This window comes from Artemia sp. Qi Xiang Cuo, chromosome 8 (assembly GCF_049724085.1).
Source record: "Artemia sp. Qi Xiang Cuo chromosome 8, ASM4972408v1, whole genome shotgun sequence".
Classification (NCBI taxonomy): domain Eukaryota; kingdom Metazoa; phylum Arthropoda; class Branchiopoda; order Anostraca; family Artemiidae; genus Artemia; species Artemia sp. Qi Xiang Cuo.
Genome location: NC_142801.1, coordinates 44,051,490 through 44,339,847, shown reverse-complemented (window position 1 = coordinate 44,339,847; position 288,358 = coordinate 44,051,490). Strand labels below are relative to the sequence as shown.

The window sequence follows — 288,358 nt, the reverse complement described above, 5'->3', positions numbered from 1 at the left end:
CGAAAGCGGGGGTTTGGGGGTGGTAGCCCCCCAACTGTGCCTCCTAATCCCTGTACGTTTTAAGGTTCGACCTTGTAACTCAGCCTCTTTAACTCTTTAGAAAACGTAGTTTTTTTCAAATAATTTCTGCACGTTTTTGTACAGTTTATTACTTATTATTGCTTGACTAACTGTTAGCTGATCGTGTCAGGAGTTAAAGTTGGGGGCTGCCGCCCCCCAAACCCCCCGCATTTGAACATTCTTGTGTTAAGGCTTTTAATTCCTGAATTCTCAAATCACGTCGTACAGGGTGCCTCCTAATCCCTGTACGTTTTAAGGTTCGAACTTGTGACTCAGCCTCTTTAACAGCCCCCCAACTGTGCCTCCTAATCCCTGTACGTTTTAAGGGTCGACCTTGTAACTCAGCCTCTTTAACTCTTTAGAAAACGTAATTTTTTTCAAATAATTTAAAAAAGAAACTGAGTTTCTTTTCAAAGTATATAAAAAAGTTTCTCTGATGGTGAACCAAACCCGGGTTTTCCACCTGATAGTCGGGAGTATCAGCCGCTGGACTATACAAACACAATAGTAATTGTTGTTTAGCAAATTGAAGCTATTTTCGACGCAAGCAAATTCCCAAAAATCTTGATATGTGGTTTTTGGAAAACAGGGAAGGAGTGATCAGATTGAGCTGAAATTTCGAGGATAAGCTCCCAAGCCCCAGTAAAGCTTATCCTCTAAATTTCAGCCCGATCAGACAACGTTAAAGGGGGGGGTTGTGGTGGGAAAAATTAACATTGGCTAATATGGGAAAACGAGGTTTTTCGTAAATGTAAATTCGGGGGATAATTTTTTCGGTCTGAAAATATCAAAAGGCCCTAACAGGTCGAATTCTGCTTCGAATGAGGCCTCATTCAACCGGATCCGGGGCCAACCGGGGCCTGTAGGCGTGGCTAAGAAAAAAAAAATAAAGGACTTTTATGTGGCTATATTTGTTTTTTTTTGAAAATATGGAAGGGGTGATCGGACTAAGCTGAAATTACTAGTATGAGTTTCCGGGCTCGAGGAAAGCCTAACTTATAAATTTAAGCCCACTAGGACATATTCAAAGGGGGGCTGTGGTGGGAGGGTCGAAATTTCCGGCCCAGTTTACCCCATGAAGATAAAGTCGGAGGAGGATGAAATTTTGCAAGTTTCTTAGTTTGAGCTTGGGCTACAAAATGCGATCACCGCCGTCTCTCTGCGACCTCTAGGACCTGAAATCGCTTAACATTGTGGTGGGTCGCCTCTTTATAGAGGCACAAGTGTGCCTCCTTGATTAGTAGCGTGTCAATATGGATTGGGTGACGGTTCCTCTTTAGATTTGAATAAAGAGTATCGCCTTCCCTGCTATGAAGATTGTATAGTAAGTATTTAAAAGCAAAAGATTTTTGAGCAAAATAACTAGCATATTCCCTTATACAAATAACAAAAGCTGTTACTTGTATATTAGATGGTACACACTCAAGAAGGGGAGTTAGGTTAATCCTAATGAAATATAACAAAAATATGATGAAAATACAATACTTAGTAACAAGATTATGAAAACTACAGCAAAGAATTATGGTAGGGGGGCAGCATGGAACGCATTATATTAAATACTTAACCTAATTCATCCAAAATGCCATCTATATATTAAATAGTTAATAAAAATATACCTAAACGCAAATATCAACTAAGCCTGAGCTAATTTTTTCAAATACTGACAGGTATAAACTGGTTATTGTCTGATATGTGGATCCAAATTCTCGAGTGTGTACCATATAATACACGAGTACCCAAAAGGTAAAGCAACAATGAATTGTTTTAACACAGTGGATTTTACTTAACAAAAATTCCGGCTCTATATCTAAGGGCCGTCATCAGCAAAGAAAATACGTAAACAAAAAATAAGTCGTGGCTTAACTTCCTTCAAGCAATGTGTTAGGATCATTTAGTTTTAATTGTCACGTGTTTTATTGTAGGTCTAATTCATGCTTATCTGTCTGCTCTACTGATGGCTGCTCTTAGATATAGAGCAGAAATATTCATCTAGTAAAATTTCACTGTCTTAAAATAATTCCTCTATGTTTTACCTTTTCTTATTTGTATTATGGAAATGCAGTGTGGTCTTCGTCGTTAATTCAATATTTCCTTAGGCATTCAAAATATTTCCAATCGTTATTTGCTGTATAATTTTTTTCGTTGGAGAAATATAAATCTCATCATTGTCAGTCCTGCACCATTAGTCTATGCTGATGCACTATTCATTAGAGACAAACTCCGTGCTATCTGATGCCGAATAATATCTATATTTTGAAGTCTACTTCTAGTGCTGCTACTGCTAGCAACTCACTCCACCACCAAGTACAGCCACAAGAGGCCAACACCGCTCCACACGCTCTTTCTCCAGGCCAATCTATTCAAACCTTGGCAGATCCTTTAAATCCTTCTTCTGTACCCTTTCTTAAAATCTTCTTCTACCCCATTTGGGGATGTCTTGCTTTTCGTTTTGCCCCAGATGGATGGCCAAAAAGTGCATTTTTGACAATCTGTCATCCGTAAAACGTTGCTAATTCGTCTTAGCCTTTCCTTTATTGTAGCCCTAGAAAGCGGGATCGATCCAAAGTTTTCTTACAGCTTGGAGTTAGATATACAATCGGTCAAATATCAGAGGGGTCAAATTAGTCGCCCTCTGACTAGACTATTCTACTTTTTACATCATCACTATGTTCACCATCTTTACTAATGATACCACCCAGCTAAGTGAAACTATCCTCTTGATCGATTTTCTCTTTACCTAACATCACATCTTCAACCTCATTTATTCCTAATCTAAGTTACTTAGTCTTCTTAAAATTAATTTTTGAACCTATTCTTGTGCCCTGAGTTCTGAAAACCTCTAGAGTTTTGTTAATTTCTTTAACATTTTTGTCTAAGTCTGAACAGAAAGTTTAACTCTTCTTCTCAGTTTCAAGACCCCTGTGTCAGGGAAAAAGTTATGGATTTTCATTTGTCACCACAGTAACCGAGGTACAGACCTTACCAAATCACTGCAAAAAAAGGACAATTGCGAAAGCCGTAGTGTCGCTCTGCAATACAAATATTTAGCGTATAATATCGACTTTGTCTTGAAAATTAATTAACAAAAAAACTTAACCCCAAAAAAAGAAAAGTCAGGGTCCGTCTCAAAGCCTAAAACGAGCAGAACTATTCGGGTAATGTTTATATTAACGGACTATTCAGGTAGCTAAGAAACAAACTTACCTCCATAGTCAGAATTGCATCCAAATTTAAATTCATTTTCGTCGGAAATGAACTTTACGCCCACCCCTATATACACCAATTCAGGGTATATAACAATTCAGGGTAATTCAGGCACAGTAGGGGGAGAGGAGGGTAAAGTTCATTTCTGACGCAAATGTCAAATTTGGATTCAGGATGTGATTCTGTTTTTAGAGGTAAGTTTAAACTGTACCCCCCCCCCCTAATGTGCAAATATATACCCTGAGTTGGTAGGCTATATATAGGAGTGGGAGTAAAGTCCATTTCCGACACAAATGCATGTTAAATTTTGGATTCAGGATACAATTCTGACTATAGAGTTAAGTTTATTTCTTAGCTATCTGAATAGTCCGTTAATATAAACCGTACCCAAATATTCCTGGGTTATTTCAAACCACAGTTTATATATTTATCTAATTCTATAAACTGTGTTTCAAACTGTAAACGAATAGAAATCAAGGGCGGATCCAGGATTTTTTTCGGGGGGGGGATTACTAATTTTTGACTCAGTTGTCAGTTAATTTTACTGATTTTTACCTAGGTTTTACTAATTTTCGACTTATTTTTGACTCGGTCAAAAATTTCGGGGGGGGGGTTCAAACCGGGTAACCCCCCCGCTCCCCCCGGGATACGGCCTTGATAGAAATTGTATGAATAAATGAATGAATCATAAAATGAACAGAAATTAAAATGGATAATAATATCAAACATAAAAATAATAAATACTACTATGGATAAATAGATGAAACCTGAAACGAACGGCCCTTGCTTACTTTTTAATTGCCTTTATTGCAGTGTGTGCTGGTTGTAAAGATGAACTAAAAGAAGGCCAAGCTTTGATAGCTCTGGACAAGCAGTGGCATATTTGGTGCTTTAAATGTAATTCATGCGGTGCACTGCTTCATGGTGAATATATGGGCAAGTAAGTAATTATTGTCTTCGTATTTTAGCCTATTTTATATTCAGTTTACGTATATTTATATTCATTGTGTAGTATCCTGCTATTAATTTTAGTGGCTATTATTATATAGGCTTTTATGGCTATTGTTTATATTAATTGCTTGGAATTCTAGTAGACCAAATAGTGGTGTAAAATTGATGCTGGAAACAGCTCTTTAAAAATGGTTTTCTAATTGCTACAAAAAAGGTTTTTATATAATATGGAATTTATGTATCTTCCCAAAACATGTTCAAGTTCCATTTACTCCTTGCATAAGGTCAGATTTTAATCCTCTAATGGCCTGTCATATTGTTTGGAATAAGTTCCCTGAATCAGCTCGAGGGTGCCACTTATTCAATTTGTTTAAAAAAATTGTTAAAAATTCTTTGGCTTCGTAGAAGTTATTTTTATTTATGTTTTTATTTTTTATTAATTTTTTTTGAGTCTTTAATCTAATTAATTAATTTAGTTTATTTATTCTATTTTTTCTATAGTTTTCATTTCATCTATATTTTCTTTTCTTCTCCTTCGTATGTGAGTAAGTGATCATTTTAAATTTTATTTTGCTTTTCATCTCTGAGTAAGCAACTCATTTGTCTTCCCCCTTTGTACAGGCCAATGAGCCTTTGGGGGAATAATAACATGTAATATTAGGGGCGTTTTTTAACTCATTAATTTGCTAAGATCTTACATCTTTTGTCAGAAAACGCTTAAAAGTGAAATGTTTGAATAAACATATTACATCTTTGGTCGTTTTTTTGCAAAACTCTTTCATCATTCTGCTCTGATAAGCGGTCTGAGAACAATGATGAGTAGATCATCAAAGTTCTCTCATCATTGTTCTGTATGGAAGAATAGGGGATAAAAAGGGTGATGTTTAGAATTTGGATATAAAGCAAATACGTGCAATTAGTTATGTCAAATAATCTGCAGGTAGAGGAATTAGAATATTTTTTGGTCGTTATTTCTGGACTTCTGTCACTTTTTTTGTAATAGGCTAAATACAACTCTCAATATGCATTCAAGGGACGAAGAACCACGCCATGATTCTTAAGAGCATAAAAATCCTTTGAAAAATATCAGATATGCCCAAGGCCGTATCTCGGATTTTTGTTTGAAGGGGGGGGGGGGTTACAAAAACAAAACTTGAAAAAAACGTATCAAAATTTTATTTATAGGTATTTTTATTACTTTTTAAGTCGGACAAAAATTTTGGGAGAGGGGGCTCAAACCCCTCACCCTAGATACGGTCTTGGATATACCCTATCGTTCTCTCTGTGAGGGTAGCCTCTTACTCCATGATGTAAGATGACATGACTTGGTTTTTGATGCAAACTCAACTCAACTGAACTGAGACTTGTCATTTTTTTGGTAGTATGATATTCATTTGTTATAACAAATTTTAAAATATCATTTTTTTAACTAATCGAAAAAATAGACATAGAATAATGGGAAGCATTTATACAGAAGAAATTGAGTTTAGTTAGTATTCTAAAACTTCGCATTAAAGTTTTATGTTCAAAAACATGTTTTGTGTTCGTTTGCAGGCACAGTTCAAAGCATATTGAATTAGATTGAAGTGAATTTATATTGAGTTGAATCGGATTTTAGGATATACTTCACAATCATTCATAGTCAAAATGCACAGCCATGTATAGTCAAAGTGGATCGTGAAATCGTTTAAAAATTCTAATATTGTTTCATCTTTTTTTCTGACGCTGCAATCATGGAGTTTATTTTCAGAGTATATTTTCTATATTGAATCTCTTTATTATGTGAGAATAGCCCTGAATTAATGTGGAACCGTGGTCATCAATTTGTGTTTTATTTACTTTCTCATTCAGTTGCCTTTGTGTGTTGACATTTTCCCAATTATGCCATTACTCTCATTCTCAATATAACACTTTCGCTTATTATTTTATTAGTCGTCTTCTCAATACCTTTCTTACTAAGTAAGAAAGGCTTTCTTAGAGTGAGGAAGTCTTTCACTCTTAGCTTTTTTTGATATTGTGCTTTTTCTGTGGTAAATCTTTCAGGAATTTGGATGTCTTGTAACTGTTCACTTTTATTAGTATTCAATTTTTATTGTTTTATGGACGTCTTCCTTGTTTAATCCGAGTGACTTACCTTTCGTCTAGCATATTTGGTAGACACTTGGATTCGAAATATTATTGATGATCTGACCCAAGACCTAAATATTTTGCGCTTTTGAGTTTGTTATCTTCTACCCCCTAGTGAGATTACCCTCAATAATTATGCACATAATATTTCAAAAAGTTTTATTGTTTCTCTTCATATGGAATTTAAATTGAGTGATGGCCTTTGATTTTGCTGTATGAAAATAGTTGTTTTCGGCTATGCACTTCGTCTTTGGCGTGACTAATCAGTAATTTTAAATGGAAGTTTTCGTTTTAATGGATAGATTAGACAAAGTTTTCACTTATTGGAGTGGAACAAATAGTTGTTCAATGGTTTTCCCCGGCTTTTTAGCTTGTTCTGATGGATTTTGTTAACTATTAATGAGTTTATTAAATTTTTATCACTTGTTACATTGTTGATTTTAATGCTGCCATGCTAAGTTAAAAATGTATATCTAATTTTTTATATCTTTTTCATCTTTGAAGCGCCAAGAAGTCAAGTGTCGATTATTTTTGGATAGGTAATCAGCACCTTTTTCTCACTTAGAAATACCAACAAAATAATCCTAAGTGAATATGGTATATCTGTGGATTTCTCAAAAACTAGATGAATTAGTTGAGAGAGGCCAACTTACAGGTAAAAAATTACAGGTAGAAAATTCTGCTTGGGCAGTACTTAAAAACTGAATGTTAAAAATTCTTGTGTTATGTCTTTTCTCATGGTTATTAGTAGGAATTTTTGCGTATGCTAAGAATAAATGTTTGATGGTCAAAAAGAAGATTACGAGGAAAGAGTTACAAAAAATAAATAAAATGATCTCATTATTCGGCTGGAACCACCCCAATAATGAAGTTCAGAGACCGCACTGGCTATAAATGAAATTTAGCAAAACAGCGAAAAACGCAAAAAAAGATAAACAAGAAACCAAAACAAAAGTGCTTTGACAAAGCAGATATTGAAAGAGGTGATAAAAGACAAAGCAAATATTTCGGCAGGGACCTTCGCCAAGCCGTTCTCAGCGCTCAAAAGGGGAAAAAGTACTTGACTTTTGAAGTAAACTGTATCGAGATAAGGGTGTGACTGAAACAAAATCCAGGCTGAAACAAATGAAAGGCCATTCAAAAATTAGATTGGGCAGGAATTTCTTGCCTAGTGATTAATGCAGCCCATATACTGATTTGTGTTAATTAAAAAAACTGTTTTTTTCTGCTGAAAGGGAGGAGCAACATCAAAACCTAACGCAATCAGAAATTATCTCGTATATATAGAAAGGGTGATCGTATAAACTTCGGAGGGGGCTCATTGGATTGCTAATCAGAAGTTCTAGTGCCCTTTTTAAGATTCAGAGTTATGGGAGGGTTGGATGCCCCCCCCCTACACCTCGTATTTTCCCGAAATGCATCTGATAGAAATTTTGAGATGGGTATTTGTTGTCGTAGAAACTTCGAAAAGGGCTCATTCGATTGGGAATTGAAAGGGTTAGTGCCCTTTTTAATAGTCGAAAGTGATTTGAGTGTAACTAACCCCCCTCCCACGTCCACCATTTCCCCAAACACATCCAATCAAAATTCTGAGATACCCATTTTGTTCTTGACTTGACTTGGCTTAAGTCCCGTCCGTCCTTGACGGTCATCTTGGGGGCTCTTTCTTCGTAATGGCGTGGATGTGCCTTCTGTATGCTTCGCGGTCTTCTGCTAGGCGAAGAAGGTCCGAGAGGCGGTGAGGTGCGAAGATTTCCTTCCATCTCTTTGGGGACGACCAAAAGAACCGTGAATTTGGCCTTCGAAGGTGATTTTCGGGAGACGGGCTGACTCATCCGTTGTACGTGACCAAGCGATCGAAGTTGCTGGAGCTGGATCTTCATGATAATTGTTTGTTTTATTTTAAGGCACTCGAGAAGTTCGACGTTTGAGATTCTATCAAGGTTAGTGATCCCGACGATGCGGCGGAGGCACTTAGTTTCAAATGTTGCGAGTCGACGATTTCCATCCACCTTCAGCGTCCATGTTTCACATGAGTAGATTGCGATGGGGATGATCTGGGTATCGACAAGTCGTGTCCTAAGCCGCAGAGACAAGTCCTTGCTTCGCCATATGGGCATAAGGGCTTTGAAACTGGAACTCACGAGGGCGAGACGTCTTTTAATGTCTTTTGAGTGACTGTTGTCACTGGTGATCAAACTACTGAGGTAAGGGAATTCGTCGACCCACTGGATACTCTCTCTATTAAGTTTCGGGTCTGGCTTATCTGTATCCTGCGGCTTTCGTGAGCAACACATAGCCTTCGTTTTTGATGCATTTACGATCATTCCAAAAGAACTAGTGGCTTCGAGGACGTCGTTAACAACGGTTTATCTGTCTGAACACCCCCTATATATGCGCCGCAAGTTGTTTCCACCAGTGATAAGACTGCTGTGAGGAAGAGGTTAAACAGCTCTGGAGACCACAGGCATCCTTGAAGGACACCTGCGGACCTCTGGAAACTGTCAGTGAGACCTTCACTAGTCATGACGCGACTCCCAAATTTGGAGTACATATCTTTGATAAGGTCGACTAGGTTTCGTGGGATTCCGTAATGGAAGAGGATATGCCATAGGCCATTTCTCCAAATAAGGGCAAATGCTTGCCTAAAGTCGATGAAGAGCTGATACAGGTCGCAACTGAATTCCAGATATTTCTCTAAAATCTGGCGCACTGTGAAAATTTGGTCAACGGTCGATCTCCCAGGGCGAAAACCGGTTTGGTATTCTTGGATGACTAAGATTGACACGGCTCTGTTCCGTTGAAGTATAATTCGGGTGAAGATTTTGGCAGTTTGACTTGTTAGGCTAATAGGACGGTAATTATCACATATCGCCTTTGACCCCTTCTTGCGTAGCAGAATAATTGTGGCTTTGCACCAAGAATTCGGCAAATGACCCTCTTGCCAGGCAGCGGATACGATCTTGTGGAAAAGATCTATATGTGGTTCACACCGGACTTTCAGCAGTTCTGCCTGTATTCCGTCCGGGCCAGGGGCCTTGTTAGTCTTCAGCGCTTGAATGGCGTCTTCGACCTCAGAACGGACAGGAGGGGGGCTTGGGTCTGAGACAGTAACGGGAAACAGGTCCAGGACAGCAGGGTTTGGAAGAATATCAGGATTAAGCTTTTCTTTGAAATGCTCTATCCATCTCGATCGGATACCTTCTTTGCTTTGTATCTTGGAGCCCTTTTTATCTAGCGGTGCACAAGAACTGAGACTTCTCTTGCTTCCTAGCTCGCGAACTCTCTTATACATAAAATGTGAGTTGCCTTTCTTAAAATCAGACTCACACTGTTCTCATTTGTCTTTTATGTAGGTGCGATGGGCTCTACGGGCGGCTTTTTTTACAGCACGTTTCAACTGCTTACATCTGTCCCTGCTCTCTCTTTCTGACCTGTTAATGTGTTTTCGTTTTTCAGCACATAATAAAGTAATTTCGTCGGTTATCAAAGGCTTTTTTATCATCCTTTTTGGTTCCTAGAGCGGAAATCGCTACGTCGTTGATCATCTTAGAGAAGTGTGTGACCAGTTTATCGATATCCTCTTTAGATAGAGTTATATGAATATCCGAAAGAAGGTCCATATTTGAGTAGACAGTTCCTCAATGTAAGTCTGGCTGGTTCGAGGGTCTTTGAGAGGATGTGTGTTGAAACGATCGGGTCTCTTGTTCAGCTTTGCGGAAAATTTCAGGCGTATCTTCAGTGCAGACAGGACCAGAGAATGGTCGCTGTCGAAATCGCAACGTGCGAGGGTGACAGTATCTAGCACAGACGATTTCCACCGCCTAGAGACGAGCACTTAATGAATAAAATTATGGGTTTTTCCATCTGGCGAGGTCCATGTCGCCTTACAATGTTCTCTGTGTTTAAAGAGAGTATTGGTAATGGCCAGATCGCTGTCTGCAGAATTGAATGAGGCATTCTCCCCTCTTGCTAAGTCGTCCAAGGCCAAATTTACCCATAACATCTTCGTTTCCAGCAGAAGCGTTACCAACAATAGCATTGAAGTCGCCAATGACAACAATAAGGTCTTTTTTGGGAACTGCGTCAACTAGGCTTTGCAGTTGAAGGTAGAAATTGTCAGACTCTTCATCTGGTTTGCTACAGTCAGGAGCGTCGACTTGTATGATCGTGATGTTGATCGGTGATCCTTTCATTCGTATCATAATCAGCTGTTCTGACACAGGCGTTACCGAAATCAGGGATATTCTTGCTTTACTCGACATCAAAAAGCCAACACCTTGGCGATAGACGCCATCGGTTCCTCCAGATACTATCAGACTAGTGTTGCCGATCCTTTCTTGGCCAGTGGTAGGGAGGTGTGTTTCTGAGAGTCCCACAATTTCCCATTTATATTGGTTTCGTTCATTTAGGACGAGGTCTATTTTGCCTTGTTTAGCAAGCGTCCTAACGTTCAGGGTTCCAATAGATAAAATCAATTTAGGGGAAAGCATAGCCTCCGGATCGGAGTTTTCAATGTTGTTAAAGGGTCTCCATTCGCGAGGTTCTCTGTCGTCAGATCGTCGGTTGCCCCGGACGAGGTAGCTATAATCTCATGGCCTTCGTCGGTTGCCCCGGACGTGGTAGTATTGGTTCTCGTTCTTGATCGTTTGTATTTTATAATTTTTAATAAGAAAGAAGTTTTCTTGGCTAATTTCAGGACGGCGGTAAGCCATTCCTCGTCATTCCTAGCAGGGGCCGGCTATATCTACTACCAATAATGCGCCCTTCTGGTGTCCTGCATCACATGTAATTTTCCCATTGCTGGGAGAAGGTTTGTGACTGGCGGGACGTATCCATACGCCGATGGGCCGTGCCCAATGCACATCAAGGGCGCCTTCCACCTCCTCCACCTGAATGTATGGCCCCCAGACTTGGGTGCTCCAGCTATATTTCAGGACCTCCAGAGACCGGCTCCCCCCTTGTTCCGCGTCTCCCTACCAGGAGATGCCCTGCATATATACAGGACGTTCCTCTATCCGCCACCTGGGGACGCGCTGAGTGGCCTGGGGGAGGCCCCTACTGAGAAGGTACTCAGTAGGTACAACATTTTGTTCAACGTAGTTGCAACTTAGTTGAAAGGTCCGGAAATTATGTCTTTGAGTTTGCCCCCCCCAAAGCCCTCAGGGCAAGGGTTTTAAGTTATCTGATAGAAATTTTGAGATGGCCATTTGTTGTCTTAGAAACTTCGAAAAGAGCTCATTCGATTGGAAATTGAAAGGGCTAATGTACTTTCAATCTTTCAAGTGCTCTTTCGTCTCCCTACCAGGAGATGCCCTGCATATATACAGGACGTTGCCCTATCCGCCACCTGGAGACGCGCTGATTGGCCTGGGAGAGGCCCCTACTGAGAAGGTAATCAGTAGGTACAACATTTTGTTCAACGTAGTTGCAACTTAGTTGAAAGGTCCGGAAATTATGTCTTTGAGTTTGAGCCTCCCCCCCCGCACAGCCCTCAGGGCAAGGGTTTTAAGTTATCTGATAGAAATTTTGAGATGGCCATTTGTTGTCGTAGAAACTTCGAAAAGAGCTCATTCGATTGGAAATTGAGAGGGCTAGTGCCCTTTTCATAGGCAGCACAATCGCGCTGCCTAAGTAAAGAGCGATTTCCCCACAACCCTCAGGGCAAAGTTTGTAAGTTATGCCCTGGGGGCATATAAGGTATATATAGAAAGGGTGATCGTATAAATTCGGAGGGGGCTCATTGGATTGGTAATCACAAGTTCTGTGCCCTATTTAAGATTCAGAGTGATTAGAGGGTGGATACCCCCCCCCCCACACACACACTTACACCTTATATTTTCCCGAAATGTATCTAATAGAAATTTTGAAATGACCATTTGTTGTTGTAGAAACTTCGAAAAGTGTTCATTTGATTTGAAATTGAAAGGGCTAGTGCCCTTTTTAATAGTCGAATGTGATTGTAGGGCAACTAACCCTCTTCCCACGCCCACCATTTCCCCAACAACATCCAATCAAAATTTCAAGATATCTATTTTTTTCAACGTAGTTGAAAGGTCTGGAAATTATGTATTTGAGGATGACAACCCGCCCCCCCCCCAAAAAAAAAGCCCTCAGGGCAAGCGTTCTGAGTTATGCCAGGGACATATAAGGTTTATATAGAAAAGGTGATCGTATAAATTTTGTAGGAGGCTCATTGGATTGGTAATCAGAAGTTCTAGTGCTTTTTATAAGATTCAGAGTGATCGGAGGGTGGATAACCCCCCCCCCCACACCTCGAATTTTCCCGAAATGCATGTGATAGATATTTTGAGATGGCGATTTGTTGTCGTTAAAACTTCGAAAAAGGCTCATTCGATTGGAAATTGAACTGGATAATGGCCCTTTTAATAGTGGAAAATGATTGGAGGGCAACTAACCCCCCTCCCACGCCCACCATTTCCCCAAATGCATCCATTAAAAATTTCGAGATAGCCATTTTGTTCAGCGTAGTTGTAAGGTCCGGAAATTGTCTTTGAGGATGATACCCCCCCCCCACCCCCACAGCCCTCAGGGCTATGGTTGTAAGTTATGTCTTTGGGGCATGTAAGGTTTTTATAGAAATGGTGGTCGTATAAACTTCGGAGGGGGCTCATTGGATTGGTAATCAGAAGATCTAGTACCTCTTATAAAATATAAGGTATATATAGGTACATATAAGGTATATATAGAAAGGGTGATCGTATAAATTCGGAGGGGGCTCATTGGATTGGTAATCAGACGTTCTAGTGCCCTATTTAAGATTCAGAGTGATCAGAGGGTGGATACCCCCTCACACACTTACACCTTATATTTTCCCGAAATGTATCTAATAGAAATTTTGAAATGACCATTTGTTGTTGTAGAAACTTCGAAAAGGGCTCATTTGATTTGAAATTGAAAGGGCTAGTGCCCATTTTAATAGTCGAAAGTGATTGGAGTGCAACCAACCCCTCCTCCCACGCCCACCATTTCCCCAACAACATCCAATCAAAATTTCAAGATATCTATTTTTTTCAACGTAGTTGAAAGGTCTGGAAATTTTGTATTTGAGGATGACAACCCCCCCCCCCCCCCAAAGCCCTCAGGACAAGGGTTCTGAGTTATGCCAGGGGCATATAAGGTTTATATAGAAAAGGTGATCGCATAAATTTTGTAGGAGGCTCATTGGATTGGTAATCAGAAGGTCTAGGACTATTTATAAGATTCAGAGTGATCGGAGGGTGGATAACCCCCCCCCCCCACACCTCGTATTTTCCCAAAATGCATCTGATGGAAATTTTGAGATGGCGATTTGTTGTCGTTAAAACTTCGAAAAAGGCTCATTCGATTGGAAATTGAACTGGATAATGGCCCTTTTAATAGTGGAAAATGATTGGAGGGCAACTAACCCCCCTCCCACGCCCACCATTTCCCCAAATGCATCCATTAAAAATTTCGAGATAGCCATTTTGTTCAGCGTAGTTGAAAGGTCCGGAAACTGTCTTTGAGGATGATACCCCCCCCCCCACCCCACAGCCCTCAGGGCTATGGTTGTAAGTTATGTCTTTGGGGCATGTAAGGTTTTTATAGAAAGGGTGGTCGTATAAACTTCGGAAGAGGCTCATTGGATTTGAAATCAGAAGTTCTAGTACCTATTATAAAATTCAGAGTGATTGGAGGGTGGATACCCCCCACACCTTGTATTTTCCCGAAATGTATCTAATAAAATTTTGAGATGGCCATCTGTTGTCGTAGAAACTTTGAAGAAGGCTCATTCGATTGGAAACTGAAGGGGCTAGTGCCCCTTTTGAATGTCGAAAAGGATTGGAGGGCAACTAACCTCCTCCCACGCCCACCATTTCCCCAAACACATCCAGTAATTTTTTTAGATAGCCATTTTGTTCAGCGTAGTTAATAGGTCCGGAAATTATGTCTTTTAAGGATGGCCCCTCTCCCCCACAGCCCTCAGGACAAGGGTTATAAGTTATGCCCTGGGGGCATATAAGGTTTTTTATAGAAAGGGTGGTTGTATAAACTTCGGAAAGGCCTCATTGGATTGGTAATCAGAAGTTCTAGTACCCATTTGAAGATTCAAAATAAACGGAGGGTGGATACCCCGACCTCAACACTTTGTTTTTTCCCAAAATATATCTGATAGAAATTTTGAGGTAGCCATTTGTTGTCGTAGAAACTTCAAAAAAGGCTCATTTGATTGGAAATTGAAAGGGCCTGTTTTAACAGTCAAATGTGATTGGAGGGCAACAAGCCCCCCTTCCACTCCCATCAATTCCCAAAACACATCTAATCAAAATTTTTAGATAGCCATTTTGATCAGCTTAGTTGAAGGTCTGGAAATTGTGTCTTTGAGGATGAAAACTCCCCCCCCCCCACCCACAGCCCTCAGCGCAAGAGTTGTAAGTCATGGCATGAGGGCATATAAGGTTTTTCTGTAAAGGGTGGTCGTATATTGGATTGGAAATCAGATGTTCTAATTCTCTTTTTAAGAGTCTAAGTGATCGGGGGAAGCCCCCACCCTATGTTTCATTTTCCACAAATACATCCGATAAAAATTTTGAGATAGCTATTTGTTCAAAAAGAGTCAAAAGATCATATAATAGGGCCTCTGGGGTGGACAGAATCCTCCAGAATCTGGGCGTAAGGGTTGTCGGTTATGCCCCAGGGGCATATGAGGTTTTTATGGAAGGGGTGGTCATCTGAACTTTAGAAGAAAATCATTTGATGTGAAATGTATATTTATAGTTCCCTTTTGAGAGTCAATTATGATGGAGATCAACTAGCCCCCTCCCTGACATCATCTTTTCCCAAAACGCATTCAATTGAAATTGTGAGATGCCCATTTGTTACCAATAGTCCAAAAATCATATAAAAATGTCTTTAGGGTGGACACAATCCCCCAGAGCCTATGGGCATAAGTTTCCCCGGGACATACAAGGTTTTTGTGGAACGGGTAGTCATATAAACTTTGGATCGGATGGAGCTCATTTTTTGGAATTCGGAAGTTTTCGTGCCCTTGTTAAGAGTCAAAAGTGAATCAAAAGTCAAGAGTGAATGGAGGGCAATCAGGACCCCCCCCCCAAGCCTATCATTTCCCAAAAAATATCAGATCGAAATTTTAAGAGAGCTATTTTGTTCAGTATTGTTGAAAAGTCCAGTAATTTTGTCTTTGGGAATGTCACACTCCCCACAGTCCTCAGGATAAGGGCTGTAAATTAAGCAATTCTTTCGTTGTTTACACATAGTATATGTTATTTAGAAAGGTATACATGTTTGAACTTCACTTTCCAAGAAAGCGAAGGGTATTTAGGTGAGCCTTTCAGAGAATGTTGAGGGGAGTGTTGAACTAAATCAAAACACGCTATGTGTATACGGATTGTCAAAAAGGTGCAATTGTAATTTCAGTTCGTTTTTAATTCAACATACAAATAGCAACCCATACTATGGATTCTTATTGAAATTAAATAAAAAAAACAAGTTTTTTTAACTGAAAGTAAGGAACGACGTTAAAACTTAAAACGAACAGAAATTATTCCGTATATGAAGGGGGCTGTCCCCTCCTCAACGCCTCGCTCTTTACGCTAAAGTTTTTTTATTGTTAAAAAAAATAGAGTTGTGAGAAAGTCAAACTTTAACGTAAAGAGCGAGGCGTCGAGGAGTGGACAGCCCCTTCATATACGGAATAATTTCTGTTCGTTTTAAGTTTTAACGTCGTTCCTTACTTTCAGTTAAAAAAACTTGTTTTTTTTATTTAATTTTTGAACGTTTTTGAATTAATGCAGGTTTTGATTTTGGCTCACCGTACATGAATAATTAAAACAAAATTTGCATATTATATTTGGTTAAATGGCTTTCTCGAAACTTGTTTAATTTTATTTACGAACGTTTTTATTAGTAATAAATATACGTAACTTAGAATTAACTTACGTAACGACCTTCTATATTCATAAATTTTTAACATGTATATTAGGGGGTTCGCCCCCTAGTCAATACCCTGCTCTTTAAACTATAGTTCAAATTTTTTTTTTTCCAGTTCTTTAAAAATGACCTCTTAATCACAATCAGTTGATCAGTTGAAAAACTTGTTTTTTTTATATAATTCCTGATCTTTTTCTTTAATAATGCTGGGAAATCCGGCGCCCCCTTCATCGCAATGTCCCTTCCCCCATGACAACTGCCGTCATGGAAAGATCCGTCCCTATAGGGCCCGCCCCGCGCCGGCCCCCCCCGCCCAGAAAAAATCTCCTCTGAAAAAGTCTGTATACTTCCCAATAACCAAAACTATATGTTAACATTGAGTAAAGTTCATAACTTTCAGCCCTCCCCCTGGGGACTTTGGGGGATCAAGTCATCCTAAAAGACATTTTTATCATATTTTCGACCATGCTGAACAAAATGGCTATCTCAAAATTTTGATCGGGTGACTTTGGGAAAAAAATGAGCGTGGGAGGGGGCCTAGTTGCCCTCCATTTTTTTTGGTCACTTTAAAAGGGCACTAGAACTTTTAATTTCCGTTCCAATGAGCCCTCCCACGATATTATAGGACCACTGGGTCGATACTATCACCCCTGGGAAAAAAAAAAAAAAAAAACAAAAAAAAAAAAAAACAAACAAAAAAACACGTATCCGTGATGTTTCTTCTGGCAAAAAATGGATAATTCCACATTTTTGTAGATAGGAGCTTGAAACCTCTACAGTAGGGTTCTCTGATACGGTGAATTTGCTGGTTTGATTTTCATTAAGGTTCTATCACTTTTAGGGGGTCGTTTCTCCTGTTTTCTAAAATAAGCCAAGTTTTCTCAGACGCGTCACTTTTGATGGGTATGACTAAACTTCATGAAACGTATATATTTGAAATCAGAATTAAAATCTGATTCTTCTAATGTTTCTATTGGTATCAAAATCCCGTTTTTTAGAGTTTCGGTTACCATTGAGCCGGGTCGCTCCTTACTTACAGCTCGTTACCACGAACTGTTTGACCAACTGAAAAGCTTGTTTTGAGTTTGACTCTGCTATTCATTGTAATTTCTGTTCGATTTCCGTTTCATCTATTTATAGTAATTGGTGGTAGTTTTACGCTTGGAAGATTATTCGGCTTTATATCTGCTAATTTTTGGCTTAATGGAGCTCTTTACTTTTCTTCGAAAAACTTGTTTTGTGGAAAAAGTTTTTTAAATTAATTTTATGTAAACCATTTACAGTCGGAAACTAAAGTTGCCTCGTCAAAAAGAACTAAATGATCTTGGTGTCCAAAAGCGTGGAGAGCTAAAGCAGAGTCAAAATCGTCATTTTTTACTTCTATGCTTTAGAGGTTTATTTATTGAAAGCTTGTGTTCGTGTAGCTCTGCCAGTGTAAAATTTCCTGCAGAATCACTGTTTATGTCACTGCCAAGAATAGGATCCGTTTTATTCTCCCTAAAAAAAAAAGTTTCAACCTTTAGTTCAATTTTGAATGAGACTGAAAGATTACATTTCAAAAAAAAAAAAAAAAAAAAAAAAAAAAAAAATCAAACTTATCACCGAGTTTAGGGATATAAGGTACTGTTGTAAAATTTTACTTTCCACTTATAGAGTTGACCAATGGGGGATCGGTTCATTGTCATCTTGCTTTGCATTTTTTACTCTTCTATAATTTGTTCAGTAAGTTTAACGGGGTAACCATTATAGAATACAATGTCTTCAATTTAATCAAACGTGTTCGTGACAACGAACTGTACTATTGGGCTGAGTAAGGAGCGACTCGACCCAGTAGTAGCCGAAACTCTGAAAAACGGCATTTCGACAAAAATTGATCAATCAAAAATAATGGGCGTTTCATGCCGATTGCAAATATATAAAATTTATTAAGTTTAATGTTACCCATCAAAAGCTGTTTCGATACAGATTACACCAATAGGCTGCATTTTGTTTTATTTTTTCCTCCCCTTGTTTTGAGTGCGGAGAATGGCTTAGCGAAAGGTTCTTGCCGAAATATCTTCTTAGTCTTTTCGTTGCTTCTTTTCTGCTGGCTGAAAATCCCCCTCATTTTGATTTCTTGTTTATTCTTATATTGTTTTTTTTTTTGTATGTTTTCGTTCTTTTGTGCAACACACCATGAGCAAGTTAGTAAGAAGAAAAAACGAATATTCTCCCATTGAAATATTAGTTCGTTTACTACTTCACCTTGTTTTGACGGACTACAGTCGGCAAAGTTTCTTACAGTCCAGGGTGTATTCGATCATTCTAGAATATACACGAAATACTAATCGCCCTGGGCAAAAAAAGCTGTCTCTCTAAAATTATTATTTATTAACCGTTTTTGCAAAGCATATAATATTCATCATTTTTATAGGTATTCACGTTTACGATTTTGTGTGCATTTGTTTTTTTCTAAAAGGGACTTATGGAAGAACATAAAACATTTGGCCTGATAGTCGAGCTGTTTTGGATTCACAGGGTTGTCTAATATGAATGTAATATATATGACCTTTGACTATAAAGTTATTAGGAGTTTTAGTATTCTTTGCTTTGTTTAACTATTTTAATTGTTATGTTGTATTTTCCATGGATTCTTTGTCCATAAAGAAATTTATATGCGATTAAAAAAAAAATTATGTGTTATGATAAATGTCTTTGAACTTTTAGAAAGTTGAAGTGTATCCAAAAATTTCGTGAATTTGTCTGTCTTTTGATTTTATTCAGTTAAGCAAGTTTTATAGAGAGTTATTAGCACACCTGGCAAGCAGCAGACCGTCAGCTTAGATGCATTTTGCGATAAAACAATCTTCTAAGATTTTTTGGGTACAGAATGGATTGAAGTGAATTTTAATGCAAAGTAAGTCAAATTAGTGATTGAGAAAATATTAATTATTTAATTGTCATTTAGGGCCTTTTTGTCATTCGGAGTCGCAAGTTTTAAACTTGTTATTTAACAAAAGGTCTTATATATATATATATATATAAAAAAAATCAATTGATTAAGATGATAAAAATATTTTTTCTTTTGTGGTCAAAATTTCTACTAAGTGGGGATCCATGTCTTGACTTGTGAAGTGAATAAATGCCTCGATATCAAGCGAGTCTATTGCGTAGTCTTTTGATTGCAATTTCTATATGTAATTTGACAGAATTATTACAGAGATGGACAGCCATATTGTGAGAAGGACTATCAACTTCGTTTTGGAGTCAAATGTGCTTACTGCGACCGTTTCATTTCTGGTAAAGTTCTTCAGGCTGGAGATAACCACCATTTCCACCCTACTTGTGCTCGCTGCTCCAAATGTGGAGATCCTTTTGGTGATGGAGAAGAGATGTATTTGCAAGGTTAGTTCAAGGAGAGAGAAAAACAAAAAATCAAGGCCTACTTCACGATTGCTGGTTTTTAATCCGTCTTTTTGCCTAATTGTGAAAGTTTATTTCAGCAAAACCTGCAGGTTTTGCGTATATTATGGCTAAAAACACATTTCCCATAGATATACCCCTCGTGTTTATGAAAACCAAATTCCTAGTTGTGGATCTAGAAAAACTGAATTATTTTAATATAGGTTGTTTCCCTTTGATGATTCAAATGTTAATTAGCTATGTCAGAAATGGCGGTCATTCAATCTTCCAATATAAAATCTCTGCCAGGCAATGATTGGCTGCGTTAGTCTACCATGTCTCGAAAAGTTTGAAGATTGTCGCTCTATTTTGTGGTTCGAAGACGCAGATAGTCGCCATATCATACGCCGCATTTCTCTGCAAGATATACTATAGACTGTGTTTGCTTTCATTAAAGTATGAATATTACTAGAAAATGTGTACTAGTTTATGCTTCATTCAAGTAATTGATTGAGCTGCTATTTACAATGCATTTAAAATTTTAGTATGTAGCTTAAGTTTGCATGCCAGTCTTGTATGCCGTTTTGAATATTAGCAGAATTTTGTTATTTTTACGTTATCTATGATAATACTTTATCTTTCTTTTAAATTCAATTTTAAAATTCTTTTTTTTTAATTCGTGAGACCTAATGCTTACTTGTCTTTTAAGTCAACTAAAATTCAAAAACTGCCCCAACCGAATCATATTAAATTCTGTAATTTGCAAAATTTTGAAGAAAAAAATCTGCATAAAATGGCTTTGAAAATAACAACGTTTAAAATTCAAGGAAAGTAAGAAAATTCCATATGGGAATTAATATTTCATTCTCTGGACAATGACCGCTGAGTGAAACTTCTTTTTCGGTATCTCTTCTTCTGATTGCTGTTTTAGATTGTTAGTCCCCGAAAATCCAGGCGACATTGTCTCGGTGTTTCCACTCTGGTAACTGATAACACATCGGAGAAAGGGAAAGCAGAAATAAAGATATAGATAGAAGCACGTTTAAGAACTAAGCACTAGATCTATGTGATAACGCACAATAATAGCTCCGAATGCAAGATATATCTGAATATATCCGAATAAGATATATTAATCAAGTGTATGGAGAACCTACTTTCGACATTGTTCATTTAAAGTATTAAAACTATGATTTTCATGATCTCGAATGTCAAGAAGCACTTCTATGGGTGTAAGTTAAAAGTCCTACTGAACGGCTTGAGTTAACGGTATCCGGAAAATACGTCCATTTCTCAAAGTTTTTTTGATATTGGATCCACTGAGTTGCTATTAATGGATATAATAGCATATCTGGAAGAAAATATTCAAATATAAAAACAAAAAGATAAGGAAGGCGTATCCACTGTTTCTTTTTTTGTAACTCTAACCTCTGTGGCTTTTACGGAAAGTGTTGAGCTTAGGCTGAACTGATGTATATGATATTACAATTTGGAAAACTGCGCATAATTCTTGCATAGAGCCAGAAAGGATGCTTGTCGCTTGTTCTTGAGCTACAGACTACAGTGCGCGATCTGAAGTGGAATTGCAAAGTCTTTCAGAGATAACTATCTAAAGCTGCCTCACCAATTCTTCGCTTCATCAAGCCATATTTCTACTTTCGAGTAAAAAGCTCCGTTTTAGAGGCAGTTCATATACAATTTTCACTAGAAGTTAACCTGAAACTGCTTCAGATATACGACGACTCTTTGGTTCCATTACCCAATGTTTTGTTTGAATAGTAGATAGAAGAACTTAGAAACACTAAAATAGAACCATTTTCTCACGCGTTAGAGCATACTGCTTCTTTTACTAGCCATTTCTGATTGTGATTTCGGTTGAATTTGTCGTTTGGTTATCTGCGTTGGGGAAAAGTGTCACATGCCCGTCCTAAAATTTAAAGATTAAATAAAAAAAGAAAAAAGTTTTTTTTCAACTGAAAGTAAGGAGTAACATTAAACCTTATAACGAACAGGAATTATTCCATATCTTAGGGGAGTTGTCCCCTCCTCTACCTCTCGCCCGTCACGATAAAAAATTTCGGTGCTTTAAAAAAAGATTCTTATTCCCAGTTCAACGGTGCTTGTGTTTCAGCAGTCTTCTTAATGAATTTGGGGAAAAAGTCAAACTTTGAAAATTTTGAGAACTTGAAATGTATAGAACGATGTCAGTAAGAGTAATGCTATTCCAGGGGCCTGCTTGTATTACTTGTAACTCATTGGACTAAATACAGACGCTCATATCTTGTTAATCTTTCTAAATATGAAATTCTGTTAGAGGTAGGAAAGTCTTTGAAATATAAAAATTTTAAAATTGTTGCTTGAATAAACTATTAAATTTTCTAATCCGACAAGCAATCACAGAACTGGCTTGATCCCAAATTAAAACAGTTTAGTCACCGAAACTTTTTGGCAATATGGCAACTATGTTTTTGCATAATATTACGAATGTTTTTCCTCGTAGGTGCTGCTATTTGGCATCCTCGATGTGGACCAGGTCCGGCTGAAGGTGGAACGATCCTTAATGGAGGAATAGCAAATGTGTCCCAAATTTCTGAGCCAACTTCAGAGGGCAGAGAGTCAAGAATTAGTTCTTCTGCTGCGAGTGAAATTCAGGTATTTCGTTAATTCAAATGATACAAAAAATTTCAAATACGAAAGAGAATCCCTTTTGAAGGACCATAGAGAGGGGGGGGGGGCAAAACACATTGTTAAATATCTAGGGAGGTAGGAAAATTGTGTAATTTTTTATTTTTCAATAACAGTCCTAAAAAAAGCAATTGTTCAGCAAAAATACCCAGTAAGAGGAATTTTTTTAAATCTAGGGGGATGTGAGCACACAACCCCCTCTTCCCTAAGTGAAGCCACAAGGTAGGGCTTAAACCCCCTAACCCCCCCCACCCTGGATACAGCCTTGCACACATCCTAATGACTTAAATGTATAATAAGTTATTTCTGGCAGTCTTGTTCTTATTTGATTTTTCTACTATTTTAGGCAATCCTTTTCCCTGTTTGCTACTTACAAAAATGCATTTTGTTGAATGCCGTTTTCTTTCCTTGTTATGTAAGGTCTAGGCTTATTAAAAAAGAGTCAGGATATCTGATTTGTGCAGGTTAGGGGGAGAGTAGCAAAGATATGCGATCTAAAGACTGTAATTATAATTTCAGATAGTTTATAATTATCTAATAATGTTTGATAATTGCAGAAAAATTTTTGGAACGAAAGAAATTAGGAGGTAAAAATTCAGAAAATAGTATCACCACAGGTTGTCATAATTCTCCCAAGGCGGATTTCTATAGAATGACTGAAACCGTCTAGTATTATAATAAAAGAAAAAATAGGTTGGGACCAAATACTTTAACAATTTATTTGTATAACGATTAGCTAGTTCCGTAAGAGATAGAACATACTTTTATTTCGCATTTGAAGATTAAATACAGATGTCTGTATTATATTTTGCTCTGTCTTCTAAGGATTGTAAACTTAACTTCACATCACTGTGATTTCACGCAGAAACGTAAGTTTAGCACTTTGTTCCGGGCATAATGAGGTATTGTAGTATACGCTGAAATATCCCAATGCAACCGGCAAATGGCTTGCGCAGAGCAATATTTCAGAGGAATATTTAAAAGATCGCCATACTTGGGTTTTATTCGTATGACTATATATTGTGTTTTGTTATATCTAACTTGGAAGAGCAGTACTTGGCTATGTCCTAGTATTAGGACAGAGCTAGGGTTTCCGCCTCTAAGCTGTGTCGTTATTTATTTTGCTTCTTATTTTCAGAATGGCACTGTGTATGACATGGCGTAGCTTTACTTGATTTCGCTTTTTTTTTCTTATAAAGGCTTTATTTGTTTTGTTGATGCCACACCTATTTTGTGACCCATTGAAGTTCCTCCTCGGCCAAAAAAAAAAGAAAAATCAAGAAAGACAAATATTTTCGTGTTGTATTAAAAAAATCCATGCCTTATCGTGGTATTGTTCTTAGAATCCATATTGGGGTTTGCACCCGCTGATGATAAACTCTGATGAATACCGAGGAGTGATGCATTTGCACCACTTGTTGAGTGTATGCTGCTAACGGTGGCGTATATATACATATATATATATATATATATATATATATATATATATATATATATATATATATATATATATATATATATATATATATATATATATATATATATATAAAATACATATATAATCTCAGTTGAGTATAGAATAGGAAATTTTCAATGGGAAGTCCAAAAATGATATTTCTAATATGCATGGCGATCCCTATATATTTTGAAGTTTGGTTAATGTACCTCCAAAGAGGTCAGTGCTACTAGAGAATTAGTTTCGATTAGCACGTTTTTCGTGTTTTTTTGCCGTTGTAAGTGTAAATGAGCCAGAATTAAAAGATGTCCTTCTTCCTTTTATCCCATTTGCATATTAAATAACCACCCATATAGTGTCCCAGCTCAGTAAGCTACTACGGATTTAAATATTTGACTTGTTTTGCAAATTTTTAAAATAAAAGGTAATTGACTGCTTTTCCTACATTTTGGGCAACTGTGCTCGAATTCATCTATATGTTTGAATACATATGGATTCCTTTTGTATTTTTGAAATTTTCAAAACATTCAATCTATTGATGAATGTAATCTGCTAATTATGTATGGCTGGGTTTTCCCTGCTGTGAATTTTAGTCTTATTTGGTCCGTATGCTTTGCTTTATTTAGCTGTATTTAGTTTTATTTTGAGTATCAGCTTTTTCTTTTCAGTTTTCTCGCTCGCGTACCCCCAGCATAAATGGATCCGCATTTAGTCCTTATAGCAGCTATTCCAGAAAGGTTTGTATTATTGATTGCTTTATATAGATTGATCGTGTTAAATTTGATGTCTTAACACATGTAAAACCCTTATCTGAAAAATATTATAAGAAAGTTCCTACTATAATGACCAGGGGAAAGACTCCTACGTATCTTTGATCAGGAAGCACGCTTTTAGAGAAAAAAAACTTTTAAGCTTTTTTGAGACTCGCATCGCAAGTCTTTAAAATATATCCGCACTTTTTTATCGCTTCACAACTTGTTGTAAAATTAGGCATAGTGAACTGAAAAACTGAAAATTCAGAAAGGGCTGCTTACAGGGTAACGGATAAGACTTCTTAAATAAACCCGGATAGTTCTCCTTTTATGTATATGTTACCGTGTATGTCCGAAATCTGGTTAATGTCGACATTTACCGGTTAATGTCGAAAATTCCTTTTTCTCTGCTTGGATTCAATTAGCTTTGCGAGTCAGCTTTTTCGGTCTTATGCAAGCTATGATGGTAAGAGTTAAAGTTAGGTTAGGTTAGATTGTGTTAGTTTAGGTTAAGTTAGGTTAAATTTGGTGGTAAATGTCAGTAATGTGTTAAAAACATAAGCTAACCTGACCAAACCTATCCTATCTAAACCAATCGTCATCGAACCTTGGATGATATTGAAAATGTTGACAGGCAACGCTGACTAAATCCAAAAAGAAAATATATATATATATATATATATATATATATATATATATATATATATATATATATATATATATATATATATGTAAAAAGTAAAAAATACGACACTGGACTGTACAGTCCTTGCCGGCGGTGCCGATCACTGTTTCTTGACCCTTCAGCCAGGGGGTTGAAAGTCAGCAATCCTGTGCTAGTACTCACCCTTCCTGTACCTTCTCCGATTTCTCCAGTTACCCATTTAGAGCTGGGTCGACTCTGGCTAAGCTAATTGTGGTTTGTTTAAATTCACCATTCCTAGGCATGATAAAACTTAGAACATTACAACGTCCTGTTTTTGTAACAAGATGTTCTTTTGATTGTAATATAACATGCAAATCATCGAGACTATTGACATTAACAACGGTGTTTTCACTGAAGTAACACTATGTAATGTTTTCTTTTTCTGTCACGTATCACAGCTCATAATTCTCTAGGATAAATGCCAATTTCGGCTTTTTGAACTAGACAGTAGACATATAAAATTTCTCTAATATTCCTTGTGTCAGATATTATGACGTACTGATAGTTAAAATTTAAATTAACAGGTTACATCTTTGAGTAGGAGGACGAGGTCAATTTAAAGTTATTGAGGAACCTGTCGATAGAATTAAAATGTTTACCTTATTCCGCCTTTTAATAATAGGTGAAATTACTGCTGCTTATGGATTATTTTGAATCAGTTCTTCCATTTCCTTATCGTTTTCAGTACATTTTCAGAATAGATTTTTTTTGCCGCAAATTCTGAGAAAACTTCAATTTTCGTTAAGGAAGATCGATTTTCAGTATCGACAAAATTCTTGCGGGAAAATTACTTACCGAATTAAAAGTTTATATTTCTCTGAAACGGAGAATCGGAACTTCTTTTCCTCCAGTGCACCCCTGGGTGCCACGTACCAAACTCAGTTGCTTGTTCATTTTTTTTAATTGAACCCTGAGCACCGTGACACCAGTCTCGAATTTCACCCCTTTTCCAGTGACCCTGGTAATTCAGGATGTGAAACTTTCAATAACAATCGTGAGTAAGAATTTAGAATTTATACCAAAATTACAAATGATTATAAATGTTAGATTATTCATTTGAAATTTTTCGTCCCTAAAATTTTTGCACCCTGGGCAAGTGTCCCCTCTGACGATGCTATATATCGACAACCATATGCAGCTAACATATATCAAAACCACTTTCAAGTTATCGCTTTGTAAGGCTAGGAATTTCCCTGGCATTGGAAAGCACATTTAATAAAATTATTTTACTTTCTTAGTTAGTCATTTCAATTTCTTATACACTTTACGTATCGTGGAGGCTGGTCCAAATAGTTTTCCCTGGTACTTTAACTTCTGAATAATGTCAATTGACTATCATAAACAGGTTTAAGGGGTAGAGCACAAATGATGTCTTAAAAAACATACGTTTCCTGGTAGCAATCGTGAGTAAATTCTAAAGAGTAGCCGATCCATTTTTCATTATTGTTTCGGATAAATCCTATGACTTTGGATAATATTTTATGTAAAGTTTAGCTTGTTGAAATAGAAATGTTTGCCCTAGTAACTTAGCATCGTTGTAATTGAATTATCCTTATACGAATGTCCCTATAATTGAACAGAAATTATTGAAATAATTATAATAATATTGAATATATTTGAAAACTGAATAATAATACTTCAATATCTGTTTATTCTTCTTAAATTACAGTAAATTAATTTATAACAAAAGACCAAATTTTATTTTCTCTCTTACGAAACAAAAACTTGACTTTGGAAGACTTGTCAGGTGTCCAAATATTCGTTCTTGAAATTATGTTCATGACCACGCATTCTATTTTTATGAAACTTTGGCATAAATTTTGGGCGGCTAATTTACTTGGCTTAATTAAACAAGTTTCAGACTGAGATGTCTCATGTTTCTTTGCTAAAAGAAAGTTTTTATATAATTACATATTATGCATATCTTTGTAGAATTTTTAGAAGCAATGTAACATTTTTTCTTCGTTCTTATATTTTTGCTATATGCTTCAGTGACATGATAATTATTTTAAGAATAAAATGATGTAGTTTTTTTTAATTGTGTTGTTCCTATCCTTTGATATTAAGCAAAATTATATAATTTTATATTTACAGAAAACGAAACGAAATAAATTATTTTCTCTTAGAACTGTGGCTGTTTTCCGATACATGACATAACATATAAGATGGAATATATTAAGTTCAATTTAGATTATCTGCACACAGGCATGATGGCCTATTTATTATAATTTTGGGATTGTAAACGGTTTAATCTAATGAGAAAAAGAAATTACAAAAAAAATATTCAGTGTTTAATCAACATGTACTTACGGCTTTTTGTGTTTTCTCACACTTCAGTATTTTTATACTGTTAATTTAAATTTGCTTTTGATCGTGAAAATTGGTATTTGTGGCTTCTAGCATTTATACACGAAAAAAAAGCTTCTTGGTTAGGAAGCACTAAACTTAATATTTTCAAGCAATCTTCGTTTTAAGTAATATTATCTCTAGAAAAGGAAAACAGTTTTTAGTAATTGTATCTTATTGAAAATTGCAGGTATGCAGAAATACTTCATTCTAGAGCTGTAACTCGCCATACTGAGTGGTTTTCCGATTTGTAGGTTTCAAGATTTGCTGGTCACTTGTACTAATCGGAATAGATATCTTCGCAAAATTGTTGTAAAATTTATAGAAGCACGGTGCTTAGTGCTACAATCCTGAGCAATAGACCTTTTTTTTTTTTTACCAACTTTTGTAACAAAAATGGGGAGGGGGGGATGACAGCCCTAATTGTCCACTCTGCAGGCAACTTCATATTTAATTCAAAACCTTGAAAAATATACATAATGTGTTCCGACTTTGGACTGCCAAACTGGCCATTAGTGTGGGAAAATACGCCAGCAGTTATGGAATTAAAGTCTTTCTGCCAAAACATATTGGTTCAAAAGTATGTAGGGAAAGGAAAAAGAAGATTCCACTAATAATTTTCCTCAATTGCTGTACCTAAAATAAGATCATTTCCAGGGGGGTTCAGGGTTTGAACCCCCCCCCCCCCCCCCGACATTGTTGTCTGACTCGTAAAACAAATTTTTGATTCGTTAAAAAAAAATTTAACCCCCCCCCCCCGAAAAAAATTCTGGGTACGCCCTTGAGCTAAACATTTCTCAATGACATGGACAATATCCAGTATATCATCTTTTTGGAAGGTGTTTTTCTGGCTGTAGACTGGCTAATAAAAGTGAAAGGAAGAAAAGGAGAAAAAAGGAACAAAGAAAAAAGGGAGAAAAAGGATAAGAAGATTATTTGTGCAATTGGTAATTTTTTTACTGTATGTTTAAATATATTTTCCAGCGGATACGTTTTCAACCTTGATCAAATTTGGAGTTTATTTTCACGTGGCTGTTTGTTTCATCCTTCTTGATGACCTTTCAAGTTGTGTTTAATTTGCCTAATGGTAAAATCAATCCTTTTTCTTACTGAGAATTAAAATCGTAGTTTTATCGTTATAGTTGTAAAAATCTTGTTGAATTTTATTTACATTTTTTTTTTTAGTACTCTGGAAATCGATCATATAGTCCTGGTTTGATGCTACGTGATTATAACAAAATGCACCCAGATGACATTAGCCGTATTTATACGTACAGCTATTTGACCGCTGAGCCGACTCAGGGATATATGAAGAGACCGATTGAACCTTATGATAAGCCTCCGAAGTCACCCCATTTTCATCGACCAATTTGTAGGTATCCTTTGAAAGGTTTGAATTGACAGGGCTAATCAACCGCTGTAACAAAAGGAATACTGAAAAGACTGTTAGAATAATATGTAAAATACATGGCCTTCAGAACATATTCATAAATTTTTATTGATGTCATTTTGGGATTGATTCATTGACTTCTAGAATATTTTGCGCAAAATAGTCGTAAAAATTAATTCAGGTCTCCAGCTATGTCGATGCGCTCAAGGTTGTCAGTCGCCCTGGGTCCTGTTTTTGACACGCGTGACGTAAATTTTTCAACATAGAAAGAAGTATAAGTCTCAAATTTGTCTCACATAAGTTTTTTTTTAATTTTGATTCAGTTGAATTATTCTTTTCCTTTAGCGTTTTTTGGAACAGCGTCCCTTACAACCCGATAGGATGCTGAATACTCTGCTGTTGTCCAACGCTCTTCTAAAAATGATGCTGGGAAGTCTCTATTCTGTACCCTGTTTACTGTGAATTTCTTTCTTTGTCGGATAAGGGTTAATCCCTTGTAAAAGTAATAAGACCGAATGTGAGTGTAATATATGTAAACAGCTTCCCTATTGGCGAGATGGAATATTGCTCATTTAATTTCTTCGGCTGATGAAAATGGCATTAGCTCTAACAGATACTAATTTATGGTTTAGCTCTCATCTGTAAAAATTTACTTTTATACAAATAGTGAGACTAAACGCATCCGCATGCCTCTACCATCTGAGCCATGCATCCTGAAAAAGTCACGGAAGTTTCAATGTAAGCATAGAATATAAAAATTAAATTGCAGCTGTCTATGTTAAATCCATTTTAAGATAAATTATTATAAGACATTAAGAAATGTGAGAACAAGATAAATTTCAAGAAAAAGGGCCAATCGATAATTGGGAGTGGATAAACAAGTTCATGTTTTGCTGTTGTGAATAAATGATATTTAATTAGTAGTTCACACGTTCTTGCCTGGAGACAGAGAGGAAAATTTCTCGCCAGATGATCATCTTGCTCCAGAATTTCAACATCAGCTAGAGGAAACATCGTATAAAATGTTTTTTTTTTTATATATTTCATACTATATAGGACCAAGGGTGTATCCAGAATTTTTGATTTGGGTGGGTGGGGTGGGGGCAAAAAAATTTCAAAACTCATAAAAAATTTGTTTATATGCATTTTTTTTCGTTTTTGTGAGTCGGACAATTTTTTTTTGATTGGCCCCCTACATACGGCCTTTTTTAGAACATATATAGTGAATATGATGTACCATCTCTTATGATGACGTTATGCATTATGATTTAATGAAACTGTGACCTTCTAAGCTGTGACTTACCTTTGTTCTTTGCGCAGAGGTCGAAAGTGAAAATTATATGAATATTTTTCACGTTAAAAGCTAGATGAACCATATATAATTTTTTTTGCTACTGTATTGACCGATGATATCCAAGAAACTGTTTTGTTTTTTTTTCATTTTAGATATGTTTTTAGTCAAGTGATAACTTGTGCCAGCCTTTTACTTACACTGAGTAATGTGTAGTTGTCTTTCCACCTTGTGACTTTTTTTTAACACGTTCCATACTAAATTTTTTTGTCTGTCTTCTATTTAAGTTTCAATTCTGCTATTTTTGTGTGTGGTCATGCGATTAAAATCGTGGTAAAATCAGCTTTTTCGTCTTTAAAGAATCGTCTAATAAGAATATTTTGGTTTAAATAGGATTGTTTCTTTTCCTTGACCTTTTTTATGTTTTGTCCATTACTTAATTAAATTAAATTTAAAAATAGAATTTTGATCTTTTATCTTTCACCAAGTCTGACATTTTCTGAGGTGTTCGTATACGAGGAAAAATTCCCGGTATGCTAGAAAATTTTGTCAGGTGTGAAACCAGAAGCTACAAAAATACGCTAATATTGTGGATTCAGGTTTACTATGAAAGCAGCTTAAACGGGACGGTTTCGAGTTCTGATGATCCAATTTCTGACTAGCATGCTTTTGTTATTTGACATTCATTTATTCGTGAAAAAAGATGAAAAAGATGTTAACATCAAATAAGATTGCAAGAAGACATCATTGATTCTTCAAAATGAGAAAAAGAAAAATATAGAATTTTACACAAATATTTATAATAGGGTTTATTCATAAGCATTTTTTCAAATGGTAAACCATTTAAAAGTTTTTTGTTTTTTCCTTGCAGCTGCTGGTTCGAAAGCAAGAAGTCCTTCATACCCTGGCTATCGAACTTCTAAGCCAGCGATGAAAGTACTTATTGATTCTTTGGAGAAGGAACATCCCCGGCCAAAATCTCCCCATATGAACAACGAAGAACCAATTGAACTCTCCCATTTTCCCTCCGGCCATCGACCAAAGCCTGATGAGAAAGCGAAAATCGAACGAGATGACTTTCCAGCCCCACCTTATCCTTACACTGATCCAGGTTGATATTCCTTTGGATTTTCGTGATGTTGTAACAAACCTCATCCCCGAATCTTAAACTTTGCTGTTTAAATTTTGCTATGTGTGTCACCCCGTAAGCTAAAGCACGTTCCGTAGTTGCTGTTGTTCTTTAGCTATTCAAAGAAATGCCGGAATCACTCTTTGTTTTAATTAGCCACTAAGAAGGGTCCTAAGTTAGATAAGGCTTGGCATTACACTACAAGGTATGAGATACTACCCTCTGTAACATTGCGAATTGAGCAAGTGTAAGGATCTCCATTACCAAGTCTAGATTTCTACCGAGTAATCTGTCTAAACATCAATTCAAGTAGTTAGTCTTGAGTCAGAACCAAACTTCTTGGTTTTCCGGGGGCACATTTAGTTTTGAATAATCGACATTCAAAATTCCAAACTCTTGGGAGGATTCTTATTTCCAGAATTTGTAACTGGCTTTAACCTGATTTTTACCTAAGTTAGCTATTTAATCTAAAATAAAAAGCACTTTATCCGTTTTCTATACCGTCCCTCAAACAGTACGAAAAACTAACCCCATCTAGGAAAAATGTAAAATACTTTTTTTAATCTATATTTTTCTTGAGAGAAATTTTATAATTAACCCTAAACTCTTTGTTTTGGGTTGTCGCGTGTAAAGCAGTTAATTTTTATAGTACTGGAATTAAACTGATTCCAAATAATGCGTCGCCAGCTATCTTTATAGCCCCCCCCCCCCCAATGAATTTATAAGGAATACAAAACGTTACGTGCAAATCATTTTTGATGTGAAACACAACAGAGGTCCCATTTATGATGAAAAACCTTTTTGCTGCTCTCTTTAAGTAGAATGTCTTCTATCCTTTTCTCGCACTTGGTAATTGTGTTGTTCCTGTATTATTTCTTTGTTATTTTTTTTAGAAACTCGTATTTTATTTCTTTGAACTAGACATGAGAGATTTTTCTCTAGTTGGCTTTGTCAAAACTGATTCCGTAGAATCTGCATTTTAAGTCCTGAATCATTTGGCTTTTTGGGATAAATCTGCAATTAATCTGGCAGTGGGAAATCCAATTTTATTGAGAACTGTGCTCCTGCGCTCTTTTGTGTGTCGTTTTGTTCTAATCAAGGGGAAATAGGGTTTATTGTTTGATGCATAGTTGTCGAGATCAATATTTTTTTTTTCCAGATATTTATATTATTGACTTTTTGTTATTCTATTGCTAGAGCGACGACGACGTTGGTCTGGCAGTGTCAAAAATATGTCTGTAGCTGGTTCTGATGGTGAGCATGACTACGAAGAAGAAGTTGATTCAGACACGCTCTCGAGTCACACAGACGATCCCAAACTTAAGGTACGATCAGTGATTTCTGATTTTCCGTACTCAGAAAGGAAATTAATATTTATTTCTGTTGACTGGTACTTGGGTTACTTATTTGATATTTAGGGCCTGCGGGGTTTTCTTTCTGTTCTCCTGGAGAGCGGGAGCGTAGAGGAAGAAAATAAGAAAATGTTCTTAAGTATTCATGCTCTCAACTTTCTTTCCGTTAAATCCTTGGTCCTGTGGTAGCAATATTAATTGTAAGCTATCACTGCCAATATATTTTAACATGTAGCAGCTTCGTCTTCTTGCAAGCTGCATTTTCAACTAGCATAAGTTATCACTAGCATACGTGAGCAGAGCCAGTTGGATATATCGTTGGTTTGTTTCATTTTGCATTTTCTAAGTGCATCATTTACAGTTTTTCATAAACTGCGCCTGGGTTTTTCTTCTTCTTATCCTTAGCTTTCATATTGGAACTTAATTACGTCTTATTCTATACATGTTATTTCCTCGAGATACTCTTTATATCATTATATAAAGCATCTGTTGCAACTAGTCTCTGGTGTAGACAGAAAGTAGATTGTATTTAAAGAATATAGCATGAATGCATGACTGCTATCTGCATTATCTTTAATCAAGAATTTAGGTAGGTGTATAGGTCCTATTTATACACCCTATCGCTCACCCTTCACCCCTATCCTTACCCTGTTTCCACACCCCTCCTTCGAGAAGAAAATGACGTCCTAAGAGCACGCTACGCCGCACTTACCAGTCAGATCTCTGCTCTGTTAACACGTTCCTGCAACCCGAGTGGGAAGACGTGCTGGCGGCAGCAGAATATCGCGAAGGTTGGGGACTCCTTGTCGATACCCTAGGCGTTTCTGGAGGCACAGGTCTAAGGATAGGTCCTATTTTAAATAGATGATCTGAGTCAAAGGCTTTAAATGTTACGGATGATAAAGAAGATAAGTCAAATAAACGAAGATATTATTTCATGGGAACCTAACTATAAATAACATATTGTTGAAGTGGTCTGTGGCATTGTTTTTCAGGTACCTCTATTTCTTTGTTCTTAGTTCAGACGCGAAAAGAATTTACAGTGAGAACTGAAGGAAATAAACAACAAACTTTTCAGGCGCAAGGGGTTCGTGTTTGCTATTATTGCATATATTTCGCATATAAAAACCAACAAATATTAAAATAAAGATTTTTCTATCATGACTCAGTGAAAACTAGCACAACTAGATGGATGTTATCGAGAAGACGCTTTCTCACTTTGGATTATAAAAGGAGATCGAGAACGTTGTTGTATAAACAATTAAAAAAAATCTATGTCAGGAATCCCTTCGTACCCTATGGTATCCAATGTAGGATTCTTTTTGTATTGGATGATTTTTTTCTTTTTTTTATTTGTGTCTCAACTAACCGTTACTACCAAAAATGTCAAAATTTTACTGACGAGTTTGTAATTTTATAAATTTGAAATGATAATTCTCATGCAAAGTTAGTTTCAATTGGTTGCTACTTTTCCTTGTGCAGTAGTACTTCTATTTTTGTTTTAGTATACTTTGTAATAATGTAGGTCCGTTTACTCGCGTTCAAATTATTTGTAATTTCCAAGCGCAGTTTTTCTGTTGTCGAGTTCGGCTTTTCATGTCCCTTATTGAGTGTTAGCTAATACCTGTCACTAATTCATGCTCATTTACCGATATTTTGGATTTATAATCTTGGATTGGAACTAAATTCAGGAGAAGAAGGGGGGGGGGGATAAACTTGAAAAAAATTCTGAAGTATATACTTTTACTACTCTAACAATTCACCGCAGCTTCAAACCGCCCAAGGCCAACACAGGTACGCACGCTTCTTCTCCATTCCAATCTATTCAAAGCCTTCCTCTTTGCATCCTCCCATGAAGTTCCAGTTTCCCTTAAATCTTTCCGTACGATATACTCCCAGCCCAACCGATGACGGTTTGCTTTTCGTTTAGACCCAGACCTAGACAGTTCGCCATAAAAGACAATCTGTCATCCTTCACCCGCTGAACGCGCCCTAGCCATCTCAACCATTCTCTCATTATAGCTGTATGAGTTGGGATTGAACCACACTTTTTGTACAGCCTACTATTTGAAATACTTTCAGTCAGTTGGGTACCCAAAACATTCCGAAGACAATTTCTCTATAAAACATCAAGCAAATCTTCCTCCATTTTTCGGAGCGTCCATGCTTCATGACCACTGTCATCACTGTAGTTTTCAATATTCTTATCTTGGTTCGCAAACTTATCTTCCTATTTTTCCAAACTTGGGCCTTTGCTGTGAGAATGTATCAGAAATCATAAAAGTGTTGATCCTGGGGAGGGGATGTGGGCGAAATGCCCCCCCCCCCGCTTGACCTGACAGCACAGTCTTGTTTTGATACCAAAAGAGGAAACACATCTAGCCATTTATCGTTTTATGAAGATTTCCCTCAAGATAGGCTGAATATTGTTGTTTCCTAAACGAGATAGAAAGTGAGAAAGATCCCTCTAGTGAATCTTTGTCCACGATTTACATTTGCAAAATGTGTTACTTCATGGAAGATTGGGAAACCAGCCAAGATTTGCACAAAAAGTGCTTTAATATCTCAGGGTTAAAGACTTAAAGTGCTAAATACAATTGTGTGTTAAAATTGTATAAAAATGATGGGAACTTTACTTTTTATAAGTTTTAAAATTTAAATCTTCGAACCAGATTTTTTCTCCGCGAAAGGCTAAATAATTTTATTTTCGCTCCCTAGTGAAATTAAGAAGCTTGTGTTTTTCACAATCATCACTACTAGACACTATACGGGTAGTTCAGTAGTTCAAAAACCAATTCAATTTATTACATTTTTCAATTATGAATATTTTAGCGTCAAAGCGCTTGATCGAGTAAAATTTGTATCTTTACATCGATCATTCCCTGAAAGTACAAATTAATATCAGTAAGAATTTCTCTGATTTTATTCTAAATTACTTTTTTTAAAACGGGTTTGTCCAACTACACTGTAAATTATACTCAAACACGTAAAGTAATCACTAAAAATATCGGTTTTTGTTCCTCTAACTAATTTTATTAGTATCCCTTCCTCTATTTTCTCAATGTTTTTTCTCTATCCTTAAACACATCAGCAAATGCTAAGAATATTAAAGAATTTTTTTATACTTGGTGATAACCAGATATTATGGAAGCTCTAACATAATAGACTCAAACATACTGGGGATTATTCTTCCATTAAATTTGCTTGGCCTGCAGAAATGAGTTTGTTGGATTATTTTCAAGTAAAAATAAAAAGATCTCGCTGATCATTCTTCCATCCTTTTTTCATCTTCTTTTAATCCACTATTCCATGATTTATCACTATTGTATTGTGTTGTTTCTGATTTCAAATATTTCGTAATTACAGTTTGAAAACTACATCGTTGTTCCTTGTCCGTTTTTACCAGCTTAGAAGTTATCTGCCAGTGTGTCTGATCACCTGAATATTAATAATTAATTTTATAATTATATAGTAGATTAATTGGAAAATATAATTAGTGATAATCATAAAATTGTAATGAGGAAAAAATATAATTAATTAGGAAAAAATACTAGTGAACTGATTATAATCCTCCTGAATATTAAAAAATCTGAATATGAATTAACGCAGAAAAATTATTACAAAATGCCATTAGGTAAACAGCTACCATGCAGCTGTTCATGTATGGTTCATTTGTGATACTGTGTTGTTTGAGCTTCATCAAAATGAGAGAGCTCTGAAAATTTACCAGAGGAAATCGTCGTTGATGGCATGGAAGAAAAAAACGCATAGAGGCGGCGAAAACCCATACTATCTATAGGCTTTCTATAGTAATAATAATTTATTTATGCCCTTTATGCATACATGGATGTACACAGAGGAGTATAGGAAATAAATGAAATGAAAAATACAAAATTACACTTCTAACGAAAAGGACAACAATAAGTAGCTCATAATAGTTTTTTCACTCATCAATGTGCTGAGATCTTACATCTTTTGTCAGAAAACTCTTAAAAGTGAAATCTTTGAACTAAGATCTTACATTTTTTGTCGTTTTTATGCAAACGTCTTTCAACATCCTGCTCTGATCAGCGGTCTAAGAACAATGACGAGTATATCATCAAAGTTCTCTCACAATTATTCTATATGGCAGAAAGATGGCGTCTTTCACACTTTTCGCTAACATCAGTGAGATCATAGAACAAAGATGAGTTAAAAAACGAAAAGATGCAAGATCTTAGTGCTAAAAAACGGGCCTAATAACTCATGAATATATAATAAATAGCTTAAGATAACTCATTAGTGCATAACACTAAAAACACTCATAAAACATAACGTATAAACACTCACAATACATAACGCATAAACAGTTGTTTTATTAAAGCTATGAAGACAAAATTATTTTTCCATTAAACAAGACAATTAAGGGGAAAATTTATGCTATTTTCTTTAGATCGTCTAAGAAATCGGTCATATTGTTGATCCATTTTAACAGTAATATCAAATATTCCGAATTTTCGATTAATATACTTATTTTTGATCCACAGTGGAATTCCAAGGAAATATTTATAAAAGTGTAAAAAGTGCATGCGGATATGCTTTTTATCACTTTTACTTAAAAACTCCAAAAATGGAATGATAAAAAATGCACGAGGTGCAAACATTGAATTGTAAATTATAGCAAGTGTTTGTCTATCAAAACGACCTTTCACCCTGACTAGCAGGCCTTAAATTTTCCTAAGTTTTCTCAGTACAGAGGATAATACCAACTCCCACGTAGCTTTAATTGTCGGGCCAAAAGGTAATCCAAGTTATTTAATGGAATCTTTATCAAAAATATTCAGTGATCCCACCCTAATTGAATGATGCTGGAAATCATTATTATTGTTTGCCACTAGGAATTCTGTTTTAGTAGGTTCAATCTCTAATCCTATCTCCCGTAGATGTGAATGTAATATGTTAATTGCATTGTGTATTCAGATTTGTCATCTATAGGGTCTGAAGTTACCATTAGTGGGTTAGTCGATTTAAAATCTGAGCCATTCATATTTCATTTTCTCTACTTTAGAAAGAAGAGGAGGAGCTGTCAAAGATTGCGACTGGCATTGGCAAAGTTTTTCTACACCAGTTGAAAGAAAGGGAAAAGATTAAAGCGTGGAAGGCAACTCATATAGATCCAAGGAATGCATCAAGGTATATTGTCTTATTTTTTATGACCTAATCACCAAGACTTGGAAAGTATACCTTCCATTGTCAATTTTTCCATTTTTAATTTTACCAATCCATAGAATTTTTAGTTTTTTCTATCAAAATCTCTAAAATGATCGCTATTTTTAAGTTAGCCAAGTGTTCAACAATTGTAACTTGAATTCACATTTTTAGAAGATAACTTGCGCAGAAAACTTACCCATATAATCAGAAAACTTACCATAATTACCCAGAGCTGACATAACAGTATCAGAACAATAATTTTTGATATTTTTAGAAACAGTAAAAGGAAAGAAATTTTTAAATACCTGGAAATACTCTGGAAAAACTGGTTGAGAAATATATACCATCTTAAATGTAACCCTACACTATAGAATCTTGGGAAAAAGGACAAATATGTAAATCCCTACCCCTAAGGATCTCGGAAAACGACAAGTGGAAACTGCTCTTAGTGTGTTTTAACTATATGCTTTTATTATTGACTATTTTCGAGAAAATGTACGCTCGTCTGTAATTGCTCTGAAGAATACCAAAATTACATAATATTTTGTTGACAGGAAGGTGAAATTTCAAAAGTGACTTTTTAAGTACATTGCACAGTAGAAACTTTTTGCTTCGGATAAGTGATCGTTAAATAGGTCGAACTTAAGAATGTTCATTCTTGCCTTAGCTTGACACAGAAAAAAACGCACAAGACAAAATATGGTATTTAGGGTGCATGTAACAAGAACTAACAAGTGTAAAAATCATACATTAGGTATTAAAAAAAAAAAAAAAACTCAACTAAACCAATTGTCTAATTGGTTCAAAGCCAATTGACCATATATGAAAAGAAGGAGTCGGGATATCCTCTCTCGTGAAATTTGAGGTTAAATTTGTTTTTGTTGGGCCATTCAAGCTACTGTAATCTTTGGGATAATCTCCATGTGCGTTGCTTTAATTTTTGAAAACTCTTTTTCTTGTTTTTTCAGGTGTTTTTTTTTTTATTTAAGAAATAGTCTGACCATATAAAATAAAAACATATTTTGAACAGGAGACTCATTTAATTTATGTGAGCCATACAGGGATATGACCCCTTTAATATCGACTGGTGACGTCAGTGAAATGGCTTAGTGTCTTATTTTTATTTATCCTTACTCAAAGTACAAAATTTAATGCTGCATCACAGGCAACTTAGCAATATCAAACTACAACTACTCAAAAATTCTTTTTTTTGCTAAGAATAAGTTATCATCTTTAATATTTAAGCTTTTTGGTATGAGTGCAAAAAATGTTAAAATTGCTAAGAAATGACCTTTAACTATCCTTGGGATTCACTTAAGGAAATTCAGTTTATCTTTCCTTTATGCAGTAGGAATTTGTGGTAGAGAAATTTTTCAAGACTTCTTAAGAAGATGGGTTAAGCTTGGTTTAAGGTAAGAAACGCTGTAGTACCAATACCTTACCCGCCACAAATCTTAAAATTATCTTTTAGTAGCTTGGTAATGAAACAAAATAGATTGTTTTTACCTCATTTATAATCAAATAAAAATAATGGGCATGGCAGAAAATTTTTTCCAAGTTCAAGCAATAATAAAATGAAAACTTGAAACTGTTATTGGAGTAGTTTTATCCTTGCTAGTAAGTCCACTAATTGAGGAAACTTTATCAGGAATTCTCATTTTGCTGAAAGTACAGTTTTTAGGTGAAATACAATTATTTCGAGCACGTTGAAAATTGCTGGTTTATTCAGCTTGGAAACCACTTAGATATAGTCTCGTAATTACTTAAAGGGAAAGCTTTTTTTTTGTAAATTGAAAAGGATTCTGATCTCTTTGTGTGCACAGAAATAGGATTTTGGTACATTTTGCCATTGGTTAAATTAGCATTGAAAAGAAAAAGTGGCATCCAAAATTCCATCCGCATCCTTCCACAGTGGCGGCAGTTATCATTATGACTTTGTTAGTCAAGCATCATTTCCACGAAACAGTAATGCTACTGAAAGCTTAATGAAAAGGAAAACAAGTTCTAAAATCATAGGATCGATTACTTAAGTAGGGGAAAGTATAATTTTTTAGCTTGAATTTTCTAATTTGTTCCTTAATGCAATTTTTAAAATATTTTAGTGATCTTTTGGGAAAATGATGTGTGATCAGGTTCTTTAAAGTACCAAGGACAGTGAAAATGAAATCGGATTATTTCAATTGGATAAATGTAAAAGTACACAATCGTATACATCTTAAGAAATAAAAAATAGGAATTCATTTTTTCTTAAAAAAACCTCCTTTCTTAAAAAAAAAAAAAATTGTAAAACACCTCCGAAAAACTTGCCCCATCCCCCCCCCCCCCCGAACAAAAATTCTGGATATGCATTTGGGATCACTATTGTTTTGATTTGAATTAGCCCTCCTCCCCTCTCCCTAATTTTGTCATTATCACCAGAAAATGCAAATAAATTTTAAATTATATTTAGACTTTACATCAAATAACCAGAGTAAGATTCATTTTCTTTTAAACTACTACTTCTACTACTAACAACAAATCACTGCAAAGCCAAGCCTCCCAAGACCAACACAGCTGCGCAAACTTCTACTCAACCCCAATCTATTTAAAGCTTCACTCTTTACCCCTTCCCGAGAATTTTTAATTTTTGTTAAATCCTTCTTTCCGACCCTTCCTCACCCCAATTAGGGATTAGGGACGACCTGTTTTTCGTTTGGCCCTAGATTGATGGCCGAAAAGAACTATCTTTGGAAATCTGTCATCCTTCATACGCAAAATGTGTCCTAGCTATCTCAGGCTTTTTCTGATTGTAGCCATTGAAAGTGAGACAAAACCACATTTCTCGTACAGTTTGTTATTTGATATACGGTCAGTCAAACGGATACCCAAAACTGTCCGTAGACGATTCCTCTGGAGAAATCAACTCCCCCGTCTTGCGAAGCACCCGCGACTCCCCCGTCTTGCGAAGCACCCGCGTTTCAGAAGTATACCTGTCCACTGTCATTGCAGTATAGGGGAAAACAGTAGTGTTTTTTCCAAGGTAAGCAAAGGGGAGACTATTTTCTAGTGTGCTGAAACTTATAATGGATAAAACCAATTATCTAATTTGTCATTTCCACTTTAGAGCTCCTTCTGCTAACCATGAGGTTCCTCTTCGCCTTCGCTACGATTCTCCTATTAATGCTTCTCCCTCGAGACTTTTAGATAGACCAAGAACTTTTGACGACGAAGGTGATAGTACGGCCAGTGGTGGATATAGGTCCTCTTGGGGCAGATCTGCTGGTACTCTACCCAGTTATAATGGTAAGGTTGTCATATCCTGTCTCATTTCCTGGTATTGTTTGAGTAATTGATCCTAAAAGAACAAAATAGTTTTTAGAACGTTAAACTTATAATATTTGGATTGGTAGAAAAGTGTTAACAAGAAGAAATGTGGTAAACATTTTGATAGTCATTGATTTCTAAAGAGACAGTATGCAGCAAAAAGCATGGGTAACTTATAAAGGTTGGAAACTGGTACTAGCGTCGACAAAAAAAAAAAATACCAACACCATCTAGCATTTGCTATTTCTTGGGATTTGTTTAATGTAATAATAAGGAAAAACTGGTGGAATTAGTGTAATTGGCCACATTAATATAGGGATAAGCGTACGGTTTCTAGTTTCTTGAAGAAAAAAAAAACATAATTATGAAGCTTGAAAAAACCTCCAGGAGACCCCAAACGTTTGATGGCACAGGCGATTTTTCGACAATTCATAACCGTGTTTCGAAAAGGAATGGTTCATGAATACTGATCTTGGAAGTATTCGAACCGGGATTGTGTTTTTGTTATCGACTGCCCTAAGAAATTGTATTGTCACTGGGAAAGGTCCTTTACTTAGGATATATAAAATGCTATTCTTTTTTAGATTCGAAGCTATTTACTAAAGATATACCGAATGAAGAATCCTTGTGTCCTTCAACTTTTGTCAGGGATTTAACCATATCTTATAAATATAATTGAGGGGAGGGTCATGGCTTGCTTCATCCTTTATTTATGGCAAGACTAAGGGTTTACGAAAAAGCAGGATCTTATGCAAAAGAAAGAAATTTTCGTTCACTTGCGTTTCTACTATTCTGGCTGCGTTAAATATTTTCTTTTGTGGTGTTTGGGCAGATGCTTAGTTGCTCTTTCCTTTTCAATGATTAAATTTAAGAGAATTATCTGCTGTTGCTCATGAATGGGTACAATTAAAAACTGCATGGGACCAACAGCCCACTTGTAGTGCATCATTAACCACCTGAACTGGAATATAATTTAGTTAGATTTTGAAATAGTCAGGGCTATCAAACTCTGCTGAATTATGGCCATTTTTTCAATGTGTATAATTTTTCTTTTGGCTTTAAATATAATAGTTAATATTGATGGATGATAAATATAATAATTGATGTATAGCGTTGTTGTCAGCCTAAATGTTTTAGCCTGAACATTTTGCAACAATATAGTGTTAAAATAAAGTATAAGATTATTTCAATTCCTTAGTTACTTTTTCCCTGGAATGATTTTTCACTTAACTGTTGATTGAATTAGGAGAGCCATATTGTTTAGTAAGGGTGATTGTACTGGGGGATAAGATAATGGTAAAATCTACTCCAGCTGACTGACCTCCATCCTCCTCCCTCAGCAAAAGCTTGTTGAAAACCTGATAAAATGTTCGAAATTCTTGGTATTTAAAATTAAGTAGAATTTAAGTTGTTATTTTCTTAGGATAAAATCAATCTTCGTTTCGAAAATGGCTTTCACAAGCAACAAATGCCAAGTTTTGCATACAATTTTTGCTACTTTTTTTAGAGTGCTGGTAGATCGGTCACTGGTGAATTTACTTTTGGGTAATTAAAAATTAGATGGCAATACTGTTTACATAGAACAAAGGTATATTTACAGAACACTTTATAATAGTATATGTGTCATGAATTTTAGGAGACTGCAAGCCAAACCGTCTGTATTTAAAATAAAAATTATGATATTACATTTTAATTAATTTTTTTTATTTGTGTTTTTTTTTAGAAGAATAATTGCATCCAAACTCTTCCAATTAAGTTAAAATTGCAATATACTTGGTCATATTCGGACGAAATTCATTTTTACGACTTTTCATATAATTCGCCTTTTTGTGTTTTATCAAATTCCCCCACCCTCCTTGGCGTTCTCGATAGTTTCTCCAGCATTTCATCCACAGTCTCCAATATAATTTGCTTTTGTATAAAGTACTGTTTCTACTAATTACTCATCTCAGGGTAAAGCTGCCTGGGACCAACACAGGGCAAAGTCGTCTCAGTTTCTTTGCTATATGTACCTAAAGGGTTGCCATTCCTACAAGGAGAAGGCCTAGTGATAGACCGATTTGAACCACGGCTCCTAAAGTTTAAAGACTTTATTTGAACTGTTCTTTGGGTTTGTTGAACCCACACAGTAACTTTAAAATTTCTTATGGGACTCAAAAGGAGGTCATTTGAATTTTTTTTCTTAAACAAATTGTTTATTTTTATCAGTTTTAATCCAGTGATATTTTTCGATGTAAGAACCTTGGGCATCTTGATGCATGAGCATATTTGCATCATGACGTTGTGTATTCTTTAAGACAGTGTGTTAGCCAGAAATTGTGAGTTTGATATTGTGTTCTTATAATTTTTGAACACCAAAACATTTAATTAAGTGTATACACTGTTTTATAGTTTTTGTATTAAGTGTTTTTGCATGGTAGGATTAATTGATGTGGCCAGAATTTTGTCGAGTTCATTCTCACGGTAAATGTCATATTCTATTTAATAAAATTGTCATCGCTGCCATGTTGCCTAATATAATTATTATAAACTAAATTATAGACTAAGACAAAATTGATGTAGTCAATTGCCATATTTTTATTTGTCATTATTGTGGTGATTGCATGCATACCTCATCTGTTGGAAAATATCAACTATTCAGGAGATTAAAATACTGTATTAGCACTTTTTCTTATGGTATATATATATATATATATATATATATATATATATATATATATATATATATATATATATATATATATATATATATATATATATATATATATATATATATATATATATATATATATATATATATATATATATATATATATATATATATATATATATATATATATATATATATATATATATATATATATATATATATATATATATATATATATATATATATATATATATATATATATATATATATATATATATATATATATATATATATATATATATATATATATATATATATATATATATATATATATATATATATATATATATATATATATATATATATATATATATATATATATATATATATATATATATATATATATATATATATATATATATATATATATATATATATATATATATATATATATATATATATATATATATATATATATATATATATATATATATATATATATATATATATATATATATATATATATATATATATATATATATATATATATATATATATATATATATATATATATATATATATATATATATATATATATATATATATCGAGCCCAAAACACCCATCGAGCCCAAAATACGGTACAGAAAACATTAAAAGACACCGTGCAGTTTTTTTTGTGTTTTTTCGTTTTGTCGTTATTTTAAGAATTTTGTACGTGTTATGATGCATTTATTACAAATCCTGTATATTATATTAACCTTTATATATATATATATATATATATATATATATATATATATATATATATATGACTAGTATATAATGACTGGTATATATGACTAATATATATATATATATAGAATGACTAATATATATATATATATATATATATATATATATATATATATATATATATATATATATATATATATATATATATATATATATAAAGGTTAATATAATATACAGGATTTGTAATAAACGCATCATAACACGTACAAAATTCTTAAAATAACGACAAAACGAAAAAAACACAAAAAAAACTGCACGGTGTCTTTTAATGTTTTCTGTACCGTATTTTGGGCTCGATGGGTGTTTACCTTGCCGTTTAATTCCGTTTTCTCCCATAGGCTTTGCAGTGAGATCGATTGACTCTTTTAATGCAATTTTGAGCACGGAACCGCATTTTAAGCAAATGTAACTTATGGGAATAAGTACTATGACAAAGCAATATGTATTATTCTATCGAGAAACATTGTTGATTGGCTATGACCGACATCTTAGGTGTAAAACCGTATTCCCTAAAATTAACTTCCAGGAACAAGTATTCCAACATGGGCATTTGTTGCATACGCTTAACATGCGGCTGGTTTTATTAGATTTTTTTTTTTTTTTTTTTTTAATAAGTTACGTTTTTTTTTGTTTTGTTCGGCACTATGGAAATTAATTTATGCAATATTGGTGAACTGGAATATAGTTAGTTGGGTGTTGAGGTGGTAGTTTCGCATGTTGTAAGTGTCTTGTTTTGCATGAAATATTCCCTATTTTGGTTTTTAGTTGTTTCGGCCCTGAGAAGCACCCCTCGGCCTGGCTACACGCTTAAAGCATCAACTCTCCCTGCATCTCTTCGGAATGGAAATGTATCGAGCTTGGTAAGTCTGTTGAAGTGATGGAAGATTTTCGACTAGCCTGAAGGAAAAGCTTGTACATTTAAGGATGAAAAGTAAATGGGAGAAACAAAACAGCAAGGCTTTGCCGACAACAGCCCTGGTCTTTAATTTTAGCAGAAAATATTTTATGAATTTCCCAGTAAAGCTATATTACTAATGCTGAATTTTGAATTGATTACAAAAAAAAAGAAAAAAAAGCGCATATATTGATGTTATACTGTTTTTAGAATAACAAAATCAAAGACATAGTCCTAATCTTTATGAGAGGATTTAAAAAGAAGGGAGTTTAGGATTATGCTGAATTTTGAATTGGATCACAAAAACTCGAAAAAATAACAAAATAGGGGGTAGCATTCTGCCATTCTCACTGGTTTGTACACATGTTTTGAGTTTGATAAGCATAGCAAACTGATTGCTTAAAATTTGAATGTCAGCGACTGCATATTGTTGCTGCCACGCCTAAAGACCGTGCATAATATTTTCAAAATTTCTGGATTATTGCCAACTACCATTTGCTAAGCTGATCTCAAGGGAAGGATCAGCAGTGCAATGTTGATCAGGAGGGTCAAAGTATGATCGAACATATACCCAGTGGGTCTTCTCTTTGAGAACAGCTTAGCAAACATTTTTTGGCAATTATCTCAGAAAGTTAAATATTTGATCCGACCCGAAGGTGTGATTATGACGATATGAGCGAGGCAGTTTTTGAAGTTTAACGGCCTCGTTGAATTGGTCGTTAAAATTTTGATTGTCGTCACTGAACAACATGATCTTTTCAATTTTTTCGAACAAATGTAAATACCTGATTTTGTATCAATTTTGTCACGGTTTGTCAAATAAGTTTAAAAACTTGTCAATTTTTCAACAGGTTCTCTGTAATATATGAAATTCCCAGGTAAAATATGTGCTGAATACAAATTCAAATTTTCAAGCACGATTGACTTGGCAAAATTATTTAGTGATATAGCAGAATAAAAATAAAATCTTAGTTAAATTGGCTATCCCGACGTCAATAATTTGTCTATAGAAATTCCAATCTACATAGTATACTACTGAGGAAAAACATATTATATACTACTGAAAAAAGAAAAAAAACATTATTTTGTCGTATCTGAAATTCCTAAAGATGACCCGAAGCTTCTGCAACTATGGTCACTTTCGCAGGTTTTTTATTTGCTAATATAAACTCTTATTCTGTAACTATTCAGTCACTGAAAAAAGGATTTTCACGTACTTCTGAGTCTATTGCGGAATTTGGAGATTTCTTTTTTTAGGGAAATTTCTTTAAAAAAAAACAACCTTATCACAAGAAAGACTAATGTGTAGCATATTTCTTTTTCCTTGATTATATATCATGTGAAAGTACTTATTACGTCGTTATCATAAACTTGAACCCTAGCCGTGTGTAGTAGTTTTTTTAAAGTTTAGATTTGATTAATTATTATCGGATTGACATGGTTTTTCTTCCAATCTAATCAATTTATTATCTATTCACATGGATTCAGTGTGACGGCAATTTTCTTAGAATAGAGATTGATTATTAAAATGGTCTATTTTAACGCTGCGGGCAAAGCTTGTTGATTTACCTTGAGAAAACAACCTCTAGGCTGCAGAAACGTTTGCACCCCTAGAACTTGAATGTACATGCTTTTTTACGGTAAGTTTTTTTTTTATAGAATTAGAAATGCTTATGTACATTATCGCTGACGTTTAAGTGCTAATTTCACCATTAAAAGATAACTTTGTTCTTAGTTTTTGGGTAATAAACATGAGTGATGAAAGAAATATAGAACAAATAATATACGTTTTATCTTATTTGCTGAAAATTGTTGTTACTATTTTTCGGCTTTTGAAAAACTATTTAAAAAAAAGGGCTAAATAATTTATTGTAATATTACCTTTTTCCCACTAACTTTTTTTTCCATGTTTCTGGAAAACAGTCACTTGATATTTAATCTTTAAACTTAATTCCTGATCATTTCCTCCCTTCCTTATGCTTATTAATAATGAAGTCTGCATTTATGCATTTAAATGACTCGTTTTATGGTTGTTACGTTGCATCTTGTTTGGCACCGCCTACTAGTACTCTCACAGAATTCTTTTTCCTAAAAAATCACAGTTATTTTTCTTTTGGCAGTGGTGAGCTCCTTGCGGCAAGTTCCCAAACCAGGCTATGGGCTAGTATATGGTTCAAGGTCGCAAAATTTTCCTGGACATGGAGTAAGTTAGGCCTTTGGGTCTTTGCATGGTTTTGTACTGTTATATAAAGTTTAAATGCGAAAATCTAGCTGATAGCAATTTGATCTTCACAAAAATAAATAAGGGTTGCTATTCTTAAACAAAAATCAAAAAAAAAAAAAAAAAAAAAAAAAAACGGCGTGAACTTGCTCCCGTGACGAACTATTAGTTATACGGAACATAGCCGATCAATCCTTTTTATTAGTCTTGACCATAAAAAGGAAAATTATAAGAAAAAAAAAATGGGGAAAAGCAGAATTATAGGATTACTCCTGCTCTAGAGGGAAATGTTTTCGTTAATATTACTCTTACTCCTCCTTCATTTCTCCATCGAAAATACAATATAAATACCAGGCCACTCATCAGGCTCCTTTTAGATATCCGGTTTCAGCGACTCTAAGGTAGTCAGTATTTAAAATTCAAATTGCTGCGACTAAATACATTTTTTTATATTTAAAATACAAATATGAATATACGCAGCGAATTTACTATCATACGTATTATACATGTCAATTTAATTTCGGATGTAGCTGAAAAAAGTGTATTGAATGCTTATTGTGGTTTATATGTGACTTTATTTTATTTCTTTTATTTTATGTAAGTGTAATTGTCATCTTTTGTTTTAGATAATAGTCTTAAATGTTGATATCAAATTTGCTGCAAAATTTCCCATAATGATATGCATAAATATGATCTTTGTGTGGTATATTTCAAACTATTTTAAGTTCAAGACTTTTATAGTTTAGATTGTTTCTGCTCAAGAACACTAAGAAGGAATTATCTAATAATATGGTTCAAATTTTAATTTTCGGTTTTCTTCATACAAATAAATAATCGTATCCAGAATTTGGACTTAATTATATATTTATGTATATTACCTTGGGCTGGACAGGATGTCCAAAAAAAATTTAATGATTAAAGATTAATTTGAATCTCCCTTATGGAGAATAAATCTTCAAACAGAGCACTTAATCAACAATGTATCCAGGATTATTTTTTTTGGGGGGGGGGGGGGTACAAAAAAAATTTTAGACCTCATCAAAAATTGTTTATATTCATTTTTGTACGTTTTTACGAGCTGGACACACATTTTGGAGGGGGGAGTTTAAGCCCCCTAATGCCCCCTGGATACGGCCTTGCATTTAATGTTGGAAAACTAGCAGATTGTTTTTATTGTTTTGTTGTTTGTAGTTCACCATTAAGCCATAAATACAAACAAAATGAGGAATCAGTTTAAGACTTCCTCTGGCATCACGAGATCCAGTTCGGACTAAATGCTTATGACACTGGCATTTTTTAAGGCTTGGTCTGAAACTTCTTGATGTGTGGCTTGGATGAATTATGGTGCCTCAATGACACTGAACAATTGGTTGATTTGTAAACACTTGCAGTTTTTTGGACCCTTAGTTAATAAAATAGTTACCACATTGCTGCCACTCTGAGCAAATAAGGCGGTTTTTCCCATTTGACACTGAAACATCATTCCAGTTCTAATGATAATTTATCCGTCAATTATCCAAGTTGCTGATCTGCGAAAGACTTTCCGCACGGGTTGTACCTCCGTTAATCTGATATGTTAATTTTGCCGCTTAGTTTTTTTTTGTGGGCGACAGATAAATTTCTCTCGAAAGATTTTATCTGTCATAGTAAAGTTGGTTATGGTGGCCGAGGAATAAGAGCATCACCGAGCCTCCATTCTCTGTAATTTTCGTTATTGTTAAAGATTCTGTCGTTTTTCGTGGAAATTATTTCGGAAGAATAAAATGAAATCTTTATGTAAAACCACAAAAGGCTATTGTCTCACGTAATTTGTTATACCAAATTTTAAGAAATTTAATTTTCAGAGAGGTCGATTTGTCGTGTTGTTGACTAGGTTGAACAAAAGGATTTCCACAATGATCAAAAATTGTGCTGTTTCTGAAAACTAAACGCTGCCGGTCAATTATTTTTTTTGTTCCTTCAGCGTCGTTGCCGAGTAGAAATAAAATATGAAATCAATTTTACTTGTTTTTTTATTTCTTTCTTTTCTCTATAAGTCCTTCCCACAGTTGAGCAATTTGCAAATTGTACTGTTGTTAATTAAAAATGAGATAATCTTATTCTAGTTTCGCTGAAACCCATACTATGGGACCTACAGGTACATGTTTACTTTAAAAATATTTTCAATTCTTTAGATAATAATCTTATTTTACTAATGTTTAATGCTTTCCTGTTTCATTATTCTCAAATCACAGTTAAACCTTTCATATCTTAGGCGGAGCTGAGATATTTGGCGTGGGGGAGGGTAGAGTTTTTATCGATGCTAAATTCACATGAGCTATTATTTCTTAATAAATATTTTGATTTCTTATATTTGCTTTCCGGTCTAGGTGTTAATCTCCTATCTCTAGACACTTCTTTTCAGGGATACAATTTGGGTGAAGACCGATATATGGGCCTCCCTCTTCCAATGTTTTCCAGACTCATAAATATACGTCTCATAGAGGAAAATATTAATTGAGAAAATGTACAAATGAAACATTTTAGAGGAAAAAATTATTTTTATATAAAAAAATAAAAATAATATAACTGCACCATTCTCCACCTTTAGTAACATTCTTTGCTCTTGAAAGCTGAATTGATATCCTACAATATTGAAGAATCTGATATTAAAGAAACACGCAGATTTTTACCAAGTCCAAACAATGATTGTCCGATCCCATGTATTTTTTATATAATTCTCAATACTCTTCCCCCTTAGTAATATTGCGTGCACGTTTTTTTTTTTTGCCGAAATGTGTGTTACTAAATTAACATAGCTACTTTTTGAAGCATAGTCGTATCATTGTATGTAACAATAAGCTTAGCTTGTGTTTAACTTGCACTCTAAAACTACGGGAACTACTTCTATGGAAACGACCTCTGTTGCTATTTGTTGCGCATTTTACTGCAAAAATGGACTTGACCACTTCAATGCCTCTTCCCATGTCGACGTATTTCTACTAAACTTTAAACAGTCTAAAACTCCCATATCTTAACCAGCATAAATTCAAAATAAATATTTTTAGAAAAAATTTTGCTTGAATTGTGTCTCGATTTGTGTAAATGACCGGAAAAAAAAATTGACAAAAGTTCAGCTAAATTGGAAAATGAATGAAATGATTGCGAAAACTGTTAATACCAATAGTCAGGCAAAAAAACAATAAATATCTTAAATTTCGTCCTTGAACTGATAACGGAATCAGGTTAAATTCTTCAAATTGGCAAAACTTTCTCAAAAAGGTAGAAAAATTAATTTTATTTTAATATATATATAAATATATATATATATATATATATATATATATATATATATATATATATATATATATATATATATATATATATATATATATATATATATATATATATATACATATATATATATATATATATATATATATATATATATATATATATATATATATATATATATATATATATCAATCAATCAATCATTTATTACCCACAACTAACAAAAAGTAGTACAAGTGGAGTACATAATAATAAAAAAGAATATATATATAAGAATATATATATATATATATATATATATATATATATATATATATATATATATATACATATATACATATATATATATATATATATATATATATATATATATATATATATATATATATATATATATCAATCAATCAATCATTTATTACCCACAACTAACAAAAAGTAGTACAAGTGGAGTACATAATAATAAAAAAGAATATATATATAAGAATATATATATATATATATATATATATATATATATATATATATATATATATATATATATATATATATATATGGTTTTTCTCAAGTTTTGTTGTTTTTCCAATGCCAACTCTAGATTTATTTGTAGGGCGATTATTCCATGAGTGGAATGGGTGACAAGACACAAAGCATCGAGTTTTCTAGTAACAAATCCGATAGTAAGTTATTTCGTATTCCTATTGTAATTAGTAACTTCACATTTCGTAGTTAAAGTTTGTGAGTAGTTGTTGTTGTTTTTTTTAATTTTTTTAACATGTTCTGCTTCAAAGTTAAAAAAAAGCAAGGCTTAACTTATTCGAAATAACTAAGATAAATTTTCTTCGACGGTAATTGAATAATAGAAACTTTGAAGAAAGAGAAGAGGAAGAAAACAAAAGTCGATCCAAATCATGAGACATGTGAAATTCGAGAGCTTGAAGCTAAGAAGCGGTACTTGGTTTTGATATGAATCAACCCTTGAGTTTTTGCTAATTATGCCTACATTGGTCCAAGATCATTTACCTATGAGCTTTCCAAGCAAGTTCCATGGAAAGTAAGGGGAATCCAAATTTCAAGCGTACAATTTTTGGCATTTTGCTTATTGAATTTGAATAACGTTGATTTAATATACATAGGTAGTAAACAATTTTAATCGTTTTTATATCGTGTCAGCTGATAAATCGATTTATTTTTACCGATTTCTGTTTAATGTACTTTACGATTATTGATTTATGATTAGTGTATGTCTAATTCTTGTTTAGGGTAATATTAGCTAATGTTGCGGATGACCTGTAAGTAGGATTTCTGTTTACTCAGGTTTTGTTTAATACTTGTACAATCAAATTTTTTTTGGCGTGATTTATTAAGTTCCTTAAATAGAAGATATTGTAGTATTTATTATGATGTATTAATATAGAAAAATACTATATTCCTCCTGTATAATATTGTAGAGACAAGGGTAGCACTAAATGAGAGGGCCTCTTGTAGCTTGTCTGAGCCTCAACAATTAATGAGTAATTTAAGAACACCAAAGGAACTTGAAAACCATTGCTTTATTTTAAAATATGAAAAAAAAAATTAGTTTTAGAAAATCCATTAATAATTATTAATATCTGCTAGCTTTGTATCATGTTGCTTTTACTACTCTCAGTCATAGGGTGACGGAGATTTAGAGTTTCATAAAAATATACGTCCATTCCATAAAAGGTAAAATAATATAGTGTTTTTTTTGGTCGGGAGAGTTTTTTTTCGCAGAAAGGAGAGAGGGGGGTTGAAGTTGCAAAAAAATATACTGTAATGCCACAATCTTTTGGGAAGAGTCCATAGGGCATATATTGCTCCTACACTCCCTATGCGCTGGTATGGTGGAGGGTAGCCCCGCCTTATTAGGATTTTAAAATGACCACAGGAAAGATTTTAATAGCGTACATTTTAAAAGAACTAGGACATCTTGAAGTCGTAGTATACACAATAATCTCCCTTTCGATTGTCCTGAATACGGGTCCTAATAAAGAAACCAAATATTTCTCTTATTCTGTGTTCAAGACCGTGTCGACTGGTGTCTTGAGTTTAAGCTCTTCTCTCCTACCGAGGCTATGGAAAATTACATTGAATTTTGAACTATTCGTTTATTTCGTGACTCAAAAGGCCTTAAATTGACATTCACTCCCAATTAAAGGTATGGATAAACTCTTTATCTGCAGAGTGCCTTAGGTAAGCTTTTTTTGGTCTGTTTTTTTTCTTCTTTCGGTAATAAGGATGTCCTCCATGACTTCGCATGGCTTTAGGATAAAATTGTATGAACTTATGTTAATGAAAAATTTACGTGAATAGTGGTATGGATCTCTTTTTCAAGCCATTACAACTATATGTTAAGTAAGACATAAGCAGCTTAGCTATTATTGACGATATTCATTTTAACTCCAAACATGGTGGTTTTGTCTAAAAGACGGTCTTGTTATAAGTCTGGCTTCCAAACATGATACATTTTTGTAGTTCGTGTTTTGGCAGACGGTGGCACTTCAATACTGAAAGTATGTAGCGGTAAGGGTGGGAAAAATGAGTTGTAAGGCTAAGTAATAATAATACGCTTGAATCTATTGCTATTTTGATATAATTGGCTTGCTACTTTTCAATTTTATTCTGAAAGATAAACTTACTAGTTTTGGAGGGTCTCGCTGTTCCTTTTTATTCCTATTTCACTGCTTAACTTGGCATTTTCCTCTTTCGCAGTATCGGCTACAACACTTTCTGAGGCGGACAGACGAGCATTGGTAGGTCGAATTCCTTTTCTTCCGCAAGAGATGCTTATTAAATGTCTTAAATGTTTTAGCGCAATTGCTGTCCCTCTGTTGCTTGAGCTTTGTAAATGCTGTTTATGCTAATTGTTATTGCCTCCTTCGGCTTTTGTTTTTATCTCTTTTTGCAATTTTGCAGCTGTTCATTATTTTATTTTTTTTTTATTTTGTCTAGAATACCACAAACAGGATCGGGGACATCTGGCAAACGTGTAGACATAAAAACTCCAGATGTATATTTTGCCACACATCATAAAAAATCAATTCTATATCATCATGCGAAGACACAAATAATAATTACAAATCTGCATAAATTTGAACCTAGAACATTCTTCCAAAATAAAAGTTAGAACCGATTTGAGCCTACAGTGGTGAAAAGAATGCCAACTCCTCTTATGGGGAGTTTCAATTTGATTTACCCTTTCTTAAACAGATAAAAAAAACAAGTTTAGTTTTAGCCTGCTAAACACACTTGATTTGCTTGGCCTGGAAAAATATCGTCCGTCTCATGCTAAGTTTGTTCTTTCGGTATTTCAATGTTCGTTTTCAGTTCTGTAATAGTTTAGTTTACGTGGACGTCGTCTTGAATTCTATGTATGAAGATATGAAATTTAACAATGGTTTTGTTTGGTTATTTGTGGTTTTCAACCAGAGGGTCAGATAAGCATTCCCTTTCAAACCCCTGAGAGGCCCCTAGCCTTACTTGCTACTATATTATTATTGCTTTTGTTGTATTTGGCATATAACTTCTAATTTTCTATGGAATGTGTAATTTGATAAATTAACCATTTTAAAATCATAATTTAACCTTTAGTACCTAACATTTTTTTTTTTAAGTAATTCCTCGAATATTGTAGATTTTTTTCGTTCTTTTGTTTTTCCAACTTTTACTAGTAGAACTATTTCATAAAAATTTTAATTTTGTGGAAACAAAGTCCATTGCAAATTCCAAAAAAAGACTAAAAAAGGAAAACAAAGTAAAAAAAGGAGAATATCCATAAAATGCGGAGACGATCGACTAAGTTTTAGATTTAGTAAGAATACTATCTACTAACAACTAACTGCATCACAATGACTCCTGGGGCCAACACAGTTGTGCATGCTCCTCCTCCACCCCAATCTATTCTAAATTTCTCTCTTTTACCACCTCCCAAGAAGTTTTAATTTCCTTTAAACCCTTCCTTACTACCTCTTTCCATCTATTCTGGGACGGCCTGCTTTTTTTGGCCCTGGTTGGAGGGTTGGCCCCAGTTGGATGGCTGGAAAGAACGATCTTTGTCAATCGTCATACTTCATCCCCAAACGTGTCCGCTATCTCAATTTTTCTCCCATTCCACCCCTGGGAAGTGGGATAGAACCACATTTTTTGTACAGCATGTTGTTTGAAACGTAACCAAAAATATTAGTCGACAAATCCTTTGAAAAACATCTAACATCAACCCCCTTCCGTCTTCCGAAGTCCCCATGATTCAGAACTACACTTGACCACTGTCATCCCTATTGCTTACAATATTCTAATCTTGTTTGTCAAACTCATTTTCCTATTCTTCCCAACTTTTTCCAATTGCTTGAAAACACCCTGGGACCTGGCTATTCTACTCTTACTTCTGCACTTCATCTACCACCCTTACTAATAATACTAGGAAAGTGAAGCTATCAGTTTGTTCGATGTTCTCGTTACCCATCATCACCTCTTCACCTTCAATTATTCTTAGTCTGAGTGACTTAGTCTTTTTAACATTAATTCTTAAGCCTGTTCTTGTACCCTGAATAGGGTATTTTTATACCCTATTCAGGGAATAGGCTAACATTTTTGTCTATGACACTCAAATTATCTACGTAATTCTAATCTTCCTGTTTTATTCCATAATCTCCCATAGCCTTTGCTGTGTTCCTTAAGATGAAGTCCATCAAAATGATATTATAAATGGGGATAGAACACATTTCGCTCTACTCCTGACTCATTGCCAAACCAGCTACTAACCCCATGTTCTACCTGAATTGTAGCAGCATTTTTCTTGTGTATAGGAGCTTCCTTATTCATCGTGAGCCCTACTCATTGTCTATGCAACCCATCCTTCCTGCCTGAATAAACAAATTATGTATCACCTAATTTCATGTTTCCTGCCCCCTGGGGGATGATTTTATGAAACTCCTAACAAATCCAGTTCAAAACGTCCGAATTCGTCAGTAAAAATGTCAAGAAGTTGTTTTTTAACATTTTAACTTTCCAAGTCACAATTTCATATTGCATAAATCATTGAAATTATTGTAGCCCCAGAAAAAGTGATGGCTCCTAACAGTACAGGTCAGGGACTGTTACATTTTGCACAATTGTCAAAGCAAAATTTAGTTCATTGTGATTAGTAAGAGCCGCTGCCCTCTAGTAAGAGGTAAAGTTGAGGAAGGCTAATTTAAAAAAAAGGTGAGAATTGATACAAAATTAAAAAAAAAGAATAAAACCTCCGTTAACTATTTAAAAAGGCTCGTTAAAAGAATCTACCGTTTCAATGTGTTTCTAGCCTAAAAATGAGCCAATATATAATTTGGAAGAACCTGGCAAAAAACACCTGTAGGTGTGTCTTGCGTGTCGTCGAATCACGTCATTGGTAATAATGCAGAAGCCAATAAAAAAAATATATATATTCAACTAAATATTATTTAACATTTTTTTTTTTGCTTATATACTTTCATATTTCAATGGTCATTAATCCATTGTTATGAATTTGGGCTTTACATTTTTCCAAACATTTTTATTTGAAATGTTACAAATCTTTGCATACAAGCAATCAATATCCTCAAACCTAGGGGCTGCAAGTAAATACTTCAGCATATCGGCTCCGTTAAACTTCAGATGATCTATCAGACCAACTTTTCAGAATGTTACTTATTTGGTTCTCAAAAGGTTTATAAGTTTCGTTGGTTGTCTTTTTTTTCTCGAAATGTTTTGTTTATTCTTTCTTCGCTGCTTGAATAGATAGAAATTAAAACGTATTTTGTACAAGTAGTTGCATGCTAATCAATTGTACAGGAAACAAAGACAGTCACTAGTTGTTTCTTCAATTTAATTGTAAAATTATGTTGGGTATCAAACGCCTTTAAATTGCCCCAGCTGTCAGGATATAAACGCTTCTTTCACTCTTCTGGACTATTTTACCCTATTCTTTATTCCTGCGTTTTCTGATTCTTAAGGAGTGCTACTAAAAGTACAATTTCGCTATGCTTCGAAGTGCATTATAAAAGAATTCTAAGGATTATATCGTTCATATTATTTTTTTCCAGTTCAAACAGTTAGCCTTATCTGATCGGAGTTCTAATATAATCACATTCATATATTGGGTTAATCGTTTTCTTTTTCTCTAGGACGTAGAAATACGTACTGCTACATGTCTTAGAGATTCATTGTGTGTTAGAAAGACATGTCCTAGCGATTCATTGTGTGTTAGAAAGACATGTCCTAGCGATTCATTGCGTGTTAAAAAAAAAAGTTTACAAACTCAAAATGACAACAACAACAAAATAGTGTCAAAAATAAATGAGTAAAAAAAATGATGCTTGTGAATTTAAATTTTGTTTCAAAAAAAGGAAATGAAGTTCTGTCACGTAAATAACTTTTAGCTTGTTTTACGTGGAGATCACACTTATTCTTCACTACCTCAAGCGGATCTTCAATTCTATGTATACTTTTTAAGGATATACTATGAGTACTTAGAGGTAAACTAAGTATGTTGCTTTAATTTAAGAAGAAAAAGGAAGGGCGAAAACTTTGGAAGATTACTTGCCCGAAAGCTAACCAAAAGAAGAGCCAAATATTGATGATGTTTTATCATTCAAGCGCCATGTACATTATGTTTGTAAAACTGTGTCTCGTAACCTGGGTATAATGAGAAAACTTAAGCATTGTTTTCCTCCTTTTGTTATGCGCCTTCTTTATTATTCCCTTATCCATCCATATATATTGTATTGCAGTAGCGTTTGGCTTGGAACATTTCCTTCTATTGCTCGGCCAATACGAGTTCTACAAAACAACGCTGTTCGGCTGTTAGATGGCCTACAACCCCGGGATTTGGTACGAAACGTGTATGAGCGCGTAAAGATACTGCCAGCTTCCGGATTACGGGAGTTGTATACACTTCTATTCATTTTTAGGATTCAGAGGGGTATAAACCTCCCGTGTTTTGATAGCTTGGCTAACCTGAGATCTTCTGTCCATGATTATGATACTAGGTCATCTGCAGAAATTAATATTCCACTGGTAGTTTCGGCCCGATCAATGTTTTCTTTGCTTCACAGGGGGATCAGAAGTTGGAACCATCTTGATCAAAATATAAAAAATATAGGTGATATTTATTCGTTTAAGATAGTAATTAAAGGGATGATTTTTAGTAAGTATGAATTTTAGGTTTTTTTTTTTTTTTATGATATTGGTAAATTTTTATGGCTCCTGGGGGTGATGATTATGAATATGATAGAAAATTTAATGAAAATGTTAAGGTTTAAGGTTTGTGGTGCTGTTTGGGGACTGTGATATAGATAGATTATTATTTTTTTCGTTTTTTTTATTGTTTTGTTATGTTAGTGTATTTTTGCCACCCCCTTGGACAAGTTTTTACTTCTTGGGGTGGCCGCTAAACTTATGTTAAATTGTTTGTTTGTTTAGAATAAATCTCTCTCTTTCTCCCTCATCGACTGATAAAGTCTCGCTAATATATCTCTTCTAAAGCAGCCACGCAGATAAATGAGAGAATTGAAAGTCTTTTGGATCTTAGCCTGTAAATGGCTTATTAACAACTGAGGGGGATGAATACGGAACACCGAGGTACATCACCGAATCTGAAGCATGGAAAACCCAACCATTACCGAAATCAAAAGAGGGAGACCAAGGGGATCATTTGCCAGGAAGTACTGACTTTTTGAAGCGTTAATTTCAAGATTTTTATCCTTTAACTCATTCAATAAAATCTTAAAATTATCATTTAATATCACTGTATCGACTGTAGATCTACTGTAGATTTAGTATCACTGTAGATCGACTCTGGAAGATGATGTCATCGGCATGTGCTAAAAGACTAATTTCAACTACTAAATAGATAAGTGAGGTTTTCAAAGAAGCAAAACCATCTTTAGAAAACATAAGTTGGGATTTGGATATGATCGTATTCAACCTTGCCCAACTCCTATTTTGACTGACATTTCATTAGAATAAAAAATCTGAGATCCCAAAGCAACAAGCATTTTAAGATCACGACATCATGAACGAGAAATATTAATCAGGCTATGTGGTAAACCGCATTTTAACAAACTAAGCAACGCAGAAGCATGTGAAAAATTGTAGAACACCCCTTGTATGTCAATCATAAAACAATATAACCTGCCACCCTTAAAGCTGTTAATTTTTATTATCACATCTTGCATTAATTCCTATCTCTGTTTTTCTAGGGCGTCGAAATGCGTAGTTCTACTACATACTCAAGTGGTTTAACACGTCGGACAATCACCCCAGGACAGTTCGTTCCATCACATCAACACTTTAAAAGTGGATCTAATCTCCGTCGATCTCTTCCAAATATGTCGCATTCAGCTTATCTGCAGCACTTGGCTCACATGTCGAACGATCCTCCAAAAATTTACCCGGTTCATTTGTTGTTTACAACTAATTATCGATTACCGGTGGATGTCGATAGGTGTCATCTTGAGGTAAGATTCTCTTTTGACAGGTAGGGAAAATCTGGTGTTCCAAAAACATCCCAAAATTTTCATTCATTATAGTATATTTTTCAGAAAACAAATTGTGAAAGAAGTTCATTCGACTAATCTTGGGGGATGGGTTTTCATATCTGCTGCCTCGCTGTTAAATACGCACAGATGCTATATTAGAAGAACAAATGGGATAGTTTATTAATGCTGATTTTCTATTATGCACTCCTGTTCGTTGTTTTTTTTTTTTTTTTTTTTTTTTTTTTTTTACCAGTATTTTTTTTATGTTGAATCCAACTAAGGGCTTTATATTTTATTTCTTAGTGATTTTCCATTTCTTATATTCTTTATGTTTTTTTTTTTTGGGGGGGGGGTGCACTTTGTGGAGTAGCTATTTCTTTTCATATCGTGATTTAATTAGCCCTTTACAACATTAGTGGTTTTAGAACTCATAATCTGGGGTGGGGGGGCAAAGTATATCAAAGGAGTGTAAAAATATAAAATAAAAGGAATGTTATGCCAGGATGTCAGGAAAACTAGGAGGAGCAGCTGCCCCCCTTATGCCGAGGCCAGAACCGCCACATCTTTACAACATGAATTTGATTTTCTTATTGTTGTTTGCAAACAATCATTGTAATGTAATAATGATTAGTGAATAGAAATAATAGTATAAAGGAGGAGAAAAATAAGGCTTCATTGTGTCTGATGTAATTATTTTCATCAACTCCTTTATTGGAGCAGTCTGTCTGTAAAAAGAAAACGAAAAAAGGTAATGGGCATTGTTTAGAAGAAGTGTTTAAGCTCACCTGCAACTATGGATTTTCAAACCCCACTTCTTCAATTAGGTAATGTGTCAACCAGTCGTTTGCCGATCGTGATCTGGCTTGTTTGATTCTAAATTCTCTTCTGCAACTTGAACCAAAAGGTAAAGTGACCGGGCGCCCAGAAAATAATCGTCGAAAGCGGAAAACAACACAGAAGAAACACAAAGTTAAAATAGGTGGAATGGTTTGTCCTTGAAGAGGTTCAAGTTACAGAAATCGGTTTGTTTTTAATAGGTGAATCATTATTTTCTGGAACAATAGTATTGAACGTGGGCTCTTTCAGTTTTCTTGGAGGGGGAGATTAAAAAAGGAGAAGTGTCCACTCTTAGACTACTATATTTTTTATTTTCCTGGAGGGATTGTTCAGACCGGTTTCTGAGAATGGGGGTTATGGAAGTATATACACCTCAGTGTTATGGAAGTATGACTTTTACTTAGTCTTACTTTACCACCATCTCTATGGAGACTCGGGGAATTTTATAATTATTTCAGTGGCCTCTATGAACTTTTGTCTCCAATATTTAAAGGTAACTGCTAACATTCTAACTCGTTCAAAGTGTAACCTATGAGAGGCATATTCAAAAATGTGGAATGCAAGGACTGAAAATTTATCGTTGCCTCTCGGCTTTTTCTTTTTCAGGCAGGGCTTAAAAGAATGAACATATTCTTTTGTCCTCTCGCCTTGGGGTTATATATTCCTGTCTGAATAAAAGCTATCGTTACTATAAGGAACCTCACACATGCCAGGGTCTTGAGTACGTTGTACTCAATATAGGGATATTTGCCGTGGATGCGAATAGGGGGGAGACCGCCCACGGGAAACAAGAAGACATTAAACATTGTATATAAGCAGGAAAAGAGAAATATTACCATTTAAACTCAGTGAGACAAAGCTCCTGGAAGCACTTGGCAACTCCAACTCCCTAAGAAATGTCCTGGTGGCGATGTTCGTAATGCACCACCCTTACTTTTACATCTCTTTGGCGGTGAGTCTGCGAGTGTAATCTTTTAGGCTACATATTAAAAGCTTGTCGGAATGAATGGACCGCTATCCCTCCCCCCAGCACCAATATTGAGGCTTGGATCAAAAATATTACCGGGAAACAAGAGGGGTTAGGGTTAAACTTCTATATCCCTTCTTCCCCAAACCCCTCTCTATATTTATCTGAAGGCTCACTGAAAATTAGAAAATGTAGGCATAAAAACATCTTTTTCGAGGTTTTAGGCACCTTCCCTCTGCCAACGCAAAGATCCACTGGCCCTCCTCCATAGTGGTTGGTCGCAATTATGCAACACAGTACATAGTCTTATGAAGCCTAAATAAGTCTTATGAAGCCTAAAATAAGTAAACTTAGTTAAATCAAGCTTTCAAAGAAATTTATATATTAACCAGTAGAGTACGTACATATTTAGGAACGAATGCGCTAGCTTTAGGCATTACTGTCTCTGACGCTAGAAAACTTAATATGCAGTTTTTCGGTAAAATTAAATCGATTGACTATCTCATAATTTTCACTCCATAGCTTTTTGACACCCTTTATGCTAAGATTGTTGTTTTGTGCCACAAAATGCCAGAAAATACTTCCTTTTTTGGAATAATATTTTATGGTAATTATAAAGGTCAGCAAAGCATTCAATTTTCTTTTTAATGAACTTTATTCTGATATTGAAGATCTATTGGTATGATAGGATCACCACTGGACAGAAAAACATACAGAGAATAAACAAGCAAATAAACACGCATCCCTGCCCATCCTTCTCTGAAAAAATACGAAAATTTCGAATTTTTGTAGATAAGGGCTTGAAAACTCTACAATACTTTTATTTATATGCTGAATTTAATTGCGTAACTCTCATTAAAATCACTCGCTCTTTTTGGGTTACTTTTTCCTTTTTTTGAAAATTTTGTGCAGTTTCTCTGCCTCGTAACTTAGGATGAACAACTTACAGCTTAATAATAATCGATTTTTAACCCACATGTTATATAAAAAGGACACCTGTGGAGTATAAAAAAGAAAGAAAGAAGAAAATACAATACATATATGAAATACGTGAAAAATCTCATACTTTTACCACCAATTGCGTAATATGAAAACAAATAAACATTAATAAATAAATTTCCAATTAAATGTCGATTAAACCAAAGCTCCTGGTGTCATCTGCCTCTCCCTTCTGGTAAATACCATGACGGTGCTAATCAATTGTTCCCTTTTCCGTCTTTCCATTTTTTGTGCCAGTAACAATACGAATGAAATCTTTTATGTTAGAGAAGAAAATTTTTTCCTGCAATAAGAGAAGACTGTCACCCCGCAACACCCACATTCAAGTTTAGTCCTAATGAAGGGAGACTAAGGGTTAATTTCTACCCACCAACAATGCCCCCTGAGCCCATTCTGTATTTATCTGAAGGTTCATGGAGACTTAGAAAATGTGGGCTTTAAAATGCACTCTTGGACGCATCTGGCATCACCCCCACCCGCCTATACAATGACCTACTGGCACTCCATCGTAATAGCTGCGATGGAGCGAATCAAGCGATCAAGCGAACCAACTTTGTTAAATGGAACTTTGAAATAAACGTCTAATGTTTAACAATCATGTCTAACAATCATTTATTTTGTATTGACTATGTGACTTTTAAAAACATTCGCGCCACTTTGTGGCACCGATACCTCTGAAACTGGGAAGCTCAATATGCAGTTCTCCGATACTTTTAAATCAATTGGCCATCTCAAAAGTTTTCAATCGATAGTTTACTTGGCCCTGTTTTGGGCAAAATCGCATTTTCCTGCCACAAAATGGCAGAAAATTGCACTTTCTTATGGTACAATTTTTTTTTGACTACTCAAAGGTGGCACTATATCTTTTAGTTTCTTTTTCAATAAGCCCTCTCCTGATTATCTAGGACCATCAGTTTGATACGATCACTTCTGAAATAAAACAACAAATTAGCGCGCATCCGCAATCTCTCTTCCGGGAAAAAATCCAAAATTCCGCATTTTTGTTGATAGAAGCTTGAAGCCTCTACAATAGGGTTCGCTGATATCCTTTTTTTTTTTTATCTTTATCAAGATCAATTGAATTTTTTGTGGTATTTCTTCCTTTTTGGAAGATCAGCCAAGTCTTCTTAAGCTCCTATCCTTTGATTGGTAACTTTAAACTAGATGAATTTCATATATTTGGAATCATCATAAAAAGCCTAGTTTTTATGTGGGTATTTTTACTAAAACCCCTTTTTTAGAGTTTCGGTTAGTATTAGCCCGTTTTGATCCTTACTCACAGCTCGTTGTCATGAACTGTTTGATTGGTTCTTGTTTACATTATATATATATATATATATATATATATATATATATATATATATATATATATATATATATATATATATATATATATATATATATATATATATATATATATATATATATACATATACAGTGTTGCCGCCCTGTCCTGGAAGAATTTACTCTTTTCTTTCGTTTTCATATTATAATTAAAAATTCCGGAAACCTATAGTAGCCATAATATCTAATGTAATCGAAATCAGATTTTGTAATGAATGGGCCCTAATTTTTTCCCCCTGAATCATGGAAAATAACAAAAGTTTTGATTACTATAAATCATGACTTTTTACTAGATTTCGGAAAATTTACTAGATCCTCTAGATTTACTAGATTTTCTTTTTTTTAACTATATCTAGTAAAATCCTACTGACGGTGGCAACCTGCATATATATATATATATATATATATATATATATATATATATATATATATATATATATATATATATATATATATATATATATATATATATATATATATATATATATATATATATATATATATACCCTCATTTCCAGGGGCGTAGGTCCAGCATTTTATTGGGGGGGGGGGGGGGCAAGAGGGGTCTGTATCCGGTTTTCTCCAAATTATTGACGGGGGGAACTGGCCCCCCCTCCCCTAACGACGCCTCTGCTTATTTTTAACCTAAAGTGGGGGCAAACAAATCAGTCTTTAGAACTGCTTGAAGATGTGCTGCTAGTCTTGGCAATTAAGTAATTGCCGGATATTTGTAGATTTAGTCTGTACAATTGACATAACTTAAACAGAGGCAAAATTATTACTAAAGAATTTAATCTTTTTCTTTTTTCAGCGTCACCTGTCAGATGTCGATTTTGAAGCAATTTTTCAAATGAGCCGTGGTGATTTCTATCGAATACCGGAATGGCGGCGAAATGAGCTGAAGAAACGGGTCAAACTTTATTAGCTAACTTTGGAATTTTTGAATTATCTAAAAGGTGTGAAGAAACTTTACTGTTTGTGGGGTGATTTAAGTTTGTGTTCTTCTGCAATTTAAGTTACATTCTATTTCTGTATGCTTTGGCTGTAATTTAGGCAGCTCTTTTTTTAGCGCGAGTGTGACAACGACTATTTCATCTACAGATAAAACATTAAAAGTCAAAAAATTGTTATTATTGCTGTTTATCTTGTCCTTGTTACATACCTTTGTAATGGACATCTTTCCAACAAGTGTATATATATACTGATCATCCAAAATTTAAATATGTTCTGTGCATTTTTTACGGTGTTAGGCTTAGATATCCTTATACCGTCGTCGAACGGACTTTATTGATTGGTGTTCTTTTCAGGCATCGTTAAATGATGGTTTCCAAATTTATACCGGGTTGAAAAGTGATGTATAACCTTAATTTTCGTTTATGTTGGGCTATGCAAAAACCGGCCAAGTCGTATTTTTTTTCCTGAACTGAGTTACTCATGTTCTTGAATACATTTTTACGGTGGTGCTGCGCTTAAACATCCCTATACACCTGAAAAATACAGCTACAGCTAAACATTTTGAACCAGTTCTGAATTTCTGGTCAAATTGCAACAAATTCTTAATAGTAATCTAAACAGTAAAATCAAACCCTAGTCTCAAATAATTTCTCACATTTGTTGCTTATTCGCAGATGTTCTAGCTGTTTTGAAACTGCCGAAAAAGACCAAAATTACTGTCTTGGTCTTATTTAAAATTAAAAAAAAAGGCACAAGGTGTAATTTTCAGTTCAATATTGCTGATTCAGGCTGTTGAAAAACTAAAAAAAGGTGACCTTAGCGGTTTTTCTCCTATGCAAAATAAAAAGAAATTAGAGAAACCTGCCTTTGCACTTGATATATTATCATTTTGGATGGACAATGTTACTGTATATGTATATCCTTAGCCCGTTACAAGTGGCAAGCTGATACACACAAAAATGACCAAAATGGAACGATCCTTTTTTTTTCTTTTTTTCTGAAACCCGTTGATTTCTTGACTTTTAGATTGAAGTTTTGACAGTGGCGAAGTTTACTTAGATTTTGCCTTGTATTTCTCCATTTTTTGAAAGTAACAAAAATTAATAATTCAAAAAACATTTAAGAACGCTTTTTCCTAAAAGTATTTTTTTTTCAAAATTATATGTAAGTCATCATAGCACATTTATTATTACTACTTTTTGTGTGTGATTTTCTTCAAAATTAAAATTATGGTATCTAGTTTGCACCTTCTATTTCTTGGATTTATAAAAAGAAAAAAAGTGTTTTTTTGTGGTTTAACCCCTGAAGTACCTATGGGATAACGGGGAGGGGTTGTTCTGAACTATGATTTTCGCTTCTGTGATTAAATTCTACTTTTCCTTAAGCAAAGCTCTATCATTTCAATGTTTTATCATATTTGGAAAAAAATTAGCAAGATGAGGGAAGAAGAAAAGGGGAAACGTTTGAAAATTTTAAAGAAATTTTGTCAAGTATATTGGATTATATATATATATATATATATATATATATATATATATATATATATATATATATATATATATATATATATATATATATATATATATTAAAATTCTGCCTCTCATTACATTTTAAATTCTTGGTCAACATGACGCCTGAGACTCTAGGCAGGCATGCCTTTCGAAAAACTAACCTGACAAGTATGTGTCCAATAAGAGAGTCAGGCATACTCCCGCCATTTACCCGTACAGCCCCAGCCATTTAAACATTTGCTTCTCAATTACTTGAACTATCTATCTTGGCTTTTCTCTGTCTACAATTAGCCATGTCTTGATGCAACCATATGCAAGCTACTGCAAAACACTTGATAACTTCAATATATTGAATTGAAGTTATCAAGTATATTTTTTATATATATTTGATATATATATATATATATATATATATATATATATATATATATATATATATATATATATATATATATATATATATATATATATATATATATTATATATATATGTATATATATATATCAAATATATATCAAAAATATATTACGTTTCATATCAAGACGTAGATCTTGCTTGTGTCTCTAATTTTACGAATAAAACAAAGAAAATTAAAACTTAGAAGTCCTAATAGCACAAACGTTTCGTTGGGTACCCCTGTTCCACTCTACTGCATGCTGTCTTGGTTTAAATCAATTACTTTTCTGTTCTCGATATAGCAATAGTTTTTGTTTGATCCCAATCCTTTAGTTTTTGTCTTGATCCCAATCCTTAGAACCTAGTTTCTAGCCATAAACTGTAAATAAATCATATGTTCAAACATGTCTTATGTTTCCTTATTCTGACCGTGTGTTCATATCAGAAATAAAACTCCTCCGAAGTTTGGACGTAGATTTCAGGCAATGACAAGTTCTTAAAGTTGTTTGTTGGAAGTTTTACCTCTATCCCCCCCCCCCAAAAAAAAAAAATATGGATTAGCATTTTGACTTAATTATATAAAGCGTCTCCCACTAGTCAATGTTAACTGTTTTCATTTGACAGTTTTTCAGTCGTTTAAATCAAAACGTTTAGTTAGTTCAATTGATCTATGCTCTGAAGCAAAACCAATGAATAATTTGTTTGCTAAACGAAGAGATAAAAATATTCTACATAAATTGAAACGGATTTGGGAACATTTCGATCATTTTTAACTTGTTACCCCTTATTACGTACTATTGTATGCATTTTTTTCTGAATATTCCTCTTGGAAAGGGGGCTTTCGATACCGGTCATTTATTACCTGCTTGTAGTTTATTTAAACTACAGTTTATTAAACTATAACTACCTGCTTATAGTTTATTTAAATTTAACTCCTTTTAATGAATTATGTAGGTTCTTTTCTTTTTTGAACTTAGATATTTATATAGGTCTGGTTTCAACAGCACATCTCCTACTCGTCCCAGTTTTCAAACATAAATTTTTTGGGAAAGTCCAATCAAGGTTTGGCTTAGATCTTCCCCGTTTTTACTACTGATCTTTTTCTCTTTGTTTTACAACCTAGCGCTATGTATTTGCTAGTTTTTGTCCTTATGATACTAGTTTTCAGTAACGGAATATTAGTTTTCTTTATCCTGTTTGTGATTACGAACAAGAAATTAATATGCTTTCAGCTTCTTTTTTTTCGCAGTTTGTTTTATTTGACCAGCCTAGGACTTTTTTCCATGTATCCCAAAAACAATAATAATAATAATCAAGTAAAAAGTGGATTGTGACTCAAAAGCTGATTGACTGAAATGGAAAAACTGATAACAAAAGCTGATAGAACCTTTATATTAAAAAACGTAGGTTAGTGGTGTTCCTGCTTAGTAGCAGGGTTAACATCCGGTGAAAGAAAATATCACTAGATTTTTTTGTTGATTTATTGATTCACCTCAATAATCTAGTGATTAATGTGCTGATTTAGTGATTTTCTATTTAGAAAATATATAACACTAGAAATAGTGATAAATCACTGGAGGTGGCAACCCTGCGTAGCAGTTGTATGCTACTCATAATTAATAAGCGAAATACGAAGTTACCCGGTCTTACCGTAAAAATAAAGTTCTTTCTTTCGCGATTGGTAATGTTGACTGGAAGATGCTCTAGTTCTTTGACACTTTTGTTTAATTTATGATTTCATAGTATCCTGTTTTTCCTGTATGATGATTTTATGACATGTTTCGCTAGTGATGTTAGAGTAGAGTATATTTAGAATTCCTCATCACAGCTACTAACAATCCGTCATCATTGCTTTCATCTACATTTTAGTTTATTTTATCTGTCTTTTTTATGTAGTGTTTTGTCTACGTTATTTGGCTAATTTCCTTTTTAAACTAGTCACTTTTCTTGCTTGTTATTCCATATTGGTGCTGGATGGGATGCGAAATTTTGTTTCTTTGTTTTGTTAATTATTATTTCACTTTTCAATTACTTTTAAATTTGGTACTTCCGGGTTCTCACGTGCACACCTCGTATGTGATATTTATGTAAAAATATCAAGAAGTGATGGGCACTATTTTCAAACGGTGCAGCTCTATAAAATATCTAATTTTAGACTATGGTGCCCAAAGTTATATTTTGAACTTTTTTGGGAATATGGCAAATTTATAATTCAAATTCACTATTAAATGAAAATGAAAGAAAAATATTTTTCAGGGAAATGAATTTGTTTACATACGGTGGGTGCACGGAACTACTATGTTATCTTTTATATATTCTTATTATTGAATTCAGTATGGTAGAGCTTCATACGAAAAATTGATATCTATTTTCAAACTTTCTTAGGCTCTGTGAACGAAAAATTGTTTTTTTTTTCTTGCTGCCATATAATAAGTATTGTTTCGTGTCCAAGTCAATTAAAAAGCTTTAAACCAGAGTTTTTATTGTTGTTCTTAGCGTAAGTGCCTACTAGCCCATTAATGAGATAAGCAGGAATTCAAGGAATGCGGAGGGACAACATCCTTTTGATTTTCTTTCTCCCGATGTCATAACGAACCTTGTAAAGAGGCTATGTGGTATTGAAGTTCATTTTGTTGAGGTACTGACGTTACTGTTAGAATGTATAAAAAAAGGCTATTGAAAAAAGCAGGGTAGGAAAATATGCTAATTGGGGCGTAAGAAATGCAAAGTTTGTCCCCTTTTGTCACAATGGACCTTATTGATCAGTTTAGTTTAGAACATCTGACCAGAAATTGTAAAGCTCGATTTAGTATTTTTTTTATTTCTTTCCTTGTCGAATGGAGCCACCCTACCTGAATGGATAGTACGCTGCATTTGCAATCCTGTGTCGTTCGGGAAGGGACTCAAATCCTGATTTCGCCAATTTCTAGGTTGGGTTCAGTGCCTCAGTAGTGTGGCTGCAAGCTCAGTCGCCGCAATTCTTGGGAGCTTACGGTTAAATAAGTTCCCATGAAACATCTGAATTTCCCACGGAAATCGGTAATTTAAATTTCGGATGCAAAAGTAACGCGGAAAACGCCTGATCTGCAAGTAGCAGTAAGTTAGCGAACGGATAGAGCGATATCGTTTTTTTTTTTGGGGGGGGGCGCTTGATATCATGGAATCGGTTTTGAAAACATGTAACACTTGGAGACAGTTCACCACCGCTGCCCATACTATGAACTTTTTGCAGCGATAGGGTGCCTTATTTTGGGATGTTTTCGAACTTTCCGCCTCAATCCCATTTATTTAGAGCTCTTTGGCCACTTCCCAAGAAACTCCCAAAGGTTTAAGGTTATTTGTTAGTATATCATACCATCCTGATCTGGAGTGTACTCTTCACTCGGCTTGCAGGCTATTTAATATATTGCCTCAATACAAAAATGCTCGTCACTTACTGAAGCTAGTATATGCAATGCAATAATTACTGCTAGAGCAAATAATTATCAGTTGTTAATAAAATATCAATAATAAGAACTCAAAACAATCTCCCACAAAAAATTTGTTTTTTGAAAATAAAAAATATATTAAATTTAATTTGAGATTTAAAAGAGAAAACTCAGTAGAAAAACGATTGAAGTAAAACAAAATAAAACAAATCAAATATTCTTATGACAAATTGCATATGGGAAGTTTTTGATTTTACAAGAAAGCGAAATATGGCTTGGAAGCACCCACGAAAATTATTTTTAGGATATCAATAAAAAAAAAAAATTGTTATGGATTACAGTATGAAACTTCGTCTTATTTTGCTGTATTTTAAATGAAATCGGGATAGGTGGACATTCAGTTACGACAAAGACAACACTGCGTTTCAGTCGGATGCAAAATAAGAAATTAAGTAATATGGAAGTATTTTGCGAATAAGATGGCTATAATAAAATATAAGCAAATATTTTGCTCTATATTCGGAGCTGTCTTCAGCGAAGAGTAAAATATAAATAAAAAAGAACTTGCAGTCACAAAGACCACAATTACAATCGTAAAATAAAAAAAAGTATCTAAAAGTTAGCCAAATTCAAAGAATCTCAGTGTCGTCAGTCTACTCAGGTTTAGATGAGACTGATTAAACGAATTGAAAGTTTAGACTACGTCTTATTGAAATGCTCGCTTTTTTGGTAACTAGCCCTGGGTGTCCTTTTTTTGTATAGACTTGGTATGATTTGGCATTGATTTCATTTATACTTCATTCGGTAATTTTTATTGCATTCGCGTACTAAAGGTTTGGTGTGTACTCACAGAATCGTGATTGCCCCTCTTAGGGGCAACCTAGTGAAGAACAAACCCTAACTCATAGTAACCAACAAATTTAAAAACACAGTTTGAAAAAAAATATCGAATGGGGAAGAATCACCATTTAAAGCTTACAGCAATAACCAGTAGGGATAGGATAAGTGTACTTTCTGTGGTGCTTGTGTGCCACAGACGGTATCAAACTCAAAATAATTTCTTCAAAAACCTTGCTTTCCTTCGGGAAAGTTATCTTGCATAATTTAGGACCTCCTCGCCTATACCAAACTACTCTATATAATAATAATAATTTATTTATAACCCACTATAAAAAAGAAGCGGAGTACATCAAGAACAAAAACAACAAAAAAGCAAACTCGCACACTTAACAATTATTTACATAAAACAACATAAATTATGGTGCGCAGTAAGAGCTGCAGACAACGACAGCTTTCCCGCAAGCACAGTCACTTTTTCCCGTAAATCAGGGAGGCCGAATCGCGATATTAGATGCCGGTTCCGGAACCACGGAAGGAGGCACAAAAGGTACCGAGAAATTTAAAATAATAAGTCCGGATAGAATTCAGATCTTTAGGCTTCAGAATTGGAAGAAAACCAGATAAAAAAAGAATAGAATGATCGCAAAATGAAGAATATAATTTCCCAAGTGCGTTTCTATTGTACCTCCCTCTATTTGCAGAGATTTTTTAATATCCTATCTGATTTTTTTTTTTTTTTGCATTAGAAAATTTTAGAGCCCGAAGTGTTTTGAAATTATTATTAAGACCAAGCCACCGAAAAGAAGAGACCCAGGAATAGAGAAAAAACCACAGTTAAGTGGGAGACTCGCACTAGAATTAAATGAAGTATATTCGCACTTCTCAACGTTCAACATAAGCCCAATCCATCTGAATTGGTCTGAGACCCAGCTGACAGCATGTGAGAGCCCAGACCTAGAACAACTGACAAGGAGAACATCGTCCGCATAAGCAAGATACGAGACGTCAATTCCCTGAGAAATGAAAGTCGAAGGCAAAGATGAAAGGATAGGAGTAATACATAACTTAAAAATGGTTGGAGAAAGCACACCACCTTGACGGACCCCACGCCGAAGAAGAACCTTTGAATCAGAAACTACTCCATTACATTTTACCCGAATAAAAGAGTTAGAATACCAGTACCGTAACAAAACAACAATAGAAAGGTTAGTATTGTTGGAAAAAAGGGAATAGAGTGCATGTGAGTGGACTATACTATCGAAAGCTTTCTTAAGATCAAGAGCACAGATATGAAGAGGAGATTTATTATTGACAGATTGCAACAGGAGGGAAAATAGAATACGATGGGCGTGCTGACATCCCAGCCCTTTTTGAAGGCCAAATTGGTTTTCACCAAAATTAACACTTTCTGAAATGAAAGGGAGAAGAATATATTCAAAAACTTTGCTAAGATTGCACGAAACAGTAATTGGTCGATAAGAACTACACTCTGACGAAGTTTTTTCTCGCCTCAAAACCGAGGTGACTGTGCCACAGAGAAAACTGTCGGGAACCATAGAAGTAGATAAACACATCTGAAACAGTAGCTGAAGGTGATCTATCAAAGTTTGGCAAACTACTTTTAGATGATAAGAAGAAATTCCGTCTTGATCAACAGAGCTAGATGACATGTTCTAAATAGCTTGACCAATATCAACAGTAGAAACTGGTAATACTTTACTGTGAGAAATATGAGTAGGCAAACATGACTCAAGAAGATTACTAAAAAGCTTTTCAACTTCCCGGTTCACCTTGCCGAAAATATCATTATAATAGGACACCCAAGTATGAACTGCAATAGGACTTTCAGAAAACTCACTACTAAGCTTATCCGAATTCAGAACATGAGACAACTCCTTTCTCGACGCAGGAAAATCAAAATCAGATACCCTAGACTGCCGTAAACGTTTTTTATAGGCACGCTTGGTACTTTGCTTCAGATGGAAGAAAACTCGATCTATCAATTCACCTATATCAAACTCTAGGCCAGTCAAAAAGAAGTCAAAAGTAGAAAGAAAAAGCTCATTTCTTTTCAGATCCAATTTCCCAATAGAACTAATTACTAAAAAATCAACTCGGCCTGAAGAGGGCAAAATGCAAAGAGATATAGTAAAAGAAACCAACCAATGCTAAACATAAGGGGATGTGACTTGTCGCCACATGTGTTCCGCAATGTGTGAACTAACCCTCCTTTTTACCCCAATCAAGTTTGGCCCATGTCATGCAGTTTAATAATACTTTTTGGTCCGTGGTGACTCGTCGTAACTGAGCAGTTTCTACTTGAAGCTAATTAGCAAGTCTGCGAGAAGCTACCAAAAGATTACGTAGTATTTAAGAATAAAGGGGGAGGGGTAGCAGAGACTCCCAAAGTGGGAATTTAACTTAACAAGAGAAACAATAAAGAAGGACAGTTTAGAGTTTTAATTTAGAGTTTAGTTTAGTTTTATTTAATAATTTTAGTTTAGACTTTAGAGTTTTAGTTTAGAGTCATAGCTTAAAGTTTTAGTTAGAGTTTTAGTTTAGTTTTAGTTAAGAGTTTAGGTTAGAGTTTTAGTTTAGAATCTTGGTTTAGAGTTTTAGTTAAAGTTTTAGTTTAGTTTCAGTTTAAAGTTTTAGTTTAGAGTCTTGGCTTAGAGTTTTAGTTAGAGTTATAGTTTAGTTTAGTTTTAGTTGGGAGTTTTAGTTTAGAGTTCTAGTTTAGTTTTAGTTAAGAGTTTTAGTTTAGAGTTTTGAGTTTTAGTTAGAGTCTTGGGTTAGAGTTTTAGTTAGAGTTATACTTTAGTTTAGTTTTTAGTTAAGAGTTTTAGTTTAGAGTTGTAGTTTAGCTTTAGTTAAGAGTTTTAGTTTAGAGTCTTAGCTTAGGGTTTGTAGTTAGAGTTATAGTTTAGTTTAGTTTTAGCTAATAGTTATAGTTTAGAGTTGTAACTTTTAGTTAAGAGTTCTAGTTTAGAGATTTAATTAGATTTATAGTTTACTTTAGTTTTAGTTAAGAATTTTAGTTTAGAGTTGTTGTTTAGTTTTAGATACGAGTTTTAGTTTAGAGTTTAGAGTTTTAGTTTAGAATCTTAGCTTAGAGCATTAGTTAGAGTTATAGTTTAGTTTTAGTTTAGAGTCGTAGTTTAGTTTTAGGAAGTAACAACTTTTTCTTTAATACTAACAAACTTTTACTTAACACTTTAAAATTTCTCTCTTAGAAGTAACAGGCTTTTCCTTAGCAGTAACAAATTTTTCTAATAGCACCAACTTATCGGTCAAAGGTAACAAATTTTTCTTAGGAATACCGATTTTTCGTCACTAACACAACGATTTCTGTTAGATGGAAAAGATTTTCCAGCAAAGAAAACAATGTTTTCATGAAAGGAAAACTTTTTTTTGATTTTCGTAAAAAGTTTCCTGTCAAAAGTAGAAAGTTATCCTTAAAAGCGGCGACGCAGGTCATTAAAGTAACAACTCTGTCCCTTTATAAAAAAAATTTGTTTTTTGCCATGAAAAAATTTCTCTCTTAGAAGTAACAGGTTTTTTCTGAACAGTAGCAAATTTTTCTAATAACACCAATTTATCCGTCAAAGATAACAATTTTTTCTTAAAAGTAACAACTTTTGTCAATGATAACAACTTTTCTTTTAGAAGTAGAAGGTTTTCCAGCAAAGATAACATATTTTTCATAGAAGTAAGCATTCTTTTTCGTTTATTATAACAAGGTTTCTGTCAGAAGTAGCAAGTTTTCCTTAACACTAACAAATTTTCTCATCGAAGTAACAACTTTTTCCTTAATACTAACAAGCTTTTACTGAACACACTCAAGTTTCTCTCAGAAGTAACAGGTATTTTCTTAACTGTAACAATTTTTTTCTAATAGCACCAACCTTTCCGTCATTATAATAAATTTTTCTTAAAAGTAACAATTTATCGTCAATGGTAACAAGTTATCTGCTAGGAGTAACAAGTTTTTTGTCAAAGATAACAAATTTTCTTAGAAGTAACAGTTTTTTGTTTTGATAACAAGTTTCCTGCCAGAAGTAGCAAATATTACTTAACACTAACAAATTGCCTCTTCGAAGTATTAACATTTTCCCTTAATACTAACAAACTTTTACTTAACACACTCAAATTTCTCTTAGAACCAACAGTTTTTTTTCTTAGCAGTAAAAAATTCCTCTAATAACACCAAGTTTTCAGTCAAAGATAAAAAATTTCTTATAGAAGTAACAATTTTTCGTCAGTAATGACAAGCTATCTGTTAGAAGTAACAAGTTTTCTGTCAAAGATACCAAATTTTTCTTAGAAGTATCAATTTTTTCGTTATGATAACTAGTTTTCTGTCAGAAGTAGCAAGTTTTCCTTAAGACTAACAAATTTTCTCCTCGAAGTGACAACTTTTCCTTAATACTAACAAACTTTTGCCTAACACCATTAAATTTCTCTTAGAAGTAACATTTTCCGCCAGTTATAACACGTTTTCTGCTTGAACTAGTCAGTTTTCCAGCAAAGATAAAAAAAATTTCTTTGAAATAACAATTTTATCGTTATGATAACAAGTTTTCTGCCAGAAGAAGCAAATTTTCCTTAACACTAACAAATTTTCTCTTCGAATTAATAAATTTTTCCTCAATACTAACAAACACTTACCTAACACTATCAAATTTCTCTCAGAAGTAACAATTATTTCGTTTATGATAACAACTTTTTCTAATAGCACCATGTTTTCCGTCAAAGATTACAAATTTCTTATAGAAGTAATAATTATTGTCAATGATAACAATTTTTCAATTAGCAGTCGTAATTTTTCTGTCAAAAGTACCAAATTTTTCATAGAAGCAACAATTTTTTCTTTTATAATAACAAGCTCTCTGTCAGAAGTAGCAAGTTTTTCTTAACACGAACAAATTTTCTCTTCGAAGTAACAACATTTTTTCCTTAAGAATAACAAAATTTTACTTAAAATTCTCAAGTTTCTCCTAGAAGTAACAGTTTTTTTTTCTTAACAGCAGCAAATTCCTTCTAATAGTACCAAGATTTCTATCAAAAATAACAAATCTCTCTTAGAAGTAGCAATTTTTCATCAGTGATAAAAAGTTATCACTTAGAAGGAACACGTTTTCTCTCTATGACATCAATTTTTTCTTAGAAGCAACAATTTGTTCATTATGATCATAAGAAGCCTATAAGAAGTACCAGACCTTCCTTATCAAGAACAAGTCTTCTCTTCGAAGTATAAGCTTGTTTCCTTAATACCATCGAACCTTTCCCTAGCCATATCAAATTTACCTGAGAAGTAGCATTTTTCGCCCGTGATAACACGTTTTATGCTTGAACTAGCAAGTTGTTCAGCAAAGATAACAAATTTTTCTTTCAAGTAACTATTTTATCGTTATGACTACAAGTTTTCTGCCGGAAGAAGCAAGTTTACCTTAACACTAACAAATTTTCTGTTCAAAGCAACAATTTTTTCCTCAATACTAACAAACATTTACCTAACACCATCAGTTTCTCTTGGAAGTAAAATTTTTTTTGTTTATGACAGAAAATTTTCTCTCAGCAGTACAAATTCATCCTCAGAATTGACAACTTTTCTAATTGAAGTAAAAACTTTTTAATTAAAACTAGAAAACTTTTACTTAACACTATCAATATTCTCTTAGAAGTAACAGGTTTTTCTTAACAGTAACACATTTTTTCTAATGACACCGAGTTTTCCGTCACAGATAACAAATTTCGCTTAGAAGTAGCAATTTTACGTCAGTGATAAGTTTTCTGTTAGAATTAGAAAGTTTACTGTCAATATTAGGTTTCTCCACGTTTAAGTTAGGTTCATCCAACTTAGGTTATCATAAGCGCTCATGATAACAAGTTAGATGAACCTAACTTAAACGTAGAGAAACAAAGCTAAGAATAAAAGCTGTTAGTTCTAAAAGAAATCTGAGTTTGTTAAGTAAAAATTTATTAGTATTAAGGAAAATTGTTGATCCTTCGAAGAAAATTTTATTAGTGTTAAGGAAAACTTGCTACTTCTGGCAGAAAACTTGTTATCATAACGAAAAAATTGTTACTTCTAAAAAAAATTGGTATCTGTGACAGAAAAATTGTTACTTCTAACAGATAACTTGTTATCATTGACGAAAAATTATTAGTTTTAAGAGAAATTTATTATCATTGACGGAAAGGTTGGTGCTATTAAAAAAAAATTTTTTACTGTTAAGAGAATATCTGTTACTTCTAAGAGAAATTTGAGTGTGTTAAGTAAAAGTTTGTTAGTATTAAGGAAAAAGTTTTTACTTCGATGAGAAAATTTGTTAGTGTTAAGGATAACTTGTTACTTCCGACAGAAAACTATTTATTATAAACTAAAAAAAATGTACTTCTATGAAACAATTTGTTATCTTTGCTGGAAAACCTTCTACTTCTAACAGAAAAATTGTTATCATTGACAAAAATTGTTACTTTTAAGAAAAATTTGTTAATTTGACGGATAAGTTGGTGCTATTAGAAAAATTTGTTACTGTTAAGAAAAAACCTGTTACTTCTAAGAGAAATTTGACAGTGTTAAGTAAAAGTTTGTTAGTATTAAAGAAAAAGTTGTTACTTCCTAAAACTAAACTACAACTCTAAACTAAAACTAAACTATAACTCTAACTAATGCTCTAAGCTAAGATTCTAAACTAAAACTCTAAACTAAAACTCTTAACTAAACTACAACTCTAAACTAAAACTATTAACTAAAACTAAACTATAACTCTAACTCAAACTCTAAGCTAAGACTCAAAACTAAGACTCTTAACTAAAATTAATCTAAAACTCTAAACTAAAACTCTTAACTAAAAACTAAAATATAACTCTAACTAAAACTCTAAGCTAAGAATCTAAACTAAAACTCTAAACCAAAATTCTTAACTAAAACTAAACTAGAACCCTAAACTAAAACTCCTAACTAAAACTAAACTAAACTATAAATCAACTCTAACTAAAACTCTAAGCCAAGACTCTAAACTAAAACTCTAAACTAAAACTCTTAACTAAAACTCTAAGCCAAGACTCTAAACTAAAACAGTAAACTAAAACTTTTAACTAAAACTAAACTAAAACTCTTACTAAAACTCTAAGCTACGACTCTAAACCAAAACTGTAAAGTCTAAACTAAACTAAACTCTAAATTATAACTCTAAACTAAAACTCTAAACTAAACTCTAAATTAAAACTCTAAACTAAACTATAACCCTAAACTAAAACTAAACTAAATCTCTAAACTATAAACTACCACTCTTAACTAACACTAAACTTAAACTCTAAACTAAAACTCTAAACTAAAACTCTAAATTAAAACTTTAAACTAAAAATAATCTACAACTCTAAACTAAAACTACAAGTCTAACTAAAAACTCTAAGCTAAGACTCTAAACTAAAACTCTTAACTAAAACTAAACTAGAACTCTAAACTAAAACTCCTTACTAAATGTAAAACTCTAAACTAAAACTCTTAACAAAAACTAAACTAAAACTTTAATTAAAACTCTAAGCCAAGACTCTAAACTAAAACTCTAAACTAAAACTCTTAACTAAAAGTCTTAACTAAAACTCTAAGCTAAGACTATAAACTAAAACTCAAAAGTCTAAACTAAAACTCATAACTAAAACTAAACTAAACTCTAAATTATAACTCTAACTAAAACTCTAAACTAAACTATAACTCTAACTAAAACTCTAAACTGAAACTCTTAACTAAAACTAAGCTAAACTTTAACTCTAACTAAACTCTAAGCTAAGACTCCAAACTAAAACTCTAAAGTAAAACTAAACTACAACTTTAAACTAAACTAAACTATAACTCTAGCTAAAACTCTTAACTAAAACTAAACTACAACTCTAAACTAAAACTCTTAACTAAAACCAAACTAAACTATAACTCTAACTAAAACTCTGAGCTAAGACTCTAAACTAAAACTACCCTAAAGTAAAACTCTTAACTAAAACTAAATTACAACTCTAAACTAAAACTAAACTATAACTCTAAGCTAAGACTCTAAACTAAAACTCTTAACTAAAACTAAACTACATCTCTAAACTAAAACTATACTAAACTATAAATCTAACTAAAACTCTAAGCTAATACTCTAAACTAAAACTCCTAACTAAAACTAAACTACAACTCTTAACTAAAATTAAACTAAACCAACTCTAACTAAAACTCTAAGCTAAGACTCTATACTAAAACTCTTAACTAAAACTGAACTACAACTGTAAACTAAACTCTTAACTAAAACTAGACTAAATCTCTTAACTAAAACTAAACTAAACTAAATCTAACTAAAAGTCTAAGCTAAGACTCTATACTAAAACTCTTAACTAAAACTGAACAACAAATCTAAACTAAACTCTTAACTAAAACTAAACTAAACTATAACTCTAACTAAAACTCTAAGCCAAGACTCTAAACTAAAACTTTTAACCAAAACTAAACTACAACTCTAAATTAAATCTCTTAACTAAAACTAAACTATAATTAACCAAATCTCTAAGCTATAACTCTAAACTATAACTATAAACTTAAACAAAACTACTAAAACTAATTCTAAACTATAAGTCTTAACTAAAACTAAACTAAACTAAAACTCTAAGCTAAGACTCTAAACTAAAATTCTAAACTCTAAACTAAAACTCTTAACTAAAACTCTTAACTAAAAATAAACTAGAACTCTAAACTAAAACTCTTAACTAAAACTAAACTAAACTATAACTCTAACTAGAACTCTAAGCTAAGACACTAAACTAAAATTCTAAACTAAAACTCTTAACTGAAACGAAACTACAACTCTAAACAGAAACTCTTAACTAAAACTAAACCAAAACTCTAAGCTAAATATAAACTAAAACTGAACTGAAAATCAAAACTAAAAGAACTCTAGAAAAAGAAAAAAAGAGTAAAAATATGAAAGGTGATTCGAGCGAAAAATGAAACCTGAAAAAAGAAAATGTCTTGAGGCTTTTGGGCGAAAAATGTCAAAATGGTATTAACTTGCAGTGATGGATTCGCTTTCCATGCGTAAGATGCACTGACCTTACAAAAAGCGTTTAACGCCATTAAGTTTATGAAGAAGAAAAAACGCTTTAGGGGTTTCAGGCGAAAACAAGTATTACGTGACAGTGCTGCATAATAATTACGTAAGGTGTGTGCTGTCGTTACGTTACAAGTGGGGATTCCCCCATGGGTTCCTGATGCATGGTTACATAAAATTGCGTCAAGTATATTAGTCCTCTCCGTTTAACCTCCTGAGACCTGGTGTCCACATCTGTGGACACCCCCATAAAATATTTTTTGTGCAAAGGCCTCGCCATTTAGCAAAGGTTTCGTTGTCTCAACGTGCTTTTTGGTCCTGAAATGCCATCTGTGATCTCAGAAATTTTCTGCGACTTTTAGTGGTGTTTTTAAAAACTAGAAAGGCTAAAATAAGGAGATGAAAAAAAGCAAAGGTAAGAAAAAAGAAAAAAGGAAGTGGTGAGAACGAGTTCTGAGAAAAATCAGGTGTACTCCCTTGATTGTAGACAGTGCTTAGATAGTTTTAAAAGCAGTTAGTTTGATAAGTGCTATCTTTTGGAACTTGGAAAACCTCCATGTCCACGTCTGTGGACAGGCGGTTCCAATCGAGTAAAAAGCTAGGGTTGATTTTTCGTAGTTCAAATCTCGATTCTAATGGGGATAGCAGAGGCCAATAATTGCTTTATTTACTATATTGGCAACAACCTAGAAGCCACTCACCCATAAGAAATCGCCACCTCCGCATAGTGTCCCAACCCACCCCCATCCTTTCTCCCATACCCTTTTCTACCTTACGTTACAAAAAAACTTTTATTCCCTTCTTTACAAATAAAATCAACCAAAATCACAAACCGTGAGTTTGTTAAAAAATTAAACTATTTTGTATATATTATTTTTTCATTTTTGAATATTTGGATATTTTATTTGTTGCCCTTTTTATATTTTTATATTATGACCTATCAAATATTTTATAGTTATGACCTATACTTATGACTTTCGTTTTTTTTTTTTTCTGACTGTTACCTGTTGTGTTTTCGTTACAGTGGTAACTATGTGTTGTTATTGTATTATTTTGTTATAGTATTTTTTGACTAAGAAATACAAATTCGGCCCACTAGGGTTTGTGATAGTTCTTTTGCCAATAAATATCTATCAATCTATCTATCTACCTACCTATTAGTTTTAAGCTTACTGAACCTGTTCCTTCATTGTAGTTTCCCTTGATGACGCCCTCGGAATGCTCGATGAGAGCGACCTGGACAACTCGGATTTAGATGATGATGAGGAATGGATAAAAAACCACTCTTTGTCGTCTTCAGACTCTGACGATGAACCAGCTGTTGCAGCCATTCTGTCATCAAGCAGTTATGCTGTTCTTCCAGATGTTGAAAGTGAAGAATCCGATGATGACGTATCCTTAGCGACCCGTGCCAAACGCTTGAAGGCTGACAATTTAGCAGCAACCTTGTCTTGGAGGAAGTCTCGGCGGTTCGATAATCATCGCGGCCCGGACATGGGCCCCGCTCATTTCCAGGACCACGACGACTGGAGTACAGAACAATTCTTTTTGCAATCTTACCCGGAGAGCTTCTTCGAACGTACAGCTTTTTGCATGAACTACAACAATCAGTTGGCCCACCACGAAAGCTTGAATGTAACTCCAGAAGAGCTGAAAATTTGTCTTGGCATTGTCGTCCTGATGGGGAACCTCAAGTTTCCTCGGATCCGCATGTACTGGTTTGGGAAGTTTAGGGTGGAAGACATATCGCAAAAGATGAGTCGAGACAGATTCTTCACAACCTGTTTGAAGCTGAAGTTCGTTGTTGATTCAGAAATCTCAGACGAAGAAAAAAACAAAATAGGCTTTGGAAGGTGCAGCCGATCCTTGACAACTTCAGGAATATCGGTCACCAGTTGCCACGTGACAGGAACTGTTCAATTGGCGAACAGATGATACCCTTCCAGGGGGTGTCGACTCTCAAGAAATATGTCCCTAACAAGCCCAATCCGGTTGGATTAAAGAATTTTGTCCTTGCCAGTTCCTCTGGGCTGATACTTGACTTCCAAATCTACCAGGGAGTCACCACCCTGGGAGAACAGCTGGTAACACATGGCTTGTCAGCTGGGATCGTACTGCGCTTGTCTGAGACCCCACCAGAAGGTACATACCTCTAATTTGACCGATTCTTCTTGTCTGTTAAGCTCCTCAACATGCTGGCTGACAGAAAAATAAATGCGACTGGTACTATCATGAAGAACCGTTTGGGTGCCAATAGCCCAACGCTTTTTACCGAAACAGAAATGAAAAGAAAGGGCAGAGGAACCTCTGTCATGTCTGTGCGCTCAGATAGAAAAATAGCCGTGACCCAGTGGTATGATAACAAAGTGGTTCTCCTGTCTTCACAGTGCAAAGGCTTAGAAGAGGAGACAGACGTCAAACGGTTTGACAAGCGCCAGGGGTCTTACGTGCAGGTCAAATGTCCACGAAGAGTCTCCGACTACAACACCTACACGGGTGGGGTCGACCGTGTGAACCGCATGGTCAGCTATTACCGGTTTGAGACGCGTATTAAAAAATGGACTGTGCCTCTGTTTCATCATTTTGTGGATGCTGCACCAGCCAATGCATTTCATGAGCTGAAGGGTCATGGCCCAGAAGTTGCTGGTGACCTCAAACAGCTCATTGACCTTTGTTTCAACGTGTTAGAGTTTTTGCTCAATTCTGGAAGCTCGGAGTCACGGGGTCAAGAAAATAGCGACGAAGAACTCTTGGGTGAAACTCAGCACCGTGTTTTGAGCATGAAAAAGAGGCCAATCCCTCCACCACATGCCAGAGCTGCACTGTATCTACCAGAATTTTGTGACATGGCGAATGCAGCCCGGTTCAGAAGGCCTGGATACTGTAAAAGGTCAAGATGGATGTGCTCACAGTGTAAAATCATTCTCTGCTTGACACGAGACAACAACTGCTTCAAGAAATTTCATGAAGAGTAATGTTTTGTTTTCAACGTTTTGAAAAATCTCTTTTAATAGACGAAACAGATTTTTACTATGCTCTTAGCTTGCCAGGGACCCAAAGTCCACACCTATGAACATCCTCCAGAGAAAGAGAGGGGGGTCAACTTTTTTTTTAGTTGATCAATGATCAAAATGATTTTTGTAAGTCAACTACAAAGAAATGAACATAATCAGAAAAGTATTTCTATGGTCAGGTCTCAGGAAGTGAAAAAGGGTTGTGTCATGACGTCATTGGAGTCCAGAGGGGTGTGTAATGGAGTCTTGGCAACTGTGTCCCCTTTAGTAAAACCAGTAATCGCATTGCACAGGTGCAAGGGCTTGAGGGGTTGATAGCTCTACTTATCTGACTTCCAGAAATTCCCTATTAATTTCCCTATGCTAATTTCCCTGTGTTAATTTCCCTACCTGTGCGTTTGAAATTCAATGATATTTTCCCTATTCTAATTTCCATACCTGTGCGTTTGAAATCCAATAGTATTTCCCTGTTAGTTTCCCTGTGTCAATTCCTCTACCTGTGCCCTTGAAATCAAATACTATTTTCCCTATGGCTTCCTTGACGTCAGAGAGCTGTTGCAGAAACTCCATGCTAATTCCCTATGTTAATTTCACTGTTTTAATTCCTTTAACATTTCACTTGAAATCCATTGCTATTTTTCTTATAAATTCTAGGATGCCAGAAAACTGGTTTAGAGACTCAAGGATAATGCCTTATTTTAATTTGCATTTGTTAATTTCCCCTACCAGTTCGCCTTAAATCTATAACTATTTTCCTAAGGCTTTCGTGACGTCAGAGGACTGTCATAGAAATCCAATGCTAATTCTCTGTGTTAATTTCTCTGTGTTAATTTCCCTACTTGTGCGCTTGAAATCCAATACTATTTTTCCTATGGCTTCTGTGACGTCAGAGGGCTGTCACAGAAACTCAATGCTAATTCCCTATGTTAATTTCCCTGTGTTAAATCCCCTACCTGTGCACTTGAATTCCAATACTATTTTTCCTATGGCTTCCTTGACGTCAGAGAGCTGTTGCAGAAACTCCATGCTAATTCCGTATGGTAATTTCCCTGTGTTAAGTCCCCTACCTGTGCGCTTGAAATCCAATACTATTTTTCCATATGGCTTCTGTGACGTCAGAGGGCTGTTGCAGAAACTCAATGCTAATTTCCCATGTTAATTTCCCTGTGTTAATTCCCCTACCTGTGCGCTTGAAATCCAATATTATTTTTCCTGTGGCTTCCCTGACGTCAGAGGCTGTCACAGAAATTCAAAGGGGTGTGTCACATGACGAAACATGCTCTAGAAATACACAGGGGTGTTTCGTGTGACGTAACAAGTGCTTGAAATCTTTCACAGAAACAGGGCTCCCGTAGGAATCCTATAGAAAGGCATAGGGCTCCATAGAAAGCCGTGATGAGATACTACTGATAGTAATCTGTTTCTCTAATACGGAGATATTCTCTTCTTCTTAATTATCTATTCTACTTTTCCTTAAAATATGCCTAAACTCCCTTGTCTCAACTGTGCCCTCAGTTATGAGGGCACAGTTGATACTGTCTGTGCACACTCATATACTGTGCCCACTCATATACACTCATATACTGTGCCCTCAGTTATGAGGGCACAGTATATGAGTTTTCTCAAATAGAGCCAGGTTTGTCACTAAATTCATAAAAGCATGTAAACCGTAAAAAACTACTTGTGGGAGATTAAGGCTCATCTTCCAACAAGAATTCCTTCTTGAGAGATATGGTCGGCATGAAAGTCAGCATTTTTACTTTCTTTGGTAGCTTTTTGCCAATCAGAGTACTTTTTGCGTTTGTCATAAAGTACAATCCGGAAATCAAGTGACGTTCCAGAACGTCAGATATGAATTACTTTTGACTCTTAAAAAGAGCACTAGAACCTTCAATTTACAATCGAATGAGCTTCTTTCGAGGTTTCTTCGAAAACTCCTTCTATAAAAAGTGCTTTGATCAGGAAAAAAAAAATTAATATGTAATACATTGTGCCAACATCGCTCTTTACTTCAGCAGTGCTATTGCACCACCTATGATTGCTGGTCGTTTTGAGTTTTAAATGGTTTTTTTTTTTACTATTTTAAACAAAATTGCTAACTCAGAGTTATGATTAGATACGTTTGGGGAAAAGAGGGCTTCGGAAAGGGAATCTAGTTCCCCTCCTATCACTCTTGATTGTTAAAAGAGAACTAGAACTTTCAGTTTCAAATCAAAAGAGTCTCTAAAGTTTAGACGACCACTCTTTCCATAAAAACCTTATATGCCCCCGGGGCATAGCTTGCAACCCTTATCCCTAAGCTCTGGGCGTGTATCAACCCTGAAGATCTTTTTATATGGTCTTTGGAATTTTTTTTTAACAAAATTACTATCTCAAAATTTCTATCGGATACATTTGGGAAAACAGACGAGAGGGGGTGGCTAGTTGCCCTCCGATCACTTAAGATTCTTAAAAAGGACACTGGAACTTCCTATCTCCAATTCAATGAGTCCCCTCTGAAGTTTATACGGCCATCCTGTCCATAAAAACCTTATATGTTAACAATGGGCAACTAGTACAATTCATATGCCTTACCCTGCAGGCGTTTTTTTTGGGGGGGGGGGGGGGGTGGGTGTCACCTTCAAAAGATAATTACTGGACCTTTCAAATATGTTGAACAAAATGGCAATATTAAAATTTTGATTAGATATGTTTAAGGAAATGTTGAGCGAGGGGGGCTGGTTGCCCTCCAATCAATTTGGTTCTTAAAATGGGCACTAGAACTTCCAATTACAAATTGAACGAGCTCCTTTGGAGGTTTCTACTACAACTCCTTCTATGCAAAGTGCCTTCGTCAGAAAAAACGTAATAAAATTATACATTGTGTCCATATGATTCTTTCCTTAAAAATTTTCAAACTGACGAAATTTATCCTGGGTGTTTGGCTTTTGTTTTGATTCTAGACAGGGTTGCCACCAGCTCAAGAAAAAAATCAATGGCAAGCGTAAGAAAAAAAAAATCCATGGCTTGTTCATGGCAGGCCAACCCCAGGGTTGCCACCAGCCGAAGAAAAAATCCATGGCTAGCACGGTTGCCAAAGGTACGAAAAAAATTGTCGCTTGCGACGCTTTGCGTCACTCGCAGGTACGGATTTTCAATTACATAGATCGTCGTTCATATAAATGCAACGATAGTTCGAATGCGCTTGAATATTTCAACGTGTCTCACAAACCAACAAATTGTAGAATATTCCGTCATTAGGGAGAAACCATGAGTAAATGCAAAACCGTGAGATCGCATCTGGTTGAACCAAAAGTAAAGCTAAGTTCTGACCAAAAGTAAATAGCCGTAAAAGAAATAGGACACTGCCATAAGTACAATGCTGGTCTTATATTAGGCTAGACCCTCGCGTCCGTTTTCTTCTGGTTGATTTCTTCGTACGAAAAGATAGGCGATTCGGCCGGAAGAAAACGTTCGCATGAAGAAACGAGGGGGTCTATCCTGATTAGATGCACTCGACTCTCCTACTTTTGTTACCGTTATTTACTTTTGGTTCTGACAGAGCGGGATTTCGATTCGTGCCCCGACTCGACTGTTTTGTAACATGTAGATAAATGGGAGTAGGGAGGGGGTCACCATTTCTGGTTACACATTCATATATGGGCATTGAAGAGATTTAATGTCCTTGGTAAAAGTCTGGAAGAGATTTAATGCCCTTGGTAAAAACTTGGGAAGAGATTTAATGTCCTTGGTAAAAGTGTTATTTCTAGACCAATCAGATGCCTAGAATCCCTGTACGTACAAAACCACACCTGTGATGTTGTTTCTTATTTCTGTTCTGTGTGTTGATGGTTATGTGGTTTGATGTTTCATATGGTTTTGTTGTTTGATGGTTATGAGTGCTGTTTCATGGTTATGTGGTTTGATGCTTATGTGGTTTGATGTTTCATAGATGTTTCTATTCCTATTGAATACAGACAGAAGTTTACATCATTGCCAGATAAGAGCGTCTAACGGAGCAGGATCATTAACACCTATTTGTAGGTAACTGAATTTACGTAAGATTTCTCTTACAACACAAAAGGATGCCAAAACAAAGAAACACTCAGAAATTACTTTTAGGGGATTATTTGGGCGAAACAAATTAATTGACATTTTAGGGATTTTTTGGGTGAAACAGTTTGAGACATTTTAGAGGATGATTTGGGGTGAAACTCTGTGGTTTCCATAATAGACAAGTACATAATGTTGGACTAGTGAGAGAATTATGAGTATAAACCATCAATGACTCCAACCATAAAGGACCTCAGCCTCCAGAAGCTATGTCCTCTAAACCCCACATACCCCTTCTAACCATTCCAAATTTTTTTGTGGAGACTCCCCAATTTTCAATATAAAGTCTGAAGTTAATAGTTCAAAATGTGTAAGAAAAAAGTTATCAGAACGTCAACTTTCAGTTAGTAGAACGTCAATTGACCTCATCTTTCAGGATTTAGACAAGCGAGTGTTTTGAATATCCAATTCTGTTACTTTTTACCTAACATTTTCAAATATGGCATTTAGAATGTTACCCCATTTCTTTTTAAAGTCCCCCCATGACCTAAAATGTTTCCCCATTATGACTTTTGTATTTACGAACCTTAGCGCATCAGCTATTCATGCAAACATCCACCAATAAAATCCATATTAAAAGAAATATTCGTCACTATAAAAATTATACACTTTGAAACCTATATTTTCAGAGCACATTTTTGACCGATCTGCTAAAATAAATGGTTGGAAACAGTTCGCAGACGTTCGCGAAACGTTGAATCTTTCTATTTTCCCTAATAAAATTTAGTTCATCTGTGTTGTAAGAATCAGAGCAAATTTCGTGGATTTTCGCAAGAAAATAGCTCGTTTTTAACAAACTTAGCCATAGCTAATCGAAACTGTCTATAAATATCTTCATTTTTAGTCTAAATGTTGTAGCTAATAAAGATCAATTTTACATTTTTTCTGATTTTGGGTGGTTTCGCAAGAAAATAGCTCGTCTTTAACAAACTTAGCCACAGCTAATTGAAACTGTGTATAATTTCTTAATTTTTAGTCCAATTGCGTAGCTAATAAAGGAACAACTGACATTTTTTCTGATTTTGTGTGGTTTCGCAAGAAAATAGCTCGTCTTTAACAAACTTACCAATAGCTAGTCGAAACTGTCTAGAAATATCTTCATTTTTAGTCCAATTGCGTAGCTAATAAAGCAACATTTGATATTTTTTTTTTATTTTGTGTGGTTTCGCAAGAAAATAGCTCGTCTTTAACAAACTTAGCCATAGTTAATTGAAACTGTGTATAATTTCTTCATTTTTAGTCCAATTGCGTAGCTAATAAAGAAACCTTTGACGTTTTTTCAGATTTTGTGTGGTTCCACAAGAAAATAACTCGTTTTTAACAAACTTAGCCTCAGCTGATCGAAACTGCCTATATATATCTTAATTTTTAGTTCAGTTGCATAGCCAATAAAGAAACAAACTTTTCAAATTTTGGAAGCAAGAGGGATTTTAAATATGCTAAAACTGACTTTAATGAATACTAGGGAATAAATTGGTAATGTAATTTCGATAAACCGTAAAACTTAGGGCCAAGAGCTACCCCAGGGATTCATTTTAGGTTACTTTTTTTCTCAAAAAGGCATAAATATGCTAGCGGCTGTACTCGTTCACTTTAAGCCTATTTTTTCATATTCTTGTTTTATTTTTGTGACTCGAGTTCAGAAGGACATTTGTGGTGTTTTTTTTTATTGATGGAATGATTTTTTTTGTTCACCGTACAAGCGGGCTATCATTCCAAGCAGACACAGGCCAATTGATATTAAGTGGCACAGTATCGTAACAAGTTATTTGCACATTCGATTTTTCAATTGGATTTTTGATAGGTGTTAACAGTGACCTGTTTCGGGGGCATTATTTACGGTATTATCCTGAGAAAATACACATCACGATGATTTGAGATGCATACTGGACACAGAATTTCTTCTGATGGTTGGGTTCCATGTTCCCGCTTAAGAACCCGAAGTACCCCTCCCTCCACTAGGGTACCAACCCGAGCGCAGACCGCCACCGGGGGAGTATCCAATCCACCGAACGGTTTATCTCAACCCTGGCACAACTCAGGACACATTTTTCAGCAAAAATATTAAAAGTTGCAAAGGAACAAACTTTTGGTCACACACACCCTGAATGATATTGAGGAGTTTGGGCAGCACTGTCATATTCCAGGGACGACATCTGAACATCCAAACGTAATTCAGGGGGGTTTGGTCACTATTTAATCGTTCCAAGGAGACGAAATCTGGGCTTTGTCTAGATGATAAAAGAGGCTAAAAACGGTCTCGCTCGATATAATTTAAAAGTAGTAATAATAAGGAAATTATCTTTGAGTTTCTACAGCAAAACTCTAACGTCAGAGCATCTCTGTGTGAGAAGCGTAGATGTCCAAACCGATAAAAAAGTATACTTATGGTCCAGAGCGGAATGGCGCTACGACACTGTTTTGACACTAGCACCAGCTCTCCACACAATACCCCCCCCCCCCCTTTAAAAACAAAGAAGCCCCCATTTTTTCTTTACTATTGTTAGATACTCGAAGCATTTCACCTCACAATTTACACTATAAATACTCTAAGACATCCCCTCTCATCACCCATCTCCCCAAAAACACTCTTCCGACATTTCTCGATAAAAATTTTATTTTCAAGTCATTTATTCGGACTTTTACAAGAGATCTATCACTCCGTGCAGCACTATAACTACTTAGAGACACCCTTCTGTCATCACCAGATCCCCCCAACAACAGAAACTTTCTTAGAAGTAGCATTTTTTCGTTATGATGACAACCTATCTGTTATAAGTAACAAGTTTTTGCCCAAGATACCAAATTTTTTCTTAGAAGTATCAATTTTCACAATATGATAATAAGTTTTCTGTCAGAAGTAACAAGTTTTCCTTAATTCTAACACTAACAAATTTTCTCATCAAAGTAACAACATTTTACCTTAAAACTAGCATACTTTTACTTCACACACAAAAATTTCTCTTATAAATAATATTTTTCGTCAGTGATAACACGTTTTCTGTTCAAACTAGCAAGCTTTCTGCCAAAGATACCAAATTATTTCATTGAAGTAACAATTTTTTGATTGTGATAACAACTTTTCTGTCAGAAGTAGCAAGTTTTGCTTAACACTAACAAACCTTCTCTTCAAAGTAACAACATTCTTCTTTAATACTACCAAACGTTTACTTAACACTAAAAGATTTTCTCGTCGATGCATCAACTTATTCTTAACAATAACAAATTTTCTTAATAGCTCGAACTTATCTGTCTAATATAACAAATTTTATCTTAAAAGTAACAATTTATAGTCACAGATAACACGATTTCTGCTAAAAAGTAGCAAGTTGTCCAGCAAAGATAGCAAATTTTTCTTAGAAGTAACAATTTTTCGTTAAGATAAGGAGTTTTCTGCCAGAAGTAGCAAGTTTTCATTAGCACTAACAAATTTTCTCTTCGAAGCATCAACTTAATCCTTAAAACTAACATACTTTTGCTTAAAACACTCAAATTTCTCTTAGAAATAATATTTTCGTCATTCTAGAAACGTTTTCTGTTTAAACTAGCAAGTTTTTTACCATAGATACCAATTTTTCTTAGAATTAACAATTTTTTTACTATAATAACATTTTCTCACTCATAAGTAGCACACTTTCCTTAGTAGTTATATATTTTCTCTCCGAAGTCTCAGCATTCTTCCTTATGAATACCAAACTTTTATTTAACACTAACAGATTTTCTCTTCGATGCATCGACTTTTTCTTAACAGTGACAAATTTTTTTAATAGCTCCAACTTATCTGTCAAAGATAACAAATTTTATCTTAAAAGTAACAAATTATTGTCACAGATAACATGATTTCTGCTAAAAAATAGCAAGTTGTCCAACAAAGATAGCAAATTTTTCTTAGAAGTAACAATTTTTTCGTTTGTGATAACATCTTATCCGCTAGAAGTAGCAAGTTTTCATTAGCACCAACAAATTTTCTCTTCGAAGCATCAACTTTTTCCATAAAACTAACATACTTTTACTTAACACACTCAAATTTCTCTTAGAAATAATATTTTTCGTCATTGATAAGACGTTTTCTATTCGAACTAGCAAGTTTTCTACCAAAGATACCAAATTTTTTCTTAGAAGTAAAAATTTTTGGATTGTGATAACAACTTTTCTGACAGAAATAGCAAGTTTTCCTTAACACAAACTAATCTTTTCTTCAAAGTAACAACATTCTTATTTAATACTACCAAACGTTTACTTAACACCAACAGATTTTCTCTTCGAAACATCAACTTTTTCCTTGATACTAACATACTTTTAATTAACGCACTCAAATTTCTCGTAGAAATAACACTTTTCGTCAGCGATAACACGTTTTCTGTTCGAAGTAGCAAGTTTTCTGTCAAAGATACCGAATTTTTTTCTTAGAAGTAACAATTTTTTCGTTATGATGACAACTTATCCGCTAGAAGTAAGAAGTTTTCCTTAGCACTAACAAATTTTCTCATCGAAGTAAGAAGTTTTCCTTAGCACTAACAAATTTTCTCATCGAAGTAACAGCATTTTTCCTCAATACTAACAAACTTTTACTTAACACTATCAAATAATCTTAGAAGTAACAGGTTTTTTCTTAACAGTAAAAAATTTATCTAATAGTACCAACTTTTCCATCAAAGATATCAATTTTTTCTTAAAAGTAAAAATTTTTCGTCAATGATAACACGATTTCTGTTAGAACTACCAAGTTGTCCAGCAAAGATAGCAAATTTTCTTAGAAGTAAAAATTTTTTCGTTTGTGATAACATCTTTTCTGCCAGAAGTAGCAAGTTTTCCTTAACACTAACAAATCTTCTCTTCAAAGTAACAACATTCTTCCTTAATATTACCAAACTTTTACTTAAGCCTAACAGATTTGCTCTTCGAAGCATCAACTTTTTTCCTTAATACCAAAATACTTTTACTTAACACACTCAAATTTTTCATCGGAGCAACACTTTTTGCCAGTAATAAAACGTTTTCAACTTGAACTTGCATGTTTTCTGTCAAAAATACCAATTTTTTTTCTTTGAAGTAACAATTTTTCGTTGTAATGACAATTTATCCAATAGAAGTAACACGCTTTCTTAGAATTAACATTTTTTTTCGTTACGATAAGAAGTTTTCTGTCAGAAGTAACAAATTTTCCTTAACACTAACAAATTTTTCCTTCGAAGTATTAACTTTTTCCTTAAAACTAACACACTTTTACTTAACACACTCAAATTTCTCTTAGAAATAATATTTTTCGTCGGTTTTATTAGAAAAATATGCAAAAAAATTAACCTTAAAAATCCAACTTTAATCCAACTTTATTAAAAAAATATGCAAAAATGGCTGAACTTGTGCTCGTTTTTTAAATAACGCCAGGATACATGGCTCTTCCTCCACGGAAAAATCCCCCTTCCCATAGAAATAACCTCTGTGCAATTCAATCCTGTTAAAAAGTTACCCCGGGCAATTACCATACTTACTCTGATGAAACAGAATGTATAGAACTAGGGTTATGGAAATGTGTTCATGATGAGAACGAACGGTAAACAGATGTAGCATTTCCTGTGAGAACTGTTCAATTGATTCAGCTAAATCATCAATAATCAGCCAGCTTGCTCTTTCTGACAGAAAAATTGTTATCATCAACGAAAATATTGGTATGTTTGACTTAAAACTTGTTACTTCTAACAGATAACTTGTCATCATAACGAAAATTGCTACTTTTAAGGAAATATTTGGTATCTTTGAGAGAAAATTTGCAAGCTCAAGCAGAAAATGTGTTATCACTGATGAAAAAATGTGACTTCCAAGAGAAATTTGGGTGTGTTAAGTAAAAGTTTGTAAATATTAAGGAAAAATGTTGTTACTTCCAAGAGAAGATTTGTTATCTTTGACGAAAAACTTGGTGCTGTTAGAAGAAATTCGTTACTTCTAAGGAAAATTTGTTATCTTTGCTGGATAACTTGCTATTTTTTTAGCAGAAATCACGTTATCTGTGACTATAAACTGTTACTTTTAAGATAAAATTTGTTATCTTTGAAGGATAAGTTGCAGTTATTAAAAAAATTTGTCACTGTTAAGAAAATACTTGTTATTTCTAGGAGATATTTATTGTTACATAAAAGTTTGTTAGTATTAAGGAAGAATGTTGTTACTTCGATGAGACAATTTGATAGTGTTAAGGAAAACTTTCTACTTCTATCAGAAAAGTTATTATCTCAAACAAAAAATTTTTACTTCTAAGAAAAAATTTGGTATCTTTGGTAGAAAACTTGCTAGTTTGAACAGAAAACGTGTTATCACTGACGAAAATATTATTTCTAAGAGAAATTTGAGTGTGTTAATTACGAGCAGAAAATACGAGCAGAAAGTACCATAAGTTGGGCTCAAAACCCCTATGCCTTCCCAAGGCCAGAACAAAATTTGCACTTTACTGAAAAAAATATAATTTTTTTTTACTTTTATAGCTTTAATAAATTAATATTATGATTACTAAATATGAGCATATGTATATTAATCTGACAATGCACATTTATTTGTATTTTTTTCAGTAAAATGCAAATTATGTTCTGGCCTTGAGAAGGCATAGGGGTTTTGAGCCCAACTTATGTTAATTTCTGCTCGTTTTGAGTTTGACTAGGTTATTTAATGTAATTTCTGTTCCTTTTGGGTTTAATTTATTTATCAATGCTGATTTGTGGTGGTTTTACGCTTGGTAAGTTATTTGATTTTATTTTTGCTCATTTTTGTTTAATGAAATTCTATACTTTTCTCCGAAAAACTTATTTTGTAGAAATTTTTTTTTTAAATTAATTTCTGTTCGTTATATATTGACATAGTCATTTCAGGGGAAAAGGAAATAATACTTTAAATCTTATCGTTTTTTTAAAGATTTATAGTTTGGCCTGCTATTTGTATGCTGGAGAAAAATCTTCAGCAATTTTTAACAACATACACCCTCTTACAAATCTGGACACAAATAGAAGTGCTTAATTTAGTTTCACACCTCGTCTAGTTGACCTGAAATGGAAAACTTGATACCATTCGCAAAAAAATATGTTTACTTTCTTTGATAGCTTGGATACACTTACGTTATTTTGATTTGGTTAAATCTTAAGAGCAGAAGCAGCCCCAAAAGTTTGAACATAAAACCCTCAGTAGTTCTTGGGATACTGCTGAGATGCCTTATTGGGAATTAACATTAACACAGTGCATTTGGATTTAATCTTATGGCAATATTTAGTTTTTAAATATAAAGTCAAATGGGAGGGTGGGCGTGGGAGGGGGATTAGTTTTCCTCCAAACACTTTCGACTATTAAAAAGGGCATCAGCCCTTTCTATTTTCAATCGAATGAGCCCCTTTCAAAGTTCCTACGACAACTCCTTCGATACAAAATGCCCTGGTCTAAACAACAACAACAACAACATAAAAATACATTATACTCACATCGACCTTTACTCTAAAAATATCAAGCCTTCCAATCACTTTCGACTATTAAAAAGGGCACCAAGCCTTTCGATTTCCAATCGAATGAGCCCTTTTTGAGCTTCTACGACAGCACTTCCTATAAACACCTTGTATGCCCCCCGGGCATAAATTACAACTCTTGCCCTAAGGGCTGTGAGAGTGGTTGTCATCCTCTAAGACCTAATTTCGAGTACTTTCAACTACGTTAAACAAAATGGCTCTCTCAAAACTCTGATTGGATGTTTCTGGGCAAATGGTGGACGTAAGAGGGACGTTAGTCTTTCTTCAATCACTTTCAACTATTAAAAAAGGGACAAGCCCTTTCTATTTCCAATCAAATGAGCCCTTTCTAAGTTTTTGAGACAACTCTTAAAAAGATAACTTATATGCCCCCAGGATATAACTTACAACCCTCGCCCTGAGGGCTGAGGGGGGGGGGGTTGTCATCCTCACAGACCTAACTTGCAGAACTTTCTACTACGTTGAACAAAATGGCTATCTGAAAATTTTGATTGGATGTGTTTGGGGGAATGGTGGGCGTGAGAGAGGGGTTAGTTACCGTCCAATCACTTTCAACTATTAAAAAAGGCACTAGCTCTCTCAATTTCCAATTGAATGAGCCCCTTTTGAAGTTTTTACGACAACTCTATCATTAAAACCTTATATGCTCCCAGGGCATAACTTACAACCTTCGCCCTGGGGACTATGGGGGGTTTGTCATCCTTAAATACATAATTTCCAGAACTTTCAACTACATTGAACAAAATGGCTATCTCTAAACTTTGATTGAATGTGTTTGGGGAAATGGAAGGTGTAAGAGGGGGGTTAATTTCTCTCCACTCAATTTCGACTATTAAAAAGGGCAATTTCAATGTCCAATCAAATGAGCCCCATTTGAAATTTCTACAAAAACTTTCTATATAAACCTTATATCCCCCAGGGCATAACTTACAACCCTTGCACTGAAAGCTCTGATGGTTATCATCCTAAAAGACCTAATTTCCAGAACTTTCGAATACATTGAACAAAATGGATATACCAAAATTTTGATTGGATGTGTTTGGGGAAATGGTGGGTGTGAGAGGGGGTTAGTTGCCCTCCAATCACTGTCGACTATTAAAAGGGCAATAGCCCTTTCAATTTTCAATTGAATGAGCCCTTTTGTATGTTTTTACAACATCGCCTTCAATAAAAAACCTTACATGCTCCCAGGGCATAACTCAAACCCTTACCTTGAGGGTAGTAGGGGGGGGGGGGTTGTCATCCTTAAAGACCTAATTTCCAGAAAAATCAACTCTGTTGAACAAAATTGCTATCTAAACATTTTTACTGGATATTTGGGAAGAAAAGACGGGCGTGAAAGAGAGATTAGTTGCTTTCAAATCACTTATAAATATTAAAAAGGGCACTAGCCCTCAGGATATCTAATCAAACGAACCCTTAATGAATTTTCTAGAACACAGACTTCTGTAAATATCTATTGTGTTCCAAGGGCATAACTTATAACCCTTGGCCTGAAAAGTTTGGGGGAAGTGTCCTGCTCAAAGGTATAATTTCCTAAACTTTAAACTTCGTGGAACAAAATCGCTATCTAAAAATTTTGATTGGATATGTTTGGGGAAATGGTGGGTGAAGAAGGGGTGTTAGTTTCCTTCCAATCACTTTTGACTATTAAAAAGGGCACTAGCCATTTCAATTTCCAATCGAATGAGCCCTTTTTGAAGTTTTTACGACGTCGCGTTCAGTAAAATCCTTATATGCCCCCAGGGCATAACTTACAACCCTTGCTCTGAGGGCTGCGGGGGAGTGTCCTCCTCAAAAACATAATTTATATCTGGAAATCCACAATACTGAACAAATTGGCTATCTAAAAATTTTTATTGGATGTGTTTGAGGAAAAGGTTAGTGAGAGAGGGGGGGGGGGGAGTTGCCCTCAAATCACTTTCGACTATTAAAAAGGGCACTAGACCTTTGAATTTCCAATCGAATGAGCCCCTTTTCAAGTTCCTACGATAAAGATTTCAATAAAAACTTATATGCCCACAGGGCATAACTTATAACCCTTGCTCTGAAGACTGTGAGGGGAGTGTCCTGCTCAAAGGTTTAATTTCCTGAACTTTTACTGCGTGGAACAAAATGGCTATTTCAAAATCTTGATTGGATGTATTTGGGGAAATGGTGGGTGTGGAAGGGGTGTTAGTTGCCTTCCAATTTCTTTCGACTATAAAAAAGGGCACAAGCCATTTCAATTACTAATCGAATGAGCCCTTTTTGAAGTTTCTAAGACAACGCTTTCTATAAAAACTTTATATGCCCCCAGGGCATAAATTACAATCCTTGTCCTGAGGGCTATGAGGGGGTTGTCATCCTTAAAGACCTAATTTCCAGAACTTTAAACTATTTTGAACAAAATGGTTATCTAACAATTTTGATTGGATGTGTTTGGGGAAAAGGTGGGCGTGAGAGGTTAGTTACCGTCCCATTACTTTCGACTATTAAAAAGGGCACTAGCCCTTTGAATTTCCAATCGAATGAGCCTTTTTTGAAGTTTCTATGACAACACCTTCTATAAAACCTTATATACCCCCAGGGCATAACTCTGAGGGTTGTGGGGGAGTGTCTTCCTCAAAAACATATTTTCTATCTGGAAATCAACTACGCTGAACAATCTGGCTATCTAAAATGTCTGATTGGATTTGTTTGGGGGAATGATGGGGTTGGGGGGGGGGCTAGTGGCCCTCCAATCACTTTCGACTATTAAAAAGGGCACTAGCCCTTTGAATTTCCAATCGAATGAGCCTTTCTTGAATTTTCTGCGACAACGCCTTCTATAAAAACCTTATATACCCCCAATACATAACTTAAAACCCTGGCCCCGAGGATTGTGGGGGAGTGTCCTCCTCAAAAACATATTTTCTATCTGGAAATCAACTACGCTGAACAAAATGTCTATCTCAAAATTTTGATTGGATGTGTTTGGGGGAATGATGGGCGCGAGGGGGGGGGGCAGTTGCCCTCCAATCACTTTCAACTATTAAAACTGGCACTAGCCCTTTGAATTTCCAATCTATTGAGCCTGTTTTGAAGTTTCTACGACAACACCTTCTATAAAAACCTTATATTGCCCCAGGGCATAACTTAAAACCCTTGCCCTGAGGGTTGTGGGGGAGATTCCTCCTTAAAAGATATTTTTCATCTGGAAATCAACTACGATGAACAAAATGGCTATATCAAAATTTTGATTGGATGTGTTTGGGGGAATGATGGGCGTGGGGGGGGGGGGGGTTATTTGCCCTCAAATCACTTTAGACTATTAAAAAAGGCACTAGTCCTTTGAATTTCCATTCGAATTAGCCATTTTTTAAGTTTCCACGACAACGCCTTCTATAAATACCTTATATGCCCCCAGGGCATAACTTAAAACCCTTGCTCCGAGGGTTGTGGGGGAGTGCCCTCCTCAAAAAGATATTTTCAATTGTGAAATCAACTACGCTGAACAAAATGGCTATCTCAAAATTTTGATTGGATGTGTTTGGGGGAATGATGGGCGTGGGGGGGGGGGGCTATTGGCCCTCCAATCACTTTAGGCTATTAAAAAGGGCACTAGCCACTCCAATTTCCAATCGAATAAGCCCTTTTCAAACTTTCTACGACAACTCCTTCGATACGAAGCGCCCGGTTATGGAGAAAAAACAATACTTTGTGCCCACATCGTTCTTTACTTAGGCAGCGCTAGCGCGCTGCCTATGATTGTATCACGGATTCCATTATATCAAGAATTTTTCATCTCGAAAGGGCGGACTGAATTATTCAGGATTAAAAAAGCCTCCAGGCTCACTGTTTTTTCTAAGAATTAAAAAGTAATATCATAAGTTCTCCCTTCCTTCTTTCTCTATTAAATCTGAACACCCGATAGCAGTGTCTTTAACACTACCAAAAAAATGAATTCGATAGATCATAAATATTTTGCTGATTAGTACCAGATATTGACTATGGAAATTTTAAAATGATAGTATATCTAAATAAAAAGAATCAGGGATCCCCTAATAGTATAAACTGGTTTCCACCACTCTACAAAATTAAATACAATTTTACAAATAATTCTGTTTTGACAAGCAAATAGAGAATTATTATTAAGACCATAACTTCATTAGGGCGTTTCTGGCGAATTTTTTTTTATTTTCAGAGTAGTTCTACTCTCCATTGATAAATTTTAGGGTTCAAAAAGAAAATCAGGCACATTGGAAGCGGTTTTACGTTTTTTTTAAAGAAAAGTCAAATCCAGTTAACAAAAACTGTTTTTACTAGGCCAAATTCACATGCAAAAGTTTTAATGAAGACAAGATTTACCAAGAAATTACAATTTTTTTTAACGACTGAAAATTTTACTCAAAAGATTTTGATCGATCTTGAGAAGAAAGCTCTAAAAATTTGGAAATCAAAATAAAATTAGAAAATATAATAATTAGATAGGTACTTGTAGATTCTGGTGTTTTAGAGGTCTTTATTTTACTTTTAAGTTTGTTTTAAAGTTTAATTCCTGTTTTGAAATAATTTTGAACTTGAAGGTTTTTTTCCAACCTAGTTAATACTTTTCCAGTATTTGTTAATTAGAAATTCTATTTCTGTGAACAAACCCAATTCGTTCGCAAAAATAGGAATGAAGGAAGTGGACCTTATAAATCACCCTTTTAATATTTTCGTGTGACGGCTCAGACTGCCCTATCCTTCCCCGTACACAAGGGTGTCGGCAGAAAATTTTCCAGGGGGGGGGGGGGCAAACGCCAAAATATCAGTGGTGGTTAGGTCACAGGGAATATATTTCAGGAGTTTTTTTTGTAGGAATAAGTTTATTTTTAAATATTTTTCGGAAAAAAACTCTCAAATAAAAAGAACAATAAAATTGAATGCGAAATGAAAAAAAATACACTAAATTTTAAATGAAAGGAATTCCTTGCAAAGGGATGAGTTTATTTAATAATAATCTATTTGGTTATAATGCGTTTAATCTTAAAAGAAAATCAAACTCAAACCAAAATTACAGAAAGATTTATTGCTTTCTTAGACTATAACAGATGTAGACTTGTCTTTTGCAATTTTTTTATGCCCTACAATACTTTACAGAAGGAGTAGAGATACTAAAAAATCATCCTGCCTGCATAGCTACCACGTTTTGGTTTTATAACGGCCATGTAAAATGTACTTCTTTCATAACAGGGCAATTCGTCCTCCCTCAAAATTAAATCCCTTATATATTCAGACATTAAAAAAAATAGAATAGCGAAAGAACAACTAAATTTAAACTTAGTATTCAGCTGTCAAATTAACCCCCTTTATTTTAAGTGTCCTATTCAACTAAATAAAATGAACAGGTTAAAAAAAATTCGTCACAGTACAATGTCATGAAATAGTTTGTGATAAAAAAGAAATGGAAGTAAAAAGTGACTTGGACCAATATTCACCAAAACTAAAAATGAAATTCCCATGATAATTGCTAAGCCGGCAGCATTTTTTTTTATGATGCTTCTAAATATATAAAATTCTTTCAGTTTATTGTTACTCCCCCCCCCCAAAAAAAACAAAAATCTGGGAAAATTTGCCTGATTTTTGAAAAAAGATGAAACACCCCCCAAAAAAGCAAGCGATCTTATTGAAAATCCCTTTACTAGATACATCATATCAAAGAACCCTATCATAGAGGTTTCAAGCTCCAAATTTCAAAATGTGGAATTTCGCATTTTTTTTTTTTCAGAACAAACATCGTCCATGCGTGTTTATTTGTCTTTCACAGGGGTGATTTTATCAAACCGAAGGTCTAAGATAATTGGGAGGGAGCTCATTCAAACATGAATTTAAAGCTCTTTTTTATATGACCATAGAGATTGGGCCAGGGGAAAGTATTGTTTTCTTGGTATTTTAGGGCACCAAACTACGACTTTTCTCCAAAGAGGACGAATTTGTATAAGTTTAAAATTCTGGGAAACTAATTAATTTGAAACTATCAATAACTATATTTTAGGCTTCGTAGTTGCAAAATCAGCAATGCCACATGGTGGCAGTACTGGATTCAACCAAGTTGATTCGCTTTATTTGTTATGAAAATAGGCGGCGTTTGGTGATCTGTAATTGCGTATCAGCTGTAATGAGGGGGGGGGGGACGAGTCATTGTTTAGGTGAGGGTAGGGTAGATTCCTAAAAAGTACATTCTATATACCAGTTCATATACCAGTCCATGGGTACTCTTGCAATGCAAGCAAGAGCTGACGGCATATTTTTACCGAAATTGCCCCTTATTAAGTTGTTATCCCTGCGTTTTCTATAATCAAACGAACTTTCTTGTGCACTAATAGCTGCATTAATTACTATTAAACAAATACATATCTGGGATCACCATAAGAAGCTGATTCTTTTATTGAATGTTATCGATAGTTAGGCCTTTACACTTTCATTATTGACAAGGTTATTTACTTACCATTCATTACTATGAAGAATTTGATTTTTTTTTGTTACTCCAACTAAATCATATAGAAAAAATGTTACTGGAAAACTGGAAACTGGTCACTCAGTCGCAAATTAGAGTTTATATTTTCCTTATTAAGGGTCAAAATCTATTGGCAGGCAGCCAACAATGGCGTAACACACATTTTTTCTATGTTCTTTCCCTATTTTGCTCTTTTCCTTTTGATTTGCTCATAATTACTTTATACGCCGGAAAAGCGGCGGTCTTTTCAAAACACTAAAATATTGTAAGCCTAGGCTACATCAAATCACAGCCTAGAACTAGATCAAATTTCTGGTCACAAGGTCCACGAAGGCGTGATATAATCTAGAATTAAACATAGATAAGATTATGGTGAGTTACCATTTGTTTTCTTTAGTTTCTTTATAGGCCTACTTCAGATTATCTGACCCTTTGATAGGCTACTTTTATTGTCAAATTGATCCTAGAGCCTGTTGAAGAAACAACAGTAATGTTTTGCGGTAAAATTCTACTTTAGCTACTTTTGACTATCTTGGAAAGAGGTTAGGCTAGGAAAATGAAACTTTCTGGGATGGGTCTAGGCTACTGGCTAAAGTATGGGTAAATATTTACCAAATCATATTATTGAGTTACATCTAAAGTGAATATACCACTTGATGCCTTTTTTTATGCTCTTTACGAATATAATAATAATTTTGGTCGGAAATTAATTTTAGCCCCCACCCCCATATGTAGCCTATACCAATTCAGGGTATATATTTGCACATTAGGGGGGTGTGGGTAAACTTTATTTCTTATGTAAATAAGAGGTAAGATTAAACTCCCCCTCTCCCTAATGTGCAAATATATACCCTGAATTGGTATATATACGGGTGGGGGCTAAATTTTATTTCCAACAAAAATGATTATTATATTTGTAAAGAGCATAAAAAAGGTGGTAAAGTTCTATGAAATCATATTATTAAGTTAGGAATAAAGTGAATACACCATTTGATGCCTTTTTTTATGCTGATTACTGAATTGGTCCATATAGGGGGGGGGGGGGCTGAAATTAAATTCCGATACAAATGCTTATTAAATTTTTAATAACCATAAAAAAAGGCATAGAATGTTGTATTCACTTTAGTCCTAACTCAAAAATATGATTTCATAGAACTTTACCAAAAAGGCAATGAGTGGTATATTCACTTTAGTTGTAACTTAATAATATGATTTGGTAAATATTTACCAAAGGATATCCTAGGAAGATATTTTGAAGTACCTACCTCCGCTCCTTCTTCCTCTAGAGCGTCCTGACCTTTGCTGACCTTTAAAAATCTGTGTGTTATAAAAGTGAAACCTTGTAAAATAGATCTTCTGCTTGAATGAAGTACAACAAAATTGTTTTCAACTTCACAACTTTTCTCATACCCAATTATAAGGTTTTAAAGATAGGCCTATGCAAATACATTTCCTAAATTTAAAAAAAGCAACATTGAGATGTGGCTTAAAATTCAGGTCAAATAACAGGAATTGCGTTTACAGAGCTAAAGCCTGAGAAAAAGAAACTGATAATTGAAAATTATGGTAAAATGTTCTTTTGTCAAATTTTCAATAGGCATAGATCTGTCATGTAGGCAAATTTCAGGACCCTCTAGAGAGAGAAAGAGTGGAGGTAGGTACTTCAAAATACCTTCCCAGGACATACTTTAGCCTGTAGACCAGTATCCAAAAGTGTCATTTTCCTAACCTAATCTCTTTCCAAGATAGCCATAAGTAGAATTTTACCTTTGCTTGTGAGTTATGCATGCTGTTTGTTGACAATGGTAGCCTAATTCAACTTTGAATAGTTTACTATTCTTATTTCTAAGAAAAAATTAGGCTAATAAGCAAGTTAAAATGATAAATTTACAGGTGGCAATATCATTTAGCTAGGATGAAAGTAAAAACATCATTTGATGCCTTTTTTTATTCTCTTTTGTAATTTAATAATTGCCTCTGTTGCAAATTGCATCTTGAACCCTTAAAGGGGCCCTGAAGGTATTTTATATGAATTATGAAAGATCATACAAAAAGCATCAAATGGAGTTTTCACTTTCATCCTAGCTAAATTATATGGCCCACTGCAAAAGTTACCATGAAATTGACCCCCCCCTACCTCCCTAATGTGCAAATATATGCCCTGAATTGGAATATACTCGAATTGTTGACAGCAAAGTTTTGAATTACAAAGTTTAGCACTATTTGAAAATAGCACCAAATATTTGAAATATTCAATGGCATTTGAAAAACTTGAAACATTAGGAAATTGGTTAATACTGGAGTTGCCTAATAAATGAGGTTTGAATTGTTACATTTTTGGAATATATTACTCTTCAATAACTTATTTATAAGTTTTTAACCACTTTTCAATAACTTAATTAGTGTTGATAACTTCTTTGTGTGGTTACAAAAATGAAATACCTTTTGCAGCCTCTTTAAGGGCTCAAGATGCAATTTGCAACAGAAGTGGGTAAATTTTTTGTTATTTGTATTATTGACTTACAAATAAGGTAAACATACCACTTGATGCCTTTTTATGCTCTTTCCAAATATAATAATCATTTTTGTCAGAAATAAATTTTATCCCCACCCCTATGTATACCAACTCAGGGTATATATTTGCACATTAGGGGGGTGGGGGTAAAGTTTATTTCTGATGTGAATGAGAGGTAGGTTTAAATCCCCCCCCCCCCCCCCCCAATGTGCAAATATATACCCTGAATTTGCATATATAGGGGTGGGGGGTAAAATTCATTTCTGACAAAAATGATTATTATATTTGGAAAGAGCATAAAAAAGGCATTGAGTGGTATATTTACTTTATTTGTAAGTCAATAATATGAATAACAAAAATTTACCAAGAAGCAATTATTGAACTGTGAAAGAGCATACAAAAAGGCATCAAATGATGTTTTCACTTTCATCCTTGCTAAATTATAGTGACACCTGCAAATTTACCATTAAAACTAGCCTACAAAACCATTTGGAAGAATTATTTTACTGTTAAAAGTTCATGGTTAGGCCTACTTAGAATGAAATAGATTAAGAAAACAGTTCTTACTTCATAATATGCAGAAAAATTATAGAAAATTGCTTTGTCCAGTGAAGTAAGGAAAAAATCCAGTAGAGCTGCTGGTTAGTGATGATAAGGAGCCAGTGACTCAATTGCATCCCCCCCCATCCTCCATGGTTTGATGGACCAAATCTTGTCAACAGGAATCTTAAAGGCATCAATGGAGGGAGTAATTACAGCAGTATCAGGAAGATTGTTTCAATGGGTAATCACTCTATAAGAGAACCAATTAGAGAAGTAGTGGTTGCAGACTCTGGTATCTGCCCTCTTCCAGGACAACTTCTTACTATGCCCCCTTGTTATGGAGGATTCATCAAATTGAAATGGCTTTTACAGGAGGGGCCAGTATTCACAGGTTATCAGTCATTATAACATCCCCTCTTCAACCCCTGCACACAGGTGTTAAGAGTTTTAGCTTATTCAATTGAGATGGATTGTCAAGATTCTTTTATCTATCAACAGCTTTTGTTGCTTGTCTTTGGACATATTGTACTTTTTGCTGATTGCCCTTGTTCATGGGTGTTGCAACATGCATCCTAAATTCTAGCAATGGTTTCACAAGGTCCTTGTACAATTTAGTCATAACTGTAGATGATATGCTGTGTACAGTAGCCTATGCTTGATTATGCCAAGGGTCTAGAATGCTTTTTCAACTAATGTTTATGCATGTTTGTTGAATTTTAGTTCCTCATCAATAACCATTCCCAAATCTCTCCCCTCTGTCAAAGAGTCAATCATTTGTCTTGAACCATCCCCTCCTATCATATAGTTACAGCCATATTATGTTCTTTCTCCCAAAGTGCATTGACTTGTACATATGAATGTTAAATTCAAGTTTTCACCCACAGGCCCATAGTGAAATCAAATTCAGGTTTTGTTGTATGGAAGCTTATATAACTAATGACTGCAGAGACAATAAGTTTCTTACAGCTTCTGGAGCATCATTAATAAAAACATTGAACAATATTGGACCTAAGATTGTTCCCTGAGGCACACCACTATCAACTTCTGAGAATAATTCTTGGCCATTGTCCCCAAATACCTTAACTTTCTGCTTTCTTCCTGAAAGCAACTGCATGACTTGAAAGCAACTGCAACTGCATGTATAGTCGCTGGTGACGTGAACTGTGACTTGACTGATGAGTCTAACGCTCGAGCACAGATCCTCCTATCTTCCTGTGACGGTCTTCGTCTTGCTAACAATGATCTGTGTTTTACTTATATCCATAACTCAGGCTCGACTTCATCTCTCGACTTCATGTTAAGTTCCATCCAATCTCCAGCTTGCGGCAATTCGCACGTAGATCTGAGCGTAAGCGCGTCTGATCACTTTCCAATTATAAACACTTTTCGAGTAATTCCTGCCTCTCCTAACCCCCTAACTAATGAAAAGAAGTGGAAAATCAAAACTAATTGGAGTAAAATTGACCTGGCTACTTATCATTACGTATTGGATGAGATTCTCACAAAGATTAAAGTGCCGTTCCAATTACTACAGCAGAGTGTATGTATTCAAGATGAAGAGAAACAGCTGCTACTAAACATCTACTGTAGTGAAATATCTCACGCACTGTTATCTGCCGAGGCCGCTGCGGTCCCCATTCGTAAAGTCCGAGTGGGAACGGAAATTCCAAAGTGGTCCGAAAACCCTGCTCTAAGTGAAGCATGTGGTCGTGCAAAATTTTGGCTTAGGCTCTGGAACGAGTGTGGTCGTCCGAAATCAGGTGTTGTAAATGAAGTTCGGCTGTTCAGCAAACGCAGATTTGCTAAGATTTTGTCTAAGCATAAATGTGAAGTGATCGATCAACATAGTCAATTGATAAGTAATGATCCAAATGCTGTGTGGAGATTTCTTAAACGTAATGGTGATCAGAATAGTGTCGAACCTGTGATCTCTGAGCAAGATTGGGTGTCCCACTTTACTTCTGAGTTCTCTCCACCCGAACAAGATCTTGAAGATAAATATGAAGTCGAACTTGATAAGTTCATGGAATTGCCTAGTTCTGGTGTTGGCTACATAGTAACTGTTCCTAATCTGATTCGTGCAATTTCAAAATTAAAAAAGAAACAATCGAAAGGTGTCGACAAGTTGTGTGGGTTGCATCTTGTACATGGTACTGCTGGTCTCCTGAGTCATTTAGAGCTTCTATTCCAAATTATCTTTAATTCTGGTCTCGTTCCCGACGTTTTTGGTACTGGAGTAATTACACCTATTTTGAAAAAAGGAAAAAATCCGTTTGAATGCGTATCTTACCGCCCTATAACTGTTTCGCCGGTTTTATGTAAGCTTATGGAATTGCTAGTTATAGATCATATTGCTTTTCAATGTTCTACCCCCAATAATCAGTTCGGATTTAAAAAAGGTGTTGGTCGCGAGCACGTCCATTATATTCTTGCTAATATATTAATAGAAGCTGATGAACTGAATGAATCCCTTATTCTAGCGAGTCACGATGTTAGACGTGCTTTTGATTCTGGGATACATCCCCAGTTATTAGTGTCTGCTCATAAACGTGGTGTGGACCGATCGGTTATTTTGCCTTTTCGGGATATGTATAAGAAGCTTCGAGTCCAAGTTAAAGTCCCGTCTCCTAACGGGCCGATTGTATTACCAAAAGCTATTCCGGTTAGAAAGGGCATTAGGCAGGGTGCAATTTCGTCACCCCGGTTGTATAATAATAGTGTTCTCGAGGCCCAAAAGTTAGTGCAAATGAGCTGCATTTTCCGAGGTTTGGATGTAACATTACTTAATTACGCAGATGATATTTTTAATTTAAGTAGATGTTTGTCTCGTATTGAAGAAAATTTTCAGATTTTAGATGATGCTTATAGAGAGATAGGCCTATCTTTTAATGCAAGTAAAAGCGAGATTGTTGCTTTCAATAGGAGAAATGCAAACTGTATAGATCTTGCTGTCAAATTTGGTGCTCAAGAGGTTCCACTGTCTGACTCCATAATGTACTTAGGAATGCCTATAGGTCATAACATGGCATCTACACGTGCTCGCCAAATAAGTAATTTCGCAGAAAAGGCACGTAAGGCTTACGGGGCGCTATCTTCAACTAAAGCGAATTATAATCGACAAATTCGAGCTAGGCTATATAATGCACTGGTGATCCCACACTTTCTGGCTTTATCACCGTTTTGGCATATATTTAGTGTTAGTGATAAAAGAAACCTTCGATCACTTTTTTACAAATATGCAAAATTTCTTTTAAATACCCCACCGTGGGTTAAAAATTCCAAGATGTCTGCAAGGTTCGGTATCACAGATCCGATTGCTGCTGTGATGAAACGTCGTTCTGAATTTTTGGGGTCGCTTGGGCCTAGTAGTCTGGCAATTGCAATTCGTCCTTTTTTATTTTTTTTAATAATGTTTTTATTTATGGGGGGTTTTTCTTTACTTTTTTTTTTGTTCTTGCAGTTAAGTGTTTTTTTTTGTTTTTTTTTTTTTTTTCTTCTTCTTTATACTCCATTCGTGCCATTTGTGGTTTTGTATCGAGTGGGTGAATAAAATTATCTATCTATCTATCTATACCAATAGCTATTAGTTTTATCAACAGCCAGTGGTGACAAACTTTATCAAATGCATTGGAAAATCTAAAAGGATCATGTCAACTAGAGTATTGATATTTAGCAACTTAGTGATATCATCATAAGCATCTATAAAATCTGTGTCAACTGAGCACCCAGATCTGATGCCTTGTTGGCTGTCTGTGAGCAGTTTGTTGTCAAATAAATGTTTTGTAATTATGGTATTCACAATTTCTTCAAGAATTGTACCAACTGTTGATGCTATGATAATGGGTTGGTAAATGGTGACATTATTCCTACTTCCACCATTGTGGGCAGGCATAATATTTGCATTTTGCTAATCTTGAGGAATTACTTTGGTGTCCAGAGACTTTTAGAACAGTTTTATTAAGGGAGGGGCAAGCTCCATTTGGGCCTCTTTTAAGGTCTGAGGATGAACTTCATCAGGGCCAACAGACTTATTTGGATTCAATCTTTTGAGCTGCAGTTCTATGTCCAAAGATTGATGGCAGTAACTTGCATAAGTTCTCAATATTGTAATCCAGCCTTTCTGGCAAGGGAGCATTATCTGGAGGTGTGAAAACTGACTTGAACTGCTTATTCAAGACTTATGTAATATCTCCAGGATTGGTTATACCATTCTTATTAACTGAGAGTTTTGTTACTGAATGGCAAGTGTTATGTTACATTGTCAGGTTTGGTTAATTTATTTATTATTTATCATTATGGTAAAAATCTAGAACTGCAGCTTGTCAGAAGGAGACATGCTAGGACAAAAGAGATAGGCTTTTGATTGCTAATTTCATTTTGAAGGTTCTATTCTTGTTTTGACTCTTTATCTCCAGTGCCCCTCTAATGGTCTCATAACAAATGAAACTCAGAGAGGAAAGAAAATAACAAAATGAAAAATAAAATAAAAAAAGGTGAAAAAACAATGGATATTCTCAAGGATATTCTTTTCTGCAATGGTTACCCAATCAAACTTATTGAAAATATCATGGATAGACAATTAAAAAAGATAAAACAACAAAATAGGGAGCTTGTCCCCCTTGATTCAGTTACCCCGGCAATTGAGAAAAAAAACTTTTATCACTTTACCATACATCCCAAAACTTAGCGAGAAACTTGAAAAAAAAACAAAAAAAAAACAAAATATATCTGTTTCTTTCAAAACCGAACAAAAAGTTTAACATTTTTTCAACTGAGGAAAGGATAAAACTGACCCTGTACTGGGTAGTGATGTCTACAGAATCCCGTGTTCATGTGGGAAATTTTATATTGGTAGGACCCATCAACAACTAGGTGAACGTTTGCATGAGCACAAAATTTCAATAGATAAGTCCCTGAGATTAAAAAATAACAATGACAACTTTGATTCGGCATTGGCTTTGCATATTTTCCTAAATCCAACCCATCTGGTTCTTTTTGACAAGGCAACCTTAATATCAACTGTAAATGACCTACCACAAACTTTTAAAGAAGTAATTGAGATAAAAAAAAATACATGAACCAAAATTTAGCAATAAATAGAGATACTGGAGATATTTCATTAAGCCCAATTAACGACATTTTAATTTTGAAGGACTCAATCAATATTTTCACCTGGTATAACTTAAAAGAACCTATTTGCATATCTAATGAAAACCAAAACTGTAGACCAGCTAAAACTATTGCAAGGCAAAGGATTCTTGCTCAATCATCTTGGTAAATTCTTTTTCAATGATTCCTGCCTGTTTTCTATTTAGTGTCAGTTCTGTCTTTGTCGGGTAAACTTCGAAAGGTTAGATTTTCGTTTTTTTTTAGTTTCTTTTTTGTTTAGCACTGAGGACGACTTGGCGGAGGTCCTTGTCGAAATATTTCCTTATTTCTTCTTCTTCATGTTTCGCCCCTGGCTGACAAATTCCTCATTTTTTCACCTTTTTTTATTTATTTTTCATTTTGTTATTTTCTTTCCTCTCTGAGTTTCATTTGTCATGTATAGCCAGTGTGGTCTAAGAATGTATTTAATGGTCTCATAACAGCCTAGGCTTTATAAAGAATGACTAAAAATATGATGTAATTCTTAGTTTATAATATGCAACAGATATATATGAATTACATTTCCTTGTTTTTTTTCTCTGTTTTTTTTGTTAGTTTTCATCAACTATTATGTTACTTTTTCTTACATAGCCTAGGGCTATATGAGACCATTAGAGGGGGCTGGTGATGAATTAACAAAAACAGACAAAAAACATTAACATGGATGTAAAATTAGCAATCTAAAAGTGTCTCTCTTTTCTTCTAGCATGTCTTCTTCTGAAGGGTCATTATTCTAGACGTTTGCTTCTATATCTAACACTTGCCATACATGTATGACAAGTGTTATGTTATATTGTTAGGTTAGGTTAATTTATTTATTATTTATCATTGTGGTAAAGGTCTAGAATCACAGCTGTCCAGAAGGAGCCATGCTAGAACAAAAAGATTTAATTTTAATTAATAAACTAATTTTAATTACTCTTTAATAAGCTAATTTTATATTGTTTTTAATGGTTCTGTTCTTGTTTTTGACAGGTCATCCCCACTGCCCCTGTGATGGTCTCAGAAAGACTCAGGCTATATAAAGAATGACTAAAAATACAATATGATTTTTAGTTCTATGCAGTAAATATCAATAAATTATGTTTCCTTGTTGTTTTTTCTCATTTTAATCTGTTTTTGAATCAGTTTTCATCAATTATTGTGTAGTTTTTTTTTCATAGTCTAGAGATGTATGAGACCATTAGAGGGGGAATATGGTTTTGTTTGTCAGAAACACAAACAAAACCATAGAAATGAATATAAAATTAACAATCTCAAAGTGTCTCTCTTTTTGTTCTAGCATGTCTTCTTCTGAAGAGCCATTATTCTAGACCTGTACCAGCATTATTTTATTATTTTTGTTAGTATTTTTTTCATTCATTTTATTTGCCTGGAATTAAGAAAACACAATTTGCGATTTTTATGCAAATTTTTAAACCCAAGGGCATCCTATATTAAAAAGAAAGAAAAATAATATGTTTTTTTTTCCAAAAAAGTGAATAAAAGTAGAAAAAGCTTGAATATATGTATACCTTTCAAGCCCACAAAGGTGGCATACAACTGATCTTTCCTGTTTTTTTTTTATATTTACAGGGTTTGTCCAGAAAGTAAGAGGACTGAGTCAATATAAAAACATTTATTGAGTTGATCATTGCAATTCTTTGAAAACTTTCAAAATAGGCTCCTTTTGCATTAATGCAGTGCTGCCAGCGTGATTTCCAAGCATTGAAGACGTCACAGTATGCATTCTCTGGAATAGCCTTGAGAGCTGCAGTACATGCTGCTTGGATCCCTTCTGTTGCCTCAAAACACTTGCCTTTCAACAACCTTTTCAGGCATGGAAACAAAAAAAAAGTCCAGGGGGCCACATCTGGGCTGTATGGTGGCTGTGGAAGCATTGGGATGCCAGCCTTGGTCAGGTAACTGTTCACAAGAAAGGTGGTGTGAGCTGGGGCGTTGCTGCAGTGCAACTTCCAGTCGGCTGTGATGTCTTGTTGGGGCCAATTGACCCTTTATTTGAGTCCCTTGAGTACTTCTACATAAAACTTGGCATTGGTGGTTTGTCCAGGAGGAACAAATTCATGGTGGACAATGCCTTTAACGTCAAAATAGACAATGAGGATTGTTTTTACTTTGGATTTGCTCATTCTTGCTTTTTTTTTGGGCGAAAAGACCCCAACGTGTGCAACTCGGAAGATTGCCTCTTTGTCTTGGAATCATACTCAAAGATCCAGCACTCGTCACATGTGATTATGTTATTCAAAAATTGGGGGTCTCTTTCACACATGTTCAAATTTTCTGGGCACCCTTCCACTCACCACAATTTCTCAAAACACTTTTGGGATCATCTTTGCACACACCTTGCACATTTTCAAATGTACTATCACAATGTCTTGAACGATAGATTTTGGTAAATTTAACATTTGGGCAATTAAACAAGTCGACGGTCTGGGTTCAAAACTTTGCGCACATGAGTCAGTTTTTGTCAAAGGCAAAGGTCTTCCAGCACTTTCTGCATCAGCGACCTCTTCCCGTTCCTCCAAAAAGGCCTGGTGGCACTGAAACACTCCACTTTTTTCTAAAGCAACATCTGGGTAAGCCTGCTTGATCATATCAAACATCTCTGTTGCAGATTTACCGAGTTTCACGCATAATTTAATCGTGTACCTCTGCTCTAATGAACGCTGCATTTTCGGCTTGCACCACTCACAGAAAACAAGTCACGCAATAATGCCTGTCCTGACTCTCCATATGCTCGGAGCCAACTGCCCAACTGCTCGTTTGTTAGCTAGGAAAACCCTGTACCGAATCCAGTCAGAGCGTGCACACTCCAAATTACAGTTGTGGCGAAAGAAATTACTTTCCAGACAAATCCTGTATCTACTAGAACTTTTGATTTAAAAACGTGTTTAGCCATCCCATCACCCTTTCTGATACCACTATGAACTTTATTAAGCATATATTTCGAACACTATCACCTTTTCAGTCAACTATATACTGCCTTATGAAATAATTTTGGATCCCTTGATAATTATCAAGCTCATTCTTATTTCTTTTCTTATATAATGGAGCCATCAGTGACAGTGGCCACTTCTGTGGCTAAAACATTTTCTGTAGAATAACTTTAAAAAGTACTGACAAATTGGAAGTAAATATGCTAATCCACGTTTTCATATTGATGTTGGTATACCACCTGGACCAGATGCCCAATGCTCCTTTCATCTTTTCCAATGAAGTCCATACCTCATTTTGATCCACTGGGTTGAACAACCCATTATCCGCTTCTTTCATGGGAAAATCGACCTGAATCTGAAGTTGATCTGAATATTTTTCTAGCAGTCTACTCCCATTTCTTTTTTCTTAGGTATTAATTAAAAGCACTTTCTGAAAAATAAGTTTGTCAAAGAAAAGTAAAGGCCATTTTAAACAAGCTCAGCAGATACAAATACCTGTTAAAATTCAAACTCAAAACGACCAGAAATTACTATTAAAGAATAAATGAAACCCAAAACGAATGGAAATTAAATAATCATAGTGAGAGGAGGAGGGAATACCCAAACTCTTGTGTGTAGTGATTTTTGTTTGTTTTCGTGCTTGATTTGCATACTCAATTTAGGTTTCACTCATTTTAAGATTTATTTATTCATTTACATTAACATCTATTGTATGTTTGTTTGCATTGATTGTTTATTTAATTTCTGTTCATTTTAAGTTTCATGTATACTTCAATAGCAAAATATTTTTTTTCGCTTTAAGCTTGATTTTCATATTCAATCCAACCATTACTCGCTTTTAGATCTATTTATTAATTTATATTATTACTTGTTGTATGTTTTTTCCTATGATTGTTTATTTAATTTTGGTTCGTTCTGGGTTTCATTTATTCTTTAATAGTAATTTCTGGTCGTTTTTAGTTTTAATTTTAACAGGTTTTTGTATCTGCTTACTTAAGTTTAAAATGGTTTTTACTTTTATTTGAAAAACTTTTTTTCAGAAAGTTTTTTTTAATTAATTTTGTTCGTTTTTGATTGCAAAAAGCTTCAACTTTTTAAAAATTCCTTATTTAAAAATCAAATCTTGATCAAAGTATCAAAACTAGTATCAAAGTAACAATATCAAAGTGAAAAAAGTTTTCCCCCTTCAAAATAAGCCCCCTTTGAAGTTTATACAACAACCCCTTCTATATGAAGTTTGTCAGGGAAAAACATAAATGCAGTGTTGGGGGAGGCTAGCTGCCCTCCGATCACTTTTTACTTTTAAAAAGTGAATTACATCTTTCAATTTCCAATCAAATGAGCTCTCTATGAAGTTTATACGAGCATCCCTTCCATAACAACCATACATGCCCCCAGAGAAGAACTTACAACGCCTACCCTCGGGCCCTGAGGGGCTGTGTCGACACTGGAGTATTTGTTATCTGAAATTTGGACTATTTTCAACAAAATGTCTACCTCAAAAGTTTTATCTGATGCATTTAGGGTGTGGAGGGGGGAAGCTAGTTGCCCTCCAATCTCTTTTGACTCTTGAAAAGTGAACAAGAACTTCCAATTTCCAATCAAATGATCCCTCTCCGAAGTTTATACAGGCTTCCCTTCCATAAAAACGATATATGCCCCAAGAGTATTACTTACAACGCTTGCCTCCGGGCCATGGGGGGGTTGCGTCGACACAGGAGTTTTTCTTGTCTGACCTTTTAATTATTTTTGATGAAATGGGTATTTAAAAAAAAATTCGGATAGGCTTGGGAAAAAAGGGTGGGTGTGGGGGGGGGACGGGGCTAGTTGCCCTCGGATCTCTTTTGACTCTTAAAAAGTAAACTAGAACTTCCAATTTCCAATCAAATGAGTCCTCTCTGAAGTTTATACAAGCATTCCTTTCATAAGACCCATACACGCCCCCAGGAAAAGACTTACAATGCCTACCCCCTGGGCTCTGGTGGGTTGTATTGACACCAGAGTTTTGTTATCTAATTTTTAAAAAACTAGCTATCTCAAAATTTGCAGTGGATAGGTTTGGTGAAAAAGGGCGTAGGGGGGGGGGACTAGTTGCCCTTAAATCTCTTGACTCTTAAAAAGTGAACTAGAAATTTCAATTTCCAATCAAATAAGCCCTCTATGAAATTTATACAAGTATCTCTTTCATAAGAACCATACATGCCCTTAGGCATAACTTAAAACGCCTTCTCCTGGGCCCTTGGGGGCTGTATTGACACCGGAGTTTTTGTTATCCAACCTTTGAACTTTTTTTTTAAACAAATGTCTATCTCAAAATTTTCATCAGATGGGTTTGGAAACAGAAGGCCCGGGAGGGGGGCTAGTTGCCCTCGGATCTCTTTTGACTATTGAAAAGTGAACTTGAACTTTCAATTTCCAATCAAATGAACCCTCTTTGAAGGTTATATGAGTACTCCTTTCATAAGAACCATATATGCCCCAGGGCATAACTTACAACGCCTGCCCCCTGGGCCCTGGGGGGTTGTGTTGACACCTGAGTTTTGTTATCTGACTTTTGAACAATTTTTGACTTAATGGTTATCTAAAATGTTTTATTGGATGCATTTGGGAAAAAAGGGGTAGTGGGGGGGGGGCTAGTTGCCCTCCAATCTCTTTTGACTCTCAAAACTGAACTAGAACTTTCAATTTCCAATCAAATTAGCCCTCTCTGAAGTTTTTACGAATATCCCTACCATAAGAACCATATATTCCCCCAGGGCAAAACTTACAACGCCTGCCTTTGAGCCCTGGGGGCTGTGTTGACCCCAGAGTTTTCATTATATGGTCTTTGAACTATTTAAAAAAAGCTACCTCAAAGCTCTTATCAGCAGGGCTAGTTGCCCTCAGATATCTTTTGACTCTTAAAAAATGAACTAGAACTTTCAATTTCCAATCAATTGAGCCCTCTTTGAAGTTTATACGAGCATCCCTTCGATAAGAACCATATATACCCCTAGGGTATAACTTACAATGCCTGTCCCCCGGCCCTGGGGGTTTGTGTCAACACCAGAGTTTTGTTATATGATCTTTGAACTATTTTTAAAAAAATAGCTGTCTCAAATTTTTATCAGATGTATTTGGGAATAAAGGGTTTGGGCGGGGGGTTAGTTACCCTCCGATATATTTTGGCTCTTAAGAAGTGAAATAGAGCTTTGAATTTCTAATGAAATGAGCCCTCTCGGAAGTTTATACGATTATATATTCGACTAGAACCGTAGATGCCCCAGGACATAACTTATAACCTTTGCCCTGAAGACCTTGGGGGGGGGGGAGTGTCATGCTCAAAGATATGATTTCCAGAACGTTCAACTACATTGAACAAAATGGCTATCTCAAAATTTTGATTGGATGTGTTTGGGGAAATGGTGGGCGTGGAAGGGGTGTTAGTTTCTTTCCAATCATTTTCGACTATTAAAAAGGGCACTAACCATTTAAATTTCCAATCGAATGAGCCCTTTTTGGAGTTTCTATGGCAATGCTTTCTATAAGAATTTTATATGCCCCCAGGGCATAACTTGCAACCCTTGTCCTGAGGTGTGAGGGGGGGGTCATCCTCTAAGAACTAATTTCCAGAATTTTCAATCACGTTGAACAAAATGGCTATGTCAAACTTTGATTGGATGTGTCTGGGCAAAAAGTGGACGTGAGAGGGAAGTTAGTTACCCTCCAATCACTTTTGACTATTAAAAAGGGCACTAGCCCTTTTAATTTCCAATTGAATGAGCCCTTTTGAAGTTTCTACAACAAAGCTTTCTATAAAAACCTTTTATGCCCCCAGGGCATAACTTACAACCTTTGCCCTGAGGGATGAGCGGGGGGGGGGGGGTGGTCACCCTCAAAGATCTAATTTCCAGAATTTTCAACCACGTTGAACAAAAGGGATATCTCAAAATTTTGATTGGATGTGTTTGGGGAAAAGGTGGGCGTGAGAGGGGGGTTAGTTGCCCTCCAATCACTTTCGACTATTAAAAAGGGCACTAGCCCTTTGAATTTCCAATCAAATGAGCCCTTTTTTAAGTTTCTACGACAAAGCTTTATATAATAAAGCTTATATGCCCCCAGGGCATAACTTGCCCTGAAGGCTATGGGGGAGTGTCCTCCTCAAAAACATAATTTCTATTTGGAAATCACCTACGTAGAACAAAATGGCTATCTCAAAATTTAGATTGGATGTGTTCTGGGAAATGGTGGTCGTGGAAGGGGTATTCATTGCCTTCCAATCAGTTTTGACCCTTAATAAGGGCACTAGAACCCTCGATTTCCAATCGAAGGAGCCCCCTTTGAAGTTTTTACGATGACCCCTTCCATATGAAGTGCCTCTGGAGAAATAATTCTCTGCCAAAAATAATTTCTTACCCTTATTTTGTGAATAAAAAAAAAAAAAGCTTGCCGAAAAACTACTTTTTCAAAGAAAAGTAAAGGCCATTATAAACTTAAGCTCAGAAGATATAAATACCTGATCAAATTCAAACTCAATAGGACCAGAAATTCCCGTTAAAGAATAAATGACACCCAAAACGAACAGAAATTAAATAAACAATCATAGGAAAAACATACAACAAGTAATAATATAAATGAATAAATATATCTTAAAGTGAGTAATGCTTAGATTGAATATGAAAATCAAGCTTAAAACGAAAAAAAAATATTTTGCTATTGAAGTATAATTGAAACTCAAAACCAACAGAAATTAAATAAACAATCAATGTAAACAAACACACAATAGTTATTAATATAAATGAATAAATAAATCTTAAAACGAGTGAAACTTAAATTGAATATGCAAATCAAGCTTGAAACAAACAAAAATCACTACAAACAAGAGTTTGGGTGTTGCCTCCTCTCACTGTGAAAGTCTAAAACCACCTGCGTCATTGGCCCTTTACTGAAAACTATATGCGTCTTGAACAGTCTTGGGAAGTATAAACAACATCAAATTGAATATTTGATATATAATGATATTAGTTGTTGAAAGATCAACATGAGTAGGGCTCAAAACCCCTATGCCTCCCCAATGCCAGAACATAATTTGCACTTAACTGAAAAAACATAATTGTTTTTACGTTTATAACTTCAATAAATCAAATAATATTAACATTTTGATTACTAAATATCAGTATATATATATATATATATATATATATATATATATATATATATATATATATATATATATATATATATATATATATATATATATATATATATATATATATATATATATATATATATATATATATATATATATATATATATATATATATATATATATATTAAACTGACAATGCATATTTGTTTGTACTTTTTTCAGTAAAGTGCAACTTGTGTTTTGGCCTTGGAAAGGCATAGTGAGCCCTACTCATGTTAATTTCTGTTTGTCTTGAGTCTGACTCGGTTATCTATTGTAATTTCTGTTCGTTTTGGGTTTCATTTATTTATCGATGCTGATTTGTGGTAGTTTCACGCTTGGTAGATTATTTGATTTTATTTTTGCTCATTTTTGGTTTAATGGAGTTCTTTACTTTTTTTTGAAAATCTTATTTTATGGAAAATTTTTTTTTAATTAATTTATTTAAAAGATCCTATTAAGTTTGCTTTTATTAGATACTATTGACGTCTTACTTCAGTAGAATGTTTTATTTTTTTTTAGGCATTTTATAATGACAGCCGGAATTTCTGTAGCATTATTTTTAAAGATTATGAGAATATTTAGTTTGTTGTCTACTATAGACGCCAAACTTACATGGTAATCCTCTTCATCCCTGTGGTTGTTATTCTAAGTTTTGTACAATGACTTGAAATTATTGAAGGTATAATCAGTATTTTTTAAAAAAATCCTGATAAGCTTGCTTTTATTTGATACTGTTGACGTCTTAGTTCAGTAATTTGTTCCATTTCTGTTTTGATTTTTCTATTTTTTGTACAATGATTTTTGAAATTATTGAAGGTGTTATCAATATTTTTTGAAGAGATCTTGATAAGCTTGCTTTTATTTGATACTATTGACACCTTAGTTCAGTAGTTTGTTTTATTTCTGTTATTATTTTTGTATGTTTTGTATAAGGACTTTTAAAATTATTGGAGGTATTATCAATATTTTTTGAAGAGGTCTTGATAAGCTTGGTTTTATTTGATACTATTGAGGTCTTAGTTCAGTTTTGTTTTATTTCTGTTTTCATTTTTCTATGTTTTGTATAAAGACTTTTGAAATTATTGAAGGTAACCAATTTTATTACAAATATTTTCTTTTGTACTTAATATTGAAAACAAACATTAAAATTATAGTAAAATTTTGAACTGATGAGCTTTCAGCTATCAATTTCATTATACATCAAATATTCAGTTTAATTTATTAGTTCTTTCTAAAGTTGTTCAATACGAATATAGTTTCACCAAACAAGAATTTGGATACCGCCCCCTTCCTTAACTGTAAATAAAACCAAAAGATTACTGCACCATTTATTACTGCATCATATTACAAATATTTTCTTTTCTAGTTCTTTCAGCATTGAAAATAAAAATAAAATTAGAGTGAAATAAATTATTGAACTGATGGATCTTTCAACAACTAATATCATTATATATCAAATATTCAATTTGATGCTCTTCATACTTTGCAAGACGCATATAGTTTTCAGTAAAGCGCCAATGACAGTAGATTTTACAGTGAGAGAAGGAAGTCATACACAAACTCTTGTTTGTAGTGATTTTTGTTCGTTTCAAGCTTGATTTGCATATTAAAATTAAGTTTCACTCGTTTAAGATTTATTTATTCATTTACATTAATATCTGTTGTATGTTTGTTTGCATTGATTGTTTATTTAGTTTCTGTTGGTTTAAAGTTTCATTTATACTTCAATAGCAAAAAATTTATTTTCGTTTTAAGCTTAATTTTCATATTGAATCTAAGCATTACTCGCTTTAATTCATTTAAAGCGATCTATTTATTCATTTATATTATCACTTATTGTATGTTGTTTCCTATGATTTATTATTTAGTTTCTGTTTGTTCTGGGTTTCATTTATTATTTAATAGTAATTTCTTGTCGTTTTGAGTTTGAATTTTAACAGGTATTCGTATCTGCTGAGCTTTAGTTTAAAATGACCTTTACTTTTCTTTGAAAAACTTATTTTTCGGAAACCTTTTTTTTTATTTATTTTTGTTCGTTTTTGATTGCAAAAAGTTTCAAGTTTTTAAAAATTCCTTATTTCAAAATCAAACTAAAAAAAAAATCAAATGTTCATCAAATTATCAAAACTGGTTTCAAAGTAACAATATCAAAGTGAAAAAAGTTTCCCCCCTTTGAAATGAGCCCCCTTTGAAATTTATACGACGACCCCTTCTATATGAAGTACCGCTGGGAAAAAAATAAATGCAGTGTGCGGGGAGGCTAGCTGCCCTCCAGTCACTTTTTACTCTTAAAAAGTGAATTACAACTTTCAATTATCAATCAAATAAGCCCTCTATGAAGTTTATATAAGCATCCCTTCCCTAACGACCATATATGCCCCTGGGCCATAACTTACAACGCCTACCCTCGGGCCCTGGGGGAGGGGGATGTGCCGACACCGAAGTTTTTGTTATCTGAACTTGAACTATTTAAAAAAAAATTTCTACCTAAAAATTTTTTTTCTGATTCATTTAGGGCGTGGCGGGGGGGGGGGTAGTTGCCCTCCAATCTCTTTTGACTCTTAAAAAGTGAACGAGAACTTTCAATTTCCAATCATAAGAACCCTGTCCGAAGTTTATACAAGCATCCCTTCCATAAAAACGACATATGCTCCTAGAGCATTACTTACAACGCCTGCCTCCGGGCCATGGGGGGTTGCGTCGACACAGGAGTTTTTCTTATCTGACGTTTGAATTATTTTTAATGAAATGGCTACTTTAAAAATTGTTCGTATAGACTTGGAAAAAATGGGTGAGTGTAGGGGGGGGGGGGCTAGTTGCCCTCGGATATGTTTTGACTCTTAGAAAGAGTCAAAAAGTTGTTTTGACTTTCAATTTCCAATCAAATGAGCCCTCTCTGAAGTTTATACGAGCATCCCTTTCATAAGAACTACACATGCCCCCAGGACAAGACTTGCAACGCCTACCCCCGGGGTCCGGGGGGGGGGGGTTGTTTTGACACCGGATTTTGTTATCTAATTTTTGAAATATTTTTAAAAAAACGGGCTATCTCAAAATTTGTAGTGGATGGGTTTGGGGAAAAAGGGCATGGAAGAGGGGGGGGGGGCTAGTTACCCTTAAATCTCTTGAGTCTTAAAAAGTGAACTAGAACTTTCAATTTCCAATCAAATGAGCCCTCTATGAAGTTTATACAAGCATCCCTTTTATAAGAACCATACGTGCCCTTAGGGCATAACTTAGAACGCCTTCTCCCGGGCCCTGGGGGGCTGTATTGACACGGGAGTTTTTCTTATCCAACCTTCGAACTAATTTTTTATTAACAAAATGTCTAATTATTAACAAAATGTCTATCTCAAAATTTTCATCAGATTGGTTTGGGAAAAGAAGGAGTGGGGGGGGGCTAGTTACCCTCGGATCTCTTTTAACTGTTAAAAACTGAACTCGAACATTCAATTTTCATTCAAATAACCCTCTCTGAAATGTATACGAGCATCTATTTTATAAGAACCATATAGGCCTCAGGATTTAGATTACAAAATCTGCCCCTGGGCCTTGAAAGATTGCGTCGACACCTTAGATTTTGTAATCTTATATCTAGACAATTTTAAACTTAATGGCTTTTTCAAAAGCTTTATAGGATGCATCTGGGGAAAAGGGGGCAGGGGCTAGGTGCCCTCCAATCTCTTTTGAATCTCAAAAACTGAACTAGAACTTTCAATTTCCAGTCAAATGAGCCCTCTCTGAAGTTTATACGAGCATTTCTTCCGTAAGAACCATATAAGCCCCCAGGGCATAACATATAACCCTTGCCCTGAAGACCTGGGGGGGGGGTCGTGCTCAAAGTGATAATTTCCAGAACTTTCAACTACGTTGAACAAAATGTCTATCTCAAAATTTTGATTGGATGTGTTTGGGGAAATAATGGGCGTGGAAGGGGTGTTAGTTGCCTTCCAATCACTTTTGACTATTAAAAAGGGCACTACCCATTTAAATTTCCAATCGAATTAGCCCTCTCTGAAGTTTTTACGAGCATCCCTTCCATAAGAACCATATATTCCCCAGGGCATAACTTAGAACCTCCTGCCTTCGGGCCCTGAGGGGCTGTTTCCATCCTGGAGTTTTCGTTATATGGTATTTGAACTATTTTTTAAAAATGGTTATCTCAAAGTTATTATCAGATGGGTTTGATAAAAAAAAGGGCGTGGAGGGTGGGGGCTAGGTGCCCTCCAAACTCTTTTGACTCTTAAAAAGTAAACTAAAACCTGCAATTTCCAATCAAATGAGCCCTCTTTAAAGTTTATGCAAGCATCCCTTCCATAAGAACCATATATGCCCCCAGGGCATAACTTACAATACCTGCCCCGGGGCCCTGGGGGGTTATGTCGCCATCTGAGTTTTTGTTATATGATCTTGGAAGTATTTTTAACAAAATAGCTATCTCAAAATTTTTGTTGGATGCATTTGGGAAAAAAGGGCGTGAGGGGGGGACTATACGAGCATTCCTTCCATAAGAACCATATATGCCCCCAGGGCATAACTTACAACCCTTGCCCTGAAGACCTTTGGGGGGGGGAGTGTCATGCTCAAAGATAAAATTTCCAGAACTATGAACTACGTTGAACAAAATGGCTATCTCAAAATTTTGATTTGATGCGTTTGGGGTAATGGTGGGCCTGGAAGGGGTGTTAGTTGCCTTCCAATCACTTTCAACTATTAAAAAGGGCACTAGCCATTTAAATTTCCAAACGAATGAGCCCTTTTTGAAGTTTCTATGACAACGCTTTCTATAAAAACCTTATATGCCCCCAGGGCATTACTTACAACCCTTGCCCTGAGGGCTTTGGGGAGGGGGTTGTCATCCTCAAAGACCTAATTTTCAGAATTTTCAACCACGTTGAGGCTATCTCAAAATTTGGATTTAATGTGTTTGGGGAAAAGGTCTAGTTGCCCTCCAATCACTTTCGACTATTAAAAAGAGCACTAGCCCTTTAAATTTCCAGCCCTTTAAATTTAATTTTTGAAGTTTCTATGACAAAGCTTTCTATAAAAAGCTTATATGCCCCCAGGGCATAACTTACAACCATTGCCCTGAGGGCAGTGGGGGAGTGTCCTCCTCAAAAACATAATTTCTATCTGGAAATCGACTACGCAGAACAAAACGGCTATTTCAGTATTTTGATTGGATGTTTTTGGGGAAATGGTGGGCGTGGAAGGGGTTTTCAACGGCTTCCAATCACTTTTGACCCTTAAAAAAGGCTCTAGAACTCTTGATTTCCAATCGAATGAGCCCCCTTTGAAGTTTTTACGATGACCTCTTCCATATGAAGTGCCTCTGGGGAAAAAGAATAAATAATAATAATAAAACGTTGGAGTCATATGGCCTTTACTATAGGCAACGCTATAGCGTTGCCTCTGATAAATTTTGCATTTCTCTATTATCATACTCTCCATTGCTTTTTCCACGTTCTTAGTCTTCACCAACGTTTTGTATTCTCTATGGAGCCTGCAGTATAATAACAACAATTTTTCCATGGGGAAGGGTTTGACTTACTTACTTGACTTAAAGTGTTGCTCGGCAGCGTCGCCAGCGTAAAGGGAACCGGACGTCAGTGCCGTTAGTCTTCTCCAGAGTGGCCTCTTTTGGGCGAGGGTAGGAACTTCACTGGGGTCAATGCCCCACCCTGTGAGTCGACCGCGGATGATATCCGCCCATCTGATACGTGGTCTACCTCTGGGGTGTTTCCAACCGTTTTGCTGTTGGATTCTAGTCAAATATAAGTTGGGTAGATATTTCAGTGGGTAGGCGAAGTAAATGACCATACCAACGCAGCGAGTGGGACTCAAGCTGCTCGAACAGGGGTGGTAATTTAAAGGACTGGAGGATATCCATGTTCCGTACCCTGTCGAGCCACCTAACGTGTTCAATTTTGCGGAGGTGTTTTGTCTGGACAGCATATACCTTCATTATCTGCGACTGCGTCAAAGGCCAAGTCTCTGACGAGTACAACACGACACTTGCTACCGAGGCAGAGCAGAAACGAGCTTTCGGGAGACTGCTTATCTGAGGTTTGTGGAATATTGTTCTCAGTAGGCGGCCGTAAACCGCGTTCGCCTTTGCCACACTTGCTGATATCTCTGCATCTAGATTTCCGTTTGAGCAAACAATTGAACCAAGGCAGGTGAACTGCTTGACTATCTCAATATCTTGGCCACATACTTCTATAGTTGTCAGGGTGTCTTGTCCACAGGCAATATTTTGGTCTTGGTCCAGTTTACGTTTAAACCAAGTTTCCCTGCAGCAAATGCTAGCGTTTCCAGGCCAGTTTTGATGTCAGTGAAATTTTCGCATACCAATGCAACATCGTCAGCGACGTCTACATCTGATAGAACTCTTACAGCAAAATCGATGCCAAGCGGATTCGCCAGCAGTGTTTTGTTGAGAACATGGTCCAGTTGAAGAGCAGTTGAAGACACAGTTGAAGAGCAGCGCAGCCTTGCCAAACACCATTTCTAATTTGAAAATATGATGAGAGCTGGTCATTCACAATGACAGCACTTTCCGTCTTATTGTATATTTCAGATTGACAATTTCCTTAGGTACACCAGCAGATTGAAGGATCAACCACAGTAACTGTCTGTCGAAAGCAGATCGAAAATCAACGAAGGCAATGTATGCCTTCCTTCTATATTCTAGAGTTTTCTCTATCAGCTGTCTAATTGTATGGATTTGCTCAGTAGTGGACCTACGCGGCATGAATCCAGCTTGCTGGTGGCGCCGAAGGGGATGGAGGTACTTTGTTGCCCACTTGAGGAGCAGCATGGCGAAGAGTTTGCCGGGTACCGAGAGCAGAGTTAATCCACGATAGTGATTAGATTCTGCTTTACTTTCTTTCCTCTTATAGACTGGCACAAATAAGCCTGTCTTCCAGTATGATGGTATTATTTCAGAGCGCTGCACAGTATTAAACAGCACTTTTAGCCAGAGGGTCATGGATGGATCGTCATTTTTAAGGATTTCTGATGTCAGGGCACATACTCCCGGCGCTTTGTTGTTTTTCAGCTTTCGTGCTACTGCTTTAATTTCTTCTGCTGTAAATTCAGTGCCATTGGGGATAAGTGTAGTATTCTCAGCCGCAGCAGTAATCTGGTCGTCAATTTGGTCAGGTGGGTCTAAGTTTAGTAGCTTCTTGAAGTGGTGTTCCCATTGGCGAAGGCACTGTGATTGGTCGTAAATATTTTCGCCACTAGCGTTACGGAGATACGATGTAGTTTGAGTATATTGACTTGAGAGCTCACGGAGGATCTTATATGTGGCTCCGATGTCTTTTTTTGTTGGTGGTCTCTTGGAGCTCGCGTGCTTTTTTGTCAATAAAGGTCTTACGGTCTTTGTGCAGCATGATGTTACGCTCTTTATTTAATTGCCTATACGCTGTCATGTCCCCGCGAATGCTGCAGTTATCTCCTTTTTTAGTTTACCATTCTTCATAAAAAAAAAATGCTTAGTTCTTCTTCCTGTCTTCTTCTTTTCTATTCTCTTAAGGTTTACTTCTCTCACTATAGAAGAGACGTTATTTATACGTTTATCTGTTTCTCCTGTCTGCACCATTTCATTACGATTTTCCAATTTCATTTCTATACCATCTTCACTAATAACCACAAGGAAACTCTTTGTTTACATCCTGTACTCTTAATCAAGACAAAACCTCTAACCTTATCTCTTTACTATCTTATTCAACTTCTTGTTTTCTAGCCGTAATTTTCCTATGTACTATTAATTCTAACGATACCTAAATTGGTACCTGGTTTGACACCGCTACTTCCAACGTACCAATTAATAGGTGAAACAATTAATAGGTATTATATTTTGAGGCAAGGTAGCATGCCTAAGCTTTAAAAAAAAAATTCTTCTTGAGACATTAAATAAAAAAGACAAGTTTTTTCAGATGAAAGTAAATAGTGCCTCTTGGCCGGCTTTTCATCGGATATCTGGAGAAAAAGGTGCGTGGGAGAAAGGATGGTTGCCCTCTATTCACTTTTGACTCTTTAAAAGAGTACTAGAACTTGCAATTTCCAATCGAATGAGCACTTCCGAAGTTTCTATGAAAACTCCTTCCATACAAAGTGCCTTGGTGTGAAGATAAGAAAAGAAAATAGTACATAGTGCCAACAAAAAGCGCTATTGCGGTGCCTATGATTTTTTTTTTTTTATTATTATTAATATTGAAGAAAGTTTTAAGTGAAACTTCAAAACGTTTTATTGGACTAAAGAGCCACGATATTCTTTTCAATAGAATTAACAGTGTCATTTTGTCAAACTTGAAAAAGCCTGAAGCCCATATTTTTGCAAAGAAAGCATATCGATAAACAGTATTGTCTTATGTTTGAAGACATAAAAAAATAAGGCTAATTCAGCTCTGCCATAGAGGTTTAAAACGGCCCTAAGTTAAAAAAAAATTTAATTTCAAGGAGACAGCAAATAATGATTATTGTTTAGTTTGGCTACATATTTTCCCCGCCTTTTTTTTTAAACAAGTAAAATGAGCCAAATTGCAATTTATAGGGACTGCCTTGTTTACTTTTAGAAGAAATATTTTTTAATATTCTTCTATTTAAGTTTTCCTATTCCATAATGCAAAACTTAGAAATAATCTTCTTCCTTTGTAGCTACAGGGATAATTGCGTCACCCAAAAGAAGTTTGAGTCCCTGAAGACTTTAAAGACATTTGTAAATGGACTCAGCTCTTGAGAGGGAGGGCAGATAGGTGGACTAGATGCTTTTCTAAGAATTGGGGAGCTTCAAAACCTGAAATGGTGGGTTTTAATCCAATTTTCCCGTTGTGAGGATGGGTTCTCTATCTATCCTTGGTTTGCTTTATGCGTCCATATAGCCAAAAATTCAGTTAAATTACTGACTTCGCGCGTGTTTTACTTATTAATTTGTTTCGTCCCCCGAAATTTGTTTTGTTTTACCATCTTTACTTATGCTTTTTTTCTAGATTCAGTTTTAAATATTGAACAACTTTGATCAAGCTGAAGAAATGGCTGAGAAAACGCTAAAAAATCAGTCCGTTATGCCAATGAAGCTCTTTGCAGCATGGGACATTGAAAGAGCCAGAACATCACCTGTTTGTATACCACGCCTTTGCACACTGTCTGTTACTCACTTGCATCTCACGAGACCTCTTGGGCAGGATTTCTCCTCTGTATTCGTTGCTGTAAAGATGGCTAACTCGAAGCGAACTGTTCGATCGAATGAAATATCTTTGCAATCAAATGGTCTACTTGACGTGGAACTTTTTCTTTCATTCTCTTTGCAATATGCACATTATCTAAAAAGTCGAGAAAATAAACTGCAGCTAATGGTGCAGAGAAGAAAGCGATATAAAAATCATACTATGCTTGGATATAAAACTTTGGCAGTAACCAGTGTAGATATGTCACTTGCTATGCAGAAACAAATGAACTTAGACCAAGAATTGCTTGAAGTAGCAAAAGATAGTTTACCAGGAGAACCCATTGGTAGAATTCGAGTTGAGGGTGTTGCAAGTCAACCTGTTGATCAAGTTTTTGAAGATGATGTTGATAGTTCAACTGATGATCAAATATCTGATGCTGAAACTTTTGGAACTTCACAACGTCGTCGGAAAAACATGAAAAGACCAGATGCTGAAAGGCGGAGTTCAAAGCAAAAGTTTTTTACTAATTGGCTGAAAAAATTCAAAATCAATGAAGAAATGGACAGTGGTCCAAAACTGGTGGGAGCTAAAGTTGACCCAGATGATATTCAAGAGCTGATTGATCAACTTGAGAACCTTAGTGATTCTGCACCAGATCCTGATCCAGATACACTAAGTATTTCATCCACGCCAAAGCCCTCCCTTCGACCGTTTTTCCCCTCTTCTCGCAACCTGTCATTAGGATATGAAAGACATAGCGACGAAAATGGATCAGATTCTGCAGAAGATACTGAACCAGAAGAACAAGTCCTAACTCCCACAATGAAGCTACCTGATAGATCCAAGTATAAACCTGTTTTACAGCAACTTTTTGACTGTTGTAGTGGTGATGATGTACTTCCAGACTCTTTATTATTTGCAAACATCAATGAAACATTCTGTTCTTCTTATGTTTCCAAGTATCCACAAAAGGCGATTCTAACATGCAATCAGTCTGATATTAAAGAATTATTTCAAAGTCTTCTTTGTCGTATGCAGAAAATCTTCCACACTACATCTAAAACACCTAACTTAAAAATAATAGTCTTTGGATGTGATAGCCATATTTCTCAAGTACTAAGAATATATGTTGATTCGTTCTCAGCTAAACATGCAGACTGGTGCTCTTTCGTGAAATTTTGCATTGTTCCAACAAGTTCTATGGGCATTAATCGACTGATGAGCTCAAATGATAGTATGTTTTCTTCCTTATTTTCAAGTGATTCATGGAAAGTAACTGTTGAAACCTGTGATTTGCAAGATGCGTTTTTTAGAATATCAAAGTATCTACAAAGCAGTAATAACTTGTTACAGCTGCCAATTGCTGAAGCAATGGTTACTTATAAAGATTCAGCAGTGGAAGACGATACAGCTCAGGCATTTAGACCCATACCTTTCTTGAATGAGGTAAGAATCGGTCCTTTAGAGGGTGATGATGAAACATCATTTATATCTCTTTCTGAGAAAGGAAGTGAGAGAACTAAAGAAAAACTATCCCCTCCTGGGTCCCCTAATCTTCTATCTAGTATACGAACTGAAGAAGGGATGGAGCTACAAATTGATTATTGGACCGTTTCCTCTTTCTACCGTAGTGACTCTTTGAGTCCTCAACCAAAGAAAATTTCTAACCCTCTAGAGAGTTCTAAGCAATCTGTTAAAGGGTTCTTCAAGTTCATAACTATTCAAAAGCAGCAACATGATTCTCAGAGTTTCACTTTAACCTTTGTGCTTAAAGAGAAGAAACAAAAGTTGATGAGAATAGGTAAGAAAAAAGAAAAGGACAAAGAAAATGATTGTAAAGTGACAGTAGAGAATGTTAGTCGTATAATTGGCTTAGCAAGGTCTCAAAACCTAGCATTGAAAATGTACATAGATGGAGCTGAATCTTCCGGTGTGAAATTTTTCCAGCTAACGTCCCAATGGCAGTCACATGTTAGAAGTTTTCCTGTTATGTGTTCATCAACAAATCTGGAATAATTTTTGATCAGTTCTTACTGTATATTTATTGCGGAAATAGTCTTATAATCTAAATTAACATATTTTGTTTGAAAATACGAAAATTACCTTTTAATTGCTATCATTTTCTTTTTAGAAACTGCAAATATTTTAGCTTTTTAATGTTTTTTTTTAGTTAGTTAGCGTAAATGATAATAAGAGTCAAATCTGAAATGATGTAGAAAAACAAAACATAAAAAAAAACATTACAATAAGCTGATTCGTTTTTTTCTCTTCTGTTCTTATTTTTTTAGAATTTCACAAATTAGGAGTTATCCCAAAGAAGTTTATTTTGTATATTTTACTGTATCTGTTTTTAATAGCCAGCATTTCGCCAAAACCTCTCCTATGACTGGGTTTTTTTGTTACCTATTTCTTAGGGGAAGAGGGTTCAGAGTACTTCGGTTTTGATATATGGAAGGTAGAAGAATCAATCCCGTTAGTTTACTTAGAAAATGCTCTAATTCGTTTATCGTATTTGAAAGGTAGCCGTGATGACAAACTCAGTTTTTCTAATTAGTCTCTCGTCTGCGTAATATTAGCCTCTACGCGTAAACCAGTTCTATACATTATAGTCGAATGAAAGCTTGCTATTTCTTTGGCATCTAAAACAGGGCCTCAACATTGATTTAACTTATTTCACAAAGAGATACAACAACTAAAATAGAATGTGTCCTTGGCTCTAGAAGCTCATACTTTTTCCAAGAAACCCGTGCAACCCATGAGAATTACCACTTACCACTGACCATTAAGAGGAAAAGTTATCTTTTGGTACGCTTGGCAGATTCGATAAGTTATGGTCAAAACTTCACAAACTCTTGGGTAGCTACACTGAACTTTAACATCGCAAAATTTTATGGTCATGAACTTGGATTTTTCAATCATCAATTTTGCAAAAAATACAACGTATCTCAACGTTAAAGTTTAAAGTCGTTAAAGTTAACATTGAAAGCAACGTTTCAACGTTAAAGTTTCTGTTCAGTCCTAGGCCTTCCATCAACAGAAAAAAAGATAAATTTTCACAATAAAAAAGTTAGGAAGCCACGATATCATTAAAAAATGTAGTGTTTGAGAGGAAATTCCTATCCTTGTTTAGAAATAATTATGCTCACCACTAGCTGGCAGTGTAGGATACAAATTTTCGCCTCCAATCTCCTCGTTTAGTGGCAAGCTTACTGCCTAAATGATATTGTTGAACGTACAAATCAGGGTTTCTAGGCTCCATTCTGTAATCAGAATGGAGTTAGTTGTAGAATGGGGTTTAAGCAGATTAGCGTATTATCCAGCGAGTAAGCTTGCCAATGAACGAACATTTGAGAAGATGTAAGTTTAAAAACGTTAAGATTGCTACTTACTGCCATGCCACCGTGCGATCATCTTAGCTAGCTTGTTTTTAATAGGAATTGGAGTAATTTTTTCTAATATTGCTCATAATCAATAACTTCGTAACCCTTCAACAGGTTTGTGGAGGCAAAACATACCAACTTATATATCTTGATAACATTTCTTAAAGCGAAAAAAAAAAAGAAGATCAATGTTTGTTTATCCTAAATTGTAATATTGATGGTTGATGTGGCATCTCGAGATACTGTCAGATACTACAGTTTCTCATTGCTTTGGCTCACAGTTATACAACTTGTTTTTATATCATATTCAGAAGAATGCCTTAAAATTATTTCTTCTTCTATATCTTTCTGTCGTTAATTGCCGACTATGCTGTACTGTGTTTTAATTTTGGTTTTGTTCTAACTAGAGATTATATAGATATCTAGGTTCCTATTTGTAATTTATATTTAGCTGCTTCAAGTGGCAATTTATAGACTCTTTCTTTTCACTATTGAGTAAATTTGCAGCAGTGATTGAGTCAAAGTATTTAGTAGTAAACCAACTAACGAAACAATTGAAACTTCCTTAAATAAACCACTAAAGAAGTATAAGTTCATGGCGATTTGATCATGGTAAGCTTTATTACACAAACTAGAGCTTTGAAAACCTTCGGGACTTACTAGATCACAAGGAAAATACGCATAGTTTAAATTAGCTGATTCAAGCTAATAATGAGATGTCTAGCTATTTTCAAATACCACAAATCAGTTAACTAATGCTGAAAAACACGGACAATGATTTTACACTTTTTTAACAATACTTTACAGCACTGTCAGTAATCCTTTTTTGTTCTCGCGACGACATCAGCAAGGTGACACCATCAACTCTTAATTTTTAAGCGTTTTTTCTCTTATTAAAAAGCACCGGAAATTGATAAAGTTGTAAGTGAAGCTGGTCTCTAAAAAAAAAACTTGTAACATCCAACGTTACTAATCCAAAATCCTAAATATACGTTAGTGATTTTGGTTTAAACGAACCAACCATCGGATTGAAAAATCGTTTTGCTATTTGCTAATGTCTTTAAGGATAGAGATTGTACTTAATTGCGCTTGAGTATAATCTAAGTTAAATGGGCTTCGAGAAATTACTTAGTATTTGATGGGTAAGATGTTTTTAACCTTTCATCCTTATTGCGTGAATATCTTTATTGTCGCCCGAAGTTGAGAATCAGTCTTAGTGTTTTGGCACTAACATACGATGTGTGGTAGAAAAGTAATGAGACTGATTTTCTTTTCTTAATAAAGTTTTATCAAATTCAAATAGCAATGTTATAACCTTCATAGTACTTCCCTTGGGCAGCTACACACCGATGGAGACATCGTTCACACTGTTCGTGGCAGCGCTTGAAGTCTCGAACCGGTTATAGTCTTCACCATGTCTGTTACAGCCTTTTGGATAGTTTCTAAAGTCCCGAAATGACTGCCAATCATTTTGGTCCCTTAAAAAGGGCACTAGAATTCTAAATAACGGTTAATGAGCCCTCTTCTGATATTCTATGACCATTGGTTCGATGCGATCACCCCTGCGAAAAAAAACTTTTAAATTTTTAGGGATATATTTCCCCCTTTTTCCAAAAAATGGCAAATTTTCTCAGTTTCTTAGCTTTTGATGGGTAACGCTAAAATTTATTAATCTTGTATATTTGGAATCAGCATTAAAATCCAATTCTTTTAATATATCTATTGATATACAAATTCTGTTTTTTTTTTTTTTGTTCTGGTTACTATTGAGCTATTCCGTGATGCGCAACAAAAACCCGACTTAACTTATCGCAGTCTCTCAAGTTACGTAGTTAACGGACAGAGTACAAATTCGAACTGATCTATGGAAGGGTTCTGATACACTTGCTGTTTCAAGGACAACAGCACATGGCTGCTTGATCGCTTGCGGTATCGGCAGTCTCATTTCTGTCGCACACTTTTCTGTCGAACGCCGCATAAAATAAGTAAAAAAGGAAATTTGAACGTGAAATTATCGTGTTTTCTAAACAGATTAATCAAGGACTGCATGCTTAGGTGTACAATACATGTGTTCTTATCTACTTGTTTATCATCACCAATCAACCTAACTTCGGATCTATGTAAGTGATTTTACGCTGTGATTTTAAGTTTTTATTTCACCTTATGTTTTCATATTATATTAAAACTTGTGCTCTAAGAAAAATATATGCTTTATCTGTCAACCCAGATTTTAATGTTTTTGTTGCAGGGAACTAGACCATAAATTTAGGAGTTAGCAAAGGGCTAAAGCTAACGGGGATAGCAGACAAAGGAGAGGGAGGGGCATCTCCCTTTCAAGATAAACATGCATACTTAATTTCAAATCTTCTTAAATTCTCGATACGAATAAATATGGAAATTTGGACAACACACCTTGTTCGTGAGCTTTTTTTTCGACTGAAGACCAGCTGTTTATTTAAATCTTTAAACCAGAACAGAATAGGTAAATGATACTTTTTTTTTAGCTGAGACCGGTCTTTTAAGCAGGAAAAGAATAAACTCCACTCTGAGTGCTGGCGGGGAGCGGGTCAGTTGCAATACCCCTCAGAAGAAAAAAATAAAATCTGAAGATCATGTCTTGATGTTGAGATGCTCAGACCCCTCTCCTCGCTCTCTGTATGAAATGACTATACCTTCTTCCTCGTCTTCTTGTTGGGGTTGTTATAGAGATGCTTTTGCATTACCTCATCACTGGAATCAGTTCCGGGAAATAACCATGCCATTAAGTTTGGTATAAATTTTTAGGCAGTTTATGTTTATAATGAAATTTTGGGGACTACCCAACTATCTTTGTCGAGTCATCAGAATTTGAACTAGTTTTAATTCCCTAAACTCCATAAATATCCTGTATGTCCAGAGTAAGCTTCATTGTGGAAACAAGGCTATTTTCTCAGGCGCATAATTTTGATGGGTAAGACTAAACTTGATGAAACTTATATATTTGAAATCAGCATAAAAATCTGATTCTTGGGATGTATCTACTGGTATCAAAATTCTGTTATTTAGAATTTCGGTTACTATTGACCCGGATCGCTCCTTACTTACAGCATTATTTTCAAGAAAATTAATTAATTTTTTTTTTATATTTATTTTTCAAACATTGAAAATTTTAGTGCCCTTTTAAGAGTCAAAAGTGATTGGTGGGCAACCAGCCCCCCTCACACGCCAATCAATTCCCCAAACACATAAAATCCAAATTTTTTTTTATTCATTTCGTTCAGCATAGTTGAAGGTTCTTGTAACAATGTCTATGGGGATGTCAACCCCCCCCCCCCACATTCCTTGGGTGAGGGCTGTAAGTAATGCAATTTGCCCATTGTTAACATAAAGTATTTGTTATTTAGAAAGGTGAATATGTTTGACATTTAGTGTCCAAAAAGAAGAAGGGCATTCAGGTAAACCTGTCAGAGAATGTTGGAGAGTTTTAAACTCGTCAAGACACGCTATTTGCATACCGGCTGTTAAAAGGGCGTAACTCAGGATTGACCAAGTGTATTAATTTTGAACCTTCAGGAAATTATGAAGGGGATGATCAATTGACCAGAGAGGCAATATTTCCTCGCTACTACCACTACAACTTGTACTACAATAGCGGATACTACCAGGGTATCATGAAGGGCATGTTCAACTGACCAATGGGCAACATGTGCATACTACTATTGCTATTAATACTGTTGCTACTACTTTTACTACTACTAGTAATACAACACTACTACTACCGCTATACTAGTACTATTAAGGCTAAAGATGTGAAGGTGGAAATTTGAGAGAACGTTGAGGGGAAATTTGAGCTAAATCAAAACACATTTTGTGCGTGCAGATTGTTAAAAGGGAGTACCTCAGGAATGGATTAGGGGCGTAATTCCCGTCGTGGGACTCATGCCCCACCGGTTGGGCATGTCAATATTTTGGTGGGTCATCGGCAGGACGTGCCCTCTCGGCTGACTTAACTTTACAACCTTTATATATATATATATATATATATATATATATATATATATATATATATATATATATATATATATATATATATATATATATATATATATATATATATATATATATATATATATATATATATATATATATATATAATATATATGCTGTATATATATGCATTTTTCATGTAAATGGTGTCACATTTAAATGCATTTAAAGAGCAAAAAAAAAAAAAAATGCATGATAGTGTTACGATGACGTTATACATTGTATAAGAGGGTGTAACTGAGCTTCCGTGCAACTCAACCCCCTTTAACTGAATCCTCGTGCAACTGTGACCCTGTTTAACTGGACCCACGTGCAACTCAGTGCTATTTAACTGAACCCTCGCGCAACTAGACCCCTGTGCAGCTCAACCCTATTTGACTAAACCCTCGTGCAACTGAAGTCGTTTAACTGGGCCGCGTGCAACTCAGTCCACGTGCAGCTCATCCCTATTAGCTGAACCTTCGTTTGACTGAGCCCCTGTACAACTGAACCCCATTTAACTAAACCTTTGCAACTGAACCCCCGTTTTAATAATCTCTCTTTTGAATTAAACATTATGTAATTCACCCATATTTGAATTAAACCTTGTGTCACTGAACTCTACCCAAGGCCTAAGAATAAGTTTGAACTAGTACTGATAAGAAGTTAAAAATATGCTTTTCGCTTCGTTTTTGAGTTTCTAGCTTATATTAGCCATTTGAAAAAGCTAAACTAATTTGGACTAAAGACAAAGAACTGGCAGAGCCGCGATGGCAACTAGTTTCTGTCACTGGCAGCCAATGAAAACCTTCTCTTTTGGGATGCTGCTTGCGTGTATCTTTTCATGCATGGCAAAGTCAATAATTGCTCCATTCAAATAGGACAAACACTTTCCATTTAAATGACCAGATTTTGATTTTTTTTTTTCTCCGTAGGCTTGGTAAAACATTATAATTGTGTTTTTAAATGTGTGAATGAGGAGGAGGGAGCTTTGTTGAATTTGGGCCTCTACTCTAAGATTAGAGATAGTCATTACTCTGGTCAGGGTTAAATTTCATAAGCTTTAGTCTCTGGTCTAGGAATATACAAAAGTCAGAAAGAACCTGAAGAAAAATTCAAAGGTATTGGTATGAGCCTTTACAGGCTCAAAAATTTCTGCTGAAAAAAAATTCTAAAGAAATACTGTGACCGTTAGCGATTATTATACTTGTAAGCTGGTTTGAATAGCGAACCAATGATCTTTTTATTTGGAGATTTCGGGTTAAGTATGCTATGTAAGATCAAAGCAGTCACCAGTTAATGCACACCATTAAGGGGTGGGGGAAATAAAGCCTTGATTCCGAAAACCTTAGAATGTTATCGATTTCAGAGTGCCTACGATGTTCCAGTGACCGGTTAGTGTTAGGAAAAAGAGAAAGAAAAAGACACATTCGGATATCGAGCACTTTTCGTAATTTCGAAGAATGTGTTTCGTAATTAATCTTAGTGTTGAAATGAAAGTAAATAGCTTCTATCATCAACAAATCAGTCTTGTATTTGGACGGATTTTTTCTCACTTGGTAGTTTTTTTTCGAAACTTTTTGTTTATGCTTTCCACTTGCAAAGGTGACTGGAAAGGGAAGTATTCAAGAGGAAGATTTTAAACACCTCAATCAGGATTTTTGATCATGGAGATTTCTGTGGTAAACTTTTTATGGATTCAAGCCTTTCCACTCCAGAAATTACACTAAAATTAGATTTTGGTGCCATTAGGCATTTTATGATCGTGTTGTCATTAGAAAATTGCAAAGAACCTTTAAATGTGAATATTAGGTTTCAAATAACATTAAACAGCTCTCTACGATATTCGAGTGCCCTATCAGTGTTGGAGAAATAAAACAGAAAAAAGAAGACTTGTCAGTATTCCCGGCTCTTTTTACAAGTTCCAAGAAATTGTTTCCAAAATAAACTTTTACTATTAATTTAAATAATAGTTATTATTCCGGAATCAGTATTAACGGCAAGTTTTTCTTATGAGATAGTGTTTTTTAATGTGTCTACGATTTTGGCCACTATGGGCTTTCTCTGTACTAAGGTACAGCTATTCCTGCGATTATGACCTTCAAGTGTGTTTGGACCCTAGACATGAAAAGCTCTGCTAATTTTCAAATATATAGGACAGAAGCATAATTTTTGTTTTTTTAGATGGGAGGGGGAATGGTTTTACATCGAAGCAATATAAAAGAATTAACCAGCAAATAAAGACCATTTCGTTCGAGTAAGCTTTTGTCACCTTTTACAAAACGGACTAAATTACATTTGGTATTTATATTATTTATTGATTTGAAGAGGGCTGAGCTGAATGTGGTTGAAAAATGGACAGACAGGTTTGGGTTAATTTGGGATTGAGTTGAATGAGGATTGAGTTAAAAGATGGTTGAATTTTACAGAAGGTGAGTAGAAAGGGGGCTGAAACAAATGAGGGTTGAGCTGTACAAGGATTGAATTACAGGGAGGTTGAGTTGAATTTGGGTTGAGTTGCACGAGGGTTAAGTTTTATGGGGTTCATTTGCAGGAGGGCTCATTTAAACCGGGGTTAAGTGCATGAAGGCTCAGTTAAACCGGGGTCCAGTCGCACAAGGGTTCAGTTGCAAGGGAGTTCGGTTACACGGAGCTTCAGCAACACGGGGATTCAGTAACAAGGTAATGAACTCTTAAGCTTCTTTCGGGTGAATAAAGGTAAAATTTCGAATAACAAAATTTAAATACCACGAGGGTGTGAATCAGTATTTTAGAAATTTCTTGGTGGTGCATGATCCGAAATCGGTTGGGAACCACTGGGTTAGTGTATTAAGTTGGAAACTTAAAGGAATGGTCCAAGGGGAAGATCAATTGACCATAAGGCAATATGTGCACGCCTCTACTAATACTACTACCACTGCTACTACTACTATTGCAACTACTACTAACGCTAAGAGTGTTAAGATGAGAATTTTAGAAGGTGTTGAGGGGGAAGTTAAACTAAATTAAAATGCATTATACACACATACAAATTATCAAAAGAGCACATCGGCAATATATTAGCAACGACTATTTGTATTAAGGTTTTCTAAGATTCTTCTCTATATTTGGAAGTTTTGCTACCAGGAACATCAGGTTAAAATGTTTTTTCGTCTCTTGGATCCCTGTACCTTAGGTAGGATTTTTCTTTATATTTGGAAGTTTTGGTACCAAGGACATGAAATTAAAGTATATTGTTATCTGTTGGTTCCATTAAAGATTGCTCAGAATCGGATATCACTTTAAGTTTGGATGTTTTGGTAATAATTACAAAAGATTATATAGTTTATCGTCTCTCTAGTTTTAGCATATTAGGTCCAATTGGGATTTTTCTTTACATTTGACAATTCTGACACCAAAGCTATCGACTTAAAATGTTTTTTTTTGTCTAGGATCCATTTACCTTAGGTTGAATTATGATATTTCTTATATTTGGAAGCTTTGGTATCAAGGACATGACATTAAAATGTTTAGGTACCATTGACATGAATTATGTCAGTGGTATAATTCAACAGACATGAAATTAAATTTTTTTATCTCTTGGACCCATGTTTCATACATAAAAACTATGGTTTTCTAAGATTTTTCTCAATATTTGGAAGTTTAAGTACCAAGGACATGAAATTAAATAGTTTTTCACCTCTCGGATCCATGTGCCTTAGGTCCAATTAATATTTTTATTTATATTTGGAAGTTATGGTACCAATGACATAAAATTAAAAAGTTTTCCGTCTCTTAAATCCATTTGCCTTTGGTCAAATTAAAATGTATCTTTATATTTGAAAGCTTTGCTACAAACGATATGGAATTAAAATGTTTTTTTGTTTCTTGTATCTATGTAATTTTGGTTTAATTAGTATATTTTCTTCATATTTGGAAGTTTTGGTTTCAAGGACATGAAATAAAAAGGTTTTCGTCTCTTGGGCCCATGTGCCTTAGTTTCAATTAAGATTTTTCTTTATATTTGGAAGTTTTGGTACACAGAACGTGATATTAAAAAAATTCCATCTCTTGGATCCCATGTGTCATAGACCCAATCATACCTAAGAACTGTGGTTTTCTAAGATTCTTCGTTATATTTGGAAGTTTTGCTACCAGGGACACGAGACGAAAATGATTTTCCGTCTCTTGGATCCATGTACCTTTGATATAATTAATATTTTTCTTTGTGTTTGGAAGTTTTGGAACCAAAGACATGAAATTAAAGTGTTTTGTTGTCTCTTTGTTCAATTTGCCTTAGCTTGAATTAAGATATTTCTTTATATTTGGAAGTTTTGATACCAATGACATGAAATTAAAAAAAATTTCGTCTCTTGGATCCATGTGCCTTAGGTCCAATTAAGATTTCCTTATATTTGGAGGTTTTTGTATCAGGACATGAAACGAAAAAGTTTTTTATCTATTGAATTCTTGGGTATGAGGTTTAATCATACCTAAAAAACTCTGGTGTTCTAAGATTTTTCTTTATATTTGAAAGTTTTGCTATTAAAGAGATGAAATTAATGCCTTTCTTTCTCTTGGATCCATGTACCTTAGGTCGGATTAGGATGTTTCTTTATATTCTGAAAATTTTGCTACCAAGGACATGAAATTAAAAGGTTTTTTCGTCCCTTGGATCCATGTATCTTAGGTTCAATTAAGATTCATCTTTATAATTTGAAGTTTTGCTACCAAGGACATGAAATTGAAATGGTTTTTCGTCTCTTTGATCCATGTGTCTTAGATTGAATTATGATATTTCCTTATATTTGAAAGTTTTGGTGTCAAGGACATGACCTTAAAATGTTTTTTATCTCTTCGATCCATTTACTTTAGGTTCAATTAAGATTTTATTTGTATTTGGAAGTTTTGCTACCAAGGACATGAAATTAAAATGTTTTTTTGTGTCTTGGATCCACGTGTCTTAGGTCGAATTAAGATTTTTCTTTATATTTGGAATAATGATTCCAAATATGATTTTCTCTTATATTTGGAATTGTTGGTATCAAGGAAATGAAATTAAAAAGTTTTTCACCTGTTGGACCCATGTGTTTTAGATTCAATCGTACCTAAGAACTGAGGTTTTCTAAGTTTTCATTATATTTGGAAGTTTTGCTACGAGGGGCAGAAGATGGTAATACGGTTTCGTCTCTTGACTCCATGTGCCTTAGGTAGGATTAAGATTTTTCTTTATATTTGGATGTTTTGAAAATAAGGACATGAGATTAAAGTGTTTTTTTCTCTCTTGGTTCCTTGTGCCTTAGCTCGAATTAAGATTTTTCTTTATATTTGGAAGTTTTGGTACCAATGATATGAAATTAATAAGTTTTTTGTCGGTTGGATCCATGTGTCTTAGGTCTAGTTAAGATTTTTTTTTTCCTATATTTGGAAGTTTTGGCATCAAGGACTTGAAATTAAAAAAGTTGTTTCATGTCTTAAACCCATGAGTCTTAGGTCCAGTTATACCTAAAAACTGTGGTTTTCTAAGATTTTTCATTATATTTAGAAGTTTTGGTATCAAGGACATGAAATTTTAAAATTTTCAAACTCTTGGATCCATGTACCTTACGTCGAATTAAGATTTTTCTTTATATTTTGGAAGTTTTACTACCAAGTGCTTGAAATTGAAATGTTTTTTCGTCTCTTGGATCCATGTACCTTAGGTAGGATGAAGAATTTTCTTTATATTTGGATGTTTTGGTACCAAGGACATGAGATTAAAGTATTTTTTCGTCTCTTTGATCAATGTACCTTAGGTCGGATTAAGATGTTTCTTTATATTTGGAAGTTTTGGTACCAATGATATAAATTTAATAAGTTTTTCGTCGCTCGGATTTATGCGCCTAATGTTCAATTAAGATTTTTCTTTATATTTGGAGGTTCTGGCATCAAGGACATGAAACTAAAAAGTTTTTCATCTCTTGAACTCATGTGTCTTAGGTTCAATCATACCTAAAAACTGTGGTTTTTTAAGATTTTTCATTATATTTAAAAGTTTTGGTATCAAGGACATGAAATTTTAAAATTTTCAAACTCTTGGATCCATGTACCTTACGTCGAATTAAGATTTTTCTTTATATTTTGGAAGTTTTACTACCAAGTGCTTGAAATTAAAATGATCTTTCGTATCGTGGATCCATGAACCTTAGGTTCAATTAAAATTTTTCTTTATATTTGGAAATTTTGGTACCAAGGACATGAAATTAAACTGTTTTTTAGTCTCTTGGATCCACATGTCTTAGGTCGAATTAAGATTTTTCTTTTTATTTGGAAGTTTTGGTATCATGGAAATGTAATTAAATTGTTTTTTCATCTCTTGGATCCATGTACCTTAGGTTGAATTATGATTTTTCCTTATATTTGGAAGTGTTGGTATCAAGGACATGAAATTAAATTTTTCTCCACCTCTTGGATCCATGTACCTTAAGTTGAATTAAGGTTTTTCTTTATATTTGGAAGTTTTGCTACCTAGGATATGAAATTAAAAGGTTGTTCGTCTCTCGGATCCATGTGTCTTAGGTCGAATTAAGATTTTTCTTTATATTTTGAAGTTTTGGTAACAAGGACATGAAATTAAAATGTTTTTCATCTCTTGGATACATGTTCTATAGATTCAATTAAGATTTTTCTTCATATTTTGGAAATTTTCCTGTCAAGGATTAGAAATTAAAATGTTTTTTCGTTTCTTGGGTCCATGTATCTTAGGTTGAATTAAGATTTTTCTTTATATTTGGAAGTTTTGCAACCAAGGACATGAAATTAAAATGTTTCTTTCGTCTTTTAGATCCAAGTGCCTTAGGTTCAATTAAGATTTTCTTTATATTTGGAACTTCCGGTACACAGGACGTTAAATTCAAAAGTTTTTCATGTCTTGGATCTCATGTGTCTTAGGCCGAATCATGCCAAAAAATACCTAAAAAATCCATGTGCCTTATGTTGGGATTAAGATTTTCTCTATATTTGGAATGACATGAAATTAAAAAGTTTTTCGTCTCTTGGATCCATATGCCTTAGGTCCAATTAAGATTTTTCTTTACGTTTGGAAGTTTTGGTAATAAGGACATGAAATTAAATTTTTTTATCTCTTGGACCCATGTTTCATACATAAAAACTATGGTTTTCTAAGATTTTTCTCAATATTTGGAAGTTTTGGTACCAAGTACATGAAATTAAATAGTTTTTCACCTCTCGGATCCATGTGCCTTAGGTCCAAATAATATTTTTGTTTATATTTGGAAGTTATGGTACCAATGACGTGAAATTAAAAAAGTTTTTGTCTCTTTGATCCATGTGTCTTAGGTCCAATTAAGATTTTTCTTTATATTTGGGAGCTTTCCTACAAAGGATATGAAATTAAAATGTTTTTTGTCTCTTGGATCCATTTACCTTAGGTTGAATTAATATTTTTGTTTATATTGAGAATTTTTTTTACAATGACGTGACATTAAAAGGTTTTCCTTTCTTGGATTTACCTGCCTTAGGTTCAATTAAGATGTTTCTTTATATTTGGAAGTTTAGGTAGACAGGACGTGAAATTAAAAAGTTTTTCATCTCTTGGATCCCATGTGTCATATGCCCAATTATCCCTGAAAACTATGGTTTTCTAAGATTTTTCTTTATATTTGATAGTTTTGCTAGCGAGGACATAAACTTAAAAGGTTTTTGTCTCCTGGAACCATGTACCTTAGGTCGAATAATGATTTTTCTTTATATTTGGAAGTTTTGTTACCAAGGATATGAAAAAAAGTTGAAAAATTTGAGTTAAAAAAAGGGAGGGATTAAAAACTTGAAGGGGGACTAGAAGGGGTGGGGCCCTGGAGGGGGGGGGTATGGAGTGGGAACTTGGAGCCCTGGTGGGGGACTTGGGGTCCTGGAGTGGGGACATGGAGCCCTGGATTGGGACTCGGGGTCCTGGATGAGAATTTGGTGGCCCAAACTCATGGGTAAGCCCGGTGATGGAATATCGATGTGCACAGTTCCATTAACCATCAAAAGAATATGTCTGTCCAGTATGCATCTCGAATCATCGGGGTTTGAATATTTTCAGGAGGATGCCATAAATGATGCCCGGAAACAGATCACTGTTAACACCTACCAAAAATATAATTGATAAATCGAATATGCAAATAGCTGGTTACGATATAGTGACGCTTAACATCAGTTAGCCAACGTCCCAGAAACAATCCATTGAAGGCATTAGAATGTATTTCTAAAATCATGATATTTTCAATAGCTTGTTGGCTCAGTCGAGTAACGTGTCGTTCTTTTACCATAGGAAATCCTTGATCTCACGTTCGATTCGTACATCAAACACAAATTTCATAAAATCAATGGGAAGTTACTTAAAAGCTAAAAAACATGTCATTGGAAAAGAAAACACGTATCACCATCTGTAACTAAAGCTAACAATAACGACATGTATGACTTTGGTTATGTAGTCGGCATCATCGGGGGAATCGCCGTTAAACCTTCTTCGTGATCTTATACCACTAAGGAAGAAAAAAGTAGAGCTCTCTTTATTTAATGAAAGCACAGTGCCATTGCATTACAATAATGATACCTGCCAAGTTGTAGTCACAATCAATAACCAAAAGTCAATAATCAATAATCGGTTCGATACCCTTAGAGTAAAAAAAAAGATCTCATCCAATTGTCTATTATAATCCATAAAAAAACTTCGTTTATAAGACATAATGTCACTTCAAACTCACTTCTAAATATTCGCTTGAGATAACGGGACGCTCGCTCTGAATGTTTGCCCTGTTAGGGAAAATTCTGAGAAATCCTTATCGCAAAACTTGAGATAAGAATGTCCGCTTGAAACGATTTTCTATGGCTACGCTTAAAGTAATAGTATTTCTATCGATGAAAAAAAAATTCTGAAAAAATCATAGATCTCGTAGAGTATCTCTGTCGTTAAGATCGAGGATTTAAGGGATTGATAACTCCAATATGGGCCCGCTTGTATGGTGGGGGTACTATCCGCTTGGAATGATAGGTCGTTTGTATGGTTGGTGGTACTGTCTACTTGGAAGGATAGGTCACTTGTATGGTTGGGGGTACTGTCCGCTTGGAATGATGGGCCGCTTGTATGATTGAGGATACTGTCCGCTTGGAATGATAGGCCTCTTGTATGGTGGGGGTACTGTCCGCATGCAATGATAAGCCGCTTGTATGGTGGGGGTACTGTCCGCTTGGAATGATAAGCCGCTTATATGGTGGGGGTACTGTCCACTTGGAATGATAGGCCGCCTGTATGGTTGGGGTACTGTCTGCATGGAATGATAGGTCGTTTTTATGGTTGGGAGTACTATCAGCTTGTAACTGTTATAGACATACTAATTAGGGTATATCTTACAACCCTTGCCCTGAGGGCTTTAGGTGGCAATTTCCAGACTGTTCAACTACCTTGAACAAAATGGCTATCTCAAAATTTTGATTGGATGTATTTGAGGAAATGGTGGGCGTGGGAGGGGTATTAGTTGCCCTCCGATCACTTTCGACTATGAAAAAGATCACTAGCCATTTCAATTTCCAATTGAATGAGCTTTTTTTTATGTTTCTACGCCAACAAATGGCCATCTCATATCTTCTATCAGATTCATCAGAGGCAACGCTATAGCGTTACCTCTGACTCCAATGTTTAATTATTTTTTTCCCCCAGAGGCACTTCATATGGAAGGGATCGTCGTATAAACTTTAAAGGGGGCTCATTCCATTGGAAATCGAGGGTTCTAGTGGCCTTTTCAAGGATCAAAAGTGATTGGAAGGCAACTAACACCCCTTCCACGCCCATCATTTCCCCAAACACTCCAATCAAAATTTTGAGATAGCTATTTTGTTCAACGTAGTGGAATTCCAGATAGATATTATATTTTTGAGCAGGAAATTCCCCCCACAGCCCTAAGGGCACGGGTTGTAAGTTATGCCCTGGGAGCATTTAAGGTTTTTATTGAAAGCTTTGTCGTAGCAACTTCAAAAAGTACTCATTCGATTTGAAATTCAAAGGGCTAGTGCCCTTTTTAATAGTTGAAAGTGATTGGAGAGCAACTAACCCCCCTCCACGCCCACATTTTCCCCAAACTCATCCAAATCAAAATTTTGAGATAGCCATTTTGTTCAACGTATTTGAAAATTTGGGAAATTAGGTCTTTGAGGATGATACCCCCCACAGCCCCCAGGGCAAAGGTTGTAAGTTATGCCCTGAGGTCATATAGGGTTTTTATAGAGCGCTGTAATGGAAACTTCGAAGGGTTCTTATGGAAGGAATGCTCGTATAAACTTCAGAGAGGGCTCATTTGATTGGACATTGAAATTTCTAGTTTACTTTTTAAGCGACAAAAGATATCGGAGGGTAACCAGCCCCCCCCCCGCGCCCTTTTTTCCCAACTGCATCCGGAAAAATTTTGAGATAGCTATTTTGTTAAAAATAATTCAAAGGTCATGTAACAAAAACTCCGGTATCGAAGCAACCCTCCAGGGCCTGGGGGCAGGCGTTGTAAGATATGCCCTGGGGGCATATATGGTTCTTATGGAAGGGATGCTCGTATAAACTTCAAAGAGGGCTCATTTGATTGGAAATCAAAAGTTCTAGTTCACTTTTTACGAGTCAAAAGATATTGGAGGGCACCTAGCGGCCCCCCCTCCACGCCTTTTTTTCCTCAAACTCATCCGATAAGAACTTTGAGATAGCCATTTTTATACAAATAGTTCGAAGACCATATAACGAATACTCCTGGGCAGACACAGCCCCGCAGGGGCCGAGGGCAGGCGTTGTAAGTTATACTACTACTACTACTACTAACAACTCACCGCAGCACCAAGCCGCCTGAGGCCAACACAGCTACGCACGCTCCTCCTCCACCCCAAATCTATTCAAAGCCTCCCTTTTTACATCCCCCCACGAAGTTCCCATTTCCTTTAGATCTTTCTTTATGACGTCCTCCAACCCCAGACGGAGACGACCTGCTTTACGTTTAGACCTAGATGGTTAGCCGAAAAGAACAATCTTCGGCAATCTGTCATCTTTCATCCGCACAACGTGCCCTAACCACCTCAACCGTTCTTTCATTATAGCCCTAGAGAGCGGTATTGAACCACATTTTTCGTATAGCCAGTTGTTTGAAATACGGTCAGTCAGCCGGGTACCCAGAACAATCCTTAAGCAATTTCTCTAGAAAACATCTAGCAAATCTTCATCCGCTTTTCGGAGCGTCCATGCTTCAGAGCCATATTTGTTATGCCCTGGGAGAATATATGGTTCTTATGAAAGGGATGTTTGTAAAAACTTCAGAAAGGGCTCATTTGATTAGAAATTGAAAGTTCTGGTTCAATTTTTGAGAGTCACAAGAGATTGGAGGACAACTAGCCCCCCACGCCCCTTTCCCCAAATGCATTCGATAAAAATTTTGAGATAGCCATTAAGTTAAAAATGTTTCAAAAGTCAGATAAAAAAACTCAGGTGTCGACACAACCCCTCAGGGCCCGGGGACAGGTGTTGTAAGTTATGTCTTGGGGCATATATGGTTCTTATGAAAGTGATGCTCGTATAAACTTCAGAGAGGTCTCATTTGATTGGAAATTGAAAGTTTGAGCTCACTTTTAATAGTCAAAAGAGATCCGAGGGCAACAAGCCCCCCCCCCTCACGCCTTCTTTTTCCAAACCCATCTGACAAAAATTTTGAGATAGATATTTTGTGAAAAATAGTTCAAAGGTCGGATAAGAAAAACTCCGGTGTCAATACAACTCCCCAGGGCCCGGGGGAAGGCGTTCTAAGTAATGCCCTAAAGGCATGTATGGTTCTTATGAAAGGGATACTTCTATAAATTTCATAGAGGGCTAATTTGATTGGAAATTGAAAGTTCTAGTTCACTTCTTAAGAGTCAAGAGTTTAAGGGCAACTAGCCTCCCCCCCCCCATGTCGTTTTTCCCCAAACCCATCCGCTACAAATTTTGAGATAGCCAGTTTTTTGAAAATTGTTAAAAATTAGACAAAAAAACTCCGGTATCAACGCAACCCCCAGGGCCCGGGGGGTCGGCATTGTAAGTGTTGTCCTGGGGGCGTATATGGTTCTTATGAAAGGGATGCTCGCAAAAACTTCAGAGAGGGTTCATTTGATTAGAAATTGAAAGTTCTAGTTCACTTTTCAAGAGTCAAAAGATATCCGAGGGCAACTAACCCCCCCCCCCCACACACACCCTTTTTTTCCCCAAACCCATCCGATACAAATTTTGAGATAGCCATTTTTTTAAATTAGTTCAAAGGTCAAATAACAAAAGCTCCGGTGTCGACACAACCCCTCAGGGCCCGGGGGACAGGCATTTTAAGCTATGTCCTGGGGCCGTATATGGTCCTTATGAAAGGATTGCTCGTATAAACTTCAGAGAGGGCTCATTTGAATGGAAAGTAAAAGTTCTAGTTCATTTTCTCAGAATAAATAAAAGATCGGAGGGCAACTAGCCCCTTCCGCCCTCCACGCCTTTGGATTTATCGGATAGATAAACCCATCCGATAAAAATCTGAGGTGACCCTTTTGTTAAAGTAGTTCAAACATCAGATATTAAAACTCCGGGGTCGACAAAACCTCCTAGGGGCCGGGGACAGGCGTTATTATTTATACTCTGGGGGTATGTATGGCTCTTATAGAAGGGATGCTCGTCTAAACTTCAGAGAGGGCTCATTTGACTCAAAATGGAAATCTCTATCTCACTTTTAAAGAGTCAGAAGAGTTCAAAGGGGAATTAGCCCCCCCCAAGCCCTTTTTTCCCCAAACCCATCTGATATCAGCTTTGAAATAGTAAGCTGGTTAAAAATAGTTCAAACATCAGATAATAATAACTCCGAGATTGACAGAAAACCCATTTTTTCACTTTGATATTGTTACTTTGATACCAGTTTTGATACTTTGATGAATTATTGATTTTTGTAAGAAAGTTTGATTTTGAAATTAGGAATTTTCTAAAACTTGAAACTTTTTGCAATCAAAAACGAACAAAAAATATTAAAAAAAACTTTCCGAAAAATAACTTTTTCAAAGAAAAGTAAAGGCCATTTTAAACTTAAGCTCAGCAAATACAAGTGCCTGTTAAAATTCAAACTCAAAATGACCAGAAATTACTATTAAAGAATAAATGAAACCCAAAACAAACAGAAATTAAATAAACAATCGTAGCAAAAACATACAACAAGTAATAATATAAATGAATAAATAGATCGTACAGTGAGTAATGCTTGGACTAAATTTAAAAATCAAGCTTAAAACAAAAAAAATATTTTGCAATTGAAGCATAAATTACAATTAAAACAGAGATAAATTAAATAACCAATCGATACGAACACACGGACAAAAGATGTTAAAATAAATAAATCATGAAAAAGATAGAAATTAAACTTGATATGCGAATCTAGCTTGAAACGAACAAAAATCACTACAAACAAGAGTTTGGGTATCGCGTCCTTCTCTCACTGTAAAGGTCTAAAACCTACTGCGTCATTGGCGCTTGCAATCCAATGAGCTCCCTCCGAAGTTTATACGATCACCCTTTCTATATAAACCTTAAATACCCTCAGTGCATAACTTACAACCCTGAAGGCTGTAGGGGGGGGGGGTTGCCATTTTCAAATACATAATTTCCGGACCTTTCAACTACGTTGAACAAAATGGCTATCTCAAAATTTTGATTGAATGTGTTTGGGGAAATGTTTGACGTGGGACGGGGCTAAATGTCCTCCAAACACTTTCGACTATTATAAAGGGCACTAGCCGTTTCAATTTCCAATCGAATGAGCCCGTTGCGAAGTTTCTACGAAAAGTCCTTTAATACGAAGTGCCCTGGCCTAAGACCAAAAATTAAATATACGTTGTGCCCACATCGCTCTTTACTTAGGCAGCGGTATTGCGCTGCCTATGATTATTGAAAGCTCATCCGTTCAAGATTTTACTTCACTGTAATTTTTATTTGCATTTTAATACTGTAATAACTGGAGAAGAAAATATTTATAATATAGTTTGTTTTCAGTGAAGTGCCAATGATGGAGTAGGCTTTAGACTTTTACAGTTATGAAAGGAGGTAATATCCAACCTCTGGTTTGTAGTGAAACTATCTTCAACAGTTTTTGAAAGAACTAATAAAATTAAACAGAATATATGATATATAATGATATTAATTGCTGAAAGCTCATTCGTTCGAAATTTAATTTTTATGTTTATTTTCAATGTTGTATTAATTACAAAAGAATATATTTGTAAGATAATCTGTTTTCAGTAAAGTGCTAATGGCGTAGTAGGCTTTAGACTTTTACAGCTGGGGAAGGAGGCAGTACCCAAACTCTTGTTTGCAGTGGTTTTGGTTCGTTTTAAGCTTGATATGCATAATTAATTTAAGTTTTACTCTTCTTAAGATTTATTTATTCATTTATATTAGTACCTGTTGTATATTTGTTTGCTATGATTGTTTATTCAATTTATGTTCGTTTTGGGTTTCATTTATAATTCAGTCGCAACAAAATTTTGCTAGTTTTAAGCTTGATTTGCATATTCAATTTAAGCTCTGCTCATTTTTAATATGTGTTTATTCATTTATGCTAGTAACTGTTGTATGTTTTTTCGCTATGATTGCTTACATAATTTAGAGCCAAAATTTTGGAACACTTTAACAAATTTGATAAGAAAAAAACTGAGAATAATATCACAAGAAATGATATAAGAACCCTCAAAAATCTAAAACAAGATATACCCCTTATCGTCACCAAAGCTGATAAAGGCAACACAATCGTAATCAGAGGCAACGCTGTAGCGTTGCCTATAGTAAAGGCCATACGGTTCCAATGTTTTATTATTATTATTTTTTTTTTTTTTTAAGAGGCACTTCATATGGAAGGGGTCGTCGTAGAATCTTCAAAGGGGGCTCATTCGATTGGAAATCGATAGTTATAGTGCCCTTTTTAATGGTCGAAAATGATTGGAGGGCAACTAGCCTCCCCCCCACGCCCCACATTCCCCCAAACACATCCAATCAAAATTTTGAGATAGCCATTTTGTTCAGTGTAGCTGATTTCCAGATAGAAAAAATGTTTTTGAAGAGGACACTCCCCCACAACCCTCGGCAAGAGTTTTAAGTTATGCCCTGGGGGCATATAAGGTTTTTATGGAAGGCGCTAGTAGTAAGGCATCTAATACCACTGAACCCACATTGAATTACACATGGATATGTGTGTAGTTTAACCGGTACATTGGGTTACCAGGGCCAGTCACCTATTACTATGAACCCTACATGGCTTGGCAGACAGGTTTTCTATTGTGACACTCATTTTTTGTGTGTCAAACGGTTAGAGAAAGCTTGGTGGTCACACTAACTTGATTAGTAATTGGATTCAGATATACTACGAATTGACTTTCATTCCTAAATTCACAGGTTTATTAAAATTTTTATTGGATTAATTTAAAAAATACCAGTTTAAAAAAAAAAAAAAAAAAAAATAAAAATGTATCCATGATCTTTATTCTGGCAAAAAAAAATACAAATTCCAATCAAAACTGGTCGCCATTTTTTTGATCTGGTTAGGTGGGTATAATTTGGTTTGGTTCGTTATTGCGAGAGCGTTACTCAATTTACATCTTAGTGTTTACTGGGCGATGACTTAGTCTAATTGTATAGGTACTAAAGGAATATTTGAAGGTGGAGAAAAAAAAAGGGGTAATTAGCGATTGAATAATTTTAACAAAAAATGACTGAAAAGTGTTTTAGAGGAAATGGAATGAATGTGTACTGTATAATACACAAGTAATGTTTTGCACAGTGTTGTCAATTTTAAATAGTTTAGAAATAAAAAAACTAACAAGAAATGGCTGAAAAGTGTTTTAAGGGAGTTGAGTTGCACGAGGGTTGACTTGCACGAGGGTTCAGTTACATTCGGATTCAGTTACACGGGGATTAGTTAAATGGGGTCGAGTTGCACGAGGATTCAGTAGCAAGGAGGTTTAGTTGTACGGGGTTTCGGTTCTACAGGGGTTCAGTTACATGGGGGGTTCAGTTGCACGGGGGGGTATCTGCTATAAAAAACACTTCATTCTAAACAAATTGTAGGTACAAAAAGATTTATAGGCCCTTAATTTAGGTGTCTGACTATCTCGTAATGGCTACGAACTGCTAAAAATCTTGATATCTGCTATAAAAAACACTTCAATCTAAACAAATTGTAGGTACAAAAAGATTTATAGGCCCTTAATTTAGGTATCTGACTATCTCGTAATGGCTACGAACTGCTAAGAATTTTTATATCTGCAATAAAAAACACTTCATTCTAAAAAAATTGTAGTTAAAAAAAAATTTATTGGCCCTTAATTTAGGTATCTGCGTATATCTCAATGGCTACGAACTGCTAAGAATCTTGATATCTGCTATAAAAACACTTCATTCTAAACAAACTGTAAATACAAAAAGATTTATAGGCCCTTAATTTAGGGGTCTGGCTATCTAATAATAGCTAAGAACTGCTAAGAATCTTGATATCTGCTATAAAAAACACTTCATTCTAAACAAATTGTAGGTACAAAAAGATTTATAGGCCCTCAATTTAGGTATCTGACTATCTCGTAATGGCTACGAACTGCTAAGAATCTTGATATCTGCTATAAAAAACATGGAAAAATAGTTTAACGTTATGCTATACGAAGAAGTTGATACTAAGAGGGATGTAGATGGCAAGAAAACTGTGTTTATCTCTTTGGGATGTTTATGTCTCTTTGGGCTGTTTGTGTTTCTTTGGGCTGTGTGTGTCTCTTTGGGCTATGTGTGTCTTTGGGTTGTTTGAGTCTTTAGGATCTCTGTTTGTATCTTTGGGGTGTTTGAGTATTTTTGGTTTGTTTGCGTATCTTGGAGGTGTGGTAATCTCATTTGTGTGTGTTTTCTTCTGTTTGTTATTTTTGTTTATATGTCCATTGTGTTTCATTTTTATCTGATGTTCTGCGAGTGGTATTCTATTGTCTATAGTGTACAGTGGTAATATCTTTTTTCTATTTGTGTAACTTTGTGCTTTTTGTTTCTTTTTGATCTGTGTGTCTTTCTTTTGGACGTTTGTGTCTCAGGGACCGTGTGTGTCTCTTTGGGCTATGTGTGTCTCTTTGGGGCGTTTGAATCTTATGGTCTGTATGTGTTTGTATGGGCGTTTTGTCTCTTTGGGCTGTGTGTGTGTGTATATTTGGGCTTTGTGTGTCTCTTCGGGCTGTGTGTGTCTCTTTATCCTGCGTTGTGTCTCTTTGGGCGTTGTGTGTCTCTTTAGGCTGTGTGTCTTTTTGGAAAGTTTGAATCTTTTCAGTCTGTGTTTTTCTCTTGTTGATTGTTGTGTTATTTTTGAATGTTTCTCTATATGTTGACTGTGTGCTTCTCTTTTGGGCGTCTTCATATCTTTGTTCCGCACGTTGATCTTTTACTGTTTTATGCATTTTTTTCTTCGTATGTTTCTTTTGGCTTGTTGTGTCTCTTAGAGACCATGTGTGTCTCTTTGGGCAATGTGTGTCTCTTTTGGGGTGTTTGAATCTTTTTGGTATGTTTGTGTCTGTATGGACATTTTTTGTGTCTTTGGGCTGTGTGCGTGTCTCTTTGGGCTGTGTGTGTCTCTTCGGACTGTGTGTATGTCTATTTAGTCTGTGTGTGTCTCTTTGGGATGTGTGTGTCTCTTTAGGCTGTGTGTCTCTTTGAGCAGCTTGAATCTTTATGGTCTGTGTATGTCTCTTTTGACTGTTTGTGTCGTTTTGGGCTTTGTGTCTCTCTGTTGGATGTGTGCATCTCTTTGGGCCATGTACGTCTCTTTGAGCTGCATGTGTCTCTTTGGGCTGTGGGTGTCTCTTTGTGATGTGTGTCTCTTTAGGCTGTGTGTGTCTCGTTGGACTGTGTGTATTTTTTGGGGTGTCTGAGTCTTTTTGGTCTTTAAGTGTCTCTTTGGTCTGTTTGAGTCTTTTAGGTCGGTGTTTGTCTCTTTGGGTTGTGTTTCTCTTTGGGCTGTCTGTGTCTCTTTGAGCTGTTTGTGTCTCTTAAGGCTGTGTGTGCCCCTTTGGGGCTGTGTGTCTCTTTGGGCTGTTTGAGTCTTTTTGGTCTGTTTGTATGTCTCTTTGGGCTGTTTGAGTCTTTTTGGTCTGTGTTTGTCTCTTTGGGCTGTTTGTGTCTCTTTGGGATGTGTTTGTTTCTCCTTGGGTTTTGTGCGTCTCTTCGGACTGTGTGTGTCTCTTTCGCCTGTGTGTGTGTCTCTTTGGACTGTGTGTGTCTTTTTAGGTTGTGTGGTTCTTTTGTCTGTTTGAATCTTTTTGGTCTGTGTCTGTGTATTTTGGACTTTTGTGTCGTTTTTGGCTGTTTCTGTCTCTGTTGGATGTTTATGTCTCTTTGGGCACTGTGCGTCTCTTTGAGCTGTATGTGTCTCTTGGACTGTTTGAGTCATTTTGGTCTGTGTGTGTTTCTTTTGGCTGTTTGTGTCTCTTAGAGGCCATGTGTGTCTCTTTGGGCATTGTGTGTCCTCTTTGGGCTGTTTGTGTCTCTTTGGGCTGTTTGTGTTTCTTTTGGCTATATGTGTCTCTTTGGGATGTTTGAGCCATTTTGGTCTGTGTGTGTTTCTTTTGACTGTTTGTGTCTCTTAGGGGTCATGTGTGACTCTTTGGGCTATGTGTGTCTCGTTGAGGTGTTTTAATCTTTTTGGTCTGTATGTGTCTCTTTGGGATTTGTGTGTCTTTTCGGGCTGTGTGTGTCTCTTTACTCCGTGTGTGTCACTTTGGGCTGTGTGTGTCTCTTTAGGCTGTGTGTCTCTTTGGAGCAAATTCTTTCAAAAATATGTTAATACGTTTAAGCAATAAATATCTTTAACCTTAACCCGTCTTTATTCTTTAGAATAGTTTTATTCATTTCATTAAATTATGAAGAAATTGCAAGTAAGTAACAATAGCATCGTTTTGGGCTTTGTGTCTCTCTGTAGGATGTGTGCGTCTCTTTGGGCCGTGTTAGTCTCTTTGAGCTGTCTGTGTCTCTTTGAGCTGTGTGTGTCTCTTTGTGATGTGTGTCTCTTTCGGCTGTGTGTGTCTCGTTGGACAATATGTCTTTTTTAGGTGCTTGAGTCTTTGAGGTCTTTATGTGTTTCTGTGGGCTGTTTGAGTCTTTTAGTTCAGTGTTTGTCTCTTTGGTGTGTGCTTCTTTTTTTGCGGTCTATGTGTCTTTGATCTGCTTGTTTCTTTTGAGTCGGTGTGTCTCTTTGGGCTGTGTGTCTCTTTGGAATGTTTGAGTCTTTTTGGTCTGTTTGTGTGTCTCTTTGGGCTGTTTGAGTCTTTTTGGTCTGTGTTTGTCTCTTTGGGCTGTTTGTGTATCTTTGGGCTGTGTGTGTATCTTTTGTCTTTTTGAGTCTCTTTGGGCTGTGTGTCTCTATTTAGTGTTTGAGTCTTTATGATCTGTTTGTGTCTCTTTGGGCTGTTTGAGTCTTTTTGGGCTGTGTTTGTCTCTTTGGGCTGTTTGTGTCTCTTTGGGCTGCTTGTGTTTCTTTGGGCTATGTGTGTCTCTTTGGGCTGTTTGAGTCATTTTGGTCTGTGTTTGTTTCTTTTGACTGTTTGTGTCTCTTAGGGGTCATGTGTGTCTCTTTGGATTATGTGTGTCTCTTTGAGGTGTTTGAATCTTTTTGGTCTGTATGTGTCTCTTTGGGATTTGTGTGCCTCTTCGGGCTGTGTGTATTTGTAAGTAAGTAACAAGCTCTTTATTGATTTCAACTCTTGAATATACAGTACAGATACTTCATTTAAGAAACGTGATTAAACACGTTTTGAAACTACATGCTATTTGCATGCCTTTCCTTGGCACCTTTCCAAAGGAGCGGGGAAGAAACGTGATTAAACACGTTTTGAAACTACATGCTATTTGCTTGCCTTTCCTTGGCACCTTTCAAAACGAGTGGGGATTCCCCCACTGGTTCCTACACATTGCGAAAGACACATTTCCATGAAGATAAAAACTTTCATTTTAATTCTAAATTTTCTTAAATTCAATTCCGACCTTTCTCAAAGAGATGAAAAAATTTAAAGTTCTGTTCCAAATATTTTCCCGGAAAAGAAAAGTTCAACTTCGATTCTGAATTTTCTCAATGAAAATGAAATAAGTTATTGATCAATTCCACTTCAATTCAGATATTTCTCAAAGAGATGAAATAATTGAAAGTTCTGTTCCAAATATTTCCCCGGAAGAAGAAAAGTTCAACTTCGATTCTGAATTTTCTTAATGAAAATGAAATAAGTTATTGATCAATTCTATTTTCTCAAAATTATATCAAAATTTTCCACTTCAGTTCAGATTTTTCTCAAAGAGATGAAAAAATTTAAAATACTTCCAAATTTTTCATAGAAGATAGAAAAGTTCAAGTTCTCTTCTGAATTTTACCAACCAACACAATTCAATTCTAATTTCTCCAGAGAAAATAAAAAGCTTCCACTTCATTTTTAAGTTCACAATGAAATAAAAAATTTAAAGTTCAGTTCTAAATTTTTACATAGAAGATAGGAAAAGTTATACTATGATTTTGATTATTTCCTATGAAGATTAAAGTTTCACTTCAATTTTTAATTTTTCTCAAAGAAGTGTAGAAAAGTTCAACTTCGATTCTGAATTTTCTCAATGAAAATGAAATAAGTTATTGATCATTTCTATTTTCCCAAAATAATATAAAATTTTTCCACTTCAGTTCAGACAAAAGTTATACTATGATTATGATTATTTTCCATGAAGATAAAAAGTTTCATTTTAATTCTAAATTTTCTTAAATTCAATTCCATAAGTTATTTTAGGGATATATTTTATATCAACATGCAAAGTCGATTTAGCTTTATTTCATTTTTTAAGGTTCATTTAGACGAGGTTACGTGCGCGCACGTAACCTCGTCTCAATGAACCTTAAAAAATGAAATAAAGCTACGTCGACTTTGCATGTTGATATAAAATATATCCCTAAAATAACTTATGGAATTGAATTTAAGAAAATTTAGAATTAAAATGAAACTTTTTATCTTCATGGAAAATAATCACAATCATAGTATAACTTTTGTTTGAACTGAAGTGGAAAATTTTTATATTATTTTGTGAAAATAGAAATGATCAATAACTTATTTCATTTTCATTGAGAAAATTCAGAATCTAAGTTGAACTTTTCTTCACTTCTTTGAGAAAAATTAAAAATTGAAGTGAAACTTTTAATCTTCATATGAAATAATCAAAATCATAGTATAACTTTTCCTATCTTCTATGTAAAAATTTAGAACTGAACTTTAAATTTTTTATGTCATGGTGAACTTAAAACTGAAGTGGAAGCTTTTTATTTTCTCTTGAGAAATTAGAATTGAATTGTGTTCGTTGGTAAAATTCAGAAGAGAACTTGAACTTTTCTATCTTCTATGAAAAATTTGGAAGTATTTTAAATTTTCTCATCTCTTTGAGAAAAATCTGAACTGAAGTGGAAAATTTTGATATTATTTTTGGGAAAATAGAATTGATCAATAACTTATTTCATTTTCATTAAGAAAATTCAGAATCAAAGTTGAACTTATCTTCTTCCGGGAAAATATTTGGAACAGAACTTTAAATTTTTTCATCTCTTTGAGAAAAATCTGAATTGAAATGGAAAATTTTATATTATTTTAGGAAAATAGACTTGATCAATAACTTATTTCATTTTCATTGAGAAAATTCAGAATGTTAAATTTTTTCATCTCTTTGAGAAAAATCTGAATTGAAGTGGAAATTTTTATATTATTTTAGGAAAATAGAATTGATCAATAACTTATTTCATTTTCATTGAGAAAATTCAAAATCGAAGTTCAACTTATCTTTTTCGGGAAAATATTTGGTACAGAAGTTTAAATTTTTTCATCTCTTTGAGAAAGGTCGGAATGTAATTTAAGAAAATTTATAATTACATCGGAGCGTAACTTTTTCTATCTTTTATGAAAAATTTGGAACAATATTTTAAATTTTGTCATCTCTTTGAGAAAAATCTGAATTTAAGTGGAAAATTTTATATTATTTTATGAAAATATAATTGATCAATAACTTATTTCATTTTCATTGAGAAAATTCAGAATCGAAGTTGAACTTCTCTTTTCCGGGAAAATATTTGGAACAGAACTTTAAATTTTTTCATCTCTTTGAGAAAGGTCGGAATTGAATTTAAGAAAATTTAGAATTAAAACGAAACTTTTTATCTTCATGGAAAATAATCACAATCATAGTATAACTTTTGTCTGAACTGAAGTGGAAAATTTTTATATTATTTTGGGAAAATAGAAATGATCAATAACTTATTTCATTTTCATTGAGAAAATTCAGAATCGAAGTTGAACTTTTCTTCATTTCTTTGAGAAAAAATTAAAAATTGAAGTGAAACTTTTAATCTTCATAGGAAATAATCAAAAGCATAGTATAACTTTTCCTATCTTCTATGTAAAAATTTAGAACTGAACTTTAAATTTTTTATGTCATGGTGAACTTAAAACTGAAGTGGAAGCTTTTTATTTTCTCTTGAGAAATTAGAATTGAATTGTGTTCGTTGTTAAAATTCAGAAGAGAACTTGAACTTTTCTATCTTCTATGAAAAATTAGGAAGCATTTTAAATTTGTTAATCTCTTTGAGAAAAATCTGAATTGAAGTGGAAAATTTTATATTATTTTAAGAAAATAGAATTGATCACAATAACTTATTTCATTTTCATTAAGAAAATTCAGAATCGAAGTTGAACTTTTCTTCTTCCGGGAAAATATTTGAAAGAGAACTTTAAATTTTTTCATCTCTTTGAGAAAAATCTGAATTGAAGTGGATAAAATAGAATTGATCAATAACTTATTTCATTTTCATTGAGAAAATTCAGAATCGAAGTTGAACTTTTCTTTTCCGGGAAAATATTTGGAACAGAACTTTAAATTTTTCTATCATCTATGAAAAGTTTGGAACAATATTTTAAATTTTATCATCTCTTTGAGAATAATCTGAATTGTAGTGGAAAATTTTATATTATTTTATGAAAATAGAATTGATCAATGACTTATTTCATTTTCATTGAGAAAATTCAGAATCGAAGTTGAACTTTTCTTTTCCGGGAAAATATTTGGAACAGAACTTTAAATTTTTTCATCTCTTTGAGAAAGGTCGGAATTGAATTTAAGAAAATTTAGAATTAAAATGAAACTTTTTATCTTCATGGAAATGTGTCTTTTGCAATGTGTCGGAACCAGTGGGGGAATCCCCACTCGTTTGGAAAGGTGCCAAGGAAAGGCATGCAAATAGCATGTAGTTTCAAAACGTGTTTAATCACGTTTCTTGAATGAAGTATCTGTACTGTATATTCAAGAGTTGAAATCAATAAAGAGCTTGTTACTTACTTACAAATACACACAGCCCGAAGAGACACACAAATCCCAAAGAGACACATACAGACCAAAAAGATTCAAACACCTCAAAGAGACACACATAACCCAAAGAGACGCACATGACCCCTAAGAGACACAAACAGTCAAAAGAAACAAACACAGACCAAAATGACTTAAACAGCCCAAAGAGACACACATAGCCCAAATAAACACAAACAGCCCAAAGAGACACAAACAGCCCAAAGAGACACACACAGCCCAAACAGACACAAACAGCCCAAAGAGACACAAACAGATCAAAATGACTCAAACAGTCCACCGAGACACACAGCCCAAAGAGACGCACAAAGCCCAAAGAAACACACACAGCCCAAAGAGACACAAACAGCCCAAAGAGACAAACTCAGACCAAAAAGACTCAAACAGCCCAAAGAGACACACAAACAGACCATAAAGACTCAAACAGCCCAAAGAGACACACAGCCCAAAGAGACACACACAGCCTCAAGAGAAACAAACAGCTCAAATAGACACAGACAGCACAAATAGAAACACAACCCAAAGAGACAAACACAGACCTAAAAGACTCAAACAGCCATAAGAGACACATACAGACCAAAAAACTCAGACACCCCAAAAATAGACACAGTCCAACGAGACACACACAGCCTAAAGAGACACACATCACAAAGAGACACCCACAGATCAAAGAGACACATACAGCTCAAAGAGACGTACACGGCCCAAAGAGACGCACACATCCTACAGAGAGACACAAAGCCCAAAACGATGCTATTGTTACTTACTTACAATTTCTTCATAATTTAATGAAATGAATAAAACTATTCTAAAGAATAAAGACGGGTTAAGGTTAAAGATATTTATTGCTTAAACGTATTAACATATTTTTGAAAGAATTTGCTCCAAAGAGACACACAGCCTAAAGAGACACACACAGCCCAAAGTGACACACACGGAGTAAAGAGACACACACAGCCCGAAGAGACACACAAATCCCAAAGAGACACATACAGACCAAAAAGATTCAAAAACCTCAAAGAGACACACATAGTCCAAAGAGACACACATGACCCCTAAGAGACAAAAACACTCAAAAGAAACAAACACAGACCAAAATGTCTCAAACAGACCAAAGAGACACACATAGCCCAAAGACACACAAACAGCCCAAAGAGACACACATAGCCCAAAGAGGACACACATTGCCCGAAGAGACACGCATGGCCTCTAAGAGACAAAAACAACCAAAAGAAACACAAACAGACCAAAATAACTCAAACAGTCAAAGAGACACATACAGCTCAAAGAGACGAACACGACCCATAGAGACACACATCTTCAACAGAGACACACACAGCCCACAGCGATACAAAAAGCCAAAGGAGACACACACAGACCAAAAAGATTCAAACTTCCCAAAGAGACACTCAGCCTAAAGAGACACACACAGCCCAAAGAGACATACACACAGGCTAAAGAGACACACACAGTCCGAAGAGACGCACAAAGCCCAAGGAGAAACACACACATCCCAAAGAGACACAAACAGCCAAAAGAGACAAACACAGACCAAAAAGACTCAAACAGCCCAAAGAGACATACAAACAGACCAAAAAGACTCAAACATCCCAAAGAGACACACAGCCCCAAAGGGACACACACAGCCTTAAGAGACCCAAACAGCTCAAAGAGACACAGACAGCCCAAAGAGAAACACAATCTTAAGAGACAAACACCGACCTAAAAGACTCAAACAGCCCAAAGAGACACTTACAGACCAAAAAGACTCAGACACCCCAAAAAAGACACACAGTCCAACGAGACACACACAGCCTAAAGAGACACACATCACAAAGAGACACCCACAGCCCAAAGAGACACCTACAGCTCAAAGAGACGTACATGGCCCAAAGAGATGCACACATCCAACAGAGAGACACAAAGCCCAAAACGACACAAACAGTCAAAAGAGACACACACAGACCATAAAGATTCAAACTGCCCAAAGAGACACACAGCCTAAAGAGACACACACAGCCCAAAGAGACACACACAGGCTAAAGAGACATACACACAGTCCGAAGAGACACACAAAGCCCAAAGAGACACACATACAGCCCAAAGAGACAAAAAATGTCCATACAGACACAAACATACCAAAAAGATTCAAACACCCCCAAAGAGACACACATTGTCCAAAGAGACACACATGGTCTCTAAGAGACACAACCAGCCAAAAGAAACACACACAGACCAAAATGACTCAAACAGCCCAAGAGACACATACAGCTCAAAGAGATGCACACGGCCCAAAGAGACGCACACATCCAACAGAGACACACAAAGCCCAAAACGACACAAAAAGCCAAAAGAGACACACACAGACCAAAAAGATTCAAACTGTCCAAAAAGACACAGAGCCTAAAGAGACACACACCGCCCAAAGAGACACAACGCAGGCTAAAGAGACATACACAGCCCGAAGAGACACACAAAGCCCAACTATACACACACACAGCCAAAAGAGACAAACACGCCCATACAGACACATACAAAACAACAGATACACACTCCCAACAGAGACACCCATAGTACAAAGAGACGCACACGGTCCCTATGAGACACAAACATCCGAAAGAACCATACACAGATCAAAATGACACAAAAATCCCAAGGAGACACACTTTGCCAAAAGATATACACACGGTCCCTAAGAGACACAAACATCCAAAAGAAAGACAAACAGATCAAAATGACACAAACAGACCAAAGAAACACACATAGCCCAAAGAAACACAAACAGCCCAAAGAGACACAAACACCCCAAAGAGACAAACACAGAGCAAAAAGACTCAAACAGCCCAAAGAAACATAAACAGATCAAAAAGACTCAAACACCCCAAAGAGACACACAGCCCAAACAAAAACACACATCCCAAAGAAACACAAACACCCCAAAGAGACATAAACATCCCAAAGAGATAAACACAGTTTTCTTGCCATCTACATCCCTCTTAGTATCAACTTCTTCGTATAGCATAACGTTAAACTATTTTTCCATGTTTTTTATAGCAGATATCAAGATTCTTAGCAGTTCGTAGCCATTACGAGATAGTCAGATACCTAAATTAAGGGCCTATAAATCTTTTTGTACCTACAATTTGTTTAGAATGAAGTGTTTTTTATAGCAGATATCAAGATTCTTAGCAGTTCTTAGCTATTATGAGATAGCCAGACCCCTAAATTAAGGGCCTATAAATCTTTTTGTATTTACAATTTTTTTATTATTTATTGTTTTTTATAGCAGATATCAAGATTCTTAGCAGTTCATCGCCATTACGAGATAGTCAAACATCTAAATTAAGGACATATAAATCTTTTTTTACCTACAATTTGTTTAGAATGAAGTGTTTTTTATAGCAGATATAAAGATTCTTAGCAGTTCTTAGACATTACGAGATAGTTAGATACATAAACTAAGGGAATATAAATAGGTTTGTACCTACAATTTTTATATAATTAAGTGTTTTTTTTATAGCAGATATAAAGAATTTTAGCAGGTCTTAGCAATTAGGAAATAGTCAGATACATAAATTAAGGACCTATAAATCTTTTTGTACCTATAATTTGTTTAGAACGAAGTGTTTTTATAGCAGATACCCCCCCGTGCAACTGAACCCCCCATGTAACTGAACCCCTGTATAACCGAAACCTCGTACAACTGAACCTCCGTGCTACTGAATCCTCGTGCAACTCGATCCCATTTAGCTAATCCCCGTGTAACTGAATCCGCATGTAACTGAACCCTCCTGCAACTCAACTCCCTCAAAACACTTTTCAGCCATTTCTTGTTAATTTTTTATTTCTAAACTATTTAAAATTGACAACACTGTGCAAGTCATCACTTGTGTATTACACAGTACACATTCATCCCATCTCCTCCAAAACACTTTTCAGTCATTTCTTGTTAAAATTATCCAATCACTAATTACCCCTTTTTTTTTCTCCACCTTCAAATGTTCCTTTAGTACCTACGCAATTAGACTAAGTCATCGCCCAGTTAACACTAAGATGTAAATTGAGTAACCCTCTCGCAATAACGAACCAAACCAGATTATACCCACCTAACCAGATCAAAAAAATGGCGACCAGTTTTGATTGGAATTTTTATTTTTTTGCCAGAAGAAAGATCATGGATACATGTTTATTTTTTATTTTTTTTAAACTGGTATTTTTTCAATGAAGCCCATAACACTTTGCAGAAACCCGTGAATGTAGGACTGAAAGTCCATTCGTAGTATATCTGAATCCAATTACTAATCAAGTTAGTGTGACCACCAAGCTTTCTCTAACCGTTTGACACACAAAAAATGAGTGTCACAATAGAAAACCTGTCTGCCAAGCCATGTAGGGTTCATAGTAATAGGTGACTGGCCCTGGTAACCCAATGTACCGGTTAAACTACACACATATCCATGTGTAATTCAATGTGGGTTCAGTGGTATTAGATGCCTTACTACTAGCGCTGTCGTAGAAACTTCAAAACAGGCACGTTCAATTGGAAATTCAAAGTGCTAGTGCCCTTTTTAATAGTCGAAAGTGATTTGAGGGCAACTAGCCCTCCCCCCACGTCTATCATTCCCCCAAACACATCAAATCAAAATTTTGAGATAGCCATTTTGTTCAGCGTTGTTGATTTCCTGATAGAAAATATGTTTTTGAAGAGGACAGTCCCCGACAACCCTCAGAGCAAGGGTTTTAAGTTATGTCCTGGGGGCATAAAAGGTTCTTATAGAAGGCGGTGTCGTAGAAACTTCAAAGTCGGCTCATTCGATTGGAAATTCCGAGGGCTAGTGCCCTTTGTAATATTCGAAAGTGATTTGAGGGCAACTAACCCCCCTCTCACGGCCACCTTTTCCCCAAACATATCCAATGAAAATTTTAAGACAGCCAATTTATTAAACGTAGTTTTAAGTTCTGGAAATTAGGTCTTTAAGGATTACAACTCCCCCAAAGTCCTCAGGGCAAGGGTTGTAATTTAAGGATTCTCCAAATCCTTCATATTATTTCTTATGGAGGGATGCTCGTATAAACTTTAGAGAGGGCTCGTTTGATTGGAAATTGAAAGTTCTTGTTAACTTTTTAAGAGTCAAAAGATATTGAAGGGCAACTAGCCCCTCTACCTTCTCCAAGCCCTAAATGCATCATATAAAAATTTTGAGAGGGAAATTTTGCTAAAATAGTTCAAATTACTAAGAACAATAACTCCGGTTTCAACACAACCCACCAGGTCCCAGGGGTAGCCGATTTAAGTTATTGCCTGTGGCATAGACTTATAACTTATTAAGGGGGGCTTTTAACTTCTGGGAAAGGGTTTTTTATGGGAAGAACACATAGGAAATCTATTATAATTATCCAATTATAAGGTTAAAATACATACTCTGTGATAGATGCAAAATTGCTTTGGCACACAAATTCCTATTAAGGTCAATTCCAAACAGCCGTGATCCCTTTGTGTTAGCAAGTGAAATGGTCTAAACCCCCTTATTAGCTATTTTTTCAATCCATTTAGTTTTGTCAATCGTTGTTAACAAGCTATGTAGGATGTATATTGATATTACGTTAGGTTTTTATCGAAGAAAATATCGTAACGATTTTAAAAAAAACCTCATTTGATATAAAGTGAAAGTTTTAGATCCGTTTTTTAAGTCAAAAGTGAATGGACCATACGCACCACCCCCCCATGCCATAAAAACTTGAAACTTCTTGATATAAAGAACGAACAAAAATTAATTAAAAAAAACTTTCTGAAAAATAATTTTTTCAGAGAGAAGTAAAGGCCATTTCAAAGTTAAGCTCAGGAGATAGAAATACATTTTAAAATACAAACTCAAAACGACTAGAAATTAATATTAAAGGATAAATGTAACCCACAACGAACAGATATTAAATAAACGTTCATAGCAAAAAACATACAACAAGTAATAATATAAATGAATAAATAAATCTTAAAGCGAGTAATGCTTAGATTGAATATTAAAATCTAGCTTAAAACGAAAACAAATATTTTGCATTTAAAGTATAAATGAAACTTAAAACGAACAGAAATTAAATAAACAATCAATACGAACAAAACATACAATATATGTTAATGTAAAGTAATAAATAAATCTTAAAACGAGTGAAACTTAAATTGGATATGCAAATCAAGTTTGAATCGAATAAAAATAGCTACAAACAAGAGTTTGGGTATCGTCTCACTGCAGAAGCCTAAAACCTACTGCGTCATTGACGCTTTACTGAAAACGAATTACAGTAAAATTTTGAACTGATGAGCTTTTAGCAATTAATATCATTATGCATCAAATATTCAGTTTAATTTATTAGTTCTTTTCAAGATTGGTCAAGACAAATATAGTTTCACTACAAGAAAAATTATGATACTGCCCCCTTCTTTAACTGTAAAAACTTAAAGCCTTCTGCGCCATTGGTGCTTCATTGAAAACCAATTACTCGCATATTACAAATTTATTATTTTTGAGTTTTTACAGTATTGAAAATGAAAATAAAAATTACAGTAAAAAAAAACTTGAACTGATTGATCTTTCAACAATTAATATCATTGTATATCTAATATCCAATATGATTATGTTTATACTTTCGAAGACTATTCATGATTCATAATGCTTTTCCATTTTTTTTTAACTGTGCCATTTTTTTAACTAATCGTGTTAGTTTGTTATGAAAACATTCTATGGCTTCTAGGCATTTCTATTTGAGCGGAAAACTGCAACTCAAACTTTGTGGAACATGTATTTTCTGGCATGAAACACCAAAATATAATTAAATGACAATTTTCGGAGTGTTCCACCACTCGCAAGCAAGTGCCATTGGTATTTTTGAATCTGCATGGTCAATTTAGGGGGTGGAGGGTAGGCTAATTCTCGTAGCAGCCCCATTCCGTCGTGGTATAGCTCACATTTTCAACACCTGGCGTCCGGACTATCATATAATCTACCAAGCATACAACTACCCCAAATCAGTATCGATAAATAAATGAAACCCAAAACGAATAAAAATTAAAATGAATATTAGAGTAACGACCATAAATTAATGTGAGTAGGGTTCAAAACCCTTATGCTTTCTAAAAGCCAGAATATAATCTGTACTTTACTGAAAAAATTCAAATGAGTTTACTGAAAAAAAAATATGCATTGTCAATTTAATATACATGTGCTGATATTTATTCCCTAAAATTTTAATTAATTTTTGGTTTCCTAAAGTTACAAAAGTGAAAATATTTCAAAGAATTATTTTCAGTAAAGCGCCAATGACGCAGTAGGTTTTAGGCTTCTGCAGTGAGACGATACCCAAACTCTTGTTTGTAGTTATTTTTATTCGATTCAAACTTGATTTGATTATTCAATTTAAGTTTCACTCGTTTTAAGATTTATTTATTCATTTACATTAATATATATTGTATGTTTTGTTCGCATTGGTTGTTTATTTAATTTCTGTTCGTTTTAAGTTTCATTTATACTTTAATAGTAAAATATTGTTTTCGTTTTAAGCTAGATTTTCATATTCAATCTAAGCATTACTCGCTTTAAGATGTATTTATTCATTTATATTATTACTTGCTGTATGTTTTTTGCTATGATTGTTTATTTTATTTCTGTTCGTTTTGGGTTTCATTTATTCTTTAATAGTAATTTCTGGTCGTTTTTAGTTTGAATTTTAACAGGTATTTGTATCTCCTGAGCTTAAGTTTAAAATGGCCTTTACTTTTCTTTGAAAAACTTATTTTTAGGAAAGTTTTTTTTTAAATTAATAATGGACAATAGTGATGACAAACAAAAAATGAAAGCTATTATCTCAGATGAGGCCACTTACAAAAAACTTGGCTTTGATTCCACGGAAAAATACGCAAAAGAAACACGACATGAACAGGAAGTACTAAAAAGGAACTTATAAATAACCCCCACCCCTCTCAATTTTATAATAAATCTTTCCCAAGAGGTTTTTCAGCACAAAAATTCTATGGTTTGCCCAAGATCCATAAGAATATTGGTCTTCGTCCTATTTTATCAACTATTCATTCGCCAGTTTCCAAATTAGCAAATAGGCTGGCAGCAGCTTTTCGTCTGCTTTTGGGGACTCGAAGATCTTATTTAAAGAATTCAAATGATGTTGTTAACAAATTAAAAAACGTAACATAGATGACAATACAATTCTCTGAAGTTTTGATGTCGTATCCATGTAAACAAATTGAGATTTGAGTAATGACGGGGTTCCAGTTTTGACAAGCCAGATAGGGGGTGAACCTGAACTTGCTATCCCCTCAAGACGTAATTACGCGCACCTGGGGCTTACGCAATAGCACACCTGTAACGGTAGAGTACCCCTACGTAAGAGGGAATGTTTTCTAAATGAAGCATGTGTTGATTACTTAAAACCTAAGGGTGTTTGAATTACTTTACTCAAGCATCTCTTTGGGTGTTACGTTATAGGGTTTGTTTTCTACGAGATGCATGTGCTTGTTACGTAATAGGGTTTGTTTTCGTTTGGTTGATACGTAATAGGGAGTGTTTTCATCAAGACATTTTCAAGACATTTCAAGACTTTGTTCTTCAAGACCTTTTAAGACATTTTAAGACGTTTTTTAAAGACATTTTTCTTCAAGACGTTTCAAGACATCCCAAGACATTTTTTTTTATACAAAATAGTTTTCAAGATTTCTTTGGTTGTTATGTAATAGGGAATGTTTACTTATGTTAAAGATGACGAATTCTCGCGTGACATGCTAGAGATCAGGGGGTACTAGCAAGCAATTTCCTAGCATGGGGGCCCTAGCAAGCAATTTCCTAGCAAGGGGGTCCTAGCAAGCAGTTTCAGGGGGAAGGGATGGAGGTTGATATTAGAGGTAAATTTAAGCCATATTGATATTTTTGAGGGATTTTAATGAATATGCCTCGTTTCTTTGACTGAGCGTTAGATTTCAGCCTTCCCCCTCCGTCAAAAAAATCTTTTACCCCTGAGGTTTTAATGAAAACGCCTCGTTTCTTTGAGCCAAGACTATGCATACCTGGTTGACAAGCGCGTATTTGAATAATATTTTCTCTTCATATTTCGCATAATCTCGTTAGAGGTAAATTTAAACCACATTAAGATATTTCTGAGGGCGTTTAATGGAAATGCCTCGTTTCCTTCACTGAGCCTTAGCTTTCAGCCTTCCATCTCCGTCAAAAATTCTTTTAACACCCCTCCTCCAAGGTTTTAATGAAAACGCCTCGTTTCTTTGAGCCAAGACTATGCATTATTGGTTGACAAGCGCACATTTGAATAATATTTTCTCTTCATATTTCGCATAATCTCGTTAGAGGTAAATTTAAACCTATGACTGGCCCCCTGGCACCCTCTTGTACCCCCTCATCATTCCTAAGACATATTCAGATATTTTCTTGTTAAAAATCAAGAGTAAAATCCATTGGTTCATGTTTTCACAATCCAAACCTTCGTGATACAGCATCTCAATTGACGCCACCGGTCCATGCTATGACTGGCCCTCTGGTGCCCTTTAGCACCCCCTCATCATTCCTAAGACATTTTCCAGATATTTTTATGTTACTTTGCGAAACATAATGCATGCTGATTATTGTTCGTGAAATTTTTTGCATGTGGATAATTTTCTCAAAAAACTTAATATATAGAGTTTTATGTCTTTGAATAAATTTTTGAATTTTTATTTCTTCTTCATGAAACTTGTTGCAGGTTGATTTTTCTTTTGGTTTAACTTGTACATTGATCCTTCTCCTCGTGAAACTGGTTTTGGTCATGGAACATGATGCGAGCTGATTTTTGTTCGTGAAACTCAATTTATCTTGATATTTTTTTCGTGAAACTTCTTGTATGTTAATTTATTCTTTCTTGAAAATCAATTTACCATTATATTTTTCTTCGTGAAGCTTGTTGCATACTGTTTTTTCTCCGGTAAACATGAATGTTGATTAATTTCTTCGAGAAAAGGGGTTGTCATCCTCAAAGACATAATTTCTAGACCTTTTTATTATGTTGAACAAAATGGCTATCTAATTTTTTTTATTGTATATGTTTTTGGGGAAATGGTGGGCATGGGAGGGGGGTTAGTTGCCCTCCAATCACTTTGGACTATTAAAACGGGCACTGCCTCTTTTAATTTCCAATTGAATGAGCTGTTTTCGAAGTTTCTTCGACAACAAATGGCCATCTCAAAATTTCTACCAGATGCATTTAGGGAAAACACGGTGTGTTTGGGGGGGGGGGAATACACCCTCTGATCACTTTGAATCTTAAAAAGGGCACTAGAACTTCCGATTACCAATCCAATGAGCCTCCTCCAAAGTCTATACTATCACCCTTTCTATATATACCTTGTATGCCTCGAGGGTATAACTTACAACCCTTGCCCTGAGGGCTCTGCGGAGGTTGTCATCCTCAAAGATGTAATTTCCGGACCTTTTAATTACCTTGAACGAAATGGCTATCTAAAATTTGGATTGGATGGGTTTGGGGAAATGGTGGGCGTGGCAGGGGTTTTAGTTGCCATCCAATCACTTTCCACTATTACAAAGGGCACTAGCCCTTTCAATTTCGAATAGAATGAGCTATTTTCGAAGTTTCTTCGGCAACAAATGGCCATCTAAAAATTTCTATCAGATGTATTTCGGGTAGATATGCGGTGTAGAGGGGGGGGGGGGAATCCCCCCTCCGATAACTCTGAATCTTAAAAAGGGGACTAGAACTTCTAATTACCAATCCGATGAGCCCCCTCCGAAGTATATACGATCACTCTTTCTATATGTACCTTATGTACCGGCAGGGCATATCTTAAAACCCTTACCCCGAGGGCTGTAGGGGGTTGTCATTTTCGAAGACATAATTTTCAGACCTTTCAACTACGTGGAACAAAATGGCTATCTCCAAATTTTGATTGGTTGTGTTTGAGGAAATGGTGGGCGTGAGAGGGGGATTAGTTGCATTTCAATCACTTTCGACTATTAAAAAGGGCACTAGCCCTTTCAATTTCTAATTGAATGAGCTCTTTTTGAAGTTTCTACGCCAACAAATGGCCATCTCAAATTTTCTATCAGATTCATTTCTAGAGATGCTGGTAATATATATTGATCCTATTTACGATATTATTTGAAAAAAGTGAACCCATATTCAAAAACAAAGTCTTTCAAAATATCCAAGAGAATTCAAAATCAATGAGCTTATGTGTCTGCTGTCGTCATGCAAACTAAAAATATTTAACATGTAAGAAATATCCGGCTGGTTTTTCATACCCTCACCCTCTAATTGCTTTATTATATAAATCAGCAACAACCAGGAATGTTCCAATGCCTATGTCCTCTCAAAAATTCAAAATTTTAGAGAACACTCCCCTAAAATGGTATATTTATTGCCTGTAACTGAACTGAGACTGTCACGACAGTTAACTTGTAGATTTCGTATATTACTTGGAAATTTCTTGAAAATATTCTGCCTAATCAGCAAAGTCGACGCACCAATGTCGATAAGGCAAGACCGATTCTTAAAATGTTGAATTGGAAACCCCGTACAATTAGTGAATCTTTAAATTTTTTGAAATCACATCATTGGAACCTATTTAGGAGTCAGGAGAAAGAAAAAACCTTCCGACCTTACCAGGCTGACTTCCCAATTTAAAATTTTTACTATTATTAGACCATTCTCAAAAATTATCTGACCCTTCCCACAATTGTACGGTCTTACTAGTTTGTCCTTGAGTATTATTTTCTACTTGGTTTCTCGGTAAAACTTGTTGAATGAATGACCTCTTTCGCTTCCTGGAAGACGTTTTGCTGCTATTGCCTACAATCCATTAATTAGCTTATGGCTCCCAAAGTTTCATTCACCCTGTGGTTGAAACTGTGGGTTTTCCTGGCATAACTTAAGCCTTTATTTCGTATCCTGGCACAATATTCCAATGCATAATGACTAGATTCACCACAATAATAGTAAATAGTGCTCTTCGTGTTTTGTCTATTCTGACATTTAACCATCTAGTCCCATCTGGGTCTATAGCTTTTTCCATACCCGTTTGGCCATTCTGGTCCTGTAAATACCATCCGTTTTCGTGGCGTCTCTTGCTGTTGGGCCGCATTAACCAATATAACATCAAGCTTTTTAATAGCCCCATCTATCTGAATTTATTCTGAAGAGTACTAGTTTAAACGATTCTTTTGGTAAACACTGCGTAAAGGTTTTTTCTTTGTAATTTTGTCTGGTCTGATCTGATCCACTTTCTTTCAGCTGCAAAGATACGGATCTGCAAATGTTATCAGCAATTTAGCCAGTACTCATGGATACATTAAAAGTAATTACGTCTTTTTTAAGCTCTTCCGGTTCGCTAGTTTCCTTAAATCTTGTTTTTGAAATTTCTATTAACTTGCCCATGCAACCAGTTTTGTTTTCGTTATATCCAGTTAGCTCAAAAATGTTCAATTATGTAAAAAATTTCTATAAATCCATCTACATCGGCTGTGCAAGTGCACTTAGGTATAATTTTTGTTATCTCAAGCACAGCCGTAAGAGATGCTATCTTTTTCTCTTGTTCTCCCAAAAAGGCTGTAATGGAAGAACTAAACGGCCTAATAGTTCCTCTCTCTGACTCAGTACCGCCTGTTACTAGTTGTTATTATTATTGTCTGCCCACTGTCTTCTGTCAAGGGCGATCCTGTTGGCCAAACCTTAACAGTGCAATCTTTTCAGAAGCTATCGTTCTGAATGGATACAATTAAAAATAGTTCTATCAAAGTGCACTCTCTCGACCAATAGGATCCAGATCTTGTAACCTCCTTGTTTTGTAGACCTGACTTAGCGACGGGTTTAACTAAAATAGTTACAATAAGGTGTAAACTCTTCTGAAACCTGAACGAAAAAAATCTTGGTTATTCCTTCATTAAATATAGTGCTCAAAGAATACAATAAGAATATGGCTCTTATATGATTTACAGTCAAACACTTAAATAAATAACACCTACAATCAAAGCAAACTGGTCTGTTGAAAAAGTACTGTCGTGCAAAGGTTCCTCGCTAGAAAAACTTCGAAGCACCAAATTTTTCTATTTTCTCTACATTATATAGTATATATCCAAACCATGATTCTGGGTTTTTATGTCAATTTCTTATCCCACATACCGTACAATTTGTAAGAAGTTTGAAAATACCCTGAGCTTCCAATTTTTTTTATCTGATCTACATGTATTTTTATGGGTAAGCCTAGCCTTCTGGGTATTTTATTCCGCATTTCAGACGATTTTTAAGAAGTTTCAAAGTACCCTGGGCTTTCAATATATTTTCTATCTGAGCTACATGTTCTATTTCTTCAAATTTCAAAATTGGGTTTATTAAACTAGTTTTATTTTAAAGACTATTTAATTTGGTTGATCCTATTTGTTACAGTAGAGAGGAGTTTGAAACCTCAACAACAAGGTACTCTTAAATGTAGAATCTGATGGTATGATATTCATTAAGATCGCTTGACTTTTTGCGAGGGTTCCCTTTATTTTTCAAAAATCAATTAAATTTTATCATGTTCATTTTTTTGGATGGGTAACAGTAAACTAAATGAATTTTTATATTTAAAATCATCATAAAAATTTATTTCTTTTTTATGTATTACATTTGTTAACAAAATTACTTTTTTAAACTTATGGTTATTTGTCGACTGCGTTACTCCTTACTTGCAGTTCGTTACCAAGAACTGTTAAACACAAATTAACATTTATAACACTAAAAAACTTGTTTTTGGATCTTATCTCAAATTGATAAAACACTCTCCCTTACCTTGTAAAATGTATCCTCAACCTTTGCTAAAGACCTTAAATATTAACTTATTTCAAAACACTTTTTCAATAAGAAAATAATTTTGCATTACTAAAATTTTGTTAGTCTTATTAAAAATTCAAAGTATAATTTTTAATTTAAATACTGACAAAATGGAGACCAGTAGACGTTTCCTAACTCCGAAAATTAATGAGCGAGGGAATGAAACTTTAAGGAATGGATTTGCAGCATATTTGAAAGGTGTTTTAAAGTGCTCAGCCCCACCACTGCTTCTATTTCTATTTTTTTTTTAAATCGAGTCAAGGTCGCTTAAAGTCAACGGAAATTTGGTACATTCGAAGAATCTGTTCGTATATAAACTCACTTTTGTACAGGCCTTCTCGATTGTGTTTTTACAGAAAAATAAAGCATCATTCTCGTCGACCTTAAAAAGCAGAATGCGCAAATTTGTTTTACTTGTTTACCCTTAGGTATCCAAAACTAAATGTTCCAACCTAAAAAAGCACCATTAGTTTATAAGACCGAGTAATACAAAATAGTTTCTGGAATTTTCCCCGTTCGGCCCAAACGGAACATGCATCAGACTTGGTTGAAAAAGATTTTTATTATATTTTACAATGATAAATAGAAACTTCCTGAAATATATATTGCTTTCAGTAAAGTGCGAATGACGCTTACGCTGTTCGCACAATAATTGGTGTACAAGGGGAACGACTTCCCAGTTGATATATTTAATAAATTCTGTTTGTTTTGAGTTGGACTTTATTATCAGTTTTATTTTTGGTGCAATATAAGTTCATTATTGGTTAAATTTTGAACTATGTCTAATATGTGTTTATTTGAACTTTTTAGCTCATCTTTTATTTTTTTTTCTGTTCGTTTTCTTTTTGCTCTGTCTTCTTCTAATTCACAGCAGGCGGGCTATTCAGTTGGTACTATTTAGCCCTCTTCTTTTTGCTTCACTCTGTGGGCTACAGAGCTACTGTCTTTGTTGTATCTTATTTATTAGATATTTTCAGATATCTTTCAGTAGATCTTTTGACTCAAGGAGTTCAAATATAAGATGATAGATATCGATTTCTGTGCTCTGTGTGCAGGTATAGTTGGCTAGGCTATTGGCTGATAGTGCGATTTCGTGGTGTTTGAAGCATTTTAACAGTTTACAAAGCAAGGTATGTTGTGCAGACGTCAGCATATTACATTCAAATAGACAATGGTCAATTGTTTCATTATTCATATTACAATGCCTGCAAAGAGGGGACAGGGGAATTGAACCACTTGAATTAGAAAGCTTATATGAGAATGCAAGGAAATTTAGTCCATTTGTTCCAGAACGAATTCTATGATAAATTTTAGAAAGATACTTATTGGGAAAGGGGGAAAGGATAGGATTAATCTTATTAAAATCAATATCTGATAGCCTCCATCGGTAGATATTTCTAATTGGGATTGGTCTCCCACTCGGCTGGTCAATATTTATAGCATTTTTTGCTATTTCATCAACCTGATGATTGCCACTTATGCCAGAGTGGCTAGAGATGTATTGAAAATAAGTTTGTATGCCAGTTGAATCAAGATTATCAATAATACTGAGACAATGATAAGTGTCAATGTCCAACTTATATTTAGGAGCTGAGGCCAGCAACTCAAGGCTTGTTAGAGAGTTGGAGTAGATGATAATGTTATTCGAATTTGCAATCAAAGGTTGGTTTTCCTTAAGGTGTTCTAAAGCCATGATTATGGCATTTAACTCAGCAGACATTATAGATAAATTATTATATAATCTCTCGCCCATTGCAATTTTCAGGTGAGGAAGGAAAACACCACTTGTAACCTTCTCATTCATTTTTGACCCATCGAAAAATATTTGGAAGTGATTTTTATAGGTAATTGTATTAAGTTCTGCAAATTTTTTCTGGACAAAAGCAATGGGGGTTAAATCTTTATTCCACTTTGAGAATTCATTATTTATTATGGGACTTGACCAATTCCATGCGGGGGATCGGAGGAAAGTGGGTGCAATAGACTTTGCTGGTATGGGGAACTTCTTCTGAATATTGGCATATTCATCTGCAATGCCTCAATACATGGCTGGATTTCTTAACCAATTATGTAATGTGTGTGAGCTATTTGATTCAATTTTTGTAAGATGTTTTGTCAAGAGAAACCTACGTCCCTGTTTTATTGTTGCTAATCCACTCTCCATAAGCAGAAACTTGGTGCTTGTGGGTTTCCTGGTGCTTTTGTCTTTAATTTTGCTAAACAACTCGTTCTTTTCTTCTTTAAAAATGAAAAATAAAAAAGACTGAGGAAAAAATAAAAAAACATTTTGAAGTTAATGATTGAGTAATTTATTATTTCATTCAAAAGTCTTAATTGAACGAGCAGTTACTATTGACCTCTCATTAGGGGACCAAATTAAAAACATTGGAATCTGAATCATGCAAAAAGCAAATTTCTTAGTGAATATTTTTTAATTGCCTTGTAGGCAAAGAGTAAATGAACCAAATCCTTTCGGTATTTTTGAATTTACACTTTGGGACACTATTAGCCCCATAAGTATTGAAACATTTGCTCTCTCCCTGTATTATCATAGTCGTCAAACAGACAAATTGCTGGGGGTCATAATAAAAAAAAATTATTACACTTCTTATTACTACCTAAACTTTAACTTAAAAAACTTTTTCGAAAATTGACCAATAGTGTGTGTTGTGCAGATACTGATCTCTTGATTTAATGCCTTCGGCCGGGAGTGCAATGCGTGGTTGGGGACCAACAGTGCTTATCATTACAGTGAAGGAGAAGAAAAAATAGCACACATCAGTGCTACTCGTGCAAAAAAAAAAAAATATACATTGCTCAAGCCAGGGGGCTGTAACTTTTCTTTATAGAGTTTTTGGTAATAGTGTATTTTTGTTCCGACTCGATGCCATTTTTTAAGGATTTAAGGCTATTATGCAAAGCTCTCATAAATTGATTTTTAAAATAACATTTTACTATTAAGACTAATCGAGACAATAGTCGCCATTCCTAAATCAGCTGCCATTGGCAGATTTTCTCCCCATCCAACTTTTTAAATTGCGTTTAACAGTTTTTGATTCTTTGCTAGGTTGCAGCTATTGCTGCAAACATGATCTGTAAAAAATAATCCAAAAGGTCAAAGCACTAGCCCATAGAAAGAGAGGAGATACACAAGAATTGCGGAATTGTAAACAGATGCTACGGTTAAAACACCCTTTAAAAAATCTTTCAAACACTATATACCTTGCGGATATTCACAGCGGAATTTGCAATCACGCCATTTTGAGTTGACTTCATATTATCACCAATTGGATTTATATTTAGAATCTCAGTAAAAACCACATTTTTATGATGATTTATACTAGGTTGCTTCTACTGATGCAACCATGATATTATCGTAAGAATACCACTTTTTTTAGGGTCTCGGTTACCATTAACGTGGGTTCATCATTTCTTTCATTCAACTCGTTGGCACAGTTTGATTTTTTTTTTTTAATCAAGTTCTTAAATTTGACTTTAGTATAGTTTTGGCTGATCTATAGTTTAGGTTTTAGTCTTTAGTCTTTAATCGTACTTACAGGTGTTGTAAAACAATTGTAGAGAATTTAATAGCATTCGACTGAAACCTTAAAGTTGTTTGCTTTTTTTAATTCTTGTCTCGATCCTTCGTCAATATGATTAGCCTTTTAGAACGTTAATCACCAGCTTGTGATTCTGTTTTCGTATTCAGAGATGTTTCTGGGTTTTTTTTTCTGGTCCTGCGCCAATATTATTATTTTTGGAACGTTTTTCACCAACTTGTAATTCTGTATTCGTATTTGGGATTGTTTCTAATTGTTGAACCGATCTTTCATCAATATCGCACTCATTTTTGGAACATGTTACACCAGCTTGTGATTCTGTAATCGTATTCGTGCTTGATTCTAATGGCTGCTCAAATTTTTCATCGAAATCATCATCATCTTAGGGATGTTTGTCACTTGCTTTGGATTCTGTATCCATTGCTTTTTTCTAATTGTTGTCCCAATTTTTTGTCAATATCATTGTCCTTTCAAAACGTTTTTCAAGAGTCACATTAAACGCCGCTTCCGTACGATTCCTTTTTACCGGTTCTAGTGATTCTACCTTAATGTTTAATTTTCCTCTGTTTATGACGCAAATATCATTTGACTTTGAAGGGATTCTGGTAATAGCCTTTAGCGAGAGAGAATTAATTTCTTCCATATTGAATGACTGATCGCTTCAGCGGAATGATCTATGACCAATTTTATAATTTTTCTTAGCTCGTGCTTGTTTCCCCCTGAAAAAAAGAAATCAAACTTGTCATTTCACTTATTTGAAGAATTAACATTCCTGGTTGATCTTCCCAACACAACATACCATCAACGTGGCTAGGAGAGAACTTTCTTATGATAAAGAGAACATGGAAAAAATATAGCCAGTCCAGGGGCAATTCACAAGTATCTTCTCTTAGCAAGTGGGGATGATTGTTGTCGTGGCCAGCAGTCTTATTGGCGTCCAGGCTTTCGAGTCATTCTCGGCCATATATGTAGTTACAACAATGCAACTCATTTTTCAGGATGTTGTGCTTAAGTTGGGATTGGGATGTTGTGCTAAGCACATTTATAGGTTGATCTGCCCTTTGTCGGAAAATGGGGCAAACCATAAAGGGTCTTTCCCCTGTCCAATTGTTTGCTAACAGTGTTAGCAAACAGGTATTCGTTTGGAAAGCAGAAACAGGATTGTTAGCAAACAAAAATATTTCACTTTAAAGTCTCCAAAAAGAATTCAATTTGTTAAAGATATTCTCTAACAATGTTAGCAAAAATAGTTTAGCTAACAGAAAATTGCCAGCTAACAGTTTTTTTCTTTGGACAGCGGAAAAACCCAATAGAAGTTTTATGTATATGAAACTTAAACATATAGAATATTTTCACTAAGAGTATTTAAAAGTAAAGTTCCCTTTTTCGAAATAATACTATAATAAGTAAAGGTTGGAAAGAAAGTAGTATTGAATGGTGCATGCACTCAAAAACAATATTTTCAAATAAGTAATGCAAGGTTAAAACCCCAGTAGGCTACTTACCCTATGTAATGTGGTGCCTAATCTTGGAAAAAAATATTAAAATGTACCTTCCCTAAACAGGCTCCTAAGGTACAAATTTAATGGTCAACCAGTGTTAAAAAAAATATGCTAAGCAAATAAAAGTGGGTAAATTTCTAGGTGGCACTATAATTTAGCTAGGATGAAAGTGAAAACATCATTTGATGCCTTTTTTATGCTCTCTTATAATTCAATAATCACTTCTGGGGCTAATTGCATCTTAAGCCATTAAAGGGGCCCTGAAGGTATTTAATATGAATTATGAAAGAGCATAAAAAAGCATCAAACAATGTTTTGACTTTCATCCTACATCCTGAATTGTTGACAGCCAAGTTTCAAATTCCAAAATTCAGTGCTATTTTTGCTGACAGCATTTGAAAAACTTGAATTGGTAAGAAAACAGTTTATATTTGAGTTGCCTAATAAATAAGGCTTGAATTGTTATAAATAAGTATTTTCAGAATATATTACTCTTGACCAACTTATTTATAAACTAGTGATATGTTTTTAACCACATTTCAACAACTTAACTAGTGTTGATAAGTTCTTTGTGTGGTTACAAAAATGAAATACCTTTTGGGCCCCTTTAAGGGCTCAAGATGCAACTAGCCTCAGAAGTGATTTTTGAATTATGAAAGAGCATAAAAAAAGGCAGTAAATGATATTTTCACTTTCATCCTAGCTAAATTATAGCACCACCTAGAAATTTACCTAAAAGTGAGCCTACTAACCTCTGCTATTATTAGATTTGTTATTTAGCCTAATGCTGTTTCCAAATATTGTGGTCATGTTTCTGGCAATGCAACCCACAGTAAATTTTTGGTAAAGTTCTACCAAATCATATTATTGATTTAGGACAAAAGTGAATGCACCATTTGATGCCTTTTTTTTATGCTTATTACAAATATAAAAAGAATTTATATCGGAAATGAATTTCCGCCCCCCCCCCCTATATCTTGCCAATCAGGGGTAGATTTGGGTTATATAGGGGGGGGGCGGAAATTAATGTCCGTTGTAAATGCTTATTATTTTCTTAATAAGCATAAAAAACGGCATCAGAAGGAGTATTCACTTTATTCCTAACTCAATAATATGATTTGGTAGAACTTTACCAAATTTTTACCAAATCATATTATTGAGTCTCAAATAAAGTGAATATACCATTTGATGCCTTTTTTATGCTGATTACAAATATAACAGTCATTACCCTGAATTGGCATATATAGGGGGGGGGGGCTAAAATTCATTTCCGATAGAAATGATTATTATATTTATTATCAGCATAAAAAAAGGCATCAAATGGTGTATTCACTTTATTCCTAACTCAATAATTTGATTTGGTAAAAATTTACCCAACCCCCCTTCCAATCATCCCATATATATCCTTAGGAATATATTAAAAATGCAAAAGAAAACAGTGAAATTCTAAAATCACTTCAAATAATACCTTTTTAATAATGCCTTGATTTAGTGGTTGGCATTTCCAAAAGCAAATAACCTACTATAGAATTCTGAAAACTATTTAAGTAAATTGTAAAATACATAGGCTACTATAACAAAAACATGTGTTTTGAGGTTTTTGACCTGTACAAGGTGTCCTTCTAAAGGTACAAACTTCTTTTTTTATATATGTAGATAGCTTAATTATTTGGTTTTCTTGGTGGTTTTTTCCAATGACTTTAGTCAAGTCATTTCTTGGTGAGACCTAAAAATGTATGACCTCTTAAAATGTCCAAAGTGCTTTTTTCCCATCACAAACCTTACAAGCACACAATTTTTACAAGAAAATTCTTTATCAGTCTGAACCCCATTGATACTTCCACCATGTAAAGACTCATCATTGAGCTGTATATCTGTGTAAAAAAGGCAAATCTCTGTATAAAAACTTGCCACCTGTTCCACTAACAAGGAATTCATTTTTGTTTTTATGTTGTCATCATCATTGTAATGTTTGCCACTGAGGGGTTGCTTGAGGTGGAGAAACAGATGGTAATCACTTGGTGCAAGATCAGGACTGTGTTTTGGGTGATCTAAAACGTCCCAGCCAAAACTGTCCAACAAATTATGGGTCTGATCAGCAGTGTGAAGTCTTGCATTGCTATGAAGAAGGAGAGTTTCCTTTGTCAGCATACCAAGTTTTTTTTTTATTGCTCTGCAGAGCTTTCTGAGGGTTAGACAGTATGCTTCTGCATTGATAGTGGTTCCTCTGTTGCATGAAGGCAACCAAAAAAACACCATACTTATTCCCAAGCACTGATGCCATGATTTTGTGCTGGGAGAGAGGATGTTTGGCCTTCAAATTTTCAGGGGAGTGTGTGTGTTTCCATTCCATGTCCTGTTGCCTCAATTTGGACATGATATGCAAAATCCATGTTTTGTCTCCAGTTCAACTGGTTGCCACCTAAGTGACAACCATTAAAAAGATGATGACAATGTAAAAACAGTAGTGGACTCTTGGTTATTGGAGCTGGTGGCAAGTTCTTGTAAGGGCCTTACTTTAAAATTAGTTTAGAGGCATAATAAGTGTTTCAAAAAACTTGATAACTATGTAAAAAAAAATAGAGTAAAGTATGCACTTACTGAAAATAAATTTACTTTTTTGAAATAATCTTTTGTTGTGTACTATATATTATATATATATATATATATATATATATATATATATATATATATATAGAGAGCTGTTTTTAGGACAAAATTTAAATATAAACACATACATAAATAAATAACAATAATTTCTTGTTTATAAAATACAAAAACGTTTATTGAATATAAATTTACATCACCAATGAATTTACATATTTGTAAGTTTTTAATCTGTAATTTTTTCTAAAACTGTCTGAAAATCTAATTCCTTGTGTCTTCACTTTCAATTGGCATAACTGCTGAACTATTTTATCCATTCCTATTTCATTGTTGGTATCAGATGGTTTTTTCTTAGTTTTAGTCTGGAAAAATGATCTCTCTCTAGGAAAAATGCTTACAAGATTTATTCAGAATATTTAACAATTTCAAAAAAATAGTGTTTATTTTGATGACTGTGTGGGGCTTTGGGGATATTACTCTTTGTCTTAAATTATATCATGCAAGGATTATCAGTATGTTTGATTAGAGAAACAGAGTGAACTGTTGGTTTACTCCCTTCCACAACCAACCTATAGCCCAAAGGTAAGCATGTTGAGCGTTGTTTATACCAAATTCATGAAATAAATTTCTATTTTTGTGATTAGGGATGTAAATTGGGCCCATGGCCTGCAATTGTCCCTTCCTTCCACACCAACTTCTTAACCAGGGACAAATCTCCAGCATTTTTATTGGGGGGGGGGGAAGAGGGGTCCATATATGGATATTCAAGGGGCATGGGATATATAGCAATTTTTTCTCCACAGTATTGGAGGGGCAAGGGGCCCCCCTTATTGGAGGGGCCCCCCTCCCCCAAACGACGCCCCTGTTCATAGCCAAAAGGTGGACATGTTGACCTTTATTTAAACCAGGTTCATGCAAGGATTGTGAATCCAAACCATCAAACTTTTAAAGCTTAGGTATGCAGGTTTATTTTTCTTTCATTGAGGCTTGAAACAAGAGCTGTTCCTAGGGTTAATGGTGCCTGAGGAAAATTGTTTTGCCCGAGTTGGGAGAGCTTCTGTCTCCCAACTCAAATATAAGCAAAAAAAAAACCCAAATCAAAGTGAAAAATTAGACCAAAGTGGGCATCCCCCCAGCCAAGGCAGCTTACTCTGTGGTCATTTTACTTTTCTTTGAATTTCTTCTTTGGAATTTTGTTTTTTATGTAATGTGAAAATTGTATACAGTGTTTATTCAACATGTATTATGTTCTCTTAGTTGTTAATAATAGGAAAACAAACTCAGAATACATTTGAAAGTTTTCTGTTGTTCTGTAAAATCTATGTTATGTGACATAATGACTTTTTAATTACCAGGGCAAGCTTTTCAAGATATATCAAATTTTGAGATGCAATCTCTTACATCTGCACATAGAATGATGACTCTAATTCTCTAAGTGTTGTACATGATGTTTTCAGAGGGGTTTATGCTTCTTCACTCTAATCTGTGTGATGTTTCACTTCTTATCACTATCTATGTTTCACCCATTCCCTTTAAATCCTTTTTTATGACTTCTGACATCCTCCTGCTTTTTGTTTTGATGCAATGTGGAGTGCCAAAACTATGATTTTAGGTAGAATTATCCTTCATCAATAAAACATCCTAGCCATCAATGTTTGGTGACAAGAAATGATGGTTAATTGTCATGATTTAAAAAAACGTTACAAAATTATGATTTTTAGCAACTATAATCCTTCATCAATAAAACGCAACCAAACCATAACACTAGTGTTGTTAAGTTTGATGCAACAGGAGGTCTTGAATAATCTCAGCTAGGAGCAGGTAGGTTGGAAACCCCAAGTTTTGCCCAAAGTATCCTAATTTAAAAATTTGAGCCAAAAATTATAGTTTTAAGGCCTCTGCTAATGATAAATTCAGTGAGCACCTATGTATTTTATTCAAAGATGAGTAGGTTACAGCCGAAAAATACACTGAAAGCTATCTGGAAATATTTAGGCATTGCAGCGTTCATTCTTTTTTTGCTTATTTGTTTAATAGTCCAGTCATCCTATTTACATTCAGGTGTAGTTTTTGCAACTTTGGTAAACGTATGCTTCTTTTCAAATACCTTGGAGAAAGAAAAGCTTTTTGATGCATGTGTTTGTGTTGCCATGTTTTATTTTAAAACAAGTAAAGAAAAGTCTTTTGGTCTCCTATCTAAAACTCTTACTTATACAAGATTTGACAAAAATTGTAGAGATGTAACAATGCCAGAATTTTTTCCAATTCTGATTCTAATCCTGATTGTACCTTAATGTCTTGATTCCAATATGATCCTGAATTCCAAGAATGCTTATTTTTTTTTATTATAACCAAATATAAATAAAGGTTGAAGATTTGAGGTAGCAAAATAAGTTATGGTAGTCAGGTTTTTATTCAAAATCCTTCTAATGCAATGGTTGACTATCAATGATTTGCTGTTTCCAAAGTTCAGGCTGAAACATTAATAGCAAAAATAACACAAAAAGTAAATTTGGTGCCAGCAAGTTGAGCTTGCTTTTTTCTGTGGTATAGCTAATAAGACAATGAAGAAATGGCTATGAATCTTCTAAAGAGTAAAAGTTTGGTTATTCAGTGTCAGTGTTCAAGAAATAGGCTTATTGTAGAAAAGATGCAGCATTTTTCTTTTGGAAAAGCTGAATTACACAGTCAAATTGTTTCAAGAGTAAATAACATTAGGCTAACTCAATTCTCATATAATTTTAAACGTTTGAAAAGTCGTGGTTGTAATGATCCTGATTCATTGAAAAATTGTTCCGTTTTCTCTACCAAGTAGATGAAAAGTTGCAAGATTACTTTCCTAAACAAACAAATAAATTTTCAAATGGAGATAAATCCATTTATTTAGACAGTGAAAAAACAGGAACAAAAGTCCAGATATTTTGATCACAAATACAGCAACCGTCATCAGTAGAAATACTAAAATAAAAAAAAAATTGAAACTAGCATATTTATATACAACAAAATAAATAACTTTTAGGGTCATTCACAAAATAATGAACTTCCGAATTATTCACTAGATTATTTTCAGAGAGAGTTCATTGACAAAGTTCTTGATGTAAATTTTTCTTCTGTAATCTTGCCTAAATGTAAAACAAATTTCCAATGAAAGTAGCAAAGCCTTCAGTGTCTTCTATTTGCAAACCAAATGTCGAGTTTATAGATGTTTACTGGGTTGGTCTCATTTCCCCATATATACGACTTATTTTCGATATAACATGTAAAACAAATTTCCAATGAAAGTGGCAAAGTCTTCAACTTATTCTAATTGCAAACCAAATGTTGAAAAAGAAAACATGTCTAGGAAAACAACACCTAATTTAAAGGTGTTATATCGAAAATAAGTCGTATATATGGGGAAATGAGACCAACCCAGTAAACATCTATAAACTCGACATTTGGTTTGCAAATAGAAGACACTGAAGGCTTTGCTACTTTCATTGGAAATTTGTTTTACATTTAGGCAAGATTAAAGAAGAAAATTTACATCAAGAACTTTGAATGAACTTTGTCAATGAACTCTCTCTGAAAATAATCTAGTGAATAATCTGGAAGTTCATTATTTTGTGCATGACCTGAAAAGTTACTTATTTTTTTGTATATAAATATGCTAGTTTCAATTTTATTATTTTAGTATTTCTACTGAAGAAAGTCGCTGTATAATGTGATCGAAATATCTGGACTTTTGTATCTTTTTTTCACTGTCTAAATAAATGGATTTATCCCCATTTGAAAGTTTGTTTGTTTGTCTTAGAACGGCAGTGTGGTCTAATAAAACAACACCTAATTTAAAGGTGTTATGTCGAAATACTTTCCTAAATTTGTAATAAAAATTGATTCAATGTTATTTTTAGTTATATATGTTTTTTGGTTTTTCAGCTTGTTTAATTTGTTGAGATTCTTGAATATTTTGCCAATGATGCTTTGTTTGAGGGTTTTTGAATCTTTATTCTTCTGACATGTTATTTTCATTATGCCTTCAATTTTTAATGCCTCTGCACTTTTCGAGTTTTCTTGCTACTGGGCAAGTGACGTTATTTGGTTTATATTGTTTCATTTGATTTGGATACCAAATATGTAACTTGCTTACATATAATTAAAAAGTCCTTTGTAATTTTGTACTTCATTACTTTTCAAAAAGCTCGACTTGTCGTTATTTTCTTGGTGATACACCTGTTTCATCGGCGGATTCAGTAAGGGATTTAGGTATTCACTTTGATAAGCAGTTGAAGTTTCACAAGCATGTGTCAATAGTTTCGCGAAATGCTAATTATAGTCTGCTTCCAATTAAGAGACAAGTATCAGGAAATTTAACCTTCAAACTTTTATGACACTATACAAGACAATAGTACGCCTGGTGGTAGAATATTGTTCCTCTGTGTGGTATCCAACATGGAAACGTGACTTGCTGCAAATTGAAAAGGTTCAACATTGGCCATCAAATTTTGTGCCATATTTGAGTCATTTAAAGTATCAGCGCTGACTGCAATGTTTGGGACTTCCTTCCCTAAAGTTTTGATGGGACAGGATTGACCTGGTCAATACGTTTTGTATTATGAAGGGTGTTGATAGTGTGGACTGGGTTGATTTCTTCAAAAAACCAACAGAGAGAAAAATCTCAGTGAAAAAAAACAACAAAGGAGACCGCGGTCAGTGGAGAGAAAAGACGAAAAATGTAAAACAACGCGGATATTTTGCCTGTATCCAAACAAGGCGTCTTCAGCACAAGAGAAACAAGAAGAACAAGATAAAAAACCAAGCTAAAACCAAAAACCAATAAAACCACCATACAAAAAGAGAAACAATTGACGCAAACTAATCCACGTAGGGAAAAGATGCTATTAGAGTTACTTCAGTGAGAACATCAGAGTAACTGAGATAAAATAAAAAAAAACAAAAAAAAAAACTGGAAATTACTTTAATTATTTTGTTGCAAAATGATCCTCTTGTTGGCTATTACTGAAGCAAATCGTTTTGGTCTAGCAGGTAAAATAGTCCCTTGGTGATTATTTAATATCTTACTCCCTTATTGACTTTTGATTCACTCTTTAGAAGATTATCATAAATTGATTCAATATTTAAATTACCTGTGTCCCTATTTATTGAAAGATTAGCAAACATATGTTTTTTAATTTCTATGGCTTCTCTCACCCATTGAGTGTACTCCTTATCATTTGAAATAGCTAAGGCTTTGTCAAATTTTACAAAGTGATCTGGTTGAAACCAAATATGTTCTGCTAAGGCTGAAGCAAAAGTTTCTGGAGGCTTGCTTAATTGTAGGGTTTTTATCTATTGAATTTTTATGTTCAATAAATCTTTCAACAAGTTGTTGGTGAGTCCTACCAATATAGAACTTTCCACAAGAACACTGGCCAGTTCGGCTTAAGATCTTTCATGATTTCTTCAAGCTTAGTCATTATTCAGCCACTAGACACAAACTTGTATAAACTGTATCAAAGGCGAGTGCAGAAGAAAGTAGGTCAATGTAGCTTTATTAACCGAGCGACAAAACTTTGGAATAGTTTACCTGATACCGTAGTTTCTGCGCAAACAGTAAACATTTTTGAGTGCTCTCGTTGAAACCGAGTTGTATGAAAAACAGTTTCTGTAATATAGTTAGTTGTATTGTTGTTTTACTGAAGAATATTTTTTGTTTTGTGTTTTGCTGTGTAACTGTTGAGTTGTCATTTCTTGTATTTGTACTGTGACAAGCCTATGGATTTCTCCTGTGTTGAATAAAATGAATAAATAAGTAATAGATGCTTTGTTTGCTGCATGGTAGGCTGTAAATAAAGACCAATGAAGTTGGGGAATTCTTCAAACATAAAGTAGCTGAAGTTTTTTTTTTTTTTTTTTTAAATATAGAATGGATCCTTTTTTGGTTTTACTACTAGTTTAATAAAAGTCCTGGATTCTCAGCTATTTTTTTAAGAAGAAGGGGTACAGTTGCGCTCAATGATACACAGAACTATAGACTCCCAAAAGAATGCAGTCATGGAGACCTGTAAAATGGGTAATTGTTATCTAAATTGATCAAAGTGCGTGGTTTCTCATTGAATTTACAATATTTAAAATGTTGTTTTTTGGGGTTAAGGGGGGGGGGGAGGTACCTAGGTTAGGTTACGTATATAATATATGCTTTGCTTTACCCCCCCCCTCCTAATGTGGAAATATATAGTCCAAATTTGTTTCTAAACTATTATATGTTCGTACTATTTCAATTTTTTATTAGAATTAACCAAACTTGGCTTCTTTCGTGTGTACCATTAAGCACAACAGTACTGAAGAAGGCTTATAGTTGTGAAATATAAACTACCCCTGTGTTCAATAAGTCTATTGTAGTTGATTTTTGTTATTTTTGGCATTCAATAGCCAAATATAATTATTGGATTACGTTCAAAAGCACATGCTGAAACCTATTGCAACTCATTATTTGCTTATTATGTTTCAAAATTTGGTAAAGTATAATTTTTAGCACATTTTTCTGTTAGCATATAAGCTACAATACTTTTGGTTAGTTTCAAAGATTCTATATGTTCGCAAGGTTTATTTATTTTATTTTGTAAGAAATTCATTTGGATGTTCACACCTTGTTCTATAGAGAAAAATAGTTACACTGATTTAATAAGTTATTGGAATCAGTTGTTCTCTTGAACGTTGGGTATATGATACATCGTATTTAATTGCAAGTATGTTTGTTGTTTTACACCATTTTGGCTCCACTTTAATTGCCCCTTATTTTAAGTTCCAAGTTTCTTTTCCCTTGTCTAAATATCAAAAGACCAGCCAATAGTTCTCTTAAGAGGGGTTGCAAATCATCAGCATGGGATGAACCCTCCTTCAATCCTTTCTCAGAAGGATTTTCTCAGGACAGGGCAAATTACACCATGGTTAAAGTAAAAAAAAAAAAAAAAGTTGACCTAGTTCAGTAAAAACCTGAAAGAAAAACCTCAGCCAGCTCTCCAAAGATTTACCATAACCTTACTGATATTCCTGACGCACCAGCGCCCAATGTAAGGCCCATTGTTTCCTTCACCCTGTCATTGAAGGAGCAGTAGTATCTCAACACCAAATACATTTTTAGCATCAGAATAGATATTTTTAAGCCTTTAAATATGTCTACTACCAGCATTAGCAATAAAATGGCTGTTTAGATGTTCTTTGTCAAAATAAAGCAGATATGAATAAAGCCCTACAAATGAAACATATGGGAAACACCCCAGTTAAACCTGAAAAGTGGAAACCGTCATTTAAATATTGCAAAATTGTAGTTTACAATAAAACCCTTGAAATTCCCCTTTAGGAGGCTTGAGAGGAGCCTGATAAACAATAAGCGTGAACATATCCCTGTAATAGAAGCTAGTACACTAGATAAATATGATGACTCTGGATTCACATTTAGTAAATGTCCAATGTATTATTCCAGAAAACTAATTTCTCATCAAATATTCCTATTTGGCAACTTCAAAGCGTTCAAGCCTTATTAAAGTAAACTGTTCTAATGCACAAGATGCATCATTTTCAGTCAAACATCTTCAAATTGTAAAAGTAAAGTCTATTAAATGTGACATCTGCTCTGATTTACGCTCATCGACCACCTACAAATTCACTCCTCAAATGCAGAAATTACACAGGCAACCCCAAATCTCCAAAAAAAAGGTGTCCCAAGTGCTTATTGCAGTTAGGCAATATACTGATGCTTAAAAGCAAATCATGTCATCCAAAAACAGTTCCCAACTGAATACCCAAACTAACATCTGTAGTCCTTGGTTTCCAAGTCAGGTCAGTACGTCTCAACTTAAACAAGCTGCAGAACGTCACCTGGCCAGTCCATTGTTCACAGAAGAAATGCCGAATTCTAAAAAAAAAGCCTTCTACAATAAGGCCAACGAGTCTATCATATCTAGACGAGAAAAAAGTTCTTTTAGTTAAACCCTATTACCATCCGGTAGCTATAACAGTTTTAACTTGGCTAATTCAGTCATCAATGTGCAATCTTCAAATGGAAATAAGAAAACTTACTTAGTTTCAATTTAACGTCTCTCCCAATTCATTATCCCACCAGAGCTAAGCACAGACATGTGCCAGAACCTTTCTATGTCATGTTTTAGAGATTCCTCTGTTATAACAACAAAAAATGCAAATTTTCAGGATACTTAACTAATACTAGTGTTTTACTTATGTGGACTAATTTGAATGATTGACTAAATATCTTACAATGTAATTGCATGTCCATAAGTGCCAATAAGCTACAGGAGTTATCTGATGATGTTTATTGTAATAAATGAAAGTTACTTCCATTCATGAAACTTAAAGCTTTTCCAAAAGATTTTACATGCTGGGCTTCAGGTTTTGTAGAAAGGACATGACTTCAGATAGAATTCAAAAGGTGGTGGTGTTGCCACCTTCATCAATGCCTTAATCTCTCATTTTGTCTTCTAATTCAAGATTATGAAAAGAGCGTAGGCATAACAGACGTTTTATTCCATCGCCAATAAGGAAAATTAACCTTAAATCATTCTGTAAGCCAAGGAGAAACTCCAATCATTTATTGTATTTTATAATGAGACAAGACGTGGGGATAATTTAATTTTTGGTTATTTCAAGGCTCATAGCCCATTCCTGGAATCTAATCCAAATTGTAACAAAGCAGGAAATAACCTGGAAAGAATCCCAATACAGGGTTTTGAATGATTTTTGCTCATTAGAAAAGACTTGACGACCTTTCAAGGGACTTTTTGTGGCGACAAAAGGGACTAAAGTGGGAAGGGATTTTGACTACCATTAATGGTTAAAACGTTCCTTTGGTTTTGGATCAGAAACGGTGGCCTAATCATCCGATTTGTGAACTTGCTTATTAGGTCCGACTTCATCTTTTGTATGTCCTTTTCTGTTCGCTTTTTTTTCGTCGTAAATTCAGGAGTCTTTCTTATATTCAGGATAATTCTTAATCAGGATAATTATAATTCTTATATTTCAAATTATATTCAGGAGTCTTTCTGACATCGAGGTTCTGTCCTATGGAAGAAGTCCCACTGAGAGCAAAAACCGCTCTCAACAGTCAGTACAGCCGTGCAATAATGTCTACGTAGATTTTACAAGCTTCGACAATAGCATATATTTTCGCCTGCCAAAACCATTCGTCACGGAGAAGATTTCATGCTAGTAATGGTTGACGCACGAAGGCGTTGGTTCTACTGAATTCTGGGCTTGCAGCAATATTCACTCGCTTCTAAAATTGTCAATACATATGCCTACTGCGATCTTCCGAGAAACACAACTATATCTAATAGCCTTTTTATCTTTTCCTTTCAGTGGAATCTAGGCAGCTAAGCACTTCAAGAAGGCTATTAGAGGAAATGGGGTACTTCTTGATGAATTGTTCGGCAGCTGCCTTGAAATACCTTCCTTTCGACAGAACCCTTGTCTTTCTGCTAAGATGAGCGTCTGAACATCTAATGAAAGCTCAACCTGCCCATCTACAATGATGTCTTAGAAATAGCTGTCTAAGTTCTCAAATAAAAAGGTAGCAATTTCATCATCATGTCAAATGATGAATACACAAATTCGAGTTCCGCAAGTATATCCTTCCGTTTTAGGTTGCTTACAAGCTTGAGGCACTTTTCTGACGACGCAACAATCTCCGAGTGTTTCTTCGGTGGCACGAATTGCAAAAAAAAAAGTATCTAAGAGTGCTCACCTACAATAGTCTCCTGCAAATAATTGTCCAGGTTCTCAAAGCAAATTGGTAGCAATTTCATCAGCAATTATGAGAACGTCGGGTTTCAGAAGTCTCGTCAAAACAGTGAGATATAATTTTTACAGCTCTGCATGTAGAGCATGCTCAAGGGGTTCGTTCTTCTGAAACTCTGCTGTGGATTTCGTAAAAAGCTCAGATGATGAATACACGAATTAGAGTTCTGCAATTATATATTTGTTTTATAGTTTACTATCTTGAGGTGCTTTGCTGAGGTCATGACGATCTTCAAATGTTCATTCGATGGCACATAATGCAAAATATACTATAAGAATGCCATTGGTCAATCACTCAGCGAACTACACGACCCAATGTCAGCTACGTCGTCAGGACGTGCTAAATGAAAAAATTGTCTGGGATGCCTTTCTTTGTCTCAAAAATCCTCGTATCATGTAGGCCGGCCAAGAAAAAAAATGCCTCAAGATGGCACCAAAGTTGGAAGACTCCTCACAAAATTCTCGGAACCCTTTCATGAACGCGTCATACACAACATGGATATTACACATCCTATGCTCACAAGTCCTTTTTTTTCTTCAATGCATTCGCTTGTGACCATACCTTTTTATTGATAGTCTTTCAAGAGGTAAATTCCCGCTCCAAATGTACGATGTCACCTTCTTTACAATGTCCTCACCAGTCGCATATCCCATGAAATGCGTCACCAGATGGCGGATCTTAATTTGACATCTTAAAGAGGATCAAAAGCACACTCTAATCTGTAACTCTTTTTTCCTTCACTGTTTGTAGCTTCGTCGTATTTAACAACAAAGTGAACTTCACCTAGTTTCTTCATAAGATTATATCTACAGTGTGGGTGAAATGCATCAGTTATCAAGTGCATAGCTTTCTTCACAATCATCGATATCCTTGACCGTAATTTACCAGGGAACATGGCTTCAAATACATCAATGGTTCCGCCAAACAAAGATGCAGAAAATCTTGAAAAGACTTGAGTACCCAGATGATTTCTGCTTTGTATTAGGAATCTATGTCACACAACATCTTACGAGTTTTACTTCCGTTGCTAATTGGTGGCTTCCGATTGGAACCGTTGCCTAGAAGATGCATACAATCGTTTGTCCGAAAAAGCATATTGATTCAAGGTGTAAACGCCTTGGCCACAGCTAAGGTTTTTCCTGCATATTTTTGAGAAAAAATAAACTCATCATCACCAATCCTTTATCGTTCGTTTATCTTATAGCTACTCGTGTTTCTTTGGGTAACCAGGAGCAATAAAATTAACAGCTGCCCATTGCCTTTCCAAAATACACTTGGGACAAGTAGGTTTAAACACAGCAGAGAAAACACTGAGTACAATATTTTTGCCAACTGAACATTCCACCCATGGTACTATCCTCTTCTCAACCAACCTGCTATTAGTTTATTAATTAACCTTTAGTTTGGTCCAGTGCAGTTCAACGGACAGATCTTCAATTTGAGTATTTCCCAAAAGGAGCTCAGTGACATTCATTGTCTGTGACCTCCATTCGTTTTTTTAAGGGAACACTTTTATGTTAGAACTGTGAATCTCAATAAGGCTTGCTTTGGAGATTTTGGCTTCGAATTGCTTGCATTCATTCGTTCAAGTAAAGCCAAAATGTCTCTGGTCATTGGAAGACCTCACTCAAGACACCAGTGAATATGTCACATGAGTTTTTTTTTACAAAGGCAGCTAATGCTCTATTTGGAAATTCCCCTGGGGTTTTGCAGCAGGTGACTGCAAACGATCATCTGCAGATTGACAGAATCCCCAAATGTATAGGTTGCACGCTCCTATTTTACCCAAAAATTGCTGCAGCGTAACTAATACTCCCTTGTGTCGGCAGTATACACTAGGGTGACCGGAAAAAATCGATGTTAGAATTTCATTTGTCTTAACCCCACAAAATAATTTCCCTTTCCTTGAGATGGCTGAAATTTGAGCTCGATTAAGCGACGTTAACCCGTGCTGCTCGTCGCTCAAAGTTTGAAAAAATCCAGATTTTTGGCCAAAAAGCTGACATGGAGCCATAACTCTAGAATGGAAAACAGTAAAAAACCGCTTAATATCTCAAAAGAAAGCCAACGGTATTCTTGGAACTTTATATTCTATACATAATTTTTGTAATTTTAAGGAAAACAGAGTTGCAACAGCCTTTAGTCTGAATAACGCAACCTGGTACCTTTAGGAGGCAGTTTGGGGTATTCTTAGAATTGTATGGGTTTTTGCATACTCTGTCTTGGAATTAAAATTATTTTTATTAAAAAGTATTTTGAAATTCAATTTTCAACCATAATGAGGCTTGTGTTCAAATTTCATCTTTTATTAATATGGGGATTACCTAACTAGTTTACCAAACAAAGTTCCGTTTGGCAGGCAAAAAGGAATAGGTAACAGCATAAATATTAAACAGTAGCGAAAAGTTTGTTCACAAATTCACATCACAGCGGGTGCTTTGGTAAGTTACTAACACGCCAAGGAAATAGCTTCAGATTCAATCAGATCATAGTGAAGGCGGAGTAATGAAGGAAAGTGTGCAACTGATATGTCTCAAAAATCTTGAATGAAGAGTATAGGATTTTTTGTTACAGTTTAACATTTATGCTGTGAACTGATCTTAATTTCTTGGACTCTGAAATGCCATCCACATCAGGTGTACAAAGCAGGACCAAGAATAGAATATTTCTTGTGGGCTATTCATTCACCAGATCACCGGTTGTAAACTATCCTCAAATCGTCAAGTTTTGTGTGTTTTATTCTATAATTCACGTGCTGTGAAATTAACTTTAAGAGAATCAGCAAAACTTGTCATACGAGAACTGTTCATTTTTTGGGAGAAAGCTCAAATGCAGACTAAACAAGAGCAAATTCAAGTAATAAGCTTGAAAAACTTCACGCTGAGTGGAGAACACTTCAATAAGACCAAAAGAAAACATCGAAACGATCAAGAACAAAATTAAACAGTTCGTTGAAAAGCTGGATGATCTCTGATATTGCTCAACAAGATGCCTTGGCTCTGATGAAATTTGAAGAAGATAAGGCGTTTCCGTGAAACAGAGGCAAAAGGGCCGCCCAGGTTCCATGACAGGAGTGGATCTTAAGTTGTTTCGAGCCGAAGAAATCAAGGCGCAAAAGGAACTTGAAAAAGTGAACCGACAAATCCAAGAAGAAACTTTTGATATTGGTAAGTCTGTTTTATTATTATAAGTTTAAAAAAAATACACTCAATATTTTTAAATAGTACCTCTTCCAAGCCCCTTTTCCATAAAATCGCCCGATAAAAATTTTGAGACATCCATTTTGTTCAACATAGTTGAAAAGTCCCAGAAATTCCCAAAGTCCTAAAAAGGGTTAAGAAATTTATCGTGAATAACAAGTTACTGAAAGGGGGGGCTTGATTTACGGAATAATTTCTGTTCGTTTTGAGTTTTAATATTACTCCTTACTTTCAGTTGAAAACTTGCTTTCTTAATTTAATTGATAATTATAAGTTGGTAATTTGGTACCTATGAATTATTACTATTATGCTAAAACAACAAGTTTTTATAGTATTTTTTCTCTTTCTTAGATACGGATGATAAAGACGAGTTCGAAGAAGGAGAAAAAGACACTGAAGAGGACAGCATCTACCAGGAATTTGGGATCTTGGAGGAAATGAACGTCCCTGAAGAAGCTGTAAAAGATCCAGGACCATCTGAAACCAGGAGGATGAAAGTCTCGTTTGCAAGGGTCTTAAAGATATTTTAAAAAAGAAATTGTCCATTTTGTTAGATCGATGTAATGTATCCGACAGAAATGCCACGAGAATATTAATAGCTACTCTAGAAGCACTAAATCTTAATCCTCTTTAGTACAAAGTCTAAAAAACTTCATTACACCATTGAAGGCAAATGTTCAGAGAACATTAAAAAAAAATTGATAAAGTAAATATTCCTGAAAAAGAGCCCCTGGTTGTCCATTGGGACGGTAAACTTTTACCAGGTGTTTTGAAAAATGAACAATGTGAGCGAATAGCTGTTGCAATTTTATATTGCGAAAAAGAACAGTTGCTTGGAGTTCCTGTAACAGCAAACAGCTCTGGAGAGGAGCAAGCCATAGCTGAATATGAATGCCTATATAAATGTGGTCTTCCCAGCACCGTCAAGGCGATGTGCTTCGACACTATAGCATCTAACACCGGAAGACTCAAAGGAATATGAGTCATATTGGAGCAAATGTAAGGGAGAGAGTTGTTATACCTAAATTGCCGTCATCATATCTTGGAAATTCTGTTAAGAGGCGTATTCGATATAAAAATAGGTCTACTACTGGGCCTCATCCAGACATTTTTAAGAGGTTCCTCACTGTATGGCCCAAGATAGACAAAGGGAAATACGACACGGGTATCAGTGATAATCTAGTATGGAAGCAGCTAACCCAAGAAGTAATTTCAAATGTTGCTGCTGAATTCGAAACCAAACTAACTGAGAGCCACCCCAGAGATGACTTTAAGGAGCTATTGCATTTGGCTCTGGTATTCGTTGGATCACTAGGCGGTAATGTTGTGGGTTTTAGAACTCCAGGAGCCATTCATCACACTAGGTGGATGGCAAAAGCTATTTACCGCTTTAAAATGTTCCTTTACGCCTTCAATTTAAGATTTCAAAAGAAGAAGATAGTTCTGTGCGTGCCATGTCTTTTTCTAGTTAAAATTTATTGTAAAGCTGGGTTTAATGCTCCAAAAGCTCATCTTGTACCAAAACAAGATTTAGGTATTTTGCATAGTCTATTAGACTATAAAGAATATGACAACGACATTGCAGGAATAGTCCTGACAAGATTTTTTAACCATTTGTGGTATTTGAATGCAGAGTTGATAGGATTATCTTTTTTCGATCCCACCGTTACAGACGACGAAAAGTTGTTAATGTACAGATGACAAAAAGTTGTTAATGGCTAATAAATTGCTCAGTAGCACCAATGAACTATCAGAGAACACTAGGGTTGTAAACCCAAAAGTCAAGAAAGAAAAATTAAAACAGGTAGTTGATGGAGGATAGGTAAATTTACTAACCAAAGAAACGTTTACATTTTTTGGCCAATTTAATATAAAAACAGATTTCCTAAGACAACATCCAAACACCTGGCCTCAAAATAATAACTTCCAAGAAGGATTGAAAAATGTCAAAACATTAAAAGTAGTTAAGGATATGGCTGAGCGTGGTGTTAAATTAATAAACAACATTAACAACCTTCTAAAAAAAGATGAAGACCAAAAGCAATATGCCTTGCAAGTTTTAAACAAATGATAAGTATTATATCCTAACGTTTCAAAAACTACTTCAACAAAAGCTCTAGAATAGATTAAATAACATTATAAAATAACGTAAAATTATCAACTCATGATTGTACTACGTCTGTATAATTTTTTTGCCTGTTTTGTGTATATTATATACCTGACTTTTGTGTTTTAAAATAAAAAATGTCATTAGACTTATCAGTATTATTTTTTATTATATTTCTGCTTTAAACTAAAAAATATACCCAAAAAGCAAAATTTATCACTTAATAACAAAATACACAAAGTGCGCTCCTTGTGGTTACGTTTTTGGGGATAAATACTGTTGTGACTCGGTTTGACTTAAAAAACAACAGTTATGTATAGAATATGAATTTTGAAGAATAATGTTGGTTGTCTTTTGAGATATTAAGCGGGTTTTTATTATTTACTGTTCTGGAGTTATGACTCGATATGTCAGCTTTTTAGCCAAAACTTTGAATCTTTTCAAACTTTGAGCGACGAGCGGCACGGGTTAACATCATTTAATCGAACTCAAATTTCGACTATCTCAATATCTGGAAAGGGGAATCGTTTTGCCGGGTTAACACAAAAAAAAAATCCGAAATTTTTTTCCACCCTCAATGAGATCCTGTCACCCTAATATACACTTATTAAAGACGTTGCTTAAAAATAAACTAAATACTAGGGTATATAAATTACTGAAATACATAACAAATGTCATAATATTTCATGATGCCTTTTTTTTAATTTCGTGGTTATCTTCGTAACTAAGTTAATGTTGCAAATTAAGCTTCTTCAAGACAACCGAGCCTGTGCAATCTATGAGAATTTTTCAGTCTTTGTTTGAAAAAATTAAATTTTCCCAGAATATCCCTAAAAGTCTTAACTTTATCACTTATTCTGCTGAGTCCCTAGTTTCAAAATAAGTGTCCATAAAAGGAGTGATTTCCCCTAAAAATGGGTAAGTTTCCCTAGAAGTGGAAGCCGAAATTTAATTCTAAAACCATTCATCCTGCCCAAACTTCTTGAAGCATTTCATTGTGTAAATTTTAAATCAACATTATTTTAGTATTGTGAAACCCATGTGGAGCAGATTACTGAATCAGTCCCTCCTTTACTAAACTTTGTAAATTCATTGTCTAGTAAAGCAGCTCCATTAGCTGTACAACTGGACTAGTCAGATGCTTACCGGAAAGTTCACCATTTCAGACTCTACAAATTTTACAGAGCTTCGAGTTTCCTTTTGCTTTACTAAGTGTGTCCAATAGTTTTAGATTACAAGATTTTCCAGATATAAAAAAATAGTTACAAAGATGCTAGCCAGACTATAAGAAGAACTTTACCTCAAGGGGCGATCCTCAGCCCCTTGATATTTAAACCTGGAAGTTTCTGAACTATACATCCTCAACTCATCTTTTGATGGAAAGCTGGTAAACATTATAGTAGTTTTATTCATTGATGTCCAAAAGGATATTAATACAGTTTCTACTTTTTTTTTTTATTCTTTTGGGCTCCCTGTGCCAATAATCAAACTAGAGCAATTGTCTTCAGTGATACTGGCATACTTCCCCTTGAACAGCTTCATGTAATGAAGTTTGGGATTCTCTATTTGTGAATTCTGCATAGTTTCTTGGACTTTTTTTTCTATTCAAAATGCAAATGACATGAACATATTTCCTGCTCAAAAATTAGTACACTGAAAAGACTTATTTTACTGAAAAGACTGGTGGTGTCAAAGTGTGGTTCTTCTTCAAAAACTCTGCTTGATTTTTGCAAGTTTTATATTAGGCTTAAAATATAATTGGGAGGTATTTTTTTTTTTGTGAATTCTTACTCTTCCCTTTTTAAGTCTCTTAATGCAACGAAATTTCTGCCACCTGTATTATGGGACAGCACAAGCATATTCCTTGTGGCAGACTTAAAAAATTCTCTGCTGCTTGTCCTCTGAATGATAGAACCTCTGTTCAGTGTAATAGATATTTCAAGATTCAATGTTATGGTAGAAGACACATTGTTTTGATTGTGTATTAGAATTTAAAAACAGTTAATTGAATGACACAGTTAATGTTGTTTCTGCTTAGGTAAGTTTCCAATCTGCATTTCCAGATTTGAAGTTTGCTACAGTGACAGCTACCCTTTTTAAAGGTCACCACCTTGGGAGATGAATCCAATCCATAGCAATATCCTCATCCTGTCATCTTAAAAAACCATATAACACATATGAGGAATTACGAATAATTTTGAAAGAAAGAGATCGAATTATTCCCCTGATCTTCTTGAAGCATATTCTTTTGGTTCAAATGAGGAACATGGTACAGGTGCTGCTTCTTGCATCCCCGCCTTAGACCTTAACATTACTTCTTCTCACTAAATATGATTCCATGCTTTCAGCAGAGCTATGAGCCATTGGAATGGGTTTAGAAGTGTTGGTTAGTTACAACCTGACACAAAAAGATAATACTAATTTTTACTGACTCGGTTGGCTATACCTCTTCTGGGGTCAGCCGATTTCTCTGTCTCTGATTCAGATCTAGAGACAAATCGTAAACTTATTTTCGGAAGGGCAATGAACTCAAGATCGATCGTATCACTAGTTACGTAGGAAATTCAATGGAAGGATACTGCAGACCTGGTAGAAAATAAGGCAGCAGATATCTCACACTCAGATTAAAGTTTGAAATAGAATGTTAGGGATTCCAGGGGCCCATCATTTTCAGTTGTCGTTTCCTACATTCTAGTCTAGGGAATTGTTCACAATTTACTGCGAGCTAAAAGCTGATATTTTCTTTTTCAAAATGTTCTCTTAAATTGGAGGCTTTATTACTCTCCTTGTTGCTGATATTGTCATCAATCCGAAATAAATACTCAACTCATTTTTTCCATGTTCTTGAAGTAATTCCAAGATTTTCAGGCAATATTCCTGGAGCGTGAAAATCCTCCAAAAATTATTAACCACCATTTCTCCTGTCAAACAAAATCAATAATTTTTAAACATAACATTAACATCTTCCCATTCCGCCCAAACTAGCTGTTCTAAAGTCCATTCCTAGGAGATGGTCCATATACCATCTGCTACATAGAAGATGAGCTGCTTTAATCACCCCTTAAAGTATTCCAAATTCCTTTTTTGAGCCGGGTCTTAAGCCCAAAAGTAACTGAGTAGCACGTTACACATATTTTCGTGTTTTTTTTTTATAATATTGCCTACATATGAGTTATTAGGGAATATCATTGAGGCATCTAGTCCCACTATCTGTTCAGGTCCAAATATCTTTTGGAGCTAAAATCACCTGAAAATAAAAAGTTCGGCCATTTGAGGCAACAATTTCTACGCTGAAGGAGAAATCTCAAGATACTGGACTTATAAATAAACTTTGTAGTTTCTGGCCTTTTCTCTCTTCCCTTTAAACTACAAATTATTGGTAATTACTAGCACTATTATGCGCGATCTGGATATAGGCACAACATTCAACAAAACATAATCGCATATGATGACAGCGCCCAATTGACCTGTGTGTAATTATCGCAAGTTGAGCTTTCTTCAGTACTAAAACATGATATTTCATGCATCGATCAGGGAGCAGGTGTTTCGGAATTAGATAAGGCACTGGCCTGAAAAAGGATATCATTTTTCACTTTGGAAACTTTATCAACTATTGTGCTGCAGTTTTCCTAAATGACTACTAAATTTGATAAAAAGATATGACAGCACAGTATTGATTAAAACTATATTTAAACAATGTGCCCCAAGCAATAAAGACTTTTGTGAGATTAAGTAAACAATGAACATGGTCCATTCATATATTTTACGATTAAATTTTTCCAACATGCGTAATGATAGTAGTAGAGAAGTGTGAATAGTATGGTACTAGTAGGAGTGCGATTTAGTTTGGAATTTGCTCTTTTTTTTTACAAACTTTTTGTTTTAGGCGGTTCGTTGACAGCATGGCAGAAGCAGTTCAGAGAAAATTCTTTCAAGAGGTTGACAAATTTAAAGGACTTCAGAAAGACATCCAGAAGTATGCCCTTGCTAGACAGAGACTTGACAGTCAGTTGAGCGAGAACAAACATGTCAAAGAAGAAGTGGATATATTAGAACCAGAAACTGGGGTCTACAAGCTCATTGGACCTGCATTAGTGAAACAGGACTTAGAGGAAGCTAAACAAAATGTGAACAAACGGATAGACTATATTAATGGCGAATTGCAGAGACACGACAAAATCTTAGATGATTTGAATAAAAAAATGGAACAGCAGAGGGAAGTAGTTGCTAAAATTAAACAACAACTTGATCAATTTGATGTCAAAGCTGCACTTAAATCATAATCACGTTTTATATTTAATGAATAAAATGTTGCAAAACATCAAAATAGCAATAAGTTGTAAATTCAGCTTCTTGTGTTGCGGTTATGGTCAAAGGAGAAAAAGACCACAGAGCTGACCACAACCGTTCCAAATCTTGCTAGTTCCATATGAATGTTGACAGATCAAAAACTTCACTTAAGTGTATTTACATATAGAATTCTTCCTCTGTGGTCAGCGAAAATCACGATCTTGATACTGGCACTGCTTCATGTAAAATCGATATTTCTATCTAGCAAAAATGTTAAGGAAAATAGAAACACTAGATTGAAAAACAACCAAATAAAAATACAAAACATAGTTAGGAACAGAGGTGTTTAAGCTGATGGCAAACAGATAGTATTTAAAGTGAACGAAATAGGGGAAAAGATAGAACCAAGTATCAGGACCATAATATTTATTTTTTCTTAAATCAGGTTTTTAAAGTACAAGAAATTTGTCCAAAGGCCAGGTTATACTTAATGTTCTTTATCGAGTAAGAAACCGAAGACTGCTGTCGAAAACCAAAGTACCTTATACAAAATTTTAATTTTGTAAATCTAATCTTAAGTTTAAGACCCTTAATCTAAAAAAAATAGCTGAAATACCGAAGAAGACAAAAATAGGGTAATAGTTAGAACTAAGTGTCAGGAATACAAAACACTCATGTTTTCCCCCTAGCTAATTGTCTTAAAAATGGCTGTTAAACCTGTAAGAAAAATAGGCCAATAAATAGAATCGATCAGAAACACAAGAACACATGTTATTTCCTAAACTCGCGGTATAAAAGTACCAATCAGATGAAAGGATGTTCGGCTAAATTTAATGTCTTGTGTATTCTTTTTGGGCTAACTTAATAACAAGCTCTCGGTAACATGCTCAAATGAAATTTCACTTGACAGCCCTTTACAAGTAGATTTCAAATATTACAACTGTTACTGTGGTTTCTAGGAGAAAAGTTTACTTTTTGCATTTTTGTTTGTTAAAAGTATTTGGGATTTAATATTGGGAAACATTTATTTGAAATTCGGGAATTCTGATCATTTATACAGCCTATTTTTACTGGGTTGGTAACATATATCTCCTACGATAGACATTGACACTCGAAATCTAGAGTTGTTTTTGTTTGTGTTGGATTGAAGGAAGGTTTTCAGTGACGTGGAATATGGAAAAAATAGGAAGGAAAGTTTTTGTAGATATGGAATATAGGGAAAAAAAGTTTCAATTAAATATTGGTTTGACTGGACATTAAAATTTATTAGAAAAACTTTACAAGAATACTTGCAGTTTTTAAACAATGTCCTCCTGTTGAATTTGCAATCAAAATGCAAAGGACAAATCTACCATTTTCTCTATTTCCCTTAACCTGACAACTACCTTCTGCTTCCTAATTTGGAGTATGGTAAATGTAGTTTGGTTTGTTTTTTTGTCTTAAGTAATGGAGTTAATGACCTTTAAGAGATGCTACTTTCTAATGATGAGGAGCAGGTAAAAACTCTTGGAGAAAACGCTTGGAGAAAATACACATCAATGCATACCTAACTAGTTTGAAGAAAATTGGACTGAAAATCCCTAGTTTCCGAAAAGTCGTTTTTATTGGATGTCATATACAACCCATGAAAGGTTAGATATCCCTGGCTCAAAAAACAGACGAATTTTGTAATTATCCATTTTTTAAATATGTACTGAAAAAATCTTATTGTGTACCAGAACGATTAAAAAACACTATATTTTATCCTTTGGTATATTTCAGGCATTTTGTACACAAACAACTCTATTTGCTTGCATAACATTAAGAAAATCTGGATGATGTAAAAGAGAAAAGTTGTAAGTTTGGGAACCACACCGTTTCGTTTGTGACTTAACTTATAAAATATAATATTCTCTAAATTTTAAACTTCACTTTACTCGCTTAAATATAATACTTAATTGGCTGACAGTTTACTTAACTCATGAAAAGACAGTAATCACTTGATAAATCATGGCGCTCAAAAAAAAAAAAAAAAAAAAAAAAAAAAAAAAAAAAAAAAAAACCACTTACGGGGATCGGCCAGAGTCACTTTTGGATCTGTCACTATAGTTGTTATTTTTGCATCATGTTTTGAGAAGTTTTTTAGTCGATTTAGAGAGCTAACAGGAGATGAGACAGTCGAGTTCCCAGATAAATGATGAATAATCCTACCATAGCTGCTCATAAGTCTTTGTGAACTGAGCACCCACCAAAACTGGCTGCTTAGAAGATGCACAGTTTGGCCAGGATGCATCTGTTATCTTTCCAGTGTTTGCGTCTCTTCATGTTTGGCTGTTAACTGTAGAAGATACGTCAAAACGAAGTTCAGAGGACGTCAAAACGTGACGTCCTTACACCTATAATTTTTCAGATCATTGAGAGTGATGGGCAAGAGAAAATATTTCGGAAAACTGTTTTAGTAAATAAGACGGGACTAGACGCATAGTGAAAGAGTGCAGCCGCAAAGGAATATAAGATGAATGCATCTACTTTGCCAAACCCGCGTCAACTCACTCACTGCATCAACTTCAATCCAAGACGAGTGACAAGCTTGAAATGCAGTGCCAGAGAACAAGCTTGAGATGTTCTGCGAGATAGATGCGGCTTTAAGGGCAAAACTAATATGGGTTCGAATTTCGTGTGATGGTGCTATATTTTGAAGAATATTCCCCGGTACTTTCCCGAAATGCTTCTGGTTCCCAGGAAAAGCTTCTCCTTAAATTCCAAAAAATGGCGTTCTTGTTTACAGAGGCCATTGGTCCTTATTTTAAGGAAATTCTACCGGAATATGACGAAACCGCAAATAATGCTGGAGTGAAAGCTCCAATTAAGAGTATGGTACTTGCCGAAGAAAGTAACTGATTTTAAATCGTAGTTGAAAATTGTCAGTTGGCTGAGAAAGCTAACAATGAAAGCTGAAATCGAGTTTGTTGCGAGTTCTGCAAATACCTTTCTGAATTCACTGGAACGTTTCAACAACAAGAACCATTGATTCATGTACTGAATTTCGAGTTGCGACGCTTGAGCAGAATTCTTCTAGGGGAGATTGGGCATGCCGATGATGTTAACTATAGCGTTGTCGTCGGGTTTGAAGACGTAGACAGTACTACAGAAGTATATTTCGAGTAACCTTCGTATAATGAGCGAACCCTGACAGCCCTTGGTTCTTTGGTAATAGCTCATAACGATAGGAAGGTTTTTTTTTTATTCTGGAAGTAGGGAAGCATATCAAAATACCCTGTAGTATGGCGAAATATCCTATGAACAACGAATTTTTTCAAAGCCTTATCTGCATCAGCCTATGCAAGCCAGATTCCTAGCCGATTGGTTGCGGTAATATTTTCTACGTCGCAAGAGAACTTTCGTTTGAATATGGAGAAATTCTAGGGAGAATTGTTACTTTTTCAGTCTGATGTGTCACCACCCATGGACGGTACACGAGTCGATAGCTATTGGCAGGACATCATAGAAGTGAAGACACCAGCTAATTATGTGAAATATCAGGCCTTGGATCTAATAGTTAGAGCAGCTCTGTCACTACCGTTGAATGTTAGACGTAGAGCAAAGATTCTCTCGTTCAGCTCAGTTGATAACTAGCGCGCAAGCCCGTAAAGAGGATCAGACCCTAAACACTAAGGCTTTTATTGCTGATGCTCTGCGCAATTATTAGAGTAGACCCGAGCTGGTGCCAATTACAAAGAAGCTACTGTGTTTGGACATATCAGCTAGATTTAGCAATGATCTATGCCTTATTGGATGGAAACAGGATGAATCGGATATAACGAAACTTGAAGCTGAAAAGAAGAGGCTGAACCTGCAGTCCAGAACATGGTAGCCCACACAAAGCACAAAATAACAGACAGTCAGACATTTTACAAAAGTAGATGGTTAAACAGAAAAAAGAGATAGGTGAAATTCTTCTAAGAGAAGCACGAGAATGTCTGAAGAAAGCAATAGAAGAGAAGGAATTTCTGAACATTGATCTGGCTAACAAAAAAATGCTGGAAGCAGCACTAAAAACTCGTTCCGAAGAAAGCGAAAGTGTGAATTTTGCACAATTTGTGGAACAATTTTTTTTTTTAAGAGGAAACCAGTACTGATCGATTCGCCTTTCAGAAAAAACCTAAGAAGTTATGACGCTGATTATCTTTTGTGCAATTCTGCCAGTGGCTCGTTTACTCCTGGACGCTCATCGAAGGTGTTATTCCTGTTCGTAAACAGTCACACGTTTTTCTTTACTCAGGTTGTTTGTTCCTAGTGCCATAATCGAAGTTGTGCTTTCGCATAAGTTCCTTTTTTTGTGGGAGCAAAAATATTAATCGAAGAAAAAATAAGACTTCCCGCCTTCTTTCTCGTAACCTCACGGGCTTTTAAAGGACAATGATGACCGTAAGAATTACCCGGGACCCCTGTAGTTCATCTGCCCATCCTCTAGAACTCTGAACTTTATACATTCAGTAGGATATCCTTAAGAATATTGATTCATATTAAAAACGGCAATTTTTCCCCGTCAAATACTAATCATTTCGACGCTCCTTGGACAAAATCTACAGAAAAATGGACATGAGAATCTCCCCCATAAACAAGCAAATATCTAAAAATCCAGAAGTTTATTTTTCCATATGATATTTGATACGACAAGTCAAAAATGACAATGGATCTTCCTTTTGAAAATTAACTATGTTTGTTATATGGCCTGAAACATAGTGATCACAGAAAAGTTCAAATGAACTTATTGATTCAGGATAACTATATTGTTTTTGGTCATCGTCGATACAGGTAATTTGACTTTTAACATTCTGTAATAATTCTTGGTTGTTGCCAACGCTTGATGACAATTTTTTTGTTACTAATTTACAACCAGAAATATCAAAATGGGTGTAAATTTCACCAAAGTCTGACAGTCGGCAAGAAGCTAATGTTAAGTCTATAAAAGAACGCTAAAGTTTCTATGAAAATAGGGGGGGGGGGTTGAGTATGCCATTGATCCTGGCTCTCGTGTCTTGCGCGTTATCAAAGGTGTAATAACCACGTCTTATGTCTTATTGTCCCCTAAGCGTCCTCATTAATTGCAAAAAAAATAAGTCAGGGTCTGTTGACTGTTGAAAAAATCATACAAGAACAAGGTTTGGGTGAAAAGGAAGATAAAATAAAAAGGATACTACTCTTAATCCCCTTTCAACTGGATCTGTGATCAGCAAACGACTTGGGACATACACTTTTTCATTCTGTTCAACAATAAATCTTGCCACCTTTTTGAGACACTAAAAATAAAAAAAAGCCACTTAGTAAACACTAACAAGCTCTTGAAAACATATTTATATGGATACAAAGTTTTCCTAATATCAATAATGCAGCCCATAAAATTAGACATTGAGCTGTTCTCAATTCTACTACTACTACTACTAACAACTCACCGCAGCACCAAGCCGCCCGAGGACAACACAGCTACGCACGCTCCTCCTCCACCCTAATCTATTCAAAGCCTCCCTTTTTACACCCGCCCATGAAATTCCCATTTCCTTTAAATCTTTTTTATGACGTCCTCCCACCCTAGACGAGAACGACATGCTTTCCGTTTAGCCCTAGATGGTTGGCCGAAAAGAACAATCTTCGGCAATCTGTCATCCGCACAACATGCCCTAGCCACCTCAACCTTTCTTTCAACACACCCATAGAGAACGGTATTGATCCATATATTTAGTACAGTTTATTGTTCGAAATACGGTCAGTCAATCGGGTACCCAGAACGATCCTTAAGCAATTTCTCTAGAAAACATCTAGCAAATCTTCATCCGCTTTTCGGAGCGTCCATGCTTCAGAGCCATATTTGACCACTGTCATCACTTCTAATATTCTAATCTTGGTTTGCAGACTTATCTTCCTATTCTTCCAGACTTTTTTTTTAACTGTGAAAAAACATCCTGAGCCATGGCTATTCTACTTTTAAGACCTTCACAGCTCCCACCATCTTTACTAATAATACTACCAAGGTAAGTGAAGCTGCCTACCTGATCAATCTTTTCATTACCCAATGTGACCTTTTCATCCTCACTTACTCCTAGCCTTAGTAACTTAGTCTTCCTAACATTAATTTTCAAACCAATTCTAGCACCCTGAACTCGTAAAACCTCTAAACATCAGTCAAATAAACTTTTATTTCTTTCTGATTATTTTTATAACGTCAAAATCGCTGAGAGGCATGGCTTTATGACTGATTGGGTAAGCGAATTACTCTATTGTTTTTTGTATGCTGCATTAAAGTAAAATAAGTCAAAGCATTACAGTAAAAAAAAGGTAAAGCTGGAATAAAAAGAGTTTTAGGACAGTTAGAATAATGTCTGAAAACCAAATCCATTATGCCATCAATTCACCTTATGTTTAATACTTTCCTCAGCAAAATCATTTAAGTAAAATTTATTTCAATAACTACACAGCGACACACGGTACTTAATACTACCTGAAATTAAGTACCCATATCGTTCTGATTGTCCATTAAACGTAACGGTCATCTGGAAGATTTTTTATAAAAAAAAAAGAGTCTTCTTGAAGCCAACTTTGACAAAATAGATTAAAAGCTTTGCAAAATTACCTTTTGATAGTAGGTATCAGCACATAAATACAGCAAATAGCCAGTCAAGCAAGCCATTAAACTTTCACAGTATAGGCTACAGGTTAATTTCTCTGCATCGGCATACATCTCATTTATTGTATTGATTGTATATTCAAACTTCTCTTTTTCTATCTGAAATTTAACAGATATCATGGTTTAACTAAATACGAGGCCACAATAGAAACTAATCAAACAGCACGATTCAATTTTGGCTAAGTGCAAATCTGTTGGTTCTGTGCAAAGTGACCGAACAAATCTATTTAATATGGTTACACAGGCGTGATGAGTATCACGTCAATTGCACTGCATTTTAGGCTGGGACGAATCCAAATTTGTCTCTGTTAATGGTTACAAATGTCAATTCTTTGTTGGTTGGGTTTTGGCAAGATACGTTTGTTTTTTGGGTATACAGTTAGAAGTCAAGTCCCTTACCAGAAATTTTCACTACTTTTCATCCTAACAAAAAAAAAACAAAAACAAATGTTGACTCTTCATTGGGTCTTGACTAGGCTCATTTCTCTATTATGTATAGACTTGGAAGTTAAGAGTATTCTGAAAAATTTTTACTAGCACACTTTCCAGAAAATGCAATCCTTAATAAATAAGAAAGACGAGCTAAGCTTAAAAAAAGTAAACCTAACCTTTTTCGGCAGATTTTTTTTTATTAATAGAATTTATGTCCTGATTCATTATTTAAAAGAATCGCTTCATTAAAATATTTGTTGAAGTTTCCATTTTTCAACAGACATATTTAAAGAAAGCTGGCCATTCAACAAAATACATAAACAAAGATTTGAATAAACAGAATGAATTAAAAAACACAAGTACAGTTGAAAATTTTTAACCCAAATCTGAAAGGTTTGCCTCATTGAAGCAATAGCCAAAGGCCCAGGCCCCACTAGAGAAAGGCTGAAAACCAAATCTGCCGACCACAGCAAGTAGAGGAAGTGACAAAAAGCCAGTGAAGGGGGCTTTTTGCAAGTCAAGAGATCTGCAAGATGTTTAATTGTATTAATATGTATAGCACTCTTCAGTTTCAACTGCATATGAAATTATATATATATATATATATATATATATATATATATATATATATATATATATATATATATATATATATACATTATATATATTGCATAAAATATTATGCAATATATTTGAAAAAACTGAATAAACTGAATTTATGTTGAAGAAAGCAGAAAGTGAATTTCTAGTACTAGAAATTATTCTGAGTTGGTTTTCTCCATGGACTGTCAAAATTCTGTAATGGACTGCTAGGGTTCAAATGGAGATTGGTTGAGAGCTTGTGATTCACAACATATTATTATTTATTAACTGAGCAATAAATATTAAATAACACCCACCCACCCCCTCGTTTGTGAAGGTATTATGGGTCCATATCTCTACCCCCACACAATGAAAAATAAATACAATAGAAAGTGAAAATAACATTCAAAAAACGATTGTTCTTCACAAGGCTCCTGGACCAGATGCATAAATGCATTGCAACTAAGAAAATATACCATTTTTGACATTTATTTTCCAACCTCCCACTATAGCCCATTAGTTACTAGAACTGTTTTTAAATTAGAAATCACAGGTATTTGCCTCGGCCCCTCATTCTTTTTTTTGGTTCCATTCGTGCTACTGAGCAAGATACAGTGATGATGAATAATGGTGCTTGAGCAAAAACTCTTGAAAAATGCTACACGAGAGTTCCAACAATTAGACTAAAGTTGACAAAAAAGGTTAAAAATCCGGTGAAACTTAGACAAACAGTACATCATTTCGTAATCCACTTGTCACAAGAATTAGCCGAGAAAGAGGATGGAAAAGGTCAATGACTCACCTAAAGAGAATAGATGTAAGGTATTACTACTTTGAACAGAGACCAAGTAAATCATAGATTAGTCATAAATATATTCGTTTAAAGTAACAAGATAAAACCTAATCTCTCGGTAATGAAATCAATTGACTCACATTTTGCACGCATAAAGATAGATCAGAAAAGATCAGAACTTCTTTTTGATTGATGAGTTCCCAACAACTTCCCTCTCTCAGTTGCTGCGAATATTCCACCTGCCTGCTGAAATAGAAATATCTGTCTGCTCAGTGTAGCATTATCTATTATATTTGCTTGTGCTTGCTTATATATTGCTTGTGTATGCTTTTGCTTATATTTCTTTCTTGTGCTTATTTTTTTATAGGTGCTTGGGTCTAAATTAAACTATTGAATCAAAGAATTCTACATGGTGTCAGAAGTCATGGATATAAGTCAACCATCAATCAACTGGAACACCGATGATCTTGCTTCTGAATGAACCACCTTCGAGAGACATGCAACACTGATGTGCGAAGGTCCCCTTGCTGAAAAGTCAGAGAAAGTGATATGTGCCTACTTTCTCATATGGGTTGGTAATTCAAGAGCGAGAGATATTCAGCACATTCAAGCTCACAGAAGCAGATAAAGACGAATTCAAGGTGTATTTGAAAAAAATTCAGATAGTATGCAGCCCCTAAGAAAAACCAAGTGTTCTCACGCTACATCTTCAAAAAGCGAGACCAAAGAGACACTGAAAATGTTGAGAAATACATAACAGAACTAAAAATTCTAGTCAAACCATGTTGATATACTGATGAAAGTGAGATGGTGAGAGACAAAATAGTAAGTGGAGTGACAAATCCTAGACTGCGTGAGAAACTCTTGGGAATTGGTGACAGTCTCACACTTACCCAACCTGTCACAATTTCTCATGCACATGAATCAACCCAAGTGCAACTCAAAACATTTGAACAGAAAGAAATCAAGCAAGAAGTGGATGCCATTTCAAAAAGCAAAAACTATCCGCCTCATAAGAAAGCAGAGTGCTACTTCTGTGGCGGCACATACTCTCTCCAACACATATGCCCTGCTAAAGGAAAAACATGCTCAAAGTGCAAAAAGAGTAAGCACTTCGCTCAAGTCTGTAGAAGCAAGGCAGTGAATGCTGTTGGCAATGGTGCAACAGAGAGCCCTAGTTTCACTAGTGAATTGCGAAATCAGGAAGAAACCGAGGTATTTCTATATGCAATTGGAAAAGACTCCAGCAGTGATGAAGTTTTTGCAGAAATATCTGTCAGTAGAGAGCTGAAGATCAAATTCAAGGTTGACACTGGTGCTCTGGTCAACATACTCCCATCTCAATACTTAAGTAAACTGTCAGAAAAGCCAAAGCTAACCAAAGCCACTCAACGACTCACCAGCTACTGTGGATCAGCCATACCCTACCTTGGGGTATGCAGCCTGTCATGCAGCTACAAAAATGGACCTGTACAATCACATGTATTCTACATAGTCAAATCAAATACCACACCCATAATTGCCTCAAAACAAGCAAAGACCTGAACCTGATCAAGCTTGTTCTGAACATTGAACAGTCCCCGGAAGCTGAAAATGTTAACGTGTTTAAGGGCACAGGGAAAGTTGAAACAGAATGCGAGATACATTTAAAGGACAATACAACCCCAACTGTACACCCAGCTAGAAAAGTACCACTAGCCATGAAAGAGAAGCTAAAAAACGAACTAGATAGGTTGGAATCCCTTGACATCATTGAAAAGGTTAATGAACCAACAGATTGGGTAAATGCCATGGTAATGGTTGAGCAAAAGGATGGAACTGTCAGATTATGTATTGACCCCGTGGACCTTAATAAGGCCATAAAACGCCCACACTACCCTATCCGAACCTTCGAGGATGCTGTTGCCGAGATAGATGGAGCAGTTATTTTCAGCAAGTTAGACGCTCGCTCAGGCTATAGGATACTACCACTCTCTATCCAATCTTCGTACCTAACAACTTTCAGCACAATATTTGGACGCTACAGGTGGAAGAGATATCCTTTTGGCCTTGTGTCAGCGCAAGATGAATTCCAGAGGAAAATGGAAGAAGCATTTGAAGGTCTTAAAGGCATCAGAATACTTGTGGATGAATCTTAGTATACGGAAAATCCCGTAAAGAGCATGACGAAAGGCTTACTGCAGTTCTCAACAGAGCTAAAGAAACAGGAATTCGATTCAACAAAGACAAATTCGAATTTGCAAAAGATCAGGTCAAATACTTTGGACATATCATCAGCAAAGAAGGAATAAAGCCTGATCCTGAAAAAATAAAAGCGATGAAGGCTATGCCGAATCTCAAGTCAAAAGAGGAGCTTCAGACGTTACTCGGAATGTTGAATTTTTTTTTTTTTTTTTATCAAAATACATACCTGATCCATCTTCAAAGAACAAGCCATTGAGAGACCTGACTAAAGCCACAGAATTCAAGTGGGAAGCTGTTCACAAATCATCTATGGAAGAAATAAAAAGGTCTATATCAGACAGCTTATCTTTTTTTGAACATGATTTTAAAACACTGGACCTTAAGGTAGATGCATCAAAACATGGGCTGGGAGCTGAACTATCCTTGAAAGGTAAAATCTTTGGTTTTGCTTCATGGGTGCTAAGCAAGACAGAGCAGAACTATTCACAGATGGAGAAAGAGCTGTATGCCATCGTTTTTGGATGCAAACACTTCCACCCCTACATCTATGGTCGCAAAGTCTTTGTTACAACTGACCATTGCCAACTAGAGACTATCATGTCACGCCCACTCCATGATGCACCCGCCCGGCTCCAGCGAATGATGAGACAGATTCAACCCTACGACTTAGAAGTCCGATACAGCCCTGGAGCAGAAATACAGATACCAGATGCACTATCACGTCTTCACATACCTGACACAGACACTCAATTACAGAACGACATAGAAGTTTATGTTCATACAGTGATGAAATCCTTACCAGTGAGCGACTCTAAACTTGAGGAAATCCGGCATGAGACACGCCAAGATGCCCAACTAGCGACACTCGCATCCCTTGTACGTGATGGCTCGCCGTCAAAACGTCAGGCTTGCCCAATGGAAGTTTTGGCCTTCTGGAATATCCAACATGAACTGAGCGTCCAAGACGGTCTGCTATTGAAAGACCAGCGGATCATCACACCTCACACGCTGAGAACTAACATTCTACACCAACTCCACCATGCTCACCTGGGAATAGACAAAACTAAAATGCGCGCAAGAATGATCGTATACTGGCCAATGATGAATACAGATATAGAGAGGTTTGTCCAGAATTGCGAAATATGTTCGAAGTTTGCTGCCAACAACCAGAAGGAACCGCTAAGAAGCAGCCAGATACCATCAATCCCATGGCAACACCTCGGTATTGACTTATTCGAGTGGAACAGAGCATGCTACCTCATAATCAGTGATTATTATAGCAGGTTTTTTGAAGTTGAAAAATTGCCAAGCCAAACTTCGTCCACCATTATAGAAAAAATGAAAACCATTTTTTCACGTTTTGGGATTTCCCAGCTCATATCTTCTGACAACGGTCCACAACTGTTCTCCCAGGAATTCAAAGATTGTGCTCAGTCCTGGGGAATCAGCTTGAAAACATATAGCTCCATATACCCAAGATCCAACGGGCTTGTAGAAAAGTCTGTCTAAATCTGCAAGAAAATACTCACTAAAGCAAAAGAAGCTGGAGCCAACCCTCATATTGCTCTTTTGGAATATAGGAATAGCCCAGTTGACAATTATGCTTCTCCGGCCCAGCTTTTAATGAGTCGTCAGCTCCAGTCAATCCTACCATTAACATACCAATAGCTAAAACCCAGAATCGTCCAAACAAAAGATTTCATGCAACACAGGGTGGTTAAACAGAAAAGGCAGAAATATTACTATGACGAATCAGCAAAGCAACTCCCGGAACTCCAGACGGGTGACAAAGTCTTTGTCCAGAAAATGGCAAATAGCTCTTGGACAAAAGCCAAAATCATCTACCGACATGAAAATCCTAGATCCTACGTAGTTGAAACCGCTGACGGATCTAGGCTGCGAAGAAACAGAACCCATATCTCTCGACGCCGTTTCCCTACCCCCACATCACCGGGCACCCCAACAACTCGAAACGAAAACAATGACAAAGCCTATCTGCACACCTCCCATGTAGCAAATCCGCACATTGATGCTTATCCAACAGAAGAAGCCTGCGAAATTGATCAGGAGTCACACAAAGAAGAGCACTGTCGCCAAACTCATCACGAAACATCAGACCTGCCTCCCCGCGCCATGCGGAACTCTGTATACGTGCGGAAGTTACACCACTCCCTTCTGCATCAGTGAACTTGCCCCGGACCCGCAGTGGCAGAGTGATTAGGCCAATGATATATAGACCTTGTTAAGTGTGAAGAAGGGAGATGTAGCATTATCTATTATATTTGCTTGTGCTTGCTTATATATTGCTTATGTATGCTTTTGCTTATATTGCTTGCTTTTGCTTATTATGTGCTTATTGTACTTATTTTATTATAGGTGCTTGGGTCTAAATTAAACTATTGAATCAAAGAATTCTACACTCAGAACAAACATATTCTTCAAAATGCTTCGAAAAGTATCATTTTGGACACTTAGAACATTTCATCACGAGCACTACTGCTGCTTAAATATAGTTACTTTCATCCTTGATAATTACAGTTTTCATACTGCATTGATTTTCGAGAGAAATTTGACTAATTCTATGCTAGAAAGTATGTTCCATACTATACTAAAGTCCCCTTCCTTAAGCAAAATGGCACAAAAAGGGCTGAGAATTTACTCAAGTAAATAAGAAGCTAAGGATTGGTATATTATACTGTAATCAAGAGCAATAATGTACCTTTTCGTCCACTTTTCTCTGCTGTTTGTTTTATAAGGCAAATTCACTTTGGCAACTAAATCAATAATTACCATTATAGTTACAGAAGCTTCACAATAGTTTAAATTTGTGGGATAAACAATTTCTATGATAGGTCTCCTTGCAGTTGACCAATCAAAATCAAAAGACTTTTAAAAAGACAGAAAAAAACGAATCAATGATTAAGGTATAGAAACGACTTCTGTTCAGTAATGCTCCTTTTTCATAAAACCTATTCATTTATAATCCAGCTTAAAAGTGAACAAATGAGCTACCCGTAATTTTTCGCAAAATTGCATATGAGTATTTAGACATGGAAAAAAAGTTATTTTACCTTTCCTTCAAGTTCTTCAGGATATTTACATTGGAATCTAACAGCTGTCCCATGGCTATAATCTCTCTGAATAAAGACTTTGGCAAAATTTGATTGTCTTTCTGATGGCATTTCCAAGTTTTGAGTCCAGTAATGTTTTAGCAAAGGCAACTGAAAAATTTAACAAATAAAAAATATTCTCATGACCTAAGCAGAAGACCTTGGCGAAGCCAATCATGGCTTATTGTAAAAAATAAAGTAAAACCATAAAAAACGGATTTGAAATATTCAATCTAAGTTACACAGAAATAAATTATATAATATCAGAACAGCAGCAGTTCGTCTACATAGCTAAAATTATTCTGATGTAGTTCCTGAAATGAATTTCACTATTCTACACACAATATAAAGTATTTTAGGGTAGGTAATTTTCTATTCACATTTATAGACTTGGCTAGTTTAGTCAGTGTTTGAGTCAAAAATGGATAATTTATGCTACTTGTTCAGTCTGGATGAGAATAAGATAATGAGCCCATATTTTTTTCCTTTTTGCAATTCCAGCACCCAAAGGACATTCCCGTCTAGTACCCAAGGATATGGCACAGTCAGCTGATGATTTAATCTACTGCCCAAGTGATAAATAAAATCACTTAAATAGTTATACTGTTACCATAGAGAACGCAATAGCGCCACCAAGTGAAGAGTGATGTAGGCACAATACATTACTTATTTATTTTGCTGTGCTCTTCTGACCAAGGCACTTTGTATAGAAGTTGTTGTCGTAGAAACTTCAAAAGGAGTGCATTCAATTGGAAATTGAAAATTCTAGTGCCCTTTCTAAGAGTCAAAAGTGATTGGAGGGGAACCAGCCCCCCTCCCAAGCTCATCATTTCTTCAAACACATCAAATCAAAATTTTGAAATAGCCATTCTGTTCAGCATAGTTGAAAGACCAAGTAATTATGTCTTGGAGGATGACAACCCCCCCCCCTCTCACAGCCCTCAGAGCATGGGCTATATGTTTGTTGCCTAATGTTAACATATAAGGTTTTTATGGAAGGAGTGGTTGTATAAATTTCGAAAGGGGCTCGCTCGACTAGAAGTCGAAAGTTCTAGTGTCCCTTTTAAGAGTCAAAAGTTATCAGAGGGTAAATAGGGGCCCCCCCCCCCCCCTGCCCTCTTTTCCCCAGATATATCCGATCAAAATTTTGAGATATCCATTTTGTTTAAAATAGTCCAAAGATCATACAACAATGCTTCCAGGGTTGAAACAAAACCCAAGAGCCAGGGGCAATGGTTGTAAGTTATGCCCCAGGGGCAATGGTTGTAAGTTATGCCCCAGGGGCATACAAGGTTTATATGGAAGGGTTGGTCATACAGACTTTGGAGGAGGCTCATTTGATTAGAATTGAAAACTCTAATTCCCTTTTTAAGAGTCAAAAGTGATAGGAGGGCAACTAGCCCACCCCACGCCCTCTCTTCCACAAATAAATCTGATCGAAATTTTAAGACATCTATTTTGTTCAGCGCAATTGAAAGGTCCAGTAATTATGTCTTTGGGGATGTCCACTTCCCCCAGCCCTCAGGGCAAGGACTGTAGGTTAGGCAATTTGTCCATTGTTTACATATAGGCCTAGTATATGCTATTGAGGAAGCTATCACTGCTACCACTAGAACTACTGCTTCTGTAGCAAATACTACCAAGGCTGAGGATATTGACAACAACATCCAAGGAAATGTTAAGGGGAAAGTTGAACTAAATGAAAACATGCTTTGCGCATACAGATTGTCAAAAGGGCATATCTGTAATATTTTGGAACAGCTTACTGTATCGAGACGAAATTTTTGTAGCATCATGAAGGGAACGTTCAACTGACCAAAAGGCAACATGTACATGCTACTACTGCTATTAATACTGCTGCTACTACTGCTATTAATACAACATTATTACTGCTACTACTGTTCCTACTACTACTAGTTACTAGTACTTTTGAAAGCGTACTTGTGAAAATTTGAGAGAACATTGACGGGATATTTTAACTAAATCGAAATACACAATGTTCACGCAGGTTGTCAAAAGGGTGTAACACAAGAATGGATTTGGGAATTATGTTGGAAGTTTCAGAGAATGCTTAAAGGGGAAGATCAATTGACCAGAAGGTAATATGTGCATACTACTACTAACACTACTACCACTGCTACTTTTACTGCTACTACTACAACTGCAACTAAACTACTCCAACTACTAGTTCCATTGTAACTACTTGTAAGACTAAGAATATTAAGATGAAAAGGACGTCAAAAGGGGGTCAAAAGGGTGCATCAGCAACATTTTTGGAACAGCTTACCTTGTGAAGTTGAAACTTTAGGGTATCATGAGGGGGGTGTTCAACTGACCAAAAGGCAACAAGTGCATGCTACTACTGCTATGAATACTACTGCTACTACTGTTAATATTACTACTAATACAACTTTAATATTACTACTGCTACTACTTCTTAGATAAGATATTTATTTTTAAAAAATCGCTATCACAAGCCCACAAAGGGCCAAATTCGGACTTTGGAGTCGACAACATAAATGGTTACACTAAAAATGCAAAGAACAACAATTAAATAGAGATAACCATAGTGAATAATAAATTAAAAGTCAATATTTAAAACTGCGAAAAGCCAATTAAAAAATTAAAAAGAAAAAAACTGGTCAAACTAAACTTAGATTAAAATACAAACGCATTAAAAACTGGTTAAACTAAACTTAGAGCAAAACATAAATGAATTTAAATTAAAAGGGATACTAATAAAATGTCAATAATTCAACTACAGTAAATCAATAAAAGAGTTAAAAGCAATAAAAACTGGTCAAAAAAAAAGGAAAAAAAAGGGGGTGGGGCAAGCAAATGAGTGCAAGAACCTGGGCAGTACCATCAGATAATAAAAAAAATAGGGGGGGGGGAAGAAACTATTGAGACATTTTATTTATTTTTTCTGTAATGAAGGGGATAAAAGTTCTTTCGTATCTGGAAGTAACGCAGCGAATGGGGGACAAAGCAGGGATGGGCTCAGCAACAGCTCGAGGCGGCCGTAATCTGGATGGGGAGTGACGTTTGGGGAAAATACCTGCCATCCGAGGGTTTGTTATGGCATTTTTTGCAAAACGGAGACACAACAAAACACTCCTTTGGTTCAGTGTTTTATGACTAGCTTTTTTTAGAAGCACAGAGTATGGTAACTTTACTTCTTTGAAGAATATTTATAAAACCCTTTTTTGAATTGGTTCGTTTTTTTCCAATTCTCCGCGAGAGATACTAGGGCGCCCAACTGGACACGCCTATTCTAGATGCGGGCAGACAAAAGACGTGTAAATTCGTAAGGAGTGGGAAGGGGGGACGCTGAATTTATTTAGGAGCTTAAGGAGGGCGATAGACACATTAGCTCTATGGATGATGTCTTTAACGTGGATATCCCGCTTTAAATTTGAAGAAATTGTGACGCCAAGTAGTTTAAACAGGACACAGAAATTTCTGGAGGGATAGGATTAAGAAAATAGGGCGAGGATTTGAGGAAACAAATGGGCATTATCATGGACTTAGAGGCGTTTACTGTCATGTCTAAGTCCAAGGCTTCGTCTCCAATTTAATTGAGGATACTCATAGGGTCACTTATTAAATTTCTGAAGCAAGTTTAAACAACCGTTAGGTCATCAACAAATTTACATCGGTCACGAAATTCCTTTGCGAGGATGTTGATCATTACTGAAAAAAGGAGGGGACCTAGAAGAGTACCTTGGGGTATGACGTTGTGGACAGGGAGAGGATTTGAATAATGGTTTTGGTATTTGACAACTTGCATTCTAGTTGTTAAGAAGGAGGCAACTAATTTCACCAGTAAGGGATAAATATTGAACTCGTTGACAAGTGTCTCAATTAAAATACTGTGGTTAAGAAGGTCAAATGTTTCTGATGGTTAATAGAAATTACATTTAGCCAGGACATAAGCTTTTCAAGGGTTTTCTCAATGTGATCAAAAAGATAAACGATGTAATAGGACGTAGAGGTGGATTTTAGGTTCCAACATTGTTTCAAGACAGTGAGTGGTAGAACTTTTACCTTTGGCCAATCTGCAAGTAATCCTTCGTAAAACTTCGAAAAAATAGGAGTAAGAGTTATAGGCCGAACGCCTTCAAAACCAGGCTTTCCGTTTTTCTTTTTCAAAGGAGTTATGAAACCCTGTTTCCAAATTGTAGGAATTTGCCAAGACTCGGTAATTTTGTTAAACAGGAAAAACAAGGGCTTAGACAAGAAATCACCGAAGGCACTAATAAGAGGAAAGGGGATATCCAAAGGACAACTATTTGTCTTTCTTAGTTTTTGAATTCTTCTTTCTATCTCAGACGGGGAAACAGTGGGTAAAGAAGGGGAAAGGGCTCCTGGTGGTAATTGGTCGGACAGTGATGGAAGACTCTGGACAATGGAAGCGAGGAATTTATTGAGATTATTGGCAGTAATATCAGGGGACTCGGGTAGATTGAAGTTAAGCTGCTCAAACCTCCGGCCACATAGCTTTTTAACCTCAGAATACCAGTTTTTCGGTTTATTAGTGAACAATACTTCGACCTTATTTTTGTAGTACGATTGTGCCAATTTGCGAATTTCTCTTTAAATTGATTTTCTTAGTTTATTGGCTTCATCTTGTTTACCATTTTTGAAAAGCTTCAATTTGGTTCTAATTAGTGTTTTTATAGTTTGGTTAATAAAGGGTTTATCACTGGAGCACTTTTTATTTTATTTTTTCAGGGAAACCAATTTGATATTTGTCAATTAGCTTTTTGTGGAACAAAGCCATTTTCTCATCAAGATTTTTTAAACTATAAAAATCGGACCAATTTTCAGTTTTCAGCCACATACCAAAAGAAAGAAGACCAGAATTTTGAAGAAGGCGATAACTGCCATAAGTTATTGAGAAAGAATGCTTAAAATTTGAGGAGGGGGATAAAAGAATCGAAAGATGATAACTCCCACCTAATGGAGGCAAAGCTGTGGAAGGGCTGTAAAAATTATACATATTAGTTAAAATAACATCAAGAGAGGTGTTTCCCAAAGTTGTGGGTATTTTTAAAAATTTTTTAAAATTAATTGATGAACAAAAAGAATACCATTTAATGTCAATTGCATAGCCCACAAAAAAAATAACACCATTGGGGTAATTAGAAATAACAAAATCAGCACTTGTCTGCAATTGCTGGATGAATTTACGTTTTGACTCGATATTTTGATTTGGGGAGTAATAGAAAACAGCTATTGCAATAATATTAAATGGACGAGGAAGAACTTTTGGTCTAATACTTAGCCAGAGGATTCCATCATACTCGGAGAAACTAGGGACTCGAATAAGCTTTGGGTAAAGGTTACTCTTAGTAAAGAACAAAACACGCCACCTTTTTTTCCAAGTGGGTAGTTTAAAGGACGGAGTTTAATAAACTCCGTATAATTTGTCAGGTGCAGAGACCCTGGGTCATGGGACTGTACTTCCGTAATAGCTATAATGTCGATTAGTTTTGATTCTGAAAGCACCTCGAGTTTGGTAAGTTTTTCAAAATTAAGACTTCCAGCATTAGTAACTAAAAGTTTAGGAAAAATAAACCAATTGGGGAATCTCGACATGGATACTTGGTGTGTTTCAGAATTTCCTGGGTGGGGTTTCAAATTGATATTATGATGCTGCGGAGAAGAAGGGTAAGAGAAGGATTTACCTTGGGGATTTAGAGGTGGAAGGAAGGGCGAGGATACGGACGAAGCATGATGAGGAAGGTGCGACTTGTTTTCAGTTGTCGGGAAGTGCAAACAATTAGGATTTAATACAAGACAATTATTAAATGCAAAAGGACTCAGACCTGAGTCACACTGGTAGGGTGGGCACGCGGGGTATAAAGAATGGGTCGGAGGCGGGGTTTCGTGGATATAGTGTAAGAAGTATTTGAATCGGGAGGATTTTTGGTAGGGAGGAAAGGGGGAGATGGGAAGGTAAGAAGGTGCTGGAAATGGAAGTGGGGTGGGAACTTTCTGGGAGGAGGGAGGTTGGATGTGCTGTGGCAAATGATAGATGGAGGCCAGAACCAATCAACAGCATCTAGGGCATAGGGAGCAGTTGGGCATGCAAGGGGGCTTGTGACTGGGAGGGATATGATTAAGAGGGGACGGTGGGATAGTTTTGGTGCAGTAACATTTGTGATGATGATTTGACTGGTCGTGAGTAAAATTTCGGGTTGGAGGGGCGTTTCGGGTAGAGGATGCCTGGGGCATGTTGCTTTGTAAAGGATAGGGAGGTAGGTAATGAGGGGTGTTCTTCTACAACAACCACTCCTACAATGATACTAGTACTATCAAGGCTAAGTTTATGAAGGTGAAAATTTCAGAGACTTTGAAGAGAAATTTGAACTGAAACAGAACACACTATGTGCATACAGATTGTCAAAAGGGCATATGTCAAAAAGGTATTTGGGTATTAAGTTGGAACTTACAGAGAATTCTTAAAGGGAAAGATCAATTTTCCAAAGGGAAGATGTGCATGCTACTACCACTGCTACTTTTACTAGCCTACTTCTACTACTACTCCAACTACACCTTCTATTGCAACTACTTGTAAGGCTAAGAGTAGGAAGATGAAAATTTCAGAAAGTATATGAATATACAGGCTATCAAAAGGGCATATCAACAATGTGATGAAAATGGCTAATTGTAATAAGTTGAAACTTCCAGGACTTTATGAGGAGGATTTTCAACTGACCAAAGGGCAATATGTTAAGTCTACTTCTGCTACTAGTGCTGATGTTATTACTGTTAATACTACTACTGGGACCACTATTACAACTATGCCTAAGGGTATGAACATGAAATTTTGAGGGAATATTGAGGGGGGAAGTTGAACTGAATCACAACCTCCCGTCTGTATGCAAGTTATCAAAAGGGCGTATCCATGACATCTTAGGAAGGGTTTGGTTTGAAAAGTTAAAACTTACGGGGCTTGTTGTGGGGGATGTTGAACTAACCTGAAGAAAATATTTCCATCCTAATGCTACTGATCTTTCAATCGCAGAACGGGAAGCAGATTGTCCACAGTTGGGATGGGAGGATGTCATAAAGAACGATTTAAAGGAAATTGGAACTTCCTGGGAGGGTGTAAAGAAGGAGGCTTTGAATGGACTGGGATGGAGGAGGAGCGTGCGTAGTCGTGTTGACCTCAGGCACTTTTGTGCAGCAGTGAGTTGTTAGTAGTAGTAGTAGTAATGCTGCTTATACTGATATTACTACTGCTACTACTACTAAAGCTAAGGCTACTACTATTAATTATGCTGCTACTACCACTACTACTACTACTATTACAACTGGCACTACTGCTACTAAAGCTAAGGGCATTAAGGCAAAAATTTTGGGCAATATTGAAACAGTATTGAACCAAAACAAAACACACTATGCGCATACAGGTTGTCAAGAGGACGTATCAGCAATGCTTTGGGAACTGTTTATGGTATTAAGCTGAAACTTTCAGTGTGTGTTCAGGGGGATATTGAAGAAAACCAAAGGGGTTATGTGCATGCTGCTACTAATGCTCCTATGCAAGCTAAGGGTATTAAGGTGAAGCTTTCACAGAAAATTTAGGCACATGTTGAACCAAATCAAGATGAACTATAAATACATAGATTGTCCAAAGGGTAACACAGCAATATCTCAAGAACGGCTTACGTTATTTAGTTGTACCTTTCAGGGTAAGTTTTGGCGGATTTTGGACAAGCCAGAAGGCACTTTATGTATACTATTAATACTAAAGCGGGGCTCCCACGGCGTCAATAAAGTTAATAAAGTATTCCGCAAAGTTACATACCGTAAAGTTCGTCGCGCTCATACATGAATTTTACCTTACTGATTCTATGTAATTTTTCGGAAGTCATTGATTTGAGTTATTCACAGGTTTATTCTTGAATGCATTTGAAATTATTTGCTTATCAAGGTTTCAGTTTAACAAATTGTTCCCAAGTTATACGTTGTTTTTGCTTTAAAATTTACTAAAGAAGGCTCACAGATAAAAATCAGGACCCAATTCTTGACACATTACTTCACTTATTTCCTTGAATGCGTTTTCAACACAAATTCTGTCCTTATGTCCCCCCTTGTGAGGAACTGTATATTACAGGTTTATTTCTCACTAGTGAAATAAGCAAGTCTTCTGCTTCAATGTTCCATATATCAATGTTCCACAGGTTAGAGAAAAAAGTTCAAGACTGGCTATCTAATTAGTTTCTTTTAGCTGAATTGAAATTTTCCACAAGTCTTCTCCTATTGGCTAAACTTTCCGGACTTTATTGAAAAAGTTAAATAAAGTTTAAATTCTTTCCGACAACCATAAAGTCAATAAAGTTATAAGAGGAAAACGGTTTATTAACTTTATGGACAGCTTTATTAACTTTATTGGCACCATGGGAGCCCCGCTTAATACTATGATGGCTGTAACTAATGACGCTAAGGGTATTAGGATTAAACTTTTGGGGAACATTTAGGGGGTGTTTCAATTAAACCATAAGGCTATATTTATGCAGGTTTTCAAAAGAGCATATAAGCAATATTACATGTGGACTCAAAGAAATTAATTTAAAGAAAACCTTTTCCAAAATCAAGTTTTTCAAATAAAAGTAAAGAGCTCCATTAAACCATGATTGAGCAGAAATAGAGTCAAATAATCTTACAAGCATCAAACTACCACAAATCACCATCAATAAATAAATAAAACCCAAAATGAACAGAAGTTACAATAAATAACCAAATCCAACACAAAACAAGCCAAAATTAACATGAGTAGGGTTGACAACCCCCATGCCCCATGTCTTCTCAAGACCAGAACATAATTTGCACTTTACTGATAACAAAATAGATAAAAAAGTTTTCAATTTTTTGACTTAAATAAAAAAAAAAAAAAAAACCAAGACTTTAAAGAATAAATATCAGTATACGTATATTAAACTGACAATCCATGGTCACTTGTTTTTTGTTCAGTCGTGTGCAAATTATATCCTGGTCTCATGTAGGCATGGAGATCTCACAACTTCCTGCATGAAAACAATTAGTCAACAACATTTGTCGAAATTTCAAAGTTAATTACAGAATGTGAAAGTAACAGCTATATACAGCCTACCAATTTATATTCACACAGGCCAATTTGCAGAAATGGCCCAGACTGACTTGATTCACATTATGGTAATACAGCTAACCTTATTGATAATACTATTAAAATTGAAGACTGGTAGGATTGATACAATATACTAGTAGTAACTAGTAAATAGGGTATACAGAAGTGTCGTTATTGATGTTAAAAGTAAATATCACAATAAAGTAGTGACTAGGCTTAATCTAAAGCTGAAAATTAGGAAGGGTAACTAATTTCTGCAAACATATGGCGTTGATGGATTTCGCGATGAGAATCTGAGAGAAACTTTCCAGGAACAGTCAAATACTAAACTCCAGAGTTTAAAATTGAAAATGTAGAAGATAGATGGAATAATTTTCGGAAAATAGTTTGTGACCTTGCTGATGATGTCTTGAGGAAGAAAGTGAGAAACACAGCTAGGAATATTAGCAAAAATAAACAACAGCAACATTTTAAGAAATTTAAAAATAAATTTCTTGTGAATTATTGTCTCGATTTATCAGTAGTTGTACCAAACCAATTGTGCTCAAAATCCTCCTCAGGGCCAAACTGTGGTGTTTTCTTTTGTGGATGGTGAAGTTTTCCCCACAGTAGAGTGCAGACGGTCTTGTATCAAATTTCTATCTTTTCTTGTTTAGCTTAAAGCTTATTCCAATAGGCAATGCAAAGAACTCCCCCTAAAAAAAAGTCCCCCCGGATCCCACCCTAAATACTAATGAAATTGATCCATTTTTGCCCCATCTTGGCTGGTCAAGCTCTCTATCACAAAGCTCACATGAAAGCTCAAATTATGAGAATAGGAAAATGATCATTGTTGGAGCTAATGTCACCATATATTATAATGGATTTCAAGAGGTCCTTTCTATGAGATCCAAAAAAAGGGAAAAAACGTCCCCAATAAAAAGTATTTCCCCTCACCCTGTCCAAGTTTCTCCTTCCCAAAAATGGGGCATTTACCTCAAAATTTATCCTAATAACCCCTTTGAAATAACAAATATTACTACAATAAGGGTTGCAAATTTCAAAATGTCAAAATAAATGTTTTCTCTTAACATTCACCGTGATGGATCTTTGATAATAGCTGTTCAAGATCAGAAATCAGTAGATATAATACTTAATCTCAAATCTCTTTTGAATACACCATTTAATTCTTCTAAATGGAACCCAAAACAATCCCCAACAATAATGGTAGCTTATAATGTTCGCCTAAAATCACTAATGCAGGAATTAAAAGCTAGGCTCTCAGATAGGGCTGATAACGCAGTCCCTGTAGAAGATATCACTCAACTGGCCAAACCCAACTCTTATGGATTAAAAAGGAGTAGATCTTTCTTATTTACACTGAAGGAAAAAATTAATATCCCAGAAACGTTAATCCTATTTGTGCAAATCGAACCGTACAAGGAATCCAAGACAAAGCCTAGACAGTGTCAGAAGTGTCTGAAACTGGGACACACAGCAAATAAATGCAATGAAATTTTCTATGCTTGTAGTAATTGTAAAGGCTCCCATCCTAAGGAGTTGACAACTTGCAACAACACTCAGCCTACATGTATCAATTAGACCCCGGCGCCGCGCCGGCAGATCGACCGAACGCCGCCGACGAGAAGCCCGGTCGAACGCCGCCGATAGAGGCGGCGGCGTTTGGTCGACTTCAAATTAATTTTTCGGCAATTCCTTATTGCGTCAACCGCAAAGTCGGAGCTTTAGCTTCTCTTGTGGTTTAGTATTTCGATTTGCCTGATTAGAAATCAAGCAGGGCTTGCACTGTCCCCAAATTTTGGGGTATTTCCCCTAAAATCTATGCGTCACCCAAAAAAAAAATTGGATCCCCGAATCCACGATAATCATGCAATCACGATGGTATCCAGAGGGTGGGGGAAGGGAGGTATTACATTTAAATGATAATATCTCGAATTTTTTTTTTATGGAAAGCGGGGATCCCAAAAAGTTATTTTTTTTTCATTTAAAGTAGAGACGGCATCCTATCAAGGTGGTATCCCGAGGGGGGGGGAGGGTAGTGAGCTATCATATTTAAATGACGATCCCTCGATTTTTTTTTTGAAAGCAGGGGTGCCAATAAGTTATTTTTTTTTTAATTTAAAGCAGAGACGGTATCCTATCAAGATGGTATCCAGAGGGGGGGGGGGGAGTGATTATATTTAAGTGATAGGACCTTGATTTTTTTTTATTGAAAGCAGGGATGCCAAAAAGTTAAAAAGTTGACAAAAATTAACAAGATTTTCGTGACTTATACTTGATACAGCACTTGCATGGTTTTATCATCATAAGGAAAAGGAATACACGTGTTCGCCCCGTTTTTTTCTTATTAATGAAACGGGTTTATTTCGAAAACATTCATTCATAAGTACCAGGCAGATTTACATTAAAACGATTTGGTGTAATAAGAGTGACATCGATATCCCCACCTACTTCAGTCTGCATATTATTTCATTTAATTACATTTAAAACGAATGAGCTTTTCATTTTTTTACCTAAGAACATAGCTGGCACTTCATTTTTCTTCATACCGAATAAACCATTAAGTTTTTTCTGTTTCATTGTAATTGAAATGTTCTCATGTGAAGTGTTCATCATGTATTTTTCAATTTGATAAATTTACTCCTTTTAGATGCAGTTTATAATTAGACTGATATTAGGTATTTATCATTTTATAATTGGGAATGAATCCCCAAAAAAAAAAATGAATAATATCCAAAAGAGCAGCCAAAAGCAAAAGAAAGCAGCAGTTCAACCTTAGCCTACAAGACACATATTCTATAAAGAAGCCAAAAAAAACTTTAAAATGCATTTTTTTTAAATTGTTATTAAAAACCAGTTTTTAATACATGGAAGCCATTTTAGGAGTCCAAAACAGCAAAAAAACAATCAATATCACAGTCGCCCATTTCAACTGTTTTAAAGGTGACAAAACAGATATAGGCAAAGGGCATTATGAAAAAATAAAGCTTATAAGTTCTAACTTATATTCAAAGTTTTTACCCAGATAACTGACGAATTTTGTGATATTGTGTGGTATTTGAAGTTTTGTATGTAGTAATGCTCGATGAAAAAAACTACTAATTTTGATGATTATTTATGTTAAGAATACATAGCTAATAGATACTTCAACTACTCGTATTATGCGAGGGTTCTGAAACGTCACAGCCATTTCGTTTCTACCAGATTTCTACTTCTCTTGATGAATAACGAAGAAAATCAGTTTCCAGCCAGTGACTTGTGAATTTTTGAACTCATGAATAGGCTGGAATCTGTTGTAGATTTCAGCTGAGAATTGAGAAAGACTGATGAAAACATGAATGTTTGCGGTCAACATTGATCGCACCGACGGCGCGCCGCTGACATCTTACCGGCGGCGCGCCGCCGACCTCTCACCGACGGCGGGGCGTGGCGCGCTATTTTTGGCCCCGCCGCCGCCGGTCTTCCCTCGTCAGCGCGGCGCCGGGGTCTAGTATCAATTGTAAAGGTCCACATGAATCCACCAATAAATCACAATGCCCTGCATATAAGAAAAAAGCACTAACGCTCCAAATAGCAACAGAGAAGGCCATTCCATACCCTTTTGCAGCTATGGAGGCAAATGCTGCCCAATCACACCAAATAAAACCTATATTGAAATCAAATAAAACTCCCAAGTCAAACACTCCGAATGCATCAAGTACTCCTTACAAAACACCATCCTTTAAGCCCCCAAGCTCACATCTCTATCAGAAAGAATCACCAAGCCAACAAGCCTCCTTGCCTAGTGAGATGAGATCGGCCTGGCACCCCCTCCCAACGAAAAAAGAACCAGAAACACTATCAGTAATTAGTCCCGTAGTTAACAAACTAGATGTAAAACAAAACATGCAAACCCCGAATATATGCTTATTCATTCGAAACTAAAATACAGTTCAGGCCATGAATATACAACAACAACAGAAAACAAAAATCATTGCTGAATTGGCAAAAATCTACATCCCTAATCATATGCTCATTCAAGCAAAAATAGATCTTGCTTTACTATTAACAAAGCTGAACATTGATAAACAGTCATATGAAAAATAAATCAACAAAACGACATATATCAATACTCCAGTGGAACGTAAGATCACTTACAGAAATTAAATTTAATGATTTAATATCTTTTATGAATAATAATTCTATCAATACTGTTTGCCTCCAGGAAACTCATTTAATCCAAAATCAACAAATTAAGTATTTGGGATACACTATCCTGAGAAAGGATAGATCATCAGAGAGAAAAGGAGGTGGGGTAGCTTTAATAGTTAAAAATAATATAAAATTCTGTGGCATCAACTTTCCAGATTTTGTAAATGATGTTGATGCAATTGATATCAGTGTTCGGCTGAATAATACAAAAACTTACATATTAAGCTTTTATAACCCTAATGGCTAAACTACAGATGCCATGGATTTCTTCAGCTATATAAATAATTCTAATATGTTGAAAAATATCATTATTTGTGGAGACTTTAATGCCCACAGCCTTTTGTGGGGGAATAAACCAGCAAATAAAGCTGGTAAGTTCATTGAGCGTATGATTTCAAATAATAATGAATTAGCTGCTGCTACCCCTCCAAACTTGAATACATATTTCAACCCCAAAAGTGGCAGTCTCTCTACAATTGACCTACAAATTGTGTCTTTAAATATTTTGAATAAAATTTATATAAATAAAATTGATAGTCTATGTATTGACCACTTTGCCATAGTTTGCTCCCTAAACGAACCTGCTGAAACCCTATCACATACCTCCAAATATATCAACACTAAAGCAAATTGGCCCATGATCCAAAATAAGCTAAATGATGAAATTACAAGTTTCACCCAAAATTCATGCCTTTCAAACGCAACAGCTGACACACATGCTGAAGTTTTGGCATCTTTACTAATAAATACAGCTAATCATGCTATCCCCAGGATAACACCCAGGAAAACCTTCCCTTAACATATTCCCAAAGCATGGTGGGCAAATGAGTGCCAAAATAAATGGAGAACAAAAAAGGCAGCTAGGAGAACATTCTTAAAAAAAATCACCTACTACTTATTTGAAAAATTACAAGCAGAATTTAATCCAAAAAGGACCATAATAAATGCTAAATATAACTACTGGAATAATTTTGCAAATAATCTCTAGTGAGAAACACATGAGCCAATTATACATAAAGTCATAGGCCACATCTTTGGGAAATAGATTTCCCCCAATCCACTCCTGTATGAGCTTATTCATAATAATTAACTTTATGACAATGATAATAAAAAGGCTAAGCTATTAGCCACTCTTTTTGTTAATAAGTTAAAAACAAATAATTGTAGCAAAATACCCCCAATTCCTATAAACCCAAGTTACCAACCAAACCCAGGATCCGAGTATATAACCAGCCTATTTTCAATCCAGGAAATGAATAATACAATACATCATATTACGACCAAGACTAGCGGCAGCTATGACAATATACACCCTACATGGATAAAGAATCACACTCCTTCATAAAAACAGGAAATTCTGAATTGTTATAATCATGCTTGGGCTTCATCTATGTTTCCCAATATCTGGAAATGTTTGTCCCACCTACCAATCCTATAGAAAAATAAACCCAAAAATAACTCTGAGTCTTATAGGCCCATAATGATTACTCCTGTGATGGGGAAAATAATGGAGAAAATGATCTATTACAGACTCCTCTCGTTAGTTGAAAAAAATAATATGATCCCTCACACACAAACTGGACTCAGGAAACACCATTCCTCAACAAATGCTTTCATATTGTTAACAAATGCAATAAATGAATCATTCTCAAAAAATAATGTCCTAGTTGCAGGTTTCCTAGATTTTGAGGGGGCATGTGACAATGTGAACCACCAAATCATTTTAATTAAACTTGCAAACCTTGGACTATCCCCAAGCTAGTATCTTTTATAAAATCTTTCATAGAATTGCGAAGTTTCATTGTTTGTATAGGTTCAGCCTCTTCACCCCAAATGACAATAACCAAAGGCCTTCCTCAGGGAGCAGTCCTCAGCTGCCTCCTCTTTGCCCTATATCTCTGGGACATGAACCTCCCCCACACGAATCTAAAATATGCTGATGATCTGGTACTATGGACATCTGGTAACACCTTTGAGATTGCACAGGCAAAGCTGCAAAAATCACTTTTTCAAGTTGAAATATTCTCTCCACATTCAGATCTACCCATTGCACCTACAAAGTCAAAAGTAGTCCAATTTCACCGAAAGCGAAATCATGTTAATGTAAGACTAACTCTAAATGGAACAACTATTCCAGAAGATGATCATATTAATTACCTAGGTCTCATGCTTGACCAAAAACTTAATTTCCACCTCCACATTTCAAACTCAATAAAAAAATGCTATAGAAAAACAGTTATACTAAAAAGACTTCTTTTCACACCCTGGGGCGGTAAGGAGAAAACCTTACTCCAGTTTTATAAATCAGATATAAGACCCCATATTGACTATGGGCTCATCGTCTATGGTGCATGTGCAAAGACCCAGATGCAAAAAATTGAAACCATACAAAACGATATAATACGTCTCATATTTGGTCTTAGGAAACCCAAAAGCACCAAGTTTCTGCTTATGGAGAGTGGATTAACAACAATCAGGGAGAGACGTAGCTTTCTCTTGATAAAACATCTTACAAAAATTGAGTCAAATAGCTCACACACCCTACAGAATTGGTTAAGAAATCAAGCCATGCATACAGGTATTGCTTATGAGTATGCCAATATTCAGAAGAAGTTCCCTGTACCCGCAAAGTCTATTGCACCCACTTTCCCCCAATTCCCTCCGTGGAATTGTTCAATCCCCATGATAAATACTGATTTCTCAAACTGGACTAAAGATTTAACCCCCATCCCTTTTGTCCAGAAAAAATTTGCTGAACTTAATACAATTACTTATAAAAACCATTTCCAAATCTTTGTTGATGGGTCAAAAATGAATGAAAAGGTAGCAAGTGGTGCGTTCCTTCCTCACCTGAAAATTGCAATGGGTGAGAGATTGTATAATTATGTATCTATAATATCTGCAGAGTTAAATGCCATAATCATGGCATTAGAACACCTTATGGAAAATAAACCCTTGATTGCTAATTCAAATAATATTGTAGTTTATTCTGACGCTTTATTAAGCCTTGAGTTGCTGTCTTCAGCTCCTCAGTATAAGCTGGATATTGACACTTATCATTGTCTTAGTATTATAGATAATCTTGCTTCAAGTGGCATAAGAACTTATCTTCAGTTCTTATCTCTAGCCAATCTGGTATAAGTGGTAATCATCAGGTTGATGAAATAGCAAAAAATGCTATAAATATTGACCAGCAAAGTAGGAGACCAATCCCCATTAGAGATATTTACCGATGGAGACTATCAGATATTATGTTTAATAAGAAAAATCCTACCCTTTCCCCCTTTCCCAATAAGTATTTTTCTAAAATTCATCATAGAATTCGTTCTGGAACAAATGGACTAAACTTTCTTGCATTCTCGTATCAGTTTCCTAATTCAAGTGGTTCAGTTCCCCTGTCCCCTCTTTGCAGGTATTGTATTATGAATAATGAAACAATTGACCACTGCCTATTTGAATGTAATATGCTGACGTCTGCACAGCATACTTTGCATTGTACACTGTTAAAGTGCTTGAAACACCACCAAATCTCCCTATCAGCCAAGAGCCTAGCCGACTATACCTGCACACAGAGCACAGAAATCAATATCTATCATCTTATATTTGAACTCCTTGAGTCGAAAGATCTACTGAAAGATATCTGAGAATATCTAATAAATAAGAGACAACCAAGCCAGTAGCTCTGTAGCTTACAGAGTGAAGCAAAAGGAAAAGGGCTAAATAGTATCAACTGAAAAGCCCGCCTGCTGTGAAATAGAAGAAGAAGAAGAAAAATACTTTATGTTTAATATTGAGGAGTTGGGGCTTGTACAAGAGTTATATGAGTGATGGGTCACATTAAAATAAGAGGAATATGAGGAAAGTGGAGAAACCATAAAAATATATATTAAGGAGATGTGAAGTAAAAGCCATGGATAAAATGGTTGAAGATCTGAAAACTACAGCCAGATGGCATAATAGTAAAATAGTGTACTGGCAGGTTAAAAAATTCAGAGGGAATAGTCAATCTGGACTGGTTCCAGTTAAAGATAGCAACAGGGCCACAATTAGTGATAAGGAAAGAGTTAAAGAGAGATGGACAGAACATTCTAAAAATGTGCTAAACCATGATATAGTTACAGGAAAAGATATAGAAAAGAATGAATATTATGTGACACTTTGGATATGAAGGAAGATTTATTCTAAGAGGAAGAATTAGTGACAGTACTAAAATGATTAGAAATACTAAGGCCCTAAATGCTGATAGCGTGGTAAATAATTTTTTTTAGATATGGTGGTTATGAAGCTAGAGATAAATTACTGAAGATTATGAATGTGATTTTTCAAAACACATTCAACTGAAGATTATGAATGTGGTTTTTCAGGAGAACTCTAATTAAACACCTCTACAAGAGAGGTGATAAGAGTGAGTGTGGTAATTATAGAGGCACTAGCTTGATTTCTGTTGTGTTTAGGAAGGAGAGAGGATGTATTAACCAAATTTTCACTCTTAGATTAATAACTGAGAAGTGCCTGAGTCATCAAACCCCTTTAATCCTCTGTTTTATATATTATAAGCAAGTACTTGATTTGGCTGATGGAACAGATTTAGTAAAGGCCCTATCCCAGTGTGGTATACCAGATAAATAGATTAAAGTGATTAGTGCTATGTATGAGAATAACATACATGTAGTTAAGGAAGGAAATGAGGTTAGTAGCTTGTTTTTTATTAAATCAGGAGTTAATCTGGGTTGCAACTTTGTCCCCAGGAGCAGAGCAAAGGCAATGAGAGAACACAAAATCAATTGGGGAAGTAAAACTATTCTGAACTTGGATTATGCTATATGATTTAAGCATCCTAGATGAAAAATTTAGCAAAATGAATGAATTTTTAGCGGTTTTGAGAGTTCAGTACACAAGAATACAAAAGTCTGAAAACCAAAAATAGAACATTGGAAGCTACTGTGATGACAGCAGTCAAGCATTTTTCTGAAGCATTGGTGCTCTGAAACACAGAGGAGGATTTAATAGATGTTTTCCAGACAAACTGCTTACATTTTGTTTTGAGTAACCAACTGACTGACAATATCTCAAACAGCAAGCTATACAAAAAATGTGGTGCAATCCTGCCTTCTAGGGCTATAATGAGAGTATTTCAATGATAGGAAACATTGACACAATATTCAGTACACCCAGATAAGAAAAGAAAATTTTATTCAGTCAGTTTCCTGTTTTCAACCAGAAAGAAGCTCCCAACAATTTTTCAAGTATGCAATGTTCAAACTACTGTTACTTGGTTAGTTATGGCAAAAAAAAGTTGGGATTAGCACCAATGCATCAAAATACATCTAATTTTTTCTGAATTCTAGTCACATTAGCTTTTTCTTGCTAAAATTTAATTCAAATGGCAACAGATGTTACATTGTCAAAACTAGGTTCCAAGTGTTGAAAATTCTTGTTTAATGTAGTGGAATACCAGACGCACTAAAAATGTTCCTTTAGTCAAACTCAAACATAGATAATGGCTTCTATAAATCAATTTATTTCTTTTCCAAATATCTTGTAGTAACCTTGTCAAAATTTTCAACAGACAGCAACAAGCCCTGTCAAAATATAGGTGACTCTGTCAAAACTTCACTGAACATGTAAAACAAATGAGAAATAATTAGTGTCAAAATTCCAGGGTCCACTGACGAAAATATAGTTGTCAAATTTAGGGGTGCCTGCTACTGCCAAAAATTTCAGAGGTTCAAAATGAAACACATGTGGCAGAAGGTCCTAATAGAAAAAATACACACTATCCAAACAAGTCCAAGGTTTCCAAAGAGCACCTTAAGAGTCAAATTGTTTGACTATGGGATGAGATGATGGAAACATCTGCTGAGACTATAAAAAACAGATTCAAGACTTGTTCAGTATTTCACATAAACAAAGATGCTGACATTGCAAAAATACCCAGGGAAGACTCAGCTACAAGCAACACTGTTGGACAAGCAGTTACAGAGATGCTTGCGTGTATGTGCTATGGGAAAGATGATATCACTCCACAGCATCAGCATCAAAGATTCAAAATTACACCAGGAAAAAGTATCTCATCTAAAGACATTATAAATGCCACAGCCAAGAGGAGCAAAAAGAGGAAAGGGAAGCAGACAACTGGTGCCAGAGACAATAGAAACTAACTCAGATGACACTGTTCCTGATGAAATTCAAAGTGCCAAAAGTAAGAAGTCAAAGACTTTGAACAGAAAATCCCCACAGTTTGTTCAAGATTATGTCAGTTCTAACAGTTTACCAGAGGAGCCTCAGTTTGAAAACAGTTTGGACTCTGATATCAGCATGGGACCTGCAAAAGACCCTGACAGACAGGGTCAGGCTACAGTGGGGGACTATGTTGTGATCAATTGTGGCTGGAAAGAAGTCCACATTACAATAAGTAGCCAGAAATGACAGACAATTTGATCTGAGCAAGGATGAAAATAAAAACAATGGAACTGACATCAAATTGGAAATTACATTTCTAAAGCATGTGGCTACTTCAAGCAACAACTTTGTGCTGACAGAAGAAACAAGCTGGGTCTACACAAGTCTGGTAAAAATAGTGTTGCTAAGGCCTTCCAAGGTTGTAGCACCTCAAGAGCCTCTAGTCAGTTAGTTTTGGGGGTGGATGAGCCTGGCTTTATGATCCCCCATTGGTATTCAATTCTTCTCAATTCCTCTTTGGTAAATAGATGTGAGGGTTTTAGTTTTACATAATTTCGCTCATCCGGATACTGGTCTTTTACCCTATAGAGTAAAATGCAAATCCACATTAATTTGTGCTTTTCAGTAATCCTGGATATTATGTTTTTTTGTTATTTTTTTTTTGTTCTTGATGTTACAAGGAATAAATAAATATTGCTCATAATAAAAATTATTTTTGGTTTAACAATTATATTTAGGTAAAGTTTATAAGTGTGTCTAAAGAAATTGATTGTTGCCTTTTAGTTTTTTATATATTCCTAGGTTCATTATTTGGACCATGAGGGGGGGGGGGGTTAATCTGTATTGTCAGAAAAGCAACCAAGACAATTTGAATTGCTTCAAATAAGGAATCCTATAGTACTAGGCTATTTTTATTTGATTAGCATGTTTCCTTTGGGAGAAGGCAACCACTGAATATTTGCCGAAACTTTCAGTAGCCTAATAAATTCAGGTCCTAAATTACAGCGATATTCAAGATGCAGGGTTTTCACCCCTACAAGAGTAGGTGAATTAGAACATAGCCTAAGCTTTCCAAGAGTTTCAAGGTAAATGCCTAGAATAGCAGCTCTCTATAAGGAGACATACTTAAACAAAAAGAGATATTTATTCAAAATTATAGGCTATGTTATTTTTTATTGTTTTTAACATGCTCTTGACAATTTATCCTCAGCCTACCTCAATTGGTCTCATATAGCCCTAGGGTATATAAGAAACTAACCAAAAATTATAAATTCTTGCTTTAGAATAGGCTAGTCTATGCAGCAAGTATTAATGAATCCCATTTCCTTTTTTATTCCTGTTTTTGAGTCAGTTTTCATCAATTGTTAGCCTGTTAGGCCTATTTTCTTGTTATAGAGCCACCAGAATGAAGTTATCTCCTGGCTCCCATCTCCGGGTTTAACTCCCTGACCTAAAATTGCTTACCCTATGGTTCTGAAAATAAAAAGTATCCTTAAAAAAACTGCTGACACTTACAGCTCTCAAATGATACTAAGTTATTGAAATTTTTTGCTGTATTTGATATTTTACTTAAAAGTACAAATATAAGCTTGAACTTAAAATTAATACATGAAATATTTTTTTCACAGAATGTTTCATTGTTATTCGGAATTACTTTGTCAGGAGCTTTCAAATGAGGTGTTACATGACTATATTCAAAAAAAATATTATTTTGACTGTTAGGCCTATTGAGGTGGAGGCAGACCAATTTTGTTGCTTCATTTTTTATTCAAAAGCTATCAATCAGCACATCATTTGAAAGCTATTCTTCTTCTAAACATGTTTCAAAGGTTGTTTTCTACATCAAACCTAAAAGGGCCAGACAAATCCTCTTTTGCCTCCCATCTCCCCTTTCCTCTCAAACCCTCCTTGTCAAAACAAGAAAAATGACAATTCGTAAAAAGATTCTTTATAGTAAGATATATCTTAAATGAAGAAGGTTTCCTTCCCTAGCAATGTCCTAGCTCCATAAACCCCCCTACCCCTGAATATAAGCACCTCCCAAAGAAAACATGGCAAATTCAAATTTGGTTAAAAAATTATTGCATAAGACTTGGATATTTAAATTCTTTATATCAGGAGCTTTCAAATGAGGGGTCACATGACTATATTCAATTATATTTTCTTTTTACTGTTATGGGGGTAGTCTAGGGGTAGTCCAAATGAGGTCTTTCATTTTTTGTCAAAGCTTATCAAACAGCATATCATTTGAAAGCTATCCTTCTTCTGAACATGTTTCTAGTGTTGTTTCCTGGATTAAACCTAAAAGGGCCACACAAATCCTCTTTTACCTCCCATCTCCCCTTTCCCCTCAAACCCTCCATGTCAAAACAAGAAAGATGAAAATTCGTAAAAAGATTTTTTATAGTAAGATGTATCTTAAATGGAGAAGGTTTCCTTGCCTAGGAATGTCCTAGCTCCATAAACCCCCCTACCCCTGAATATAAGTAGCCTACCTCCCAAAGAAAAACATGGCAAATTTAAATTTGGTTCAAAAACTATTGGATAAGACTTGGATATTTAAAATATTTATGTCAGGAGATTTCTAATGAGGGGTCACATGAGTATATTCAATTATATTTTGTTTTTACTATTATAGAGGTACTCTAGAGGTGGGCCAAAAGAGGTCTTTCATTTTTTGTCAAAGCTTATCTAATAGCACATCATTTGAAAGCTATCCTTCTTCTGAACATGTGTCTAGTGTTGTTTTCTACATTAAACCTAAAGGGGCCAAACAAATCCTCTTTTGCCTCCCATCTCCCCTTTCCTTTCAAACCCTCCATGTCAAAACAAGAAAAATGAAAATTCTTAAAAAGATTCTTTATAGTAAGATATATCTTAAATGGAGCAGGTTTCTTTCCCTTGGAATGTCCTAGCTTCATAAACCTCCCTACCCCTGAATATAAGCACCTCTCAAAGAAAACATGGCAAATTCAAATTTGGTTCAAAAATTATTGCATAGGACTTGGATATTTAAAATATTTATGTCATGAGCTTTCAAATGAGGTGCCGCAAGACTATATTCAGTTATATTTTATTTTTTACTGTTATGGAGGTAGTTTAGAGGTAGTCCAAATGAGGTCTTTCATTTTTTGTCAAAGCTTATCAAGCAACACATCATTTATAAAAGCTATCCTTCTTCTGAACATGTTTCTAGAGTCGGTTTCCACATAAAACCTAAAACGGCCCCACTAATACTCTTTTGCCTCCCATCTTCCCTGTCCTCTCAAACCCTCCATGTCAAAACAAGAAAAATGAAAATTCGTAAAAAGATTCGTTACAGTAAGATATATCTTAAATGGAGAATTTTACCTTGCATAGGAATGTCCTAGCTGTATAAACACTCCTACCTCTGAATGTAAGTAACTCCCAAAGAAAAACATGGCAAATTCATATTTGGTTCAAAAACTATTGGATAAGACTTGGATATTTAAAATCTATATGTCAGGAGCTTTCAAATGAGGTGTCGCATGACTATATTCAATTATATTTTATTTTTTACTGTTATGGAGGTAGTCTAGAGGTTGCCCAAATGAGGTTTTTCACTTTTTGTCAAAGCTTATCAAACAGCACATCATTTGAAAGCTATCTTTCTTCTGAACATGTTTCTAGCATTGTTTTCTACATCAAACTTAAAAGAACCACATAAATTCTCTTCTTCCTCCCATCTCCCCTTTCCTCTCAAACCCTCCAGGTCAAAACAAGAAAAATGAAAACTCGTAATAAGATTCTTTATAGTAAGATGTATCGTAAATGGAAAAGTTTTCCGTTCCTAGGAATGTCCTAGCTCCATAAACCCCCCTAGCCTTGAATATGAGTACCTCCCAAAGAAAACATGGCAAATTAAAATTTGGTCCAAAAATTATTGCATAAGACATTGATATTTAAAATATTTATGTCAGGAGCTTTCAAATGAGGTGTCGCATTACCATATTCAGTAATATGTAATTTTTACTGTTAAGGAGGTAGTCTAGATGTAGCCCAAATGAGGTCTTTCATTTTTTGTCAAAGCTTATCAAACAACACATCATTTGAAAGCTATCCTTCTTCTGAACATGTTTCTAGTGTCGGTTTCTATATAAAACCTAAAAGGGCCCCACAAATCCTCTTTTGCCTCCCATCTCCCCTTTCCTCTCATACCCTCCAGGTCAAAACAAGAAAAATGAAAACTCGTACAAAGATTCTTTATAGTAAGATGTATTGTAAATAGAGAAGTTTTCTGTGCCAAGGAATTTCCTAGCTCCATAAGCCCCATACCCTTGAATATAAGTACCTCCCAAAGAAAAACATGGCAAATTCAAATTTGATTCAAAAACTATTAGATAAGACTTGGATATTTAAAATCTTTATGTCAGGAGCTTTCAAATGAGGTGTCGCATGACCATATTCAATTTTATTTTATTTTTTACTGTTATGGAGGTAGTCTAGAGGTTGCCCAAATGAGGTTTTTCACTTTTTGTCAAAGCTTATCAAACAGCACATCATTTGAAAGCTATCTTTCTTCTGAACATGTTTCTAGCATTGTTAGATAAGACTTGGATATTTAAAATCTTTATGTCAGGAGCTTTCAAATGAGGTGTTGCACGACCATATTCAATTTTATTTTAGTTTTTACTGTTATGGAGTTAGTCTAGAGGTAGCCCAAATGAAGTCTTTCATTTTTTGTCAAAGCTTATCAAACAGCACATCATTTGAAAGCTATTCTTCTTCTGAACATGTTTCTAGTGTCAGCTTCTACATCAAACCTAAAAGGGCCACACAAATCCTCTTTCGCCTCCCGTCTCCCCTTTCCTCTCAAACCCTCCATGTCAAAACAAGAAAAATAAAAATTCGTAAAAAGATTCGTTATAGTAAGATATATCTTAAATGGAGAAGTTTTCCTTGCCTAGGAATGTTCTAGCTGTATAAACCCTCCAACCTCTGAGTGCAAGTACTTCCCAAATAATAACATGGAAAATTCAAATTTGGTTCAAAAACTATTGGGTAAGACTTGGATATTTAAAATCTTTATGTCAGGAGCTTTCAAATGAGGTGTCGCATTACTATATTCAATTATATTTTATTTTTTACTGTTATGGAGGTAGTCTAGAAGTAGCCCAAATGAGTTCTTTCATTTTTTGTCAAAGCTTATCAAACAGCACATCATTTGAGAGCTATCCTTCTTCTGAATATGTTTCTAGCGTTGTTTTCTACATCAAACCTAAAAGGGCCACACAAATCCTTCTTTGCCTCCCATCTCCCCTTTCCTCTCAAACCCTCCATGACAAAACAAGAAAAATGAAAATTCGTAAAAAGATTCGTTATAGTAGGATATAGCTTAAATGGAGAAGTTTTCATTGCCTAGGAAGGTTCCATAAACCCCATACCCCTGAATATAAGTACCTCCCAAATAAAAACATGGCAAATTCAAATTTGGTTCAAAAACTATTGGATAAGACTTGGATATTTAAAATCTTTATGTCAGGAGCTTTCAAATAAGGTCTCGCATGACTATATTCAATTATATTTTATTTTTTACTGTTATGGAGGTAAACTAGAGGTAGCCCAAATGAGGTCTTTCATTTTTTGGCAAAGCTTATCTAACAACACATCATTTGAAAGCTATCCTTCTTCTGAACATGTTTCTAGCGTTGTTTTCTACATCAAATGATTCTTTGACTGAATGTTATCAATAGCTAGGCTTTTATACTTCCGTTATTGAAAAGGGTCGTTATTTACTTACCATTCATTACTATTGAGAATTTGATATTTTTTTTTGCTCCAACCAAACCATATAGGAAAACTATTTGTGGAAAGCTGGTTCGGGGTTACTAAATTACAAATTACTTACTTATTACTTATTACATTATTACTAAATTACTAAATTACTTATTACTAAATTACTTATTACAATAATGTAAACGGTGAACTGATATTTATGAAGGTAGTTATTATTCTCCTTAAATTATATTTTAATGTTTAATAGGTAGTGTTGGTGATTTAACCCGAAAAATATAAAATAAAAATGGACAGTAAAATTTAGGTTATCAGTACCTAATTAACACAATTACGTAGACATCCATTTATCTATTATTGTTCGAAACGGCTACACGAAGCCGTATAGAATAGCAAAAATCTATTTTACATTTCAGTGATATTATGGATCGAATGCAGGAAGAGGTGGGGTTACAATATTTTAACCACCCTCCCCAAATTTTTTTTACTAGGCAATTTGTCAAAAATGTAAGTAAAATGGATTTCCTTTGAAATTTAGCTCCTTGATGATGCCATACAGTTGTGTCGATAATATTAAGATTCAATATTGATAACAGATCGGTCGGATAATCTTGAGAAAACAAGGAATTATATCTTTCCAAGTAAAGCAGTCAAATCGCTGGGGAGCAGTCACTTATTTTGTTGTCTCGCTTTCTTTTTTTTACTTAGTCATGGTTGCAGGGGTACAACCGTGACTGGCAGAATACGTAGTAACTGTAAGTTTAAACACACGGCTCAAACCCCCACAACCAACTAATTTATATGGAAGCTAAAATTGTATATTGTTAGATCTATGCAATGTTTCCACTTCCTATTTTTCAGAATTCTAAAACCCTGGTTATAAACCATTTCCAATACCAAAATCGTTAAGATCCCCCCCCCCAATTTTCTAAATTCTTTCCATAGCGTTTTTAAAGCCCATTGTTATACTGACTTTTAAGGACAATTATTCAAGAACGCCTATTTTCAAACTGAAGACCAGTTACTTTTTCTATTGTCTCTCTTTAAAACGTTTTAAACAATTGTTTTCATTCACAACTTCTGAGCTTAAGCTTGTACTTGATTGATAGATTTTGGAGAACCACGTGTGGTATACAGTCTGTGCACGTTTGGCACATCAGTTAGTATCACATGGGCCCAAATACTAACTCCCATTTTTAAAGGGAAAGAAAGATTTATTACGCAAATCAAAACAGTATCTAGAGTGATTACAGGGTATTCTGAATCGGAGTATGGTGTCAAAACTGGGTAGAGGCTTTCTTAAACAAAGCATCCTGTCTGTAATTCTAAACCCGAAGACTGAAGAGACCAACTGAGTTTCAACATTATTCATTGATTTAAGGTGGTAACAAGCTGAGATACAAATCTGGTTGTATTGGTTCATAACGTCCTATTTTGTAGTTACCAAAATTTTGCTCTGTTGTTTGTATTGAAATGTAACGCGAAAAGATTCTTTTAATAAAACGGGGGACTAATGAACGTGTGTCTACAGCTAAGTACTTGTAAACAGCTAAGTGTCTACAGGACGAATGAAAATTGATATGAACAACGGTTGGGTTCTAGGTGTTTACCCCCCCCCCTCCTCCGCTCTCGAGGAAAATACCCCTCGCAGAAAATATCCCCATAGGAAATATACTCCTCTCGGGAAAATAACCCCCCGCGGAAAATAGGGTTTTCCAAATTTGAGAATTTTACTTTAGTTTTTTTTTAGTTTTGTTGAGAAGACTTCAGGAAAGTGAAAAAGAGGAATTTACACACTTTCCTCACCAACTATCTTAGAAATTTAGACAAAAAATTGCAAATTTATTTTTGTTGAACAGACTCATATGAACTTCTGCGATTTATGGCTGTAGCCGGCGCCAAATTAAAAGAAAAAAAGAAGAAAAAAAATGTAAGTGAAAAATCATATATATTAGGTAGAGAGAAGTTAAGATTGTTGTTTCGTCCTTATTTTGTGACCCCTACCCCCCTAATGTGCAAATATGTTTCTAATATTTCCCAAATTTGTTTCTAAAGTATCATATTTTCATTTTACTTTGGTATTTTCATTAGGATTGAGCGCCATAGAAATATATTTAAAGACCATTAGGTAGGGGGCATTTCATAGAAGTATCTAGCTTATGTATTATGATAAAAATTCTATTTTTCTAGTTTTTGTTACTAATTTGCCGAGTTTCTCCTTTTTTACACTTTGTTACCAAGAACTCTTTGAAAACCTGGTGTTCTACTGGAAACAAAAACTTGGCTCAAGAACAGTGTTTTCTTAGGAGCGGAAAATTTGATAAGAAGCCTACAGAAAATAAACGAAAAATATTCAAGGCTAGTAGTATATGGGGTACTATAATACGTGCCGCTATACACGTTTGCAAGGAAGTCCGAAGTCCCTGAGCCCTGAGGTCAAGGTCACAGGGGAAAACCCAGAAATTTTTTTGTCAACAGAGACCTTGGGAAAAACCCTAATTACATAATATGTTTTTGTGAACAATTTTGGGAAAACCTAATTAGTTTCTCAACAAGGGAAAACCTAGTTACTTAACTGATTTGTCAACAGGATTTGGGGAAAAACTCCACAGCCTTGGAAAATACTCTATATAAAGTGGGAAAGAGTTAGTTAGTGTCACAGTTCTGAATTGGATTTTGTTCGATAGTTTTATTGTGAATATTATTTAGTTTTCTTTGGAATATTACAAAAATGAGTAATTTAACTGTATTGAACATTAAGAGACAGGAGGAAGAGAATAGTGATGAAGTGAAGATAAGAGCTGCAAAAGTTGCAGTAGAAATAGCACCAGGGAGCAAATTAACTTTCGAGTGGGATGAGATGTTCAGTAAATATGTAATATCTCTGAGTCGATTTAATATGGGTGAAAAGATATATTTTGTAGCCAAAGTGTATATAATAAGTATATCTACCTTACCAACAGGCTTGAATGCAATTGTTGGGCATATACAGAAAAATGGACTGAGTCGTTTACTGAAAAAGGCATAAGATTATTTTATATATTTATATAAATTTGTTCAATAAATATATTGATGATCATTTTCTTTTTTTTTGTAGTTAAACATTTTTGAGAGTTGTTTACTCTTTCCAGAAGAACCAATAGGTGATGAGAGAGTATTTGAAACAGACTATTTTCTTTCTTCAATATTTGTTAGTTAGTATGTATTCAGCAGTGTAAACATCAAGAGTAAAAAAAATGAATGTATTTGAGAAAGAAACAATTGTGCAGAACCTTGTCACATTGGAAAAATGTTTAAATCTAAATGATCAGTTTAAGAAATTGTGGGTGCAGAGGAGAATCTTCAGTCAAAGAATGGTTGATGACATCATGAAGCGGGACTCTCCAATCTTGGATTATTGTATGATGCTTTTACATCGTGGTCCCAATGCATTCACTCAATTTATTGACATACTAATTGAAAAAAAAATAGTATTGTAGATTTGCTTTTGAACATTACATAGATTTTCCAAAAAAACAATAGGAAAAGTTTGTATGGAAAATCTAAAACCTCACATTCCAATGAAACGAATACAACGGGAAATAAATCCCGCTCAAACATGTTTAAAGTGTGACGTCACCTGTTTACTCCTCCTCCTATTCTGTCTTTAGGAAATCTGAAGCGAGTACTCGAAGTAAAAGAAAGAAGAACACTCTTTCTAGGAGAGTAGTTAGTTTGTAATCTGCAGTTTGAGTGTCAATAGTGAAAAAAATGTACTACACATATCCTCTATGTTTATATACATTGGGCAGTTGGTCATCCTGTGAGAATTGCACTACTGTCAGTGAATATGATGAAAAGTGCAGATTGTGCAATCCATGTAAACTTCACCGATGATATGCCATTAAAATTAAAGATTTTAATTCATGCCTTGAAGAAGTTTGCGATTCTCATGTCAGAGGATTCCTATGTTCAAATTGTCACTATGATAAATGTAACCAGTGGGAAAATACCTATCCTGGTATGATTAGAAAAAATTCGAAACGATCATTTTGTCTATTCTTGAGAGACTGGTATCGTCGTGGATTTAAATTATATTGGGAAGAATAATTTGGACCACGATTCAAGTTTCAAAATAACAAAAGAGTGTGGTTTCTACGGCATCGTTGTGAAGATACTGGATGCTATGATTATAAACCTACGGATTTTTACTTGGCAGTTACGGAGAGTGATTCTTCATTTGAGAATTCTGTTTGTGTCATTGCATCAAATACACAAATTGAAACACTTGAATTTTACAATATAAATGAAAAAAGTATCATTGACTACACAAAGAGATACGATAAGAGTGAAACTGCATTGTATTGTACTAAATGTGATCCTGACTTTTCCTTACTTGATCAATACAAAGTGAATGTAAATGACCTACCACCACTAGTTGTCGTCGACAATGATGTTCATCTACATGTAGAAGAAGAAGAAGAAGAAATCTAAACAACAAAAAAACATTTTTTTGTTATGCATATACATGTTTTATTAATAAACAAATTTCCATACATTTTTAAAACGCTTTACTCGTAGGGCACTAAAATCAATATTATACAATTCTGAGAGCATATTTTCCACCACAAAGTCGTTCAGACGTGGCTTGTCAACGTAAATGTTGAGAAACTGCTTGTAAGTATAGCCACGACATCTGAAAACGAAATATAGTAGCGCATGAAAGCCGCAGCTTTTAGTCAATAGATCCTGCACTCTCTTCCGGTTTTGAATAAGAGGTTTCCCGCTGCTTAACCATAGAATGTATACGGGAATCCGAGAGGATCGAAAAATTCAATAGTTTTCGTTGTTTGAAAGATGCACAACCAGTATCCAGTATTTCTTATATTCGATGGACTGCTATTAAAACGTCAAGTGTATTGTTATCTTTGTGATGAGCTTCAAAAGGACTAAGATTGGACAGGGAACGATGAGGACGTTGATTGTAAACTTGCATAATTTTATCCACATCATGAATAAAGACAGCAGTGTTTTTGAGTGTACAATATCTAGAAATGAGAAGACGAATTGCTCTAATCAATCGTTCAGCGAATGCAGCCTTGATTGGACTGTGACTATGATATAACTGTGTATAATATTTTAGTAGAACTTTCTTCACATGTTGATTGACAAATTCACTTCCTCGATCCGTTTGTATTTTTTTATAGGAATCTCGATCAAGTATTGTTTCAAGAGCAATTGTAATCTCCTCCCCACGCTTATATTTCAATGCAATTACATAGGAGTAGCGACTAAAAATACTGATAGCAAATAGAATGTACTTGTATGGTTTATTTTTTTGTCGTTGCCATTCATCCAAAGTCATAAGATCAGCTTGCACGATTTTTAGAGGGTAGAATGCCTTAGTTTTCCGATATTGATTAGTGCAAAGTCTGTGATTTCTATGAAGTGTGTAGCTAGGTTCATTTTAAAGATATTCTTTTGCTACACTCTGTTGAAAATTGGAGACTTGAGCAAGTGTACTGGGAGCACTAAGACTCCCAATCTCACCAACATTTGCATAAATACGTTTTAGGGTTTCATCCATTTTGCATGTAAATGTGTACTATCACCACCTCGTCCACCGCTACCCTTTTGTATACTAACAGAGGTGTTGGCAGTTGTCAGGGAAAGATGCTTTTTTCTACTGGCTAAAGTTGAATCATTGCTGCTGCTGCTTTTTTAATTGTATTTAGGTGTACTTGTTAGCATTAGGGTCTTGAAATCATCTTTTTCAGAATCATCATCCTCCTCATCCTTTTCTTTATTTAATGATGTCAAATATTTAGAAATTTTTGTGTTGATCACAAGGGCTGTGGTAATGTACGATGTGGGTTAATATTTCAAAAGATTCTTGGCAATGGATAAAGTTTTCTAGCAATTTGAGATAAAATAAGTTTTTAGATCAATGAGATTATAAGGGTTGCTACCTAGGGTGATTTGATTATTTGTAGCATCAATTTTAATATCACTGCTTCCATTCAAATAGTTTAACAGTCTTTTGCCCTGTTCCCGATAGGAAACTGGTAATAGATCTAATATTCTTGATATGTGGTCTTCGAGTGGCAGTAGTGGTGTTGATGCAGAGGATTGTGTAATATTTGCCTCCTGTATCGTATCCGCAACATTCACAACACTAATGGGTTTAATTTGATATGGTTTCTGCTTGTCAACACGACGAAGTGCCGTTCAAAAAATTAAAAGTTTCTGATCATCAGGTATGCTGTTATCATTAAGGAAATCTGTGAGATTAACCTCAAACGTTTGCAGTGGAGATAGAGCTTCATCAATTGCAGTCAATTTATAGGGTTTCGCCATATTTTTTTTTTTTTTTGCAATAGAGTTACGATTGAGACGGAGAAAGAAGAAGATTGCTAACAAGACCGGCAATAATTGGCAATAAAACTGTGAAAAAACCTTCCCCTGCATGAACTAAATGTTTTCTTTTTTTGTTTTTGACTGGTCTTTCTCTCGGACAGTGCAGGAACAATGGATTGATGTTGTCTAGCCTGCTTCTTAATAGCATCTGGTAATTTAACATTGCCTGCAGTTAAATTTAAACACAGTTCGGAAATGAGCTTAATAAATTCCCGATCTATATTGTTTAATATGACTTTCCTAAGCCAAGGTTTTGAACTACTCAAAACAGAGAACAAGTGTCTATTGTGATGTAACTTCTTCAACGTCATAGTTTTAACTAATATCTTTTCCCATCACTCAGCGGCAGATATACTGTTATCTCACAATCGAAAATATTACTAATAACACGTAGTTCTTCAGGTGTGTTTTGATTAAGGTCAATTACAATGTACCCATATGGTTTACTTGTAGCCTGATTGTAAGCTGACAACAAGAATTTTGGTTGACCCGGATAAATTTGGTTGTTTAATGTTATGAGGGAACTTGTCACGAACAACTTTGTACACAATGTAATGAGTACAATTCAATGCAAGAGTTCGCATACATTTACTCTGATGAAAGAGATTGTGTAGAACAATGGTGACGGAAATTGTTTCATGATGAGAACGTACTGTGAACAATTGGATCATTTCCTCAGACCATTGCTCTATTGATTCGGCAAAATAGTCAATAATCAGCCAAGAATTTGGTTCAATTAAATTGACCGCAACGTTCAATCCATTGATAACTTTAATTTTAGATTCAATAATCCTTACTCTATCACATGGTTGTTGCTAAACACTATAGCAGTAGTTTATATTCTCTACGATAGTTTCATGATCTCCTGCTGTCAACATTTCACCTCGATTCTGAATTATTTTCATCAAAAGTGTTGTTTTCCCACTCATTGATGGACCACAGAGAAAAGCTCTGAAAGGTGTTAAAAACTGATACATAATCTATGTTTCTTTTTTTCTCTGCTATTTGTATCTAACTCTATTCAATGAACAACAACAACTGAAGTAAAATCAAAGTGTTTACTATATTAAATAGTCAATACATAAAAAAACAATAGAAATACAATAATTTTTTTTTACATTGTGCAATGAAAACTAGTAAATGTATGTACATATATACAAAGAAATAAAAACTTTTAATAATACAACACTGGAAAAAAAATCTGCTCTAAATCATTAAAAGATACTACCGGTAGCACCCCCCCCCCCCGGCCGAAGGCCCCCCACTCCCGCTGGCGGCCGGCCGGGCGGCCGAAGGCCCCCCCCCCGGCACGTGGGCCGCGAGGCCCCCCCCTCCCAAGGTTTTAGGAATTTTTAAATAAGTTTACTTACACCGAGAATTTCCCTATGATGAACGCACTCGTCTCGGTCGGATGATAAGTGGTGCCCAAGAGAAAGGGTACTTACACAATCTCTACAAACATAAACCTTGGCAGAAATGGTACTCATGACAATCTTTTCAACATTTACAGTAAAATTTTTATATTTTAACGAGCGAATTGCCAACAGTTTTGCTCGTGGAATTGTATTTTCAACAATACAATTCCTATAGATGTCATGTCGAAATTCTTTTCCACATAGTGAGTAGGCACGCTTTTGCAACGTTTTTTTATTTACTCGTTGTGTGTCAGCATAAAGTACACCTTTGGACGTACAAACATACCCCGACAATTCATGTTGCTTCCCGTTTCTGACTTCAAAAATAAAAGTTGATATGGAGCTTGACGTTTGACCAGTTCTGGATAGACTTCTCCATTCCAGTCTGTATAGTCCACCCGAGAACTGATGATTTCACCGTTAGCCAAATCGTCAAGTAGGTTTTCTGTTTTGACTTTTAACAATAGAGAATCTGTATCCCCGTAGCAGACCTCTACTTGTTCCTTCCCCGGCCATTGTATCCTAGCCACATTGTAGTAGAATTCCAACATGAGCTTTTTTGAAATTTCTAAGATGGAACTGCCTGCTGCAATATTTTTATTCAATACTACGTTTCTTTTTTTCTATTCAATAGTACCATGTCTGGAGCAATGATTGTATAGGAAGTATAATTGGGATCGGCAATAATTCAAGCACATTGGTCGGGATAGGTTACAACGTCACAAAAACCCCTATTGCGCACACTTTCGCACATTTTACCAAAGGCCAAATTTAATATATGTTTATAGATATCTTTTTTGACCCTTGTTTTTGCTTCAGAACGTTTCTTGACAAAAGTGTCAATAAACGTTTTCAAACAAGATTTTTGACTGAATTGGAGGTCTCTATGGATATTTTTGGCTTTTAAATAATTATTGCACATCCATTTCAATGATACGTGGTGTACTACAATATTTTTTTTCGTTAGGAGATCGACAATAAGTTTTTGCTTTGAAAGTGACCAATGCATTCTCCCTCTTCCGCCAAAGATCTGTTGCAAGGACTCAAAGAGTCCCTAGAAAAAGATTTATTAATGCATGGAAAAACAAAATATTTTACCGTATCATGAAGCTCCACTGGTATCTCCCCATCAATTTCAAAAAACCATCCCACCGGCCCATTCTCCTCAACATTGGCAATGTTGGGGAAATTGGAGGCAAAAGGGTCATTGAGCCACTTATAGTCACCGCAAGGTAGAGCATAATGGGACATAGCCGAGGGGTATAGAGAATTCATATCAAGGAAAACTGCATCTGACTTTTCTCCCGTCTTCTCTCCAGTTGTATCAGTTTCCAAGATACGATTCCCATGAAAAACGTAGCCACCCTTCATTGATCTCTCGATAAACAAGTGTTGGTCTAGGTCGGTGATTGGTCTAATTTATTCTCAACTAATTTTAAGGAAGAGGTCCATTACCATCTATAGACTGTGAAAATTATACCCTAGATCAAAATTAAATTCCTTATAAATTTTGTCCGTATTTTTACATCCAGTATCCAACAGAGTGAGCACATCACTTGACAAATACAATTTACAGTAGTCAAATTGATTTTTACACCCTCCCTCTGCCCACACCTTTTTTGGCAAAGTTGTATTCATCAGGGGTGCACCTACGATCGTGCAGACTGTCGTAAAACGATTCAATTGAGGGAATTTTCTCCTCGGCAAATCTCGACATAGAGTTAAAATGATCATAGGCATAAATACCCTTGACCGTTAACAGATCATGGAAAAAATTTCGAAATTTTTGTTTTAGAAGGGGGAATGCATTACTACATTTATCATTCTTTTGAACTTGAATCAGTTCGGTCACATATCTTTGAAAAAAGCTGAAGGAATCTGAAAAGCAAATTTTATTCATTTGCTCCACACCGACACCAAAATATTTCCACGTATATTCTAAAACAGGCAATTTTTCTTATTATTTAGTCTGATTTTGTAGGAATTGCTGTTTTCCGCCCATGCATCATCTATATCCTCATTTCTTTGAAGTTGTGCCATTGCTGGTAGCACAAACTTCAGATCATAGTTGGAATTGTGTATAAAAACCGGAAGAAAGAGTTGTTGTTTAATTTTTTAACTACAATTATTATGAGCCCACCCCCGAAAGTTACTATTCCCTGTGGAATTAGCATCAATAAGATGATTGTGATCTTGTACTTTATCGTTCTCGGCAAGAGCACCCATACAAACCCAACAAATTGATCCTATTTCTAGAGCACATTCTTCCTCATCTGTTTGATGAGGTATATTGGTATAGTTGGTATGACGCAATCTTGATATAGACTTATTCGCTGTTTTGATTAGTGCTACAAGTGTTTTTTCCATGTTACCGTCCTCTCCTATAGTCTCAAAAAACTACCAGTTTCATTTTGTTGTTGGGGTCTCGCTGAGCATGTGCATAGGACACGGCTACAAGTTTATGTTCTTTGACTATATTTGGCTTTGATGATTCAGATACATCCAACAGTCTTGCTTCACAATCCAAAGCCACCTTATCACTTCGTAACAGGGAATTTTGAAAGTTTTTAAATTGTAAAATGGCTTTGTCTCCTGCCGGCATTTCTACCCTTTGATTACCGTGAATTTTGCAATATTTCATATGATCAGTGAATGTTTTCTCAGTTCGAATTGAGGAAAGGCACATGTGGAATTAAAATCTTTCCCCTTTCAGAACACCCTGAGAAAACAATTTATTAATTGCTGTAATGGAGAAAAAATGACCGTATGAATATATATCTTTGGTAAACTCATATATGATCCAAACCAAATTTTTTATAGTATCTACTGCCGGTGTCCTAACTGAATACAAAACTCCTTTTTATTTGCTTTCTTCCCTCCATCCACAAATTCCGTATCATATTGAAGAACCACTACTCCCAACCCAAGATTTTCTTTTTCTTTTTCAAACATAGTTATTTCTTTTCAGGACACCGGATACTTGCCCTCCAAACAATCAAAATTTACTTTTGGGAAATTTTCTCCACCATTATGTGCAAATTCATCCAGTTTTTTCATGGTAGCTTTCGCTGCAAGAGGTCTATGTGCAACAGCTAAAAATGCATATTTAAAACATTTCAAACCTGCGTCAAATCTTAAACCTTGGACTCTTGTAGCCGAAAAATCTGGATGACATTTTATTCGTTGGTTTCCATCCGCCCCTCTTGAGTAAAATTGTTTTATCAATTTACTGAGCTTCAGATCCAGTTGCTCTATGAATAAAATAGTGGAACCGCTACCCTTCTGATTAAATGTACCCAAAGTGGATATTAATTTATTTACCCAATTGAATAAATTATCTTCAAAATTATTTAAACCAGGGTAAAATGTCTGATCCCCGGTTGAAAAATAAAAATGAAAAATATCACCTGACTGTCCTTTTTGCAAATATACTTTTTGACTAATTGAAGCTTTAATACCATCTCTTCCACCCCAGCTCTGGATCTGACTCTCAATAAGTGCTCGAATTTTTTTGATGTATGTATGGAGTTTCAACGGGGTCGATTAAAATAATACCTCCATCATTTAAGCTCTCCTTGGGGGGATCGAAAACTACCCTGTGTGTTTCAATGTGACCTAGATCAGAATCCAACATATTAAATTCACGTAATACACCTTCTGGGGGCGTGACAGTGTTTTCAAACCCTGCACCGTTTTGCACAGGGATCAAATCACTAATAGCATTAACATTGCCCCCGGAAACATCACTCTAAACAATTTCCACAAGCTTCTTAAGCTCTTCCATACTAAACTCAAAATCAGGGGGAATATTTTGTAGCATACCTTCACTAATATCATCTTCTGATTAGTGGTCCTATGAAATAGGATATTTCTCTTGAATACTTTCTAATTCTGAACCATAGAAGGTAGTCCATTTTGTCACATTTCCCTTAAATCTTATCATACACACACACACACGGACATTCTCCCCTCCCCTTTTTTAGATACAATTTGTACTAATCCTATTTAAGCAACAAAAGTTTAATAAGGGGCTTATGTTCAAACATACACATGAAAGAGAGAGAAAGAGGATAATTTAATTTTCTTACGATTTCGTTAGAAGTGCTGATCGTAGCTTGTGGAGAGCCCATGTTTGCTGTGATCTGAGGACTTGGGATGGTTGCCACTACATACAAAAGTGTTTTCATAACTGTACAATTAACATGACCGGGGGCTGACTTTCATTTTTGTCTTCGACTGAATGTATTTCGTGGGACATAGATATCCTAGGACTAGGGATGGTCTCAATCAGCCTCAACAAACTATTCATAACAGAAGGATCAACATGTCCTGGTGACTGATTCTCTTCTTAATTTTCTCTCCGATTGACTGCACGTGGAACCTCTTTCAACTCAACAATTCTTATCTTTTTTGGTCTTTTTGGTCGCCTCTTCTTGGCAGCGGTCTAGAAAATAATAGCAAAATCAAATTACTTGCTACAAATATATAATGTCTTTTTAATCCTGAGAAAAAAAACAGTCTCAGTTTTAATTTCTAAGTCATGGAATGCTAACAAACAGTTGTTTCTTGTAGCTGATTTTTTTTGTATAAGAATGGGGGGAGGTCTTATCATACACAAACATATTTATTAAATTCCTCTATTATTATTATTGTATTTTTTTAATGCATTTTTTACTAAATCTATTTAAAAAACAAATGCATAATAAGAGGCTTGTGTTCAAACACGCACATGAAAGAGAGAGAGAGAGAGGATAAATTAAATTTCTCTTACGTTTTTGATAGAAGAGCAGATCGTAGTTTGTGAAGAGTCCACGTTTGTTATCGGGAGTTCTTCTGCTATTCTAGAACTAGGGATGGTCTCAATTAGGTTCAATAAACTACCCATAACAGAAGGATCAACATGTCCTGGCGACTGATTCTCTTCTTCATTTCCCTACTGATTAACTGCTCGTGGAACCTCTTTCAATTCAATAATTCTTATCTCTTTTGGTCTTTTTGATGGCCTCTTTTTGGCATCGGTCTAGAAAAAAATATAGCAAAATCAAATTATTTGCTACAAATATATATAGTCTTTTCAATCCTGAAAAAAAACAGTCTCAGTTTTAATTTCTAGAGGCTTGTGTTCAAACATACACATGAAAGAGAGAGAGAGAGAGAGAGAGAGAGGATAAAGAAATCTTAAAGAAAATATTTGCATAAGTAAAGAAACAGTTCCTATGAGGTAAATAAATAGATGCTCTTTACCATTACATAACAAACAACTTTATTATAATATTGCATGCGATCCTGGTATGCGTAATAAAGTCTTTAGGGGGTAGTAGCTCCAATAGTATGCCCCCCCATGGGTAACGTGGAACCCAGTGGACCCTCACTACTTTTCCTTATTTTACATTTTTTGGAGGGGGAGGGGGAGGGGCATGAGGCTGAGTTATTACAGCAGAGTAAAACACAAAGCTAAAAAAAATATTTTTCTTGTCTCTTGGAAATAAAGAAGTCCATTTTAAATCTGCATGGTTATGATTTAGTTTGGCTCCATGTTATTTAAATGAAGTTAAAAAAGTATCCCCCCTCCCCTCTACTATAGTGTTGGACAAGACTCAGGTACGTGTAATAGTCTTTAGGGACTAGTAATTCCAATAGTATGCCCCCCCTCTATGGGTCTTGTGGAATCTAGTGAGTCTCAACTACTTTTCCTCATTTATTTTACATTTTTGGGGGCGCCTGGTTCTAGTTTAGAGTTTGGTTCCATGTTATTTAACTGAAATTAAAAAAAAGAGAAACCCTGAAGGTATTTTAGACTAGAAAATCTTTTGAGTTTACCTTCCCTCCCCTAGTACAAAATTCACTGACTTTTTCTTGTTTGTTAATAATATACGATTAGTTTTCTATGTTCTATTGACCTCAGTGGTTCTTAATGAATTTACATTGGTCTAGAAAAAAAAGTCTTCAAACAGAACGAACAGGACTCTTCAGAAAGAAAAATCATTGACATGGTATAAATTTGATCTCAAATAACGAGAACTAGTATTTTCATAATACTTAAAAAAAAGCTCATTGATATGCCTTAAGTTTTAACTCAAATGACTATAATTCTATTTCTAATATTAAACTCAATAAAATAAAATAACTACTTTTCTTAAAAAAAAATACTTGACTATTTCTTTTCAATCCTTCCCTCCTCTCGTCCTAAAAAAATATCATTTCTTTTCAATAGTTTAAAAATACGCCATCTTGTATTGGTCTCAAGTGAAAGTAAATCTTTGAACGCCCATAGCCTTCGAAACGTATTGCATTCGTTTTGATGTTGCAAACCCCTAAATTTCTCGAGATACGGCGTTTAGTATTATTAGTGTTACTGTGTTAAAATGGAATTTTATTGAAGAAATGTTGCTAAAAAGTGAAAACATGAAATGGGATTTGATGTTCATTCTAATATATACTTGGAAAAATTTATTACGAAAATGGTAAGAAGTACATATATATATATATATATATATATATATATATATATATATATATATATATATATATATATATATATATATATATATATATATATATATATATTTGTTTATAAATTATATAGCCCCACTAGATATTTACTTGATAATTCAATAGCAATGAAATTTATAAATATGTATATTTTAATAAGACTATCTCTCTTACACTTATATTCACCAAGCATACTAAAAATAAAGAAAAAAACTTACCCTCTCCATAGAATCACTATAATCCAAATTTCTTTTCTCAGACATAATTTATTCACTTAACTATTCTGTACCAGTCGAGTATTGTTAAACTAATGATAATATTATCATGTATTTCTCACCTTATATGTACGTTTCAGAAGGTCATGGGTTTCCCCCCAAAGTCCCGATTTCATATCAAGAAAAAATTAACCAATCACAATACCTATTGCCCAAGTGAATTAGATTTTCTCAAAACCAGCAAACAAGTTAAGTAGTTGGGTTTTCCCCATGTTGCATATTACTTCAGTGGTGATCCCATATTGAAGGTATATTTTTCCCCAAGGTCTTCCCCTGTTGAGAAACAAATTACGTTTTCCCAAAATTGTTCACAAACATGTTATGTAACTAGGGTTTTTCCCAAGGTCACTGATGACAAAAACATTTCTGGGTTTTCCCCTGTGACCTTGACCTCAGGGCTCAGGGACTTCGGACTCCCTAGCAAACGTGTATAGCGGCACGTATTATAGTACCCCATATACTACTAAGGCTCTCAAAGCGTGTCGCTAGGTATGATATCGATAACTTTTCAATGGCATGGCCAATTATTTGATGAATGTCACCAAATTTTGCACGTGCGAAATGAAAGAAAATAGCAAATGAAAGTTTTTCTTTCGCAATGAAAGAGCAAACTTGAAGCTGACAGATAAAATTCATGTTTCGCAGGTTGCGCAAGATATCTCCCAACTAGCTGGTCATATGTTTCCGATAATTGGAGAATTCCGAAATTAGAGCTTTACTGAAAACTCAAAACTTACATCCCCCTAATAACAAAATGCTCTTTTAGGAGTAAACAGTACCATAAATAGTCTGTAGACACTAAAAATCGACTTGTGTGTCTTTCAATAGTTTTAATCGACTAAGCTCACTTTTCAGTGAAGTGCTGGTAATCCATGTAATCGACGGTAATGCATATATGAGCTTATAGTTTCTAAATTTATTATGTTCTGTTGCTTGCATAAGATGATCTTGAGGGTTGAATTATCCTATGCCCCTTTTTATTTCCTTCTTTATTTATTTATCGCCTCACTGCAGAAGCCTAAAACCTACTGCGTCATTGGCGCCTTATTGAAAACTATATGAGTCTTGAAAAGTCTTGGAAAGTATAAACAAAATCAAATTTAATATTACATATATAATGATATTAATTGTTGAAAGATCCATCAGTTCAAGATTTTTTTTTCACTGTAATTTTTATTTTCATTTTCAATACTGTAAGAACATGTAAAGAATAAATTTGTAATATACGAGTAATTCGTTTTCATTGAAGCGCCAATGACGCAAAAGGCTTTAGGTTTTTACAGTTAAAGAAGGGGGCAGTATCCAAATTTTGTTTGTAGCGAAACTATATTTGTCTTCACCAAACTTGGAAAGATCTAATAAATTAAACTGAATATTTGATGAATAATGATATTAATTGCTGAAAGCTCATGAGTTCAAAATTTTACTGTAATTTTAACATTTATTTTCAATAATAAGTACAAAAGAAAACATTTGTAATATAATTCGTTTTCAGTAATGCGCCAATGACGCAGTAGGTTTTTGGCTTCTGCAGTGAGGCGATACCCAAACTCTTGTTTGTAGTTATTTTTATTCGATTCAAACTTGATTTACATATTCAATTTAAGTTTCACTCGTTTTAAGATTTATTTACTCATTTACATTAATATATATTGTATGTTTGTTCGCATTGGTTGTTTATTTAATTTCTGTTCGTTTTAAGTTTCATTTATACTTTAATAGCAAACGATTCTTTTCGTTTTAAGCTTGATTTTCATATTCAATCTAAGCATTACTCGCTTTAAGATATATTTATTCATTTATATTATTACTTTTTGTATGTTTTTTTGCTATGATTGTTTATTTAATTTCTGTTCATTTTGGGTTTTTTATTCTTTAATAGTAATTTCTGGTTGTTTTCAGTTTGAATTTTAACAGGTATTTGTATCTCCTGATCTTAAGTTTAAAATGGCTTTTACTTTTCTTTGAGAAACTTATTTTTTGGAAAGTTTTTTTTTATTAATTTTTGTTCTTTTTTTTTTTGAAAAATTTTTCAAGTTTTTATTGCATGGGGGGGGGTGCTTACTGTCCGAGTATTCTTGAGTTTAAAAAACGGATCTAGAACTTTCAATTTATAAATCGAATGAGGCTTTTTTCAAAGTCTATACGATTAACTCTTTGATTATGTATTTTAACCTTATAATTGGATAATTATAATAGATTTACTTTGGTTTCTTCCCATACAAAACTTTACCTTATTAAAGTCTTTGGGGTGAGGGCGACGTCGTTGGCAGAAGGAAGAAAACTTTAGCGTAGACAGTAGGAGAGGGGGAGGGTGAGGTTGGAGACTTATCCAATACGAGTTGGAACTTCACTTATCTCCTTCGAGATCAGACAGACTCATTGGGCTGTAGAATGTTGGACCGTTTGAGTACTCAAAAATACTTTTTATTTTCAGTTATTGCAGGATTGATTTCATAGATTGTGGAATGGTGAGCCCCCTGGCCCATCATTTGGGTGAACCTCAACTCATAATATGCAATTTTGATTAATTGTTCCGTGTTATGTGCATATATTATTCTATATATGTTATTTTAAGTTATATTGCGATCATTTTTAAGGCTTAAGATAAAAACTGAAACCTTAGCGGAGACAGTGATGGGGGGGAAGTCTCCCCCCTCACATGCGTAATTGAGCAGCCACAGAGAAAGTAATACAAATGAAATTAATCTGTCTTTTGAAAATGTCTTTTTCCAAAGACACGAACAAAATTTTCTAAAGGAACCTGAAGTACTATCTCTGACATTTCCATTGATTCTTTATTCCCGCTACTTTCAGATGTAAAACATAGAATATTATCGAATGGGTTTAGTCGTCCCCTCCCTGAATAATTTCCATTTGGAAAACCCAACCCTGGGAAATTCCTCCCCCTCAAAGAACATTTACTTTTCCTGCTGATAAATCCCCCGCGTTAAATTCCACCCAGCAGAAATTTCCCAGCATTGGAACATGCTCCCCCAAACATATTCCCCTCAGATAATTTCGGATATTCATAAAAATGGAAGCTGAAATTTCTACTCAACTCTTTAGGTGAGAAACAGAGCTATAGTGTTACCTAAGTAAAGAGCCATAAGGGTTCAATGAATTAATACTTATTTATTTTTCCAGGGGCACTTTATGTGGAAGAGGTGGTCGCATAAACTTTGGAACGGGGTTCATTGAATTACAAATTAAAATTTATAGTGCCCTTACACCAGGGGTGGATCCAGGATTTTTTAGGGGGGGGGGGGCGCAAAATAGGTTGATCCGATAAACTTGCGTTAGGAGCAAGTTTAATTAACGCAATATTGCGCTAATTAAGTAAATTACATTACTTTAGACTACGTTAGGGGGTGCCTAATAGGTGTGTGTTAATACCAAAACATTCTAACTCTCATTGGGCCTTCAGGTATAAACAGAATTAGTTCAAAGGGAGGGGTGGGGAAAAGGGCGTAGGGGGGGGGGGTATTTGCACTTCAATCGATTTTGACTCGTAAGAGCTGGACTAGAACTTCCAATTTCCAATCAAATGAGCCCTCTCTGAAGCTTATACGAGAATCCCTTCCTGCCCCGAGCCCTGGGGGTTTTTGTCGACGCCAGAGTTTTGTTACTTAACCTTTCAAATATTTAAAAAAAAATTAATCTCATGCATTTAGGGCGTGGAGGATGGGGGGAGGGGGGCTAGTTGCCCTCCAATCTCCTTTGACTCTTAAAAAGTGAACAAGAACTTTCAATTTCCAATCAAATGATCCCTCTCTAGACAGCCATTTTATTAAACGTAGACCTTAAAACTACGTTTAATAAAATGGCTGTCTCAAAATTTTGATTAGATGTGTTTGGGGAAAAGGTGGGCGTGAGAGTGGGTTTAGTTGCCCTCAACTCACTTTCGACTAATAAAAAAGGCACTAGCCCTTTGAATTTCCAATCCTATGAGCCTCTTTTGAAGTTTCTACGACAACGCCTTCTATAAAAACCTTATATGCCCCCAGGGCATAACTTAAAACCCTTGCCCTGAGGGTTGTGGGGGAGTGTCCTCCTCAAAAACATATTTTCTATCCGAAAATCAACTACGCTGAACAAAATGGCTATCTCAATATTTTGATTGGATATGTTAGGGGAAATGATGGACGTAGGGGGGCTAGTTGCACTCCAATCACTTTCGACTATTAAAAAGGGCACTAGCCCTTTGAACTTTCAATCGAATGAGCCTGTTTTGAAATTTCTATGACAACGCCTTCTATAAAAACCTTATATGCCCCCAGGGCAAAACTTAAAACCCTTGCCGTTAGAGTTGTGGGGGAGTTTCCTCCTCAAAAATATATTTTCTATCTGGAAATCAACTACGCTGAACAAAATGGCTATCTCAAAATTTTGATTGGATATGTTTGGGGGAATGATGGGCTTGGGGAGGGGGGGGGGAGCTAGCTGCCCTCCAATCACTTTCGACTATTAAAAAAGGCACTAGCTTTCTGAATTTCCAATCGAATGAGCCTTTTTTGAAGTTTCTACGACAACGCTTTCTATAAAAACCTTATATGCCCCCACGGCATAAATTAAAACCCTTTCCCTGAGGGTTGTGGGGGAGTGTCCTCCTAAAAATATATTTTCTATCTGGAAATCAACTACGCTGAACAAAATGGCTATCTCAAAATTTCGAGTGGATGTGTTTGGGGGAATGATGGGCGTGGGGGGGGGGGGCTAGTTGCCCTCCCATCATTTTCGACTATTAAAAAGGGCACTAGAACTCTCGATTTCCAATCGAATGAGCCCCCTTTGAAGTTTTTACGACGACCCCTTCCATATGAAGTGCCTCTGGGGAAAAAAAATAATAATAAATAATGACACATTGGAGCCGTATGGCCTTTACTATAGGCAACGCTACAGCGTTGCCTCTGATTATTAAGCCTAGTTACCCACTGTACATTTTTAGTTAAGACATGTTATTAGATTTCTTCTTTTTACGTGTGCTGACTGGAAGGCCCAACATGTGCCTTCGGATTTTACGTTTATACTATTTGACCGAAAAATAAAAAAATGAAAAATACTGAAAATGATTAAAAAAAAAAAAAAGAATACGATGATGTTGAAAAGAAATAAATGTTATGTTTTTATTACAGAATTTACATTCAGAATTAAATTGATGTAGATGACTGACTTGACTTTATTTAACAAAAAAATTTACATAAATTTTAAACAAAGGAGAAGAGAGGAATTTCGTAATGTCTCCTTTATCCAACAAAAGGGGAAAAAAATTACACATTCCGCTAACATAGCTTCAGAAAGAAAAGAAAAATTGATAATAAAATAACAAAATTTCAAATAAATTAAAAAAAAAAAAAAAAAAAAAAAAAAAAAAAAACAAACATACATAACTTAACTATCGACTCACGGAGATAGGGATGGGATTTACTTAACAATTTATAAATAAATCAATAATACCATCAATCCCCGCTACTGTAGACTGAAAGGACCATCTTTTTCAATTTCTTTTTATACATGTATAGTGTGATGGTGATTTAATTACTAATTCAAATAACTTATATTTATTCGCAATATGAGGAAGTTGATATCTTAAACTTAGTCTGGATCTCTCAATTTTAACAAACGGGAAAAGAAACTTAATCCTAGCTCTTGATAAATGGCTATTTTTATTTTCAACCAAAAGTTTCATACTATTGAAAAAATGATCTTTATGTTGGATTTTCAAAAACCATATGCCCAAATTAAGGTGCAAAATTTGTTGTAAATCCAGAATATCAAGAAATAGAAAAGATGTTTTAATTTCAGATAATTCCTCTGTCTTCCTAGGGTGTGCTACAAAATGGTCCAGAATTCTTATTGATTTATTTTGAACAATTTGGAGTCCTCGTAAATGTGAAGGGGAAGTCAGCATCCAAACGCTCGGACAATACTGGAAATAACAATCAATTAATGAAAAATATAAAGTTGTAATGATTTGGTATGGAAACAGAAACTTTAATCTATGCAAACAACCGATATTCCTGGACACTGTTGCTTTAAGTTTACTAATATGCGCCTTAAACGACAAAGTTAAATCAATATACATACCTAAATATCTAAATATATCCACTATTTTTATGGAGGAAACTCCAATAATAATACTTTGAAATGACACGCGCTTCACTGACCTCGAACTTCTCCCAAAAAACATAAATTCCGACTTCTCTAAATTAGGTATTAATCGGTTATCATGAAACCAATAATTTACATTCAAAGCAACAGTCTCAAAGGACAATCGTAGGTCCTCCTCGTTGCCCGCCCTCAAACTAATTGCTGTATCATCCGCAAACAATATTGCTAACTCATCACCTGAAGGCATGCAATTTGGAAGATCATTTACATAAATCAAAAAAAGTATTCCCCCAATACAGATCCCTGCGGTACCCCTATATATTCTAACGGGAAAATGTGAGATGATTCTTCACAAACTTGGACTTTAAAACTTCTTTCAGATAAATACGATCTCATTAAATCCAGAGCTATTCCACGGATTCCTGTATTTTCCAGCTTATCAAAAAGAATTGCATGATCTATTGTATCAAAAGCTTTTTTTATATAAAAAAAAAAAAATAGTTGCCGGCAAATAACTATCATCCATAGCATCTGATAAGGAATGACGTAAAGCAGCTACTGCTTGCTCTGTTGATCTACAACTCAAAAAACCAAACTGATTAGGAGAAAAAAACTTATTCTTTTCCAGAAATGAAATAAATCTAATTTTTATTATCTTTTCAAAAACTTTAGAAACAGGTGATAAAATAGTAATAGGCCGATAAGTGTTTGGGTTATCTTTATCACCTTTTTTAAACAAAGGTAAAATTTTAGCTACTTTAAGACAAACTGGGAAAAATCCATTTTTTATACAAGAATTAAAAATATATAAAAGCGGCTGAAAAAGTACACCAGCTAATTCTTTAAACAGAGAAGTCGATATACCATCACATCCTGCCGAAAATCCATTTTTCAAACTAGTAACGGCTTTTTGGTATTCCGAGAACCGGATAGGGTACATAAATATAGTATTATCTACTTTATTTGGTAAATATTTTCTATGATTATGTGTTCCAGCAGAAATTTGATCCACCAGACCATGTCCAACTTTTCTAAAATGGTCAGCAAATGCTTCCGCCATCCCTCTCTCGTCAGTTATCTTGACTCATTCATGACTTGTAATGTGAGATGGAATATTTCTTGTTTTAACATTATTCATTTTTTCATTTATCAACTTCCATGTTTCCCGAGGTGAATCACACTTGCGAAATTCATTTTGATAATATTTTGCTTCCGCTTCTCTGAGAACAAGAGTTAACCGATTTTTATATTTTTTAAAATTTTCAATATTATTTTCATTGGGGTACTGCATCTTCACCTTATACAATCTATTTTTTTCTTTTATACTCTTTAACAGGCTTTCAGTAACCCATGGTTTACGAGGCAAATCCTTACTCTTTCTTAATACCATAGTACATACTTGGTGAAATATACGGTTAAATTTACCATTAAATATCACAATTGACTGATTCAGGTCTTCAACATTTAGGACATCATTTCAATCTATATCTCTTATTTTTACTTTCATCTCATCAATCTTTTTTTGGTTAAATATCCTTTTATAACTTTTATTTGGTCTCTTTTCACGTTCCACTCCTGATCCAGAGAAGTCAGAAACAACAACACAATGATCACATGTATCATTCAAAATAATATGGGTATCAAGGCAATTTTCAGATGTAAAAATGTTATCAATAAGAGTTGCATGGTTATCACAGATTCTTGATGGTAGTAAACAAGTAGGTGACAAACCATGTAAAAAAGAAATATTCAAAAACTCTAATCCCTTATTCGATGTCAAAACATTATGTCGCATTAAATCAATATTAAAATCCCCCATTACATAAATTGGGTGGTGTTGCTGTGTGAGGGCATCTAACAATGACTCGTATTGACTTAAAAACTATTGAATACTAGACAAGGGTGGCCGATATACTATAATTACCAAAAAAATATTTCTTCCATCATTCACTTCTACTACGCAACTCTCAAATAGCATCTCAACATTCCAAACCATAAATTCATTACGTAAAGAAGATGCAAAAACATCTCGTATAAAAATACCAACTCCTCCTCTCTTATTATGTTTTCGACTGCCATGAAAAAACTTATAATTTTCATAATGTTCAAATGTATTATTTTTATCAAGAAATGTTTCACAAATTCCTAACACATCTGTTGACGACCCTTTAAGAAAATCATGCACAAAATTTAAGCTGCTATTTAATCCTCTACAATTCCAAAATGACAGTCGTTTAAGTTGATTATTTAAAGGTGGAAGATCATGAACAAATAAATATTTATTTTTAGGTGCATTATAATTTTCTGGCAAATCTTGATATTGTGACGAAAAAATATGAAAAAATTTATTAATATCAAGAGGATTTTTTTCAAGTTCCTCCAGCGTACCAGCAGGAATTTATAAAAAACTTAACTCATCCATAATCCAAACTCAACAAAAATTTCGCATCCCATATCCGTGAGCCGATATAAATAAAATAAAAAAAAATAAAGAAAAAAAAAAAAAAGGCAACAAAAATTTCGAAAATAAAAAATAAGAACAAAATAGAAATACATAAAAAATATTTGACATCATACTCTAACCATTATCCTTATCATCACACGAAGGCGCGCGCAATTTAATCACGGATACCTGAGCTAAATCACAACTTACTACAATCATAAATCCACTCAAACATACTAAAAAAACACTTTAATCCACTTCCGATACATTTTTTATGCATTTGACTTATGCGACATTACACCATTTAAGCTTCACTTTATGCTCATTCTCAATCTAGCAAAATACAGGTGGGACGAATGGGGGAATCCCAGCACTGACTCCCTTTTCCCTCAATCCTTTCTGTTTGATTTTCAAGCAGTTACGAATGTCACGAACACCTATTGTCACATCATCTGTTATATATACATAGGGAGATTAACTTCCGGCTTCTCTTCTGAACGGGTTTTCACGCAATTTCTTGTTTCCCTGAAGGATACAGAATTTGTCCTTATCATCCTGGAGCTGGATTTTGATAAATCGATCCGTAAACTCAAGTAGTTCAAATTGGGTATTAATCCCAAGATATTGGGAAAGTAAGGCGTTAACATGCTCCTTAGCTTTTGACTTAGATTCATCTTTAATGTTCCATAGAAAATATTCCTTCTTCTATCCATGTTTTCTACCACAAGGACTCTCGTAGCTAACTCACCAAAACCGGGTTCCTTTGCAATTTGTTTACGTAGTGCCGATATTTCCTGCTAAATACTGGATAACACATTTTCGTGGGTCACTTTTGCTAATTCTAAATCTTCAACACGAGACGTTAGGGACGCTAAACCAGACTTAATGTCACTGATTTCCCTGTTTATTTCCACAATATCATTCTTAGTTTCTTCAACGATTGCAAGGACTTTATCCAACTTTGAAACATTGTCAGTCAATTCCGTGGACCCTCTAGACTCGTCCAAATCGCTTTGTCTTGATCGCTTTCCACTTTTCTTAACCATATTGCTATCCAATAATGTTTATAATTTTCAAATAGCTCGAAAAACAAACGCCCAAGATAATTCACTAGGCACTTCACTTGTCAACTTATCAAATAATTTTTGTATTGTTCACTATCCAATAATGTTTATAATGTAGAATGTGATGTAGAACAGATCTTTACAGCCACCCCCATCCCTTCCTTTGAACTAATTCTGTATATGCCTGAATATCAATGAGAGTTAGAATGTTTTGGTGTTAACAAACACCTAGGAGGCATCTGCCCTCCTCCCTAACAAAAGAATCAAAAGAACAAAAAAATCATACACAGCCTATACCGTGTGTCTTAACCTTTGTTTGCCTCTCATTACAGGCAATCTAACGGTCTTATGTCAATTTTTGAATTCTTGATCAGTATGCCTAAGACTCTAGGCAGGCATGCTTTTCCAAAAACTAACCTGACAAGTATGTGTCCAATAAGAGATGCATGCATACTCCTGCTATTTAGCCGTGTCCCAGCCATTTAAAACATTTGCCTCTCAATTACTTGGACTATCTGTCTTGGCTTTTCTCTGTCTACAATCAGCCATGCCTTGATGTAACCTGTGCAACCTACTGCAAAATACTTGATAACTTCAATTCGCAGAGTTCACATATAAGTAAAACCAATAAATCGGATCCAAACTGGATGTAAGATAAGATTTTGTCATTAAAACGCTGTTTATTTCGTATTTTAAACGAAATTCTTGAATAAACACCAAAAATCACTTTATTGTTTTTACATTCAAATCTTAGTCAAATACGCTGTAAATTAGTCCAAAGAAATCAATAAGAATCAAAAATCAGAATTTAAGAAAATGAAGCGAAAAAAGTGAAAATTTTTATTTTATTTAACAGTAACACAGGTCTTTAAACTCCCCCTCCCCCAGAAGTTTCCCCCAACCGTCGGAAAATTTCCCCAGGAAAATCGCCCATGGTAAAAACTCCCAAATTTTCTTTCATAAAAACAGCCTAGACCAGAAATACTCACGAGAATCAAGAGGTATTAAATAGCAACCCCCCCCCCACCCCTTCCTTTGAACTAATTCTGTTTATACCTAAAGACCCAATGAGAGTTATAATGTTTTGGTACTAACACACACCTATTAGGCATCTGCTCTCCTCCCTAACAAGGAAAGAAACAGAGAGTGTAAGGCAGTGGCGGATCCAGGGGAGGGGAGAAGGGGGAGCCCCCTCCCTAACGTTTTGGGCTTCTGCAGTGAGGCGATACCCAAACTCTTGTTTGTAGTTATTTTTATTCGATTCAAACTTGATTTGCATATTCAATTTAAGTTTCACTTGTTTTAAGATTTATTTATTCATTTACATTAATATATATTGTATGTTTGTTTGCATTGATTGTTTATTTAATTTCTGTTCGTTTTAAGTTTCATTTATACTTTAATAGCAAACCATTTTTTTTCGTTTTAAGCTTGATTTTCATATTCAATCTAAGCATAACTCGCTTTAAGATCTATTTATTCATTTATATTATTATTTGTTGTGTTTTTTGCTCTGATTGTTTATTTAATTTCTGTTCGTTTTGGGTTTCATTTATTCTTTAATAGTAATTTCTGGTCATTTTGAGTTTGAATTTTAACAGGTATTTGTATCTCCTGAGCTAAAGTTTAAAATGGCCCTTACTTTTCTTTTAGAAACTTATTTTTCGGAAAGTTTTTTTAATTAATAACTATAAAACGACATAAATATCAATACAGATCAAATCAATTTTCAATATATAGTATTTATTTTCAGGTTGAATGTTGTCCAAGGAATAGTTCTTAGAGGAAAATTGTCAGGGGTGAAATTTTTCAGATGTGAAGGATTGAATTTTCTTGAGAGAATTTTACAGGGTCCTATTTTCTGCGGGGAGCTAATCTCTGGACGAATTTTTCTAGGGGTTCAATTTTCAAGCGAGAATACGACAGACCCCTTAGAAAGCGTATCAACTTACACGCGAAAGACAAGGAAAAGTAAACATTTTGTTAATTACTTTGAGAATGATTTACGAGAATACCAACAAACCATTTGGGCTATCTCCGGCCGAAATATATATATATATATATATATATATATATATATATATATATATATATATATATATATATATATATATATATATATATGTATTAGGACGTCTTAGGAGTTGCACTAGGATTTGGTAGCAAAAATCAGCACAGACGGGGTGAATTTTACTTTACCTGCACTGATACTGCATGTTTTAATTCTAATCGACCAGACCCTCTTCGAACTTTCTAAAACCCCTCCTTGCAAATTATAATGTTGGGGGCAGTGGCGGACCTAGGGGGAGCCCCCCATGATTTTTTCTTGTGCCCTCATTCCTTATGTTTTTTTCTATTTTTCAATCTTTATTAATAAATTTGTCAATGTGGTCAATTATTGGCACCCTTGTTACATTGACCCCCCCCCCCGTCCAAAGATTTTACTTATCTGTACCCTTGTCATAATAGCCCCACCCCTCAAAATTTTGCTCTAGATCCGCCTTTGTTGGGAAAAAAAAATAATAGAAGATTGAATGCACATGGCTCTTTTCTTAGGCAGCTTTATAGCGATGCTTATGATGGCAAAAATTAGCTATTTTATTGCTCATGTGGCAGTTTATCTTTTAACTTCCCTTGTTGAAATTGGGGTGTCCCAAGAGATTGATAGGCATGTTGCACACTTACAAAAGCTCATCTAGTAAAACGTTCTAGCAAATTGTTAATGGCATGGAGAACTCGTATTGCACCAAAAAAATTGATAAACCTGAATTGGAGGTATTTTCCAACTAATTTTGCAATGCTTTGATGCCAAATATGCATTCCCAAGGTACCAAATTTTACCAAGTTACCATTGCCTTGTCAAGAATCTTGAAACTGATTGCTGACGTGTTAAGTTAACTCTTCTGAAAACTTATTACAGTAATATAAACGGTGAACTGATATTTATGAAGGTAGTTATTATTCTCCACAAATTATATTTCAATGTTTAATAGGTAGTGTTGTTGATTTTGCCCAAAAAATATAAAATAAAAATAGACGGTAAAATGTAGGCTATCACTACCTAATTATCACAATTACGTGGACATCAATCTATTATTGTTTGAAACGGCTACACGAAGCTGTATAGAAAAGAAAAAATCTCTTTTACATGTCAGTGATATTATGGATCGAATGCAGGACGAGGTGGTGTTATAATACTTTAACCACCCTCCCCTCAATTTTTTTTACTAGCAAATTCGTCAAAAAATGCAAGTAAAATGAATTTCCTTTGAAATTTAGCTCCTTGATGATGCCATACAGTTGTGTAGGTAATATTGCGATTCAATTATGATAACAAATTGGTTGGATAACCAGAAGCGCATCCAGGATCTTTGTCGGAGGGGGGGGGGGGGGAGGGGGTTACTAATTTTTTTTTGGGGGGGGGGGCTATATATAAAAAAAAACTCAAAAAAAGCATACAAAATTTGTTTATGTCCATTTTTGTTACTTTTTTTACGAGTCACGCAAACATTTTGGGGGGGGGGTGTTCAAACTGGGTACCCCCCCCCCTGGATATGGCCTTGGGATAATCTTGAGAAAACAAGGAATTATATCTTTCCAAGTTAAGCAGTCAAATTGCTGGGGAGCAGTCACTTATTTTGTTGTCTCGCTTTCTTTTTTTTTACTTAGTCATTACTTAGTCATGGTTGCAGGGATACAGTACATAACTGGCAGAATAAATAGTAACTGTAAGTTTAAACACACTGCTCGAACCCTTAAAACCCACTAATTTATATGGAAGCTAAAATTGTATATTGTTAGATCTATGCTATGTTTCCACTTCCTATTTTTCAGAATTCTAAAACCCTGGTTATAAAACACATTTCCAATACCAAAATTGTTAAGATAAACCCCCCTCCCCAATTTTCTAAATTCTTTCCATGTCGTTTTTAATTCCCATTGTTATACTGACTTTTAAGGCCAATTAGGCCTATTCAAGAACGCCTATTTTCAAACTGAAGACGTTACTTTTTCTAGTGTCTCTCTTTAAAACGTTTTAAACATTTGTTGTCATTAACAACTTCTGAGCTTAAGCTTGTACTTGATTAATAGATTTTAGAGAACCATGTGTGGTATACAGTCTCTGCACGTTTGTCACATCAGTTAGTATCACATGGGCCCAAATACTAACTCCCATTTTTAAAGGGAAAGACAGATTTATTACGAAAATCAACACAGTATCTAGAGTAATTATAGGGTATTTTGAATCAGAGTATGGTGTCAAAATCGGGTAGAAGCTTTCTTAAACAAAAAATCCGTCTATAATTCTAAACCCAAAGACTGAAAAGAAGAGACCAAAAGATTCTTTAAATAAAATGGGGGACTAATGAACCTGTTTACAGCTAAGTATGTGTGAACAGCCAAGTGTTTACAGGATGAATGAAAATTGACATGAACAACAGTTGGGTTCTAGGTGTTTACCCCCCCCCCCCTCATTTGGTCTACCTCTTAACTACCTCCTTAACAGTGAAAAATAAAATATAATTGAATATAGTCATGCAACACCTCATTGGAAAGCTCCTGACATAAAGATTTTAAATATCCAAGTCTTATCTAATAGTTTTTGAATCAAATTTGAATTTGCCATGTTTCTCTTAAGGAGGTAATTATATTCAGAGTTAGGAGGGGGGGGGGGGTTTATGGAGCTAGGACAATCCTAGGTAATGAAAACTTCTTCATTTAAGATATATCTTACTGTAACAGATCTTTTTATGAATTTTCATTTTTTCTTGTTTTAATATGGAGGGTTTGAGCGGAAAGGGGAGATGGGAGGCAAATGAGGATTTGTGTGGCCCTTTTAAGTTTGATGTTTAAACCGACACTAGAAACATGTTCAGAAGAAGGATAGCTTTCAAATAATGTGCTGTTTGATAAGCTTTGACAAAAAATGAAAGACCTCATTTGGCCTACCTCTAGACTACCTCCATAACAGTAAAAACAAAATATAATTGAATATAGTCATGCGACCCCTGATTTGAAAGCTCCTGACATAAAGACTTTAAATATCTAAGTCTTATGCAATAGTTTTTGAACCAAATTTAAATTTGCCATGTTTTTCTTTGAGAGGTACTTATATTCAGGGGTAGGGGGTTTATGGAGCTAGGACAATCCTAGGTAATGAAAACTTCTCCATTTAAGATATATCTTACTATATCAAACCTCTTTAAAAATTTTCATTTTTCTTGTTTTGACATAGAGGGTTTGGGACAAAAGGGGAGATGGGGGGCAAAAGAGGATTTGTCTGGCCCCTTTAGGTTTCATGTAGAAAACAATGCTAGAAACATGTTCAGAAGAAGAATACTTCAAATGATGTGCTGTTTGATAACCTTTGACAAAAAACAGAAGACCTCATTTGACCTACCTCTAGACTACCTCCACAACAGTAAAAAAAAAATATAATTGAATATTGTCATGTGACCCCTCATTTGAAAGCTCCTGACATAAAGATTTTAAATATCCAAGTCTTATCCAATAATTTTTGAACCAAATTTGAATTTGCCATGTTTCTCTGTAGGAGGTACTTATATTCAGGGGCAGGAGGGGGGTTTATGGAGCTAGGACAATCCTAGGTAATGAAAACTTCTTCATTTAAGATATATCTTATTGTAATGGATCTTTTTACAAATTTTAATTTTTCTTGTTTTGACATGGAGGGTTTGAGAGGAAAGGGGAGACAGGAGGCAAAAGAGGATTTGTGTGGCCCTTAAAGGTTTGATTTAGAAACCAACACTAGAATGATATTCAGAAGAAGAATAGCTTTCAAATGATGTGAAGTTTGATAAGCTTCGACAAAAAGCAAAAAACCTCATTTGGTCTACCTCTAGACTACCTCCATAACAATAAAAAATAAAATATAATGGAATATAGTCATGTGACCCCTCATTTGAAAGCCCCTGAAATAAAGATTTTAAATTGCTAAGTCTTATGCAATATTTTTCTAACCAAATTCGAATTTGCCATGTTTTTCTTTGGGAGGTACTTATATTCAGGGGTAGGGGGGTTTATGGAGCTAGGATATTCCTAGGGAAGGAAAACTTTTCCATTTAAGATATAGGCTATGTTACTATAACAAATCTTTTTATAAACTTTCATTTTTCTTGTTTTGACATGGAGGGTTTGAGAGGAAAGGGGAGATGGGAGGCAAAAGAGGATTTGTGTGGTCCTTTTAGGTTTATTGTAGAAAACAATGCTAGAAACATGTCTAGAAGAAGGATAGCTTCCAAATGATGTGCTGTTTGATAAGCTTTGACAAAAAATGAAAGACCTCATTTGGCCTACCTCTAGACTATATCCATAACAGTAAAAATAAAATATAATAACCCATTTCCAAGATAGCCAAAAGTAGCTAAAGTAGAATTTTACCCCTAAATTTTGAAAATAAACTATTTATATGTCTTAAAATTCTGCTCAAATAACTGAAATTGGATTTTCAGAACTAAAGCCAGAGAAAAAGAAACAGATAACTCAAAATTTATAGAAGACGTTGCTTTTCCAAAATTTCAATAGGTATAGACTTGTTAAGTAAGTAAATTTTAGGACCTCTAGACGGAGAAGGAATGGGGTTAGGCACCTCAAAATATTTTCCCGGGACTTACTGCGGTCTGCATAACCGCCCCTAAAAGTTTCATTTTCCTAGCCCAACCCCTTTCCAAGATAGCCAAAAGTAGCTAAAGTAGAATTTTACCAAGATATATCTTACTATAACAAATCTCTTTACAAATTTTCATTTTTCTTGTTTTGACAAGGAGGGTTTGGGAGGAAAGGGGAAATCGGAGGCAAAAGATGATTTGTGGGCCCGTTTTAGGTTTGATGTAGAAAATAACCTTTGAAACCTGTTTAGAAGAAAGATAGCTTTTTCGTCAATATATACCAAATCATATTATTGAGTTAGGACTAAAGTGAATACACCATTCGATGCCTTTTTTTATGCTGATTACAAATATAATAAGCATTTCTGTCAGAAATGAATTTCAGCCCCCCCCCTATATATGCCAATTCAGGGTTAGGTTAGGTATAGCCTATATAGGGGGGGGGGGCTGAAATTCATTTCTGATATATATTCTGTATATATTGACCAGCTTTTTTCCAACTCAATAGGCCTAACAGTCAAAATAATATTTTTTTGAATATAGTTAAGTAACACCTCATTTGAAAGCTCCTGACAAAGTAATTCCAAATAACAATGAAAAATTATGTGAAAAAAAATATTTCAGTCATTAATTTTAAGTTCATGTTTATATTTGTACTTTTAAGTAAAATATCAAAAACAGCTAAAAAATTCAAAAACTTTGTATCAGTTGAGAGCTGTAAGTGTCAGCAGATTTTTTTTAAGGATAGTTTTTATTTTCAGAGCTATAGGGCAAGCAATTTTAGGTCAGGGAGATAAACCTGGAGATGGGAGCCAGGAGATAACTTCATCCTGGTATAGAGCCTAGGGTAATGTAATAGGATCAGAGGGAGGACTGGGAATGAACCATCAAAAACACAAAAAAAACAATAAAAAAGCAATCTGAAAGTGTCTTTTACAAACCTTCTTTTCTCTTTTGTTAGGCAAGAAATGGGCTTTTCAGTTGAGACTACTTAGCCCCTTTCCTTTTTTCTGTTTATATGAGGTGTTTTGAGCTATTACAGGTGGCTGCTACTTGCCTATATTGAAATGGATCTTAACACATCAGTTAAGAAATACCAGAACGGCCCCTTTAAAATGAGTAAAGAATAGCAGTTTGGTTTTCCTCTTCTTCTTCCTATTTATCGGCTCTGTTGCGAACAAGAAGATATAAAATCATTTATATCTTGATTTTGAATTGTTATCATATATGATAACATTATATATGATTTTAATTATCTTGATTTTGAAAAGTTATCAAGTATTTTGCAGTAGGTTACATAGGTTGCATTAAGACATGGTTAATTGTAGACAGAGAAAAGCCAAGACAGATAGTCCAAGTTATTGAGAGGCAAATGTTTGAATTGAAGTTATCAAGTATTTTGTAGTAGGTTGCATCAAGACATGGCTAATTGTAGACAGAGAAAAGCCAAGACAGATAGTCCAAGTAATAGACAGATAGTCAACAAGTCTTCAGAAAAATAGTTTAATTTTAAATTTGATCCTTTTCTTCTGGAAAGCGGTAGAAAAGGCGTAGGTTTTGACTTTGGCCTATGTCTTTAGAAAAACTTCAAGGTAGTTTCCCTTAGGAAATGGAATGCATTCTATACAGTGACCAAAAGTGCGGGTGCTTTCCGATAACAGTGGTGCCGTTATAGGTAAAGAGTATTGTCATTCGACTGGAGGACAAAGTAGCTACGGAAATAATAACCACACAGCGTTGGGTTGGTACTCAAACACATGTACTTAAGTACGTACTTAGGTACAGTTCCAATTACATAAATACATACTTAAAGACATTTTTTGAAGAGTACTTTAAGTACATACTTAAATATATTTTTCGTGTACTTATTGGTGCTGAAGAACCAAGAACATTTTTGTCTTGAACTTCTCTAAAGTCGTCTAGAAATTGGAACAAATTTGAAAATGTTGAACTTATTATAAATGAAGAACAGGATTTTTATGTAGAATTGCGAAGCGGCTATTTTTGACGTGGCGAATTTGAATGTAAATCAATGCTGATATTTCCAGAAGACAAGGTTACCACCGTCCGTGATTAATCCTGGTTTTCCGGGATTTTTTTATGTCCGGAATTTTCGGGATTTTTTGTAAGAAAACCGGGATTTTTGATTAAAAAGAGATTTTCAACAGTTTTGGCTGATACTCTACTATTTTTCCTGTACGGTATCACGAATGCTCTCGGTTTTTTCTTTGTTCCCTCTGGATTTGCGCTATTACACTGGGGCAACGATTTTTTGGCTCGGGATTTGACTTCTTAAAATTCGACTCCAATGTAACGACGAGCGGCAAATCCAAACAAAAACTTTCGCTTGAGCTCTTGACATCATTTTAAGAATCTCGAATGAATTACGAAATCTAGAGCAGCGGAAGCGTTAAATACCATCAGAAAACTTGTTATGCTCAGTAGAGCTCAGTTCCAGTGTATTTTTAGTCCGGTGTTTTGCAGATGAAACTTCGCGAAAAATTAGTTTTATAAAGTCATGACCAAATGATCTGCCAGCAATCTGTGATTTTCTTAGGTTGTAGCAAGTTTCAATAGTTTAGGTTCAATATAAGTAGTGGTAATTTTGTGCTGTTTAAAGAACGTACATCAATTGGTTCAAAAGATCGCTATCAGCGTATTACCCAGATTTTTTTTAAATTTTTAGACACTTTCATGCCCATAATATTCCGCTCGGTATTTAAGTTCCTATTTAAGTTATTAGGGTTGTCATTTGAGCTGTAATTACCGAAATGATTACTGAACCGTACCAATAAATATCTGATAGACTAGTTATTTTTTTTAGTTGGTTGCTTTACTTTGTACTTTTTACTAATAACTCGGTAGTAACAGTTTTTCTGAATGTTGCTTTACAGTTTTATCTTCAAGTACCCATAACTGGGCTTAATACCAAGAAAGTTGGATTCTAAGTACACAGATTCGGGAAAAGGGGGTCTGTTTTTCTTCCGGATTCTTTCGTGTGAAAGAAGCTGATTCCTTTTTTTTATACACTGAAGAATCCGTGGACTGAATGTTTGAATGATATCGTTTGGATTTATCTCCGATTTTAGTACATTCGAAATCCAGGTTTTCTGGATAGTGAAGTCGGGCCTTGAGATATCCAGAGGATGCTTTTGTAAGAAGAATGATAGTTTCGCTGTCCACTTCTTGATTGGCGAGACTTTTGCTAAACAGAAAAGTAGGTACGGTAAAAGGGAAAGGAACATGTGAAGACGTGATAAAAGACAACTTTTACCACTTGCCAAGCCATATTGAATATTAGCTCGTCCAGACTATCTATTTTGTGGAAAAATGGGACGGAAATCTGGGAATGTAGACAGGTCTTCCGTCCCATTTTTCCGTTTTCTTGGCAGGAAGAATCAGAAGTTCAGAAAATGGAAAAATGGGACGGAAGTGGTAGTGTGGACAGCTTTTCTGGAAAAAACGCAAGAAGAAGGAGACAATTAGACACGATAGGTGATAAATAAAAATAGTTGTCTAAGATGGTTTTGAATGGAAAATAGGTAAATCGTCAAACTGAGGTTCTAAATTTGTTTTCTATAGGTTTTGGCTCAGAAAAACAGATTTGATGAGGATGGCTGATAAATTTTTACAGATATTTTTTGAAAAACCACCAAGTTTTCAAAAAAACCCCCTAGTTGGGACGAATATTCCTTTTTCAAAATTTCCGTCCCATTTTTCCAGAGCACGGAGAGTCTGGATAGTCTGGATCCACTAGAACGTTTTCACGTCGAAATAATACTAGGAATATTGACAATCAGTTGTTAGTTACAGCTAGTAACTACGTTTAACCATACTACGTTTTACGCGCCTTGAGTTTTACGTCATCACTGTGCAAGCCTATGTTGTATAACCTAAAAACTGTGTTACGGGATTCTTTTTTGAAATTCTGGGATTTTTTTTTTGAAGAGAAATCGGGATTTTATTTTTGAGCTGGTGGCAACCCTTCCTGATGAAGTCACTGGCCTACGGAATGTGTAAAAATCTTTTCCAAATATGAAATACTTCAAACAATATTTAAAATTGGAAATTGGAATTGTCATCCTTATAATTGGAATTGGGTAAGCCATCTCACGTTCTTGCAGTAAGACGAGTGGTGTAATAAGGCGAATAAAAAAAATCGACCTTGGCAAATTGGCAGTTCTATATCCACTTACGTATGACCTATCAGAATGATTTATTGGCCATGTCAGCATATCAATAATGAATCTGGTAATCAAAATATGCTAAAACTGGTAAAGGTTCAGATTTGTTCCTCCTGTAGTGTAGGGTGTAGAAGTGTGCAGAGACACTACCAATAGAACCAGGATATACAGTTGGAAGTGATTTGTTTATATCCTGCTTCTATTGGACAGCATCTGAGCCTCGTCCGATTAGCATTCTTTGTTGACAGCTACTGACGATCTGCAGAGAAGCTCCCCTTGATATATCTATTGGACTCTGAAGTTTGTAGTTCTTGAGGTGCAAAGGCAATAGGCCTTTAAGGGCTGAGCCTCAACCCAGCTTGGGTGGCCCTGCTTGACCTTTAAATAAAAATTTAATAAAATGATCCTCAAAGTCAGTCAGTAGTAGCAAATATATATAACTAAATTTACAAGTAAGTATAATAAATTTTTCTAATAATGAACTTTTTTTTTACTTCGCAGGATCAATAGTCACAAGGCAAAATTGGGAATGGATGATCTGAAAGGTCAAAAGATTTCCTTGATTTTTGATGGGAAGTTTTTTAAGATCATCAATTTGGATCATGAGCAAGGTTTGATCTTGGCGGCATGTAAGAATTGCCCAAACAAGACTATCAAAGGATCTTTTCAGGTCACTACTAACTTTCACAAGCATCTGAAGGTAAGTGTATGGTGAAGAAAACAAATAATTTTAGTCTTCTGAATTATAGGATACATCAGGTTTCTGAAAATAGGCTTTTGTTTGGTAACTATTATCTAATTACCATTATCTTTCAACAGCCTTAACTATCCAGTAATTATGCACAACTGCATTTAAACTTCAGAAGCACAGTTTCTGAGTGTTAGACAGAATTGAGGAAGAAGTGAACTGTAGCGTGGCTTTGAAGCTCAATCACACCAGTGACAAAGCAGATAGTTACTTATCTTAGTTCGAGTATTTTCAGCTAATTGCCATCGTCAAGAAGAGAATAAATATATTACTGCAGCTAGCTGCCTGTTATATTGCCAAACACACTTTGGGTTAGGATTCATATCAATATGTAGGGCATTCTCTTTCTTCTCTCAGGCAGTTACGAAAATTACTGCGGGGCAGGATTCCGCGCCTTCTACAGTTTCTACAGTTTCCGCGCCTTCGCAGCAGCAAAATACTGTTTTCAAATCGTTCACTCGCCCTCGTCCCGAAGGAAAAGGGGTAGTGACACCTTTCACTACAACTATAAGTATTTTAGACAAGAGTATAATTTTGTATCGTAACCAAGTCCCTCCCCCTTCCTAGAATCCTTTATCTGCCACTGTATCTATTTTACAAATATTAGAAAAAATAAAATTTTAGATTGAAAATGTGCATAATTTTCGACCGCGTGGTAGCGAAACTTTTGGAATTTTGCCCCTCCCCCCACCAGGATTCTTCTGTATTCATGCCACTGCTCTTAGACCTTAGGTTTCAGAAATTATCTTTGCTCTTAGGCCTCACGCACCAAACTAAAAATTAAAGTTACCAGGTACCTAAATCACGAAAATTAAAACCCGTGCCAAATCTTTCAACAACTTGATGAAAATAGGTATATGAGCAAGAGACTTAAGACGAGCTACTCCCGTCATATATTTAATTGTTTGAGCAGACTGTAGGCTATATAATCTCGCTTGGTCCATTTTTTTTTCATTACCATCTTAAATCCTCTTATCTTCATATTCTTTAAATCCCACCATAACCCTATGCTATTTCAATGCATCTGCAATGTCTTCCGTTTTTGTATTGAAAAAATTGTTTTTTTTTTTATAGCGGGTCCACCCTCGTTCGCATCAGCCATTTTTCAAATACAAGGAGGAAGAAAAAAAAAACAGTCTTCTGAAAGGAAAAGACTCCTAAAGAATGATGAAGGAAATGAAGAAAGAATGGAAGAGCGGGCACTGCAAACTTCTTGTTCCCTTCCAAGTACAAGAAGCTCTAAAAAGCTGCCAAATTATGGAAGAGCAAGAACCCCAAGTGGAGAATTTTTTTTAAAAGAGACTGAGTAAAAGCCAAGTTGATGATTTGAAAGTCAACTATGTAGTTGAGTCTACTTGCCCTTTGAGCAGAGTTGAGAAACCTGCCTTCAGAAAATATACATCCTTTTAAAGGGTGTAATATACACCCTTGCAATATTTAACAATATAGACCCTTTTAAAAATCCGGACACATATAGTAGTGTTTAATTTAGTTTTATACCTCCTCTAGTTTACCTGAAATGGAAAACTTGATACCATTCGCAAAAAAAAAAATATTTGATAGCTTGGATTTCTTTGATACACTTACGCTATTTTGATTTGATTAAATTTTAAGAGCAGAAGTAGCCCCGAAAGTTTGAACATAATACCCTCAGTCGTTCTTGGGATACTGCTGAGATGCCTTATTGGTAATTAGCATTAAAACAGCGCATTTGATTTAATCTTAAGGCAACATTTAGTTTTTAAACATACTTGGGAAATAGGAGGGTGGGCGTGGGAGGGGGACTAGTTGCCTTCCAATCACTTTCGATTAGTAAAAAGGGCATTAGTCCTTTCTATTTTCAATAGAATGAGCCCTTTTCGAAGTTACTATTTTTGACTGGAATAAGCTAAGGTCTTCATTAGTTGAGTTTACATGGGAAGCACAATCAGAAAAATCATGGGTTCCTATAAACGTCTGCATGCAATTGCAGCCGACTTCCTTACATAATCAGAGTCCAGCCAATGGGTCATAACCCCTATGTAACTTTAGTGATTCGTGCTCCAAATGTCAGCAGTGGTGCAAAGATAGTCAGTTTCACGAAATAGTTCAGTCAAGGATCTTATGATTGTTATATACTTCGATTCAACTCTCGAATATAGCGCTTTTCTTGTCATTACGGTTGGATATGGGGCTAATCCTTGAACTTATTTGATTTTATTTTTGCTCATTTTCGGTTTAATGGAGTTCTTTAATTTTCTTTGAAAAACTTATTTTGTGGAAAATTTTTTTTTAAATTAATTTCGGTCCGTTTTATATTGACATAGTCTTTTCAGGGAAATAGAAAATAATACTTTAAATCTTTTCTTCTTTTTAAGCCTTTATAGTTTGGCCTGCTATTCGTATGCTGGAGAAAAATTTTCAGCAATTATTAACAATATACACCCTTTTAAAAATCCGGACACAAATAGTAGTGTTAATTTAGTTTTATACATTCTCTAGTTTACCTGAATGGAAAACTTGATACCATTCGCAAAAAAAAATTTACTTTCTTTGATAGCTTGGATTTCTTTGATACACTTACGCTATTTTGATTTAATTAAATTTTAAGAGTTGAAGTAGCCCAGAAAGGTTCAACATAATACCCTCAGTCATTCTTGGGATACTGCTGAGATACCTTATTGAGAATTAACATTAAAACAGAGCGTTTGATTCAATATTAAGGCAACATTTGGTTTTTAAACATAATGGGCAAATAGGAGGATGGGCGTTGGAGGGGGACTAGCTGCCCTCCAATCACTTTCGATTATTAAAAAGGGCATTAGTCCTTTCTATTTTCAACAGAATGAGTCCTTTTCGAAGTTACTACTTTTGACTGGAATAAGCTAAGGTCTTCATTAATTGAGTTTACATGGGAAGCACAAGCAGAAAAATCATGGGTTCCTATAAACGTCTGCATGCAATTGCAGCCGACTTCCTTACATAATCAGAGTCCAGCCAATGGGTCATAACCCCTATGTAGCTTTAGTGATTCGTGCTCCAAATGTCAGCAGTGTTGCAAAGATAGTCAGTTTCACGAAATAGTTCAGTCAAGGATCTTATGATTGTTATATACTTCGATTCAACTCTCGAATATAGCGCTTTTCTTGTCATTACGGTTGGATATGGGGCTAATCCTTGAACTTATTTGATTTTATTTTTGCTCATTTTCGGTTTAATGGAGTTCTTTAATTTTCTTTGAAAAACTTATTTTGTGGAAAAATTTTTTTAAAATTAATTTCGGTCCGTTTTATATTGACATAGTCTTTTCAGGGAAATAGAAAATAATACTTTAAATCTTTTCTTCTTTTTAAGCCTTTATAGTTTGGCCTGCTATTCGTATGCTGGAGAAAAATTTTCAGCAATTTTTAACAATATACACCCTTTTAAAAATCCGGACACAAATAGTAGTGTTAATTTAGTTTTATACATTCTCTAGTTTACCTGAATGGAAAACTTGATACCATTCGCCAAAAAAAAATTTACTTTCTTTGATAGCTTGGATTTCTTTGATACACTTATGCTATTTTGATTTAATTAAATTTTAAGAGTTGAAGTAGCCCAGAAAGTTTCAACATAATACCCTCAGTCGTTCTTGGGATACTGCTGAGATACCTTATTGAGAATTAACATTAAAACAGAGCGTTTGATTCAATATTAAGGCAACATTTGGTTTTTAAACATAATGGGCAAATAGGAGGATGGGCGTTGGAGGGGGACTAGCTGCCCTCCAATCACTTTCGATTATTAAAAAGGGCATTAGTCCTTTCTATTTTCAACAGAATGAGTCCTTTTCGAAGTTACTACTTTTGACTGGAATAAGCTAAGGTCTTCATTAATTGAGTTTACATGGGAAGCACAAGCAGAAAAATCATAGGTTCCTATAAACGTCTGCATGCAATTGCAGCCGACTTCCTTACATAATCAGAGTCCAGCCAATGGGTCATAACCCCTATGTAGCTTTCTCCAGCGAAAATTTTTCTCAAGTATACAGATAGTAAGCCAAACCAAAAAGTTTTAAAAAAACAAAAAAATTTAAAGTATTATTTTCTTTTTCCCTGAAAAGACTATGTAAATATAAAACGAACAGAAATTAATTAAAAAAACTTTTTACACTAAACAAGTTTTTAAAAGAAAAGTAAAGAACTCAATTAAAGCAAAAATGAGCAAAAATAAAATCAAATAATCTACCAAACATGACACTATCACAAATGAGCATCGATAAATAAATGAAACCCAAAACGAACAGAAATTACAATAAATAATCAAGTCGAACTCAAAACGAGCAGAAATTAACATGAGTAGAGCTGAAAACCCCTCCGCATTCCTAAGGCCGGAACACAAATTAAACTTTAATTAAAAAAAAAAAAAAATGAATGCGCATTGTCAGTTTAATATACATATACTGATATTAGCAATCAAAATTTTAATATTATTTAATTTATTAAAGTTATAAAAGTAAAAAAAATTATATTTTTCAGTAAAGTGCAAATTATGTTCTGGCCTTGGGAAGGCGTAGGGGTTTTGAGCCCTAATCATGTTAATTTCTGCTCGTTTTGAGTTTGACTCGGTTATATATTGTAATTTCTGTTGGTTTTGGGTTTCATTTATTTGTCGATGCTGATTTGTGGTAGTTTCACGCTTGGTCGATTAATTGATTTTATTTTTTGCTCATTTTGGTTTAATGGAGTTCTTTGCTTTTCTTTGAAAAACTTAATTTTGTGGAAAAAGTTTTTTTAATTAATTTCACTAAAAGATGCTGTAAATTCAGTTTTCAGACAAGAAAAGTGTGGTTTTAGCAATGGGAGAGAATGCACTGACAATAATTTTACCATTTGCATAAAAAGTTGAAAAGCGTCTGAATCAGCAGATCCTTTTATTCCTCACTTTTGTAGACTATGAACAAGCATTTGATAGAAAAGCTTTAGCGATGGTTCTATCCTTGTTTTGTATACCAGACAAGCATATTAAAGTGATTAGGGCTATGTATGATAATAGTATTACTACGGTTAAATTACGAAGTGTCATCATTAGTTGGTTTGACATGAGAACAAGAATAAATTAGGGTTGTGTCTTATCTCTGTTCGTGTTCATTATTTTAATGGATTTTGTATTGGAGGAATTTTTTGGAGGCTGTATGATAACATAATTTCAAATATGAAAGTGAAACTTTCCTAGACTTAAGTTATGCAGATAAATTGAGACTCCTAGCTGAATTTTTTTTGAAAAATCAATGCTTTTTTGGAGATTTGAGTCTCCAAGAGTTATGATATGTTTTAGTATTTTGTTAAGGGGGTCAAGTATGCGAGACTAGGAATTAGGGTCCCGGCTCAGTCATAAGCTCTTCTTTTGGTCCTTATCCCTGGAAGAGAAACCTTGCTTGTGTGGCACCATAATGGTGTCAAGTTGAACCTTTCACTTGTTTTCCTTACCAGAAACATAATTGCAGACATTGATGCAGGGAGACCTTGAGGAGTGGCGCTCCTAAGAAAATAGTAATAAATCACACTGCATTCAATCAGATTTTTATTAGTAAATATTTCCGTAAGGTTTTGATGTGTTAATTTGAGCTTTCTAGATATTTGATTGAGTGTCAGGTGATTTGATCGTCCTAGATGAAAATATTAGTAAAATGAACAAGATTTAGGGGTTTTGAGGGTCCTAGTGTCAGGATAGTTTGGAAAATTAATGTTAATGAGACTGAGTAGATTAACTTAGGAATTGGGGCCTCCTGTCGGTCATTTGCTCGTTTCTCCAGACCTCTCCCAGAAGAAAAATCTTCAGGGAGAACCTCACACGAGTTTGCCCTACCTGAACCGTCATTGCAAACAGCACTGTAAAGTTACCTCAAGGAGTAGCCCTTGTGAAGAGGAAATATGTTATTTGATATGGGTTACCTCCTCAATGTAGATTAATACTTGTATGCATAAATAGCATATATAATGAGCCGAAGGTAATAAGCTTTAGATTGCTTAAGCATTACTTAGACTCTTGTTGATAGAAGAGCATCGCCAAGTCAGAAAAACAATGACGTGGCCAAGATGGACGAAATATTGAATGAAAATGAAATTGGAGAGAGGGGCTTTAAGTTTGACAATGTAGAATATGGATTGAAAAGTTTCCGGAAATAGTTTTAGAATTAGCAGAACTTTTTTTATGAAGTAAAAAAAGAAATGTAATTAGGAAGATTTGTGAAAATGATTCAAGTTTGGTAGAAAAGAGGTGAGGTTTGTTCAAGAAGTTTTGAGGGATAGATCCTATGAGAATAGCAGAAAAGTAAGGGAAGTAGAGAAGACATTAAAGTGTAAATTGAGGTCATGTTTAAAATCACTGAGGATATAGAAGCTACAGCCATAAGGCATAATAGAAAAATACTGTACTGGTATGTAAAAAAAGGAAGGAGACAGTGTGGGTGCTTCGTAGCATACCTCTGCGTACTTTCATGGCACATTGCCTGTGCTTTGTAGCACATCTGTGCGTGCATTCATAGCATGTTGTGGGTGCTTTTATAGCACATTGTGCGTACTTTCATAGCACATTTTGATGTGCTTTCATAGCACTTTGTAATCATCTATAACTCACCGATAGCCAAGTTCGCAGCTATACGAGTCTAAAGAACAGGATGAGGGTAAAGTACACGCGAGATCGCAGACACGGAAAGAACAACGCCTTGCTAAGGAATAGTTTTCAAACATAGCTGAGCTTTAGAAGTTGTCAGTCGATCCCCTAGTCACCGGTCAGACCTATAGGCTAGAAAATCTGAAGCTTAAGGAAGGAACTAGGGAAATGGACGAATAACGTGTGATGGCCATGTTTCGTGTCTCCATGAAAGGTATCAAGGAAACAATTCAGGAAAAACTAGAGCAAAAAAGGGCACTAGAGCAAATAATTTGATTACAGATACAAAAGCAACTGGAATCATTGACTTTACTGTTTACTCCTCTTGTTAAAGCTGTACGGACGAATCAGTCCACCATTCAGAATGCGCCAGCTACAGCTGAGAATAATGCGATCCAGATTTTCAAGTTTATGGATGGTGTGGATATCGAAGCGTGCCCGGCAATCATTGAATGAACTACCACCCAAAATAAATGGAGTGATGCTACACGGTGAATTAGACTCCTGGGCTTGCTGACAGGCGAAGCTTTAGAATCTGCTGCAATTGTTCCGACAGCTGATAACTCGGACTACAGCCTCGTAAAGGAAGCTATTCGGATATGATTTTGAGTGACTTATAAAACCTATCCTCAGTAAATAATTTCGGAGACCACACTGCCATTCCATGACGATAAAATAAAAGTTCAAAATAGGGATAAAATCCTTTTTAATAGACAGTGTATAGAAAATTCACAAAAAATACAAGATATTTTTGTCACATATACAGTGACCGTCACCAGTAATAAAACTAAACTAAAACAATTTAAAACAAAAGTTTATATACTAAATCAAATAAAACTACATATTGTTTAATTATCTAATTCTTTTCAAAGCAAAGGTAGAAGCTAGCCTCTTTGACCTTATTGGATTTGGTTCATTAGCGTTCAATGATATAAAACTTGGACATAGGTCAACTACATTGGTTGAATTGAACTTTGTCAGATTTTAATAAATTATCATAGATAGAGTTCAGCCCAAATTCACCTGTATTAAGAATTAAAGCAGTATTCTTGAATAAGATGTGCCTTATTTCAAGAATTTCACGAAAATTAAGCTTTAAAACCCGATCCCTAGAAATCAAAAAGACATTCTCGAACAAAATAAAATAGTCTGGAAAATTGGAAATATGTTCTGAAAGGGCTGAAGACTTAGAATCTTGCTTTAAGGCTGAAGAAATAGAATCTTTATGTTGTAATAATCTCATTTCCAAACTCTTCCAAGTACATGGGATCTGTACTAAACCCCACTTTGTTGCCCCAATGAAGTTAGATCCTTCCCAGAATTTAGAAAACTAACCAAAGTATTATTACTCTTTAAAGCTACCCTTAGACCATTGCTTTGTAAAATTCTTTAAGTTTTTCACTTAGTTTTTTGTTCTTTACCTTATGTACCCGGGCTAAGTGAAAAACTTTACAAAGCAATGGTCTAAGGATAGATTTAAAGAGTAATAATACTTTGGGTAGTTTTCTAAATTCTGGGAAGGATCTAACTTCATTGGGGCAACAAAGTGGGATTTATCAGATCCCATGTACTTGCGGAAGCTCATATGTGGGACGTACTAACCAGAATTGGGAAATGAGATTATTACAAGATAAAGATTCTATTTCTTCGGCCTTAAAGCAAGATTCTAAGTCTGAAGATTTTACTTCAGCCCTTTCAGAACATATTTTCAATTTTCCAGACCGTTTTATTTTGTTCGAGAATGTCTCTGATTTCTAGGGATCGGGGTTTAAAGCAAAATCTTCGTGAAACTCTTGAAATAAAGAAAATCTTATTCAAGAATATTGCTTTGAATCTGGATACAGGTGAATTGGGGTTGAACTCTGTATATCATAATTTATTAAAATCTTACCAAGTGAAGTTCAATTTGTCAAATTTAGTTGACCATTGTCCAAATGTTGTATCATTGAATGCTAATGAACTGAATCCAAGAAGGTCAAAGAGGCCAGCTTTCGCCTTTTCTTTGAACAGAATTAGAGATTTAAGCAATATGTAGTTTTATTTGATTTCATATATAAACTTTTGTTTTAAATTGTTTTAGTTTAGTTTTACTACTGATGACGGTCACTATATATGTGACCAAAATATCTGGTATTTTTTTGTGAAATTCCTATACACTGTCTATTAAAAAGGATTTTATCCCTATTTTGAACTTTTATTCTATCCTCAGTTATTCCGAACGACCCAGAGGGAATTGGACCACTCATTTACTGATTACAGTAAGAAGCTAGAGCAACTGTTGACCAAATGGTTGGATGTCACCGACTACAGAATGATCATGTCCGCAGATGGCCTTAGAACGAAGATAGCTGAGATCCTTCAGAAACTGGCTGTAGAACAATAAAAGACTTCCATCAAGAAGGAATAGCTGCACATCCCATTGAGGGGACTCGAGGACCCAACTCTCGTTTCTGTCTGCAAAGTGGCTGAAAACCTCTTTCTAGCCAGCAAGAATGACAGAGCAAAGGATCAAAAGGAAGCACCCATCGGTTTTCTGGGAAAGGAATGACTAAAAAGCAAGCACAAAAAGTCAAACCTGCAAACAAGCCTTTGAATACCGAATCGGGAGCAACAGGATCCAGCAGTCGAGACGTTCCGCACCAGCAAACTAAGAGAGATGCACGAGGTTGTTTCAACTCTGGAAAATGTGGTCATAAAGCATTGACTGTAAGGAACCGAGGAGGCAAGAAACCTTGTTGGCTCCCAGTCCAATTCTGGAAGAAAGAATCAAGACAAGATTTTCTGTCCGAAACATGATAACTTGGAAAGCCAGCACGGTTCTTTATTGATAGTGGAGCCTCCATCACTATCATTTATAGAAAGTACGCCGAAAGACTGGGTAAACAAACATCGTCCATCACGGAGATATGTTGCGTTCACGGCCATTTTAGGCAATATCTTGTACATAGTGGTTATTTAGAGGAAGGATGTGGCAAAGGATGTGGCACCTTCCGAGTTATTATATAAGTTGCAGTTTCTGATGATCTACCCTTAGACTATATCATCGAAATATTGTTGCCAAGTTTTGTAGAACTTTGTAGCCGACTTACAGAAATAGACACACCTGCTGTCTCTGTTATTCTGTTGGCGAGAGCGAAAGACTACGCTGGATTGGAATCTTCCTGAAAATGATGTTTCCTAAATTATGGTAGAGTTGCAAAATAGGGAGAGTAACTTGAGACACAGAAAGAGTCGATGATGATGAAGGGAGAAAGCAGAGTTAAGAGGAGAAAACTCTCAAGAAACACCTTCAGAAGTTGATCCGGAACAGTCGATTTCCAGGGAATTGACTTTCAACAACAATTTTCTACACTGACGAAAATTCTCTAGCTAGTTTAGGACAGGGTTTCGAGCTCGTCAACAGCCTGCTCTACAGAAAGCCTTAGACTGGGTTGGGTAATAAGGAAATGGCACAGTCGGTAGTTCCCAAGTCTTTTAGGTTGTTTGTGCTGAGAGTTGCCCATGGTTTCCCAATGAGTGACCACACCGGAGTTGCACGTACTCTGAACCGGATTATCCATAGTTTCCTCTGGCCTAGGGTAAGTAAAGATGTCAAACGGTTTGTACATATTTGTGAGCTTGGCCTTCTAGTTGCACGGGTGAAGCCAAAAGAATGGGTCCCCATTCTACGAGTGTCTGTCATTGAAAGAGCCTTTCAGGAGGATTCCAGCACATATTGTGGTACCATTGGTACTATCTCAGAAGAATCGTCGGTTCCTCTTGGTGATATCGGATTATTTCACTCCTTACCCTGAGGCGATACCCTTGAGATCGATGAATGCTAGGAAAATTGTAAAAGTATTTGAGAAATAATTCTGTCCTGCTGGGGTCCTGGAAAAGATTCTTATTGACAGGGTTCAAATTTTGTCGATTAGTGCTTACTTGAGGTGTACAAAATATATGGAATAAAATCTGTACCGATATCTCCCTTTGATCCTTCAACCGATTGCCTATTTGAAAACCTGAAAAAGACACTTGTTCGACTTTTGAAGAAGTTCTTCACGGATAACCCCAGAGACTGGGATCGATTTATCCCCTACGTATTGTTTGCTCATCAAAAAGCTCATTAAGCCTCGGCCAAGTTTGGTCTTTTTGAGCTTCTTTATAGGCAAAATCCAAGGAGCCCAATAAAAGTCATCAACGAACAATTGGAAGCCGCTAGAAAATCCATGGTTAGGCCCGTACATGAGCTCTTGTTCGTGGGGGAACGTCCGCGTCAGATCCTGCAAGAATCCCATAAATTTCTTCTAGGAACGTTAGAATGCAGAAAACCAAATACAACAAAAAGGCAAAGCCAAGAAAGCCTATAAGAGGAAGAAGAGGTCCTGATCCTTCTGCCGACTGGAATTCACAAATTTGAAACCAGATGGCAAGGACCCTTCAGAATATTTTGGAAGGTCGGGCCAGTGAATTGCAAAGTCCTGTTCCCGGAAGAAAAAAAGAAGAACTAGATTCTACAAATTAATCTTCTTAAGAAGTTTGAGCGTAGGCCAACGTATTTTCTTCTCTTTGCTCACAAAGCTCCAAGTGTGTTTACGCTTGACAAGACACACAACTCTGATAACCAGGATGACATCCCGATTGTGATAGATTAGCTCGATCACCTCAGTGAAAACAGACAGAAAGGACTTCTTGGTAAACTAATGGAATTTTGAAAGTCCTTCTCCAAAAATTCCTGGAAGAACATCAGTGGTCGTCAGACCCTGCGTTGATAAAGGTAGTTCTCATCTTGGGCGTCACAAACCCTACAATGTAACACAGAGCCAACAACAATCCATTGAAGAAGAAGTCAAGTGAATACTGGTCTTGGAGACCATATGGTCATCTCTAAGCTCCTAGTGTTCTCCAGTAGTTGAGGTTGCCAAGCTGAATGGAAGAATTCGCTTTTGTTTGGAATTCCTAGGTTTAAATCGGGTATCGAAGTTTGATGCCTAAACCATCACCCGCATTGATGAATTCCTGGAGAAGAAAGGTGACGAAACGATCTTCAGCGTTTTGAATCTTACCAAAGGCTACTGGCAAGTAGAACCTACGCCAGACAGCATAGAAAAGACGGCCTTCCAAATTAACTCTAGATTCTATGATTTCAGAATCCTTCCTTACTGTGTTCATGGGGCACCAGCAACCTTTCAGAATTCCATATTCATCCTGACAATTGCAAGTTCAGACTAGATAAACTTCAGTAAAGTTGGAAATGGCAAAATCCCACAGCTTGAAAGCCATATTCTGCTGGAAAGAACTTTCCAGAGCCTGCCATCAAAAATGAAGCAAGGTCATTCCTTGGCATCGCTGCGTGCTACAAAAGTCTGTCCGCAATTTCTCTTCGGTTGCGTCGCCACTGACCATCTTCTTCAGAAACAAAATACAAACCCCTCAACGCTGTCTTAAGAGCACATAGTAAGCCTCAAAACCCTTAAGAATGTACTCAAGGCCAAACCTGTCCTGAGCATTGCAGATTTTGACAAAAAGGTTGCCTCAAACTCCCCCAGCGTTGGTTAATTGCGGCCGTGACGTAACAGCATAGATTTTGCTTACTTTTTTCTTCTGACCCGATATATACCGTACAATCAAGAGTGAGCTGAATTTGTATTCTTTCTGAGGAAGCGAAGTATTTGCGGGATATGTTCTGAAAGTAAAATAGAGTGTCACCATACCGGTGCGTCTAAGAAGGAATGTCGAGGGAGGAGTGGCATGAATGTCGTGAATCCAGGATGTTTTGAATCCCTGACCAAACATTATTCTTACTTGTGGTGAACTCTTTGTGCCGTTTAATGAATCTTTAGTTAGCTAACGGCTATAAATACAAACAGTCAAGGGTGAATTTATATGTTGTGGCTTGTATTGAATAAAACTTAAGTTTTTTCTCTATGGATTAAAAAACTCATACGCACATAGATAGAAACTAAATTCACAATACAGACTTAATCCTGGAACAAAAAATGCGTATGCTATGGCCGTCCTAGCCGAGTGGTTAGCGCTCCGGAATTGAAATCGTGAGATTAGGGGTTCGAGTCTTGGTGTCACTGGTTATTTTTTTAGAACGGGGATTGATGGTGTGACCCTGTAAGCTCAGCCAGAGTCGGCTCAGCTCTAAATGGGTACTCCTGGCCGAAGGCATTGAATCAGGAGATCGGTACCTGCGCAACGCAGACATTTGGTCAGCATGCGAAAGAGTTTAAAGTAATTATGTTATGGCTCTGGATTATATAGACTTTTAACAGAAACTTCAGTCTTCAACGTTTTTGCATATTAAATTCATTTATCACTTGGTCAAGGTTAATTTTTGCTTCTCTTTTAATTGCCAACAGTGTAAGTTGTAAGGAGGCCTTATTTTTGTGTAAATTTAGTAACTAAATTTCAGTAAAAGTTGGAATCCCCTATCCTCCAATAAAACAGAAAAAAACCGACTATTTTAAATTAGCCTAAATTTAAAAGTAGCTTCGCTTTGTATACCTAGTCGTAAATCTTGAAGTGAAATTTCTTTTTTAAGTATCGAACAGCATTTTAACCCATAATCATTAGTTGAAGACCTGATCCAGACACGTTTTGTATAAAACAGAGTTGAATATCGTAAAGTCTCACGACATTTCAAGCTTCTAGAATAACAGCCCAAATCACTGGAAAAAACTACTTTTTAACAGAAACTTGGGGATTGGCTAAAAGGACGGGACAGAAAAGTCACAAGGCGAATCAAAATTAAGTACCAAATGGAATAAAATGGAGGGATCGGAGAGAAATTGGGGTTATCTTGTAAGGAGAGCAGACTAGAAAGACATCTTGGTAAATAACCTTTTTAAGAAATTATGAAAGCACCTGCCTTGTCTCAATTTCTTTAAATGTAAAGTTAAAATAATAATATAAATCTTTTCGTCACGTATGTCTAAGCCGAGAAGATCCTATTTCTGTGTTGAATTAAGTTATTAATTGAATATTCTGAGCCCCTTTTTGCGCTAACTTTAGTTAGAGCGGTATTTTACCTTTTTTTTAAACTTGCACAGTTGATTTATTAATAGTTTGAGTCTTGCGGATAATTCAAGGTAGCCCCTTGGATTTATTCAGAATAATTAAAAGTTACGTGATCTAATAAAAATTAATTAGATTATAGTAAAGGGCGGGGATCACTCTTGTAAATAACTCAAGTTTCTTGCTAGATTTTTATTTCATTTGGTTGTGGGTCTCATAATTTCGTCTTTACACTTCCTTTTAGTTAAGGCCAGGTCTATCTAAAAACGAACAGTAGTAAAGGATACGAACTCAAGTCACAGTTTTCCCAAGCACAAACAAGGTGGAACAAACTTGGAAAAACCTAGGATTTAATATGAGTAAACCCACAAACGGGAGTAGAAATTATTGTCTCTATGCTTTTTCTCAATTTAGTGTTTCATGGAACTAAAGCACAGTATTTATAAAATAAGTCACACACAAAAATTGGAATTCCCTAGACTATAGTTTGCTTATCTTCTTGTAGATTCTCCAATGTTATACGGAAGAGAGTCTTATCCCCTTTTTACTCGTTCTTTCAACCCAATAATCCTGTACTAGCAGTAGAGACAGGTAGGGGGCCTTGGTGTTATACAGTGTGAGAAAGCCATCATAACCTGACTAAATTGTAAAAATAGCAGACTATGATTTTTGAGTAATGATAAAAGTAACGAAGTATTAATTTTCTTTGTGTAAGGAAAACAAACCCAACATTAGATTTGAATAAGAATACCCTTGATCCAACAAGGTCCATAAAATACATATACAAATAAACCGGACCGCTTCAAACTTGAGAGGTCAACGGCAAGAATATTACGCGACAATAATCACATGACAAAACAGGGTTTTGAATAGAGAAAGCGGAAACTAATTTTTTGAACAAAGAATTATTATTAGGATTACATCAAAACTGGTCTCTGGCCAATGAGAGACAAGAATGACAAAATAAGACAAAGCTTAAAATAGGGATTCGGGAACGGAAACAGGGTAGTCTTCTTTGAAACTAACAACGAGTAAGTGTTTTACTTTGTAATTAAGGTAGGCTACCACTGTCGTTGGTTATTTGGGTTTATAATTCGGTAGTATTTTCACTTAGCCAATGCTTGAGTCATTTGGACAAAAACAGCATTTTTAAGGTTAGAATAAGCTAAAATTAATTTCTTCCCAGAAATTTAAAACTTGTAGAAGAAGCTTCGAATCACCAAGGGTTCAAAGAGGGGAAGGAACCTTAACCAAGAAGTCAACGTTAGGAGAGCCTTTTGTGCTTCCTTTTTTCAGCCTTGAGTTCCTTGGAACTTAGCTTGACTTTATAAAGACCTTATATCCAGAAAATTGGAATTATCTGACAACAACATTACTTTCCCCCTTGTGCAGTCTTCAGATGTTTATACGAACGAGAACCCTGTTCCCTTTTTAATCATTCTTTCAGTTCGTTAAATCCGTAGCGACTGTTTATACAAAGGTAGCCTCAATGTTTATACAGATAGGTTAGAGAAAAAGGGAATAATATTGCCAATCTAAGAATTTCCAGACCTTTATGTCCAGATATACTCAATTTAGAGTTTTCCCTGCTAAAGTTAAAGCTTATTAAAAGTCCAAGGAACACAAACCCTTTTTTTACAAGAAATAATAATAGGATCTCTTGGTTTGGGTTAATTTAAA

General features: G+C 35.2%; 5 protein-coding genes and 1 long non-coding RNA gene across 19 annotated transcripts in view; 3 read left to right on the top strand and 3 right to left on the bottom strand.

Moving 5' to 3' along the window:
* Positions 1-66,622, top strand: part of LOC148949448 (actin-binding LIM protein 1-like) — a 150,961-nt gene extending 84,339 nt beyond the window's left edge. The window contains exons 5-18 of one of the 7 annotated variants that reach the window (XM_089093480.1): positions 4,078-4,204; positions 19,475-19,659; positions 22,154-22,305; positions 24,463-24,531; positions 28,784-28,970; positions 31,151-31,390; positions 32,606-32,733; positions 37,808-37,932; positions 41,054-41,232; positions 47,712-47,794; positions 51,693-51,762; positions 53,816-53,856; positions 59,320-59,577; positions 64,557-66,622. In XM_089093480.1, the coding sequence (XP_088949606.1) occupies positions 4,078-4,204; positions 19,475-19,659; positions 22,154-22,305; positions 24,463-24,531; positions 28,784-28,970; positions 31,151-31,390; positions 32,606-32,733; positions 37,808-37,932; positions 41,054-41,232; positions 47,712-47,794; positions 51,693-51,762; positions 53,816-53,856; positions 59,320-59,577; positions 64,557-64,670 (1,958 nt within the window). In that variant the 3' untranslated portion in view covers positions 64,671-66,622. Of the gene's footprint in view, positions 1-4,077; positions 4,205-19,474; positions 19,660-22,153; positions 22,306-24,462; positions 24,532-28,783; positions 28,971-31,150; positions 31,391-32,605; positions 32,734-37,807; positions 37,933-41,053; positions 41,233-45,461; positions 45,557-47,711; positions 47,795-51,692; positions 51,763-53,815; positions 53,857-59,319; positions 59,578-64,556 lie in introns of those variants that run through there. The other 6 variants (XM_089093479.1, XM_089093484.1, XR_016142134.1 and 3 more) reach the window with 6 other exon arrangements.
* LOC148949449 (uncharacterized) lies at positions 35,697-53,879 on the bottom strand. The gene is made up of 3 exons (XR_016142135.1): positions 53,743-53,879; positions 41,070-41,284; positions 35,697-36,198 (listed from the first exon to the last, which is right to left on the bottom strand). It is a non-coding gene; the product is annotated as an uncharacterized LOC148949449 (long non-coding RNA).
* Positions 66,623-101,092: 34,470 nt separating the features above from the next.
* Positions 101,093-130,327, top strand: KrT95D (phosphofurin acidic cluster sorting protein KrT95D). Of its 4 annotated transcripts, none has more exons than XM_089093469.1 (2): positions 101,093-101,183; positions 126,340-130,327. In XM_089093469.1, exon 2 carries the CDS (start codon positions 126,382-126,384, stop codon positions 128,533-128,535), a length of 2,154 nt encoding a protein of 717 aa, XP_088949595.1. In that variant the 5' UTR covers positions 101,093-101,183; positions 126,340-126,381; the 3' UTR covers positions 128,536-130,327. The 4 variants fall into 4 exon arrangements, with proteins under 4 accessions (XP_088949595.1, XP_088949594.1, XP_088949596.1 ...); XM_089093468.1 differs by lacking the exon at positions 101,093-101,183 and adding an exon at positions 101,267-101,403; XM_089093470.1 differs by lacking the exon at positions 101,093-101,183 and adding an exon at positions 102,409-102,597.
* On the top strand, positions 101,277-198,265 carry Pfdn6 (prefoldin 6). 4 transcript variants are annotated; one of them, XM_089093474.1, is made up of 2 exons: positions 101,277-101,403; positions 197,869-198,265. In XM_089093474.1, exon 2 carries the CDS (start codon positions 197,885-197,887, stop codon positions 198,263-198,265), a length of 381 nt encoding a protein of 126 aa, XP_088949600.1. In that variant the 5' UTR covers positions 101,277-101,403; positions 197,869-197,884. The 4 variants fall into 4 exon arrangements, with proteins under 4 accessions (XP_088949600.1, XP_088949601.1, XP_088949604.1 ...); XM_089093475.1 differs by lacking the exon at positions 101,277-101,403 and adding an exon at positions 176,101-176,144; XM_089093478.1 differs by lacking the exon at positions 101,277-101,403 and adding an exon at positions 176,168-176,185.
* LOC148949447 (protein GVQW3-like) lies at positions 111,547-111,909 on the bottom strand. Its single transcript, XM_089092702.1, has one exon. The coding sequence runs from the start codon at positions 111,907-111,909 to the stop codon at positions 111,547-111,549; it is 363 nt and encodes a 120-aa protein (XP_088948828.1).
* On the bottom strand, positions 198,260-269,252 carry LOC148949444 (golgin subfamily A member 7). 2 transcript variants are annotated; one of them, XM_089093473.1, is made up of 5 exons: positions 269,166-269,252; positions 211,999-212,148; positions 204,883-205,035; positions 203,453-203,554; positions 198,260-198,533 (listed from the first exon to the last, which is right to left on the bottom strand). In XM_089093473.1, exons 2-5 carry the CDS (start codon positions 212,107-212,109, stop codon positions 198,486-198,488), a joined length of 414 nt encoding a protein of 137 aa, XP_088949599.1. In that variant the 5' UTR covers positions 212,110-212,148; positions 269,166-269,252; the 3' UTR covers positions 198,260-198,485. The 2 variants fall into 2 exon arrangements, with proteins under 2 accessions (XP_088949599.1, XP_088949598.1); XM_089093472.1 differs by having other exon boundaries at positions 269,050-269,239.
* Positions 269,253-288,358: the final 19,106 nt, after the last annotated feature.

What these genes read in the sequence shown, in the direction of transcription:
- LOC148949447 (XM_089092702.1), bottom strand. Translation starts at nt 111,909, where the DNA reads ATGCAGCGTTCATTAGAGCAGAGGTACACGATTAAATTATGCGTGAAA.
- KrT95D (XM_089093469.1), top strand. Translation starts at nt 126,382, where the DNA reads ATGGCTGAGAAAACGCTAAAAAATCAGTCCGTTATGCCAATGAAGCTC.
- Pfdn6 (XM_089093474.1), top strand. Translation starts at nt 197,885, where the DNA reads ATGGCAGAAGCAGTTCAGAGAAAATTCTTTCAAGAGGTTGACAAATTT.
- LOC148949444 (XM_089093473.1), bottom strand. Translation starts at nt 212,109, where the DNA reads ATGCCATCAGAAAGACAATCAAATTTTGCCAAAGTCTTTATTCAGAGA. An exon ending in CTGATACCTACTATCAAAAG is followed by an intron (nt 203,555 to 204,882) that starts GTAATTTTGCAA and finishes TTTTATTTTTAG; the next exon opens with TGTCTCAAAAAGGTGGCAAG. An exon ending in TTGAAAGGGGATTAAGAGTA is followed by an intron (nt 198,534 to 203,452) that starts GTATCCTTTTTA and finishes CATTTTTGCTAG; the next exon opens with ATAGAAATATCGATTTTACA.